Source organism: Petromyzon marinus, chromosome 57 (assembly GCF_048934315.1).
Source record: "Petromyzon marinus isolate PM22_M1 ecotype Great Lakes invasive population chromosome 57, UKy_Petmar_22M1.pri1.0, whole genome shotgun sequence".
Classification (NCBI taxonomy): Eukaryota; Metazoa; Chordata; class Hyperoartia; order Petromyzontiformes; family Petromyzontidae; genus Petromyzon; species Petromyzon marinus.
The window spans coordinates 6,750,361-7,038,718 of NC_133723.1; the positions used below are offsets into that span (position 1 = coordinate 6,750,361).

General features: G+C 51.7%; 12 protein-coding genes across 30 annotated transcripts; 3 read left to right on the top strand and 9 right to left on the bottom strand.

The window, feature by feature from the left end:
- Positions 1-5,206: 5,206 nt before the first annotated feature.
- Positions 5,207-14,332, bottom strand: FXN (frataxin). Of its 4 annotated transcripts, none has more exons than XM_032975937.2 (4): positions 14,215-14,332; positions 10,030-10,218; positions 7,897-7,994; positions 5,207-6,107 (listed from the first exon to the last, which is right to left on the bottom strand). In XM_032975937.2, exons 1-4 carry the CDS (start codon positions 14,227-14,229, stop codon positions 5,951-5,953), a joined length of 459 nt encoding a protein of 152 aa, XP_032831828.2. In that variant the 5' UTR covers positions 14,230-14,332; the 3' UTR covers positions 5,207-5,950. The 4 variants fall into 4 exon arrangements, with proteins under 4 accessions (XP_032831828.2, XP_075908830.1, XP_032831827.2 ...); XM_076052715.1 differs by having other exon boundaries at positions 7,897-7,990; positions 10,026-10,218; positions 14,095-14,330; XM_032975936.2 differs by having other exon boundaries at positions 14,095-14,327.
- Positions 14,333-14,474: 142 nt separating this feature from the next.
- Positions 14,475-21,224, top strand: PMF1 (polyamine modulated factor 1). The gene is made up of 5 exons (XM_032975935.2): positions 14,475-14,862; positions 17,191-17,296; positions 17,787-17,881; positions 19,632-19,827; positions 20,995-21,224. Exons 1-5 carry the CDS (start codon positions 14,720-14,722, stop codon positions 21,058-21,060), a joined length of 606 nt encoding a protein of 201 aa, XP_032831826.2. The 5' UTR covers positions 14,475-14,719; the 3' UTR covers positions 21,061-21,224.
- A 1,328-nt stretch (positions 21,225-22,552) lies between these two features.
- On the bottom strand, positions 22,553-38,684 carry DDA1 (DET1 and DDB1 associated 1). The gene is made up of 5 exons (XM_032975958.2): positions 38,574-38,684; positions 38,249-38,329; positions 30,720-30,771; positions 29,446-29,507; positions 22,553-28,823 (listed from the first exon to the last, which is right to left on the bottom strand). The coding sequence occupies exons 1-5, from the start codon at positions 38,634-38,636 to the stop codon at positions 28,713-28,715; spliced, it is 369 nt and encodes a 122-aa protein (XP_032831849.1). The 5' UTR covers positions 38,637-38,684; the 3' UTR covers positions 22,553-28,712.
- Positions 38,685-39,696: 1,012 nt separating this feature from the next.
- MRPL24 (mitochondrial ribosomal protein L24) lies at positions 39,697-46,336 on the top strand. The gene is made up of 5 exons (XM_032975919.2): positions 39,697-40,039; positions 41,914-42,009; positions 43,414-43,517; positions 44,173-44,303; positions 44,945-46,336. Exons 1-5 carry the CDS (start codon positions 39,845-39,847, stop codon positions 45,079-45,081), a joined length of 663 nt encoding a protein of 220 aa, XP_032831810.1. The 5' UTR covers positions 39,697-39,844; the 3' UTR covers positions 45,082-46,336.
- A 409-nt stretch (positions 46,337-46,745) lies between these two features.
- SERF2 (small EDRK-rich factor 2) lies at positions 46,746-51,073 on the bottom strand. Its single transcript, XM_032975966.2, has 3 exons — positions 50,854-51,073; positions 49,324-49,426; positions 46,746-48,391 (listed from the first exon to the last, which is right to left on the bottom strand). The coding sequence occupies exons 1-3, from the start codon at positions 50,858-50,860 to the stop codon at positions 48,307-48,309; spliced, it is 195 nt and encodes a 64-aa protein (XP_032831857.1). The 5' UTR covers positions 50,861-51,073; the 3' UTR covers positions 46,746-48,306.
- Positions 51,074-51,666: 593 nt separating this feature from the next.
- FKBP8 (FKBP prolyl isomerase 8) lies at positions 51,667-65,770 on the top strand. Its single transcript, XM_032975864.2, has 10 exons — positions 51,667-51,857; positions 54,148-54,490; positions 56,777-56,933; positions 57,891-58,060; positions 58,394-58,482; positions 60,420-60,643; positions 61,176-61,351; positions 61,794-61,871; positions 62,698-62,835; positions 63,426-65,770. Exons 2-10 carry the CDS (start codon positions 54,164-54,166, stop codon positions 63,510-63,512), a joined length of 1,446 nt encoding a protein of 481 aa, XP_032831755.1. The 5' UTR covers positions 51,667-51,857; positions 54,148-54,163; the 3' UTR covers positions 63,513-65,770.
- A 1,506-nt stretch (positions 65,771-67,276) lies between these two features.
- Positions 67,277-88,942, bottom strand: LOC116954929 (uncharacterized). The gene is made up of 16 exons (XM_032975761.2): positions 87,617-88,942; positions 85,387-86,338; positions 84,386-84,498; positions 82,454-82,891; positions 81,015-81,148; positions 79,172-79,266; positions 78,683-78,737; positions 78,016-78,144; positions 76,851-77,397; positions 75,741-75,951; positions 75,232-75,501; positions 74,561-74,731; positions 73,923-73,950; positions 72,883-73,162; positions 71,646-72,595; positions 67,277-70,593 (listed from the first exon to the last, which is right to left on the bottom strand). Exons 1-15 carry the CDS (start codon positions 88,477-88,479, stop codon positions 71,674-71,676), a joined length of 5,208 nt encoding a protein of 1,735 aa, XP_032831652.1. The 5' UTR covers positions 88,480-88,942; the 3' UTR covers positions 67,277-70,593; positions 71,646-71,673.
- Positions 88,943-95,115: 6,173 nt separating this feature from the next.
- LOC116954940 (E3 ubiquitin-protein ligase Trim36-like) lies at positions 95,116-119,783 on the bottom strand. The gene is made up of 11 exons (XM_032975793.2): positions 116,689-119,783; positions 114,633-114,921; positions 105,897-106,054; positions 104,888-105,070; positions 104,280-104,426; positions 103,172-103,267; positions 101,938-102,191; positions 100,934-101,058; positions 99,398-99,751; positions 98,541-98,961; positions 95,116-97,706 (listed from the first exon to the last, which is right to left on the bottom strand). The coding sequence occupies exons 1-11, from the start codon at positions 116,809-116,811 to the stop codon at positions 97,097-97,099; spliced, it is 2,760 nt and encodes a 919-aa protein (XP_032831684.1). The 5' UTR covers positions 116,812-119,783; the 3' UTR covers positions 95,116-97,096.
- Positions 119,784-122,418: 2,635 nt separating this feature from the next.
- LOC116954990 (AN1-type zinc finger protein 6-like) lies at positions 122,419-142,660 on the bottom strand. 5 transcript variants are annotated; one of them, XM_032975902.2, is made up of 8 exons: positions 142,319-142,656; positions 137,271-137,312; positions 135,457-135,531; positions 134,062-134,235; positions 131,949-132,330; positions 130,592-130,716; positions 129,913-130,026; positions 122,419-128,659 (listed from the first exon to the last, which is right to left on the bottom strand). In XM_032975902.2, the coding sequence occupies exons 2-8, from the start codon at positions 137,284-137,286 to the stop codon at positions 128,508-128,510; spliced, it is 1,038 nt and encodes a 345-aa protein (XP_032831793.1). In that variant the 5' UTR covers positions 137,287-137,312; positions 142,319-142,656; the 3' UTR covers positions 122,419-128,507. The 5 variants fall into 5 exon arrangements, with proteins under 5 accessions (XP_032831793.1, XP_032831794.1, XP_032831796.1 ...); XM_032975903.2 differs by having other exon boundaries at positions 122,419-128,656; positions 142,319-142,653; XM_032975905.2 differs by lacking the exon at positions 137,271-137,312 and having other exon boundaries at positions 134,062-134,231; positions 142,319-142,659.
- Positions 142,661-144,747: 2,087 nt separating this feature from the next.
- Positions 144,748-165,728, bottom strand: NCLN (nicalin). Its single transcript, XM_076052598.1, has 16 exons — positions 165,431-165,728; positions 159,144-159,151; positions 158,635-158,825; positions 157,391-157,535; positions 156,440-156,534; positions 156,053-156,133; positions 155,325-155,428; positions 154,821-154,909; positions 153,718-153,857; positions 152,385-152,563; positions 151,659-151,746; positions 151,420-151,458; positions 151,010-151,173; positions 149,411-149,464; positions 148,323-148,401; positions 144,748-147,631 (listed from the first exon to the last, which is right to left on the bottom strand). Exons 1-16 carry the CDS (start codon positions 165,613-165,615, stop codon positions 147,572-147,574), a joined length of 1,701 nt encoding a protein of 566 aa, XP_075908713.1. The 5' UTR covers positions 165,616-165,728; the 3' UTR covers positions 144,748-147,571.
- A 23,652-nt stretch (positions 165,729-189,380) lies between these two features.
- On the bottom strand, positions 189,381-202,509 carry LOC116954903 (ribonuclease P protein subunit p25-like protein). Of its 3 annotated transcripts, XM_076052718.1 has the most exons (5): positions 202,402-202,509; positions 197,502-197,551; positions 197,096-197,369; positions 195,611-195,812; positions 189,381-194,770 (listed from the first exon to the last, which is right to left on the bottom strand). In XM_076052718.1, exons 3-5 carry the CDS (start codon positions 197,266-197,268, stop codon positions 194,480-194,482), a joined length of 666 nt encoding a protein of 221 aa, XP_075908833.1. In that variant the 5' UTR covers positions 197,269-197,369; positions 197,502-197,551; positions 202,402-202,509; the 3' UTR covers positions 189,381-194,479. The 3 variants fall into 3 exon arrangements, with proteins under 3 accessions (XP_075908833.1, XP_075908832.1, XP_075908831.1); XM_076052717.1 differs by lacking the exon at positions 197,502-197,551 and having other exon boundaries at positions 202,402-202,492; XM_076052716.1 differs by lacking the exon at positions 202,402-202,509 and having other exon boundaries at positions 197,502-202,258.
- Positions 202,510-207,265: 4,756 nt separating this feature from the next.
- LOC116954936 (double-stranded RNA-specific adenosine deaminase-like) lies at positions 207,266-273,488 on the bottom strand. Of its 10 annotated transcripts, none has more exons than XM_032975781.2 (15): positions 273,302-273,488; positions 263,950-264,077; positions 262,183-262,420; positions 259,757-260,815; positions 258,426-258,561; positions 256,566-256,864; positions 255,681-255,843; positions 234,650-234,860; positions 233,637-233,730; positions 220,456-220,572; positions 219,606-219,745; positions 215,130-215,312; positions 213,098-213,231; positions 212,144-212,271; positions 207,266-211,598 (listed from the first exon to the last, which is right to left on the bottom strand). In XM_032975781.2, the coding sequence occupies exons 4-15, from the start codon at positions 260,761-260,763 to the stop codon at positions 211,343-211,345; spliced, it is 2,868 nt and encodes a 955-aa protein (XP_032831672.1). In that variant the 5' UTR covers positions 260,764-260,815; positions 262,183-262,420; positions 263,950-264,077; positions 273,302-273,488; the 3' UTR covers positions 207,266-211,342. The 10 variants fall into 10 exon arrangements, with proteins under 10 accessions (XP_032831672.1, XP_032831673.1, XP_032831668.1 ...); XM_032975782.2 differs by having other exon boundaries at positions 263,665-264,077; XM_032975777.2 differs by having other exon boundaries at positions 273,293-273,488.
- Positions 273,489-288,358: the final 14,870 nt, after the last annotated feature.

A 288,358-nucleotide genomic window follows, 5' to 3' on the forward strand; every position in this document is an offset into this window, starting at 1 on the left:
AGCCTTCTCCGCCATCGCCCGCCACTCTTAGCGAGCCTCCTCCACATCGCCCGCCACTCTTAGCGAGCCTCATCCACATCGCCCGCCACTCTTAGCGAGCCTCCTCCACATCGCCCGCCACTCTTAGCGAGCCTCCACATCGCCCGCCACTCTTAGTGAGCCTTCTCCGCCATCGCCCGCCACTCTTAGTGAGCCTCCTCCACATCGCCCGCCACTCTGAGTGAGCCTTCCCCACCATCACCCGCCACTCTTAGTGAGCCTTCTCCGCCATCGCCCGCGACTCTTAGCGAGCCTCCTCCACATCGCCCGCCACTCTTAGCGAGCCTCCTCCACATCGCCCACCACTCTTAGTGAGCCTTCCCCGCCATCGCCCGCCACTCTTAGCGAGCCTCATCCACATCGCCCGCCACTCTTAGTGAGCCTTCTCCGCCATCGCCCGCCACTCTTAGCGAGCCTCCTCCACATCGCCCGCCACTCTTAGTGAGCCTCCTCCACATCGCCCGCCACTGAGTGAGCCTTCCCCACCATCACCCGCCACTCTTAGTGATCCTTCTCCGCCATCGCCCGCCACTCTTAGCGAGCCTCCTCCACATCGCCCGCCACTCTTAGCGAGCCTCCTCCACATCGCCCGCCACTCTTAGTGAGCCTTCCCCGCCATCGCCCGCCACTCTTAGCGAGCCTCATCCACATCGCCCGCCACTCTTAGTGAGCCTTCTCCGCCATCGCCCGCCACTCTTAGCGAGCCTCATCCACATCGCCCGCCACTCTTAGTGAGCCTTCTCCGCCATCGCCCGCCACTCTTAGCGAGCCTCCTCCACATCGCCCGCAACTCTTAGCGAGCCTCCTCCACATTTTTCGCCACTCTTCGTCCTGTACAGGGGTGATGTGCGTGCGTGCGCGACTTCCTCAATGCGTTTTTTGTTGTTGTTGCATGTTACATGTCTTTCTTCCCTTCCCAGATGACAAAGTATGCTCACGCCGCCCTCAATAATGATAAATGACAAAATCATATTTCGGGGGAAATTCTTTTTGAAATAAGGCGACCATGGAAGAGGTGAATATAACATATATAATTAATTGTATTGGCGCTCTAATGCCAGACACCAAGACTTTCATTCTCAGCCATGGCAAATTTCAGTAGCCAGCGATAACTGAAACGGTCTTGGGTCACGTGACTGACACTATGTTGGGAACTTTATCCAAAGGGTCAGAAATGAAATACGGATTTATTATAACAGCGATGAGCGCCCGGGTTATTTCTCTATTTCCTCGCAGATTTAAGACAAAAAAAATAGAAACAAGCCGTGCTCACAATCAAATTTTATATAAATGACTTTTTTCAACGATTTGCTCAAAAGTATTTAAGCGACATGTGAAATCGCTGCTAGGAGCATTTTCCCTTATTTGCACGATTCCACACTGCGACATCTATTCAGTGCTGGCACTGAGAGAGAGAGAAGAGGTGGAGTGGTGGTGCAATGGTTAGCACACTATGCGATGCCTATCGTAAGTGGCGAGTGATATCTGCACCATTTCTGCCCCGCCACCTCATCTTCACAAACCCAGCAATGTTGTGCGCCACGGTCGCGAGATGTTAACTACCTCGCCTGATATGCAGGCGGTCGTGGATTCGATCCCAACCCTGACGCCTGCTGGAGCATATAGAACGATTAGAAATGAGATGTGGCGATCCAGACGAGATTTTAAATCAGGTGCTTTTGATTTGGTGGTGCGGGAGGGGGTGCATTAAAGGGACGTAAATACAAATCGCATCTCTTGTTATATATTTATGTATTTATAGAGAGCCTTTTACTTTGAAACTGGCCAGAAAAACAATTTTAGCGCTGCGAATCCTAAACTCAACAACAAAATGGAAAAAAATCAAAACCACATCCTCTTTCCCAATAGAAAATTTCCATCAACTCATTCTGTTTTTTAAATAAAAATTATGTAACGAGCAGAGCACCCAACGCCACCTGTTGGGTGTTCTGCTTGCAAAATAATAGATCACGTGCTATTTTTTTCGATGTGGTCTCAGAGGGGTCACCGGCTGAACTCTCAGTGCAACAGTTCAAAGCAAGGACAAGTTTCTGAAATCCTCCCGACTGTCCACCCACAGCGGGTCGGCAGGTCCGGTGTGGCGGGGTAAAGTGTGGGCATTCCCGCCTCCGCCAATACATCTGGCCAGCAGTGCAGAGGCCAGAAAAACCATCGAGAATGGCACTCTAGCGCTCAGCAGTGGGGGCACTTCTGCCATAAGAAATCAAATGCAGGGATACACCTTTACCCGTAGAGGAGTGGTGGCGCAGTGGTTAGCGCAACGTACTATGAACCGCGAAACCCGAGTTTGATTTTCGGCCCAGCTAATATCAGCCGCGTGCGATTCCTGAACTGGCCCTAGCTGTCCCCCCCCCCCCCCCCTTCCACAACCTACACTGACCAGCGTGAAGTATGGTTAAACAACCCCCATGACCGACACAGCATGGGGTGGCCTTCATCCGGCAATAGATTGAAAGCGTGACGAACATCATTTGAGGGGTTATGGATATCACTCAGTTATTCTTATTATCATCGGGCATATCCAGGCATATACGCACGTGCAAACGCCACAAGAGCACCAACAACAACCGCAATTCGCCACTAACTGGCGGTGACGTCACCACGACGCTTGTGCCAGGCTATGTGCACCTTGAGGCCACGTGAAGTGAGAAAAGCCCGCTGGCAGGTCACGGGGCAGACCCAGATGCCACGAGTCGACTGAGACGACTGGCTGATGCACCACCTGTGCCCCCTACTGTGCCAACCTGTTGTGCTTTAGCCACCCGGCGCTCCGCTCGTTGTTGTGAGCGTCGCTCCTCCGCCCTCCGTTGTTGTTGGAGGGCGACTGCCTACAACTGCCCAGTAGCGGCCTTCACGAGCCTCCTCTACAGAGGCCGATCTTGACCACTGGTACCGGTCATCGCCAAGTCCACTCGGCTCCACGTCCTCCTGTACCACATAACTCCATCTCTTCTCTAGCCCGTGCCGTGCCCGTTGCCCCCTCGATCCGGCCGAACAAAAGATTTTTAAGCATGCGGTAGCTGGGCATGCGGGCTACATGGCCCAGCCAACGCAGCCTTGCCTGCCGAGGGAGCTCACCGATGGAACTTTGTCCAGATCTTTCAAGGATTTGTGAGCTCCTCACACAATCCAGCCTGGTTAAACCCAGGATGGATCGTAGGCAGGCCAGCCTAAATGTATCTAACCGGCAAAGATGTTCCATTAGGGGGGTCCACGTTTCACAAGCGTAGAGAAGGGAGGGAATGTCAGTGGCCGAGAAGACCTGAAGCTTCGTGTGGAGCAAGAGACCAGAAAGCTTCCACACAGTGTTACGCAACCGATGAAAAGATAATGCCGCTCGACTGATTCGGAGTGAGACCTCTGCTGTTAAACCGGAGCCGGTCATGAGCACACTGCCAAGGTATGGGAAACTCTCCGCTCTCTCCACAACTGCCCTATCACCAATTGGGAGTTGTGGGGGTGGAGTGTCCGATGGTACGAAATACCCAGGCAGGTGCTTAGTTTTGGTGGGGCTGATGGTAAGGCCCCACCTCTTGGTGGCAAGCTCCAGGTTCAGCGGCAGCACCTCCAACTCATCCTCTGAGGGAGCAGCAATTACCAGATCGGCATACATAACGTGGTTGAGCAATAGGGTGCCATCCCTTGACCGCACCCGGGCATCGATCAGCCTCCCATTGTATCTGTACCAGATGGAAATTCCTCCAGGACAACTATTGAAGGCTTCACGAACTACGTGGTCAAAATATGTTAATGTGGGAGCCAGAGGACATCCCTGTCGCACCCCAAAGTATACAGGAAATGGCTCTGACTCCCGGCCACGCAGTTTTACCTGGGCCCGCTCACCATAATGAAGGTCCTTAATGATCGTGAGCAGAGGGTCAGGGACTCCAAAAGCACGAAGAACCCAGAGCCTAGGCCTACTGATGGTATCATAGGCCTTGACCAGGTCAGTAAAGCAGAGATGTAGGTCTTGTTGGAATTCCCTACACTTCTGCTGTAGCAGACAGACAGAAAATATGGCATCTGTGCAGGACCGCCCTTTCCTGAAACCGCATTGGGGCTCTACAAGCCTCTCCTCAGCGTGCCTAGCAAGTCGATGTTGAATAATCCTTGCCAGGACCTTTCCCAGCACACTGAGTGAGATGCCCCTGTAGTTGTTACAGTCTGTGCGGTCTCCCTTCTTAAAGACGGGGACCACCAGGGAATCCTTCCAGTCCTGCGGAACCCGTCCAGTGGTCCAGAATGTTGTTATGATGTCATGTAAGGCAGTATGTGCACAAATGCCACCCTCCCTCAGCATTTCGCTTGGGAGATCATCTCTGCACGGTGCCTTTCCTGGTCTCAGACTCTGGATCGTCCTCAGTACTTCCTTCACAGATGGCGGCTCAGCCAGCCACTCACAGGGGGTGACTTCCTCTTCCAATATTTGAGGCACCGCAGCCTCGGCAGGGTCATCCCCACTTTGTCCCACGTTGTTTTCCTGGATGAGGGATTTCCCCTCACCCATCCTTGCAGTGCCTCACGGCTCTCCGAACCTCTGAGCGAAGGCTGCGGTAAGCCTCATTCTTTGACGTGGGATGCTGTCGCCAATGAAAGTGGGCCTGTCGCTTTTTCTCAGTCAGCTTGAACACCTCCTCTGTCCGCCAGGGTCTCTGGGGGGGTCTGGACCGTGTACCCAATGCAGCCACTGCATCTGCATGAGCCACAGTCCTAAACCTCGCCCATTTCCCCTCGACATCAGACAGAGCGGGGGACGATGCCAACCCCAAGAGCACCACACACCATTGCACATGCAAAAACGTGTGGGGTGAGTGAAGCTCAACAACCGTGTCAATCGCAGTCAAAATTGAAACCACCACCACCGCGCCCACCATACAGCGCCGACCTTGCCTCCGATGACCTCTCAACTAACCAAAGCCCCCTGTGACAAAGTCTTTGTCATCAACACAGTTCCTTTTCAAAAATTGTTTTTTGCCTTTGCCCAGTTCGTGCCATCGGCATCATGTGGGGAAGAGCTGATCAAAGTGTCTTTCTTCGACCGACCTCTTGAGATCTATTCAAGTGACCTCCGGTGCACACAGCAATGGGCAGTACTTTCCTCTTGGGTGTGTTCCTCCCGTTGGCTGCCTTACACACACGCCATATATACACAAACACCACCGTTTATTGTTTGCCGAGAATTCCCAACATCGGACAGCCCACACGGGATCATTCGCAAGATTAAATCGCGAGTGCTCGGGGTCATTATCGCGCAGTCGATATTGCGAGCGCAAAAAAGTCCAGTGAAGTCACGATTATCCACGGGCAATGAACAGCACTTTCGAATAAATAAATAAATAAGGTGCCCTGACGGGCGCTGGTTCAAGAGCTGCCCTTCACTCGTTGAGTATCAGTGACTCAGTGACCCATCCAGCCACGAATACACTGCCAAGTGCACTGATTAATATACTTAAAAAATAAAAAAAAATTAACTTGGACACGTTCTAAATATTCACCCCCATTCTATATTCGGTAAAACAAAGCCTAATTCTCAGGTGTTTTTAATTACTTACTTTACCTGGGCCAATGCCTTCGCTCACGTGACCATGGATAATCTCAGACTTCACTGTACCCATTTCGACATGGGCGAGAAATCAAAGTCAATTTGTCAACGTGGTAACCCGGCCACTGCAATGTTTGACGCCACCCGTATCCGATGTCCACTTGATGTTCGGCGTTTGTTCATCAATGCCAGTTGCTCTACCATCGGTCAGGTTCAGTTGTTCTACCATCGCAGCCGCCGCCTCCCCTCCCCTCCCGCCTCCACGCCTCACAAGCAGGTGGCGCTGTGCCACGAGCCAGTTTTGTCGCCGACGTGACAGTGGCAGCGGGCGGCGGCAGCGATGGCGGCTCACTCTGGGAGCTTCCCGCCAGCGTACGGCAGCGCCGTGAGGTCGAAGGGCGAGTGAAGCACGGAGGAGAGCTCCCGCGAGAGCAGCACGTGCAGCGACGTTCCGTCGTGCGCGTAAATCCAGCAGTCGCCCGTCCAGTCGTAGCGCTTTGGACCGCTGTAACCCACGCACACCCACGAAGATAACGACAATGAGCAACTTCTCATGAAATTTATGGGGAGGGGTGGGTGGGAGGGTTGCCAATGGTATCCCACATGTGCTATCGGCGTCATGTCCAGAAATTAAGGATACATATGTATCTCTCGCCAAGCAGTGCAGCGCTGCGTGTTTAGGGCCCGCGTAAGTGGATATCACATAGCTAGCTTCTGAAATTATTTTGAGTGACCTATGGTCCACATAATAGGGGGAGAGAAGCACTTTTCCACCCATCCAATCATGTTTTTTATTTCTCAGAACTGCAATTCGGCCAATATTCAGTGTAGATGCGTCCCAAGTGTAATATTATAATGTAGTTTTATAATGTAATTTTATCATGTAATATTACGATAAGTTATTGGCGAGTTGAGACCTTGCACCAGCCTACATCAATGACACGCTGCACCCATATACCCTCCTCAAGGTCCCTAAGATCTGGGCATGATGCAGATCTTCTCTCTGCATTGGCAGGTTGAGACTTCGGTCTACGGGTGACTGAGATGTTTCCCCGTCGTGTAGCCCCCAGGCTATATGCAACACTCTTTCACGAGGTAGCAGGGATCTCTTGAGTCTGTGGGCATTTTTAAAATGCATCTTAAAACCTATTTATATACGTTTCCGCTTATTCAGCTATTAGTTAATTTAGTAAATGGATCCTTAAAATGTGTTTATAATATGTTGATGCTGATTGTCTGCTGCTGCTGTGTTCTGTACGGCACTTTGAAATACTTGATGGAAAGCCGCGATAAAAATGAAATTATTTTTATTATCCTATCTGGGAGGAGATCTGTACTTTGTATCCACAATTAAAGACATGGTTCATTTTGATTTTCCCCTTTCGAAGGTCGTGGGCAGAACAGTAGTGAGTAGTTTTTTTCTCACCAAATGTGAAACGTAATTTAGTCCATTTTTTGGAAAGCCCACAACACTGTGCAAGCATTTTGGGTTGAGCATGCACATGAGTTCTGCAAATTTAACCTCTATTAAGAAAGTGGCAGCTTTTAAATACGTTGTTGTGTTTAAAGGTGCACGCACACAATCAAGCCCGCATAAATTAGACATCTAAACAATGTATTCATCGATGTTCATTAAAGCAGATTCTTCAGGTGGACGGGTGCCTCTTGCCATCAGAGCGGTCACGGTTGAGACGCTGGCTTTGCATCCCGGGCAGCCAGATTATCGGGTATGCCAAATTGATGGTCTCAGCCCGCCGGCCAATGCTTGCATAAAAAAAAAAGATCTTTAAAAATAACTAAATTTATATATATAATTCTGCACTTATGTTCACTAATTCCCACTTTACAAAATTTTATTTGACCATCATTCGGTGGACATTAAGTCTTAGTGGCAGAGCAGGTGGGAAAGTTATGCCCTCTACAGTGTAAATCAGACGTCATTTTGACAGGATTTCAGAGGCACCTTTGAAATATCCACCTCCGTGGGCCATTCTATAACATGAAGGGCTGCACTGCTCCTGCTATAATCCGCATGGATTGTCTCGTAACATGACACAAACGCACGCTCAAAATACACACGCATCGAATTCATGCATGTATAAATAAATTACTGACAAACTTATGCGCAAATGTTACATTGCAACTAATGGAACAACGACAGCGGAAAATACAAATGAAGCAGTAGAAATTTGACCGAAAAAGGCATCAATCCTGGAAGCCATCATGACCTCAAATCGTGACGATCGATGGAATAGCATGGGCTGTACACTCAGTGCGTGCCTCAGGTCAGTCACCTGAATGGTGAAGAGAGCCATATCTGCTTGTTTGGCGTCTGCTTGTTTAAGACGTAGGTGCCCAGACCCCTGCCAAGCTTCACTGTCAATACTCCTGTCTGTAAAGTAAGAAAAACGCAGAGTCAGCACAAGAGGTCTTTCAACATTACAACATTCATTGATATTCACCACCACCTTCGGCCCTCGTCCAGGACTGCCCACTATCGTGTGTCTATAAGGTGGAAAGAAAAGGCTGGTTGGACAATTACGTGGCCGAGTGATTTGAATGTCAACCTGTGACAGCCACTGCGAGAGAAATGATCAGTCTATCCTCTACCGTCATCCTTCGTGGTCTTGCGACGCCACAATCCGTCTCTCACTCCTGCCCACGAGCCGATCTCATTGCCGTCCATCACCGAGGTGGCTGCAGCCTTGGGCCCTTTCTGCCATTTGGTCACCAGTCTCGACCGTCAAATGTCATTCCCTTTTAGCAATGTGTCCTTCAAATGCAAGGCAGTAACGTTTTTTTTCGTCGGCATCTGCCGCTGCACACGTGGTTGTTGAACTTCTCTGGCACCATACGTAGCCGAGTCGGAGGTGCCGCTGGTTTGTCCGTGGTTTGAGCCCAACAGCCACCCCCTTGCTTAATACTGCAGGTGATTGAACAAAACATAAAAGCTTCACGGTGGACGTTAAACATCCTGTGACGTTATATTAAAAAAAGGCTCTAGACCCCACGGTTAAAACTAAAATCTATTTTTTTTTATTTTATCAGGTAAGGCCCACTGCATTAAATAGCCGTTTTTCAGAAGTGACCTGGCCACAAATGATAGCTCAACGAAGTGGCTTATCATCACGTGGAAATTTATAGCAGCCAAATACTCGAAAACGCACATTGATTCTAAACGGGGAGAGAGACACGCAAACTACAAATATACAACAGGTGTCGTCAAGGTCGGGGATGGAACCCATGACCTCCTGTATACCAGGCTAGGTAGTCAATATCTCCAAGCCACCGTGGTGATGATGATGATGATGAAAGAGACACGCAAACTCCAAATATACAACCCACGACCTCCTACATACCTGGCGAGGTAGTTAACATCTCGCGACCGTGGCACACGTAGTGCGGGGTTTGTGAAGGTGAAGTGGTGGGGCAGAATCGGTGCAGATATCACTCGCCACTTATGATAGGCATAGCATAGTGTGCTAACCATTGCACCACCACTCCACCCCTTCTCTATCGGTGCCAGCACTGAATAGATGTTGCAATGTGGAAGCGTGCAAATAAGGGGAAATGCTCCTCGCAGCAATTTCACATGTCGCTTAAATACTTTTGAGCAAATCGTTGACAAAATTGTAATGATAGTCAATGTGCTATTCACACAGACCTGGAAAGAAAAAGACCAAAGTATTAACACATCAGTTTCAGGTGCGTACATATTGTGAGCACGGTTTGTATTTTTTGTTTAAAATCTGTGAGGGAATTATGAAATAACCTGGGCGCTTATAATTGCTTTAATAAATTCGTATTAATGTCCAAATACAGAGACTCCTCTACTTACGAACATTCGAATTTACGAACTTTCAGAGATGGCCAGATGCCTGTTCGGACCGAGAGTCGTAAGTTCAACCACCGCGCAATAGATGGCGGTGGTGGCATCTACATCTGCAGAACATCAAGAACCAGTGGCATCTACAGGAGAGTATACAACTTTTAAATCCATGCCCCGTGTTTAGTGTACACGTTGTATGTGTTTGGAATCGACAGGAGGAAAGTTGGACTTTCGAACAAATCGACTCTGGAACCTAACTCGTCCGTAAGTAGGAGTCCCTAAATACAGGCGTCAGGGTCGGGATCGGACCCGCGACCTCCTGAATACCAGGCGAGGTAGTCAACACCTCCTCGGGTGATGTGGGGGGCTTGCCACTTGACCATGACGTGAGCAGCTGGATCGAGGACAAAATTGTGCGCATTGATTACATGTTGTTGATTCCTCTCATTGATTTGCCCATGGAATTTGAAGAACAGATTATAAATTACAATCTCTGTTTCGTTTTCCTATTGCAGCGCAATGTCTCCTCGGGAGTGTAAGCGTAGCGGTGGCGGGGGGAGGTTGTTGGGGGAAATCTCTGGGGGCTTTTGCTACTCGCCGCGTAGGCGACATCGTAGTCCTGCGGCGAGCTCGGCGCGTCCCCCAGCTCATCGAAGAAGTCGTGAAGGGCGTCGAGGGTGCCGTCGGCGAGCCGCTCGTACGCCGCCTCGCCCATCGCCACCGTGCCGCTGGCTAAACGCCGCGACCTCGCTGGGCACGGCCGAGAGGCGGACTGTAGAAGGGCCGTCTGTTGTCACACACACATACCACACACATACGGTAGACACAAAGATCTCCCATAGAGCCTTAGTAGACTGTTGGGGCAAGTGCTGTTAGCGAGTAGCACCTATGAAGGACAGCAGGACGCACGAGGGGGGTGGGTGGCCAGCACCACGCACGACCGCCTTTGTCTCCCCAGTGGCGATGTTTATGCATCGCACCGGATAATAATATGAGGCTGAGTCGACCTAGGGGAGGCCCAGAACCGGTTCATATAATCGTCACCGGTGGTGGCCCTGACCGGAATTGAGCTCAAGTCATCGGGTTCGTAGCGCAGCGTGCTAAGCGCTACACTACCGCTCCCCAGACACAGTACACACAACACACACACAAAGATCTCCCGTAGTCTTAACAGACTGTTGGGGAAAGTGCTGTTAGCAAATAGCATCTATGAAGGCCGGCACGGCGCACGAGGGGGGGTGGATAGACAGCACCACGCCCGGCCGCCTTTGTCTCCTCAGTGGAGATGTTTACGACACACCGTACCAGGTGCTCATTTGAGGCTGAGTCGACCTAAGGGAGGCCTCAGGATGGGTTCAGAGATAATCGTCATCGGTGTTGGTGACCGTGAGGGGGACTCGAACTTAGGTCGCCGGGTTCGTGGCGCAGCGTGCTAACCGCTGTGCCACCACCACCAACACACAGTACACACAAACCACACACAGTACACACATCACACAGTACACACACCACACAGTACACACACCACACAGTACACACACACACAGTACACACACCACACAGTACACACACAGTACACACAGTACACACACCACACAGTACACACACACAGTACACACATCACACACAGTACACACATCACACACAGTACACACTTCACACACAGTACACACATCACACAGTACACACACCACACAGAACACACACCACACAGTACACACATCATACATAGTACACACATCACGCACAGTACACACACCACACAGTACACACACCACACAGTACACACATCACGCACAGTACACACATCACGCACAGTACACACATCACACACAGTACACACATCACCCACAGTACACACATCACACACAGTACACACATCACACACAGTACACACATCACGCACAGTACACACACCACACAGTACACACACACACAGTACACACATCACACACAGTACACACACCACACAGTACACACACCACACAGTACACACATCACACAGAACACACATCACACACAGTACACACACCACACAGTACACACACCACACAGTACACACACCACACACAGTACACACATCACGCACAGTACACACCACACAGAACACACATCACACAGAACACACATCACACACAGTACATACACCACACAGTACACACACCACACAGTACACACACCACACACAGTATGCACTACACACACAGTACACACACAGTACACCCACCACACAGTATACAAACCACACACATTACACAAACCACACACAGTACACCCACCACACAGTATACAAACCACACAGTATACAGTGAGGGAAAAAAGGATTTGATCCCCTGCTGATTTTGTACGTTTGCCCACTGACAAAGAAATGATCAGTCTATAATTGTAATGGTAGGTTTATTTGAACAGTGAGAGACAGAATAACAAGAAAATCCAGAAAAACGCATGTCAAAAATGTTATAAATTGATTTGCATTTTAATGAGGGAAATAAGTATTTGACCCCCTCTCAATCAGAAAGATTTCTGGCTCCCAGGTATCTTTTATACAGGTAACGAGCTGAGATTAGAAGCACACTCTTAAAGGGAGTGCTCCTAGTCTCAGCTTGTTACCTGTATAAAAGACACCTGTCCACAAAAGCAATCAATCAATCAGATTCCAAACTCTCCACCATGGCCAAGACCAAAGAGCTCTCCAAGGATGTCAGGGACAAGATTGTAGACCTACACAAGGCTGGAATGGGCTACAAGACCATTGCCAAGCAGCTTGGTGAGAAGGTGACAACAGTTAGTGCGATTATTCGCAAATGGAAGAAACACAAATGAACTGTCAATCTCCCTCGGCCTGGGGCTCCATGCAAGATCTCACCTCGTGGAGTTGCAATGATCATGAGAACGGTGAGGAATCATCCCACAACTACACGGGAGGATCTTGTCAATGATCTCAAGGCAGCTGGGACCATAGTCACCAAGCAAACAATTGGTAACACACTACGCCGTGAAGGATTGAAATCCTGCAGCGCCCGCAAGGTCCCCCTGCTCAAGAAAGCACATATACATGCCCGTCTGAAGTTTGCCAATGAACATCTGAATGATTCAGAGGACAACTGTGTGAAAGTGTTGTGGTCAGGTGAGACCAAAATGGAGCTCTTTGGCATCAACTCAACTCGCCGTGTTTGGAGGAGGAATGCTGCCTATGACCCCAAGAACACCATCCCCACCGTCAAACATGGAGGTGGAAACATTATGCTTTGGAGGTGTTTTTCTAAGGGGACAGGACAACTTCACCGCATCAAAGGGACGATGGACGGGGCCATGTACCGTCAAATCTTGGGTGAGAACCTCCTTCCCTCAGGCAGGGCATTGAAAATTGGTCGTGGATGGGTATTCCAGCATGACAATGACCCAAAACACATGGCCAAGGCAACAAAGGAGTGGCTCAGGAAGAAGCACATTAAGGTCCTGGAGTGGCCTAGCCAGTCTCCAGACCTTAATCCCATAGAAAATCTGTGGAGGGAGCTGAAGGTTCGAGTTGCCAAACGTCAGCCTCGAAACCTTAATGACTTGGAGAAGATCTGCAAAGTGGAGTGGGACAACATCCCTCCTGAGATGTGTGCAAACCTGGTGGCCAACTACAAGAAACGTCTGACCTCTGTGATTGCCAACAAGGGTTTTTCCACCAAGTACTAAGTCATGTTTTGCAGAGAGGTCAAATACTTATTTCCCTCATTAAAATGCAAATCAATTTATAACATTTTTGACATGCGTTTTTCCGGATGTTTGTGTTCTTATTATGTCTCTCACTATTCAAATAAACCTACCATGAAAATTATAGACTGATCATTTCTTTGTCAGTGGGCAAACGTACAAAATCAGCAGGGGATCAAATCATTTTTCCCCCACTGTACAAACCACACCCAGTACACAAACCACACACATTACAAACACCACACACAGTACACACACCACACACAGTACACACACCACACAGTACACACACCACACAGAAAACACACCACACACAGTACACACACCACACGCAGTACACACCACACGCAGTACACACCACACCGTACACAAACCGCACACAGTACGCACTACGCACACTACAAACACCACACACAGTACACAAACCACACACAGTACACATTTTACACACATTACCCACAGTACACCCATCACACAGTATACAAACCACACATTACACAAACCACACACAGTACACACATCACACACAGTACACCCACCACACAGTATACAAACCACACACAGTACACAAACCACACACAGTACACAAACCACACACAGTACACAAACCACACACAGTACACACACCACACACAGTACACACATCACACACTGTACACACACCACACACAGTACACAAAGCACACACCCACAAATTACTTCGCCTAAATTACACCTTAATGGCACAATATCATTCGGATCTTCAAAGCAGGGATGAACCTCTCCTCACTCTCCTTATTTGTTTACGCACTCGTGCCAACGCCAAGAACCCTTTGGCAATGGTATTTGCCTGAACAACTTCAACTCTTTAAGTGCACATTTGAACTCGGGTGAGGCGAGATGGTATTTAAAATATTTTTTTACAAGCAGCAGCAGCATCAGCAACGGCACAACGCAACAACTCAAGGCCACAACTCACACCCGGGCGGTCACTCGGCCGGGCAGCCGCGGTCGCTGTGGCAAAGCGGGGAGCCGCGGGGACACGGAGCGCCCAACGTCCACATCGCGACAACAGCCGAGAAGACATCATCGTCCCTACCACCATCATCATCATCACGGCCGTTCACGTCGTTACGATGATCTCCTACCCCCCCTTCACTCCGAATCGGCCATGTTGGGTAGGGAGGCGCTGCCCGGTAGTTGTAAGTGGCGGTGGCGGGTGGGGGTGCGGGTGCAGTGTGATGACGTTGACGCGCAGGGCGTCGCGGGGTATTTCCCCCTGAGCAACATGGCCGCCGGCGGTTGCGGCGGCTTCCGAGTTGTGGAGGGGGGGGTGTAGAGGGGGCGATGTGGGGGGGGGGGTGGAAAAAGGCGGGAAACGTTCAAGCCAACTTCTTCGTGAGGGGTCGTCCTCGAGGAACGTTATTCGTTACAAATAAACCCTACGTGTATTTTTTTGTTTTTGCCATCGGCGTCGTATTTTAAATTAGGGGTTGCTGCCGTAGCAACACTTGTCAATTCGTGTACGCGTTAAGTGCGCGTTAATTTTGAGGGTGTCTAGACAGTTGCGGCCTAGCGAGGTAAAGACAATCGCCGATCCTCGGATGGAGTCTCCGCCTGCAGAGGGAGCTCAGGGCCCGCAGAGGATGGAGGCTGAGGCGGCTGTCGGGGCCGAGGAGAGAGAACGATTGTCCGAGTTCTGGGTGGCCACAGATAAGCTGTTGGAGCGTATTCCAGCAGCCCTCAAGTGAGACTATCAACAGCCAAGGAATACGAATCATTTTAATCTGGTTGCAATTACTGGCGAAATGTCGTACACCAGATTGTAAATGTTGTCGGTTTACTCTCCCAACACACAAGCGGTGTGCTGTACTCGTACCGAATTGCCATGTTTTGTTTAGGTGACAACCCTTACTAATTGGCTATGTCGGGTTTAACGACACATTCATATTTACTCGATATAACCCCCCAAAAAAACTTTCATTATGAATATTAATAAGATTCATGCATACGCATGCACTGTTATGACGATATCCCCCCCATATGCGTTCGTCGGCATCGTCATCACGATCCATGGGGCAGATAGCCCGTAGACTTCCACTTTCCCCGCTGTCCTTGTGCCAATATGTTAATGTGGTGGCCACATCTTTCTGGCACCAATCTCTTACGATGTCGTCAAGCCAGTCTCTTCGGTCTTCCTCTCTTTCCCGTTCCTTCCATTTTTCCCGAACATCACCCGTTTAATGTCACCTGCTGTCCATCCTACCGACGTTTCCATCTAATCACTCACTGCCTGCATCGTTCGCTGTTCTCCTGTCCGATAATCTTTTTTTTAATCACTTCTATGTTTGGTCACGCTTTGGGTACAGCTTAGATGCAGTAGTAATCCTACTAACAGCGATACATTTCGAATGCCAATTTCTGTCACGATATGCGTTTGTATTTGGACGTATTTAACTACATCATGGGACCTCCTTTGCCAGTACCAAAATATAGGTTTTCCCCTATTTTCTGTCAACAAAATATATACACGGGGTTGAGCCCACCAAAACCCTTTGTAAGCTCTTGTTGTTAGCAGATCTTTCTCCTAAATCAGCAGTTCGTTCTGCTGTATCGGTTCCGCCTGATGACGGTCGCTTGTGTTGCGATCGAAACGTCGTGATTTATTTGACTTCTACCTACGTGACTTTGCCGAAAGAACCAAAGAGATAACGAATAGGTTTCACCCTTTCTGGCCATAGTAAAACACGAGTTATGTTAAGATGTTAAAACACCAAACTGAAACCTTTTACAGGGATTCATGTCTGCATTAACCACTACTTGTGGTCAGAATGCAAAAAAAAACATACTATTCTTTGGGTCTTTCGGTAAAGCCACGTAGATAGAAGAAATAATACTGGTAGGAACGAAGTTGTAAACTGAGTGTACCAGCCTGCAATAGATTAATGTGTCCGTCCGTCCCCTTTCAATACTTTAACGAAGTGAAATCTCGTGCTGTTGGGGTGTAAAAATAAAATTGCGCAAAATTCCAATGTTCCTACCAGCCCACCCTGCAGGGACCTGTTAAAAATAATAACAATATCACGACGTTTCAATCGCAACACAAGCAATCGTCTTGGCCTGTTATTATTTTGATTATTTTTTCAATCTACGTGGCTTTACCGAAAGACCCAAAGAATATGAATTCCTGCAGTCACGAAAGCTTTAAGTCAAGAAAAAACGTACTCTGATAATAATCTTAACACCTGTTTTGTTGCCAGAAAAAAGGGGAAAACTTATTCTAACGTATTTAACTGTTGGTAATTCTGTTCCTGCACGTGTAAATATGTTGAAGAAGCTCAATGTCAATGCCAAGGTCTGCTAGCCATGACGATAATATTTGAGGAGAAAGTTTGTAGTTTTTGCTGCTATTCCTAAGTTGAAGGCGCGTATAGTTTAGTTGTATTTGTGTGTTTGGGTGATTTGCTTACCTTTCTTGTACTTTACAGCACTATCATGTTTTTGTATTGTTTTTTTTGTAACGTTCTGACCCCGTACCGTTACTGGACATCTATGAAAAAAATAGCTTCATAGCTCATCGGATTTCTTCCAGTATTAAGAAATATTATATTTTTCGTAGTCCTGAGTCATCGGAGTTGTTATCTCCTAGAGTGAGCGAGCATTTCGCGCATTACACGTGCAAACTATAAAGATATTGTTGAAGTTTTCGTGACTGCAGGGATCCATACTCTTTGGTTCTTTCGGTAAAGTCACGTAGGTAGAAAATATATTAAATCACGACGTTCCGATCGCAACACAAGCGACCGTCATCACGTGGACTATGTCAGCAGTTCTCCTGCTGTATCTGTTCCACCTGATGATGGTCGCTTGTGTTGCGATCGAAACGTCGTGATTTAATTTATTTTATTTTTTATACCTACGTGAGTTTACCTCAAAGAAGCAAAGAGTAAAGATATTGGTTTTTTTCCCCAACCCCCAAACCGATGCACGTATTGCGAGAGAATAAGAATCGACGTAAATGATTACGTTTACGTAGTGCGTTGAGCACAGCCACGTGCGTCTGTCTCTGCCGCAGGCTGAAGCACTTTGCGAAGTCTTACCCCATGGTGTACGCGGACAATCCCGAGCTGCTCAAGAAAATCCACGAAAATTCCAAGGAGCATCTTCGCAAAGCCATTAAGGTATGCCAGCGGGTGTCCGTCAACTTGAAGAAGAAAAAAAACACATACACAGAAGGGGGATCTCTTAACCAAAACATCTCTGTTATGTTCTTTGGTTCTTTCGGTAAAGTCATGTAGAATGACAATAAAATAATAAATTGATAAAATAAAATAACACAATAATATTCTCACGACGTTTCGGCCACAACACAAGCGGCCTTCATCAGGTGAAGGGGACGAGACTGTCTGGAGGACAGCGCTGGAGTGAAAAAGCCACGTCGTGAGAATATTATTGTGTTATTTTATTTTATCAATTTATTATTTTATTCTCATTCTACGTGACTTTACCGAAAGAACCAAAGAAGATGAATCCTTGCAGTCACGAAAGCTTTAAATCGAAAAATCTCTGTTATGGATAAAGTGCAATTCAAGCATCTGATGTCTTCAACTCGCATTTCAGGCATTCACCATAGTGTATGTGCGTGTCTGTGTGTGTCTCTGTGCCTGACAGGAGGAAATGGATCTGATTGTGTTAGAGGAAGGGCTTGAGAAACTGCTGGGAAGTCTGGATGAGTTGGCCAAGGGAGCTCCTGTCGAGCCGGCATGGTGAGCAGCACGTGGGTCTAAGCTGTGGCGTTGCCCTCATTTATCTGGGGTGGCCCAGTTTTTGTGGGTCTCTGACTAGTTTTTTTTTTACTTTACCATCCTGAAATCAGGCAGTTCAAATATCCCTTCTTCACATTACTCATTGACACACTCATAACCACCCACAGGTATTCGAAGTTAAAACAAAAAAACAAACCCCACAATGTAACTGGTGTTGGCGAAATATCTCAATGTAAAAAAAAAAAATACCTGCAAATTACTCAGTTGGGATTACACAGAACAACATCGTCCCTAAGTGCGAAAACTTGGCTGGAAGCCTCCTGAAAAAAAGTAATGAGACTCGGTGAGGCTTTCCTTGGTAAACAAGAATCATAACAGCAATAGGTTTTTACCCTTTTATCTGGCACAAAAACTGACACCTTCATACAAGGGATCATGTTTGCAATAACCACAACACAAGTAGTCAAAATGCAAACAAAAAAGACAACTCTGATAAAATGCACTGTCCTTGAATTTGATTGGTCCACACCCGAGACGGCTTTTCTTAGAGCCCAGTCTCCACTGGTGTTGGACCAGAAGACGCCAAAAGGCGTGCAACTCAAAAACAGCGCACCATCAGAGTATTGAGAGCTCGGGGTTAGCACTTAGATTATGAGACCTCCTTTGCCAGTAACAAGATATTGCAATAGGTTTTTACCCTTTTATCTGGCACAAAAAACTGACACCTTTATACAAGCTATCATGTTTGCAATAACCACAACACAAGTAGTCAAAATGCAAACAAAAAAGACAACTCTGATAATATGCACTGTCCTTGAATTGTTTGCATTTTGACTACTTGTGTTGTGATTATTGCAAACATGATCCCTTGTATAAAGGTGTCAGTTTTTGTGCCAGATAAAAGGCTAAAAACCTATTGCTATATCTTGTTACTGGTAAAGGAGGTCTCATAAAGCATCATACCAATAGAGTAGTAACAATGTGGTATCCAGTATGGAACAATTCAGCAGCAGAAGCCTTCCCAGTTTATATACAATTGCAGCAGTATTGTTAGATGAAATGAAAATTACAACTACGTTGTGATCATGATTCATTACTTTGCCTTCATCGAGCAGACCGTGGCTCACGATGAATATGGTGACATGAAAAACTGTGACAGCCACAAACATCCATCGCTTGCGTCAAGCAGCGTACAGTTATACGATTTTTCACCAGTGCCCCGTCTTTTCCACACAGTGCTGTGTTCTTGGTGTTTTCCAACGAAGGTTGGAAGAGTTCATGTAATAGCTGTGTCCGTCCATCCCTCCATTTGACCATGCGTCTGTAACAGGACAGCACTATACCTCCAGTAAAAAAAAATATCCAATATGAACTATACTTCACTAGTATAAAGTTGTGTTGCATTTATAAACTTCTTTTAAAAAACAGGCGTTGATTTAAGGGTTTCCCAAAATTTGCAGACAAAAACCAGCACTGAAAGAAATCACCTCCGTGTCAACTTCGAAGCAGTAGAGGGACTGATTACCTCCCCTCCCGATTACGTTATTATCTATGTTGAACTTCTTTCACACCATGTGTAGCCAACCACACTAATCGGAGTCGCCCGCGACGTCTCGTCAAACATCGCTCGTTCAATACCTTGGAGGACAAAACCTCCGATGGGAAAGCGTTTACGCGATCCATGCACACGCAGGCAATTTCCTTTTTTTACCCCCCCCACCCAAACTTCTTCTTTCCCTGTGCACGCGAGGCGGCCGTCGGGCGATCCTGCGAGCGACGTCCGCGCCCACCTCCACAAGTACTTGCAGCAGGAGCCCGAGTTCGTGCGCCGCTCCCTGCAGTGCTGCCAAAGGGACACGGCGGCGCTGGCGCAGAGGGTCTTGGACGGACGGCAGCAGATCCAGGCGCTGCAGGCCAACATCGCAGCCAAGCGGGCGCAGTGGGAGGTCATAGTTTGGTGCTCGGTTTTATATGTACAGTAAAACCTTGGATTGCGAGTAACTTGGTCTGCGAGTGTTTTTCAAGACGAGCAAAAATGTTAAATAAATATTAATTTGATAAACGAGCGATGGTCTTGCAATACGAGTAGTAGTACGTGTACGCTTTGTCTGCCGAGCGTCACGTGATCACAACTGATATACGAATGCTTTGGATATACGAGTGCTTTGGATTACAAACACTTTTCCGGAACGAATTATGCTCGCAATCCAAGGTTTTACTGTATATAAAAAAGAGATTATTGCTTTTTTTATAACACCTGCTAGCAACGTTGAGATCATTTGGATTATTTTGGTGCTATAAATGTCCAAATGATGGGCACTTTGTTCAGCTATCATTTGTGATAGGTCGCTTCTGAAAAATAAGTGAACATCTTAGTGGGCTTTGCCTGGTAGGATGGGGATGGTTTAGTTGTATTTGATTCGGGTGATTTGTTTTTATATTGTTTGCGGTTGTAACGTTCTCTCCCGAACCTACTGGACATCTGTGAAAAAGAGCTTTATAGCTCATCGGATTCCTCCAGTAAGAGCTTTATAGCTCATCGGATTCCTCCAGTATAAATAAATATTCTGATTCTGATCATTTGGGGGGCCGATTCAATTTGAAGAATCGTTATTTTATAACGTCACGTTTTTCTGGTGTTGTTTGTATTTTTACTGTTTGTATTTTGTTCGAACAGCTTTTTTTTCTTTTTCCGTTAGCCTCAAAGAACATTATTGTCACACATTTTGCGAAAGGGTGGAACCTGGATGCAGTGATTAGTGCCACTGCGTGACATGAGTTCGATTCCAAGCCAAGGCTAGCATCAATGGCGAGTGCTATTTGAAATCAGTCCTGAGCCCCTTCTCCAGTCCGTACTCACCAACGTGGTGAAGTATGGTCAAACAAATCCCATGAGCCACATGGTGTGGGGGAGGGCACTTGTGTGTATGTTGAACTTCTTTCGCACCGTATATAGCCAACCGTGCTAATTGGAGGCGCGGGGGAAGGACAAGAAACGAAACGCTTGATTTGGCACAGTTCTTCATGCTGGATGATCAGGTCTGCGGTTGATTTTATGCTTCCAAGGTCACACGTTGGTGCTTTTTTATTCACTCTCCACGTTTTTCTTTCAGGAGTGTTACAAGATCTGCCAAGAAGCGCCCTGTCTCCAAGGCGCAATATCGGATGGCAAGATTTGAGCTCGGCGTCACCGTATTTGAAAATCATCCGTTCAAACAGACCCTCTCCTCCACTTGCCACTGTCCGAGTGGCCTTTTTACTTACTTAAATTTAGATTCATTTACACACACTTTCCAAACATACCCTGTATAATAAAGAATTAAAGCTTTCGTGACTGCATAAATGACTCATTGGTTTTTTCGGTAAAGTCACGTATGTAGAAATACAATAAAATTATATTAAAATAAATGAAGACGTTTTGACCGCAACACAAGCGATCTTCATCAGGTGTAAAAAACAAATAGCGAGGGAGCACATAGGGTGACATAAACGTAACACATAGAGAGCGTTAAACTGCACGGAGGTAAATACAACAAGAAGATGAGAGACGAGAATTCAACAAACCTAAGAAAAAATTACGTGATGCAAAACCAGTCGGCCAACGACACAGTTAGACACTTGCCTGGCGGACCACGAATTTCAGAAGAGTGCTAAATTTCGTGTTCATCCTCTGGGTTGAACACACCAGCATAGACAGCGAACAAATACGAGGTACAAGGTAGCAGAAATACATATACAGGGACACCAAGAGGCAAGGAGAGGAAAGACGGACAGAGAAGCAAGAAAAAGGGCCGGAGGGATGAACAGACAGGCTTAAATAAGCAGCAGAGGTGGGGGGAGGGGTCAAATACTTATTTCCATCTTTAAAATGCAAATCAATTTATAACATTTTTGACATTCGTTTTTCTGGATTTTCTTGTTATTCTGACTCTCACTGTTCAAATAAACCTACCATTAAAATTATAGACCGCTAATTTCTTTGTCAGTGGGCAAACGTACAAAATCAGCAGGGGATCAAATACTTTTTTCCCTCACTGTAGCGCAGTGGGCCTTACCTGGTAAAAAAATAAGAGGTGGTGACACCAATGTGGATAATAGATATTGGAAGGGATGTCCGATTTAGTACAGGGATGTTCTTCCAGAGGTTGCCCTGTCTCAGGGCGATTCACCCATTGCTGCGGAGTTCATAATTGAAATGTGTTCTCATGATTTGACGCCCATAGCACAATTGTAATGTCATTGGGAGGACATTTTTATTTAACACATTCCTGTGGAGGGAGCTGGTAGGAACGTTGGGTTCCTCGGCCAATGGCCAGGGTCAACGGCGGCGTGGTGTATTCCGCAAATATGCCCGACTGAGGGCGGGCACAAGCCGGCTTGAGTAGGTTAAACGTTGAGTTTTATAAGGGCACCACGGGGTGACCAGCCCCTCCCCACCCAACCCCACCCAGCACCTCCCCATCCAGCCCCACCCATTTTTGGATGCACGCAGGACGGACAGACACAATAATCCCGTGGGCTGGTGTAACCAGGAGGTGCCTACAAGTAAAAGGTTCCAGCATTGATATGAATCGCAAGACAAGTAATGCAGCTAATGTGAGTTGATCTCACAGTGATGGACAGCAGGCACTTGCACACAAAACACCACCAGAGAGAAAAGCAAGTAAAATGTCTTATCCGCAAAACACTTTATTCAAACACACTACATACAGCTGTGTGCATGGCCAACACTCGGGCTGCTAACCATTTTAGAAAGTTACCACTTGTAAAAGCCTGCTTTTTCAGACATTTGGTTACTTTTTAGATTAAACTCCTTAAATCGTTTACGTTCGTTGGATGTTTTTCTTTTCATTATTTTCTTTTCAAAACAAAAGCGCCGCTGTCCGTTTTTGCGGAGAGCGGCAACGCAGTTGGGCCGTGTGCACGAATGCTGAAATCTTCCACCGTGCGATGGCAAGCGACGAGCTGAACTCAAAAACGGCCGCCGTCGAAACGCCGGCCTTTTGTGGGGAGGCGCACGCTGGGGAACAAGATTTGGCCGTTGCTACCAATACCAAGTAAGGTGAACGGATCAAAACCGGAACCGCAAACGAGACATGTGCAAGGAAAGCAGATTTGGGCAACGTGCGTGAGAAACGGCAATCGTTCGTGCGGAATGGCAGAAAAAAGCAAACGGTGAGGGATTTACAAATTCTAATTCTGCAAACGACTTTTTTTTTTTTACAACGAATGTAGATTTGCCATTTGTGAAGGGACTTCACAGAAGTAAAATGTTAGGGAAAACAGGCTCGGTCAATCCCGAGTAAATGGCATTACAATTATTCTCGATACAACCAACGGGTGACCGAATAAGAGGAACTGTTTTGTCAAAAATCGCCCAAGCTCAACCAACCCATCACAATAAGGGCATCCCTCCCCCAATAGAGAGGACCCAGAAAATGTGGATTTAACGATAAGTTGCCCGGAACAGCAACAACAGTTTAAAAAAATAAAGACATACAAAAATGGTCGATGTCAAACGTGCAGGCCTGGTTCAACTCCGCACACGGCCACCCAAGGTTTCTGCACCCTATCGGATTGAGCCTTCACATTTGTGCGGGCGTTTATCCCAAAAAGGTGATTTTTTTTAAAATACTTTAAAAAAAAAACCTCTACTGGTGCGAGAAACCTCCAGTTAAAATGTACATCGCACACGTGCCTTGTCGCTGCGCGGAGCCTCCGAAGGGGCTAACAACCTCGCTTGTCGCCTCATCAAACAACGTTAACTGCAGTTACAAGGAGTTAGTCCCCATGGAGTGGGCACCGACGCTCGAAGCAAATGAGCCAAGTAATTCATTCCACGTGGTGTCAGCGATGCCGAATCCACCGCAGTTTCTTGGAGAATTAATAAAGCGGCGATTCTTAAACGCAAGGTGCACACCGCTTGGGAGTTTTCATCGATCATCCCGTGCTCTGTCGACAGCCGAAATAAAAGTCTGGCAGCCAGTGTCTCTACGACGACGAGGATCACCAGCTTGGGTCAAAATTCGTATCTTGTGAAAGATGTATGTAGGCGCCTTATTCCTGGGCGCTTTACAACATAAAACATTGTACATAAGATGGTAGTCGTTAAGATGAAGAGTGTGGTTATTATGAAAAGTGGTGATGTGGTTACGGTGACAGAACAGGCAGTTGGGGTATGCTTATGGGTTTTGGGGTAGTGATAGTTACAGGGGTTGGGGGGTAGTGACGGGTTGGGGTAGAGATAGGGTTAGAAGTAGTGACAAGGATTGAGGTTTTCCTAAATGTCGCTGGGGGGAGGGGGCAGGGAGAAGAGATGGGGGTTGTTTTAAGGGAAGAGAAGCAGGATGCACGCCTACCCTTATCATAGTCGGTGTGACCACACTTTTATCAAGCCGGCTAGTGCGCATTGTCGATGAGGTAACCCAGGAACTGCAGATATCACTCGCCACTGATGTTTAGCCGTGGACAGGAATCAAACTCAATTTTGCCGCTCTACACTCCACATTAACACGGCCAAAATGTTCGGTCGAATTAAAGTTTAGTAATTAATGTAACAAAAAAGCGCGGGTAAAAAAAAATGCCGACTGAGTCAATTCGAATTGGGCCAGACTTTTATTTACATATAAAAAAACTACAGCAGCTGAAGTCTCAAAAGAATGCACAAGTGGGCACGAGGAAGTGATGAGTTGACCATCGTCTGAAGGTAATTGCGATGAGGAAACTCGTGCGGTCGAGTATTGGCTACATTCTTCTTCCTCTGGTGGCAGAAACCACCTTGGAGCGGCGCGGGGCTTCAGGAAACAGCCGGTGGTGGCTCAACCCAAGAGGATTGAGACCCCTGGGATAGCTTTGGTTTTAATCTGCGGGCACACGGAGCTGCATTTGTGTGCCTCTGTTCATTCGGCCGCGAACCCAATTAGATAATCTTTTTTTCTTCATAAACACCTAGGTTAAAGACAATTCTTTTTGTAGGATTTTAGCGGCGAACAATTTAAAAGCGAAATATTAGGCGATGTTCTAGCACAGACAGTGAGCAATCGGCAAATAATCCGGTGGGAGTACAGCAGTAGTCCATTGAACATGTCACATCATAGTTATCTCTATAGATAATCCTGACTTGCTGGCACAAGTACATTTTTATTGTTTCATAGGGCTTGATAGTGGACATTTGACAAATATCGTGTCTGCGCTCAATCCAATGAATTCGAAAGCCAACTTTTTTAAATTTCAGGCTAACAAATTTTGGGTCAAAATTTGAAGTTTAGTTTTTGAAGCTATGACCGTGGACGGTTGTACCCGCAGTGTTTTTAAAGGGTGCTAAATACAAATGACATAAAAAAAATCTGAACACCTAAATTATTTGTATTCAAGACCCTTCAAATTTTGGGGCAGGTATATATATAAAAAAAAATTCAACAATCCTCAAAAGGTTCTCAAGGGTATCGAGTCCAAATATAAAATCGAGATTTTCTGTAACCCAAATTTTCCTCCCCATTTTCTTTTTAAGCATGTAACTTTCAAGATGATAAAACAATGAGCTATGCGCACTACCGGTCACCCAGTCAATACAAATGTCCAACTTTTACATCGCCCAAGAAATGCAGACGTGGCAATCGCCACTGCCCCCCCCCCCCTCCAAACCGGCACCGTCGAGTCGCCCCCTGCTGTCGGGCCAACAAACGACGTCGCCGCTCGTTAACATCCAATTTCCACTGCCAAACCCAAGCCGCGCTGGGGCCATGCCAAGCCGGTCCCCCTGGTGCTGTCCGGGTTGTGGAACTCGATGCGCGCTATCGTCCACGCCGCTAAACGCGTCTGCACGAGATGCCGTGTTGACGGCGCACGCAACGAGCAAGCCGGGACATGCGTGGGGGGGGGGGGGCGACACGGTGATGCTGTGGTTAAGTCGAATTGACGGGATTCTCCTCGCGCAATAAACGCATTAGCCCGACCCCCCTGGCCCTCGTCTTGTTAGGCCAGTCCAGCGATTTGATTGCGGCGCAGCAAAATAACCAGCGGGGTAAAAAAACAATTGACGCTCGGCTGGCTTGGCTCAGATGCGGTGGAAAACGGACATCCAAGAGATCCAAATGCACGTCACACCTGAATTGTCAATCCACGGTGAACTCTGTTGTCACCAAAGGTAGAGAGACATTGGCACTGCAGAAATACCTTAAGCAAAACGAAGGGTACACATCCTCCATCCTTCCGTACACTGCTTATACTGCAAATTGTTTTTAAAAATAACAAAACATTTAATTTGCACACACTCATCCACTCTCACCACCATATCCTTTACCCCCACCCCAAAAATGTATCCATCGATACGTTTGATCTCGGCGTCATATATACCGTGTTCAGACAAGCGCGAGGAACCGCAAAGTGAGCTTCACGGTGACCAGCTGCTGCAGTAAAAATCCTCTTTCCTCCGCAAAAAAAAAGCAATCCCATCCGGTTTCCACATCAGAACGATGAGGCAGTGACAGGTTTTAGCTTCAAGGATTTGTTGTTCCCCATAGCGGGAGAGGCTTAGCGATGTTGGTGATAATCAACGCAGCGCGTGAAATGACTTGGCGCACGCGCACACACGGGAGTGTTTTACTTTTGGTAAACATCCCACCAAATTGGCGAAGGAATCATTGCAGGAACAAACCAAGACCCCCCCTCCCCCGCACGTAGGACCATTCATGCCAGTTGCGTTTCAGTGCCGGCGAGAGATGACGCTAGTCGGTTTTTATGAAATGTTACCGTTTAAATATAGCAGGAGAACGTTCAACTTGACACTCCCACGATGACTTAAATAAAATCAAATTAAACCGAAAGAGGAATAATTCATTTGCCACGCAGTCCATTCGAATAAACTCGAATGAGTTGACAGCTCCACATGGGGGTGGGGGAGTGAAAATCTAAAGTAAATGGAATTAAACCGATTTGCATGCTTCAATTTGCAAATTTACACGGCAAAATTACAAAACCAAATGGCATCAATTTAATTGGGCTAGCACCGGCATGGGTCAGGGTTAAGGTACGGGGCCTAGTTTTATTTACTACAGCAGCTGCTTTAGTGCGAAAGAAACTTCTTACGGGTAGCAACCTCCCCCCCCCACCCCTCGTTTGAAAGAGGAGCGAGTGAGTGACCGAGTCAGGGTAAGGGTGCCCCCATTGCATTCTCTTAACTCTTTTAAACTTGCTTGACAGGCAATGCAACACCCCGACTGCATCTCCTGCGCACTTCAGCGGCAGCACCTACCGACGTCGGGGGATCGCCAGAGAGACAGGCAGCCAGGACGTGCTTGTGGCCCTGATGTTCAGTGGCGAGCGCGAGCAGCTGTAATTTTCTGTCACCACTGCCGGTGGGAAAGGGGCACCCCGCCCGCTAGACTGAGCTCTAAAGAGCCACTCGAGTGGTTGTTTTCATCTTACTCTTCTTACACGCTGCACAAACACATCGTCCAAGAGGTGGGAGTAACCCACACTTCACCCCCGCCGCACACGACCTGCAGTCCAAATGTGGCGATCTCGATGAATAACTGCTGGCTGCACAGAGGCAGGGGAGGGGCGTTTCGTGAACTTGCACCGTCGGTTGCACCGGTGGGAGAACGGACTCGGTGACCACTAGACCGCAGGTCCAGCGTGCTGACCCGAGTCAAACACGCCGAAGCAAAAATGTTCACGGGTGACGTTTTAAAAGTGACGCGTCCACGGGGCTTGTGGGCAACACTGTGCTCACTGCGGGCATCGGTGAGAGGGGAGACTTGGGGACGGGAAGGGGGGGGGGGAGGACACGAGGAGGGGGGGGGGGGAGGACAATGACAAAAAGATCGCGAGGTCCGAGACAGCGCAAAACGCAAATGTCCGCAGGAAGCGTTACGCGCCAAACTAAAAACAAAAAGTAAATAGACGTACGGACAGACGGGTGGCAGACGTAAAAGACGAAAACGACAAGAAATAATATACACATATATATAACAAAACGTTGTTAGAAGGGGAAGGGTCGTTTGTGAGATGAGTGCGAGTATGTTTTTTTATAGGAAAATGCCATCGTCAATTGTAGTTGTGCTCCATTTGTACGCAAGAGTGAGTCGAGTGGATGGGTGGATGAGTGAGTAAAGTGGGTGGGTGAGTAGATTGGGTGGGTGAGTAGAGTGGGTGGTGGATGAGTGAGTGGGTGGGTGAGCCAGTTAAGTGGGTCGGATGGGTGGGTGGGCGAGTGGGTTACCATTATCAAGAACCACCTCATGTTGGCAAGCGGGTTGAGTGGGTGACTCGGTGAACGAGACGGTTAAGTGGGTGCGTTGGAGCGAGTGGGATGCCATGACTAAAAGACAACTGACCCCGTGTAAGTGGACGAGTGGGTTGGTGTGCAAGTGAATGAATCGAAGACCACACGCCAGTGGGTCAATGGGCGATTGAGCGTACGTGGTGTGGGTCGGCGAGTCTCCATTCGACTATGCAAGTATACACGGGTGAGTGAATGAACAGGTGCGCACGTGAGCGCGGGTACGCAGAGACAAGTGGGCGAGCGATCGTGGGTACGTTGAGTAAGCGAGCGTGTGCGTGCGGGCGCACGAGCGAACGAGAGCATTCGTTTTGGCCAAAGCACAGCGGAAGCGGGCCCCGCCGAGCCTCGGGAGCGGGTTCCGCTCACGCCCGTGCCGCTCCCGCCGCCCGGACACGCGAGATCGCCGGGGGTGGCGGTGGGGTGGGGGGGTGGTGATGACGGTGAACAAAGGGGGTGGGGCGAGCGAGCCACCGACAAACCGGCCGTACGGCCGACCGAGTAGCCACCCCCAAAACGGACGAGCGGCAGCGCGCGGGGCGGCTCTTTTTAAGTGTCCTCGTTCATGTCTTCGCTGTCGTGCCGCGGCATCTTCTGCGGCGGTGCTGCACCCTCGCCCTCCGCGTCCATCTGGCCTTGGTCGCGCTTCTTGCCCGAGCTCTGGGGGGGTGGCGAAGAAGAGGCGTTACGCGACGCTCTATAATAACGTATTTTAAAAAATGATACAATCCGTAACAGGGTTTTTTTGGGTTAGATCGCGTAAAAAAGTGTCGTTAAACCCGCCACCGCCCAAAACGCAGCCAATTAGTAAGGTTTGTCACGTAAACCAAACGTGCCAATTCGTTACTCGTACAGCACACCGAATCCTATTTCGGCCTTAAACAGAGGGATAATTGTGATGTCGTCACTTGTGAGCCAAATAGGCGCGAAGACCGAGGGTGGGGTAGGCAGGGTAATGTATCCATATAAATGACAGTGGATATCCATTAACGACTGGGTTACTCGTAGGGTAATCAACATACATAATGTGCATGCACAACGTGCGTGCACGATGCACATACATTACGCATGCACATCCTGCGCCATCGTCACGGTTGTAACGCGCACGAATTTCACAAAATGACATGTGGGGGTTGGATCTGCCACCGAGCGTCACGGAGGGGAGTTCCGTCTGTCCCAGCTCGCCGTCGGTGAGGTTCTCTCCTTTCCTGTCGTTTATCCGAATATAGCGCGGCACGCCCGGGACGCTACAGCGGCGCGCACCGGGCGGTAGGGAGCTCACCCGCTTGTCCAACCGCTGGTTAAGATAGCGGAGGAGGATGTTCGTCTTCTCTGTGATGATGACTGCGAAAACAACCACAGTGCAGCACGTGAACGACGGCATGGTGAAACCACACGAGACCACGTCGCCTCCGCAAGCATCCAAGGCTCCCCTTGTCAAGATGAGAGGCTGCGCTGTCCGGGGACTTGTCTGGTTAGGATTCATCGTCAGGTCGCTGCCGAACGACTGAACGACAGCAGCGTGGAGGGGCGGCAAACACAGCTGTGTCTTCCATGTTAAAAGTTTTTTTGGGTGAGATCGCGTAAATATCAATGTGTCGCTAAACCCGCCACCACCCGACATAGCCTATGAGTAATGTGTGTCACGTAAACAGAACAAGCCAATTTGTTACGGGTACAGCACGCCGGTGTGTTTATATATTTCCGTGATATAATCCAAGAAACCTGTATTATGGATGACATTGGTCGCGAAAGCCTACGTGTTAAACGGCTGTGTCTGCTTCACAGAGGACGTTAAATATCCCAGGACGTCATTTTAAAATGCGCAGGCCACGTGCACCATCTTCACGGTATAAATTACTTATCTGGGGAAACGCAACGCGGCAACTTTGCCCCCTGCTGTCAGACGAATGCCCAACTGGCAGGCCAGTGCTGCGTTCCCGTTGTGCCGCACAGGGACAGCCGCTACCGGACGTATCCTGAGCTAAACTGCAGCATCGCATTGGAATGGTTGAGATGAGATGCAAGGTGCTTAGAGAGGCATACAAGCATGCGGCCCTTTAAATACAAAATCCTTATCCCCTTGTACCTACATAGGAAAGCTTTCTTCCCGAATACCCATCTCGATAGCACATTCATCATCAGCCACAATCTATTCACCGCTCAAGGCCTTCCCAAGCAGTCACCACCTCTCTCACGGTCTCGATGACGCAAAAATCCACCGAGCAGCTCCTGCATACGAACCGGCTCCCATCGCTCCATCTCTGCAGCAGACGACCCTCTCACCGCACGCTCCTTCCGCCTCTGGCTACCACTTCATCGTCTGAGCATCGCCTCCTGCCCAAGCCCACTTGCCCTTCCTTTAGAGTCAACACGATGCCCCGTAACTCACGTTTGTTCACCCAACCCTGCGCAATTCTAAGGTCATTTTCCACCTTCATTTGACGCGGCGGGTGAGCAGGTGTTGTCGCCCCTCTAATAGACGACTGTGTAATGGGAGCTGCCGCGTGGAGGGAGGGGCGGCGATGGGGGGTGTAGTGTAAGTGCACGTCTCACCCTGCTCCGAGGGGTACTCGCGCGTCGGCAGGTACACGGGCGGCCTGCGACTCTGCGACACCAAAGACAGAGACAAAGTTCCCCCGTGTAGCCTTAACAGACTGTTGGGGCAAGTGGTGTTAGCAAGCACTTACGAAGGCCGGCACGAGTGGGTGCGTGGCCAGCACCACACCCGACCGCTTTTGTCTCCCCGGTGGCAATGTTCACACCACACCAGGTACTCATTTGAGGCAGAGTCGACCTAGGGGAGGCCCAGGACCGGTTCAGATAATCGTCACTGGTGTTGGGCGTTTGGGGGAATTGAACTCGGTTGCCAGGTTCGTAGTGCAGCGCGCTAACCGCTACACTACCGCTCCCCACGACATGCATACACACGTGCGCGCACGAAAAAATGTGAAGCATGGTCAAATAGCACCCTACAACCTGCATGGCGTTGGGAGGTCTCTAATCCAGCAGTGGCTTGACAAAGGGCAGGACACGTACATGTGCGATAGCATCTGTAAGGCTATAACACTCCATACATTACAAAGAATAGGAAATTGAAGCAGATAAGAGAGGGAGATTTCTGTGAAGCTGCTGCTGCGAGACTGCATTCTCAATGAAGTTGCAATGCTAAAATACTGCCTCCCAAACATAGCAGTGACGATCCCCTCGACCCTTTTCCCCCTCTCTCTACCCATCTCAGCTCGCAACAGCCGCAGCAGGAGCGGCCACTGCCTGAAAGTGATCAGAGAAAATAAACCCCGGATGGCAAGTGACATCACAATGCCACGCCACTCCAACCCACATCATCCGTGAACAACTGAGAGGCGAAACAGGGAGGGAAGACGAGAGACGGAGGGAGGCGATGGAAGGGAGGGGATGCAGCAAGAGAGGAGAGTTGAGAAAGTGGAAGGGACTGGGGTGGGCAGAGCCACCCTGGCAGTTAACAGCAAACGGAGTAATAGGACGAAGAGAGAGAGGAGAGCGCAGAGGGGGAGGTGGGTGTGGAGAAGGAGGCGCTGAGGACAGGAGTGGATGGAGAAAATAATGAAGATGGGAGAAGGGGTGGAGTCAGGAGAGTGGGAGCGTGGGTGTAGAGGGAGGAGTGGGTGGAAAGAGTAGAGATGGGGGAGCAAAGAGGGGAAAGAGGTGCAGCAGAGTGGGGCAAGAGGGGGAGCAAAGAGGCGAAAGAGGGGAAGCAAAGAGGGCGCAGAGAGGGTAGAGTGAAAGGCTCAGGAAGGGAGAGGCGATGATGTAAGTGGAGGAGAGTGAATCAGAGTTTGGAGAGAGAAAATAATAGAGGAGAGAAGGGAGAGGATGTGGAAGCGAGAAGATAGAGAGGGGCAGGAGACAAACAAGATGGAAGATTGCCGACAGCAAAGGTAAAAAAAAACTGAGAAAACTTAAGAGCACAAACACTAGAAAGGTGATGGAGTAAAAGTTTACATGAACTGCTCATTTGCCGGACGAGGGCCTCCTCACAAACATGCCGACGAGTGTATAGCATTGAGTAGAGATACAGACTTCAGTGTATTCAATGTGCACAACCTCTCACGGCGATGTTCAGAGTATTAGCGCAGAGAGCAGCATATACACAATACAGGAAAACCTTGCCCAATGCGGTTTTACCGAACGCGTGTTTTGGCAAAAAACACGGTTTACCTCGTGAGGTTACGTTTTCTGGAACACGTTTCGGTTCTACGCGGTTTGATGCTACCGAGATTCTCGTCTCCACGTCGGCAAGCAGTGCCGAGAGAGTGATGCATCCGTTGGAAGGTGTTGAACGAACCACACGACCGCGAGAACGACCTATTTACCATGTGCGCTTTTGCGTGCGCCAACGCAACAGACGCCCGACGCGCTCGCGCGCAACGCAAATTGTTCACGCATCGCCGCACGCATCTAGCCGTCCACTCGTTGAGGACGTCAGTCGTAAAAAAAAAGCCTGAACGGTGAATCGTTTGCTTTAGAGTAACTGAGGTGTCTGAAATCGCGCCAAACTTGGGCGTTGATTGGTTCATCTAGATATGGACGAATAGGGAGCGAGGTTCGTATGTTCAGTAAGTACAATGCAGATTTGTATACAGAAGATTCTCGATCAACCGCGTGCAGTTAATCCGCAAATTGGATAAACCGCGCACTTTTGATTTTGACAAATTAATAACTCATGGATTTTCCCTTGTGCCCAAATTAATCATTTAAAAACAGATACATTGTTACTCTTGGAAATGTGCATTACAAGTCACAGTGTTTAAATGGAACAAATGTGCTCCGGTTAATTCGAAATCCACGTGATCGCCCCTACAGTACAGTAGTTGCATATCTTTACAACAGTGGGCGGAGTTTGATTGATGTTGACCAACATGGCTCTGATATCCACTTCATGGGCAGTCCTCTTTGTAGAAGGAAAGTATTATTATACAGTGAGAGAAAAAAGTATTTGATCCCCTGCTGATTTTGTACGTTTTCCCACTGACAAAGAAATTATCAGTCTATAATTTTAATGGTAGGTTTATTTGAACAGTGAGAGACAGAATAACAAAAACATCTGGAAAAACGCATGTCAAAAATGTAATTGATTTGCATTTTAATGAGGGAAGCAAGTATTTGACCCCTCTGCAAAACATGACTTAGTACTTGGTGGCAAAACCCTTGTTGGCAATCACAGAGGTCAGACGTTTCTTGTAGTTTGGCAGCAGGTTTGCACACATCTCAGGAGGGGTTTTGTCCCACTCCACTTTGCAGATCTTCTCCAAGTCATTAAGGTTTCGAGGCTGACGTTTGGCAACTCGAACCTTCAGCTCCCTCCACAGATTTTCTATGGGATTAAGGTCTGGAGACTGGCTAGGCCACTCCAGGACCTTAATGTGCTTCTTCCTGAGCCACTCCTTTGTTGCCTTGGCCATGTGTTTTGGGTCATTGTCATGCTGGAATACCCATCCACGACCAATTTTCAATGCCCTGCCTGAGGGAAGGAGGTTCTCACCCAAGATTTGACGGTACATGGCCCCGTCCATCGTCCCTTTGATGCGGTGAAGTTGTCCTGTCCCCTTAGAAAAACACCTCCAAAGCATAATGTTTCCACCTCCATGTTTGACGGTGGGGATGGTGTTCTTGGGGTCATAGGCAGCATTCCTACTCCTCCAAACACGGCGAGTTTAGTTGATGCCAAAGAGCTCCATTTTGGTCTCATCTGACCACAACACTTTCACCCAGTTGTCCTCTGAATCATTCAGATGTTCATTGGCAAACTTCAGACGGCATGTATATGTGCTTTCTTGAGCAGGGGGACCTTGCGGGCGCAGCAGGATTTCAATCCTTCACGGCATAGTGTGTTACCAATTGTTTTCTTGGTGACTATGGTCCCAGCTGCCTTGAGATTATTGACAAGATCCTCCCGTGTAGTTCTGGGCTGATTCCTCACCGTTCTCATGATCATTGCAACTCCACGAGGTGAGATCTTGCATGGAGCCCCAGCCCGAGGTAGATTGACAGTTCTTTTGTGTTTCTTCCATTTGCGAATAATCGCACCAACTGTTGTCACCTTCTCACCAAGCTGCTTGGCAATGGTTTTGTAGCCCATTCCAGCCTTGTGTAGGTCTACAATCTTGTCCCTGACATCCTTGGAGAGCTCTTTGGTCTTGGCCATGGTGGAGAGTTTGGAATCTGATTGATTGATTGTTTCTGTGGACAGGTGTCTTTTATACAGGTAACAAGCTGAGATTATGAGCACTCCCTTTAAGAGTGTGCTCCTAATCTCAGCTCGTTACCTGTATAAAAGACACCTGGGAGCCAGAAATCTTTCTGATTGAGAGGGGGTCAAATACTTATTTCCCTCATTAAAATGCAAATCAATTTATAACATTTTTGACATGCGTTTTTCATCCATTATTTTTCGTCTCCCCCCTCCTCTTTTCCGAACATAGATGGACTCATCCATCTGAACAAACTGTCAAATCTCTCTCCGTGGTGCTAACGTTAAAAATAACCGCCACGTTTTCCAAATTTTCTTGTTGTGGTTTTCACACCTGATGATGATTGCTTGTGTTGCAGTCGAAACGTCGTGAGAATTTTATCATTTTATATTTTTATTATTTTATAGTTTCCCTTCTACGTGACTTTACCGAAAGAACCAAGAATATAAACAACATTTTCTTAGACAGAGATCCGCAGTAAATAGATATTTTTGGATTATCCGCAGCCAACCTACACATCATTAGCATGGATAATCGAGTCTACTTTCGTGTCTAAATAAGACTGCACCTGTAGATGCTGCACATAAACAATAAGGACGTTTACTTTATAGTGAGAAAGAGGCAGTCAATCATAGGCAGAACGCAAGGAGAATGGTCCTTAAGCCTGGAGTTGAACTGGGGTACAGAGTCCGAGTCTTTATGGTCTATTGCGCTCTCTGCGAGTCTGTGGGTCTCTGTGCAAGTCCAACAGATCCAAACAACAAAACGTGGGTTTACATTGCATACAAACGCGACAGCATCTCTCGACCTCCCACCTCATACAGATTTCTACTCTCAAGAACAGTGGTTTCAAACTTGTACCGTCAACCCTCAATGTTTGCGGAGCACTTTCCGCCAATAACGTACTTTTCTAGATTAAAACTCCTCTAAAAGTGCCGTCAATTGTTACTTTGAAAGTCTTACAAAATATAGCTGTAAAATTACCGTATTTTCCCGCATATAACAAAACAAGACTCTGCGGGGTATACGGAGGTGCGGGCTATCCCAAAAATATTTTACACGTGTGACATGTCATAACTCGTTAAATTTTTTCATGGTAGGACTATCCACTAGGCAACACTTACCTTTGACTAAAGCACTGCTGAATAAACCACTCACACTAAAATTGCACGTTATCACGTTTTAAATTATTCGAATTGTTTGTACAATGAAACGACAATGTTTGAAGTGGGCGCACTTTGTTTACCGTATTACTTTCAGTGGCTGTAGGGGGGTGCGAAAGTTTCAGCTCAGGCTATGGATTGGACAATGGGAAGGGCCTTAACAAGCGTCTACCAAACGCGGAATCGTAATTGCTGAGTCCCTTAAGCCGCTGCTATTGGCTGAGCACTATACAGTCGCGACCATGAGCTTTGTTTCAAACTTCCAATGGCTTTGTTGCTAGGAGGCAATGGCGTTACTGTAGTGCCGCTATTGTCTGCTCAGTGCGCAATATACCAGTGCTAAAACTGTACAGCGGTTTGTTCAGACCGGTCCAGTAGCTTTAATGATGAGGTCGAATGCTGGTAAGCCTAACAGTATGCTTACTTATCTACCAGTTATGTGTTACTTGTATATTGGATATTTACTTTTGTAACTTATTTACTGTTTTAAGTTCACTCGTTTCTGGTTAGTTTGTTTTCTTTGTGCACGTTATGATTTTAATGTTAACAATTGATAGTGGAATGTATTACAAATGTAAACTTTGTATTAATATGATGGAATTAAGCTGCGGTAACGACGTTAAAGATATGAATGCATGCGGGGTATATGGAGGTGCGGGCTATCTGAAATTTGTTTTCCACAAAACGCTATTTTTGCGGGGTATATGCGTCTGCGGGTTATATGTGTATGCGGGCTATATGCGGGAAAATACGGTATGTCTGCAAACAGTTCCTGGGGCCCACTTATAAAGCCCCGGACGGTCGGCCAAAATGTCGTCTCCAACAGTTTGGGAACTACCGCTGCTGACTTCAGGGCTCATTATAAGACAGATAAGGTAGTTATCCATAATATGGATTTTTTTTATTTGGGTTAGATCGTGTGAATATAAATGTGTCGTTAAACCCGCCACCACCCGGCACAGCAATTACTAAGGGTTTGTCACGTAAACAGAACATGCCAATCACAAGTGACGTCATCACATCTATCCCTCTATTTAAGGAAAGAAACAGGTTTCCACAAATCTGGTCATCGCCTGATGATGCCGGTGGTAATTACTGGCGAAACGTCGTACTCAGAATGTAAATATTGTATATTTGCTCTCCCAACAGACCGGCGTGCTGTACTAGTAACGAATTGGCACGTTCTGTTTACGTGACAACCCTTACTAATTGGGTGTGTCGGGTGGTGGCGGGTTTAATGACACCACATTTATATTGATGCCACTGTTGGCGAGAGATAGACTGTAGGCTGCAGGGGAAAAGACTGTAGGCGATAGAGATATAGGCCTGGCACACCCAGTCGGCGGGGTAGTAGTAGCTCTACGATACACTGTGTATATACTGCATTATGTATACTGCACAGACTGTACATGTATACTGTAGAGATTATAGACTGTCTCACCGAGCCCTTGCATACCCAGTCGGCGAGGTGGTAGTAGCTTTACAGTACACTGTGTGTGTATACTGCATTATGTATACTGCACAGACTGTACAACATGTATACTGTAGAGATTATAGACTGTCTCACCGAGCCCTTGCACACCCAGTCGGCGGGGTGGTAGTAGCTTTAAAGTACACTGTGTATATAAACTGCATTATGTATACAGCACAGACTGTACAACATGTATACTGTAGAGATGATAGACTGTCTCACCGAGGCCTGGCACACCCAGTCGGCGGGGTAGTAGCTCTACGATACACTGTGTGTTCAGACTGCATTATGTATACTGCACAGACTGTATAACATGTATTCTGTAGAGATTATAGACTGTCTCACTGAGGCCTTGCACACCCAGTCGGCGGGGTAGTAGTAGCAGCTGTACGAGTCTACGATACACTGTGTATATACTGCATTATGTATACTGCAGAGACTGTACATGTATACTGTAGAGATTATAGACTGTCTCACCGAGGCCTTGCACACCAAGTCGGCGGGGTGGTAGTAGCTTTACAATACACTGTGTGTATAGACTGCATTATGTATGCTGCACAGACTGTACAACATATATACTGAGATTATAGACTGTCTGAGGCCTAACACACCCAGTCGGCGGGGTGGTAGTAGCTTTACAGTACACTGTGTGTGTATAGACTGCATTATGTATACTGCACAGACTGTACAACATGTATACTGTAGAGATTATGGACTGTCTCACTGAGGCCTTGCACACCCAGTCGGCGGGGTAGTAATAGATCTACGATACAGTGTGTGTATATACTGCATTATGTATACTGCACAGACTGTACATGTATACTGTAGAGATTATAGACTGTCTCACTGAGGCCTGGCACACCCAGTGGGCAGGGTGGTAGTAGCTTTACAGTACACTGTGTATAAACTGCATTATGTATACTGCACAGACTGTACAACATATATACTGAGGAGATTATAGACTGTCTGAGGCCTAACACACCCAGTCGGCGGGGTGGTAGTAGCTTTACAGTACACTGTGTGTGTATAGACTGCATTATGTATACTGCACAGACTGTACAACATGTATACTGTAGAGATGATAGACTGTCTCACTGAGGCCTGGCACACCCAGTCGGCGGGGTGGTAGTAGCTTTACAGTACACTGCGTGTATAAACTGCATTATGTATACTGCACAAACTGTACATGTATACTGTAGAGATTATAGACTGTCTCACCGAGGCCTTGCACACAGAGTCAGCGGGGTATCGACTGAAGTTGTTCTCGTCGTACACGGGAAGACCCTTAAGGAAGTCCGCCTGGTGGAGAAGAAACACAGAGAGACACACACACACAAGACACACGCGCTCGTGAAACACAACCCACCTCGTTCATGAACAACCTCTCCCCTCCCCCCCCAACCCAAATCACCCCACCGCCTCGCTTAACGAGGGGTGCGGCGGGGCTCGTGGAAAGCCGCGCTGCTGCTGCTGCCGCAAGGGCCGCGCTGGGGCCTCGCTGGGGCCCCGCGGGCTTCGTGAGCCGCGTCTCGCCACCACCCACCATGTCGCCTCGCCGCCTCCTGCGGGCCCCGCGCAACGCCTTGTGGGGGCGGAAGTGCGTCATTCGTCAACCCCCCCCTCCTCACACGAACGAAACCACACCCCCACTCAATCCCCGCCCCCCCCCCCACACTCAATCCCCCCCCCCTACTCAATTCCCATCCCCTCTCAATCAACACCTCCCCACTCAATTCCCCCCACTAGCCCCACCCCACTAACCCCCCCCCCCACTAAACCCACACCGCTGACCCCCCCCACCCAACTAACCCCTCCCCCCACTCAACCCCCCACTCAACCCCCCCACCCCCACATTCCCCATTGGTTCAAAAGAAAACAAAACGATGGAGTCGTTTCGACACCCGGTGTCTCATCACCAGGGCTGCTTGGTGATGGTGGTGGTTGTTGTTGTTGTAATGTAACCTGACGATTGCCAACGTTGTTTTATGATTACGCATCTTTGCCCAGAATTGCCTCGCCCGAGATCTCAAGACTTTGCTCAGGCGGATTCTTGCCAAATGTTTCGCTGTTTTATTGTTGTTGGATGCAATCCCACTTGGAATTTGCAACGACGAAAAAAGTTAATTGTATTAGTCATAATTCGGATGGATCCATCCGGTCCTTGGGTTTACTCGATGCTTCAGCGCTGCTGCTGTCAGTCTGTCACGATTGCGAAAAGTTTGACGGTAGCCTGACACGATAATGGCCAATAATGACAGCTCTTCAAGAACTGTTGATGGGGTTTTCTTTTTACACGTCCTCCCGTGTTGTTCGAAACTTGTTGGCGGGGTGGGTAGGTGGGGGTTTGTATGCTTTTTTTACCCTCCCAGACTGCACGTTTATTCTCTTAAGATTGTTTTTTTTCAATCGTCATTTAGCGATTTTATTTTATACGTAGCCTTGCACTGTATTTCTCCACACCCCCCTACCTAAGATGGCCGCCCAATTAACATGAGCCCGTACAGTTACAGCCGTTGTGCGATGACGTCAGGGCGGACTCCACCTTACCAAGATGGCCGCCACGGCGTCATCGTCAACCACCATCGAGCTCTCGCCTCCTGAATGGCTGACGGCGAGCACGTGGGGGTGCGGGGGGGTGTGGTCACAGCCGAGCACGTGGTAGACAGGGCGGGGCGGAGGGGTCACAGCCGTAGTACCGGAGGTCAACCCCCACGTGGTTGTTGGTCTTGGCGGCTGCTGCTGGACGGGCTCGCTGGAGTTGTCATCGGGAAGGAAGCGAAGGCGACCGTCGCGTTCGCGAGGGGGAAGGAAGAGATGCGTCTGACGGCCGTGCTCGCCATGGCGGCACGCGCCGTCAAGCCGGTGACGAGGGCGCAGAGGCACCACCGCTACGGCATGAATCGCCCTTGGACGCTCGCGTCGAAGGCGCGCAACCCGGCGGGCAGCCGCAGGCCCATCGTGCTGACCGAGCCCATGGGGGAGCGGTGGTGCATCTTCCGCGGAGATATCGTGAGGCCGTGGGCACAGACACGCCGCAGTCACTCGCAGCCCATTGTCGTCGGCAGCAGTAGCAGGCAGCAGCTTCATTGAGTGGGTGGTGACAACGGTTCTAGCTCAGGGGGTCGGCATGCGGCTCTTTAAAGGACCGCTTCGTGACCGTTCTTTATTGAGGACCGTCTCGTGCATTGAGGCTCTTGAATTATTGAAGGGTGTTTTGTTTTTTACTTTTTGTTAAACTGAATTCTCAAAAAAAATAACGGCTCTTCTTATACTCTTTGGTTCTATTGGGTAAAGTCACGTAGGTGAAAATAAAATAACAAAAAATCACGACGTTTCGACCACAACACAAGCGGCCGCTTCACGACGTTTCGGCCACAACACAAGCGGCCGCTTGTGTTGTGGCCGAAACGTCGTGATTTTTTGTTATTTTATTTTCACCTACGTGACTTTACCCAATAGAACCAAAGAGTATGGATCCTAGCAGTCACGAAAGCTTTAAATCTAGGCTCTTCTTATGTTTTGATTGTCGATCCCTTCCTTGGTCTAGCCTCTGGAGTGCGGTCGCCGCTTGGTGTTGCGGTGCTTCACGGTTCGATTGCAGCGGCCGCCCCGGTTATCGCTACGGGTGTAATAATAACCGGAATACTGTACTAGTACGCGCCGCCTGCTTAGCCGTGTTCGTTAAAGATCTCCCGAAGTAATGCGCTAAAGTTGCCCATTGTGTGCCGTATATTTTGTTTTTAAAAATCTAAAAATTACCCACCAATTATCCATTTGGAATCGTACATATCATCGCTCCCCCCCCCTATTGGTAGAATAATTCCCCAGGTCTCATGGGCCATGAGACTGCCCTTGCCTCTTGAATTCTCACGTGCTTAAACCAAAAAAGACAACTTTGATCATTGAATCCTCATCAGCACTGCCATCAATCTTAACATCGCAGTCATTTTGGTGGTCATCAGCATCATCATTGTGGTGAATATCTTATCTTTTTATCTTAGCGGAATTTATATAGCTCTTTAACCAAGGCGCTTTGCAAATAAATAACATCGGTACCAACATATGAATGTAATGGAGATGAGGTGAATTAAATAGATGAGAGGAAGCAATGGGGACAAATCTATGATGATGCGTCAATTTGGTGAAAGAGAAATTGACGACGGTAAATGATGGATGGATTGAATGAATGGGGTTGATGAGTGATAGCCATATAAGGTGGATAATTATTATTCTGACAGCAAATGATGGATTTGATGAATGGGGTTGATGAGTGATAGCCATATAAGGTGAATAATTATTATTCTGACAGTAAATGATGGATGGATTGAATTAATGGTGTTGAGTGAATCATATGATAATTATTATTCTGACAGTAAATGATGAATGGAATGAATGATAGACATAATGTGAATAATTATTATTCTGATAGTAAATGATGATGGATGGATTGATAGAATGGGGTTAATGAGCGATACCCATGTAATGAGAGTATGAAGAAAGAACAGGAACGGTGGTGGTGGTTATGAGGAGGAGATTAAGGGGGGGGTCGTGGGGTGAGCTAGGGAACAAGAAGTGTGAGTTTTGAACGAGGAGCGGAAACTTCGTGAACGAAAGTGACCGCTTAATGTGGAGGTGTAAGTTTGTTCCAGTGAAGGAGGGGCGAGAGGCGAGCGACAGTGTGGAGTGAGCACAAGGAGGAGGAACAGAGAGACGGTTAAAGATTGAGAACGCACGAACGTGTTCACGCTCAACGAATCCCAAGTTTAGCATCAACCACGTCCTACCCGTCGCTGTATTATCATGGTGGTTCTAATCGTCGTAGTGCTGATGGAGCCCTCGGAAGGCGGCCGATCTCTTGACGGACCGAGGTCGTGTGGCCCCAGGTGGAGATCCTGAAGGGGAAGGACGCGGGCAAGCAGGGCAAGGTGGTGCAGATCATCAAGGAGCGGAACTGGGTGGTGATACAAGGACTCAACACGGTACGCGCCCGTTGCATGAATGATCTGGCACGGAACGCGGATGAGACTGTGAATAGAATGCGCGAGCACACTAGCCAACCACACACCATGTCAACCCATACGATTTACCCTGTATTGAGTTTTGAGGTCCATACGGCGTACGGCCGTTTCAATATCGGCAACAACAAAAAAGTCTATTTGTTTGTGTTTCTCCCGCGTGATGGGACTTTGTGAGATGAACGTTGAGATTTATAAGGGCACGGGGTGACCAATAAGGTCTGAATTGGTCTGTAATAAGGAAAGCACTGGTAAGGGCTTGACAGGTATGCAACCAGAAATTAGTACCAGCTCTACCCCTAACTATACAACCGGCCACTTGTACGAGCCCTACCATTGAACCTAACTCAACTAGCTACCAGAACTAGCACCTCCCCGTACCACTCGCAAACTAAACACAAGGACTAGCATTACTTCGAACAGACAAGCCGCGAGTACTATGAAAAATAACAATAGGTTTTACGCTTTCTGGCAATAAAATAGGTGTTAAGATCTGAAAAAAGTGGCGTTTTTTTCTTAACGTTAGCACCACGGACAGCAACTGGCGGTTGTTCAGACGGACGAGTCCATCTATGCTCGGAACGGAGGAGGGGGGAGATAGAAAGAGAATGGAATGCGGTCTGAAAGTCACCGTAAGCATGAACACAATTAATTAAGACCCAAAATGGTTTATCAAATCCTTCCAATGATTGCTAAGCCAGAATCCATCTTCTCGGTTGAAACCAAATGGATACCTTTTGCAAGGAATCAAGTCTGCATTAACCACGTACTTGTGGTGAAAATGCAAACAAAACATGCTAATATACGCAATGTCTTTGAAACTGATTGGACTACACCAGAGACAGCCTTGTTTCAGGCTTAGTCTCACCAGCGTAAGATTAGAGAACGCCAAAAGGCTAATAGTACAAAGACAATGCAATATCAGAGCATTTATAGCTTGGGCTGAGCAACTATATAATGGGACCTTTTTAGGGGGAGGGATAAGTTTGGTACTATTTGATACTGGCAAAAAAGGTCTCGCTAGTGCTAGCCCTACCTCTAGCCCTAACCCGCCCGCCAATGAACCACTCCTACAAACCCTACCCACAGCTTTAATTTTAGCCCAAGTGAAACTTCCAATTTGACATGACAGTATTTTTTTCGTGGTGACCGGGACGTAGTTTTATTGACTCAAAAACGTCCTGAAGACCCCTAAGAATGTGGAAAAAATAAGCACACAATGCGCACCCCTCCTATATCGGTCTCTGCATGTAGAAAAATAAAAGTATTACACGACACGTAAACCTCCACAGAATCAAGTACTAAGAATGTTCTGTGCCCCCACCACCACCAACGCTCCCCTCTCTGCTCCCCGTTCCGCCCCCGCAGCACTACCGCTACACGGGCCGCACGCCCACCTTCTCCGGCATGTATGTGGCGAGCGAGGCGCCACTCCTGGTCAACGACGTTGCACTCGTGGACCCCACCGACCGGTAAGATGGTTGCTAGCCAGCTCGACGTTCCACATTCACTGGCCACAGCCAGAGCTTCGGCAATTTTTGGCCAATGTTAACTACCTTGCCTGGTATACAGGTTGTGGGTTCGATCCCGACCCAGGTGCCTGCTGTATATTTGGAGTTTGCATGTTCTCCCCATGTTCGCATGTACAGTAAAACCTTGGATTGCGAGCATCATTCGTTCCGGAAACGTGTTTGTAATCCAAAGCACTCGTATATCCAAAGCACTCGTATATCATTTGTGATCACGTGACGCTCGGCAGACAAAGCATATACGTACTACTCGTATTGCAAGACCTTGCTCGTTTATCAAATTCATATTTATTTAAATTTTTTGCTCGTCTTGCAAAACACTCGGAGACCAAGTTACTCGCAATCCAAGGTTTTACTGTATTTGTATCCGGGTCCTCTGGTTTTACCCTCCACATTTAGAAACATGCGTTTAGAGTATTCAGCTGCGTTAAAATTCCCCACAAGCCACTTCGTTGAGCGATAATTTGTGGCCAAATCGCTTCTGAAAAAGAGCTATATAGCTCAGTGGGCTTTACCTGGTAAAATAAAAAGCTAGTTTAACCGACGCGTCTCCGCGTGCGTAACCGCTGCCGACGCGGTGCGGCTGTGGCTGCTGTAGGAAAGCGGCGAACGTGGAGTGGCGCTTCACGGACGAGGGCGAGAGGGTGCGCGTGTCCGAGCGTACGGGACGCATCATTCCCCTGCCGCCGTACCAGCGAGACGACGGCATTATCCCCGAGCAGTGGAAAGGTTCGAGTCCATCCCCGCTGACCCCACCCTTACATTTCCCCATCTAACAACAACAACCGCCGATCGGCCCTTCCTCTCATACTATTTACCGTCACGTCTTTCTCTTGTAATGTCATTATTCATCAACCCGTCCCCTCGAAGCATGCATCCAGTGCACTTATTCCGTCCCTTGATGGCTTCCTTTATCAGTCTTCTTTCATTGAGACCACTCACAGCTCTCTTTCTTCCTTAATCTTCTCAAGTCCGGCTCACTCTGTGCAGCCTCCTAAATACCCACATCTCTAACTCTTTGAAATGTCTCGCTCCATCACTTTCTGCTCTATGCATGGCTACACTCTAGGACCATTGGCTCGGCAGTCTTTTTCTTTACGATTTCACTCCTTGTCAAGAACCGTTTCCTCCCGCCGAATGGCACCTTCGCCATACCGGTCCTTTGATTTTATTTCCACTATAGCCTTAGACCATCAATTGAAGACACTGGAGACGCCGGTTAAATCACAGGAGGCTCCCCTAGAACTTGATCCCAGGGTCTCAGCTGTGCCAGCCCGGCGCTCCGAGCCACCCGGTCGCCTTGGCTGTTTTGATTCATTGGTTGCCACTGGATCCTCGAGTAACCCTCCCCTCCCGCATCCGTCCGGCAGATGGTCCAAAGGATACGTCGGTGGAGAATGCATTGGCTTCCACCTACTCGCCGTCCCTCAAGACCTTCGAGGAGGAGATCATGGACGCCATGGGCATCGTGGAGGAACGACGGCCACGCAAGTCCTTCTGGTACTAGAGGAGGAGGAGGATCTGGAGTCGTACGCGCGGCCGCTGGTGGTTTTTGTAGCGGAGCACTAAGAGTTTGTAGGCACTGAAAGGTTCGTAGTTAAGTTAATTGGTGTTCACGACACATGCATCATCAAATCGCTTGTGAGAATCGATGATCCTTGCACACGACATGCTAATGGCTAACTGGTTTAACGGACAAGAGTACGTGGAGACAAAAAAAAATAATCGATTCGTGAATTTAATTGTGGCAATTAAACAATTTAATTGCTGGTGAGGAGGGGGGGGGTGCACACACATACTCGCATAGGCACATGCGCATCGACACACATATGCAGAACATACAGCAAGGGGGGCGCACACACACACACACCCATCAAGTAACTACAACACAAAATACAAATATCCCCTGTATAGCCTTTAGCAGACTACAAGTGCTCTTACGTGAGCACCTATTAAGGTCAGCACAGCGCTCGAGGGGGATGATACAGTTAGCACCACGCCCGGCCACCTCTGTCTGGCCAGTTCTGATGTTTGTACACACTGAACCATGTACAAAGTCAAGGCCAATTTGACCTAAGATTCAGATATCACGTGCCACATGATGTCAGCCGTGGCCGGGAATTGAAATGGGATTGGTCGGCGGGATTGTACCGCTGTGCATTGCTCGCCAGGCACTGCACACGGCACAAATATCCCTGTATAGCCTCTACAGATCGTTGGAGGACGTGCTGTTAGCGAGCACATATTAATGCAGGCACGGGAAACGATGGGGTGCGTGGCCAGCACCACACCCGGCCACCATTGTCTCCCCAGTGTTGAAGTTTATACACTGCACAAGGTACTCACTTAAAGGCCGAGTCAAGCTTGTGGACGCTCGGGACCGGTTCAGATATTTGACACCCATGTTGGCCGAGCGTTTATCGGAATCTGATCTCTGGGTGTGTAGTGCAGGCCGCTAACCACAACACTACCGCTCCCAATTAGTACTCGCACACAAGCAGACACCTCATTCCCATCCTCATGCTCTCCCACACGAGTCTCTAACAGCACGACTTGTACATGATTCACACGTCTAGTTCTGCCCTGAGCAGGCGATATCAGGGAATGCGGAAACTTTAATCTTACGCTAGCAGAGCAACTGCATCGCAGATAAACCCACGGCTGTTCCATCTACACCATGTGGGAACACAATTAACTGTTCAATATCTGCGGGAAGATTATCCATGTGCGTGTGAAATTCTTAAATAAAATATCTTTACATGCTTGTTTTGTCATAAGTAAAATATATACACACACACATCTTTAAGTGTGGATTGGTTTCATGATCAGCAGCTCCTCACACGCCGAATGGGTCGGTGACTACAAACACTGTGGCAAGTGAACAGCTAAGTTTCGAGAAGCAATAAAACAACGTTCTACATCATCACACCCATTCCATGTAGGTCAACAATGCATTTGTATAACCAGATTCGCATGTATTCTTCACGATCTTCCCCATTACCCCAGCTATTTGTGAATCGACCATATTTGTTACTGAACCGGCATATTGCTCGCACAGTAACAAAAATAACTAGGTGGACGCGCAGAACCGAAATTGTACATGATAGCACACACACACACAAACGCTTTTGCCTCTAAGTCCATTTAAAACGGACGCCAAACACAGCCCGGGACATTCTTTGAAACTTTATTCATTATATTGGGAAAATAAAGCTATGGACAGGAAAAACCGGGGGGGGGGGGGGGGGGGCGCTGTGGCTACTTCGTCCTAAAGTTGCACACACGCGCACACTACGAATTAAAAAACAAGACCGCAAGCGTGGGGGGCGGGGGCATGCACTGCAGATACAGAGGATTAACAACGCTAGCTTGCATATGGCATGGCTATACAATGGGAGAGGTAGCAGGGTCAGCAACAACTTTTGTAAAAGAGCAAGGTGGGGGGGGGGGGGAGGTGGGTAGCTGCATGGAAGATGTGTTGCATGGGGTGGGCTCACAAAAACAACTTTGACATGCCACAGTTGTCGCTCGCAAAAGCAACGCCAAAGGATGACACGCAAAAGACGTCGCTTGTTTAGTCGCATTTCGTTACACGCCCTCTTCAGTGCCCCAACGCGATTCTGAAAATAAATGGTCTGTATTGTACGGGCTGATGGCGCGGGCGCGTGACTTGTAAAAAACGGATCTGCCTCAAGCACAAACCCAGGGGATGGCGACAACGACCCCTTTCCTCCCCGCCATGCACAGACGTGGCCAATGATTCGATACTCTTACGAGTCTAGCCCGGCATGGGGGTTGGGGGGGGGGGGTGTCTTTGCTACGTACTTGCTGTGGGAGTTGGGGGGGGGGTGATGTACGTAGGAGGAGCACGTCTGCGGGGGGCTCATTTTGCATGGGTAGGGTTAAGGGGGGGGGGCATGTTCATTGCAGAAGCCTAAACCCCCTTCCCGCCCCCCTTTTCCACCACGTGTGCATGCATTTAACCAGAGGGGGGACACTTGGGGGGGGGGGATGCAATGAAAGAGTAAAACAATTCCACGCAAGACAAAAGGAGCTAAGAGTTTAAACATCTGACAATTTCTGACCAGAAGGGAGACGTAACCCAACAAACGGCTCTTGCCTTGCCCGTGCGTGCCTTAGGCTGGTCGTGTCTCGGGCCGTCCGACGCGATTCTGGATCTTCATTAATGGAGAAGGGGAAAAGATATTAAAGTTACGTTGTGCACAGTCACAGTGACGCGGCTTAATACAATGCCAATGCAGGGACGTCACCAGAGCTCTGCCATGTCACGCCGAAGGTCTGTTACGATGTCGCCAACAAAGCTGCTCGTTCACGTCGGCCAGCCCGAGATGAGTCGCAGACGCACATCCCCAGCTACGTAACCACATAACGAGAGAACCGTTTATTTCTTGGGCTGCGTTTTCCTTTCGTGGACGAAGGGGGCGGGGGTGGGGGGGGGCTTTGCAATCATCACGACGATGGCGGCGGCGGTGGACGCGGGGCGACACCCGGCCACACCCCGCTGACGAAAATCTCACGTCAGGGGGGCTGGGACGAGTTAGGAAGAGGATGGAGGGGGGGGGAGTGATGACTCAAGGTGGACTGGTGGTGGAGCAGCAAGGTGAGATGAGCGCGTCGGCCCGCTGTGGTGCCACCCGTAAGCGAGTGGCGCTCACCACCCCCACCCCCTTCCTCTCCCCCGAGACCCCTCTGCATCGCTCGGCCCCGCTCGTTAGTCCTTCCCGCCGGCCGCTCCGCCGCTCTCCTTGGGCTCCCCCGCCGCCTTCTGCTGCTTCTGCTGCATGATCTCGGCGTCCCTGCGGAGATGACGAGGAGGGCACGCGCCGCCCATTTACACGGCACCGCGGTTCCCGCGAGTAATGGACACGATTCGTGAGCTGCTGCGGTAGGCCTTTTAAAAGCCTTGTGGGAGGCCTCGATTGGGTGCACAGTGACGCACTTGTTCTCTTTGCATCAAATCTCGCGAAGACAATGGAACGAATAAGGCTGCAACGAAACGGATACAGAATTACGATGCCAGACGTGGGGGTAAAATTGAAGCCCAAATGATTCATTAATGACTCTAATTGCAGCCCCGTAACACACCTGGGGTCAATTCTAATTACAAATACAGCAGCATTAAGATGAACATTACAGTTAACATCACACTGCGATTCCCATCCGTTGCCAATTACACAATAAAGCACAAATCGCAACGACTAACTCGATCGGAGCTGACACCGCCCCTAAAACTGTAAAATACTAAACACAGGGACTCCTCTACTTATGAACATTCGACTTACGAACTTTCAGAGATACGAACAAACCTGTCCGTACAACTCACGGTCCAAACAGTGGCTGTTTGGACCGAGTCGTATGTTCAATCGCCGCACAATAGATGGCGGTGGTGGCATCTACATCTGTAGAACGTGAAGAACAGGTGACACAGGAGATTATACAACTTTTAAAGCCATTCCCCATGTTTAGTGTACAACGTCGTAACAACACGTTTGGATTCGACAGGCGTAAAAGTTGGACGTACCAACACAAATCGTCTTACGAGCAAGACCTCTGGGGCCTAACTCGTTCGGAAGTAGAGCCGTCGCTGGATATATAATTTGTGACGTTTCAGGCAATGGCCCTTCTCCATCAGCACATAGGGCGGGACAGGTGGCCGCCAGGCGAGAGCGAGCTGGAGAGGGAGTTTGGGGAGGGAGACGCCGGTGGGCGATGGTGACCGAGAGCGTACCTCTGCTTGCGAGCGGTGGCTGAGAGGCCGTCTTCCTTCTTCTTACCCTTCTCAGAGTTCTTCTTCATGTTCTTGGCACGGGCGAGCTCGCGCTGGTTTCCGCCTGATATCACCGGGTGGTTGGGGGTTGGGGAGGCGACGACACACGGTTACTTGACAAGTTAACGATCAATCGGCTCGACAGCCGATTTTTTTTTGTTTGTTAATCGATAACAACGATAACATAAAACGTACGTGCGAGTCTTCGCGATGGAATATTCGGTCCAAAAAACCGTGCCCATTACTGCTTCAGCACCACACCGGCGTGTTGGGAGAGAAATCCACAACATTTAACAATCTGGTGCATCGTTTATGATCAAGTGCGTGCCAAAACTTAATTTAAACTTTGTATAAAGTACGTGCAAATGTTGGGTGACCTAGGTTCGATTCCCCGGTTCTGACTCCCCACCCTTGAACACGCAAGAACCCTAAATCCTAAACCCAGTGGGCTGGGTAAACCGTATTGGTTGAGAGCTATGCTACTGAGAATAAGGTTTTCCCCTTTTTTCTGGCAACAAAACAGGTGTTAAGATGTCACAACACCAAACCGAAACCTTTTACAAGCAATCATGTCTGCATGATTGCTTGTAATCATGCATACACGATAATATATGCATTTAATTGTTTTATTATCTTATTATTTCCCTTCTACGTGACTTTACCGAAAGAACCAATAATATAATACAGTATATGCATCGTCTAGAAAAAAGGGGAAAACCTATTCTCATTTTGGTACTGGCAAAGGGGGTCCCATGAGGTACCCTACTATAAAATACACTACACTATACACTGCACTACAAAATTCACTTATACACTACACTATACAAGACACTTATACACTACACTATAAAATACACTACACTATAAAATACACATACACTACACTATAAAATACACTTATACACTACACTATAAAATACACTTATACACTACACTATAAACTGGCACTACAAAATGTGCCCGTATTGAAACGGCTGTACGTCGTATGGACCTGAAAACTCAATTTGCCTGCACAATAACACGGGGGGGGGGGGGGGGGGATACAAACCCTAACTATGGGTTAACTTTCTAGATCTGAAGTTTTCGTGACTGCAGGGATCCGCGCTCTTTGGTTCTTTGAAAACAAAATAAATTAAAATCACGACGTTTCGGTTAGCAACACAAGCGTACGTCATCAGGTGGGACAACCACAGCAATTCGTTTCTTGCTGTGGCCTTCCCACCTGATGACGTACGCTTGTGTCGCTTCCGAAAACGTCATTTTAATTTAATTGATTTTATTTTATACCAACGTGACTTTAACCGAAAGAACCAAAGTGCTATGTGTTGACAACTACGGGAGCACGTCTTTTAAGAAATAAAATTTAAAAAAACACCAGCAGATTCTAAACCCCAGTCCGGATTAGCGCGGTCAGCACGCCGATCCGTGTCTACCATTTCTAACCGGCCCGCTCCGCTCATCACGAAAACGCGCCGGCGAACTGCGACTCACGGGTCATCGTCGTCGAATTCGTCACGCGGCGCCGAGCGAGAGAGCACGAGGGGAGCGCGAGCCGTCGCAGCGAAGGTGGCCGGAGGGAAACGGAGAGGGAGCGGGGGGTCAAGGACTGAGGCGGTGTTCAGAGAGAGAAAAAAAGAGCGAGCGACCCGAACGGCTACGGCTCCACGTCCCTACGACGATGGCGGCGAGTGACGTCACTTCCGTTAAGTGGGGGGTTGGGGAGGGGGCGGGGCCGCTCAGCAGGATGCGACGTCACAATCTAGATCGATGATTTGAGGGTGGATTATATACGCCTTTATCGATTTTCCTCACGCAGTGGGAGTGGGGGTTGGGGTGTGGGGATGCCCGAACCCACTCTCTCAAAATCCGTGACAATTTTAACGGCATCCGTCGAAACCAACAAAAATAAATCGCTCAAACCACACGCGCACGCGCGTGTCGTCGTATCGATTCGTGGGTGTGGTGAATCTAAAACAAAGGGAATCGATTATCTCACAGAAGGTAGGGAGGGGGGTGGTGGCAGAGAGTTCTAGATTTGAAGCTTTCGTGACTGCAGGAATTCATACTCTATGGTTTTATTCGGTTAAGTCAAGTAGGTAAAAAAACTAAAATTAAATGAAAGAAAAAAAAATGTTTTTTTTAAATTAAATGAAAGGAAAAAAATAATTTTATTTTTTTAAATTAAATGAAATATTTTTTTAGTTTTTTTTATCTACGTGACTTAACCGAATAAAACCAAAGAGTAGGGGGCAGAGGGGTTGGGGCAGGCTGGGGGGGGGGTAGAGTGGGGGCAGGTGGGGGGGGGGTGCAGACGGGCGAATCGATGCACGAGGCGAATTCCGACACCGCGGATCGAACTTCGATGGAGGAATCGATCGGTGACGTCTAAAGGACGCGACGCCGCGGCGAGCGGGGTGAGGTGGTGGAGGGGTCCCCGACGAGGAGAGATCTGGAAACAGGGTCGGGCGTTAGGGGGGCCCCTAAAGCAGCGCCAGGTAGCCATCCGCGCCCCCCACCCCCTCCTCGGTCACCTACTTTAAGCCTCCACGCGCTGCCATCTTCGAGCGAGAGAGACGGAGGCCGCGCAGAGCGCGCGCGTCCGTGGCTCTCTGTGATGCCCCCCCCCCTCTGTGATAGCCCCCCCTCGCTCTGTGATGTCCCCCCTTGCTTTGTTATGTACCCCCCCCTCTGTGATGCCCCCCCCGCTCTGTGATGTCCCCCTTCGCTTTGTCATGTCCCCCCCCTCGCTCAGTGATGTCCCCCCCCCTCTGTGATAGCCCCCCTCACTCTGTGATAGCCCCCCTCTGTGATGTCCCCTCCCTCGCTCTGTGATGCCCCCCTCCTCTGTGATGTCCCCCCCTCTGTGATGCCCCCCCTCTGTGATGTCCCCCCCCTCTGTGATGCCCCCCCCTCTGTGATGTCCCCCTCCCCCCCCTCTGTGATGCCCCCCCTCGCTCTGTGATATCCCCCCCTCTCTGTGATGCCCCCCCCTCGCTCTGTGATGCCCCCCCCCTCTGTGATGTCCCTCCTCCCCTCTCTCTGTGATGTCCCTCGCCCAGTGATGTCCCCCCCCCCTCGCTCTGTTGTATATATTGTTTTAAAATTATGAAATGAAATATTGTCAAGTAATGAAAGTTAATTATGTTAAATATGTTAATGTGTAATTAAGTGTTATTACCTATACATGTGCACAAAGTGTAATTAAGAATGTGTTGAAAATTTTTTTGATTTGTGTGTGTGGATGTGATTATTACGCGTGATTATGTGTTTGTGATTGAGTTATTACGTGGTGTCACGATGTGTTTGTGATTGAGTTATTACGTGGTGCGATTATTATTGGCTGCCGTTGTCTAGGGGTATGTACGTGTGATTGTGATAATGTCAATGATTCTCGCTTTAACAATTCTGATGTGTAATTATGACAGGTCTCGGGATTCGGATCTCGCCGCAGGATACAGTTCCGTCATTTATGACAATGATGCACTCGGAACCTGTTTTTAATCTCAGCAATTTTAATGTCACTCTAACATCAAACTCTTGTCAACAGGAATTAATAATAGCAACGACAATACGAATGCAAATATACGTACTCATCAATCCATAGGAAATGACAACAAAAACAAGTATTACTCATTGTTTTTTTCGGTTAAAACAAGTATTGGCTAATATTGGCTAACATTCACGAGCACGTGATGAAAAAAAACAAAAGGCAGACACAAAATAGCGATATCCATATGGAAATGCGTGTCCAAAAAAAAAATATGCGTATCAAATGGTCAGAAGCATCAACATTCGGATCTCACGATCACGTGATCAAAGAATACTTACAGGTTAACCCACAACAACTGTGCCAATGTCAGCATACGTGTTAAAAAAAAAAAATTATTCTCATCAAATGTTTAGAAAGTATCAAAGAATATAATTGCAAGATTATGCGATTAAAATTAAAAAAAGCTCATCAAAATTATCGGATTAATGCAGGCAAATGGGTTCATGAAATAAATACTTATCAAATGGTTAGAGGGAGATCAACGATCGAATCTCACAATCACGTGGTTCAACCAGGGCAATAGGCAACACCTCAAAATGGCAATATTCGCACAGAATGCGTTCTCATCAAATGCGTACCAAATAGTTCGAAAACGTCAACGATCGGATCTCACAATCCCGTGATTAAAATTAAACAATAGGCTGTGTCTCGTGGTAACGCGACCATACACAATTCCCTTGTTATGGTGTGTGAGGCACGCAAGCTGAGATTCTTCTAAGCCCACAAACTGTGCAAGGTTCAGTTAATAATAGTGAGTGCGTGTAAATGATTCGATGATGCCCACCGCACGCTTTCAATGCGTCGTGCTTTGCTGTTGACGACGCGCATCTTGTCAATGAATGTGCCTCATCGGTGGTTGTGTGACGAGAACGCCTCCTTCCCCCCTCTCACCGCCGCCATAGGAATGTGGAATTCTCACCACTGGCTCTGCAGGGCTGTACGGTACACGGGAGATGAACATCGCGGCATTGCTTTTACTGTGGTGATGATGATGATGATAATAATGTGGATTGATTTCTATTTACTCATAGGGATTTTCTGTTGGTTTATTTCACCATCAAAACCTCAATGTATAGGTACGGTAGTTCAATGTGTTTTTCGATTATTTTTTTTCCCCATCCAAAAGATAGTTTAGCAAACTGGTGGAGCCACCCGGCCACCTGTGAAGAGAAAAAAAGCATCTCAATATTGGACTCCCAGAGCTTCTCTACACCGCCATCTGCGTGCGTGTGCAGGTGACAAAACCAGCAAATGGAGGGTGCGGTGTCCCCACCATCGCCTCCGTCATCATCGCCACCGTCGTCACCATCGTCGGAGGAGGAGGAGCAATTCCTCCACGTCTCCGCACACGATGTGCTCGACCCAGATGAGCAGCAGGGGTCCGCAGAGGGCAAGGGCCATCGGGAGGAGAAGAAGCAGGAAGGGTCCAAGTCGGTAGAATGCGCGGGGGGAGAGGAGGAAAAGCACGACCCCAGCGAGGAGGTGGTTCAGCCCACTGACGACCGAGGAGTGGAGTTGGACGATGACGATGATGACGACGACACAGGAATGCCACCTCTCGAAGACACGAAGCCGTTGGTGAGTTCTAGATCGAACGTGTCTTATTGTCACCCAATCATCAGAGTTGAGGTAATTCTGTTAATAACTCGTCTACATTGTAGATCAGTAATACTAAACTACAGGTTTGCAGGTGTATGTGTGTTGCTATATCAGTGTAACAACTACCGGCATCGACCCCCTCAGTGGGCCAGGGAAAGGTCCTTCCTGACATGGATTATTCAACATCGCCTTGTTGAAGAGAGGCTTCCGGAACCCCAATGTAGTTTCATTTCTAGGCAGTCCTGCACAGAGGCCATATCCTCTGTCAGTTTGCTACAGCAGAGATGTAGGGAATTTCAACTGGACCTACATCTCTGCTTCATTGATCTGGTCAAGGCCTATTGATAACAGCAGTAGGCCAGGGCTCTGGGGGTTATACTTTGTGCTTTTGGGGTCTCGGACTTACATTAAAGTGTTCAAGGCAAGCCCGGGTAAAGCTACGTGGCCGCGAGCCGGAGCCATTCCATGTTCACTTTGGAGTGCAACAAGGATGTCCTCGGGCTCCTACATTATTTTACGTATTTTTCGACCACGTTCCAAAAGCTTTCCATGGCTTTACCAGAGGAATTTCCATGTGGTACAGGTACAATGGGAGGCTGAACGATGTCCGGGTACGGTCACGGGATGGCTCCCTACTGATCAACCATGTTACGTATCCTGATGATTTGGTAATTGCTGCTCACTCTGAGAAAGAGTTGGAGACTCTAGCTACTGAACCGGGAGTGTACCATTATGAGCATCACTCCAAAACGAAGTACCTAGCTGGGTATGTTATGTGCTTGATGTCTTGATGTCTAGCTCTGCTTTGGCAGCAGAGGTCTCCCTCCAAATCAGTCGAGAGCGGCATTACCTTTTTATCAGCTGCGTAATGTTGTGTGAAAGCTGCTCTGTCTGTCGCTCCATACAGAGCTCCGTGTTTTCTCGGCCGTAGTTCTGTCCTCCCTTCTCTACGCTTGCAAAATGTGGGCCCCTCTAATGGAACGTGTCAGGTCGGGTAGAGGGGGCTGATGTAATACAGGAGGATGTGGAGCTGATTGGACTTGCCGAAGAGCGGTACCATTGGTGTCAAGATCAGCTTCTATGGAGGAGGCTCTTGACAGTCGCTATTGGGCAGTTGGAGGCAGTTGCTCTCCAACAACAGTGGAGTGTAGAGGAGCGACACTCAAAACAACGAGCGGAGCGCTAGGCAGTTAACACACAGCAAGTTGGCACAGTAGGGAGCAAAGGTGGTGTGCATCTGCCAGTGATCTCAGTCAGCCTATAGGACCAGGGTCTGTTCCGTGACCTCCTCCTGCCAGCAAGCCTCCAACATTTTGCGTCGCCTCAAAGGGCACGTCACCGCCACTTAGTGGCAAATGGCGGCTGTTATTGCTGTGTGAACGTGTACATACCTATCTGCTTATAAATTAATGTGTGCTGTTTACATGTGTGTAATGAGCGACTTCCACGACACGCCGCGTAGAGGGTACTTCTTTTATTTCTTACACGGGCACAACACAGGCCAACCTGATCCTTCTCACTCTGAGTACAACACTTAGAGATTAATGTCTCTACTGGCTACACGCGCACATGGCCGATCACTCGGCGTGGTCCCACCGCCCTCACTCGGCCACGCCGCTGGCCGGCGGCGTTGACGATGACGGCGATGGAAACCCCGCAGGAGATCTTCCACGTGGCCGGACGACGGAGAGAGATGACGGCGAGCAGCGACGCAATCCGGACCCAAGACTCCACACACACGAACCCTGAGCGCTGGTCCCCACCCCCGCTTATATCTCCCCAGGCGCGGCTAGGCTCCGCCTCCAGCCACGCCCTATTGTGAAACCTTCGAGCAGGTCCCCTGGAGCATCTTGGCCAACCCCGCCTATTACCTTTGCCCCAGATACCTCTCCCTTTCAGATTGGATGTTGTCTTAGCGGTGCCCGTACCCGTGCTTCCCTTTCCCAGCCAGCAGGTGTCATCATGTCATTACACGTGTATGCGCGGACTTACAGGGAGCGGTACTGGAGCGGTTGGCGCACCGCGCTTATGAACCCAGTGACGTGAGTTTTATTCCTGGCCAAGGCTAACACCAGTGGCAAGTGATACCTGAGCCCATCCTGGGCAGAGTGTGAACATCACTCCTGTTATGCTAGCCACGCTACCCCCACAGCTGCCTCGAATGTTAAAGGTTCCGGTGGGGATATTTGTCTACATGTGAACCTATATCCATTATTAATGCGTAATGTATGAACCTATGTCCACGTGTGTGTGTGTGTGACCCAGGCTAGTGGCGGAGAAGCGCCCCCATCCCACGAAGACGGAGATGGTAAATCTGGAGATTCCGGCCAAGTCCCAGGGCCCAGACCGGACCCCGCGGGAAACACAGACTCCGCCACCGCCACCGCCACCACCGCACTCGACCAGTGCATGGACGTGTTGGGTGGGTTTCGGGGGGGCTCGAGTTCTCGCCTCATGTCTTTCCTGGTTCCTCTGTTGGACTGGCGTAGGCAGCACGTGACTCGTAGTGAGAGATGTCCCGAATGTGGTGTGAAGTAAAGGTCAGGGTGGGGCGGGGGGAGGGGTTACTGCTAGGCCGAGGCAGCACCGCTGTTATGTGGGATGACTGCTGTCACTCGAGCATGTGGAGAGCGAGGGGACGGCCGGGTGGCGTGGGAGTCAGAGTGCTGAGCTGGCACATGTGTGTCTGTGTGTGTGCGTGTGTGGGGAGCGGTGGTGTAGCGGTTAGCGCGCTGCCCTACGAACCTGGCGTCCCGAGTTCGATTCCCACTCACGGCCAACACCAGTGACGATTATTTGAACCGGTCCTCGGCCTCCCTTAGGTCGACTCAGTCTCAAATGAGTACCTGGTGCGATGTGTAAACATTGCCACTAGGGAGACAAAGGCAGCTGGGCGTGGTGCTGGCCACCGACCCCTTCTTGTACCGTTCCGGCCTCCATGGGTGCTCGCTTAAACACAACTTGCCCCAACAGTCTGTTACAGGCTATACGGGGATCTTTGTCCGATTTTTTTGTGTCCGCGTAAACCTTTTCGGAAGAGCGGTCGTGAGCGGTTGGCGCGAACTGCGCTTCTATTTCGGCAAAGCCGAGTTCATATTCCCACTCGTGGCCAACATCCTGGGCCTCCCCTAGCTCCACTCGGACTTAAATGAGTACTTTGTGCAGTGTGTATAAAGGTGAGTACTGGGGAGACAATGGCCGTGGTGCTGGCCACCCACCCCATTGTGTAGCCGTGCCACCCTTCATAGGTGCTACAGGCTAACAGCACTTGCCCCAACAGTCTGTTCAGGCTATACGGTGGATCTTTGTCTCCGTGCAAGTCTCGCTCAGTTTCACCCTCCCGTCCCCCCTATCACCTGCGTTGCCGTGGCGACTGCAGGTAACGGGCTGCTCAAGAAGAAGGTGCTCAGGGAGGGGCAGGGAGACGAGTCACGGCCGCGGCGGCGACAGGAAGTCACGATGCGGGTGAAGAGCATGCTGGGAGACGGCACAGTGGTGGATGAGCAGGAGGCGCTGCGCTTCACCGTCGGAGATGGAGACGTCATCCAGGTGAGGGCGTCCACCCCTACCCAACCCTACCTGCCCCAACCTACATGGTCCCTACTGGTTCCCTGATTAAATCTGATGGTCTCTGATAGTTCCTGATGGTTCCTCGTGGGCTTCTTTATGACTCTCGTTGGCCTTAATGGTCCCTGATGGACTTCCGATTAGCACCGCAATTGGCTACATACGGAGGGAAAGAAGTTCAACATGCATGCATACATGGTCTCAAATAGTCCGTTATGATCCCTGACGGTGCCTTAGACTCTTTGACGGTTTCTGTTTGCTCATTTTGGTCCCCGTTGGTCTTTGTCTTTGGTGGGTGCGCGTGTCTGTGCTTAGGCCTTGGATCTTTGTGCGGAGCTGATGGCCTTGGGGGAAGTCGCTGAGATCACTACGGATGCCAAGTACGCCTATGGAGCACTGGGCAGGTGAGCGGCTTGGTGTTGGGTGGGGGGGCATTGGGGGGCAAGCCACAGCTCCGTGCCAGCAGCCACTCCTGCAACCTCTCAGCTCTGTGGCTAAGAGCGCTTGAGCCGGTACCGCTGAGGTCCGGGGTTCGAGTCTAGGTCACAGCCACCTGTGATTTAAAACTGGGGTCTGAAGTGTAGCACGGTTGCCCTATGTACGGCGCGAAATAAGTTCTGCATACATACACAGTCAGTGGATGATCTCATGCCCGGGTCACCAATGACATTAATTTGGCTACAGGTCTGAGAATTAATAAAAATGCAGTTTTATTTGCGCGACGAACAGTTACTCTCGGTCGTAGAGCAGGTTGGAAAGGATGTCGTCCTACTCTGTGAACCGCAGGTCACAAGGATGGGAACTCGGAGGTAGCTCTGTAAAATCCGCTTCTGTGGGTCGTTGTCTAACACGGAGGGTCGCACCGCTCCGCGAGAGTTCCGAGGGGGTTCCCCGTCTCTTGACGTGACACCAATAGCGCAATCGAGATGAAATCGGGGTAAAAATGTTTTGGTTTAGAGATGGCAGGGAGTTGTGGGCAGAGACCTGACGGGCAAAGTGCCGTCTGACACAAGTCTTGATCGAGGGGAAAAAAAAAAAATCTAAAATAAATCATGGTGCGGTGTTCTCTGACGATGTCGGATAATGACGCCGATGATGATGGACGAATGGACGACGAAGGTGCCAAGGGAACTTGTACCGCACACAGCACTCGCTCACTCTTGTAGAGAACGACTCGGAGACGCAAGGAACCACAGACGAGTTACCAATTTCCGCTGACAATTTCCCAATTTCCTGAGCTCTGCAGTCCTCTCTGTGTTTGAGGACGGAACCCGTCCACGAAACAGGTCATTAAGTGATTTGGTCGTAAAGCGAGTATAGGAAATGCATGTTAAAAGGATGAATTAATTCCGATAGCATCGCAAGTTACCCTTTTTCACCCACAAAATACTTTATACATAAAGATACTAACAACATTATAAACGCACAATTAAAAGAAACATGGTTAATCAATGCATTAATTCATATTTACTGTACTTGCAACAAAAATCTTACCTTTGGCAAAAAAGATGACTGGCAGACACTGAATGCAAAGCATGCCCCAACGCTCATGAATGGACGCCGCTCATTGGCCGAGGTCTGGTCAGACCACTTTGCAGCTCGCCGATTGGCCGAAATTGGCGGTCACGTGCTCGTCTTAAGCCATCTTTAATGGAGGAATTGTCGGTAAGTGAACACATTGGGCTCTATGGAGGCCCGTGGTTAAGCGATTAGTTGTTAACAGGGGTGGTCGTTAAGAGGGGTTCTACTATACACTGCACCACTGTACGCTGCACTACTATACACTGCACTACTATACACTGCACTACTATACACTGCACTACTATACACTGCACTACAATACACTGCACTACAATACACTGCACTACTATACTGCACTAATATACACTACACTATACACTACTATACACTGCACTACTATGCACTACTGTACACTTCACTACTGTACACTTCACTACTGTACACTTCACTACTGTACACTGCACTACAGTACACTGCACCACTGTACACTGCACCACTGTACACTGCACAACTGCCACTGCACCACTATACACTGCACCACTGCACCACTGCACCACTGCACACTGCACCACTGCACTACAATACACTGCACTACTGTACACTTCACTACTGTACACTGCACCACTGCACACTGCACCACTGCACCACTGTACACTGCACTACTATACTATACACTGCACATTGGGCTTTATGGAGGCCCGTGGTTAAGCGATTAGTCGTTAACAGGGGTGGTCGTTAAGAGGGGTTGTACCGTGATGAGTATTTACACGCGGAGTGAACGACCACGACGAACAATGTCGCCGTGGGCACCTGCTCACAGCCTCGGGGTGCCGGCGGTACCGGGCGGCGCCACGCTGGTGATGGAGGCGGAGCTGGTGGCGGTGAGCGACGCGCTGGACGCGGGCTCCCTCCCCGTCGCCGAACGCGCCGCCCTCGCTCACCGCAAGCGCGAGCGCGGGAACCACTACTTCCAGCGCGGCGACTACACGCACGCCATCGCCTCGTACGACCGCGCCATCAAGATCGCCGACACGGAGAGCGCCGGTGAAGCGCCGCAGCCGCCGCACTGTTGTCACCGTACGCTGCCGTCGTCATCCGTCACGGGCGTCGTCATCCGTCACGGGCGTCATTATTTGGTTGGGATATGCGAAGAGCGACGGTCGTTCCGCACCCCCCCCCTCACCATCTCCTGCTGTGAAAACCTGGCAGGGCCTTGCTGAAAAAGTCGTGATACTCGATGAGGCTTTCTTGGGTAAACAAATGGGATGCTGATAATCATCGCCGGTTTTTCCATTGTCAATAATCATCATCCATCGGCGTTGTCGCTGGCTTCATCCGTTTATTATTCCGTCATCCATCCATGATCATCATCCGTCGATCCATCATCATCCATATTTTAACGACCATCATCCATTCTATAGCCATCATAATCAGCATGTTCCATCCATCATCGATCTTCAACGTAACGGTGGCCGTGCACGCAAACGTGACCAAGGCATAACGGTCGCTCGTCTCTCTACCCACAATCCCTTCACCACCACCACCACCCCACCGCTCGTTACCGCGGGCGCGGCAGTGGCGGGGAGCGAGGACGAGGACCGCTCCCCGCTGCTCGACGTCAAGCTCAAGTGCCTCAACAACGTGGCGGCCGCGCAGCTGCGCCTGGACCAGCGCGACGCGGCGCTGAGGTCGTGCGAGGCGGCGCTCGCCCTGCAGCCCGACAGCGTCAAGGCGCTCTTCCGCAAGGGCAAGGTGCGTGGGGGGGAAGGGGGGGGGGGGGACAGGCTCGCCCCGCCGATCGTCCTCCCGCCTGCCCCGTGATGCTCGCTCATTTGCTCGCTCGCCTGACGCTCTCGTGTGTACGTTGAACTTCTTTCGCGCTGTACCTAGCCAACCGTGCTAGTCGGAGACTGAGCGCTTACTTGCCTACCGCTTGCGCTCTTGCCCGCTAATTTTCTTTTGCTCACTTTTTGCCATTGGATCACTCCCCTGCCTACTCGCTCACTTGTCAGCTGCTTGCTCGCTTAACCAGTCACTCAATTGTCCATTCCGTTTACTCTCCCGCTCGATTTTGCGCACGCTCGTCTGTCCGTCCGATCCATCGCTTACCCTCTCGCTCCCCGGCCTGGGTGGCCAACACTTACCCGTGCCCCCCCCCCCAACCCATCCCCACTCCGTGTGTCACAATGGACAGGTTTTGGCACTGCAAGGGGAGTTCTCGCAGGCCGCAGACACGCTCAGGAAGGCCCTCAAGCTTGAGCCGTCTAACAAGGTGCCTGCGGAGAAGCGCGACGTCACTCGCGTCACATCCGCGTTCCTCACCCCCCCACGCAGACTCTGCACCGTCCTCGTGGAAAACCAGTAACAAGCAGGAATCTCCGCTTGCTCACAATACAATAGATGACTTGTCGATCCCTTTATGTAAGAAGACGTCACGGGATCTCTCACGTCGTCCACCGTGAAGCAGACTGCGCGCGGCATTTTTCGTTGAACTCGCGCACGGCATTAACCAGGGCGGCCGCCGGATTTGGAACCGCGAGCCTCTGCAACAAGCGGCTACCGTGGGACCGCATCACCGCCACGATCGCGTGCCGACCGGTCGTTACTGCTCGTGAGATGACTGCGTGGAGCAGCGGTTCGCACACCGCGCTTTAAACCCGGCCACGCAAATCCGATTGGGGGCGCCATGGTGGCGAGATGTTTACCACCTCGCCTGGTGCGCAGGAGGTCGTGGCTTCGATCCCAACACCTGTATTTGTGGAGTTTGCATGTTCCCCATGTGGTCGTGTGGATTTTTCTCCGGGTCTTCCGGTGTTTTCCCTTCACACTGAGAATCAGCATCACGCGTTTTGGAGTATTTTGGCTGCTATAAATTTGCACGTGATAAAGCCGCGTCGTTGAGCCATCATTTGTGGCCAGTTTGCTTCTGAAAGAAAGAGCTACATAGCACAGTTGCCCCCCCCCCCCTTACCTGGTAAAAGAAAACATACTTTAGTTGAAAGCAAAAAAAAATAGATTCCCAGCTACGACCGCGGAGCTGAGACACGCGCCTCTCTGGCGTCTCACCAACGGCTGCCGTTGCGTGGTCCTCGCGACAGACGATCCAGGCGGAGCTGCACAAGCTGAAGAGGCAGCGCAGCGAGCAGCAGGCCGAGGAGAAGACGCTGTACAAGAAGATGCTGGGCAACATGGCCGTGCCTACCGACGATGCGGAGCGCGGGAAGCCGGGCTCCTGGGTAAGCACCTGCGCACGAGCGCGCACGCATGCACGCTCGTAAAAAACAAAGGTCTCCCGTATAGCCCTTAACAGACTGTTGGGGCGAGTGCTGTTAGCGGTACACGAGGGGGTTTGGTGGCCGGCACCACGCCCGGCGATGTTTACGCACCGCACCAGGTACTCATTTGTGGCCGAGTCGACTTAGGGGAGGCTCGGAACCGATATTTGTCTATTGGCCGCGAGTGGGAATAAGACTCGTGCCCCCCCACCCCCCCCCCCCTGTTAAATGAGCACCTGGTGCTGTGTGTCTAAACATCAGCGTTTGGGAGACAAAGGCGGCCAGGCGTGGCGCTGGCCGCCCACCCCCAACATGTGGCACAGTGCCGGCCTTCATGGACGCTCGCGCACGGCACTTTCCGCAACAGCCGGTGTAGGCTATATGGCGGTGCTCTGTCTCGTATTTGTCTGTGTGCGTGCGTACGTGCGTACGTGCGTACGTGCGTACGTGCGTACGTGCGTACGTGCGTGTGTATGTGCGTACGTGCGTGCGTGCGTACGTGCGTGCGTGCGTACGTGCTCACCCGCGTCGTCATGGCGCCGTGCGTGTAGGGCCTGCCCTGGAAGTGGGTCTTCGGAGCGGCCACAATCGCGCTGGGAAGCATCATCGTCTCCATCATCGTGGCAGCCAGGAGCTAGGTGGCGGCACCTCAACGCTCCCCATACGAACCTCCTCGCCTGCTCCACAATCGCCCTGCGGCCCCTCCAGGAGGGGGTAAACCCTTGCCTTCGGCACCATCCCCCCCCCCCCCGAAACCCACCGCACCCTCCGTCAAGCGCCCTGCCACCCTCCCGCCACACCCCACCCCTCTCCCTGATTCTCCTTGCCCTGTCCGTCATATCCGGTTAAACTCGGGGGGGGGGGGGGGGGGGGGGGTACCCCCCCCCGGTCACGCGGTCTTGAGCAGAGGGGGAGATTTTTGGGCAGTGGCTGTTTCTGGTGTTCGGCGTGGTATCCGACGGAGCGCTTGGGAGCGAAACGTCGGACATTGTGCCGAATGACGTGTCAAAGCACATCGGGGAGCCGAGCAGCACAACCGAGATCATTCCCCGCGGTGGGTTGTTAACTTTGTCTTCCCGCTTCGGGACGTTTTGGGAAGTCTCGGCACGGGGGTGGTTGTGGGAGTGGGGGGTGCCGAGGTTGCAGCGCATGTTCTTTTACTTCGCCGCTTCACAATCGTTTTGCCAGTTGGTTCTTGTCTTGGGATGAATTCCTTGAATAATACGACGACGATAATAATAATTACCTTCTTTGTTAACCTCGGCTGTAATGACGCGGTGGGACACCGACAGAGGTTAATGTTTCACTATTTCCTGGATCCGCTGGTAAGACCGGAGGAGGTGGCACTTGACTTCGTATTCGCCACAGTCGCAGCCAGAGGTGTACACTGGATGGCGGTGTGCCGGGTGCGGAAATATTTTCTGGGGTCTTCGACTTGGGGGCAAGATGCGGCTAAAATGAATCCCTGGACTCGAGAGAGCAGAATGCGGAGATCGTGCGATTCTGGCTCTCTGGCTTATGTGGTCAATGTGTGGCTCCGAAAAGTGATTATTCCCGAGGCCAACCTTTAAGGCAATAATAATAATCTGCTTCCATGCTGGTGCTGTAATAACGTATGCATGCACGGTCGTCGTCGTTTAACTAACCGCATTAGTAGGGGTGGCAGCAACGTTCTTCGTGCCTCGGTTAATATCGACCACTGAGGGTCACGCGTGGCAGAATGGATGTCGTATTTTGGATCGTGTGATTATTGGATCTGCGTCCCACTAGAGGCGCTGGTACCGTGCGCGGCAATGTCAGCCGAGTGGCTTTCGCTGAATTGGGTGTCGCGACAGATTTATGGATTGTCCCACCCCGAAATCCGCGGTGCGTGCTTTGCGTTGTGATGACAACCCCAAGTGCACCTTCGGTTGTACTTCACATTCAACCCAAGTAACTTTTACCCACCAATGCGCCCATGTTTTGAGTCGATTCAAGTCTGAAACCGCACGGAACACATTGTTTTAGGGAATAACCCAAAAGTAATTAAAATTCGAAAGTAAAAAAAATCTATATATATGGGGCAAGCTGGTCAGTCGTAAGGAACGCTTGAGAAATTTTTCAGTCCCAAGGAACGCTTGCAAGCATTTTTCAGTCCCATCGAACCAGTGGCTCATAGCTGTTGATTGTGAAGCCGGTGCAGCTGCATATAGGGGGCCCAAGTGCCAGGCTCTGAAGAGAAGGGGTTAGGACGGGGGGTTTGGGCGGGGGGCGACGGTGCCCATTTCATTCCTTGTATTGGAGGTCGATGAGTTGAACAAAAGCAAGTAACCTGAATCAGAGCGATCGCAAATGTGAATCTCTACAAGCGTGGAACTGGGTCCGCGTGAAACGCCCTTCACGCGACGTGTTCAACGTTACTCGGGCGTAAAGTTCGTCGGCAAGTCTACCGATTGAGCCCCTGGGCCTCTCACGTGACCAGACTTTGTCTCTGTGGTCTGGGGGTGCGAGGTTGAGGACTAAGTTATAACCAGGATCGAGTCGACCCTGGCCAATTGTCCACCCTGGTCAATTGTCCACCCATCCACCGGCCTCCGTCGGTCATCTGCACCAAACTCTGGGTCTCCGCGCTTCATCAAAGTTGCTCGAACTGCAGCGTTCCAGAGGACAAATGTCTCCGATTTCCCCGTGGCTGCTCATGGTACTAATTGCCTGGCTATTGCCCCCACCCCCCCCCCCCCCAAAATTTAAGACCAAACTTTTTTCCACCGTTTTTTTTGCAAGTACTTCCGTGTGTCTGGGGAATCAACGGGGATTACTAGTTGTTGTGACGCGTCCTATTTAACGTTAATACTATGAATGATCTGTATAAATGTTTATCGAATTATTTGGAAATAAATTAATTACATAGTCTGTGGATGGTGTCTTTTAGAGTTGTATCTGTGATGACAGTGGAATCCATGCCGCTCGAGGTTGCTGCGATGCATCTTTTTAGGGGCGGGTGTTTGACCCCCCCCCCCCCCAATGCTAATTGCAGAGGTTCACGGTTCAAGCCCAGTGGGCGCCCTGCTTAATACTGTTGAAGCGTTTCTGTGACAACCTTAAAATGCACCTCAAGCGAAGTCACGTAGATTCAAACAACTGGCAAATCTATGCTCTTGATCGACCATCATGGGAGGGCCAAAATAAAACAATGTAACTCAGCAGTTTGAGGCCGAGCGAAGAGTTGATAGCCAGGAAAGGAGCACGCCGCAAAGCACATTACAGTCTTGATTTGAAGCTTTCGTGACTGCAGGAATCCATACTCTCTGGTTCGACAAAACTAATTCAAGCTCCTTTACTTGCTTATTTCTCCAGCCCCCACCCTTCCCTGCACGCCACAAACCCTCAAACCTCCCCTCTCTCCCCCGTGGACTCCTACAGCCACGATTCGACAAAACCTCCTTTCCCCCCCATTCCCGTGGCTATATAAAGCAGATAATTTTCTCACCTGAAGACGGACGCTTGTGTTGCGACCGAAACGTCGTTTTTTTATTTTATTTTTCTATCTACGTGACTTTACCGAAAGAACCAGAGAGTAAAGCACACAACAGAGACAGAGACGAGTGGGAGCTCCAGGATGGACCATCCTGGTGCCCCCACTGTGCCAAGATCTGCAGGTCACGGAGTGGCCTATTCAGCCAACTCCCGGACCCATGGCCAGCCAAGGTCCAACTCACAACACAGACAAGCGACACCTGGAGGGAAATCACACTCGACCACGAGGGATCCCAGAAGAAGACTGTGGGCGTATCAAACTATGAAATGCGGTACATCTGCTTCGCAGCGTTTGTTTAAAAAGATGACGCAAAAGACGAGTGGCCCATGTTGCACCTCGCAGGGACAGCTGCCACGAGGGGTGCCCCTGCTGCAGGGCACCTGGATGCATCGCCATGGGAGGTGCTGTATTATAAACATGGACGTTACCATGACGACCTTCTTGAAAGCGTTGGGACTAGCAGCGACGATATATTACACAAAACGAGACATCACCAGCTCCTGGAAGACGCCTCATTCTCACAAGCTCACCGGGAAGCGCTGCGTTGAAATGCCGGCTTAGTCACTAATCTTGCCGTCTCAAACGGTATCGGTACTCGCAGGGCCCGGAGCGGTAGCGCAGAGACTGGTGGCGGCATGAACCTGGCGGCCCGAGTTCAATTTCCAGCCATGGAAAAAGTCGGTGGGCAAGCGATTATACAAATTGGTCGAGGGCAGCCTCTCCCCCCCCCCCCCCACAGCAATCACTACACAAGCCAGGGTGAGGTACAGTCAACCAAATGGCATTCGGCAGACCATCATCCAGCGGTGGTTTGATAATGGCAAAACCGTTACATTGCATTACGATGATCCGTTCAGCCTTAAGTCATGGCACAGCGAGAATGTAAACATTACAAGCAAGATTTATTAACATAGGCAGTGAGCACTTTTGATTTGCGCTGTACATATTCCGTATTTTGTACAAAAACATACAAAGATTTTTTTGATAAATCCCGAGCGTAACTTCGGAGCTGACGTTTCTCAAACATCTGTAAAATCTCCATTGTTAAGAATCCGGTGCTTTAACATTAGTGGCAGCATAAAATTTGTTTAAATAAGTTAACGGCGCACATCTCCACGAATGGCACCGCAAATTTAAAAACACTAAAAATCAAACACGTATAATACTCAAGTTAACACAACAAAATAAGCTTGTTTAAGGCCGGATTAATCAAGTGTCAGATCTAACAACGCCAGTGGTTATTTTCTAAATCGAATGAAGTGATTTATTCTTTTTACAACTATTTCACGGTAGTGCTCCGCGGTTCGCCGGAGCGCGTACGGGTCAAGCCGCACATCGAGAGGATCTTCGGGGACGCGGTTGTGGCAGCGAAACGTCAGACGTCGTGCCAAGCGATTATTTTTTTTTCCCTTCTCGATTATCCAGCAACACTGGAAAACATTTCAACCTGTGGACGCGTTTCTACAATAGCCGGTTCATGAAATTACCCTTCATGCAAAGGGGCACACACGTGGGCCCCCGGTGCAAGGAAATGAGGCCTGATCCTCTGCTCCTCGTTGGGCCCCATCCGGCCCCGTGGGCCCCAGCGTAGCAGCACCGCTACACAACGCGCTTGTGATCTTACACCACCGTAGCCACATGCCTCGGAGCCAGAGACGGGGGGCCCCCCTCGCGGTACGGGTGGTTTTCCACTGCCTATTTACCAAGCCAAGCCAGCACCAAAGCGTCATACGCTGGGGGGGGGGGGGGCCTCGCAAGATGCATGCAATCTGGTCTGGGGCCAAGCAGGGCCAGGTGTGGTTTGGGGGGGGGGGGTTAAAAACTCTCCGTCGTACGCTGCGTTATTCAGCCCACGGACTGAGGCAATGTCCGTTCAGAAAGTCCCGACGTAGGCGGCACGGCTCGCGTTCTGCGGTGGCAAAAAGAGTCGCGAGTCGTCGCGTCTTCCCTTCAGCAGCGACAAGACGGCACAGGGCGTGGTGATGAGAGCGTGAAGATGGGGACAGGCGGCGCCAGGAACAACAAAGGAGGCCTTCGCCATGCAACATCGGTCGGCAACGCGACACGGCAACTCCTCGACGCCGAATTAAATAACGAAAGCGACAATAAATTAGCAATTAAAAAGATTTTGCAAAACGAAAAACACTGTCGGAATCACCACTGGATCGGTCTCCAAACCTCCCCTCTCCTTGGTGCAGCCTGAAATGATCATTTTTCTTCCTATAATTCGCGTAAGATAGCAATAATATATAACTTCCAGCCTTTGTAAAATCACTGCTGGATGAAGACCCCCCTACACCGCGTCAGCTGAGGTGGTTGATCGATCATACTTCACCACGCTGGTTTGTGCGAGGGTGGGGAGCGGGGTAGTAAGCCGAGGACTGGTGACGTTAGCCGTGGCCGGGAATCCAACTCCGGCTCGCCGAGTTCATCGCGCGGGTTTGCTAACCCACCGGCCTACTGCTCTTCCCAAGTAATTTTTTTGCGCAAGGTGAAAAACTAAAATAGTAAACAAGGAATTGGCCCAACGTTACAAAAGAAAGACCCCTCTTGAAATTCTTGAGACTCACTCGAGGCTTTCCTGAACACACTGGAAACGACTCCAATAAAACCCAGAATGATCACTTCCAGACGCCCCACTGATTTATAATGCACCTCCGTGACTTCCCAACATCCGGCTGAACATTTTAAAAGCAATGGCTCCAGCCAGGTCTTACAGGGGGGAGAGAGTTAGAAGATTGAATAACTTAGTACGAGGCCAGGCCAAATATTTTACCTGTCGCTACCAAAAAAAAAACTCGACTTTAAATCGCCAATGGATAAGAATTATGCAATAGCCCATCTGTCAAATTAATTTGCAAACACCTGTGGTACTGAATTCTGCCGCGGCCCGAACTGTGTTGAGATTGGTAGGAGAGACGCGCGGAGACTTTATAAATACGATGTTTTGTTTTTCTCTATAATGTCAATGTGTCTAAAATAGTTCTGGAACAACAAACTCACAACTCCTTAAAAAACGCTTCTCTTGAAACTCACTTCGTCTGCCACACGGGAGGGCCTCAATGAGCCAAACGATTGTGCGTGCGATACACGTACACTGCGTGCACACGGACAGTCCGTGTCATCAATTCACTGCCAGACGGGCGTACAGGTCCTGGGAGTCGTTTGACCATACTTCACTATGCTGGTCAGTGTGTGCCTAAGGCAGTGGGGGGGGGGGGTGGGGTGGGGAGGGGAGCATAGAAGTACAGTATAATTATGGATTTTGCTGGTACTGCCCTCTCATGCCAACAAACCGCACACGTAGTCCTGCATCCACACGGGGCAAACTGGCGCGCGCACGTTGGTACACAACCACGCCAAATGCAATCGATCAATCGTGGTTCGCGGGGAGAGGGAACGCGGCTGGAGGCGGTGGCGCGGCTCACCGCGGCCATCGCGCGTCACGGACACGGAGCCGGCACCGCCGAGGATCCTGGGCTCAAGTTCGGGCTTCAAGACGGAGAGACGGAGAGACGGAGAGTGCGGTGAGCCGATTGGTCTCAGCCCGGTTACCGACGACTGCTCAAACACACATTGAAGCACGGCCACCGCGGTTTGGTTTTCACTTATTTTGGCATATTTCCAGATAGTACGAGGATCACGGCATTTCCGGTTTGCCGTGTGGGGGCAGAGCGTGCAAGTAGGCGCACCGACGTTAAGCGTGGATACGACGAAATGTCAAGGGGAGCTCAGAAGTAGTTCCGGAACAGTTTTTTTTTTCCCTCCACCGCGAGACCTCCGAGCGGTCACTGCATCCATCTGACGACACCACGGCGGCAAGGGGCGGTACACGTTCCGTGAAAATTATCGTAAAAAAAAAATCAAAGCTTGGGAAGGGGAAAAAAAAAACACACAAACACGAGCCGCGCACCGACAATTTAAAGTCCGCTCGCCGCCGTTCGCGCGTGCACACGTGTGTACGTGCGTGTGTGTGTGCGTGTGTGCGCATTGACGAGAGTGGCATGAGAACACGAGGTTCACGATCGCGTCTCCTTCTACTCCGCCGGCTCCGGCCTTCCCGTCCACAGCCCCCCCCCCCCCCCGCCGCCGACCCCGCCAGCGACTCCGCTAACCGAGCCGGCTCAGACCTCGGGTGCCGATGCCGACTGAGAAGAAGCCGCTCCGCCGATCCCTTCCTGGGCGCCAGCGTCCCAACGTCTCTGCACACGCAGAATCACCCGACGTTTAACAATAATAACGATCGTTTCAAATCGTACTCGCTTTCGAGTTGAGATCAATAAATCAATCTTTACTTCATTGCCAATGTCGCCCTCAATAAAGTGAGGCATCAGTGCACGTTGCGATGGAATGGCACCGGGGAATGAAAAGAAAAATACCCGTCACGACCTCGGCGGCTAACACTGACCGAGCAGAGCAAAATTGCAATCGCGCAGCAACCAATAGCGCAATACAAGTAAATAAACGGTGTTAATTTAACATTTTCGATATTTTTTTTTTACTTTTACAGAGAGAACGACTCAAGGGAAGGAACTGCAAACGAGCGGGGGGAGGCAGCAGCCGGTGGCGGCCAGTCTACGACAACAATTGCCCAAGCTCTGCGGTCCTCTACGTATCGAGTTATTTTCAGCCATTTAATGAGTGCTGATACATGTAAAGGGGGGAAACCGGAGCGCCTAGAGGAAAAGAAACCCGCGAGTGCAAGGGGGCAACGCTCTATCCCTAAACATTATCCCTAATAGAGTTTTTTTGCGTTCGAGCGCGTAAATATGAATGTGTCGTTAAACCCGCCACCACCCGACAACCAACTGGTAAGGTTTGTCACGTAAACAAAACGTGGCAATTCGTTACTAGTTCAGCACGCCGGTGTGTTGGACAGCAAATCCACAACATTTACAATTCGAGTACGACGTTGCGCCGGTAATTACAACCAGCATCATCAGACGACAGCCAGAGTATTTCATCCGGCAGTAGATTCACATTGGGGCTGATTGTCGGCCATTCTCAATGCACTGCTGGATGACGGTCTCCCTCAAGCCATCTCTGAGGCTCCCGCGCTGCAACATTCCATCCAACTCTCGCACGCGAGCCGATCTCATCGCTCCATCTCCGCGGCGCGCGTGCCTCTCTCCGGGGCACATATGCCGTTCCCTTCCAACACGACTGCGAGCGTCATTCGTACGCCGATTAACGCCGACGAATCATTCACCACGGCTCCCGGCAGCGAGACGGCTCGCTAATCCCCTACACTCACCCGCATCGACTTTGTCCACGTGCCGGATTCACTTCACCGCTCCCAGCGGGCCGACCTGCGCCGGCTTGGACGCGCCGGCCGGCCCCGCTGGCCGGCGCGCGCTGCACGCGGCGAGGTTCGGCCTGGGCTTGGCGAAGCGCGCCCTCCTGGCCGGCGGCGCCACGTCGGCGCCGCCCTTCTTGGCGTCGCCGGCGCTCCGAGTTGGCTGCGGCCGCGCCGAATCGGACTGTCCGTCGTCGTCAGCAGCCGGCGCCTCGGTTGAACCGGGCGGCGCCGGTGAGACGGTGGGTTCGGCCGGTTCTGCGACCGGCACCTCGTCTTCGCCGGTGCCGCGGCCCAACTCGGGGGTCAGGAGGTCGTCGGAGGCGCTTGCGGATTCTCTCGACGGGACGTCCGGAGCTTCCGGCGGGCCCGGCGTGGCCTCCGCGGCGTGCCGTTTCGCCGGGGGGCCGTCCGCCATTTCGGAACGAGGCCTCCTGGGCCGCGGTACCGTGCCTGCATTGCCGGCGCTCGCGGTTGCCGGCAGTTGCACCAGATCGTCCTGGCCGCCGTCGTCGTCGACCGCGACCCCAGAGCCAGCCGCCTCGGTTAAAACTGACACGGTCATTTGGGCCACCGGCACGGTTGGGACCGTGGGCTCGGCCGGCTCGGCGACCGAACCCCCCTCCTCTTTGACGGCGTCGCGGCCCGGCTCGGGGGTCAGGAGGCCGCCGCTCGCGCCGCTCGGGGCCTCCCTCGACAAGATGTCCGGTGTTTCCGGCGAGCCCGGCGCGGCCTCAGCGGCGTGTCGCTCGGCCGAGTTGCCATCCGCGTCGAGCGCTGCGGCGGCGAGAGGCCACTCGGGGCTCGGCGCGCCCGCTGGTGCTGCCCACGAGGTCGCGTGACCATCCGAGACGGTGGGTGCCGCCCCCTCCCAGTCGCCGGGCGGAACGCTGCCCTCCAGCGCCGCGCTGCGCGAGGCGACAACAACGAGCCCGCCGTCGTTACGATGGGGGTAAAAAAACCAAAATAGTGTGCTGCGGTGTCGCAACGGTGGACTCGTGGCGGTCGTCGGTTCTGCGCATGTCCGTTTGTAAAGCAGCAAAAATGTCAAATTACCCTCCGTTGAAAAGCCAAGGGGTTTGTCGCTTTGGACAGGTCTCACCGATCGATACGAGTGGCGCCTACTCACGAGCGCTGCACGTGACCGTGTAACGCACAAAAAAACCAAAAAACGAAACGCGCGCAAAGCCGTCACCTCTTCGCGTTGTTCGTCCGCGTGGAGGCTTCCTGACCCTCCCGATCGTCCACCACCGGGGTGAGCGAGAGGCGCTCAATCTCCGGTGCCGCCCCCGCGGCGTCACCACCGTCCCCGCCCCCGGCCAGCCGGAATGCCGCGCCGGTCTCCGCGCCCTCGCACATCATGAAGCAAAGCATTGTGGGAGCGCTGCCACCCCCGTCGACCTCCTGCGAGGACACGTAGGCGTCCTGCATGCTCCCGAAGCCCGCCTGCTCCATCATCTCGTACACGAACGCTTCTGCGGTTGACAGCAGCGCGTGGGGGAGGAAGAGTGTTTCGTTTATTAGTGCAGACATGTACGCGTTTAAGGAGGCGAGATTCATGCACATACGCGATTCATCACAATGTAGACGAGAATAAATAATAATTATCTTTTTTTTTTCAAAGAGCGCATTACCTATGACGAAACGGAACGAAAACTGAGAAGTGCCCGGAGAAGCATGGAGAGGAGAGGGAGAGGTGCATGCTTGGAACCACATTGCAAGACGACATGAGGTGCACGTGGTGTAGAGGAAGACACGCGGGTTAATGACATCCGTACACCTCCGATTGGTACGGTTGGCTACGCACTGTGCGAAAGAAGTTCAACACACACACGCACGTCGTCCAAACTGCTAAGACCAGAAGCGGACTTGAGCGGGATGCGTCGTGGCGAGGAGGGTGAAGGGGGCGACGCTCGAGAGTAATCGCGGAGTGGCGACGCAGGGGACGTCCATAAGGGAAATGGAGCCATGAGATCAGCTCGTGCGCGGGAGCTACGTTGGATTCCTGCAGTGGGGCGGTGCGCGGAATGTCGGTGGCCTTTGGAGGCCTTTACACAGCGGATGGTGAGAATAAAAAAAAAATACATAAACAGGTCTAAAAATAGTTTGGGGAAAAAAAAGATCCGAATTAATTTACGATGATCGGTGTCATCGACACAAACGCACGACATTGTGCGGATTACACACGATCGCACACGCAACACTTGGAGGTCACCAACGCAATGCAGAACTCACCATTAACCCTCAAGTGTTCGTCGTCAGTCTAGAAAGAGAACACAAACAAAAAGAATGTCAATAGACCAACCATGTTTCATTCGTGGTGTTCCTTGCTCGCGTTTCGTCAATTTGAATTACAGCCGCTTTGGTTCACCGATGATTGGTGGCTAGGCCATCCAGGCTCACGCCCGCTTAGCTCGTCTCTAAATGCGGAGAGAAAAACTGGAGGACTCGGAGAAAAATCCACGCGACCGTGGCGAGAACATTCAAACTCCCAAATATACAGCAGACATCAGGGTCGGGATCGAACCCCACAACCTCTTGCATACCAGGCAAGGTAATTAACATCTCATAGCCACCGTGGGCCGGTTGTCAATTCGGCAAGTCCCTGACAGCAGCACGACCGCTACTGGAGAGTTTCATTCACACCGGACAATCGTTCCAAGAGTCACTGTGACCCCACGACACCGTGACCCCCACGACACCGTGACCCCACGATCTCAACCGCTGTTGGTCGACGTTGATAACAAACAAAACTAAACAGAATTGCTTTTTGTGTTCAGCTTGTTGTCCTTCCCCAGCACCCTCGATTAGCACGGTTGGCTACGTACGAAGTTCAACATACATTACACAAATCCCCCAGGCGTGGGACTCACGATTACGACGTCGCAGTTCTGCTCGACCTGCAGACCGCGCGCGTCACTGCCGGGGTTAACGGACTCCTCCGCCGCCTCCGGGCCATCGTCGTCATCGGCGACCACCATCTCTTCCACGCACGTCACCACCAGCTCCTCCAGCATCGCGTCGCCTTCCGACAGCTCCACCTGCTGTCGGAGGTTCGTCGGCGCGCCAACGGATTGAGAGAGAACGCTGCGTCAGCAGCTCACGTGTAGGCTGCTGCCGTGCCCCACCTCCCCCCGCCCCCGGCATCGGTTTATTGGACGCTGCCGAGCACGCGATGCTATTGGCCGTCTCGGGAACGGTGCGGAGCAAGCGCCGGTTCCATCGGCACCTCAGGATCAGTTTTACATTCGTGTGAGCAGCAATATCAAGTCACAAATTATGACCGGCGTCATCGGCGTCAATCGCGATCATCGTTACCATCGTCGCTGCTACCATTGTCCTTCGTCATCGTCATCAACGTCGCCGCCATCATCATCAACGCGATCACCTCGACGCTCTTCACCTCCTTTATTTACAACTGCTAACACAAAGATTTCTGCCGCGATTTATTTCGCCAATTCAACCATCAGGACGCGATTAACTTCGGCCAGAGCGACCGGCTTACACTCACTTCTCCGTTCACCACCCTCCACCTCGCCCATACCTCCTCCATGTGCTCCGTGAGCTGCTGCGGCTCGGGGGAGCGCAGGCACACCGGCACGAACGCTGGCGCGCAGCTCATGTGTTCCGGCCTCACGGGGGGTGCCGGCGTCGCCGCCGCCGCTGCCGCGAGGCCGCTGGCGCGGTGGCGCCGCTCGCTGGCGCGGTCCCCCCCACCCCGCCCCTCCTCCTCCTCCTCCTCCTCGGGAGGGGGCACGGCACGCAGAGTCACCAGGCCCCCACGACCGCGAGTCGCCAGCACCGGCGCCGTGTCCTGCCGAGAAGAGGCACGCGTCACTGTGGCTGCGCGGGTGGCGAGATGTTAACTACCTCACTTGGTACAAAGGAGGTCGTGGGTTCGATGCTGAATCCGATGTCTGCTGTATATTTTACTCCGGGCACACTTGTGCGGATATCAGGGGTGCCACGGTGGCAAGATGTTAACTACCTCGCCTGGTATGCTGATCCTGATCAGCATACCAGGCGGTGACGATGGCCGTCACCGCCACTCACCGTCGCGTCCCTACGAGGAGGCCTCATTGGCGGCGGCGGCCTCCGTCCACGCGTGCTGGGCCTCGGCTTGAGCTTCGCTGGGGCCGCGGGGTCTTGGGCCTCGCGTCGCCGCGGCCGCTTGGCCGCCCCCCCTTCCTTGATCGGCGTGTCGCCGCCGGGTCCCGCCGAGCCGGTGCTGTAGAACGCCGTGGGCTTGGGCCTGCGCCCGGACCTGTGTGCAGGCGGTCGAACCGACGCTTGCGTTACGCGGACGCGGAACCGCGCGGCCGACACCGTGGCCATGGCCGACACGTTCCCGACACCGACACCAAAACCGTGACCAAAACCGTAACCGCGTTTTTGGTTTCATTTTCTTGGCAGTTTTTCACAATGCCTGACCATGACTTTTTTATATTTGTTGTTCTCAATCACGAAGCCTCGTGTCAGCGAAAGTCCCGGCCACAGCGTCTACTTCGTGGGGAGCTCTCCACACGACTCCAGCTGTGTTGTTTCCTGCGTTGCGCGCTGCTCCAAGTGAACCGTTCGTCACTTCTCGCGTGTCAATTATCTACCCACAATTCCCTGCTGCCTGCATCTTGAAACAAAAAAATCGTTTTACCCCAATTTCATCTCAATTGCGCCATCGTCGTCACGTCAAGAGACGGGGAACCCACTCGGAACGCCCGCGGAGCAGTGCGACCCTCCGTGTTAGACGACCCACAGCGGCGGACATCACAGAGCTACCTCCGAGTTCCCATCTAGTGACCTGCGGCTCACACAGCAGAGGGCAGCACTTTCCCAGCTGCCCTACCACAACATCTGCTGTTGCCTGACATTCAGAGTAATATTTTGTGTTCACAGGAGTTGGAATTCAACCGAATTAAGAAAACAACCAAACTTAAACGCGATGTTTTATATACTTGTGACCGGGCTGAGACCATCAAATCACGAAACCTTGAGAACCCAGTTTAATGACAGGCAGCTGTGACCTGAATTTGAACCCAGGATCTCAGCGTTGCCGGCCCAGTGCCCTGACCCTCTCTTGAGCCACCTGGCCCACCCCATGCACAACATCTCTTGTCGTCCAAATTCTAAGTTTTAACCGAAAACGGTCGCTCACCAGAACCTCACCTCGTCGGGTGACTCAACATTCTCTCTTTGACACGCTCAAAATCTTCTTCGTCGTCAATGTCTTCGTCACCCCCACTGCGCCCGTCTCGGCGTTCTGCCGATTCCACCACGAACTCGGGGGACGGTACCGGCGCCGGGGAGCCCTCATCCGCGCCCGCGCCCGCGCCCGCGCCGGCGCCGGCGCCGCGAGCGATCTCGCAGCCCAGCGACAGCAGCAGCTCCGCCTCCTCCAGGCCACTGGGCGCGGGAGGGGGCGGCGGAGGCCCGGGGACCGCCGTGGACTCTCCGGTTCCTGGAGTCGCCGTTCCGGTCGGCGTTTCGGTTCCCGTTTGAGTTTCGGTGGCGGTTCTCGTCCCGGTTCGGATTTCCATTCCGATTCCGTTTTGGGTGGCAGCCGCCGCTCCGATCGCTCTTTCCGTTCCGCTGTGGGCGACGGTTCTGGCTCGGGTTTCGGTGGCTGCCGCTCCGGTCCCGCTCTCGCCGCCGCTCTCGCTCCAGCAGTCGGCGTCGCCGTCGCTGTCCACGTCGCTCCTGCGTCGCCCCGTCTCTGTCGCAGGACCGGACGCGACGTGAGGATGACGACGACGACAACGACGACACTTAAGAATGCCACGATAATAACAGGAAATACAAAAGACATCGGGAGAAACCCCAGGTGAAGAGGCAGAGGGGGGATGAAAAAGAGAAAACAGACCACCCCTCCCTTCTCCACGCGGTGCTGAAACACCGCACGGAGGTGTTATGGCGACGGTACGAGCCCAGCGGCCGTCCTGGTTAATACCGCGGACGTTTAAAATACGCGCCCCATCTACTTCACAGAGGTCGTTAAAGATCCCACGACGTCTGTTGGCAAAGCCACATTTCTGCCTCCCGCCACCCATCGCCCCGGTGGTGAGAGACAAACGCCCACTCTTTCCTGGCCGGCGCCGCGTTCTTCACCGAGTGCCTCACGGGGACAGCTGCCGCCGGGGGCCCCACCCCCGGCTTGCGGGGCGGCGGGAGACGCTGCACGGGAGGCGCAGCGGTGAAACGTAAAGAAGCGACGGCGGTGGTGGCGCGGTGAAACAGCCCCTCCGGAAACCGCCCCTCTCCTGTACATCTGTGAGAAAGAGCTTCATAGCTCATTGGATTGCTCCAGCCGTTAATGAAAAAACTGCACGCTCACTCTTTGGGTGGTACTTGCGCCGCCGCCTGCCCTTCGAGTCGGGCGCCCGGTTGAGCGCTTCCGTCTTCTGCCGCTCGAACTCCTGCAGCAGCGTCTCGAAGCATGACACGTCCAGCGGCAACTTGTTGCCTGCAACACGGACATCAATCAAAACAACGGACCCAAGACAAATAATACCGGTCGGGGATCTGCCCGCTGCTGGACGAAGAATTTTCCCAAGCCATCGCAGTCTCCCGACGGTGCAAGCGACGCGACGGTCCGGCGCGATTCCAAACGTGCATCCGTGCGCGGCACCTGTCAGCTTTTGCCTGCACATTCTAAAGAACGACAGCAGGTTGAAGACGTCGGACGACATGTCACGACGCCAAGGCCCGCGCTTTCGCGAGCACCGTTTTTTTTGTCCCAATTAGTTTTTCTGTCCGACTCGTGTGTACGCTGCCCTCTCTCGCCGCTTGTCCGCGGTTTCCTCCTCGTGCCTCCGACTCGTTCGCTCGCTCTGTAGGGAGCGAGCGAATGGCGAGCGGCGCGCGTTGCAACCTTGACGTTTTTGTGTTCCTCTGAGAACCGGAGAGCCAATAGGGCCCGATGTTCGGACGTTTGATCCCGGCCACGTGCAGATCCGATTTGCACGTCGTGACAGAGCCCTAGCAAGTAACGAGGGACTCACGGAAGGCCTGGTCGATCTTGCGAGGATTGCACCGCTCCTCGCGCTTGAACTTGTTCTGCGGAAAGAGAGGAAGTCCGATGAACGTACTTTGCGGAGTCACACACACAAAGGTCCCCCCCGTATAGCCTTAACAGACTGTTGGGGCAAGTGCTGTTAGCGAGCACCTATGAAGGCCGCGACAGCACACGAAGGGGTGGGGGGTGTCCAGCAACCATGGCCGGCCGTCTTTGTCTCCCCAGTGGCGATGCTTACTGCACACCGCACCAGGTACTCATTTAAGGCTGAGTCGACCTAGGGGAGGCCCAGGACCAGTTCAGATAATCGTCACCGTTGTTGGGCTTGAGCAGGAATCGAACTCAGGTAGCCGGGTTCGGAGTGCAGCTAACCGCTGCGCCACCGCTCCTCACGAACACGCGCGCGCACGCACGGTTCGAGCAAGCGGAGGCAACGCCGAAGTGAGTTTGTGTAACCGGGCAACCCTGACACCACCTTGATGTCAACGCGAGAGCGGTTGGGGAAGAGCTGTCCAATCATGGAGAAGTCCATGCCCACCATGCTGATGGCCAGGAAAAACAGCTCGGTCTCTGCGCAAACAACAACAACAACAACGTGATCAGGAACAGAAGATGCACGTACGACCACGTGCGTGTGTGTGTGTGTGTTGGTACCTACCCATAGGGAGCGGTAGTGTAGTGGTTACCGCGCTGCGCTACAAACCCGGTGACCCAAGTTCGATTCACGCTCATGGCCAACACCGGTGACGATTATCTGAAGCGGTCCTGGGCGTCTCTCCTAGCCTCAATTAAGTACCTGGTGTGTAAACATCACCACTGGGGAGACAAAGGCAGCCGGGCGTGGTGTTGGCCACCCACCCCCTCGTGTGAAGTGCTGGCCTTCATAGGTGCTCGCTAACAGCACTTGCCCCAAATGTCTGTTCAGGCTATATTGTTTTCCTACCCATGGCCCCTGGGTCTGTCCCGTTACCTCCTGCCAGCGGGCGTTCAACACTTTACGTGGCCTTAAAGCGCACATAGCCTGGCACAAACGCCGTGGTGACGTCACCATCATTTAGTGTCGAATGGCGGTTGTTATTGTTGTAGCGCACCTAGCTTGGCACAAGCATCATGGGGACGTCACCGCCGCGTAGTAGTGAACGGCGGTGGTTGTTGTTGTAAGTGAGCGTGTGCGTGCATGTCACCGAGCGTGCGTGCACGTGCTTACGTGAGTGCGGGCTTGTATGCAGGTGTACGTGCATGTGTGTGTGCGCGCACGTGAGTGCGTGTGTGAGCGCGAGTGCGCGCCTATGTGGGCTTCAGTGCGTGCGAGCGCACCGTGCTACCACTGTGGGGAGCGGTAGCGCAACGGTTAGCGCACCGCGCAACGAACCCAGCGACCCGAGTTCGGTTCCCGCTCACGGCATTAGTGGTGACTACCTCAACCTGGCATGGGCTACCCGTACGTCAAGTCAGCCTGAAATGAATATCTGGTGCTCTGTGTAAACATCAGCACTCGGGAGACAAATGCGGCCCGGCATGGTGATGGCCACACCGCCCCCTCATAAGTACACCGTACTGCCTTTCGTAAGTGCTCGCTAAACGTCACTCGCCCCCAACATTTCCGTTGAGGCTATAGGGAGAGTATTTGTCTTCGTCATTGTGTGTTTGCGTGCCATTGTGACCTCGTGATTGTGTGTGCACACGTGAATGTGTGCGTTTACCTACGAGAATTAGAGCGTGCGGTGTGTGTACATGATCGTGTGTTCGCATGCCTACGTTGTTAGCGTGTGTCCCTGCGTGAGCGTGTGTGCGTGTGTGAGCGTGGGAGTGGAGTGGTTTGTGCGCTGCGCTACGAAACCGGCGACCCGGTTTCAATTCCCGCTCACGGCCACCATCAGTGACAATTATCTGAACCGGTCCTAGGCCCTCCCTCCTCTAGGTCGACTACCTCTAGGCAGCCTCAGAATGAGTATTATGTATGTTGAACTTCTTTCGCACCGTACGTAGCCAACCGTGCTAAACGGAGGTGCAGTGTTGAGTCTACGGGCAGTAGTGTAAGTCTATGTGCAGTGTGTATTACGTTGAGCTTCTTTCGCACCGTACGCAGCCAACCGTGCTAATTGGCGGTGCGAGTCCCTGCTGCCCTGTGTAAAGATCGCCACTGGGGAGACAAAGACGACTGGGCGTGGTGCTGGCCACCCACCCCCCTCCCTCCGTGTGCCGTGCCGGCCTTCATAGGTGCTACTCGCGAGCAGCACTTGCCCCAACAGTCTGTCAAGGCTACACGGGGGTGGAGGCGATCTTTGTGTTTGTGAGTGTGTGTGTGTCACCGTTACCTAGGAGCCCCCACTGCTTGGCGTGGTAGCTCTTGCGGAAGCTCGAGTAGGTGGTGTGGGAGCCGTACTCGTGGATGGGGTCGCAGTCCGACACGGGGGGCAGCCCCTCCGTGCGCGACACCTCCACCATCAGGCTGCCGCAACACACAAAGGCAAGCGATGTTAGCGAGCGACACCTATGAAGGCGCGCACGGGAAACGAGGGGGGTGGTTGGTCAGCACCACGCACGGGGAGGCCCAGGACCAGTTCGCTTGTCACCGATTTTGGCCGTGAGTGGAAATTGAACTCGGGTTGCACGGTTCGTGGCGCGGTGCGCTAACCCGCGACGCTGCCGCTCTCCACACACACAACAAACGCAAGCACAGGCTCATCCTTCCTTGTGCCAGTGCTTAACCGCAGCAACGTGTCCAGGGAGGCAGTTGGCCTCGAATGACGGGGTCACAATGACTACCGAGGAGAGAGACCGACCACTGCTCCAGCGCTGATGATCAAGTCAAATGCGGGGGCACAGTCAGAGACGGCACAGTGCAGCATCCACCAATGGAAAAGCTCCCGAAGCGAGCTCCCTTGCTCGGGGTCCCCCCTCCTGACAAATCTACCCCCACCCCTGTGAACCCACGTTACAGGAGTCATAGGAGTCCCTCTTGACAAAGACCCCACACTGACGTGCAAAATGCGTGGTCGTGACAGGATATGGTGGAGATGTGCCCTTGGAGGCAATGGTGGAGTGTGTGCTTGTGAACGGACGAATGAATGAGCGGAAGAGCGAGCAGACTGGCGAAGCAAATTAACGGGTGAGCAGGTGTACCAGCAAGTCGATCAAGCTGTTGCGCAGGTGAGTGGGGAGCGCTATCCGGTGACTGAGTGATTCGAAGCGAGGGTGGGACTGTAGATGAGCAGTCATGTTCATGGGCAAGCGGGCGGGTAAGCGAAAATGTGAAAACTAGTGGGTGAGCAGGGCACCAAGGTGACAAGTTAACTATCTCGCCTGGTATACAGGAGGCTGTGGGTTCGATCCTGACCCTGACGCCCGCTCCTGTATATCTGCATGTTCGCCCCGTGGTCGTGGATTTTTATTTGGGCCCTCCGGTTTTTCCCTCCACGTTTAGAATCAACGTGCGTTTAGAATATTTGTCACTTCGTTGAGCTATCATTTGTGGCCAGGTAGTTTCTGAAAAAGAGCTTCATGGCTCAGTGGGCCTCACCTAGTAAAATCAAAATGTTAGTTTATAGAGTGAGCTCGAGCTTACTTGGACAAGCGGGTGGCCTGTTGGGCGACGTGGCGGGTAAGCAATTGTGCAAAAGCGGGGTGAGCAGATGTCACGGCAGGTGAGCAAACGATTGGATGAAGGGCAAGAGCAGGCGAGCAGGTGAGCAAGCAGGCAAACAATCGGATGGGTAGGCGAGCGGACGAGCAGACAGGCGGACCGCTCACTTGCCTGTCCTCGTTGAGCACAATGGAGCCATCCTCGGCGACCCTGACCTGTGGCACGAGCAGCGACTGCGCGTCGCCCGCGGAGCTTAGCGACGGCGCCGCCTCCGCCGCCGGAGAAACCTCCGCGGGCGAGTCGCTCGACGCCGGCGCGCACGGGATGGACGGGACAGACGCCTTCGAGGCAGCGGTGGCAGCAGCGGCGGCGTCGGACGGAGGAGCAGGGACGCCGGCGGCGGGAGCGGCGGTGGGGCTCGGGGAAGGAGCCGGATCGTCCGAACAATCCGGGGGTGGCAGCGGCGGCGGCGGCGGCGGGGAGGTGGGGCCGTCAGGAGGAGTCGGCTCGAGGGAGCCGCTGTCGCCGTGAGCCGCCGACCGATCGCCCTTGGGGTACTTGTCGAAGCGCTTTTCCGGCAGCAGCTTCCCATCCTCCGACTTGAGGCGGCTGAGAGCGAAGCGCAGGCGGGAGAATGGTGAGCGGGGATAGAAGGGGGGGGGGGGGGATGGTTTAAACCTGGACTTAATTTCAGCCGGGTCAGTGACCACAGAAAATATTTCCGCACCCGGCACACCACATCCTGATTTGGCTACAGCTGTGGCTACTATCACGTGCAGCCTACTCCAAGTCTACCAGCGACCCAGATACATATTCACTGACAAGTTAATCCTCGATTAAAACTAGTTGTCTGATGGCGCACCGATTAGTCAATAAAAGTATAATCTTAAGCTCGTCATGTAGGCTTGAATTCGCGAGCGAGAGAATCGATTGTATTTGATCTGTACACACGTTGTATGTAATTGGCTCATGTGACCCCAGCAGCCGTTGCACTGATGCCAACTAAGAGTCCGGCCGCAAACCGAGAATAGTGGAGGTGAACCAATTTAACACGTAGGCTTTCGCGACCAATATTATTCATAATAAAGGTTTTTGGGATAGATCGCGTTATTTATAAACACACCGGTGGGCTGAAGTAGTGAACTATTTGTCCTTTGTCAACGTGACACATTTTTTACTGTTTGGCCGTGTCGGGTGGTGGAGGTTTACGACACATTTATAAATAACGCGATCTAACCCAAAAACCTTTATTATGAAGTGAACCAAGTTCACGACCACCAGCGAACAGGGCAAAGTCCAAGGAGTAGAACACAAACGCAAGTTAACACTAACACGGAGATCTGAGCAGCCAATGTTATATGTACAGGCTAGTATATTCAAACTATAAAACCATTTTTATTTGACCAAGAAAGGCCCAATGAGCTGTATAGGTCTTTTTCAGGAGCAACCTGGCCACGAAGTGGCTTATCATGTGCCAATTTATAGCAGCCATATACCGGAGGACCCAGAGAAAAATCCACACAACCACGGGTAGAACACACAAACTCCAAATATGCAGGTGTCAGAGTCGAGATCGAACCCACGACCTCCTGTATAACAGGCGAGGTAGTTCATATCTCGCCACCGTGGCAGTCATAATGAATAATGCATACGGTGTTAATCCTTGGCCCAGATAATTAGCAATACAATTAGAATATTATGGTTAATAACTGCTTTACATCACATTGATTATTCCTGTGATGTCATGACACCAATTTCAGAAGCCGGGTCAGGTGACAGTTATTTTGACTTCCTGTATCTTTCCCTGAAGAAGCTCGGTACAGTTTCGAGCGAAACGTCGTTGGTATCTATTCGCGAAATTCGATTGTGAGAATTGTTCTTCCAACTTAACGGGAGGTGAAAACGGCAATAACCGGCGCGTCAAATGCTTTCACGCTACGTTTTGCCTGCACAGGGAGGTCGGGGGGGGGGAAACTTATTCCTTACCGCACGCAAAATTTTGCCCGGATCGCCGCGTGGCCTCGCCTACCAAAAATCAATTAGCGATGCACAAATGCGAGTGTGCACCATATTCCTTTGCGAAGCGTGGGGTTGCTCACTCACAGCATGGGGTTGTTTCTGGGCACCCAGTAGAGCAGGTCCTTCATCGTCATCTGCGAGCGGTCGGGGGCCGACTGGTGCTGCTCCCACGTGCGCCACGCCAGCTTGCGGGCAGCCTGCCCCCCCCCACCACACGACACAAAGAGAGAAAAAGATCCCCACTCGCCCTCCCCCACCGTATAGACCTGAAGAGACTTTTTGGGCAAGTGCTGTTAGCGGGTAGCACCTACATCACCTACATGAAGGCCGGCCACCACGCACGGCCATCCGTTTCCCGAGTGGCAATGTTCTTACGCATCACACCGGGAACTCACAACAACAACTGCCATTGCACCACTAAGTGGCGGTGACGTCACCACGGCGCTTGTGCCAGGCAATGTGCACTATAAGGCCGCCACGTGAAGTGTCGAATGCCCGCTGGCAGGTCACGTGGCATACCCAGGTGCCATGGGTTGATTGACTGAGATGACCGGCCGATGCACCACCTGTGCCCCCTACTGTGCCAACTCCGTGTTTTAGCCGCCCGGCGCTCCGCTCGTTGTTCCGGAACTTGACATGGCCCCTCTATCCACTTATCCACACAAGGGGGCACATATCTTACATGTCCTGCCAAGAGCGTTTATTGTATGTGAATCAAACCAAACTGTTTAAGCCTCACACAGCCAGAATTTTACCAAATTAAGTGCACAGCTAAGTGCAGAAGCTGAACCTCCGATTAACGCGGTTGGCTACGTATGGTGGGAAAGAAGTTCAAGACGCATACATACAACAACATTTAATGTGATGGATTTATTGTTCAGCCATTGGTGATGAGGCTGAGACCATCAACTCACCACAACTAAGAACCCAGTATAATCACAACTCAGTCTATGGGTATCAATGCGAGTCTACGAGTCTAAAGTTCTTTATGTTAGTCTATGCATCTATGTGAGTCTGTGGGTTCGTATGTGAGCCTATGGGTTTCTATATGGGGTCTACATCCTTGTTTACTATTTTCACGGTACCTTTTTAGCCTCGGTCTTCTCAGCCAGCTCCCGAGCTGTCTTTTGCACTGTACGCGACGACTTTTTAAAGTTCGGCCTTGGTTGGGTCCTGCCAGCATTGGTCCCGCTCCCTCCTCCCCCACCACCACCACCACCGGCACCACTGGCGGTCCCAGGCCGTGCCGAGCCATCTTGCGCGGTCACCAGCGCCATCCCGGAGTCGTCATCGTTGTCGTCGTCAACAGGTCCCGCCGGTGTGGCCTTCGCCGACAATGCTGGTGGCTTCAGCAGGCTCTTCTTCAGCGACGCCAGCAGCTTCTTGGAAATCTCACTCCTGCTCGGCTCCGCCGGCCTGCCCGGCAAAGCTGCGGTGCTCCCGGCAGCTCCGGAAACCTCTGCCGATTGCGCCACCGGTGGCGTTTCGGCATCGGCTCCGGTAGTAGCGGCACACTTCACTGTCCCGCTCGCCGGTTCCTGAGCGCTCACTCCAAGCTGTGCTAAAGTTACCGGGCCAGGAGTCTCGCCATCCGTCACACACCAGTCAGGCACCATTGGCGGCCTTTCATATACCTCCTGCGCATGGTCCACCTCCACACCCTCCGCCTCCGCTGCATCCGCACCAGAGGGGCTAACCGATGAATACTGCGTCTCGCCGGTAGGCGGTTTGACGGGTACTGCCGGCGACGCTTCACCGGATGCCTCACCGGTCGACGATCCCCCCGGGTCACGAGGTCCTTCGACGGTGGCTGCGGCGGCGAGCTTGCTGGCGGTCCCATCCTCGGCAGGAAGCGAGGTCTGTGGTTTCTTGGCAGGACCGGCTGTAACAGGAGCTTGAGCGGCTGCCCGGGTGCGAGGGATGATCGGCGCGGCGAACAGGCGCTTGCGGCGAGACGGCGGCAGCAGCTTTCCGGCGACGGCGCCAGCGTCCGGTTTTGAGGGGGTGGCGGCAGCAGCAGTGGCGGGAGCACGGGCGCTGTCAAAACAAAGGCATGAGATCTGAGCCACCCCCAGCTTCACACACCCGCAGGTTTAGCACGATCTGATAATTTCCACGTCCGACGCAGCGTGGAGAAGCTTTCATCAAGCAGTGGATTCACCAAGGCCATAGATTATTTGTATTATTACCCAGGAAAGCAATGACTGAGTCTTAAAATATTATTTTTGAGGAGGGTCCTGCTTTGGGATTATTGACCAATTCCATTCATTTATATACAAGTTGCTTCAAATTTTGTTTTGACACTTATACAGGACTAACGCTTTTAATGGAAAAAGAACGGATAGTACACTAACATAACAAATGTAATGTTAATATTAAAATCCAAAGAGTCTCCCACTTGTTCGCCATCATTGTCAACACGTGCCTGGAATGTTCTCCAGGTGGTCTCCAGAAGCCTGGAGGCACGTGCCTTGTGATATTGTTTTAAATTCTCGGAAGTGTTAACATTTTTTGGAAGCACCGTGTGTGTGAATATATTTTTACACCCATGAGATGAAAAAAGCCATACATGCCAGGAAGGACGAACACACACATCCACAAAATTACACACGGCCCACAACATAACTGCTGCACTGCATCACCCCCATCACATCCGTAGCAACCTGTTGCCTCAAGAGCCGTCAGCGATCCACCAAAGACCGGCAGAACTTCACACGAGGGGGGGGGGGGGGGTGGCTAGAACCAGTGCCGGATTATCCTAGTAGCAAAAGTTTCACATGTAGCTACGGGCACCCGCACTTTCAAGGGCCCCGCGCTAAATGCTTTTCAAGCTAACAATTCCGGTTCAGTGGTTCTGCACTTGCTCTATCACTATAGTACTATACCACCTTCAACTTTTTTTATGAACGACCGGGTGTTTAAGCTTAGCGATTTGTCTATTATCTGGCTGTATAGCAAATGAAAAAATACAATTACCTTACTGTGCAAGTTAAAAAATGTGTTTTAATATTTAAGTGTTTTTTTAAATATATATTTAGGGCCCCTTTATACCATTTCGATTTAAAGCTTTCGTGACTGCAAGGATTCATCTTCTTTGGTTCTTTCGGTAAAGTCACGTAGAATGAGAACAAAATAAGAAATGTATAAACTAAAATAACACAACAATATTCTCACGACGTTTCGGCCACAACACAAGCGGCCTTAATCCGGCGGCACTGGCTAGAACCACGCCTTTGTCTCCCCAGTGTCGATGTGTACACGACGCAACATCAGCTAACGACGAACGCCCGAGGCGACCTCTGCAAACTCGCACACCTGCGGTGGTGGCGCGCAGAATCAGCAGCAGAATCAGCAATCGACAACGTTGTGGCTTCTCCGAAGGCATCAGCAGATGGGGAAATCAAATCGGAGTCGGGGCCCGGACGCATTGGCTCGTTATCTCCTGCCGTGGCGTGCTGCTGAGAGCGCGCGGCGCTGCATGCAGCAGTAGATGTAGGTGCAAGTCCAGAAATCGTTTCGGTAAGAAGATTAACAGTAGCAACAGGTGGAGCAGTGACAGTATGGGCAGATGGCGGAGAATGTGCGGCAGGATTGGATGCAGCTGAATCTGCAACGTCTGCAGAAGGTACTGCAGCAGCAGCAGCAGTAGCAGAGAGAGTCGGATGTACAGCAACAATCGAAGGGCTGGAATGTGGAGTGACAGAAGCGAGTGGTGCAGCTGAAGTAACAACGTCTGCGTCGGTATCAACAGATGCACAAGGCGTTGCAACTACATCAGCAGCAACAGCTGCAGCAGTGGAAGCAGCAAGAGCAGAAGTATCGGCAGCGGTAGAGGCACCAGCTTCAGCAACAGGTGCAACTGAAGGAGCAGTGGTAGAAGCAGAAGAAGAAACAGGAGCGGCAGGAGAAGCAACGCGTTTAGTAGAAGAAGCAACAGCAGCAGGAGTCGCAGCGGCCGGAGCAGCAGTCGCCTCCGGTAGCCGGTGTTCGGAGGAGTCCGTCTCGGCGGTCCGCCTTGGTGGTGTCCGCGAGGTGGCTTGGGTCTCTGGAGCTTCCCCGGCTCCCTCGGCTTTCTGGTCCCCGCGGTCCCGGCTCCCTGCTTCGATGGTCCCGGGTCCCGCCCGGCCCGTGCTGAGACGCACGTTCGGCTTCACGCTGATTCTGGCGCGGCGAAGCATGGCGAATGGGTCGCGCACGCACGCGCGCGTGTGTGTGTGTTGTGTAGCTGTGAGAGTACACGTGTATGTAGGTGTCTAGGTGTGAGTACACGTGTGTAGGTGTGTGTATATTGTGTAGCTGTGAGAGTACACGTGTATGTAGGTGTCTAGCTATGTGAGTATACGTGTGTGTGTGTTGTGTAGCTGTGAGAGTACACGTGTATGTAGGTGTCTAGGTGTGCGAGTACACGTGTGTAGGTGTGTATATTGTGTGGCTGTGAGAGTACACGTGTATGTAGGTGTCTAGGTGTGAGTACACGTGTGTAGGTGTGTGTGTATATTGTGTAGCTGTGAGAGTACACGTGTATGTAGGTGTCTAGGTGTATGAGTACACGTGTGTAGGTGTGAGTACACGTGTGTAGGTGTGTGTGTGTATTGTGTAGCTGTGAGAGTACACGTGTATGTAGGTGTCTAGGTGTGAGTACACGTGTGTAGGTGTGTGTGTATTGTGTAGCTGTGAGAGTACACGTGTATGTAGGTGTCTAGGTGTGTGAGTACACGTGTGTAGGTGTGAGTACACGTGTGTAGGTGTGTGTATATATTGTGTAGCTGTGAGAGTACACGTGTATATAGGTGTCTAGGTGTGTGAGTACACGTGTGTAGGTGTGAGTACACGTGTAGGTGTGTGTATATATTGTGTAGCTGTGAGAGTACACGTGTATATAGGTGTCTAGGTGTGAGTACACGTGTGTAGGTGTGAGTACACGTGTGTAGGTGTGTATATTGTGTAGCTGTGAGACACACACACCTACATACACGTGTATGTAGGTGTGTGTGTCTAGGTGTGTGAGTACACGTGTAGGTGTGTGTCTGGGTATATTGTGTAGGTGTACGAGAGAATACGTGTGTGTAGGTGTGCGAGAGAACACGTTTGTGTAAGTGTGTATGGACGCGTCTGTTCGGATGTACAAATGTGGAGGTGTCTGTGCGTGTCTATGAAAGTGCGAGTTGTATTGTGTCGTTAAGCGTGTAGTTTATGGCTGTATCGTAGTAGCATTTGTATTCGTATCTACGTGTAGAAGTATGTACACTATACTTTAAACGTATATGTGTACACAGTTGTGGTGATATTCAAGTGTGAGCGTCCAACGACACCCCCCCCCCCGATGTGCGGGTCCAGGGTCCCCGCGGCTCGCCGGCCTCACATGACCGCGGGCAGGCTGCTCAGGAAAAACGTAAGGCTCCGACGAGGCCTACCCGTATGGACACTCCCAACATAAGGCTCAAACGCGAGTCCCTTTGAGACGCGACGCCGACGACTCGCTCATGCCGACACTAATTTCCGCCGATCGAGTTTAGTTTTTGTTTCGCGTGTAAATGTTGTTACAATAAAAACATTTTTGCATGGCGAGGCTTAAGTAATGTGGGCCGCCATCCCACAATGCCGCGCAGTATCTTGCCCCGCCCATCACCTGCCCCGCCCATCACCGCCGCAACCAATGGGGGGTCGGCGATGACGCGCCACGACCTCAACGCGATTAGCATACAGAAGACGCCTCGACTTACGAATGTTCGACTTACGAACGTTCAGAGATATGTTCTACATCTGCAGAACATGAAGAACTTCAAATTTAGACGAATAAATCCGTCCCGTATGGTCCAGTCGCCTGTTCGGAGCCGTAGTCGTAAGTTCAACCGCAGCGCAATAGATGGCGGTGGTGGCATCTACGTCTGCAGAACGTGAAGAACCAGTGGCATCTACATCTGCAGAACGTAAAGAACCAGTAGCATATACATCTGCAGAACGTGAAGAACCCGTGGCATATACATCTGCAGAACATGAAGAACCAGTGGCATCTACATCTGCAGAACGTGAAGAACCCGTGGCATATACATCTGCAGAACGTGAAAAACCAGTGGCATCTACATTTGCAGAACATGAAGAACCAGTGGCATATACATCTACAAAACATGAAGGATTAGTGGTATCTACAGAACATGAAGAACCAGTGGCATCTACATCTGCAGAACGTGAAGAACCAGTGGCATCTACATCTGCAGAACGTGAAGAACCAGTGGCATCTACATCTACAGAACGTTAAGAACCCGTGGCATATACATCTGCAGAACATGAAGAACCAGTGGCATATACATCTACAGAACGTTAAGAACCCGTGGCATATACATTTGCAGAACACGAAGAACCAGTGGCATATACATCTACAGAACGTTAAGAACCCGTGGCATATACATTTGCAGAACATGAAGAACCAGTGGCATATACATCTACATAACATGAAGGATTAGTAGTATCTACAGAACATGAAGAACCAGTGGCATCTACATCTGCAGAACGTAAAGAACCAGTGGCATCTACATCTGCAGAACATGAAGAACCAGTGGCATTAACATCTAGATCTACAGAACGTGAAGCAACAGTGGCATGTACATTTTCAGAACGTGAAGAACCAGTGGCATCTACATATACAGAACTCGAAGAACCAGTGGCATATACATATACAGAACGTGAAGAGCCAGTGGCATCTATATATACAGAATGTGAACAACCAGTGGTATCTAGACCTACAGTAGATTATACAACTACTGTAGGTAAAGTTGGACTTGCGAACAAATTAACTTACGAACAGACCTCTGGAACCTAACCCGATCGTATATTTTCACATATCGTAAATGTAGCTGTATATTTGCATTCGCGTTAATCTCTCATGAGCATGCTCACATTGCATTGCAATTACGTACCCCTTAATTATATTATTGTTAGCATAGTCTTGTTAATTGTTAACATATTCTCGTTAATTGCTAATATATTATCGTTAAGAACTGCTTGTTGTGTTTTAGTTTGTTGTGCTTCCCCCCGCACCTCCGATTAGCACGGTTGGCTACGTACGGTGAGAAAGAAGTTAACACACTTACAATTTGACTCCAGTCAACACACCTGTCGCTTCTTTTCCACTGCAAGTCCCTTAAAAGTGAATTTCCAGGTTGAACATATCCACATCCTCCCCTCTAGTACCCGATTAGTGCGGCCGTGTTACTTGTAGGGGGACACATGTCAGTGTGACAGTGCCCACTGTGACCCCGCATGCATGTACACAATGATGTCAAAATCAGAATACTTACACTGCAGGAGGAATCCAATGAGCTATAAAGCTCTTCGTCCACAGATGTCCAGTCGGGTAGGATTAGAAAGTCGCAACAACAAACACGATACGAGTGCAAAGCGTATGAGCGGTAAGCAAATCACGCACACAAAAAAAAACTAAAACCATGGGGTTTTTTTCAAGGTAAGGTCCACTGAGCTATGAGATAAATTTTTCAGAAGCGTCCTCGCCACTAATGATGGCTCAACAAAGTGACGACTTATCACGTGGAACTTTATGGCAGGCAAATACTCTCAATTACTTTCGGTGGCTTAATTATTCACAGCCTTGTGGTTTGCATGAAGGGGTTGAATTCAAGGGAGGAGAGAGAGAGAGGGAGACACTCAGAACTCAATCACTTTTTATTGGAGACGACTAACGCGTTACAACGCACCCCCCCACGACCACCACCACCCACAACACTCGTCACAAACAGAGGACAACTCTGGCTAATTATTACACGTCGGCAGCGACATCCGTTTTATATATACAGGCTGCTTCAAAAAAATGTTAACACTTCAGAGAATTTGCTACAACACCACGTGACATGTGCTGCTGGCCTCCGGGCTCTGGAGAAGATTCCAAGCCACGTGTTGACAACGATGGCGAACAAGTGGGAGACTGTTTTGACTTTTGAAGCCATCAACATGCATTTGTTATCATGCTACAGTGTATTTATTATCCGTTCTTTTTGCAATAAAAAAAACCGACAGTCACGTAATAAGTGTTAACATTTTTTTCTTGAAGCACCCTGCATATTATTTTAAAGTTCAGCATCTTGATCGTGGCTCCAGGTCGGTTGGGAGGACCAACTCCGTTTCGGGTTTTACAGCTAAAGGCGCGAACCGTGCAGCGGGTGAATGCATAAAAAAGGGTTTAACGATAGACTTGTCCGGGTTCTAATCCGGAGGCCTTCGGTCGCCCCACCCCCCATCCACACCCCCCCCCCCCCCCCCGTTGGTTAAAACCCGGAGTGGATTTGTGGTCCCACCGATCCGGATCCGCGCACTTGGTTGAAGCATTAAAACGCAAGTCGGGGTAAACGGACACTCGGTTAGCACAACGCGCAGCGATAAAGTGCACGAACGAAGACCACCTGCGCAATCTAAAAAGGGTGGGCGCGACTTTAGAAAAGAAAAAAGCCACAAAGGTACACGAGCCGCCGGGCTGATTTCCGCCCAACCCACCTAACCCACCCACCGCTTCTTTCTGGGAAGCGATGCTGTACCACCCCCCGCTCGTGTCACTGGATGATGGGCCGCGTGGGTTCTCGAAACACGACCTGGCGGCTCTCAAACGATTTGTTCGCTACCGGCGGCGGGCTGTGAATAGACGAAAATATTAATGAATGAATGAATGAAAATAAGAATGAATGAAAATATTAATGAATGGACGGACGGAGCCGTCCACGCCTGGATTCCCTGCGCGCCACTCCATGGGGACCCACACCACGATGCGCCCACCCTCTCCACGTTGACCGCGAAAACATTTCCCTTCGAATGCAATTTGAAGTCGCAAACGCGCCGCACACGCCCGATCATTGCTCGAAACTGGCCTCGCGTGGGAGCGCCGATTCAAGTTCGAGAATGTTCTCGACGCCACGTGGGTGTCGGCGCACGTGCGTGCACGTTAACGCACGTGCGCGCACGCGAGAGCTATGGCTTAATTAGAATCGGCACTCTCCATCACTTGATCGCCTTTCGCGGACTGTCGGGGACTACTTTAAGCCGGTGTGGCTCACAAATAGCCAGCACCACGCCTTTGTCTCCACGGTGCTGACGTTAACACACATCTCCGACTAACCCTAATTTAAGGCTGGGTCAATATAGGAGAAGGCCCAGGAACAGTTCAGATGTTCACCACTGATGTTAGCCGTGGTTCCAAATTCAAGTCCGTACAGTCCCTGTTACTCGGGATGTGTTTAGCAAACATCAGGCTCGTGCGGCGTGTAACGACTCCATTTAAAAACTAAACTATGTTTTTATTCTACCAGGTAAGGCCCACTGAGCTATGTAGCTCTCTTTCAGAAGCCACCTGGTCACAGATGATAGCTCAACGAAGTGGCTTAATCGTCACGTGGAAATTCATAGCAGCCAAAAATACTCCTAAACGCACGTTTCAAAAAAATGCGGGGAGGGAGGGGGGGGGAACCGGAGGACCCCCCCAAGAAAAAAAAATCCACGCGACCAAGGGAAGAACATCCAAATGTGCATTGCGCAAATGGTCAAGTCGGGATGGGAAAAAAAAAACTGTGGAATGGGCAGACGACGCTCATGACATGGGGCAGGAAGGCTGGAATCGGTGAAAGCCTCGACCCTGCCGGTGGCATCGCGGACCCCCGCATTGCAACGCGAGAGAGACCTGGCACGAAGAGGCGGGGGGCCGGTGGTGGTGGGTGGGTGGTGGGGGGGGGGCGCGTGAATCACACAATAAGTTACACGTCGCAACAAAATAAACCTCGAACGAACGTCGCGTGCGGTTATCGCCAGCGAGCGATCGCGTATACGGCGGCGAGCGCGGACACGCACGGGACTGGCTAGAAGGCACGACGAGCCACGTGTGCCTACCCCGAGCCACGACTGCAATTCATAAGGCGGTCGACAACTGGCGTGGCTTGAGAGCGCACTTAAATTAATGAGCCTTTAATTACGACAGAAGCCACACACACACCCCCACCACACGCCCGCCCCGAAAGAATGCCTCCCATTTAGCGTCCTCTTTGCGGACGATGAAGAAACTGAAAGTCAAGCTTCAAATCAAGATTGAAACTGAAAGTCCATAATTGGTGAAAACATCCAGAATTTAGGGTGGCAGCCTTCTTCCTCTTCCTCCTCTTCCTCCAGAGCAGTTGCCAGATAACAGTTCCAGACCTCACAACGAGGAAAGCCTTCAGGTTTGGGCTGTGTTTCCCATCACACCCAAGCAGCCCAAAGATCTGGCACCATCACAATTTCCCCATCCCCCTTTCGGCCCATTCTGATGGGGGGGGTGGGCAGGCAGGCGGGCGACCTACGCGGGGCAACGTTGAGAAAGTGACGCCGCTGTTTGTGCCGGGGTGACCCCCGTTCGCCGGCGGCTTACGCGGGGTGCCGACGACTCCTGATGGCGAGACGCGAACGCCACGCCCGGCGCTGGTTCCACGTGAACGCCAAGTGCAAGGGAGCAGGAGGAGGCCCGTGAAGTGGGCACGCGTTGACAATTATTTCGCGTCGTACGCGGGCAAACCGTGCTATAATCGGTGGGGGGGGGGGGGGGGGCTGTGAGAAGCAGCCTCGACGATTCACGACATTCACCCAAGGTTCAGCGTCTAACGATTTAACATCGGCGCGAACAAATGTTACTGGGGGGGGGGGGGGGGGGGGAAACGGAGGCTAATTTCTCTTTGGCTAATCCGTTATACGCAATCCCTGGGCTGCCCAGAGTAGAGTAGGAGGGGGGGGGTGGTCGCTACGGACGAGTCGCCCTTACTTCGGACAAAAAGGCACCACACAGCGCCTGGTTTCCTTGCTTCCTTTATGCCGTTCAATTATTACGCAAACACACACAGACACAAAGATCCCCCGTAGAGCCTTTACCGGACCGTTGGGGCAAAGTGCTATTAGCGAGTAGCACCTATAGAGGCCAACACAGAGCGACAAGGGGGTGGTGGGTGGCCAGCATCATGCACGGCCGCCTTTGTCTCCCCAGTCCTGATGTTTGCACACCGCAGCAGGTATTCACTTCGGGGAGACCCAGAACCGGTTCCAATTAATCGCCGCTGTTATTGGTCGTGAGCGGGAATCGAACTCTGGTTGCTGGGTTCGTAGCGCAGCGTGCTAACCACTGCACCACCCCCCCCCCCGCCACTACATAGCTGATTGATCTCGCGCGCACCGACACACATTCGTAATTGAGCTTAGACACGGTGTTAGACACGGTGTTAGACACGAGACAAAGACACGAGACAAAGACACGTGCCCCCAAATCCCGACCCGTAGTAGTAGCATCAGCAGCATCAGCAGCAGCAACATTGTTAGTGCCTTTCCTTTTTTCGCAGTGCAATCTTTAAAGTTTAGCTGAATATTGCTTTTGCACCCTGTAAATTAAGTGTTCATTTGCATGCACATTTTCAAGACGTCAGAATCACCATCGTGTTTGACGATTACGATTGTTATTATTATTATTAGGCAGCAGTAGTAGGGGGTGTTGTTGTGAGACCTGGCGTGGGGAGATAGCATCCCACTGTGCAGTCACAATTAAACAACACCTCAAGGGAAACAAATCTCGTAATAAAGTAACAAAAACATTTTTTTTGGGGGGGGGGGGGGGGGGGGGGTGGGTGTGGATTAGAACGCGGAGGCACGGGGACACCACAGCAAGAGGCGCGCTACCTAATGCTCAGCGATATACGGTGAGCACTGTTGGACCCAACTTGGGAGTCTCGGCTGATGGCTTGGCACGTTGACGCCGCGAGCGCTCTCCGTTTGCGCGCGCCTTGCATAGCTCCGCGCGGCCGCCCCCGACCTGGGATTTTGTTTCCGCGAGCTCGACGAGGCACGGGTTTGAGGTCGATCCTTCCGGAGTTTGGCGTTGGTCGTCACTCCGGGGGGGGGTGGCAAACCCCCCCGCCGCCGCCCCCCAACTCCCAGCACAAGCGGCACCGACTGTCGCCGCGGGAGCGACGCGAGGACGGGTCCGGCCGCGTCGCCAACTTTCAACCGAAATCGGCTGCACCGAGAGATACGACGAGGGTGCCGTTTTTTTGTTTTGTTTTTAAGACGCGCGGGTCTCCCCTCCCCCCCCCCCCCCCCCCCGCTGTGGTGATGCGCCGAGCGCGCCGGCGTCGACAGACATAAAACGTGGGAGGTGAGAGAGAGAGACAAAATAAAATTACGAGATGAAATTAAGGTGGTGGGGATTTCTCACAAGAGCGAAAGGTCGTTTTTTTAGCAGCACCGTCGGCGGTGGTGGTGGACCACCATCACTCACCGCGTTCGCCATTTCCACCACCTTAGAGAAAGGAAAAAAAAATATTCCCTCCACTCGGCTGATGTTTCAAGCAAAGGCCCCGATTCAGAGCGAGGGCTTTGTTCGACCAGAAAAAAATAAACAAACTAAACAAAAATAACGACCACAACAAGACACTCCCGTCTCTCACCCACTCAAGCTCCAGGCTCACACGGAGACCCACAGACTCACACGGAGACCCATAGACTCACACGGAGACCCAGACAATCACATAAAGACCCATGGACTCACACAGAGACCCTCAGATTGATACGGAGACCCACAGATGCACAGATACCCACAGTCTCACGTAGAGACCCACAGACTAACATAAAGACCCATAGACTCACATGGAGAGCCATAGACTCACAGGGAGACCCATAGACTCACATAGAGACCCACAGCCTCATACAGACACTGATAGACTTACGTGAGACCCACAGATGTTTTTTTAACGACAGGCCCAAAATTAATTTCCCGCACGGCTGCGGTCAGACACCGTTCACGCCCGGCCGTCCCGACAGCGGCGGCGTGGCTCCCCTCTTGCCGCCGCCGCCGCCACCTCCACCGGTACTGTCGGCGCAGACCCCACCGTCGGCCACTTCCAGCTCCAGCCCGCCGCCGCCCAGAAACCCGAACACGGGGAACACAGGGCCCGAGCAGTCGACCGGCATCTCGCAGAGCCGGGTCGCTCTGCCGCCGTCGGCGTCGTAGAACGCCACCGTCCCGGCGCCGTGGTCCAGGCAGACGCCGAGGCGCGCCGGCAGCGCCGACACGCGCGCGTTCCGCCCGGAGGCCGCGGCGCGCCGCGGCGTCCCCGGCGCCGACTTCGTCGCGGAGGCGGAGCGAGCGAGGGGTTTCGCGGCCCGCTGGGAGCGAGCGGAGGTGGCGCGCGGCGCCGGCTGCTGCGGCTGCTGCTGGCGGTGCTGCGGCAACGCCGGCGCCTGCGGTGCCGCCCGGGTCGTGCCCTTGGCGGGAGAGGAGGGGGGCGCGGGCAGCTGGGCCCAGCTGGGGGCCACCACCTGACCCATGCCCACGGAGACGAAGGCGCAGGACGGTGACGCCGAGGGGGCGGCGGAGGAGGGGCTGTCCGGCTTGTGCCTGCGGGCGGGCGGGCGGGGGGGGGGGAATCGTCGTCATCATCGCCGTTGTGCTGATCGTCATTGTCTTCATCAAATCAAATATCAGCATCATTATCATCATTGTGATAATCCTCATGTTCAGGATCGCCGTCATCATTATCTTGATAAGCATCGCCATCATCATCATTCTGAGCAAAAACCGTCATCCCGTAATTGTCATGATCATCATCGTGCATGGTGCGAAAGAAGTTTAACAAACATACGTATAACTTCCTGTTAATCGTCATCACCATCATGGCTCTCACCCAACGAAGCTTTAAACGCGGGTGGGACAGCCCGGGACACACGGCCTACGCATGCATCTACACGGTGAGAAGCGTACGTGCATGCATTCACCAACTGAGAGCCATAAGCTCTGAAAGACAATACAGCCACCGATTGGAATTCTCTTTGGGGCTAAGGTGATGCCGCATTGGCTAGGGGAAACCCCCTTATGGCAGCTGTCCCTGTGCAGCACAAGGCGACTCGGCATGGAACCGGCAATGGCATGAGCCTGCTGGTAGGTTCGGGAGGAAGGCGATGATTGCCGTGCGCTTTACATTTAGGGGTAATTTTTGACGAAATTTATTTAAAATAAAAAGTAAGACCGTGACACGTGGCGCAGATAGCCTGCGGTCTTTGCGAACGACTTGCGACATCGTGGGAGTGCGACGCGGCCGGCGTGCAATATTAGCCGGTAACAACAAGAACAACAACAATAACAACAATAACAACAATAACAATAACAACAACAATAATAGATCTGCGTTAGGAACAGGATCGGGGACCACCCACGAGCGGTAGCGCCGCTCACCGAACGCCCTTCCCCCGCGCGGCCGCGTCCTTGCCGCCGGCGCTGCCTCTGCCGCCGCTGCCGCCGCTGCCACCACCGGTGCGACGCAGCCAGCGCCGCAGAGCCTCCGGCGCCGCCACCCCGACACGCACCAGGTAGCTGCTCGGCCGCACGCGCACCACCCAGAAGTGGCGCCCGCCTCTCACGGCCGCGTCCCCGGCGACGAACGACAGCGGCGCCAGCGGACCGCCGGCGGCGCCGTCGACGCCGCTGCCGCCGTCCCCGTGGCAGCGGCGGGGGTCGTCGCCGTCGCCGGCGCCGAGCCCCTCGGACGCGAGCAGAGCGGGCAGCCCGACGACGCTGTCGACGCTGGCGCGGCGCGGGGAGAGGACGAGCCGCTCGCGCTCGTAGCCGCAGTCGTCGTCCAGCAGGAAGCTGAAGACTGGGACGAAGGGACGAGGGAGAGTCGTGGCAACACAGGGCCGCTCGCTCAAAGACCCCGGCGTCTCCAAGCGCCTTCACCACCTTCACCCCCCACCCCCCACCGTCGCGTCCCATCTCAGCCGTCCCAACGCCTTGCCGCGGTCTAGCCGAGGCGGACGCCACCGGTGGCAGCTGTCCCCGACTTGCAGGCGCACGCCTACTCGCAGGCCGGTGCCGAGTGACTTTGCGCTGCGCAAGGGACAGCCCTTCGAGAGACCGAGGTGAGGATTTGATGCCAGGTACACCTTGACCCGCCGAGGCATTTAAGCAAGCGACACTGAAACGCAGAGATTGCAACAATTCGTATTCTTATTATTACGCGTGCGAATGTGCACGTGACGTGCGTGCTGATGTGTGCACCAGCGCGTGCCAGCGCGCAACATGCGTCTGCCTACCTTGCGCCGGCGGTGCCGCGATCGTCATCTCCGCGCTGAACGCACTCGCTCCGGCTGCGTTGACGGCTCGGACTCGGACCGCGAGGTCCGTGCCGGACCGGACTCCCGTCACCATGTGGCTCGTGCTCCGGATCCCGTCCACGCGGCTCCACTCCGGGTCGTCGTCGTCGTCATCTTCGGTAGCCGGATCCGGGGTGCCGCGATCCGGGACGGGCGACGGGTGGCGCCGCGGAGGGGGCCGGAACTCGAGTTGGAACCGATCGGCAGGAGCGGAGCCCTCGGGGAGAGACCAGCTCACCTGGGCGTCTTTGTAAATCGCGCTGCGGCTCGGGTCCAGCACCGGCGTCTCCGGGGCTGGAACACAAAACGCGGGGGGTTCATCGTCACCGTCACCGGTTCATTGTCACCGCCGTTTAGATCCTCGCCGCCGGTTCATCGTCAAAGTCGCCGGTTCATCATCACCGTTGCCAGTTCATTCATCGCCACTGGGTCGTCACCGCTGTGTCATCGTCAACGCCGGCTCATCGTCGCCATCGTTTCATCATCACCGCCGGTTCATTGTCACCGCCAGTTCATCGTTACCGCCGGTTCATCGTCACCATCGCCGGTTCATCATCACCGCCGGTTCATTGTCACCGCCATGGCCTCTCTCCGCTCCGCCATTCTTGGTCACACCTCGCCGAGCCTCGCCGAGCAAATCTCTCCATGAGGGTCCCGCTACGTTGGGGATGTCCGGCCAGATCCGTTTTGGGGCGAGCGTTCGGCGCTTCGGGTGCGGGGGGGGGGGGGCAGGGAAACCGGAGGGAGCCCGGAGAAAACCCCGACCATGCACGAGGGGGGTGGCGCCCAAACGTCTACGCGGTCGGGGCTGGGGGGAGGGGGGGGGGGAGAGGGTTTGCCAACGTGACTGCCGCATCGCCGCCAATCGCCGGGCCGCGTCGTGAAGCGTGCCGGTCGGGGTCTGACTCGCATCTCCGCTGCGTGGACGAGCCGCACGGTTGGCCACAGTTGGACGTTGCCAGGCGACGTTCTCGAGGTGGAGCGGTCGGCACCGCGTGCCGGCGTGGCGCCCCACGTTTGGTGAATCTACTCACGAAGTCGATCGGTCGCTGGGGGAATCCGCCGCAGAGCAAACGTCGCACGCTACCGCAGGACGAATTTCCCTTTTTGCCACACGGGGACAGCTGCCGGCGGGCGCGCCCTCCCACGAGATGAGGGGTCTGTCCCGTGACCGCCTGCCGGCGGGCATTCGACACTTCACGCGGCCTTAAATTGCACTCAGCCTGGCGCAAGCGCCGTGGTGATGTCACCGCCACGAAGTAGCGAATGGCGGTTGTTGTTGTGGCGGTGGTGGTCGCTGTGGTGGGGGTGCTGGCGGTGGTGGTGGTGGTGGCGGTGTCAGTGGTGGTGGCTGTGGTGGTGGTAGTCGTGGCTGTGGTGGTGGTGGTGGTGGTGGCTGTGGTGGTGGTGGTGGTGGCGGTGGTGGCGGTGGTGCTGGTGGTGGTGGCTGTGGTGCTGGCGGTGGTGGGCCCTCACCCTTGAGGAAGTCGAGGGAGCCCAGCAAGGCTTGTTCCCGAGCCACGTCCACCGTGAACCCGGAGAATGACGCGTCCACCACGTCCGGCTCAAACGACTTGAAGCGATCCGTCGCCCTCATGATCCTGCGGGATCACAAAGACAAAGGTGCCCCGTGTAGCCTCCAACAGACCGTCGGGGGCAAGTGCTGTCAGCGAACACCGACGATGGCCGGCACGGCGCGCACGCGCAAGTGGGTGGGCAGGACAGCACCGCACCCGGCCGTCTTTGTCTCCCCATTGCTGATGTTTACAGGCTTCACCAGGTACTCATTTCAAGCCGAGTGAACCCTATGGGAGGCCCAACACCAGAACTGCGGGATCACGCGCGCACGCATCGTGTGTGTGTGTGTGTGCGTGTGTACGTGTTTGTGTACGCGTGTAATATGTGTACGTGTACGTGTGTAATATGTGTATGTGTGTACATGTGCGCGTGTGCGCGTGTGCATGTGTTTGTGTACGTGTGTAATATGTGTACGTGTGTACTATGTGTACGTGTGTACGTGTGTGCGTGTGCATGTGTTTGTGTACGTGTGTACTATGTGTACGTGTGTACTATGTGTACGTGTGTACATGTGTATGCGCACGCGTGTGCGTGTGTACGCGCACACGCGTGCGCGTGCGTCCGTGTACGCGTGCGTACTGCCTGGCCACAAAACGGCCGAGACGACAGCCCCGCGCAGTAGCCGGCTCGCGCCACCGCTGCCGGCTGGGCCTCCACCAGCGGAAAGAAAGGGGCCTCTTTGGCACGCGCTGGTGGGCACCGCGCGACCCTGCTGCGTCGTCGTCCCCGTCGTCGTCATCGTCATCATCATCATCGTCACCGTCATCATCGTCATCGTCGCCACGGTCGCCATCGTCGCTATCATCTTCGTCGCCATTATCGTCACCGCTATCATCATCGTCGTCGCCGCCATCGACGCCATCAACGTCGCCATCAACGTCGCCTTCATGATCTTCGTCTACCTGCTGTGCAGCAGCTTGGCGGTCTGCATGAAGCAGGAGGGGTCGCTCTCCTTGAGGAACTCGCGGGCGAGGCCGACGAGGCCCGAGCTCTGCAGCAGCTGCTCGCACTCGGCGTGCTGCGAGTGCAGCCGGCGCGCGACGTCGTCGCGGCAGCCCTCCAGGCGGTGCGACATGGCCGCCCGCCGCGCCTGCACGGCCTCCTCCAGGCCCCCGAAGGCATCCGTGATGCTGCGCGCCGCGAGATCGCCGCCCGTCTGCACGCACACGGAACGGAACGGACGCGCGGACGGGCGGACACGCGGACGGACGGACGGACGCGTGCGTGGATGCGCCGATGTCATGTGGACAGATGCAACGCACGCGCCAGTGGACGCGCGGACACGCAGGAGCACTGATAAAGACACAGATCCCCCGTGTAGTCTAAACAGACTGTTGGGGCAAGCGCTGTTAGCGGGCGCCCATGACGGCCGGCACACGAGGGGGTGGGTGGCAAGCACCACGCCCGACCACCTTTGTCTCCCCAGTGGCGATGTTTTTACACACTGCGCCCCGTACTCATTTGAGGCCAAGTCGACCTAGGGGAGGCCCAGGACCGGTTCAGATAATCGTCACTGGGTATTGGCCGTCAGTGGGAATCGAACTCGGGTCGCCGGGTTCGCAGCGCGGCGCGCTAACCGCTGACAGACACACGTGCACACGGATGCAGTCAACAACAACCGCCACCATGTGCCACGAAGTGATGGTGACACCACCACAGTGCTTGTAACCAGGCTACGTGCACCCTCAAGCCACGCCAAGTGTCCAAGGCTCACTGGCACGCGGTGACGGGACAGACCCAGGTGTCACGGGTGAACAGCTGGGCTGAGACAAATGCAGAGACGGGAGAAGAGTTCACACGGACGCAGGAATAGATACGACGGAAGGGTGAGTGTGGGGAAGAGTGGAAAGTGGAATGACGGGGGGGGGCGGGGGGGGGGGCAAGGATGCAGGCGTTGAAGGATGGAGGACATGCAGTTAAGGACAGCCACGGAGGTGGAATGACAAATACGTGGATGGGCACAATGGATGTACGTTCGCTTGAACTTCTTTAACACCGCGCGTGGCCAACCGTGCCCAGCGGCGGTGTCCTCATGATCTGCCGCTCGGACCGCCGCACGACCCCGGGGGGGGGGGGGGTGGGGGCGGGGGGGGTGGGGGCGGTCTGGGACGCCGATCGATTAGCAAAGCATCGCACCTCCGTGTCCTCGATCAGAGTCTCGATGACTCCCAGCTGCTCCTTCACCTGGTCCTCCTTGCTCATCAGCAGGTTGATGCTCTTGGCCAATTTCTCCTGGCAGCGCCAATGAGGGAGAGACGAGAAGAAGCCGTGGGAGGGAGGGAGGGAGGGAGGGGTGGGGGAGGGGGAGGAGGGGGGTTAGAGGTGATGCCCCAGGATAGACGTGGAGTTTAAGCCGTAACAATGTGCTTGATGCGAATTCGATTTGGTGGGGTCACCTTTTTATGAAATTAGATTTAGTGGGGGTCACCTTATTATGAAATTAGATTTAGTGGGGTCACCTTATTATGAAATTAGATTTAGTGGGGTCACCTTATTATGAAATTAGATTTAGTGGGGTCACCTTATTATGAAATTAGATTTAGTGGGGTCACCTTTTTATAGAAACTAGATTGAGTGGGGTCACCTTATTATGAAGATTTAGCAAGGTGGCTACGACCGTGCAGACCCTACCACGTGGCACCGCTCATCGCGTGAGTATCAGAAATAAACTAAACTACACAAACTAAAACTTAATTATTATTTTTTTTACTACCAGATAAGGCCCACTGAGCTGCAATGTAGCTCTTATTCAGCAGCGACCTGGCTTTCACAAATGATAGCTCAACGAAGTGGCCTTATCACGTGGACATTTACAGCAGCCAAGATGATGTTCACGAGTATGACGATGACGACATTGACGATGAAAATGACTGTGATGATGTTGACGATGACCGACACGACGAGGATGATGACGACGACGACGACAATGCCGGTGGTGACAAAGGTCACCATCGTGACGACAACAATCGTGACTATTACAATGACGACCCCAACGATCGCGACGAATGTAAGAACCGTGCCGAAGCTCATGGCGAGGCCGGCGATGAACGTGAAGACCACGAGCAGGATGATGACGGTGACTACAATCGTTGTGACGACCGCGAAGACGACCGCGACGATGACTGTTATGACAACTGCGACGACGATCGTCGCGACGACCGCGACGACGACGACCGCGGTGACGACAACGACGACGGAGGCGGCGGTCCCCTCCACGTCGTCGTCGTCGTCGTCACGTGCCCACCTTGAGTGCCTTGTAGGCGCTGTTGATGTTGGTGACCTTGTGGTTGGAGTGAATGCCGGCGAGCTTGCACAGGTGGCACACGGGGCGGCGGCAAACCTCGCAGTACATGTTCACCTTCTCCGCCTCGTGCTCCGGGCACATCAGCACCTTCGGGAGTGGGGGGCACGGGGGGTGTGGGGGGGGGTAAGCAGGGAAGCGGTGGCGGTGGCACGAGGCTTCTCAGGCTCAGGAAAATCTACACAAGTCTGACCAAATGTTAGCGCGTTTGCAGAGCCGGGTATACCTAACAAGCGAAACATTCGAAGAATTCTAAGAACGTAGAGAGGGATGGGGGCGGGGGTGGGTGGTGGGAGGGGAGGTGGGGGTGGGTGGGCGGGTGGTGTGGATCTAGGTCAGGCACGCGGGGGGCGGAGCGACGTCACGATCACGGCAGGCGCTGCCGCGACGGTGCCCCCCCACCACGCGGTCGCTTCGTCGTGTCCGTATCCTGCCGGCGTGGGGCATGGGGGGAGACGGGGGGGGGGGGGTGTGGAGGGGGGTGGGTGGTGGTGGGTGGAGGGAGGGGGGTGCCTGACGAGCCGCCCTCCCGCCTTGCGTCCCGTCCCCACCTTGGGCCGGAAGTTCTTGGTCGGCCCGATGTACTCGTGCGTGGCCCTGGACGTGTTCCAGGGATGGTGCACCTTGAAGCACTCGTTGCAGTAGCTCTTGCGGCAGTCCAGGCAGCTCTTGGTGGCCTCGGTCGGCGGAGGGTAGCACAGGTCGCACATCACGGCCGTCGCAGCCCTGGCCGCCTGTAGGTGGTGGTGGCAGGGGGTGGTGGTGGTGGTGGTGGTGGCGGTGGTGGCGGTGAAGGCGATGGCGGTGGAGGAAGTGAAGGCGACGGTGGTGGTGGAGGTGGCAGTGAAGGTGGCGGTAGTGAAGATGACGTAGGCAATGGTGGCGGTGTTCACGGTGGTGGTGGTGGTGATGGTGGTGGGTCATGGTGGAGGTGACAGCAGAGGAGACGGGCGTGCAATGAAACAAACGCCCCTTGCCAACGCAGCTGTGTTGGTGCAGGCTGTGCCCCAGCGCTCTGGGGGCACGAGGAGGGTGACATGGTGGGGGTGACACGGGGGGGAGGGACGCGGGGGGGCAACACGGTGGGGGGGGGGCGATACGGGGGGGGGGGGGGGAGGGGACACTGTGCAGCTCTCCCACGATGTCCGGCGTTTCGATCCACGCACTGAGAGCTTCGTGAGGAACTCGATTCATTCGGAAACTTGGGAGAGCGAAGTGGCAGGCGAACAGCACGCTGCACAGCCTGATAAGCGAGTAACCAAGGCCCGTTCTTGGCCTAATTGCAACAGTCCCCTTTTGTTGTTGTTATTCTCTCCTTTCATCGTTTCATTTCACTTCCCCATTCGCAGCACTCAGCAAATCATATCGGTGCAATTTCCCGTCAAATGTTTTTCAACAACCGATTTACAAAAGGGGGGCGCGCGGCCGCTTTGCCTTGCGTGCATCGACGTCGATCGGCGTCGATCGACTTCACCCATGCGTAGGCGCACTACCACCCCCCCCCCACTATCCCCCACACCCCCCCACCCCACCACGCCCCCACCCCTGTTGGACACCCGCCTGTCGGAATCGCTCCACGATGGTCTCCAGCGTGAAGTTGCGGAAGAGTCCGGCGATGCCCCTGGGCCCCAGGTCGACGTCGCAGTCGCAGGACGGGCACGGGAAGGAGCAGCCGCCGCGGGCACCCGGGCGGGCAGCCGTCAGGTTCACAAGGGATTCTGGGTAGATCGGAGGCGGCGGGCGGGGGAGGGCGGCGGGGAAGCGTTAATTTTGTTCGTTTAAATGATTCGTCTGTGGGCGATCCGTCGAGTGTTGGGTATCTCCTCGCGGGAGTGCCGGAGGGGAGGGGAGGGGAGGTTTCTTCGGGGCTTTGTTTTTCGGGTTTTCCTGCCACGCGACGCCAAACGCTCATCGCTCAAGCAACTCAAAACGGAATAGGCCAAAAACATCGCGTTGGAGCGGTGCCCTCCCTGGAGACAGTGCCCGAGACTCCTGTGACGTCTCCCTGGGTAAACAAAAAGTGCGTCCACCCTCATTGTCGTCGTCGTCGAACATTCCCACCGGCCGTGTCGGAGACACCGCTAAAGGAGAGCGAGCGAGACGCGGCTCGTCGCGGCCAGAAGGGACGATCGCCGATCGCCGATGGCCGAGGGAAAAGGGAAGGAAGGGAAAAAAAAAACGAGTGGCGGCCAAGGAATGGAACCGCGTCTTTGAGGATGGCCACCGAGGTGGATGGAATCAATTCCAGGTGCTGTACGGATGTATTGTGTCGAAAGTTCACGGGAGGCTGACGACGATAATGACGACGATGATCGGTTGGGGGCGGGGGAGAGGGGGTCGCGGCGTGACGGCGTCGCAGCCTCCAGACGCGTAGATTAGCAGCGAGGATGAGCGGAGGACGCTAGACCTCGCACGCCACGCACGCACAACCCACGCATGCCGCCCACACATAGACGCCCCCCACGCACGGACGCTCACACACATTCCCGCAGGAGACACGGAGCTCCCACTCGGCGGGGCCTCTCGCCCTGCGCGCATCATCCGTTCCGATCGTGTTAACACGCACCACACACCACACACCACACACCACACGTACACAAAGACACAGATCACCCAGTGTAGCCTTCTGAGATTTTTGGGGCAAGTGCTGTGAGCGAGCACCTATGAAGGCCGGCACGGCACACGAGGGGGTGGGTGGCCAGCACTACGTCTAACTACATTTGTGTCCCCAGTGGTGATGTTTACACAGCGGACCAAGTGCAGTTCTCATGTGAGGCTGAGTCGACCTTGGGGAGGCCCAGGACCGGTTCAGCTAATAGTCAGCGATGGTGGGCTTGAGCGGGAATCTAACTCGGGTCGCCGGGTGCGTAGCGCAGTGCGCTAACCGCTACAAACACGATCGCTCCCCATGACTGACACACACAAACAGACACACACACACACACACAGACGTACACACAAATAGGCACACATACACACAAAAAGACAGGCAAACAGACACGTACACACAAACAGACACACACGCTGTACCCTGTAATAGGATTTGGGGCCAACAGTAATGAGCAAGTGACAGTGGCCGTGATTGTGTTGTCACGAGCGGGGGCTTGTTGGGACTCGGTGCGAATTAGCGTGGAAGAGGTTCAGGTATGCAGGCGCTTGCGCTTATCAAGCAGACCCGGGGGGGCTCCCACCAACCCCCCCCCCCCCCCCCACTAAGAGACAATCGAGCCTTTGTGCTTTAATCATCTCAGCACATTCACGCCAGCTCACGCAGCCCGCGCGTGTTTGTGCCGAGGCCGAGCGAGCGATGCGAGCGTGCGAGTGTCTCTCCGTGCGAGGGCGAATGGTTTGTGCACGAGTGCGTGCGTTTGTCAGGGCCGTGTGGGAGCGGTGGTGCAGCGGTTAGCGCTACGCCGCGCTACGGACCCGGTGACCCGAGTTCGATTCCCGCCCACGGCTAACTCCAGTGACGATCATCTGAACCGGTCCCGGGCCTCCACGAGGTCGGCCCACCCCCGCCCCCTCAAACGAGCACCTGGTGCAGAGTGTTAACATCGCCGCTGGGGAGACAAAGACGGCCGGGCGTGGTGTTGGCCACCCACCCCCTCGTGTGCCGTTCCGGCTTTCATGGGGCAAGTGGTGTTAGTGAGCGCCTAACAGTCTGTTAAGGCTACACAGGGTACCTTTGTCGCTGTGCGTAAGGCGCGGCGGTGTAGAGATCAGCGCGCTGCACCACGAACCTGGTGCCTCGAGTTCGATTTCCCGACGACGGCCAACAATCAGTGGCCATCCCATAGGTCGACTCAACCTTAAACGACCAGCTGGCGCGGCGAGGTAAAACATCGGCTGTGGGGGGAGACAAAGGCGGCCGGGGCGCGGCGCTGGCCACACACCGCCCCCTCGGTCGTGTGTCGTGCCGGGCTGAGCACTCGCGAGCGGGCGCTTTGCCTGCTGGGGTCGATGTTACAATGGTGGCCATCGTCAAGGGTCACGATGGGGGAGAGCGGCCCGCGATAGCTCCGATTGACAGCGGCGCCCATGTAGGTACGGCAATCCGAAAGCTCCCCCCCCCCCACCCCCGCCCCCCCCCGCGGGAGCCAGCAGCCTGGGGTGATCGATTTGGCCCGAAACCTCCCTCTGGGCTGACTCGGCAGAAAAACTAAAAAGCATGCTTTTTTTTTGTTAAAGCAGCGGGCTCTTTAGCTATTGCTGGACACGTCGCACGTGTAACCCCTACCCCCCCCCCACCCCCCGCTCCTCCCCCAGACCACGTCGAGGACCGTTATCCAGATTGTGGTCTATCGGCGGCGTCACAAAACGCAGAATCCATTTGGAAGCGGATACCACAGAGCTACCTCTGAGATCGATTTTAGAGCCCTCTGAGCCCAGGGAGTAACGACGCAGCACTTTCCAGCCGGTTCCGACTATTAAGGGGAGCAATGTTCATCGTTACCGCGGAGAAACTGATCTGCTTATTTATTTGCCAATTTATTGTGGTGCGTCGTCACTGGTGGCCTGGCTGAAACCGTCAACTTGCCACACTTGAGAACCTGGCTTGTACCAGACGCGGCTGAAACCCGGATTCGAACCCGGGCTCTCAGCAGTGCTGGCTTCAGCGCTGTGAGCTTTTAGTCACCGGGCGACCTTTGATTAGTGATTCACAGTATTGAATCACAGTATTGAATCACTAATGTACATTATTTATAGCCACGCAATACATATGTGGTGTAATAACGCTGGCTTTTGACGGAAAAGTGGTACTAACAGCAGAGGGCAGTACACACGTCAGCAGAGGGAGGAGATCTAAAGAGAAGCTCAGGAAGGGGTCCATCTGGAAGCCCGGGAACCTGCTAGTAGGTTCCGGAAAGGGGGCGTGGCGAGGGCGGAGCGAGGCCACGCCGGGAGGATAAAAGGGGGCCCGGGGCGAGAGCTCGGGGCTGTCGCTGGAAGTGGATAGCCTCTCGCCGTGTCGCCGTTCGTCACCACCGTCGCCGCCGTCTTGACCACCCTTCTTCGACGCCGCCATGAGCTAGACAGTCTGCCGACTGTACTAGCTAGGCAGTGCCGTCAGAAGAGACGGACGTGTGACTAGCGTGTAAGCACGTAGGGTGCCTGTAGATCCCCTAACGTGTACAACAAAGAAAGTGCATGAATGAACCCTGTCCCCTAAGTGAGTCACTACACATACACAAAGATCCCCCCCCCCCCGTATAGTCTAACAGACTGTTGGGGAAAGTATGAGTAGCACGGTGGGGCGGGTGGCCAGCCTTTGTCTCCCCCGGTGGCGATGTTTACACACCACACCAGGTAGTCATTGGAGGCTGAGTCGACCTAGGGGAGGACCGGTTCAGATGATCGTCACTGGTTTTGACCGTGAGCGGGAATCGAACTCGGCTCGCCGGGTTTGGAGCGCAGCGCGCTAACCGCTACGCTACCGCTCCCCGTAACAATACATACACGCACAATAACAATAATTCACATGCACACACACATGACATACACACATCAGCAAAACACGGGGGGGGGGGGGGAAACACCTTGCAAGTTCCAGCTGCTGCAACACACGAACACGCATGCCACCCACATGGCCAAGATGAGCCAGCGTAACCCACAGGAGCGACAGAGGCGAGAGAAGAAGAGACAGCCTCCCGAAACCTGAAGCCGCCCTCCCTCCTTAACAAAACCACACAGGCAGCGGCAGGGCAAGGCAGTGCGCCGCAAGCTGCAGCCGTAGAGGAAGACTGGCCTGCAATTGTTCCTGGGAGTGTGTTTCCCTATCCGCAGCAAGCAGTGCCGGGGTTACAACAGCGCTGCGTCTGCCTAGCGTTGACAAACGGCCCCCTCCCTACGGCCGTGTTCAGGTCTTCGCGGCCGCGCTGTGCGGCTCTCCGCGGAGTTTTCGGGGGTCGCGACCGCGGTGTCCTTTCGGCACGGTGTCCGACGTTTCGCGCCGCGTGTTGCCGAGAGCACGCCCAGGAGCGGTCGGCACGAGGAGGGGGAACGTCGGCACGCCGCGTGCCGAGCGACGCCTGCGATTACAACCCCCCAATAAAGTCAACGGAGAAGCAAATCCTTTTAAAAAGAATCACCCCATCCCTATTTGCGCAGCGTCCTAAGACGGGGGAAGGCATATTTAGCGGCTTTATAAATTTACATCTCAAGTTGTAAATTTAGGGTGCGCGGGGCCAGAGTGCGGGACGTGCCACAACAACTGTAGCGGCGTCGCCTAGTTCGGTTCGGGATGAAGATTTTCCTCCACTCCAGAGCGATGGAGGGTTTACAGGACTCGGCATTGGCAGACTCATGGCACACGTCCAGCACCCGTCTGGCCGTGCCGGACGGGTGCTGGTCCTCGTCTCCCTGGCAGGGCCACCGGCTGGAGACGGTGGGAGTGAGGACGCAACCCCCGAGCAACAGATCTAACACGAGTGGGAGTTACGATCTCACTACGAGTCCCCCGTGTATGTACGTCTGTATGTACGGTACGTTGAACTTCTTTTGATCCGTACGTAGCCAACCGTGCTCATCGGAGGCGCGGGGGAAGGGCAATCTCGATGGTTTAAAAGTGCATCATAGCTCCCAGTGGGCTTCCTAATATCGGAAGGAAGAGCGTCGTTCCAGACGGCCTCAGAAGCGCATCTGAATGCGCCACGCGATGCGGTGCGACCGCCGTCTTTGTTCGATGGCTGAAGCCAAAAGCTGCCGCTGCTGCTGTTGCTGCTGCGAGGATGACGACCGGAGTCGGTTTGGCACGTGCCCCCCCAATGATCCAATCGAAATCCCTAATTTCGATCGGATTATTGGGGTTTATTATTAATAAATCAGCATTTCACGACCCCCACCGCCACCGTGTAGCATATTATTACGTGCCAGGGACTCTATGAGATGATAGGACAATAGCCTGAGTCCATAATTGGCAATAAGTAATGGAAAAGCGGTTATAAGTGACTCGCAGAATTGTGCGCAGTTGTGTATACAGGACACGACTTCCCTGAAGGCAAACACCTTCAGCGAGCGTGATGTCGATCACACAACGCGGTTCGAATTCGACCCTCGATCGATGGCTGCGCCATCGCCGCACACGCGTCGAATAAAAAGCAAGGGACAAGTCCTTACTTACTAGCAACTCCACTATCCATAATAAAAGGTTTGTGGGTTATATCACGTTATTTATAAATGTGTCGTAACCCTCCACCATTCTAGCTAATTGCCCGATGATGCTGGATGTAATTACCAGCGAAACGTCGTATTCAAACTTTAAATGTTGTGGATTTGTCTTTTGTAAACGTGACACTTTTTTTGCTGATTGGCCGTGTCGGGTGGTGGAGGGTTACGACAGATTTATAACTAACGCGATCTAACCCAAAAACCTTTATTATGAATAATATTGGTCGCGAAAGCCTACATGTTAAACTCCTCTATCATTTTTCATTGCTGGAGGGGTTGCCCCCTCCTACCTGAAAATCCTGGCTCCGCCATTGCCCACAGCCGCACTCTAGCGATGTATTATGATCGCACTCCGATTGTAACCAACGGCGCTGCTTTGGACGAGAAACACACTCCCAGGTGGGACCAGAGCACACAGCTCGATGTGCTGAAGCTTTTAGAAGATTTTGATTCCATTTACCCCCCACCCATCCCCAGGGGGGGGGGGGGAAAGAAAAAAAACTTCTGACGACGAGGTAGGGGGACGTCGTCTGCCTCGAGGAAGAGAGACGTGCAGGTACGGTTTACCTGATTTCTTCGGAGTCAGTTTTCTCAACTTAACCGCTGCGAGGGGTGGGGGGTGGGGGTGGAAAAAGAACCGGTGACAGACGGTTAACGCGCAAAACAAAGGCGGTTAATTATTATGAATCAGTCCGGCTCGCCCGGGTCGACAACCAGAAGACGTTTTCCACGGCCGGCGCACCGCACTCCACAGGGCACCTCTTGCTGTGGCTGGAAGTCACGTGCCTCGTCGAGTGTCGGCCAAGATTCACGGTCGAGACGCCACCACGGGCGACGCCGGCGCTCCCCGACCCCCGCCGGCTTCTGCCCGGCTGCCGAAGGCAGCGCCACTTCCAAGGGGTGCTGCCCCTGACAGCACCCCAACCGCCCCCCACCCCCCCCTCCCTGCACCACCACCATCTGGCCTTGGGGCCGCGGGCCTCGTGGAAATCACTCCCAAGGGCATGTCTCGGTAAACCCAGTGATCCCGCGCACATCTGGCCGAGAGACAGAGCCCTGGAAAGGCTTCTGTATGAATCCAAAATACAATAGAACAGACTTTATCCCGAACCCTCCGCCCGGGCACAAACGGTGTTTGCGTAGAATTTGGGTGGTGGTGGTGGTGGGGGGAGGGGAGGGGAGGGGTGCGGCGGACGGAGGGGATGGGACGGTGGGGCGCGGACCCCGACGTCAAACCACCGCGACAGGTTGACGCAGATGTCCCTGACGCACGACCGCCGTGCGGCGTGCCCGCGAGAGCGAATCGGCAGAGGAGCGCGCGCGCCCGCTCCCGCCCTCGCTAATCTGCACCCTCCCGCCCACCGCAACGGCAGACTTCGACCATTCGCTGCGCGGCACTGTACGCCGCCCGCTCGCTCGCTCGCGCGCGAGGCTGCTCCCAGGACGAGCCGAACCGTTACCTCCTGCGAGGGTGTGGCAAAGCGAGGGCGAACGAAGCGTTGCAAGAAGCGTCGTCGTCGAGGGATTCCCAGCCTGCAGCAGCCGCCGCCGCCGCCGCGGCGGCCGCGCTCGCGTTGGTCCCGTTGCAAATAACAAAAAAAAAGACTCGACTGTTTTGTTTTAATCGCCTCGATGCCACAAGCGTACAATTTTTCAAGGGGCGCACGAATCACCAGGCAGCGTCGCTCCACTGCTGGATGGACGGCCCCCGCCCCTGCTCCCCTCCTCTCGCAATCCGTCGATGTGAACCATTCACCCGCCGGCGTCCGCCACTGCCAATGTGTCAGCTGTTCTGTCATTTTCCTTCTCGCCGGAGGCTTCCACCGGCACGACGCCGCTGCCCGGCCCACGGCTCACGCCGTGCCGCCGCCTCTTTGGCACCGTCCGCATGGTCTGCATCGTTTGCTCTGGATTCTTTGTCATGTCAGCCAAAAATAAAGAACATAGCATGCGCATGAATTCCACCAGGCCAAACAAGTTGGTGTTATATAAATCGCGAAGGATTCGGTGACCGTGAGAATACATTTTTTTCATATGATTTTAGCCGAGCAATCGATCGATGTAGTCACCGAATCATTGCGTGCCGATGCGCTGATAGCTGAGGGCCGTCCCTGGCGCTGGCTAGAATGGGGGAGCGAGAGGGCCGATTTAACCAGATGATGACGAGGTGGTGGGTGGGTGGGTCGGTCGGTCGGTCGGAAGCTAAAGTGGCTGGGACGCAGACCTCTGACAGCAAACGCAAGCAGAAGGAGATTGCATTTTGAGAATGTAAACCACTTTCAAAATGCGTCAGAGGCCAAGACCTGACTGGGCACGCAGAGAATGGGATCGCACCCAGGCAAGAAATTTTCTTACGGCCCTGCAAGTGGTGGCACGCTGACACGGGTGGCAACCCACGTCACAACCGAGGACTTCGGGGCCCCACTGCACCAATCTGCCCTGACCTGCGCGGTGAGGAATGGGTCAAACCAACCCCCCACGATAAAAATGGCGGCTTGGGGGGGGGGGGGAGCCAAGGCAGTGGTTCGTATATCCAGTGGCCAATCTAGGACACCCCCGCCTTAAATTCACCGACTTGCACTGATCGGCATGGTGAATTACGGTCCCGTAGCCCCACGTGATCGACACGTGCGTGGCGTGGCCGGGCCTTCAATCCAACGGCGGTACAACGTCTTGGCGGAACGGCGGCGGTGTGCAGATGGAATCCAACTCGTGCGACCACGACTTCACATTCTCGTCATCAGGGAGACAGTTCGACGCAGCTCCACGGGGGGAGGGGATTATTAGTACACGAAAATAGTTGGGAGGGGGGGGAAAAAGAAAGAAGAAAAAACGAAGGCCTGGCTCCCTGTCCCGTCGTGTGTCGCTGGACGGGAAGAAAAAAAAAACACCGTCAACTTTCCCCCTCGTCTCACTGAGCCCGGAAGGATCGCTCGAGTCAACTCCGAGGGCGCGAGAACGCGAACCAACTCGCGGACCTCTCCGCCGCCGAGCCACGCTTAGGCCGCCCGCCACCGCCACCTCCTCACGGTTCCGCCAGCGAGCCGGAAAAACCACCGCGGTTCGAGGGGGGGTGGGGGGGGGGTCAGGGGGACGGACGACAGCGGCGCCGACGGCGCACGGGCTTACCGGCACGCAGCACCTTCTCCAGCCGCTCGACGCTCGGGGAGCCCCCGCGGAGGCTGCGGCGGCGCGGGCTCGGCACGGGCGACGCGCTGGGGGACGCCGGCTCGGTGGAGGCCTCGGGTGCCGGCGGGGCCCACGACGAGGAGGACGAGCAGGACCACTCGCGAGAGCACAGGAGCTCCTTGGCGCAGCGGTGGCACACGCTGTGCTGGCACGGCAGGATGATGGGGTGCGTGAAGAGCTCCTCGCACACCGGGCACAGCAGTTCGCGCTCCAGGTTCTTCATGGGGACCTGGCGGAAGCGGGTGGTGGGCGGAGGGGTGCGGTAGGAGGTGGGGGGGAGAGAGGATGGAGAGCCACGTGGAGGAGGTGTGGAGGGGTGATGGCGTGGAGATGTGGAGGGGTGACGGCGTGGAGGTGTGGAGGGGTGATGGCATGGAGGAAATGTGGAGTAGGTGGTGATTTGTAATAATAATTCATTATATCGTTCGAAAATTGTTTTAATAATGACCACTAAAACAACCACAACCAGCCCTCAAACAACCACATCACAAAAAGTGTGCCAACGCAACTACACACGCACAACACAACAGCTCAACACGCAACTAGAAACACAACCACACAGAAGACAAGGACAAAGATGCCCCCGTGTAGCCTTAACAGACTATTGGGGCAAGTGCTGTTAGCGAGCACCTATGAAGGCCGGAACGGCACACGAGGGGGTGGGTGGTCAACACCACGCCCGACCGCCTTTGTCCCCCCAGTGGCGATGTTTACACACTGCACCAGGTACTCATTGGAGGCTGAGTCGACCTAGGGGAGGTCCAAGACCGGTTCATATAATCGTCACTGGGTGTTGTCCGTGAGCGAGAATCGAACCCGGGTCGCCGGGTTCGTAGCGCAGCGCACTAACCGCTACACTACCGCTCCCCACACACAGAAGCCAAATTACACACACACACGCGCGTACCCGCACCACCGATGAGCACGGTTTAGCTACGTGCGGCGGGGCGAAAGAAGTTCAGCAAACCAACAGAACGGCAACACAGCACGGGCACGTGGCGGGAGGGCATCGAGGCAATGCGGCCCACTGCGTAAATCCCGCGGTAGAATCGGAAATGCGAAAATTCGTGGCCTAAGCTACGTTTATTGGTTTCTTTGTTTGTTTACAATTGCGGGGCCATGCAGTAACGTAACTCGCGCCCCGGGCACCCAGATCCCACCACCGGTCAACGTGGAACGTTGGGCGAACGTTGGGCCCACGTTGCATGTTTAACTGGGCAGGCCCAAGAACCAGAGACACATATCCTAGAGACGTAAAAGCAGCCGATCTAAGACCACGGAAGCTGGCTTAAGTCAAGAGAGACAGAATCCCAAAATCAGAATGACTCGGGACCCAAAATCCGGGGACACAGATAAAAAAAAACCACTCAGGCATCAAGAGCTCAGGAAAACCGTGGTCGTGCGAAATCCAGAGCTCCCACAGTCAAATCCTTTGGGTCCTTCGGTAAAGTCACGTAGATCGGTTCGAATCCATAAAGATAAAATAATTTGAACCTACCTACGTGACTCTACCGATAGACCCAAAGAATATGAATTCCTGCGGTTACGAAAGCTTTAAGTCAAGATCCTCCCACAGTTAATTCTAGATTTAAAGCTGTTGTGGGCGAAACGTCGTGGTTTTTGTTGTTTTATTTTTTACCTACGTGACTTTACCGAATAGAACCAAGAGTATACTCCCACAGTTAGTTCGCAAATCCCATGGGCACCCAGCGGCAGCGGCGGGTGCCAAAGGGGCCAGAAACACAGAAGGGGAGAAGCAACGCGAGAGAATTGAACGGGACGGCGGGACGAAGGATCCACCATCGAGCGCAACAACAAACACCAGGCACCTCCCACCCCCCACAGTCAACATCGAACGTTGGATTAATGTTGGCCCGACATCGGGCCACCATTGGCCCGACGGTTCCATCAACATTGCAAACGTTGCCCCCACGTTCAACACGCGTTGACTGGGGGGGGGGGGGGGGGGGGGGGGGGGGTGCCCCCACTCCGTCACCTGTATCTCCGACCGCTCCAGAAGCGCCTCCTGCACCCCGGAATCCAAATCTCCTCCGGTCCCAGAGTCGAACCAATCCTCCTCCTCCACCTCCACCTCGCATGCAGCCTCAGAAGCTGACATGCTGCTGATGATGATGATGACGAAGCAGCAACAGCCTCAAAATCAGGTCCTGCAGGTCCTGCGGGGTGTGTGTGTGGTGTGTGTGTGCTGTGTGTGCTGTGTGTTGGTGTGTGTGTGGTGTGTGTGTGGTGTGTGTGTGGTGTGTGTGGTATGTGTGCTGTGTGTGGTGTGTTGGTGTGCGTGTGTTGTGGTGTGTGTGTGTTGGTGTGTGTGTTGGTGTGTGTGGTGTGTGTGGTATGTGCGTGTGGTGTGTGTTGTGGTGTGTCTGCTGTCGAGGCGAATGTAGTTGGCGAGCGCCTATTAAATCAAGGCAGGCTGATGATGATATTCTTCCAAGGCTGAGATTGTTCCGGCTTCCTTGGGCGATGTCGCCGATGCTGCCACGTCGGATCTTGCTTCTGTGTTGTGCTGTTGCTGCTTTTTCTTGTTGTTGTTACTGTAACTCTGTCGCTCGTCGCTGTGGTTCTTATATTTGCTGCTGTTAGCGCAGTGCCGCTGCTGCTGCTGCAGCTGCCGCTGTTACCGCTGTGTGGTCTTGTGTCACTGCTGAATGTGGTGGGGGTGTGTGGCTCTTCTGTTCGTCTGTGTTACGGCTGGTGGTGGTGCTGGTGGTGGTGCTCGTGGTGGTGGTGCTGGTGGTGGTGCTGGTGGTGGTGCTGGTGGTGCTGGTGGTGGTGCTGGTGATGGTGCTGGTGGTGTTGGTGCTGGTGGTGGTTCTAGTGGTGCTGGTGCTGGTGGTGCTGCTGGTGGTGCTGCTGGTGGTGCTGGTGGTGCTGGTAGTGGTGGTGCTGGTAGTGGTGGTGCTGGTGCTGGTGGTGCTGGTGGTGCTGGTGCTGGTGGTGGTGCTAGTGGTGCTGGTGCTGGTTATTCTCTCAGCTGTTGTAGTATCACCGTTGTAAGGTGGCCGTGATCTGCCGAGGCAAGGTCTTGAATGACTTGCTAATTCGTGTTCGTTCTTCCCTTCGCTGCTTCTGCTGTTGGTTGTGGCTCAGTCAGCTGTTGTATTACTGCCGATGCTGCTGTGTCTGCTGCTGTGTCTGCTGCTGTGTCTGCCGCAGCGACAGCTTCTTCATCATCTTCATCATCAGTGCCTTCGCGAGCAAACCCGGCAGTGGCTCCGGCACTGCCTGTTTATAATGGGCGCTGTCATCCACCCGCTGTTGCTGCTATATAAGGCGTGCCCACTCCTTGTGTGCGAATCGGTGTGTGTGTGTCTGTGCGTATGTGTGGGCGTATATGTGTGTGTGTGCGTATGTGTGTGTCTCTGTGTTCGTGTGTCTATGTGCGTGTGTCTGTGTGGGCATGTGTGTGTGTCTGTGCGTGTGTATGTGTGTACGTGTGTCTGTGCGTGTGCGTGTATGTGTGTGTGTCTGTGTTCGTGTGTCTCTGTGCGTGTGTCTGTGTGGGCATGTGTGTGTGCGTGTGTCTGTGCGTATGTGTGTGTGTACGTGTGTCTGTGCGTGTATGTGTGTGTGTCTGTTCGTGTGTCTATGTGCGTGTATGTGTGTGTGTCTGTTCGTGTGTCTATGTGCGTGTGTCTGTGTGGGTGTGTGTGTGTGCGTGTGTGTCGCTGCGTATGCGCGTGTCTGTGGGTAAGGTGCTCGCTAAAAGCACTTGCCCCAACAGGCTGTTCAAGGCAATACGTGGGATAGTTGTGTTTGTGTGTCACTGTGTGTGTCACTGTGTGTGGGGAGCGGTAGTGTAGCGGTTCGCGCGCTGCGCTACGAACCTGGCGTCCCGGGTTCGATTCCCGCTCACGGCCAACATCAGTGACGATTATCTGAACCGGCCCTGGGCCTCCTCTAGGTTGACTCAGCATCAAATGAGTACCTGGCGCGATGTGTCAAACATCGCCACTAGGGAGACAAAGGCGGCCGGGCGTGGTGTTGGCCACCCACCCCCTCGTGTGCCGTGCCGGCCTTCATAGCTGCTCGCTATCAGCACTTGCCCCTACAGTCCGTTAAGGCTATACGGGGGATCTTTGCCTTTTTTGTCTGTGTGTGTCACTGCATGTCTGTGTCACTGTATATGTGTGTGTGTCATTGCGTGTCTGTGTGTGTCACTGCGTGTCTGTGTGTGTCATTGCATGTCTGTGTGTGTCATTGCGTGTCTGTGTGTGTCACTGCGTGTCTGTGTGTGTCATTGCATGTCTGTGTGTGTCATTGCGTGTCTGTGTGTGTCACTGCGTGTCTGTGTGTGTCACTGCGTGTGTCTGTGTGTCACTGCGTGTCTGTGTGTGTCACTGCGTGTGTCTGTGTGTCACTGCGTGTCTGTGTGTGTCACTGCGTGTCTGTCTGTGTGTCACTGCGTGTGTCTGTATGTCTGTGTGTGTCACTGCGTGTCTGTGTGTGTCACTGTATATGTATGTGTCACTGCATGTGTCTGTGTGTCACTGCGTGTCTGTGTATCATTGCGTGTCTGTGTGTCACTGCGTGTCTGTGTGTCACTGCGTGTGTCTGTGTGTCAATGTGTGTCTGTGTGTCACTGCGTGTGTCTGTGTGTCTATGTGTGTCACTGCGTGTCTGTCTGTGTGTCACTGCGTGTGTGTCTGTGTGTCACTGTGTGTGTGTGTGTCACTGCGTGTGTGTGTGTGCTCGCTAACAGCACTTGCTCCTACAGTCTGTTAAGGCTATACGGGGGATCTTTGTCTTTGTGTGTCTGTCTGTGTGTCACTGCGTGTGTGTGTGTCACTGCGTGTGTCACTGCGTGTGTCTGTGTGTCACTCCGTGTGTGTGTGTGTCACTGCGTGTGTCTGTGTGTCACTGCGTGTGTGTCTGTCTGTGTGTCACTGCGTGTCTGTCTGTGTGTCACTGCGTGTGTCTGTGTGTCACTCCGTGTGTGTGTCTCTCGGCTCTCTGGCTGTATAGCCCGGCCCCCCTCCTATCACTGCCACGCCACCTTAATTCAGCACGATTCATTTTCTAGCACGCGTTCGGTATTCACATTCATTTAAAGTGCTCACCCTCTCACCCACATGGCACGTGGTTTTATAACAAGGGCGGTGGAGCGGTGGCGCAGTGGTTAGCGCTATGCGCTAAAGGGGCCGTCCATAAATGACGTCACGCGATTTTGGACGATTTTTGACCCCCCCCCCCCCTTGTCACAAGGTGTCACAAAAAGTCAGACCCCCCTCGCTTTAAACTATTGTCATTGTAGTGAGTATTTAATGTGGCGCTGCACTCTGATGTTGTAGGAGAAAACATTTATTAAAAAGTCTATTTAATTAAGTAGAACGTGTTGTCTATATTTATTTAAAGTTGCGCATTTTGATGTGACGTCACATTTCTCAACACCCCCCCCCCCCCTCGTCACACATCGTCACAAATGTCTGACCCCCCCCCCCCAGGTGCGTGACGTCATTTATGGACGGCCCCAAATTAGCAAACGGGGCGGCGACACGCAGCCATGGCAAACATCAGTGGCGAGCGATTCCTCAACACCCCAACCTGCAAATGACCAGCGTGGTGAAGTATGGTCAGACGACCGCCCCCCCCCCACGACCGAAACGGCGTAGGGAGGCCCTCCATCCAGCAGTAGATTGAGAAAGGAGCTGTACGTAATTAAATAACGATGTCTTCAAATCTGTTGAGATACGAGCCTTAACAGACTGCAGGGGCAAGTGCTGTTAGCGAGTAGCACCACCCGAGGGGGTGGGTGGCCAACACCACGCCCGGCCGCCTTTGTCTCCCCAGTGGCAATGTTTACACACCGCACCGGGTACTCATTTGAGGCTGAGTCGACCTAGGGGAAGGCCCCGGGACCGGTTCAGATAATCGTCACCGACAGTAGCGCAGCGTGGCGCTAACCGCGGTACCACCGCTCCCCTACACACGCGCGCGCGGGCGATTGCTGCATTGTAAATAAACATACACCGCAAATATCGAACCACATGCACTTCTCTCCCAATCTAAGTCTGCATCGTGTTATATAATCACACGTAATAGTTGACCGTTACGGTCCCTTTGTCCTATCCGCATATTACATTGCAAAGTATTATTCAATTGAGGTTACGCGCGCGCGCATAGCAATTATCGGCCCGCGAATGCAATTAGCTTCGTTTCGGGTTTATCGGGGCACGAATAAAAACACCATTTGGGGCAAAATGGAATGTTTCAATGTTCGATGTGTGGCGCTGCTGGCAACGCAGACACCGGCGAGGGTTTTTATATATTTTGTTTTAATGGAAGAGAAACCCAAACCCGGAGAAGTGACCCACAAACACAACCCCTGCACCGAGGAAACAAAGTTCAGCTGTCCCCCCCGAACGGCAAGGTACACACACAGCCAGCGCACGTCACGTGCAGTCTGCGAGGCGGATAGGTCAATCGCGCACACACAGACCCCCTACACAAGGACATCCGAGGTCCAGAGTGGTTTCAGGACGATAAGGATTTTGGGGGTTGGGGGGGGCATTTGTTTAAATGATAAATATACTGGGAGGACTAATTCCGTAGAGGTCACTTGCAAATGAGACTCAATAGTTTATTTTTTGGGCGAGATCGCGTATAAATTATAAATGCGTCGTTAAACCGGCCTCCACCACCCGACACGGACAATTGTTAAGGTGTTCTTTGGGTCTTTTGGTAAAGTCACGCAGATATGTTCAAAGAAGAAAATAACAAGTTTATTTTATTTGAACCGATCTACGTGACTTTAGCGAAAGACTCAAGGCATATTAATTTCTGCAGTCACGAAAGCTTGAAGTCAAAATTGTTAAGGTGGTTTTGTCACGAAAACATAACGTGCCAATTCGTTTCTAGTTCAGCACACACCGGTCGTGTTGGGAGAGTAAAACGTACTCGAGTTGTCACTTAGTGAAACGAAATCAACTCGACACTGCAGGCTCCCCCCCCCCCCCCAACACACACGCCCGTGTCGGTCATGGGGGGGGGGTTGTTTGACCATACTTCACCACGCTGGTCAGTGCGAGTTGGTGAAACAATTTAAAACAAAAATTAAGAGCCTAACAGCTGGTTCGGATAGATCACTCGCCCACTGAAGTTAGCCGTGGCCGGGAATCGAACTCGGATAGACGGGGTTCGTTGGTCCAGTGTGCTAACCTCTGCGCCACCGCTTACGGTAATGTAATGCTTGTTACAAGCGATCTCGCCCAAAAATAAACGATTGCTACAAGCATTGCCGTTGTTTAACAATGCTGACCCCCATCACCCCCTGTGGGGGGGCGGGTAGAAAGTTCGTGGTTGACCAACCGATTTGACATCGTCACATTTGAAAAAGAGGCGAAATAAATCCATGCCTCTTTTTTTGTAAAATCTATTTCCGAGGAGGCTTGACCGCGACACATTGAATCGCCACATTTGGATCAGCTTTTTCTCACATTGGATCATCTTAAGGAGAGTTGCATAACTCCAGCGTCTCCCCCTTCCCCCCCCCGCATATCACCCGTAAAAGATTAACAAACCCCTAATTGGAAAGCGTGAACGATGTGAAATGAAGACGGGGAGGGGGGTGTAGGATAATAAACAAAATGCTCGTCACTTTTGGTTGGTTTCCAAACATGACAGCATGGTTCTGTTAGCTGGATTAAAAACCCAGACACAACACACTCCGCGGCGCGTAATTTAGTAACAATACGAAGCGAAAAACGAATTTTCAAAGCACTTTATTACCGTAAAATTTGTACAATATACTGTCAAGACGATGCCTAAAACAACCAAGCAGATTATCTAGCATAAATAATTTGTTTTATTCATACAAATCTATGAACAAAAAGAAAACAAATGATAAAAGTTCGTAGTTGTCGAAGAGATTAGTTCACCATCTGTCCATAACTAGGGACGAGATCTGAATAGTTTATTGTGACAGACGCAACTTAAAAAAAAAATCAAACTTTATAAAGATTATCCCACGATGAGCTCAACTGATGCTTAAGTTTGATCGAATTTGCAACTTTTAGCCATAAAATGAGGACAGCACGGCCACTTTTTATTCGTTTAAAACTGTTGTCAGTCGAGAGCGAAAGTACAGAGTTGTCAACGCAGGGCAGCAGGGAGAAGCTGCACTGAAGACTCTTAAATGCAGGGTGAAGCAGGTACACGTGGGTTGGCAAAGCCGTTTTTACTGCCAGGAGCTTTAAAAGGCCACGCTTTCATCCTCCCAAGGACAGTGGCTACAATCAGGCTACTGTGCGCACACAAGACAAGACAAAGAACCCCCTTATAGCCTTAACAGACTGTAGGGGCAAGTGCTGTCAGCGAGCACCTATGAAAGCCAGAACGGCACACGAGGGGGTGGGTGGCCAGCACCACGCCCGGCCGCCTTTGTCTCCCCAGTGACGATGTTTACACATCGCACCAGGTACTCATTTCAGGCTGAGTCGACCTAGGGGAGGCTCAGGACCGGTTCAAATAATCGTCACCGATGTTGGCCGTGAGCGAGAATCGAACTCGGGTCGCCGTGTTTGTAGCACAGCGCGCTAACCGCTGCGCCACCGCTCCCCACACTGTGCGCACACACACACATGCTCTCTGTGGCTTGCATGGTTCCGCGAGTATATTTGCGTGTTGTTTCTTCCTCCTCCAGAAGACCACACATGCTGGACATGGTTAAGTGATTGAAAATAGACCTACGGGTCCACCTGAGCGCTGAGATACGAAGAACATTAAAATCAAAATAACTTTCAAGAGAAACACGGAGAATGGGGGGGGGGGTGTACCCCCACCCAGTCCGATGTAATCCATCGCACCTGAATGGGAGTCACGCCCCGTGCAGCTTGGGCAAGAACTGCCGAGTGTCATGTTCTCAAGCTCATGCTACACATCACACACACACACAAAACACGCGCGCGCATTTTCCAACCAGACCTGGCCCAAAACCAAGTCATGCAGTTCCCACACTACAGGCGCACTTTGCCACAACCTTTGCTCCTCTCGCCCCCCCCCACCCCCCACCGGCAGAATCCTCACTCCCTAATTGGCCAAGCGTCAATTAAGGAGCATGCGTTGGGCGACAGTGATGGAGAGCGAAGGGGGTGGTGGAGCCGAGGCAAGGATAAGGCCGAGTGTGGAGAGAGTTTAGCAACCACCCCCTTCCCTATGCTTAGAAATGGTAAGGTACGCCCACAACAACAGATTAATGTTATTACAATACATTAAGAGCGCACCACTACGTGAACTCAGAAGGGGGGGGGGGGTGTTCAGTGTCGCGGATTTACAGATTTACGTTCCCCATCAATCTCACGCGCCTCCCTGAAGCTGGTCGCGTGCCGAAATTCACGGTTCCTTGTCTCCCGTCGCCTCCCACCTCCTTCCACAGCACAGCTTCACTTGCTCACAAAGGGTAAAACGTTCTTAGGATTCTGCAGAAATTCCCAAATGTCGATGAAGGGGGGGAAAAAAAAGACCCGGGTCACGCACAGTTAAATCAAACGTGGCACACTTTAGCCCCAAGTGTGAACAGAGCGCAAGGAGACTTGGGGGACGTTTGGCTTATTCTTATAAATCTTATTAGCACACGGTACATGCAGACACCAATACCCACAATTCTCCACTAAGTGACGGTGGCGTCATCACTGCGCCTGTGGCAGGCCAGGTGCACCGAGGCCACGTGAAGTGTCGAAAGTTCGCCGACACGTGGTCTCGGGAAAGACCCAGGTGTCATGGGTTGGCCGACTGAAATGATCGGTAGATGCACCATCTGTACCCCTTACTGTGCCAACGTGCTGCATTTTAGCTACCCGGCGCGTCGCTCCTCTGCCCTCCGTTGTTGCTGGAGGGCGACTGCCTCCAACTGCCCAGTAGCGTTCTTCACAACTCCTCCATAGAGTCCGATCTTGACAACTGTTACCAGTCGTCGGCAAGTCCACACAGCTCCAAATCCTCCCTTACAGCATCAATCCATCTCTTCTCCAGCCCATGTCGTGCCCGTTTAGCCCCCTCTATGCCGCCAAACAGAAGCGGCTTGGGCATCTGGTGGATGGGCATGCGGGCTACGTGACACAACCAACGCAGCCTTGCTTGCCGGAGGAGCTCACCGATGGGAATGTCCACATTTTTCAAGGATTTGTGAGCTCCTCACATTAAACAAAAGATGGATCGTAGGTATGCCAGCCTGAATGTTTATAGCTGGCATTCCATTAGAGGGGTCCACGTTTCACAAGCATAGAGAAGGGAGCGCATGACTGTGGCCAAGACCCGAAGCTTCATGCGGAGCGACAGACCAGGCAGCTTCCACGCAACACTGCACAGCCGATGAAAAGATGTCGCCCAACGGATTCGGAGTGAGACCTCTGCTGTCAAACCCGGAGCTGGTCATAAGCACCGTCCAGGTATGGGAAACTTCACTCTCCATAACTGCTCCATCCCCAATGGGGAGCTGAAGGGATGGAGTATTTGGTGGCACAAAAATACCCAGGCAGGTGCTTAGTTTTGGTGGGGCTGATGGCAAGACCACACCCACCTTTTAGTGGCACACACCAGGTTCAGCAGCAGCACATCAAACTCCTCCCGAGTGACTGTCTGGACCCATCTTGTGGTCCAGAGTTGTGATGTCATGTAGGGCAGTCTGCACACAGATGTCACCCTCCCTCAGCATTTCGCTTGAGAGATCATCTCTGCCCAGCGCTTTTCCTGGTCTCAGACTTTGGATCGCCCCTCACTTCCACCACAAATGGCACCTAAGCCAACCATTCACAAGGGGTGGCTACTTCTGCCAATGAGGCACTGCCGCAATAGCAGGGTCGTCCCCACCCTGCCCCATGAGGGTGTCTGGGTTGAGGGAATTTCACCCCCAAAGAACTCGCAAAAATGCTCTGCAAACCTGCAGACCTTTTCCTGGGGTTCGGAGGTCGGCTTACTGTTCTTTCCCTTAAGGATGGTGATAGGCGAGGGACTGCAAGTTACTTGATGGAATAGCAATTTGTGATTGCGGGCTATTGAGGCAGATTCCATCTCCTCAGCAAACCGCCCCACCACTCATCTTCGTAGTGCCACACGGCTCTCAGAATCCGAGCGAAGGCTGCGGTAAGACTCATTCTCCGATGTTGGATTTTGTACATGGGAGTGGGTCTGTTTTCTCTCAACCAGCCAGAACATCTCCTTCAGACAGGGTCTCTTCGGAGGTCTGGACCACATACCCAATGCAGCCATTGCAGCTGCACAAGCTGAAGTCCTAAACCGCACCCATTTCCCCTCAGCATCAGTAGGGGGCACGATGCTAACCCCAGCTGCAAGCGATGTTGAAATTCCTGCTTGCAACTGTCCTCAGCTAGTAGAGACCAGGCTACAAGGTTTTGAACTGGGTCCTCATTAGACACCCACCGCCAGAATAGAAGAATGGTAGGCACATCTTACAGAGGACAAATCGATGGTCAGTGGGCATATCATCTCTACGGTAGGTCCTGGTGTCAAGGACATGGGCCCGCATCTGCTGGTCCATAATCATATAGTCCAGCGGATGTTCTTGCTTGGACCCGGCCTGCATCTATGATGTGGTGTGGATGCGCAGATGGCGGAACAGCATGTTTGTAATTACAAGCCCATGGGCTGCAAAGAAGTCAAGCAGCCTCCTTCCATTATTATGAGCCGATCTGACCCATGCCTTCCGATCCCTCCAACGCAGGTGTCTGCGTCATGACCCACTCGGGCATTCGAGTCAACGACCAGGATGACTCGATCCTAAGGGGCCATTTATACTAGCACCTGGGACACACACACACAAACACGAGTCAGCCCCGCCGAGCCGAGCAGACCAACGGGGGTAGGTTCTGTTTGAGTGCAAACAGAACCTACCCCCCGGTACAGCATATGGGTGGGCGGTTGATTCCATAACCATGGTTTGCACCCCTTTGCCAATCCAAAATGTTATCGGAAAATAAAGACGTTGTACGTGACCCTCGGCAGCCAATCACAAAAAGCCATCCTCCTCCTTGGAGAACCATAGGAAACGGGCTGTGGGGGGGGGGGGATGGTGCGGCAAGGGAGCTCCGTGTGGCCAAAACGGCCTCGTGGGTTTGACGGCCACTCCTCCACCGCCCCCCCCTCCCGGGGAAAAGATGGTGTGCGATGGACCCATCTCAGACACGTTCTGGGGCCTCCCCTTAGCAGACAAACTCAAAAACGACATTTTTTTTTAGATAGACGAGAGCACAGCGGGTATACTATTAACATATATAACGTACACTGAATTTCCATTTCTCAAGCAAATTTAAAACAAACGAAAATCACTCAACCAATGAAATGGGGGTGGGGGTGGGGGGGAAAAACACACAAAATCCATGCGAGCCTCGCTCCGGTTGGAAGGAGACACCATTAGGCCGTTGTGCCGACGTCCAAACCTATGGAGGATCGCCGTCGACTCTCACACAACCGTGGATCGTCTCGTGGAGCAGAGTCCAGCAGATTTGCTAAACTTGAAGCCATTATAACCAATATTCATGATATAGTTTATCTTATTTGTTTGTCACTTGCTGTAATTAACTTGTACTCTTCACTGCTATCATTACCGCCGTCTGCCTAAAATGTACAAGTCTGTCGCATGCAGGAACAACTGGAAGAGTTAGGCATGGGACGGAGCCCAACCTTGCTCATCACTCGATTATCATAGTTACTTTTGTATTAACGAGCTAATGCATTATCGCGACGAGACGCGGCTGCTGGTGAAACTGCCTAATGCTAGAACCCCGCTGCTTGGCCAAACACAAGCCCTTTGCCCTCCGCTCAACCCAGCGCAAGGGAAAACTCTGACAAATGTATCACCGTTCCATCTTCCAGCGGGGGGGGGGGGGGGGGGGTCTGTTGTAACGGGGCATTATTCCGCGCAACGTGCTAAATAAGATGTGCGAGCAAGTCCTTTATTTCTCACAGCACCGCAACCGACGTACAAACCTCACGCGCCACAAGCCCCTGCTTGCCGTCCGAGCTAAAAACGTTCCCTTGCCACCAGCCACGCGATGTTTCCAACTGCGGGAGTTGCACAAATCGATGGACGCTGGCGTGAAAGCTGGCCGGTGATAGTGCTCCACGTGATGATGGCGCCTCCCCGTTCCTGGGCTCCCCCCCCCGCCCCCACCCTGCAGTTCGCAAGGCGGCCCCCCCCGCTTCTTCCCCTTTTAATAGTCAAGTTTTCGGTCGTCGCTGTGCACGGGAAAACGGCCCCGCAAGGAGTCGCGCAGTCGGAAAATCTCCAGGGCCCTTCCCGTCACGGCGCGGGCGGCCGGGCGCGTACACAAGCGTGTTCCGGCGACGTAAAACAGAAACAAACCTACCGTTTTCACTTAAATTTGTTTAAAACTGATGGTACTTGATTCAAAATAAACCAACAGGAAAAAAAAAAGAATAAAAGTTGAGGGGGGGGGGGTGGTGAAGAAAGTAATAGTTGGGAACAAGCCAAACATCCTCGACGCTTTATTATCTTCAACGGATTCCAGTGCGAGCATGCCTGGGCACCTTGTAATGCATGCCGGTCAAAAAAAACAAAAATTAAAATAAACCAAAACGTGTCCCCAGCGCAAGGAGGTGAAGACTGGCTGAAATGGCACTCATCTTCCACCACCCCTCCTCCCTCCCCCCCCCAACACACACCAACTCCCTCCCACCACCCCATAACGAGTGATTGGTGGAGGCGGCTCAGAAGGGAGGAGGTCGCGACTCGTCCTCCTGGCCCCCGGGTGCACGTGCGATTGTTCCCTTGGCGTGTGTCCCACCCCCCCCCAACCCGATGGCATCGCCGCCACCGTTTCAAATCTTCTGGATCTTCTCGCTCACTACGATGGGGTTCTCCTTGCGGATTTTCTCGGCCGCCTCCGACTTGTAGTCGTACGAACACTCGTGTTTGTCCGAGTAGCGGTGCAGGCCGCAGAACAGGTTTCCGCAGCGACACTCAAATCCTGCTGGGCGGGCGGGTGAGCAAGTAAGCAAGTTGGCGAGCGAGTGAAAGAGCGCGGGGCAAGCGGGCGGGTGGACGGGCAAGCGAGCGAGCGGGCGGGCGAGAGGGCAGGTGGGTGGGTGAGCGGGTAATGTGGGCGCAAGAGAGTGAGCAAGAGGGCAGGTGCGGGAATGTGCACGGATGCAAAAGTGTAAATAAGAACCGTAATGCCCAACCAGTGATACAGCAACCACAATCGCCATCACTCACCATGACCACCACCACCATTATTACCACCACCAAATGACATCAATCACCACCGCCATCACTACCACCATTCCTGCAATTGCCACCAATGGCACTGGCTAGAGAACCATAACCACCACCACCGCCGCCGCCATGCATGAAATTGATAAGTTTGAGCCCTGTGTTCGCAGTGGAATAAATTCACGAAAATAAAACTGAACAAAAAAAAATCCAATTCCTCTCATTATTTTTGACGCAATTAATACGATATAAAATTTGTGCATGATTTGACTGTATTAATCTGGAGGGTCTGAATTTTACAATTCAACCGTGCATTAAATACACGCGAACACAGACACTGAGAGCGACATACACACACACATATACCACTTGCGTAAAGCTAAATATACCGATGAAACAGGTGTTGTGAGCAAGCACTTTTTAAGAATGGCACAGAGCACTATGTGGTGGTGGTGGTAGTGTGGTCAGCACTCATTTAGTAAGGCTCAAACTAGTAGTGACCAACAACAGGTTGAGATTCCTCATTCTACCTGTGTTACCCTTCATCAGGAATCGAACCCAAGTCACCGACATCCCCGAGTGCAGTCAGTGAACCACAGTGTCACTGTTCTCACACACACACAGTCAGATCCCCTGTATAGACTGTTGGGGCAAGTCCTATTTGCAAGCACTTAAGGCAGGCATGGTGCACAAGGGGGTGGGGTGGGGGGGGGTGTGGTGAGCACTGCGCAAAAAACTAATTTCAGGCCGAATCGATATAAGCGAGGCTCAGGACCAATCCAGATATTCGTCGCCGATATTGGCCGTGGCAGTAAATGAAACGCAGGTTTGGAAGGCGTAGCGGTGGCGTAGTGGTTAGCGCTACCACCTGCGTATGTCGAACCCGGCGACATAAACAGGCAGACACGCACACAAAGACACGAAGAGGACACGTACTTACAAAAAGAATAAACACAAACAATGCCAAAGACAAAACACGGGGCCCTTCGTGCAGGGAGGGCGGCGACATACCGGTGAGGCCGACCTTCTTCCTGCAGGTGTGGCAGCGGTTCTTCTTCTGCTGCCGGGGCTTGTCGGCGCTGTCTGGCGAACCCTCGGCGCCGTCCAGATCCCCGAGGGTGCACGCTGTGGGTGTGCGGCGAGGTGTGCACCACGAGAGGGTGAGCGACGTCTACAGACCGCCATTGACCGTCACCTCGGCCTCTCGTGAACACTCAAGTTTCGTCACCACCCGTTTTTCTCCAATGGTCATTGCGGCGGTGGTGGGCAATCACAAACCGCATCAAGGACTTCCCACGGACGACGTGGATCGTACCCAATGCACGAGTGGCGACGATTGCAATACGATCCACACTGCAACTGTGAACGGTGTCACGCAACCGTGCCAATTCCACCTCCAATTAGCACGGTTGGCGAACGAACGTTGCAATAGAAGTTCAAGATACATACATACAACGGAAGATACCGTGAATCATCGCCCCTGATATTCACTTTCCCAGCGGGACGACAAAGGTTAATTCCGCATTTGACGATGCCCTCGGCCGGATATCTAAACTCGATCTACCCTGGTAAATACTTCTATTTCCACATGACAAAAGGTTAAACTTCTGCCGTGGAAAACCTTCCAAAGCGGCAGCAAAGCTGTCGTGGAGACGTGTGATCGTGTGCGCGTGCGGCCGAGCGAGCATACCGCTGAGGTCGGCGGAGGTGGCGGCGGCCACAGGTTGGTCGGTGGTGACCACGTCCTCGCCGTCGGCCACCAGGGTCATGGCCGTCATGCGGGAACTGACAGGTGAGGGCTGGCTTGTGATGGGGCTGCAAGCGCAGCAGAGGGCATCCACGCAACGTCACTCACCCACCCTTTCAGTCACTTGCCCACCCACGCATCAACTCACCTACCTGCCCGCTCACCAAGTCAGCCACTCACTTACTCAACGAGTCGACCACTCACCCACCTCACACACTTTTTCGTTGAGTCACCCACCCACTTAATTACTGACCCGCCCATACACCCTTTCACCATCACCTACTCAAATCACCCGAAACGAAAATGTTTGAAGTGTGCGCACTTTGTTTACCGGCGACGGGAGAGCGAGGTGGGGGGTTGGGGGCGAGGCTATGGCGTTACCGTAGTGCTGCTATTGTCTGCGCAGTGCGCAATCTACCAGTGCTAAAACTGTACTTACTTATCTACCAGTTGTGTTACTTATTTATTGCATATTTTAATTGTTACTTATTTACTGTTTTAAGTTCACTCGTTTCCAGTTTGTTTGTTTTCTTTGTGCACGTTATGACTTTAATGTTAACGATTGATAGTGGAATGTATTACAAATGTAAACTTCGTATTAATGATGGAATTAAGCTGCGGTAACGACGTTAGAGATATGAATGCATGCGGGGTATATGGAGGTGCGGGCTATCTGAAATTTGTTTTACACAAAACGCTATTTTTGCAGAGTATATGCATCTGCAGGCTATATGCGGGAAAATACGGTAATCTAGTACTGGCAAAAAAAGGTCCCATTTTGCTCACCAAGCTATAAATGCTCTGAAAGTCCATTGCCTCTGTACTGTTCGCCTTTTGGCATTCTCTGGTCTGACACTGGTGAGACTAGGCCCGAAAGAGAGCGGATCAGTTTCAAATACAATGCCATTTATTATCAGAGCATATTTGTTTGCATGTTCATCACAAGTAGCGTGTGTGGTTAATGATGGACACGATTCCTTGCAAAATGTTTCTATTTGGTGTTTGAACATCTTAACACCTGCTGGATTGCCGGAAAGGGTAAAACCTATTAAAAAAATTTAAAAAAAATATTAATCTACTCACCCACCAGCGCTCAACTACACAATCACCGACTCGCCCACCAAATCACCATCTCACTATTACTTGCGCAATCTCTCTCTCTCAATTACCCCCTCAACTATTTACGCAGTGCCCATCCCATTCGCCCCTCCCCTATCCACACCACTCAACGTCACCACCCCTCTGCCCACTTTGCCCCCTCGTCGCCCAACCTACTTTGCCGCCAACTGCCCGTGCCCACCTGCTGGGAGACCCAAAGACCCCGGGTGAGGGAGCCTCCGCCTGCGAGGGCTCCTGTTGTGGCGTCGACATCACCGCGGGGCTACCTTCCCCCCGCGCCGCCGTCGCCATCATGTTTGCCGTTGCCATGGCGGTGCCAGTCATCACCGCGGAAGAGGCGGCAGTGGCGGCGGCGGCAACAGCAGCAGCAGCAGATGACAATGACGTTGAAGATGGCGATGGTGATGGAGCTGGCAACGGAGAGGCACTGCCACTCGTCGCTGGAGCGACCGATGAAGGTGACGACACCGCAGCTGCCACGGCAACGGTTGCCGTCGACGACGCGAGGCTGTCGGCCGCTGCTTGAGCGACCGCGACGGCACCGCTGTTCCCGGGACTTGTGGCTTCAAGGGGGTGCGAGACCACATTCGACAGAAAAAAGCGATGGGAACGCAAAGTTAGAGATTGTAAGTAATGGAACAAAAGAGATGGAGCGCCAGTGACTGAACGCAAGAGCTAATGTAAAGTGACAGAATGCAAACAGTAGAACAGTGACAGGAACTCAAGAGACTTTATAAACTTGCAGCATTTCAGGGGTGCGATTCGATCATTCGGAAGAGAATGCTCGTCTCGTTTGTATAGTATTGTTCTCTTCATTAGGATGAACATTAACAAGTCACCTGTACACACTTTGAATAAATAAGATTATACAAACTTTTGCAAATGCGCTTTGATGCGTGTATCATGAACCTGAATAAACCTTCATTGACCATTAAAGCACTGCTACACACCTAGCCAACAGAATGTAATGATTCAGGCCTGCCTTAAAGTCATTACGATCAGTAGTTATGATTTGGTTTTGGAAACTACCCATTCTTGCACAGTGGTGCAAATTTGCAAAACCTAGGAGGTACGATTGAGTAGAAATGTAATCTATAGACTCGACAGGACAGTGGTGCGATTATGGAACGTAGGGTGGTGCGATCTACAGTGTTGAAAGTATACAATGTACACCTAGCAAAGGGGTCGACAACCAAAATAATTTGATTTCCAAAAAATAAACTCAATATTCCAAGAGGCGCCAACAACGAGCATGAATAACGTCACAAAGCGGTCCATAATAAATAAGTAAAATTAAAAAAAACTTTTTTCTAAAACACGCTTTAATGAAATGTACCGTACTAGTATTGGAAGAACCCCACGACTCCAGGAAGTGGCCCCGAAGCTTGCCACAACTTAAGGGGCCGTGGTGATTTACAGCCGTCAGTTGACCGCGGACAATTAGACCCAAGCCGAAACATAAAAAAAATGTTTTAAAATATATATTCTTCATATTTAATGATAGAATATAGTATTGTCATCAGTATGACATAAGTATACCAAGTTTGCAGTCGATACCACATTGGCAAGTGGGTTAAAATTGAGTTACAAGATTTGAGGATACAACGACGGACAGAGCGAGTTAAATAAGAGCGTGTAAAAAGAGAGCCGCAGGTCGCCGACCTCTGACCTAGCATGAACACGAGGTGGACGAGACGCGTCGCGATAAAAGCAGGGTCAGACGCGGCGAGTGCAAACCGACGGGGGAGCCGAAAAATTAGCAACAGAAAAAAAATAAAACGAGTTGTGTCTCCAATTGTGCATTCTGCGCGACTGGTCCCCCGCGGCACGGAGCTGCCTCACTCGATGGCGCTCGACTCGTACCGACGCGAGAGGCTTTCAAGAGGTCACTGAAGATGCACTCGTGCGCCACATCTCTTCTGTAGCATTGCACAGCGCCCTAAAAGGATGTAGTTATCGCGGTATGGCGTGACAGAAGCCGTCCAAACTCATCATCATCGTGCGAATATTCAGTCGTGTGAAGTGACAGTGGTGTGAATATATAATACACAGGGGGTGTGAATCTACAGCGGTGTAATTATAGAATGCGTGGCGGTGCGCGAATCTTCAGCAGTGAACATTTACAAAAAGACTTCATAATTCTGCGATAACCCATGCGAGTGAGAGTTCGAACAAAAAATAAAAATGCTGCGTACAGTCCGTCTCCCGTCCCGTGAACGCAAGCGGCGATTCGTCGCGTCGCTCGAGCTCAAGCCTCCCGAGCGCGGGTCGCCGACGAGGCCGCCGCACTTTACCTGTGGGGCTGAGTCTGCCGCCAGCGTTCTGCCTCTGCAGGTGCTCCTTGTAGCACACGGAGCACATGCCGTTGGTGCGTGGGTTCCCGTAGAAACCGCAGCCCATGGTGCACAGCATGGGGCCCTGCGAGCGGTTCGCTTCTTGCGCCATCGCTCGCCTCGCCGCCCTGCTGCCTGCCGAGAAGAGCGCAGTGTGCCAGGTTCGGATTTAAAACTCATTTATTTAGAACGGTTTTTTTTAACGCGCTTAAGATTGTTGCCCTTTCCCCCCCACGCACCTTACGGAGCACGGTTGGCTATGTAAAGGTATGAATAAAGTTCAACATGCATCCATACTAAATTTAGATTTAAAGCTTTCGTGACTGCAGCGATTCATATTCTTGGTTCTTTCGGTAAAGTCACGTTGAAGGGAAACAATAAAATATATAAAACAATAAAATTCTCACGACGTTTCGACTGCAACACAAGCAGTCATCATCAGGTGTGAAAACCAACGGCAAGAAACATTTGCAAGAAGTGGCGGTTTGTATTTTTTTTAAACGTTAGCACCACGGATAGCGATTTGACAGTTTGTTTAGATGGACGAGTCCATCTATGTTCGGAAAAGGAGGGGGGGGAGACGAAAAATTAATGAATGCTGTCTGAAAGCCACCGTAAGCGTGAACAATCAATTAAGACCCAAAATGGTTGATCAAATCCTTCCAATGATTGCTAAGCCAGAATCCATCTTCTCGGTTGAAATTGTCTCTGTTTGTATATGTGGATAGCCTCATGAACGAATCTCTCATGGTAACCAGATGGCTTGCAAAGAACCTCTGTCTTGGAGATTGACATTGACGTCTCCAAGACAGAGGTTATTTGCAAGCCATCTGGCTACCATGAGAGATTCGTTCATGAGGCTATCCACATATACAAACAGAGACAATTTCAACCGAGAAGATGGATTCTGGCTTAGCAATCATTAGAAGGATTTGATAAACCATTTCGGGTCTTAATTGATTGTTCACGCTTACGGTGGCTTTCAGACAGCACACATTAATTTTTCGTCTTCCCCCTCCTTTTCCGAACATAGATGGACTCGTCTATCTAAACAAACTGTCAAATCGCTATCCGTGGTGCTAACGTTTAAAAAAAATACAAACCGCCACTTCTTTCAAATGTTTCTTGCCGTTGGTTTTCACACCTGATGATGACTGCTTGTGTTGCAGTCGAAACGTCGTGAGAATTTTATTGCTTTATATATTTTTTATTGTTTCCCTTCAACGTGACTTTACCGAAAGAACCAAGAATATGCATCCATACTATCGCAGAACGGAATTATCCATTGTCACGTCGACTAAATCGCATTACGCATCAGCGTATCAATTGTGGTAGAGTATGGACGTTATTCCTTACCGCCGCTTTTGTGTCTCGGCGGCTTCGTGTGGACACGCCCGCCCTGATCACTGTAGAGGCACAGACTGGAGCTGCCTAAGGGCGACAATAAACCAACTGAATGGTGAAGAAGTCGCACAAGACTGAAAAGCATGTGCAGGCTGCATCATTACCCCTTATTTCCAGCTTGCACTAGATTTTTTTTCTCACCGAGTTTCACAAATGTCACTCGAATTGCGCAAGATGTAGCACACACACACACGCACACAAAACTACGAATTTGGCTAAATTTCAGCTTTTGATAATTAAAAATACTGGTTTGAGTTTCATAAAATTAACATTTCTCAATAGCAGTGTGAAAGTGCTGCCCCCTAGTGTGCAACAATGGTCACTTGAAGGAATTTTAGAAGTAGTTCCGTGATAGCCACTTTGTTGAACATTTTTTTTTTGCACCGTACAAAGCTAACCACGCTACTCAAAAGGTTCTCCAACAAGGGTGGCACTGCACCACGAGAGTTCCGAATTGATTAGTCTCGTGACATGACATCAAGAGCACAACCGGGATAAAAACTGGGGAAATATCCAAAAGAAAAAAACTGCTTTACATTTCATGACTTAAAACAAGTTTTTCATTACTAGAGGAAGCAGGTGGGGGGGGGGGGAATTTGTATTCCTGCCACAGTTTTCCAGGCCAACGTGCAAATGAGTTGCAGCACTCCTGTGTGCCTCACTTTCTACAAGAGGTCATCACGCACTTGGCTCCTCCAAGAATAGTTGGACTAAACCCACCCCACCCCACTTCCCATCGCTCGAGCAATAACGACCCACGTCATCTCATCGTCATTGCCAAACGCAGCTTGGGTACCGAGGATTCACCTCCGACGTTGCGCTTAAAGGGCGCTGTAATATTTCTTTAAAGCCTCTACAAGAAATCAGCTTAGGTCTTGACATTGCCGGCAGTTAAGCGTGAAAACCAACGTAGGTTTTTGCAGGCACCTATGAAGGCCAGCACAGCAAACGGATTCGCACGTGGGTCAGTCACCAGGTTCACAGCAGTGCACAAATACTACGGGCTCCACAGACCACAAATTTTAACAGACTATAGGGGCAAGTGCAACTAGCGAGAACCTATTAAGGACCGGCACAGCACACAAGGGGGTGGGTGGCTAGCAGAGCCCGGGTGCCTTTGCCTTCCTGGCACTGATGTTTACTACACACCACACCAGCTAGTGATTTGAGGCCGAGTCGACCTAGGGGAGGCCCAGGACTGGTTTAGATAATCGTCACTGGTGTGGGCAGTGAGCGGGGAATCGAAACTCAGGGTCACCGGGTTAGTAACGCGGCGCGCTAACCGCTTCCCACAGACCACCACACACACATCATTTACACACTGGAATGTCCTGTGTTAGAAACAGGGAGTTTTTTGGTGGCATTTAACTTTAGCTACACTACTTTCAGGAGGTTGATAATGACTCACCTGGGGAAGGTATGTGTGCATCAGTTGCTATTCAGCGTCAATACACATCGCATGCAAGCACACACACGCCTGCTCAACAGGTAACTGAAATTGACTCCGATTGTAGGTTCACTTAAAACACAAACAAATACATGAGTTATGCATCACCGAGAGGAATATATTGTATGGCATCAACGAAGCAATTCCACCAGAATGCGATTATTTAATCGGTGATCTCCTGTAGCCTGGAAGGGCTGTTGGGATGGCTGCCGTTAGTGAGCACCTTTAAAAGGTCTTCACGAGCGTGCGACTGGCGAGTTTGTCGCTTATTGCAGAGGTTCACGGCCGCACTGGCTAATTAATGCCGATGTGTACGTACCAAAGATATGCAGCATACCACTTCACAGTGGACGCTAAGGATCTGTAACATTAAAAAAAAGAGTTAGGCCACATGTGGAGTCATGGTCCAAAATTTTCAAAAATAAAAACTCAAATTATCTGATTGAGTGAAATCAGAAAGAAATATTTCTTACCCCCCCCCACCCACCTGTGAAATTAGTGCGGACTACAATCGTCAGGGAAACATCGCACCTCCGCCGATGGCCTCGCGCTAACGGAACGGCACATATCAAGTGCCAACGACCGGATAAATGTTTTGGAGGTAGCGACTCGCAAGGTTTCCATTCGAGGCTTTCGTTCACCAGTGTGTCGTGGATCAGTTTGAATTATTTCAAGTTTTGCAGCCAGTTACAAGAAAAAATGTACAGACGGACGTCGTGGCCCAAAGCCAATCCCGTATTCACCAACTCGCGATAAGTAATACACGACATCAGCCACAGCAAATGACACCGGAGTGGGAGCTGAGATTCAAGTGTAAAACTTAAAAAAGGGGAAAGTTTATATTTAATCTGACATCAGCTAAACAATCGCGTAAAGTGATACCTCCCCATCTGCACATTCATTTACAACTTGTATTCAAATAACCTTGAGTTTGGCTATGGTGTGAAAAAAAACGTTACTTTGTGCTGTACAGCGTTTTCATCACGAGCGTCCCAAACAAGACAGCACAGCTATCCCCGAATGCTGCGACAGGGCCATGGCTTTGAGGCCAAAATATTGACCACGTTCAATTGGAATTCTGCACGTGCTTTTTTGTGTTCTTTGGTCAATTATTATCTTGTTCAAATGGAAACCAGGAGTGACACACGGCAATGGCACCCAGTGGGTTGAGGACTCACGATACAATTTCTAACATTTTGCTTCTGTGCAACTACATCTCAAGACGCCATGAAAAACAGTGGGGTGTCCATCACCCTTGCCAGGTTTCCTAGTCACCCATTCATTCTGTATAATAGTGATTTGGAAAAAAAACCCCAAAAGGATTGATAAACATTTACGCGTTTCAAAATGTCAATATGCTCACAAACAAATTCAAAATGCATAGATTGATCCTTTCGGTTTAGGATTTCATCTCATAAAAAAAGACAGCCAGAATCAAGACGTTATTGTAAGCGCAATGTGAGAATCACAGCAACGCAAAGAGATAAAGGTGTAGTCCTGCAATTTTTTGCTCATTTCACTGCTGGCAGAAGGGCCTCTGCCGTTTAGAATAATAGAGCACCTCTGCGCTGGCTATGTTTGGCCTTCTCTTCCACACGGGCCAAATGTCTTGGAAGGGGTGGGAATACCGACAACTTTACCCCACCACACTTGACCTGCCGATCGAACGATTGCGGCGTTCCTATTTATGTGGGGGATTTAAAAAAAAAAACGTGCCTATCGCTTCAATGAGAGTGCCGAAATCAAACCGGTGGCATCCAAAGTGCCAACCATTACACCACGGCGGAATCCCTCGAACCCCAAGTTAGTGGCCGTTAAAGAGAAAATATTCTGACAAATGACTCCAATTAAATAAAAAGAGAAAATAGCATTTAAAAAAAAACACGTTTAGATATGTCTCCTACCTGCCCGTGGCAGTTGTTCCAAGGACCCGGTTCGGAGTTCAACCCTCATGCTAACCCTGCCTGAGGTGACTGGAAAACTCAGAAGGGTGGAAGAGAGGACACTGATATCGAGTTCTGGTGGCCATGTCGCCTGGCTCAGTAAGCCCACGCTCCTGATGACAGGCAAAAAGTGTTTCCACCAGTCCCCCTCACTATTAATAGAAACCACGCATTCATTACAGCAAAAGGTGACTCAACTCGCAGGTCAGCCACTGGGAACCAAAAAAAAAATTCCGCTCTCCCACACCAAAAGTTCTTAAAATAAAAACAAACGCACCCTCAATGTGGGCGTCTTTGTGGCTTCATTGAGATAAATGCATTCTTACGTGTTCGAAAAATCATCCATCACCATCATCAACAAGTCAATCCACAGCTGGATGAAGAGCTCCCGAAGACACCACCACCTCCCATGACCGTAATGTAAAAATGCACCCAGCACCTGTATACACCATCTCTTCGGTAGACGTACTCTCATGCATTCCAATCCCTGGCTGTCAACCCCATTATTTATTCTTGACTAATATAAATGATTTATAGCCCCGTGTTCATCCATTTCTGAAAGCATCTACATGCGGTGTCAGTCATGGGTGCTTTTTTTAATTTACCACAGTTCACGAACACTGGTGAGCATGGGTTGAAGGGGGGCGCTCAGGACGGGTTCATATATCACTCGCCACCGATTTTAGTCGTGGCCGAGAATCGCAGTGTGTTACTCACTGCCCTGCCACTCCACCCCATTGTTTTCTATGGGTTATAAAAATGTCAATAAATGTTGTTTTTAAAAACGAAGCTCGAAGCGTTCATTTGTAAATGTTCCAGTTTTCTCAGGGCCACAATGTGCAAAGTTCCATCTCCAAATACAACCTCTATAAGAGGCGCGAGAGATATGCTCTGCCATTTCGCTCTGCTCTGAAGGAGGGCCACTGCCTGGAACGTCAATCTTTAATTTAATTAACTGTTATGACGAGTTCGTCTGCCCCTTACATTAGTCACCCGTCGCCAATTGTGGAAATTCCACACTTCTGTGGCAGGGGATGGTCTTCTCCACACACAGCTATTTTTTCCTTCTTGACGTAAAGTCCGGTCCATTAGGCAATAACTGTACTCGTTCAATTCTGGTGACTCAAGGGTAGATGCGTGTCAACAGCCATGCTTCTATACACTGCTCAATGCAGGCCTCCCCAACACAGCGCCATTCCTTGTGGTCTTGCGATGCCAAATCCACGTCACTCCTGCAAACAAGCTGATCTTGCTGTTCGCATCTCAGAGTGCACGCACAGACCCTTGGGCGTTTCCATGCTTTGGCTGCTATTTCGTCACCCGTCTCAGCCCACCGGCTATGAACTTTATCCCACCCCCCCCCCCCCCCCAGCAAATTTCTCACGCTCAAGCCTACTCATTGTGTTACTCTTTTTTGTCTATTTAACTGACAGCATTCCCCTGAAAAATGCTCTTAAAGCGTAGTTATCAGTTTGTCCGACTGTGTCATCATCTACATTTCTGATCCCTTTAAGAGCAAGCAATGTACAGCAGCAATTGAGATGCATCTTTTTGGAGGTACATTGGCGTGTTGTTTTTTTATTGTCAAATTATTTTTTTTATTAAATTACCGTGACCTGCTCTTGCCAACATCTTTATTTAACAATAACCATGCGGTTTGATTTTTAATCAGTCCTACGTGTTTACAGACACACTGCCCTGCTTTTCGGTCGTGGAATACACAACAGGTGATGAGAATGATGTCAGTGACGATAATAACTACGGGAATGATTTGCAAGAAACAATTGAATGTAACAAAGGCTCCAAAGTTTGGCTCAAGATAAGTGTAACTGACAATGGGAAATACAACTCAATGGGCTATCACCTGGTTCAAAGGTCACCGATGGCCAATAATAATCATGGCACTTATAAGTTTTAAGTACACAAGGCTGCGGAAGCTGCAACGAACTGTAAATGTGTACCCTTCCTATAATATGCACTCCCATCGTGTTTTTGTATTGGTTGTTGTAACGTTCTGACCAACCACGACGACTGGACATCTGTGAAAAAGAGCTTGATAGCTCATCGGATTCCTCCAGTATAAACATTTCTGATTCTAACTGCACATTGTTTTGACAGTTGGCCAATCAAACCATTTAAGCGAAAGATTACTCCGCCAATTAGTCGCATTACTCGTCTAAATCGGGTTAAAAAAAACATTGTGCCTCTACATGAGACGTTGGACGGGAGGTGATTGGGTAGAGGCCACGGCTTTTGTCAACGAGGAGTTGGTTTCCAGCCTTCTTTGGAAGCATGGTATGGGGGGGGGGGGCAAAAATCTTCAAAAAGAGGGCTCGGAAATAATCCACGACACAAAAACACGGCAGGCGATTTTTCCCACGCAATAGGCGAATTAACCCAGTTACAAACACCAGACATTACTGTACACGCGAACGCGACCTTTATAAATATGGCGAGAACACAAGGGAGATTTAAAAAACGACTACAGGTACAGTATTTCGGGATGTACAACCTGGACAATGATTCGCTTTTTTTAAAGTTGTTGTCAGCTGCTCAATGGCCCCGAAACAAGGTCGCGTAAACAATACAAGGGGCCTCGATGTCAATCCACCGAAGGATCATTTGGCCATACTTCACCGCGCTGGTCAGCGCGCGAGTTGGTGAAGTTGATGATGTACGGAATACCAAGCATGTTTGATACATAAAAGGGAACTCAACAAATATGTAAACGACAAACAAACGTTGACAAACCACCAAACACCCCGCGACCGGCACGGCATGGGGAGAGTACCCTAACCCAGCTGTGGATTGACAACGGACTGAGCAAATACAAACATAATCCACAAACGCAATGTTTATTACCCATTAACGTATCCTGTTTATCCGTTTAAGCATTTACCTGTAGTAGCGTGCGCTTATGTATCAGATTAAAGTGTTGTCAATATCTGTTCACTCGGCAGTGGACTGATCACTGCTGATGACGACTATCCGTTTACCTGCATCGTTGTTTACGTACGATATGCTTGTTGTAGTTTTACAACCTGTTAATAATTAAAAATGTTCACAAATAAACAAGAGCATTAAGTAGCAGGCCCCTCGGGGTATCGCTCAGACCCCGTTGCTCGGATAGTTTGCCTACCGGCGCAAGAAGCGATCCGACCCGGCAGGGCCGCCCAACCTACACCGGCGAAGGCCTCAAACAACGAATTCACAAATTAATCGACATCGAGACAACTCGGCGTTACGTAAAAAAAATAAACACGACACGCGAGGAAGTTGAAGGCAACGAACATTTCTTTTCTTTATTAGAGTTCGCTTTATATTCGAGGAATTACGCGTTACTTGCCACCAGGCTCTTTATGAATACCGTATCATCGTAAGCCTCTGTTACAGCTATAGCGCGGTCATTTTACACCGAAATTACCTTCAAACGCGACGCTCCGGCGGTGTCCGAGTCTTCTTACGTCCCCCTACTTGAGCGCGAATGGCATTGGTGGCGACGCTTCAACTAAATTCGCCTTAAATTCGCGATTCCCGTGCGCGCGGGGGCCCCAGGCCTCAGGGCCCTACTTTCCCCGCTCGCCTTATCACCGCGAGCCGCGGCGGTGATGCGGCCGCGACTGGCGGCGGGGAGGGGGGGCGGACGGGCGGGCGGAGCACGGCGGAGGGAAAACGTGACGACGCGGCGGAAATGCCGCGTAGATTTCCCAGAGCGGATAAACCGAGCGGCCGAGCGATTCGGCCCGAGGCTGCCCCACCCCCCCCCTTCCTCCCGCCCATACGTTGTACGATTTTAAACCGGGCCTCGACTGGGCGGCGAGGTCACCGCGAGCGGCGGTTGACGCGACCCGATTGGCTGACGGAAATTACCGAGCGCGGTTCATCCCCCCCCCCCAAAACCACTCCCCCCTCTCTCGCGCTAATGCCGAGAATTAATGAGGGCAGGCGGCGAGGTGAACGCGGGGCTGTGGGGGTGGGTCGTGACGTCACGTGCACGTGCCGTCTTGCATTTGCGCGGGAAAAAACGGGGGGGGGTCTGGAATACAATACTCGTCTGACGCGATTTAACCCAATAATTATTACCAATGCCCACGTAATTTAACCCAATAATTGCCAATGCCGACGTGATTTAACCCAATAATTACCAATGCCGACGAGCTTTTTTTTTTACCCCGATAATTTACCGGTGACGTCATTTTCACCCCGATAATTACCTCAAATCCACAATAATAACTTGCGCCCTTGCCACTTAACATTGTAATACAATGCACACTGCCGTCGTGATTTAATCCGATAATCACCACAAAGCCCACAATACCACGCCTTTGTTCATCAAACTCGTCACAGGTGTATACAGCTGGCCTATCCGATTTAAGTCGTGTGTAATCGATTCCACCACCGTTAAATCGGTGCGATCGATTAATCAAATGACGATATTTTGGACGGGGGAACGGGGTCTACCCTGGTTTTTTTTCTCCACACGATGTGCCACTGGACGGGAGGTTGTTGGGAGTGGGCCCACGTCATCGTCGCGTTTAGCCACGTCACGCAACTGGGCGTGGCTTATGGGGGTTTCCCACCTCGGGAGGCGGCAATTCGTGGTGGATGTCCCTAGGAAGCGAACACAAACAAGACGCCGGTTGCGACTGGAGCCGTTACGTTGAAGAGAATTGTCTCAGTTTGGATAAAATGCGAGATAAATAATCGGTTAAAAAAAACCAAACAAACATGGGAGCCTCGTCGAAATGAGCTTCCACGTGCCGTCTCGGCAGAAACCTTGCAAAGTTTATATTTGTAGGCTCTTCACGTTGGATGAGAATTTGTAAAAGGCAGAAGCCGCACGTTGAGCCGGCGCCAAATTTCCCAAGCTCTGCTGCCCTCTATATACAGTATTAAGGTGTTATTGTCCAAAACCGGAGCAATTGGAGAGAAAACCCATGGGTGCGAGTGTGCAACACTCGATCCCATACAGATGGAACCGGTGGGAGTCCACATTTACCGTCTTGCCTCCCGGCAAGCCAGGATATACGATTCCTCCTCGATGCCTACGAGAAAGGAATTGGAATTCTACTTCAGCCCACCGTTGTGTTTGGAGTAATCCCACAACATTTGCAATCTGAGTACTCAAATTTTACTCTAATTGTAGTAACTAATTGGCGCGTTGTTCACTTGCTGGCTGTGTCGGGTGGTGGAGGGTTACGACACATTTACACTTAACGCGATTTAACCCAAAAACCTTGAAATATTAAATGAATTTCGATTTAAAGCTTTTGTGACTGCAAGGATTCATCTTCTTTGGTTCTTTCGGTAAAGTCACGTAGAATGAGAATAAAATAATACATTAATAAAATAACACAATAACTTTCTCACGTTTCGGCCACAACACAAGTGGCCGAAACGTCGTGAGAATTTTATTGTGTTCTTTTATTTTATCAATTTATTATTTTATTCTCATTCTACGCGACTTTACCGAAAGAACCAAAGACGATGTGAAATGAAGCTTAGTCCGCACTTTGCTGGACCGCCTCCTCCTGCCGAGCAACGGTTTGGCGACTTCCTCGGCTCCAATGGGGAGCTTGACAAACATCGCCGCAGTGTGTCCAAGAATCCTGTCATTGCGACAATCTCGTATCCAGTGTGCAAGAATCCCCGCCCCTACTGTGCAAAATATGAAAATGGCCCTTGAATGACGTTTCGTGGATAAGTTATTTGGAAAATGTCTGCGGTCATCTCATGACAACGACACTTGACGTACCACTACGGGAATTGGAGGCAAAAGTATGACCAAAAAAAAGACGCCAAGACGGGCTTCATGACCGATCGACTTAAAAGGAACCACACACACACACGGACTTGTCTCGCAATCTTTAGCAAATCTTTTAAATTGTTCACATTTTGAGCCGAAGACAAAACACTCAACCCCGAGGGAGCGACAACCCGCCACCAATCAATTTAAGCTCCGCAGATTCGACCCTTCGCGCAAGTCTCATCTCTCGCTCCGCCTCGCGGGGGGGGGGGGGGTGGCTTCATCACCGATCACAGATTTAATTAAAAAACACCATGCAAAACCTTAGACCGCCCCCTCGATTAATGAACGCCTTTGCTCGCGACGTCCAGCTCTATCAAACCGGGGCGCGCGCTTTACAGCGCTCGTTTATTTCGGCGGCAGTAAAACCGACGGGAGTTGATGAAGGAATAAAGCCCAGGGAGGAGGAGTGGGTTGCTGAGAGAAGCTCGCAAAGTCCTCTTTGATTTGAGAACCCGGCGGCCATTTCGCGGTAAAGCCTAGACACGTAAAACGGTTGATCTATGCCCGGTGATTCGACGGAATTGTCAAAGAGATCCACGAGCGGCGACATTTTCGATTGAACAAACCAATTATTTTTTTGCAGGTACCGTCGAGGCTTTTCGCGGTTGTGCCGAGCAGGTCCCCGGGGATGCGACGAAGCTCCGTAGCGACGTCGCGGCGAATCGTCGGGGGTGCGAAGTCAAACAACGCGCGGCGGGGCAACACCCAGAAAACCCGTCGCATGTCTTGACCGCCGTCGAGTTATAACATTCACCTCCGCGTTGTTCGATTCGTTTTGTAGTTTTGTTCGCCCTCACCGCACCCCACCCCCCGTTACCGTAAAAAAAGCCGCGGGCCACGTCGTTCGGGCCCCCCCCGCCGTCCGTCGCCTGTCGCGGATTATCGATTGGCGCGCGCCCGGCTTCGACGCGTTTTCCGCGAGCGTCGATCGATCGATTTCCATCGATCGACGAGCCGAACGCATCGTCACTTGACCCGGGACGCGTCCCTGCAGCGCCATGACACCATTGTCCGACGCAGAACAGTGCATGCAGTGTTCGGTTTGCAAGAGGGTTTTTTGCCACGGTGTACATCTTTCCACGAGAACGACGCCCGTTCCTACGAGACGTGCCGATCATCGCGCGCGCGAGAACATTCCCTTGAGTTTGTGAAACCAATTTCAGATTGTCACCGTCTTCTTATCGTGCTCCGGTGTGCTTCAGGTATGAGTAAAGATTGCCACAGGAGTTCTTTCGACTGCAGTGAGCTCAACGTAAGCCTTGCTGCTGTCGGAAGTCTCCCTCCGCAGTCATTTGGAGTTTATGCCACATCACCGGCGTGCCGTCAGTTACTCCGGCACCAATTGGCACCAATTTGAAAGGGGGAAAAGGGCGATGATTTATTTTTTTAGACCTTTAAATAGTTTGCATATTTCGTCAGGAAATAGAGTATTGCGAGCAACAAAATGAGCGACGATCGTCACGATGTGACGGTATTTTGCAAGCCACATCGGCACGATTATCGCGCATCTTGCATTGCGCGACAGATCGTCGATTCTCCATATCGCGGCGACCCTCGTTTTTTTCGTTTTACAATTCAGCTGCAGTGCTATACAGCACGTGCACGCACGCACGGGTGACGACCACACGACATTGGCTCGCGTTGTTCCAATCGGCCAGGGATGCACGAGAAAGCAGCGGAGTGCGAGACGGCCCGGATCCAAACACCTTGGACAAAAGCCACACCTGGGGGTTGTCACAGTTGTAATTACGAGCACAGCGGCAATGATCGCCCAAATTCACGATAACACTGTGCTGGCAATTTTTTTTTGTATCAACGACGCAATCACAAATATAAGTAACCCCATGTCTGGACATAATCATTGACCAATCCGTTCGCCAACCCACCCATCCCCCCCCCACCCACCAAGACCTCGCCATTGTTAGGATATGTGACGATTTTGGGTCATGACTCAATTCAATAATATATTATTACTATAACTATTATTACCGTATTCTCTGGATTGTGAGATTCTTCGGAAAGGAAGGACGCATTCCAAACATGTGGTGGTGGGTGCCAAAAAAGTTAAAAACTCATCTGGTCTCACACGCACATACAGGGCTATAGGATGCAACCCGTCCCCCCCCCCCTCAACCTTTGCTTGAAAATGCAGTGGGGAAAGTGGATCTTATAATCTGGAGGATATGGTAAAACGTGTTTAACATTGTGGCGCAATGCAGACCCCTCTGCTGGACGTAGGTCACGTGAACCAATCTCGAAGTGCAAGTTAAATAAAAATGCATTCTCCCGTTGACATGTGCATCGCGAGGATGGATACGGATCGACCGACGGAACGAATGCGTCACGGCAAGAGTCCACAGTTTTGGCTTCCGCATCACGCACGCCACCCTCCGATCCCCCGCTCGCAACTCGCAAACGGAACGTGCGGGTGGGTAGGTGGGGGAGGGTTTGTGTGCCCCCCCCCCTTCACCCTCGCCTTCTGCGTCTGCAAGTATGTGCGTGCGCGTTCGTGCGTGTGTGCCTGGCGCTGGCGAGCGGTGGTGTAGCGGTTAGCGCGCTGCACTACGAACCCGGCGACCCCAGTTCGATTCCCGCTCACGGCCAACACAAGTGACGATTTACCGAACCGGACACGGGCCTCCACTAGGTCGACTCAGCCTCAAATGAGTACCCGGTGTGGTGTGTAAAGATCACCACTGGGGAGACAAAGGCGGCCGGGAGTGGTGTCGGTCCACCCAGCCCCTTCGTGTGCCGTGCCGGCCTTCATAGGTGCTCGCTAACAGCACTTGCCCCAAACAGTCTGTGTGCCTATATTGGGTATTGTCTCTGTGCGTGTGTGTGCGAGGATGTGTGTGTGATTGCTGCTGCTCACTGCAGCTTTGGCTTAGCGTTGAGCCTTCGCATGGTCTCGTAGAGCAGCCCGAAGTTCTGTGAAGAGAAAAAGTTACCCGTTAACTTCTGTGAAAATACTTTTTTTTTACCATACTGGAGCAGTTTTTTCTTGCTGTGGTTGTCCCACCTGATGACGATTGCTTGTGTTGCGGTCGAGACGTCGTGATCTATTATTTTTCTACCTACGTGACTTTACCAAAAGAACCAAAGAGTATGGAGGAATCCGATGAGCTATTAAGCTCTTTTTTTTACAGATGTCCAGACATAGACATGTACAGCCCGTGTGTCAATCCACTGCTGGATGAGAGCGTCCGCACCAAACCAAGTAGATTTCTGTGGCGGATATTTGACTGGACTTTGCTATCCTGGTCAGTGCGGGTTGGTAAATAGAGCAGCACAGACGTGAGAGCGTAGATGTACAGTACAACAATTGGTTATGCTGCACTGCCCCCTGCTGTCCAAGACACAAGCTCCGCAGCAGCCTACAAGGCCTGTTCCCATAGGCACGATGATGGTCGCCCATCCAAGCACTACGAGCGGGCTCAAACCCAGCTTTAGCTTCCAAGAAACGATGAGATGTAGTCCCTGGGTATTGTTTTCACCTGCAATTTTATCACATTCAAGTGTTTTCATGTAAATCCCGTTTTCTATGTGGATAAGCGCAAAAACCAACAACGGCTGCACCTATAATAACCATACTCCCCAATAAAAATTACCCATTTCTCACCTGTATAGCCAGGTACACCACGCCCAGGTAGGCCGCAATCCCAACTGCCAAGATCAGGTCAAAAATTGCAGGCTTCACTCTGCCAGACAGACACACACACACAAAAAAAATAATCCACATCACATGGCACCTATAGACTGTTAAGGCAGCCACTGATATATACACATATACAAAAACATATCTACAGACACACACACATACAAAGTTACACACCAATATCAATACCCGCCATTCGCCACTAAGTGACGGTGACAACACCACAGTGCCTCTGCCAGGCCAGGTGCACTTTGAGGCCACGGGAAGTGTCAAAGGCTCGCTGACAGGTCACAGGTCAGACCCAGGTGCCATGGGTTGACTGAGATGACTGGCAGATTCACCAGTTACATACATACATATGCACAGACACACAACAAGTCTTGTACACAATTTAGAGATAATACATTTGCTAGACATACAGAAACAAATCTCCCCCATATAGCCATACAGGCTCTTGGTTTGAAATGCTGTGCCGATGTTGTGAACACCAAATACCAGTTAATAACTTAAGGCCTAGGGGAGGCCCAGGACCGGTTCAGATAATCGTCACTGGTGTTGGCCATGAGCGGGAATCGAACCCGTATTGCCCGGTTCGTAGTGCAGCGTGCTCACTGCTACACTACCGCTCCCCCCACAGCTCCCCTCACACATCGGCCACTTAAAAGAAAATCCAATTGTCGTGTTTGTCATCGCTGTGTTGTTGATCCATAGCCCACAACATTTTAGGGGGGGGGGGGGAAATCCTGCCTCGCTAGGCTCTACCGGGGAGCTCACGTGGGAGTTGTTATTATCACTGCTACGCTAGTTTACTCAGAAAAGCCTCGCAGAGTCTCAGGACTCGTTTCAAAAAGGCCCCGCCAAGTTTTCGCAGCAGGGAGCGAAGCTGCTGCTGTGTGTCTTTCCAGCTGACGTTCATTGCGAGGATGACAACGGCGATGATATTGTTGATGACCCTATTAATGACGGTGGTGATGCCGGGCCTTGTTAAATTACAATTATGCAAATAATGACGACGTTGAAGATGATCATGATGATGGTAGCAGATTACTCACCGATAGGCATTCATCGTCTGCTTCAGCTGATCATAAAAGAGGAACTCTGGTTCTCTGTAACACATTGTTACAAGAACGGGTCAGCGGAGTGTTGTAGGAGTTCACATTCCGGTCAAAGGTCAACTCAGCACGTAATCATCAATCCGCAGGGGCCAACAAATTGTACTCCACTTTTAGTGAGAGTTAAATTTTGTTGGTTTATTAAATCCCCACCGGCCTCTGTCCAACCAGCAGTATACATGAGTACGCCAGTTAGTTGATCGGCTGGTCAGGTGCGGTGGTGTACATACAGGGTGCTTAAAAAGAATGTTCACACTTCCGAGAATTTGCAACAATACCACGAGAAAATTGCCTGCGGGCTTTGGAGACCACCTGGAGAAGATTCCGGGCACGCGTTGACAATGACGGCGAATAAGTGGAGACTCTTTGACTTTTTCAAGCTATTAACATACATTTGTTATCACGTTACAGTGTATTATCCATTCTTTTTCCATTAAAAACGATAGTCCCATATATTTGTTGACATTTTTTGAAGCACCCTGGAAAATGTGGGTACACGCCCACCCCCGTTCAAGATATCTTGGCCACCGTGCCAAATACACTCCAGCGGGGCCTTCTCTACGGCTCCCTGTTTGCCGAGGGCCCTCCCGCCAGCGGTGCCGTTAGCTAAGCCACTGCGGGGTCGCACCTTTGCGCCTTTTTCGCGACGTTGGCGAGGACTCTAAAGCGTCAGCTCTGGACGTTATTCGACCAGGCAAGCCTCCCCGAGACTCTTCACCTACTGTCGGCTGCTACACATTTCCACGCGATAAGCCACTTCGTTGAGCTATCGTTTGTGGCCAGCGGGCCTTACCTGGTAAAATAAAGGTAGGTTGTTTTTTTTGCTTTGCGATTTGCTTACATTTCCTATACTTTGCACTCCTGTCGTGTTTTAACGCAATGTTTGTTGTTGTAACTTTCCGATCCCCGTGCCCCCACTGAACAGCTGTGAAAAGAGCTTCATAGCTCATCGGATTCCTCCAGTATAAACAAAGATTAAATCGTCGAGATAATGACTAAAATGTCCATGACCATCGCTTTTTCCCGATTGCCGATTCTGATGCACCGTGGCACCTCTTGCGTGCGCGCACGTTGCGCGTGCCTGGCGCTGCCTCGCCTGGCCACCGGGCGCCTGGCGACCGGGCGCCTGGCGACCGGGCGCCTGGCGACGGAACGTCTGGCTACCGAGCGCCTGGCTACCGAGCGCCTGGCTACCGAGCGCCTGGCTACCGAGCGCCTGGCTACCGGGCGCCTGGCGACCGGGCGCCTGGCGACCGGGCACCTGGCGACCGGGCGCCTGGCGACCGGGCGCCTGGCGACCGGGCGCCTGGCTACCGAGCGCCTGGCTACTGAGCGCCTGGCTACCGGGCGCCTAGCTACCGAGCGCCTGGCTACTGAGCGCCTGGCTACCGGGCGCCTGGCTACTGAGCGCCTGGCTACCGAGCGCCTGGCTACCGAGCGCCTGGCTACTGAGCGCCTGGCTACCGAGCGCCTGGCTACCGAGCGCCTGGCTACCGAGCGCCTGGCTACCGAGCGCCTGGCTACCAAGCGCCTGGCTACCTCTTGTCGGCGCGCACGTTGTGCGTGCGGACATCCTTGAGGTAGCGCCCCATGTGGTGCTCGAGTGTCGTCACGAGCGCGTGGTCCGGCCCCACGAGCGGAGCGGCGCGTGGCTGCGAAGCCAGCCAGTCCAGCATGGCGCCCATCTGCTCCTCCTGCAGGCGCTGGTGGGTGGGGTGGAAGGGGTTGGGGGGGGGGACAGTAGGGTTACAGGGGTAGTGGGGTGGCAGGGGTGCAGGGTACGGGGTGTGGGGGCAGGCGTAGTGGGGTGGCAGGGGTGCATGGGTGGCAGGGATACAGGGGTAGTGGGGTGATTGGGTGAGTAGGGGCACAAGGGTATAGGGGTAGGCCGACAGGCCGGAGGGGGGGCACGCACGGGAGGGGTTGACGGAAACGTTTGTACCACTCACCAGTTGCTCTGAGAACACCTCAAACTCTCCTGTCGTGCCCTGGGATGAGACACAGAGGACGGGCGACACGGCGATAAGACGCAGGCAACATCAAGATGGACACGTGTATATATCAAGAACTGTTTTTTGAATGAACCGGGAAAGCCCCACTCTCAGGAGGGGGGCGATATTGTAGAATGGTTTCAAAATCCCACAATTGGCAAGCGATTTAACACGTGCGGGCACCGTCCCCCTCTCACCTTCCCCGTGAGGTTGTAGATGTACCGCGCCAGCGCCTCGCCCAGGATCTTCACGTTCCGACTCAGCTTCGTGATGTCCACCTGGGACCTGCACCGGCACGAGTGGGACACACCCGCGCGTGGTCAACATTCCGCGCGTCCCGGTGTCTGCGTTGCGCGTCCATGTTGGTGCGAGCGTGCGTGGGCACACGAGTGCGGGTTTGCTCGTGCGAGCATGCTAGCAAGCGTGCAATGGGTTTCAGGACGAGTGTGTGTGTGTGGAGCGGTAATGCATTGGTAAGCGTACCGACACTTACGAACCCGGCGACTCGAGTTCGATTACCGCTCACGGCCAACGCCAGTGAGTATTATCTGAACCATTCCTGGGCCTCCGCTAGGTCGACTCAGCCTGATATGAGTACCTGGTGCAGGTGTGTACACATCACCACTCGGGAGACAAAGGCGGCCGGGCGTGGTGTTGGCAACCCACCCCCCCCCCCCCCCCGTGTGCGGTGCCGGCCTTCATAGGTGCTCCTCGCTAAACAGCACTTGCCCCAACAATCTGTTCAGGCTACACGGGGGGGATCTTTGTCCGTCTTGCATGCGCGCAGCAAATGCACGCAGGCGTGATTGCGCGCAAGCACGCTGCCGGGCATGCAAGCGTAGCCGTGCGGAGGCCCGTCCCTCCCCCCCCCGCCCCTGCCCCACACCCTCCCCCCCCGTCCCCCACTCCCCGCTCCGCCGCACCCGACGTCGGCGATGGTGGTGCGCTCGGGCCGGCGGTGCGTGTCGAGGCGCGAGGCCGTGAACGCGGGCAGGCGGCGGATGCCGAAGCGCTCGTGCTCCCACGCCAGCGTCTCCTCCGCCAGGTTGATCTTCTTGTGCAGCATGGAGAAGCGCAGCGACGGGTGCTGGCTCGCCGCCACCTGCGCCACGCGCACGCCGCACGACGGCAACAAGCGCGGTTCGTCACCGCGTACGTCGCGCGGTGCGCCAGGAGGCCACGTCAAGTGTGGAAGGGCTTCGCCGCCGGCAGGAAGTCACGGGGCAAGACTCGGGTGTTGTGGGTAAAATGACCGAGATGACCGCCACCCGTGCCCCCCCGCCCGCCGCCGTGCCAACTCACTCGCACGCGCGTACACATGCAGGCGCGTGTGTGCACTCACTCACAAGCGCGTACACATGCAGGCGCGTGTGTGCACTCACTCACAAGCGCGTACACATGCAGGCGCGTGTGTGCACTCACTCACAAGCGCGTACACATGCAGGCGTGTGCGCGCACACTCGCGCAGGTGTAAGCGTAGTAGCCACACGCGACATGAAGCTGGGGACAAGGGGACACGGGAAGACAACGCAAAGACGACAACGGTCGATGGGGGGGGCACGCAAAAGAGACGCGGTCATTCAGAAAGACACGGGGGGTACACACGTAGACATGTGGACACAGAGACATGGGACAAAAGCAGGTCATGGGAGAGACACGGGGCACACAATAAGCAAGAGGTACACAGTGACGGAGAGATACACAAAGGTACAGAGGGAAGGGACGGACCGGGGGTGTGGAAGAGTCAGACGGCGACGGGGTGTGGATGGGCTCACGCATTCCAGCCCCTCAAGGAAGGGAAGCGATCGACAGAGTGAGCCAGCAAATGAGCAAGCGCGCCAGAGGGAGTGTGAGCGAGCGAGCGAGATGAAGCGTGGGCGAGCCAGACGGAGCGTGGGCGAGCGAGCCAGACGGAGTGTTGGCAAGCGAGTTGGACAGCGAGTATGCGAGCGACCCAGACGGAGTGTGGGCGAGCGAGCCAGACGGAGCGTGGGCGAGCCAGACGGAGTGTGGGCGAGCGAGCTGGGCAGCGAGTAAGCGAGCGACCCAGACGGAGCACGAGCATGCGAACAAGCTAGAGCGAGCGAGTCAGCGGGCGAGCGAGCGAGCGAAACAGACACCCGGGTGCGAGTGAACAAGCTGAGGAGCGAGCGTGCGAGACAGACAGACAGACGGGAGCGCGAGTAAGCGGGACGAGCTGGAGAGCGAGCGAGACAGACAGACAGACGGGAGTTTGAGCGAGTGAAGGGGCCTCACGTATTCGAGCTCCTTGAGGAAGGCGTAGGGGGGGGTGCCCTCCTTGGGGGGCTTCGACACGTGCAGGTGGAGGCTATCCCCGCTGCCCAGCGTGTCGAGGCACAGCACGAACGCCACGCTGTCCTGTAGCCAGCTCGCATCTGCGTCGCCACGGACACCCCAACCGGTCACCGCGGCCGATGGCCACACACAGTAGCTGCCCCCCAATCGATAATTTGATCATGCATGAGAGGTTTTTTTGAGGTTAGATCGCGTAATATGTCGTTAAACCTGCCACTGCCCGACACGTAAACAAAACGTGCCAATCCGTTACTAATTCAGCACACCGGTGTGTTGGAGAGCAAACCCACAAGACTTATCCGAATTGTAAATGTTGTAGGTTTACGATACATTTATATTTACGCAATCTAACCCCAAAAAAACCTCTAAAATGGATAATATTGGTCCCGAAAGCCTGTGTGTTAAACTGATCATTTTATTGAACTATCAATTCAGCCACAGTAGACTCTCGATTATCCGCGTACAGTTTATCCGATGTGCGGATTAACCGCACACCGAAGATTTTGCCATGAATTAATAACTCAGTGATTTTTCCTTAAGTCTAAATTGATAATCTAAGAGTTACACATTGGTATTCTTGGAAATGTTTATTACAAGTCACGTGTTTAAACCGAACAAATATGCGCTCCGGTTAATTCGAGATCCATGTGATTGCCGTGACAGTAAAGTGGTTGCAATATCTTTACAACAGTGGGGCGGAGTTTGATTGATGTTAATTGGCATGGCTCTGCTGTCATCCACTTAGTGGCCCGAGTCTTCTGCTGGGCAGGCGCAGGAAATTGTTATCAATGCACGCGCATTGGTCGGTCGATCGTTTGTTTTTGGCACAGAGATCCACGGAAAATGGTCACATTTTTGGATTATCCGCGATTTTGAATTATCTGCGGCCGTCCTCTCTGTCATTAGCGTGGATAGTCGAGAGTCGACTACTATATTTTTTTAAGCGCGCAGCGGCAACGCAGTGGTTAGCGCGCTGCGCCACGAACCCCAGCGACCCGAGTTCAATTCCCGCTCGTGGCCAACACCGGCGAGGATCATCTTACCCGTGTGGTCTAGGTTGTCCTCGAGCCAGCGCTTGGTTCCCTGGTATCCGAACTTCCCGCCGCCCGACAGGAAGAACAGGAGGTTGTACCTAGAGGCATGGGTTGGGCCGACAACCTTTAATGTGAAGCGAGTGGTTACTCTTAAAGGTAGAGTAGTGGGTGGGTGCGCGTGTGCATCTGTGCGTGTCTGTCTGGGTGGAGCGGTGGAGCAGTGGTTAGCACACTGCGCTACAAATCCAGCAACCCAAGATCGTTTCTCATTCACGACCTACATCACTGGAAAATATCTGAACCATTCCTGGGCCTCTCCAAGGTTGACTCGGCCTTAAAATAGCACTTGGTGAGGTTTGTCCTCATCACCCCTGGAAGAGACAAAAGGCGGCCGGGCGTGAGGCTGGCCACCCACCCCGTCATGTACCGCACCGGCCTTCATAGGTGAGACTACACGGGGGATCTTTGTCATCTGTGTACGTGACTGTGGGCCCCGCGCGTGCGTGAACCCACGCGGCGTGCGTGCGCTTGTGTGTGTAGAGCTTGGAGAAGAGCCGCGCCAACTCCAGCAGCGCCGCCACTCCGCTCCCGTTGGAGTCCGCGCCAAATGACAGCCACTGCGCACAAAGACAAAGGTCACCACACACACCCCCCCCCCGTCCCCCTCCCATCCCGTCGACCTTAACAGAATGTTGGGGAAAGGCTTCAAGCGAGCAGCAGCTATTAAGGCCGGCACGACGGGGGTCGTGTGACCAGCACCTCGCGCGGAAGCCTCCCCAGTGCCGATGTTTCGTGCACACTGTAGCAGGTGCTCATTTAAGGCCAAGTCAAGCTACCGGAGGCCAAGCACCAGCTCAGATATTTTCCCCCGATGTTGAGGCTGTGAGCGGGAACCGACACAGATCTCCCGGGGTCGTCGAGCAGTGTTCACACACACACGCGCGCCCATTTCAAAAGAAGTTCCGTAAATGTCATCTTCAGTGTCCCTTCTCTCAGACTTTATATTATTTCAGCTGGTGATGCCCCATTGTGCCTCAGCAGCTCTGTTACAAGGATGACCGTAGCCGTCCCCACTCGTTCCAAATGGAAATTTCTTCATATTGGGATCCAAACACAATGGGGAAAAATGTTCAATATTTCAACAGAATTTTTGAAAACAATATTTGAATATTCTGTTCCTTTCCTTGCGAGCAAACTGACGGGGTGCGGTGAGACGCATGAAGAGGTGCGGAGAGACTGACCGGAGCGAGTCCCAGCGAGTCGTAATGAGCCACAATCACGATGGTCGGCAAATCGTCTCCCCCCATACCAGGCAGCCGGCCCTGCGCCACAACAACCGCCACAACCACCTACGTCAGCAGCAGCACCAATTCCACCATCACCAGCATCGGCAGCATCACCGCCGCTGTCGCCATAACCAGCATGAGATCCACCACCCGCAGTCATCACCGCTGTCACCATTCACCACCACCTCCACCAGCAGCAAAACCACCTCCACCACCAGCACCGCCACTATCAGCAAAACCCTTACCAGCACTGCCAGCAGTCACCACCAGCACTATCATCACCACTACTGTGCTTTGTTTTGGAGGGGGGGGGGGCGGCAATATGGCGTCTTAATCGGGCACCTCGATGCTGGCGATTGGCCAGTCTGGAAGGGCCTTGCTTTGGCCTCCGCTTGCCACCATCTGGAAGCCGTTGGCTGTCGCCGTGCTCAGCATGACTACACGGGGAGGGGGCACACGGAGAGGGTAGGGTTAGGAGTGTGTGGGGAATGGTAGTACAGTGGTGAGTGCGCTGCGCTACAAGCCCGGCGGCCAGAGTTCAATTCCAGCTCATGGTCAACACCAGTGACGATTATCTGAACAGGTCCTGGGCCTCACCTAGATAACCTCAAATGAGTAACTGGTGTGGTGGGTTAGCATCGTCCCTGGGGAGACAAAGGCGGCCGGGCGTGGTGCTGGCCACCCACCCCTCGTTAACAGCACTTGCCCCAACAGTCTGTTAAGGCTATACGGGGGATCTTTGTCTTGTCTCTGTGTGTGTGGGGAGTGGTAGTGCAGTGGCTAGTGGACTGCATTACGAGTTAGATTCCTGCTCATAGCCAATGGACCAATCCTGGGCCACCCTTACGATGACTCGGCCCTAAATGAGTACGTGGTACAGTGAAAACATCAGGTATGGTGCCGACAATGCCACTTCCTCACGTGCCATACACGCTGGTGTGAGTCGCAGAATGGTTCGGTGATTGGTTGAATCGGCGAGGTTATCGATTAAGATTCAAACATTTTCAATCACTCATTTGGAATCTACATAGAAACCAGCACACCCTACACTGTGAAACCTGGGTAGAGGCCTCCAGATAAGGAGTCATGGGACACAGTGCGGCTTCCCCGAATAAACTAGCAGAATAATAAAAACTGACGAACGCTTGATTTTGGCTGTGCACCTAGCCTGGCACATACCCCGAGTGCGAGCACCCTGCGCGTGTGCACAAGCCCGGCGCGTGCACCCCCTTGTGTGCGTGCACCTAGCCTGGCGCGTACCCCCAGCGTGCACGCACCTAGCCCAGCGCTTACCCTGCGCGGCGGAGGCGTGCTGCAGGGCGGTGGAGGCGGCGTGGAGCTGCTCGTGGATGGAGAGGAGCTCCTCGTCCTCCTGCGCCAGGTACACCGGCACTGCCGTCTCCATCATCAGCAGCTCCGGCTCCACCTCCCGCAGCCGCTGTGCCACACGGGGGGGGGGGGGGGGGGGGGGAAGTAGGGGGCGGGGGGCGAGGGGGGGGCAGGGAGCGAGGGGGGGGGCGAGCGAATTAATTTGCATTCGTACGCTGCGAAAGAAGTTGAACGCACATCACACACACACGCGCACACGTGCACACACACGCACGCACGCACGCATGCACGCAGATCCCCCACTTGGGAGGTGCCGCGGCGGCCCAACGGTGGCGCGTTCGCCGCTCTTTGCAGAGGTTCGCGGTTCGAATATAGCGGCCGCCCTGCTTAATAATCATCATTGCGGTGTGGCGGTGTGTGTATTAGCCCGTGATGACAATACCACGCACCGTCCGTGTCACTCACAGTGGATGTTCAAGATGCCGTGGCGTCATTTGCAAGAGCAGACCATTGTGTGCCACCGGCATCGTGGTCTGGATGTGCCAAACTTGCAGCGCAAATTATCTCATCGGGATTGTACACAGCAGCAAACATGTCCCCCGTGCTGTGTAAGGCGACTGTGGTTCAGCGATGGGCATTCGCCTGCCAGTACCCGGATGGACGAGTGGATAGTTAGAAAATGAGCGGAGCGGGGGAGTTAATGAGCGAGGGGATTGGGCGAGTGAGCGGTTGAGTGAGCTGCTGAGTGAGCGGGTGAGCAAGCGTGCCAACGGTTGAGCAAGCGGGTGAGCGGGTGAGTGTGTGGATGAGCAAATGGGCGGCTGAGCGAGCGGTTGAGCTAGCGGGTGAGCAAGCGAGCGAGCAGGCGAATATGTGAGGCAGCGCGCAAGTGAGTGGGTAAGCAAGTGAACGGGTGAGCGAGCGTGCAAGCTGGCGGGCGCGCGGGTTAGCTGGCGGGTGAGCTGGCAGGCGAGCGAGCGGGCGGGCGAGCTAGCGGGCAGGATAGCGGGCGGGTGAGCTAGCGGGCGGGTGAGCTGGCGTGCGAGCGAGCGGGCGGGCGGGCGAGCTGGCGTGCGAGCGAGCGGGCGGGCGGGCGGGCGAGCTGGCGGGCGAGCTGGTGGGCGAGCGAGCGGGCGGGCGGGCGAGCTGGTGGGCGAGCGAGCGGGCGGGCGGGCGAGCTGGTGGGCGAGCGAGCTAGCGCAGCGCACCTCGAGCGCATCGCCGGGGAGGCTGCCGAGGTCGGGCGGCAGCAGGATGACGATGGCGGCCGCGGCTTGCGCGAGCGCGTGTCGCAGCGTGTGCAGCGACAGCTCCGAGAGGCGCAGCAGCACGCAGCGGCGGGACAGCCCGTCGGCGTCGCCCGAGCGCGCCTCAGCGTTCACGATCGCGTTCCGCGAGCCTGCGCGGCCACAGAGACAAAGGTCACCCCATGCAGCCTCGACGCACCGTTGGGCGAGGGCAAGTGCTGTTTGCGAGTTGAGCCCTATGAAGGCCGGGCAGGGTCCACGACGGGGTCGCGTGGCCAGCGCGGCGCCAGGCCGCGATGTTTGCACAACCGCACCAGGCACTCGTTTGAGTCGACCACATATACATACACGCACGCACGGAAAGACAAAAACACACACATACGCCACACATACAAAATCACTCTTAGAGATAAACATACTAACACGCACACACTGCAGGAACGAGTACGTCAAGGATAAGACACACACACAGTAACACCTCAACAGAGACATATGACAAAGACACAAAAGTAACACACGTGATATATAGGATACACACACATTATGACAACGACAGATACCCCACAAACTGCTTGGGCAAGTGCTGTTAGCGAGCACCTATTAAAGCAAAGACGGCACACATGGAGCGGGTGGCCAACACCGTGCCTGGCCGCCTTTGTCTCCCCAGTGGCGATGTTTACACGTACGTAACCACTCTAAGAATGTACTACACATCAACTGGAAGTAAATACTCGGCGCATAATCATACAGCGTGAAAGTAACAATGTGGATAGTCCCTTTTTAATCCACTGCTGGATGAAGCCCTGACAAAGCCACGTCTGTCAAAGGGGTTGACTGACCATACTTCACCACGCTGGTCAGTGCTGCAGACGTTAGCTGTTGCAACTCGGATAGCTGGGTTCAGAGTTCAGTGCGCTAACCATTGCGCCACCGCTCCCCACATACATTACACACACACATTAAGACATTACACCCACACACACGCTAAGACATTACACCCACACACTAAGACATTACACACACTAGACATTACATATACACACTAAGACATTAGACACACAGTAGACATTACACACACACACAATAAGACATTACACACACACACTAAGACATTACACACACACACTAAGACATTACACACACATACTAGACATTACACACACACACTAGACATTACACACACACACTAAGATATTACACACACACACACTAAGATATTACACACACACACTAAGACATTACACACACACAGACACTAAGACATTACACACACACACTAAGACATTACACACACACACTAGACATTACACACACTAAGACATTACACACACACACTAGACATTACACACACACACCAAGACATTACACACACACACTAGACATTACACACACACTAAGACATTACACACACACACTAAGATATTACACACACACACTAAGACAATACACACACACTAAGGCATTACACACACACACTAAGACATTACACATACACACACTAGACATTACACACACACACACTAGACATTATACACACACGACATTACACACACGCACTAAGACATTACACACACACACTAAGACATTACACATACTTAGACATCACACACACCAAGACATTACATTACACACACACACTAAGACATTACATTACACACACACACTAAGACATTACACACACACTAGACATTACACACACACTAGACATTACATTACACACACACATGCTAGACATTACATTACACACACACATGCTAGACATTACACACACACATACTAGACATTACACACACACGCATGCTAGACATTACACACACACTAGATATTACACACACACACTAAGACATTACACACACACACTAAGACATTACACACACACACACTAAGACATTACACACACACATACTAGACATTACACACACACACTAGACATTACACACACACACTAGACATTACACACACACACACTAGACATTACACACACACACACTAGACATTACACACACACACTAGACATTACACACACACACGCTAACACAGCACACCCACACTAGACATTACACACACACACACTATACATTACACACACACTAAGACATTACACACACACACTAGACATTACACACACACATTAGACATTACACACACACACTAGACATTACACACACACACTAGACATTACACACACACACTAGACATTACACACACACACTAGGCATTACACACACACACTAGGCATTACACACACACACTAGACATTACACACACACTAGACATTACACACACACACTAGGCATTACACACACAAAGACATTACACCCACACTAGACATTACACACACACTAGACATTACACAGACAGTACACCCACACCAGACATTACACACTAGACATTACACACACACACACTAGACATTACACACACACACTAGACATTACACACACACACGCTAACACAGCACACCCACACTAGACATTACACACACACACACTATACATTACACACAAAGACATTACACACACACACTAGACATTACACACACACATTAGACATTACACACACACACTAGACATTACACACACACACTAGACATTACACCCACACTAGACATTACACCCACACACTAGACATTACACACACAAGACATTACACACACACACTAGACATTACACACACACACATACTAGACATTACACACACACACACACTAGACATTAAAAACACACACTAAGACATTACACACACACGAAGACATTACACCAACGCTAGATATTACACACACGCTAGACATTACACACACACACTAAGACATCACACACACACTAAGACATTACACACATACACTAGACATTACACACACACTAGACATTACACACACACACACACTAGACATTACACACACACACTAAGACATTACACACACACTAAGACATTACACACACACACACTAGACATTACACACACACTAAGACATTACACACACACACTCGACATTACACACACACTAAGACATTACACACACACACTCGACATTACACACACACACACTAGACATTACACACACGAAGACATTACACCCACACTAAGACATTACACACACACACATACTAGACATTACACACACACACACACACTAAGACATTACACACACACACTAGACATTACACACACACTAAGACATTACACACACACACTAGACATTACACACACACACACCAAGACATTACACACACACACACTAGACATTACACCCACACTAGACATTACACACACACACTAGACATTACACACACACTAAGACATTACACACACACACTAGACATTACACACACACACTAGACATTACACACACACACACACTAAGACATTACACACACACTAGACATTAAACACACACACTAGACATTACACACAGACACTAAGACATTACACACACACACACTAGACATTACACCCACACTAGACATTACACACACACACTAGACATTACACACACACACTAGACATTACACACATACACTAGACATTACACACACACTAGACATTACACACACACACACACTAGACATTACACACACACACTAAGACATTACACACACACTAAGACATTACACACACACACACTAGACATTACACACACACTAAGACATTACACACACACACTAGACATTACACACACACACACTAGATATTACACACACGAAGACATTACACACACACTAAGACATTACACACACACTAAGACATTACACACACACACACTAGACATTACACACACACTAAGACATTACACACACACACTAGACATTACACACACACACACTAAGACATTACACACACACACTAGACATTACACACACACTAAGACATTACACACACACACTAGACATTACACACACACACACCAAGACATTACACACACACACACTAGACATTACACCCACACTAGACATTACACACACACACTAGACATTACACACACACTAAGACATTACACACACACACTAGACATTACACACACACACTAGACATTACACACACACACACTAAGACATTACACACACACTAGACATTAAACACACACACTAGACATTACACACAGACACTAAGACATTACACACACACACACTAGACATTACACCCACACTAGACATTACACACACACACTAGACATTACACACACACACTAGACATTACACACACACTAGACATTACACACACACACTAGACATTACACACACACACTAGACATTACACACACACACACACTAAGACATTACACACACACTAGACATTACACACACACACTAATACATTACACACACACTAGACATTACACACACACTAATACATTACACACACACTAAGACATTACACACACACTAAGACATTACACACACACCAAGACATTACACACACACCAAGACATTTCACACACACTAGACATTACACACACACACTAAGACATTACACACACACACACACTAAGACATTACACACACACACTAAGATATTACACACACACCAAGACATTACACACACACCCTAAGACATTACACACACACACTATACATTACACACACACACACACACTAAGACATTACACACCAAGACATTACACACACTAAGACATTACACATACTAAGACATTACACACACACACACACTAGACATTACACACACACACACTAAGACATTACACATACTAAGACATTACACATACTAAGACATTATACACACACACTAGACATTACACACACACACTAGACATTACACACACACTAGACATTACACACACACTAGACATTACACACACACACCAAGACATTACACACACGTGCCCTCTGTTGTCCTCTACATATCGCCATCTTCTCTCGTGTCTACTGCCCTCCTGTCTCCGAGTAACTCCACTGGCGTCTCTCCCTCCCATCTCGCTGTGTCTCCACCACTGTCTCCCCCCATCCCCCCCCATCTCACTGCTGCACCACGATGCTGTATCTCGTCTCTCTGCTGCCCCCCCAGCTTCTGCTGTGTCACGTGTTCCTGCGTCTCCCCCCCCCAAGGGCTTAAATTCCTCAAGGGATATTTTCCGGAGCTCAGCCAGCTGAACGAGAACCCTGATCTTCACCAATGCCTCTCCCCCTTCCCATTTTCATCATCAGCCATGGTCCATCCACTGCTGGATGAATGCCCCCTCCCAACGCAGTCGCGACCTCGCCCCTGCGAATTCACCGATCTCACCGCTCCATCTCCGCAGTGGACGAAACCCTCTGGAACGAGTTCACCTGCTTTGGCTGCCATTCCCCCACCGATCCTCGGCCATTACCACCACCATCATCATCACCACCATCATCATCATCACCCACCATCATCATCACCACCATCATCACCACCACCACCATCATCATCACCACCATCATCATCATCACCCACCATCATCATCACCATCATCATCACCACCATCACCACCACCACCACCATCATCACCACCATCACCACCATCATCACCACCATCACCACACCATCATCATCATCACCACCACCATCATCATCACCATCACCACCATCACCACCATCATCATCATCACCACCATCATCACCACCATCACCACCAGCACCATCAGCCCGGCGTGTTCTGCCCAAGTCCTACTCGTCACGCTGTGGTGTCTCCCTGATTTGTGTTTCTTCCCCGACCCACATCTGCCTATTTTTGTCTCTCGGATGCCACCCCAAATCTGTCCCCCAATCTCCACCCCCCCGCCCCCTGCTGTTCCTTTCATCTGCACCACCCCCCGCCCACCTTTCTTGCCTGATGCGGGATTCCTCGTCTCCTCTCCCCCCATGCCCCAGCCATCATCCCTGGCTGGCTGCTACCTTACTCTCAACTATCACCACCTTGGCTGTCAGTGTCCCTGCTGCTGCTGCTGCTGTTTCAAGCCCACAATGCTGTGGCCTTTGCTGTCCCCTCTCTGCCCCCCCCCCACCACCTTGCTGTCCCCTCTCTGCCCCCCACCCACCATCACCACCTTGCTGTCCCCCCTCTGCCCCCCACCCACCACCACCACCTTGCTGTCCCCTCTCTGCCCCCCACCCACCCATCAACACCTTGCTGTCCCCCCCCACCACCACCACCACCTTGCTGTCCTCTCTCTGCCCCCCCCCACCACCACCTTGCTGTCCTCTCTCTGCCCCCCACCCACCAACACCTTGCTGTCCCCCCCCACCACCACCACCACCTTGCTGTCCCCTCTCTGCCCCCCCACCCACCACCACCTTGCTGTCCTCTCTTCCCCTCCCCCATCACCACCCCACGTGTCCGCGTGACGTCTCCCATCAACTGCTGCCCTCCCTGCTGGTCACCCCACCCCCCGTCTCTTCGCTCTGTCCACCATGTGTATGTTGAACTTCTTTCGCACCGTACGTAGCCAACCGTGCTAACCCGTGCCCACCCCTCCACTCCCTTTGCGCCCCCCCCCCCCAACTCTCTTTACAGTCTACACGCTGCCCCCCCCAACTCGCCCCCCCAACTGCGCTACCCCACCCCCCACCCCCCTTCTTTGTCACTGCCCCCCCCCCAAAGTGTTGCTGCCTGCCACCCACCACCACCACCCACTCTGATTTGATGATGCCACTCACTGTGATTGCCCCTGCACACCCGGCTGGCACACCCGGCTGTCACCCCCCTCCCTGCCCCCCCTCCCTGCCCCCCCCCTCCCTGCCCCCCCCCCCTCCCTGCCCCCCCCTCCCTGCCCCGCACCGTGCTGCTGCCCGGTGGATGTCGAACTGCGCGGCCCGCATGGCCGGGAACTCGTGCGCCGCCTGGGCCGGGGCCGCGCGCGACAGCAGCAGCAGCGCGGCGGCGGGCAGGAGCACGAGCAGCAGCCCCGCGGGCACGGCGCCCTTGCACAGCCCCTCGAGCACGTCGCCCGCGTCTCCCAGCATCGTACACCGGGTTGGCGGCTCAGTCGATCGATCGAATTTTTGTCGCCCGCTTGAGACACGCGGCGGAAGGCGACGGACGGACGGCGGCGGCGGCGTGGAGGGGTAAAGGTGGCGGTGGCCGCGTGCTGCGGGTGAAGGAGGTGGGGGGGCGGGGTGGGGCGCCTGGTTGGGAGTTGAGGTCCTACGCAACTCTTTATTATTATTTAATTTGTATTATTTTTATTTTCATCATTGTATCTTCTGTTGTTTTGTTTTGATGGTTTTGTTTTCATCATTGTATTTTATATTGTTTCGTTTTTTGTTATTTTATTTTCAGCATTGTATTTTCTATTATTTCCTTTTTGTTATTTTATTTTTATCGTTGTATATATTTTTTTATTATTATTTTCATGTGATTTTATTCGTGTGATTTTATTCCTATATTGTTTGTTTAGTGTACAGAGTTTAATTATATATTTTATTATTTCATTATTATTTTATTTTACAATGAATTGGGTGGGTCCTTCGGGCGATCGCGCTTGACTACTAACGTGGATTTCAGCGTCTGTCGCGGGTCCTTCAGGCGAACGCGCTGGACTACTAACATCGATTTCGGGCACGCCCCGGGGTCCGTGAATGACTAAGATTATAATATGCAAATTAGCCGGTAAGAGTGCACTTTGGTTTTTTAAATTTATATTCACCAAAAAAATGAAGTTTAAAATAATTTTAAGTTCAACCGTTGTACAGTTACTTTGATTGAGATTTTTTAAAGGTGTATTTAAAGGTGTATTTATAAGCGTTGCATTAGTTATTCAGGCGAACGCCGTGGGCGACTACAAAACCCACGTGGATTAGGATGAGCTACGCAGATGTGGAGCAAGAGCACTCGGACCCCACCGTGAACCCTCACCTCTAACCCCCAACCATCGCCACTCAACCATAACCTCTAACCCCCAACCATCGCCATTCAACCATAACCTCTAACCCCCAACTATCGTCACTCAACCATAACCTCTAACCCCCAACCATCGCCACTCAACCATAACCCTCTAACCCCCAACCATCGCCACTCAACCATAACCTCTAACCCCCAACCATCGCCACTCAACCATAACCTCTAACCCCCAACCATCGCCACTCAACCATAACCTCTACTTCCCAACCATCGCCACTCAACCATAACCTCAGAAAGGGGGCGTGGCCGGGGGCGGAGCCAGGCCACGCTGACGGTATAAGAGGGCCCCGGGAGGGGACCTCGGGGCTGTCGTGTGGAGTGGGGTCACCGTCGCGCTGCTGCTGGAGTCTTCACCGTCTCGACGGCGCCAGTCAGGCAGTCTACCAGCTGTCCTGACTGGGAACCGTAGTCACTAAGTGTCAACTGTCAGGCCGTGTTAATAAACACGGTGCCTCCTACTCTTCGTGTCTCCGAGTCAGTCACTACATATATAGTGCTTTGGGGGGGGGGGGGGATACGAGAAGGGGATTCCAAAGTCGAGCAATGCGAGGGAAGAAGCAGAACGTGGTATCTAACCCATACAAAACAACTGTATTACTGATATTGGTCGCGAAAGTCTATATGTTAAACGAGATATGTTTGTTGCTCTCCCTAAGGAATGGCTGTCATACAGGCTGATGGGATGTGTATAATTGTGGTGGGGTTTCCTTTTTATTCATTTGGAAGAACAGATTTGTGAAAGGGGCGAAATTGTCTGCTTAGTTATAGGTGACCATAATAGAGGGTTTTTTTTGGGTTAGATCGTGTAAATATGCCGTTAAATCCGCCACCACCCGACACAGCCAACTAGTAAGGTTTGTCACGTGAACAGAACGTGGCCAATTCGTCACTAGTGCAGCACTAACCGGTGTGCTGGAGAGCCAAGCCACAACGTTTACAATCTTGAGCACGACGTTTCACCAGTAATTACAACCAGCTTCATCAGGTGATAGCCAGATTTGTGGCTGTCGCCTCTCGGACCCCCTTATTAGAAAATTATAAGACGGGCAGAACAGTTACGTGGAATGTGTACGAAGACGATTTGCCGGAGACAACTTACGCTCCAGGGATAATGTATTTTAACATTTATTTGTTTCGTGCAATATTTTTTTGACTTCTCGTGCGACGGCAGCTGGTCTTTTTTCGCTCTCAATATCAATGCGCGTTCTGGCTGTTTTATTTGATTTTGCTTTTGTTATGTCGATGACCCCAAGTGAGACTATCCTGGTTGAGCAGAAATCAACTTTAACCCCATCGTTTCATTTAAAACCACTAGCTCACACCGTCTCAATCACTCAACTCACTCAGAATATTTATACTGGAGCAATCCCATGAGCTAGAACGCTCTTTTTGTTACAGATGCAAATGAGACTATCCAGTAGCTTTGAGCGTCTCGCTCACCTGGTGAAACAATAAATGTGATACTGTCCGCGATCTTTGAATGTTTAAATCGCAAACTCGAGTCGACGACATTCAGGCGGGGCAGCTTCATTGCATGTGGCTCTAGTCACGCAATCGTACATAGAAAGTGTTTTACTGGTAGGAACCTCCTGGTTACACCAGCCCACAGGGGATTATTGTGTCCGTCCGTACGTCGTGCATCCAAAAATGGGAGGGGTGGGGCTGGGTGGAGAGGGGAGGGAGGGGTGGGGCTGGGTGGGGAGGGGCCGGGTGGGGAGGGGATGGGTGGGGAGGGGCTGGGTGGGGAGGAGCTGGTCACCCCGTGGTGCCCTTATAAAACTCAACGTTTAAACCGTTAATATATAATGTCCGAAATGCATATGGGCATTGAAGTGTCTGGAGGACAGCGCTGTCCTCCAGACAGTCTCGTCCCTTCACCTGATGAAGGCCGCTTGTGTTGTGGCCGAAACGTCGTGATTTTTTTGTTATTTTATTTTCACCTACGTGACTTTACCCAATAGAACCAAAGAGTATGGATCCTAGCAGTCACGAAAGCTTTAAATCTAGAACTAACACTACACATAGACTAACACTTCACACAGACTAACACTACCCATGCACTAACACTACCCATAGACTCAACACTGCACCTCCACATTTAGCACGGTTGGCTACGTACGGCGCGAAAGAAGTTCAACGTACACGCCGCACAGCAAGTACAGCAAGTACTGTACTGTCGTGGTGCGGGATCCTTCAGGCGAGTGCGCTGGACGACTATAAATGTGTCACTGCAGGCGGGGTGACCTCCAGGCGAGCGCTGAGGACTACTAAGTTTATGCAAATGAGCCGGCGCTGTGCCCGCCCCCCTCCTCCTCCACGTGCGTGAGATGACAGCAAAGCAAAGTGGTTGTCACGCACTTCTATGCTTCCACGTCCGTGCACATTGCCCTCCCGATTCCGCCGCCCGCTGACCAGAGTGGCGAAGTTGCAGTGAAGCGTCGCAAACAGAATCCGTCGTTGTACCGTACTTCTAAGCTCCTTACGCATATGCAAGCGGCAACTGACGGACGTGGTGAAGTATGGTGATTATCGTAGTAGTAGCTACGGTCCCCGCACTTTTAAGGGCCCCGCGCTGAATGCTTTCAAGACACCGATTCCGGTTTCAGTGATTCTGCACTTGCTCTATCACTACAGTACTATACCGCCTTTAACCTTTACGTACGACTGGGTGTTTAAGGTTAGCGATTTGTCGTATTATCTGGCTGTATAGAAAATGAGAAAAAATACAATTACTTTACTGTGCAAGTAAAAAACATGTGTGTTTTAATATCAATGCTATTTATTTATGGCCCCTTTATAACATCATGCTACAGGCCCCGCACGAGCTTCATCCGGCACTGATGGTCAAGCTTCCCTCGCGACCCGCACGGCATGGGGGAATGAGTCTCTCATCAGCAGTGGAATTGGCACGAGGAGGGGGCTCTGCTCGTACGTACAGGGCAGGGAGGCGCTATCTGCGAGCGCCTATTAAGTCTGCACGGGACACGCGTTTACGTACACCGGTGTTTACGAAGCCTGTAAGCCACACACAATCTGAATTGTAATACTCTAAATGGGGGAATCACGATGAGCTATAAAGCTCTTGTTTCACAGATGTCCACTAGGGGGTGGGTCAGAACGTTACAAAAAATAAACGATAGGAGCGCAAAGCATAGGGAAGTGGAACAAATCACTTTGAAAAAATATATACAAATGATACTAAACTATGTTTATCCATTTTTCGATTTAAAGCTTTCGTGACTGCAAGGATTCATCTTCTTTGGTTATTTCGGTAAAGTCACGTAGAATGAGAATAAAATAATAAATTGATAAAATGAAATAACACAATAATATTCTCACGACGTTTCGGCCACAACACAAGCGGCCTTCATCAGGTGAAGGGACGAGACTGTCTGAAAGCCGCTTGTGTTGTGGCCGAAACGTCGTGAGAATATTATTGTGTTATTTTATTTTATCAATTCATTATTTTATGTTTATCCAACCAGGTAACGCCCACTGAGCTATTAGCATATTTTTCAGAAGCCACCTGGCCATCACAAGCAATAGCTCAACGAATTGGCTTATCACGTGTAAATTAATTGCAGAAAAATACTCTAAACGTGCGCACGTCCAAACTGCCTTTATATCACCGAGTTTTAATGCCCATGGCTATAGCACCCGCGAAAGGGCATTTGTCTGCTGCTATACATTTCCACGTGGTAAGCCACTTCGTTGAGCTATCATTTGTGATGGCCAGGTCCGCTTCTGAAACAGAGAGCCATAGAGGTCAGTGGGACCTTGGCCTGGTAAAAAAAAAATGTTTAGTTCATATTCTTGGTTCTTTCGGTAAAGTCACGTAGAAGGGAAATAATAAAATAATAAAAAGAAAACAATCAAATTCTCACGACGTTTCGATTGCAACACAAGCAATCATCGTCAGGTGTGAAAAAACCACAGCAAGAACATTTTGAAAAAAGTGCCACTTTTTTCAAATATAGTTTAGTACCATTTGTATATATTATTTCCCTTCTACGTGACTTTACCAAAAGAACCAATAATATGGATCCCTGCAGTCACGAAAGCTTTAAATTAAAAAAAATGTTTGTTAAGCACGGCGATTATCCCAATCCGATCACTGCCCAGGCTCAAATTGGTTTTGGCTTCTGAGATTCGAGGAGATCGGGGCACCTTTGGAATTCCCAACCACCACACCAGCTGATAATCATTTTAATGCCGAGTCAACCTAGAGGTGACCAGGATCGGATCCAAATGACTAAAACAAATGTATTTGGGACATGTTTCGCTCAGGGTGCTACACACTGGCAAATGTTCGGACTAAATTTACATTTCAAATGCAGAACTACAATCGCCCCTCTCTTCCACGCCATCCCCCCCCACGCTATCTATCCCATTGCAAGGCGACATTCCCCGCTGAGCAATGCCGCGTTACCCCAGATACCAATTGACGCGTAGCGATTGCCTTTGTCGCTCGCGAACGGGTTTTCAAGTTGCACCGCGCGTTGTCCGACGTTTCGCTGCAGAAGTGGACGATTTTTAGTTTCAATATAAATTACAACAGTGGTATTTTTTTGGGGGGGGTATAGACCCTGCTGTCTGAATCCAGCTTGTTTAAACGTTTATGCAATGTTCTCCCACTGCCTCTGCGAAGCACTTCCCTTTCCAATAATTAGATCCTATTTCGAGTGCATTTCACCTCCTCTTGCGTCGCCACATTTGAATGTTTGTCTTACACTGTTGTCCAACGGTCGACTTGCGTTTGCATTTTTCAAACGTAGCGTACGTTCCGTTGAATCCTAAATATACTTGATTGGAAATCTACTGCTTCGTACTGGGAGCTTAGGGGCCGTCCATAAATGATGTCACGCACCTGGGGGGGGGGGGGGGGGTCAGACATTTGTGACGATGTGTGACGAGGGGTGGGGGGGGGGGGGTTTGAAATGTGACGTCACATCAAAATGCGCAACTTTAAATAAATATAGACAACACGTTCTACTTAATTAAATACTTTTTATTAAATGTTTTTTCCTACAACATCAGAGTGCAGCGGCACATTAAATACGCACTACAATGACAATAGTTTAAAGCGATTTGAAGCATGTTTTATATATATTTTTTTGGGGGGGCAGAGCTTTGTGACGTCATATTTGAGGGGGGGGGTCTGACTTTTTGTGACGCCGTGTGACGATGGGGGGGGGGGGGGTCAAAAATCGTCAAAAATCGCGTGACGTCATTTATGGACGGCCCCTTAATAATAATACGATTTATAACGCGAGCAATGTTTGCAGACCCGGAGACGCACTTCTGAGACGCGGAGCCGAGCTCAGTGTCAGATCGGTCCAGAGACTCGGTGGTGAAACGTCGAGCTGAAGAGATGCGCCTTCTCGATGGTTTGTCGAACGAAAATAAGCAATATTAAAAACAAAAACTTTTTTTAAAACACACTTTAATGAAATGTACTGTACTAGTAATGGAAAAACTCCACGACTGCAGGAAGTGGCCCCGAAGCTTGCCACAACGTAAGGGGGACCGTGGGTCAATTACAGCCAACGTCAGTTGAGCGTGGACAATTAGACCCAAGCCGAAACATATAACATTTAAAAAAGAATGTTTAAAACTATATTATTTTATTTTTAATCATATAATATAATATTGTCATCAGTATGACATAAGTATACCAAGTTTGCAGTCGATACCACATTGGCAAGTGGGTTAAAATTGAGTTACAAGATTTGAGGATACAACAACAACGACAACAACAGGCAGAGTGAGTCAAATGAAAACGTTACGGATGTGAATAGGAGGGGGGTGGGTGGGGGGGGAGATGGCGTTCTAAATGACGTGCGGCGGTAGGGGGGGCTTCGATGAAGATACGTCGAGAGGCAATTACCACGGTCCTCGTCCTGTGATGAGTTGAAGTGTGTAAGGCATCAGCGGAGAACTTAGGTGCGGCGAGGTAGCAGAGGCAGGCGATCGCGCAGGTAATTCTGCTCGAAATGGGCAGCCGATGAAGGTCACGCAAGGATGGACAGGGAGTCTAGGGGCGAGGGGGTTACAGGGGCAGTCGACATCAGGAACTGAACTGATAACGATGACAAACAAAGGTGTGCTGTGCTAGCAACGAATTGGCCACGTTCTGTTTACGCGACAAACCCTTACTAATTGGCTGTGTCGGGTGGTGGCGGGTTTAACGACACATATATTTACGCGATCTAACCCGCCAAAAAACCCTGTATTTATATATAACAATGAACACTACCCTCAACACTTTTGTCAATAACGCTGCCTTAAAAGGAAAAACAAAGTATAATATAATAGCTGACATATCGGGTAAATTTAGAGTATTCATCACCATCACCATGCAGCCCGTCCCCAAAGACGATGACCTCGCTTGCATCGGGAGTCAGTAACCCTTCGTCACCTTCCGTGGATGTTGCGTTTGATTCCTGCGAGTTCGCATGTGACCGGCAAGACCGGCGTTTGAACGACACCCCCCTCCATTAACCCATAGGTCACACGCGCAGTGGGCTGAGGAGGGTAGCTCCTGAGATTCAGATGCCACTGGTGGACACCGTAACCACTTCTAACCCGCGTCTCTCGGCTCGTTGTTTCTCCGTGTCTTCAAGGCGCCGTCTCTCAGGCATCTGTGCTGTGAACAAGGGCCATCGCCAGAAAACGTCACGTTATACAGGGTGTTTAAAAATGATGGACCCGATTTGAAATCGCTATATCTCTACAACCACGAACCGCCCATGAATTAAATTCTTACCACTTGAAAGGGCGGGGCATAGAGAGGGCGGGGCATACAGAGGGCGGGGCATAGAGTTTCAAATGATTACCGCTGGATCTCTCTCCCAACGCACAAACAGCCCCTAGCCTCAGTCATTCTCTAGATGGTGACCCCAGCACACAAACAGCCCCTAGCCTCAGTCATTCTCTAGATGGTGACCCCAGCACACAAACAGCCCCTAGCCTCAGTCATTCTCTAGATGGTGACCCCAGCACACAAACAGCCCCTAGCCTCAGTCATGCTCTAGATGGTGACCCCAGCACACAAACAACCCCTAGCCTCAGTCATTCTCTAGATGGTGACCCCAACGCACAAACAGCCCCTAGCCTCAGTCACTCTCTAGATGGTGACCCCAGCGCGCAAACAGCCCCTAGCCTCAGTCATTCTCTAGATGGTGACCCCAGCACACAAACACCCCCTAGCCTCAGTCATTCTTTAGATGGTGACCCCAGCACACAAACAGCCCCTAGCTTCAGTCACTCTCTAGATGGTGACCCCAGCACACAAACAGCCCCTAGCCTCAGTCATTCTCTAGATGGTGACCCCAGCACACAAACAGCCCCTAGCCTCAGTCACTCTCTAGATGGTGACCCCAGCGCAAAAACAGCCCCTAGCCTCAAGTCATTCTCTAGATGGTGACCCCCAGCACACAAACAGCCCCTAGCCTCAGTCATTCTCTAGATGGTGACCCCAGCTCACAAACAGCCCCTAGCCTCAGTCACTCTCTAGATGGTGACCCCAGCACACAAACAGCCCCTAGCCTCAGTCATTCTCTAGATGGTGACCCCAGATCACAAACAGTCCCTAGCCTCAGTCATTCTCTAGATGGTGACCCCAGCATACAAACAGCCCCTAGCCTCAGTCATTCTCTAGATGGTGACCCCAGCACACAAACAGCCCCTAGCCTCAGTCATTCTCTAGATGGTGACCCCAGCTCACAAACAGCCCCTAGCCTCAGTCACTCTCTAGACGGTGACCCCAGTGAACAAACAGCCCCTAGCCTCAGTCATTCTCTAGATGGTGACCCCAGCTCACAAACAGCCCCTAGCCTCAGTCACTCTCTAGACGGTGACCCCAGTGAACAAACAGCCCCTAGCCTCAGTCACTCTCTAGACGGTGACCCCAGCGCACAAACAGCCCCTAGCCTCAGTCATTCTCTAGATGGTGACCCCAGCGCACAAACAGCGCCTAGCCTCAGTCATTCTCTAGATGGTGACCCCAGCGCACAAACAGCGCCTAGCCTCAGTCATTCTCTAGATGGTGACCCCAGCCCACAAACAGCCCCTAGCCTCAGTCATTCTCTGGACGGTGACCCCAGCGCACACACAGCGCCTAGCCTCAGTCACTCTCTAGACGGTGACCCCAGTGAACAAACAGCCCCTAGCCTCAGTCACTCTCTAGACGGTGACCCCAGCACACAAACAGCCCCTAGCCTCAGTCATTCTCTAGATGGTGACCCCAGTGAACACAAACAGCCCCTAGCCTCAGTCACTCTCTAGATGGTGACCCCAGCACACAAACAGCCCCTAGCCTCAGTCATTCCCTAGATGGTGACCCCCGCAACACAAGGGGCGTTTTGCGTTCTGCAGTTCAGCAAGACTGAATCCGTAATTGCGGTGCGGCGTGCGTTTCAACGACGTTTTGGCATTGATCCACCACTGTCAAAGAGGATTCGTCGTTGGTGCCGACAATTTGAGGAAACGGGCTGCTGTTGATGTAAGGGGAAGAGCACAGGGCGACCACGCACCTCAGAGGGAAACGTGAGAAGAGAGGCGTTTGGGACGAATTCAACTATCGTCTCGATGTTGTCCGTACAGCAGGTGGAGGGCACATAGAGCATTTATTAAAAATGGTTAGTAAAACTTGATAACTCATTAAACCGTTTGTAACTTTTTGTGTAATTGTAACATGTTGCCATCGTGAAATATACTGCTTTGAAATTGGGTCCATCATTTTTAAAACACTCCGTATACTCACACCTTATCAGTGCCCTCTACCTTATTACACACCAATTCAGACCTTATTGGTCACCCCGTGTGCTTATACATCTCAACGTTCACCATAGAAAGTCCCATCACTAGGGAGAAACACAAACAAATAGACAAAAATTATGTTACAAAACAAAACATGGTTTATGTATTAATCCTGATAATTATCAATTATAGCAATTATAATTGGTGTCAATCATGCTTCTGTCTGTGATCGTGCGTGCTGATGCTGATGCTTCTGCTTGCTTGATATGTGGATGCACACACTCGTGTTGTAAATGTACAACAATAACACAGAACATTATGAAGGGTTAAACTACTTCTTTTTTTAATTTGCCTTATGACTTGTTTTGTTGATGCCCGTATTGAAACGGCTGTACGCCGCATTGACCTGAAAACTCAATTTCCCTGTACAACAATACGGGGTAAACCGTGATGGGTTGACAGCTGATAATAGGGTTTTCCCCTTTTATCTGGCAACAAAACAGGTGTTAAGTTGTTAAAACACCAAACTGAAACCTTTTTACAAGGAATCATGTCTGCATTAACCACACACAGTACACACACAGCACACACTACAGATAGTACACACAGTACACACACTACACACACAGTACATACAGTACACACAAACACAGTAAACACGGCACACACAGCACACACTACACGGACAGTACACACACTACACACACAGTACATACAGTACACACAGATACAGTACATACAGTACACCCACAGCACACACTACACAGATAGTACACACAGTACACACAAACACAGTACACACACAGTACACACACTACATACAGTACACAAACTACACACACAGTACATACAGTACACACAACACAGTACACGCAGTACACACACAGTACACACACTACACACACACAGCACACACAGTACACACACACACACACAGTACACACAACACACACTACACAGACAGTACACGCAGTACACACCCAACACACAGTACATACAGCATACACACAGTACACACAGTACACACACAGTACATACAAACACAGTACACACCACACAACACACACTACACAGACAGTACACGCAGTATACACCCAACACACACAGTATACACCCAACACACAGTACATACAGCACACACACAGTACACACACTACACACACAGTACACACAAACACAGTACACACCCAACACACAGCACACACACAGTACACACAGTACACACAAACACAGTACACACCCAACACACACAGCACATACAGCACACACAGTACACACACACAGTACACACAAACACAGTACACACACCCAACACACACAGTACATACAGCACACACACAGTACACACACACAGCACACACAAACACAGTACACACGGTACACACCCAACACACACAGCACACACACAGTACACACAGTACACACAAACACAGTACACACCCAACACACACAGTACACACACATAGTACACACAGTACACACACACAGCACACACAGTACATACAGCACACACACAGTACACACACACAGTACACACAGTACACCACACACACAGTACACACAGTACATACAAACACAGTACACACCACACAACACACACTACACAGACAGTACACGCAGTACACACCCAACACACACAGTACACACCCAACACACACAGTACACACAAACAGTACACACCCAACACACACAGTACATACAGCACACATACAGTACACACACACAGCACACACAGTACACACAAACACAGTAAACACCCAACACACACAGTACACACAGTACACACAAACACAGTACACACCCAACACACACAGTACATACAGCACACACAGTACACACAAACACAGTACACACAAACACAGTACACACGGTACACATTGCACAGCGTTGTCCCACGTCACACCGCGTAGGTGAGTGGATGTAAGCCACACACCCACAGTGAGGAAAGCCTGCATTGTGCAGGCCTTCATCAATCCACTGCTGGATGAATGCCCCCCCCCCTCCTCAACAGGCCGTTCCTGAAGAAGCTCCCAGCACGTGGAGCAAAACGTCGGACATCGTTGCAAACAACAACTTAGCGAAACCCGTCCGAGTGCTCCACGGCAGCACGATTTGTAAAAAAGCGACGTGGTAGCATCGCTGTGATGGCACTTTGACGGGCTTGTGAGATCCTCGTTAAACTCGTGATGCCCGGTATGGGCTTAATGTCATTGAATCATTGAATCGGAGGCATAATTACGAATGGAAGTTAATGGTGACCGTGGATTGGAACCCCCCCCGCCCCCCATAGACTCAAGTGAATGCACAGCAGGACACCCTTTCAGCAGTGGAGTGAATCCATCCATGGTACAAGTGACGTCTATTTAGATTCGGATGGACGCTGTACAAGGGATTGTGCAGTGAGGTGCTGTGTAAGGGGCCGTCCCTAAATGACGTCACGCGATTTTGGACTATTTTTGACCCCCCCCCACTTCGTCACACGGCGTCACAAAAAGTCAGACCCCCCCCCCCACCTCAAATATGACGTCACAAAGCTCTGCCTCCCCCCCCCACCCCCCAAAATAAAATAAAACATGCTGCAAATCGCTTTAAACTATTGTGATTGTAGTGCGTATTTAATGTGGCGCTGCACTCTGATGTTGTAGGAGAAAACATTTATTAAAAAGTCTATTTAATTAAGTAGAACGTGTTGTCTATATTTATTCAAAGTTGCGCATTTTGATGTGACGTCACATTTCTCAACCCCCCCCCCCCCCATCGTCACAAATGTCTGACCCCTCCCCCCTAGGTGCGTGACGTCATTTATGGACGGCCCCATAACGTGGGCTCGATTGGTGTGCATCTGGCCATTACTTAACTACACGTGCACGAATGCTCCTCGGAAGAACACTTTGAAATAAAGAGTTGCCGTTCCACAACCCTCTGGCGGAGCTCGGCGGTGGAGACACTCGATCCCCAACAGGAGGGCAGAACACAGTTTCAGTTCATCTATTAGGTATAGCCCTGTGAGCCATTCGGCTCTTGAATCGGGTGCAAAAAATCCCAGTGGGATGCAAGAGTATCCGCTCATCGCCTCCGAAATCGTCTATTGTTGTTGTTGTTGTCTTTGTTAACCGGACTGTCCCCCTTGTTACCATCACGGGAGGAGAGAGACAGGGCGAGCCCGTTCCACTCGCGACAATTTATATGACGTATTGGCTATATTTATATTTTAATTTGAAAGATCGTACTCCCATTACGTCATCCACGGCCCATTAAGTTTCCATTGCAAGTGCATCACCCCGATCCAATAATTACCACCAACCGCGCCAACCATCACGGTCATCCGTGTCACCCAGAGCTTCAATGTTTTACGCACCATTGTCTGGCTCGCCGGCAGACCTGGAGAAGCGGGTGGCACTTGACGAGGAGGCGCAGATACGTCGAGATATTATTGGGGGCCATCCGTTTAGTACGTACGCATGGAGGTGGGAGGGTGGGAGAAGGGGGGTTAACCCAAATGCGTACGCTTGTGTATGGGGGGGGGGGGTTACTGACAATGGACGAATAGGAAACGTGGGGGTTGGGGGGGGGTAAAGCCTCGATAATAATTTGTCGACACTGGCCTTCAAATGAGTTAGATAGTCCGGCGGTGGACTTTCTGTTTGCTTCAACACATTCATATTATTAATCCATGATCGTTTCTGCGTGGATTAAATATGGGCCGTTCTATAGGGGGTTAAAAAGTCCGCGTGCGTACGTGGTAGAGGTCAAGTTTTGACAGATTTTTTTGCGCACCTACTAAATGGATGGCCCCTTACGGACGGGTGCGGTGTGCCCAGTCGCCAATGCTGAGGGGGGGGGACCCCCAACCTGGCTGAAGTGAAGTCGACGATCTCATCAACAGTGACCGAGGAGCCGTGAATGGAGCGCACGGTTGGTGCCGGCCACCGCGCGTACGTGGGTTGGAGATTGACCGCGGCGAATACTCAGGTGTTACGGGCTTGGGCTGCGAGGGTTATTGAAGGCGGCCGGGCGTGGTGTTGGCCACCCACCCCCTCGTGTACCGTTCCGGCCATCATAGGTGCTACTCGCTAACAGCACTTGCCCCGACAGTCTGTTAAGGCTACACGAGGGATCTTTGTCTTTGTACCGGCGCCACGGTCCAAACTTGCTAAGTTAGAGGAACTTTACTCGCAAATTACTGAGTCGGGAGAGCAGCCGCGTCGAAAAGACACCCTGCGATCCAGCAGGGCTGTCGGGCCGTCTGCGAAACGCACAGCGGGCATCTGTGACGGCCGTGTTCGACCTCAAGTTGTTTGTTTAACCGCGGCGAGAGGGTCAGGATACCACGGGACGAGGTTCGTTTCTGAGAAGTGACCAGGGTCACCGAAGGAGACAAGACAAATCCAAAAGTAAAAATGAGGTCATTAGAAAATCGTAACAAACACAAATCATAACACGTGATGAGTCACAAATAACAGTATCGCAATCAATGCTAAATAATGGTCGAATGCCAAACGCAATGTTTTTGCGATTGCGTATTATCATAATCATCATTATTTTTATTCCACAAAAATGAAATTCATGGACATATAAACCCAAAATCGAATTTAATCGCCGCATCAAATCATTCCCCATTATCTCCCCATCGTCACATCATCCCACCCCATCACCTCCCCATCGTCACATCATCCCACCCCCATCACCTCCCCACGTCACATCATCCCACCCCCATCACTTCCCCACGTCACATCATCCCACCCCCATCACCTCCCCACGTCACATCATCCCACCCCCATCACCTCCCCACGTCACATCATTTAACCCCCATCACCTCCCCATCGTCACATCATCCCATCACCTCCCATCGTCACATCATCCCACCCCCATCACCTCCCCATCGTCACATCATCTCCCCCCCATCACCTCCCCACGTCACATCATCCCACCCCCATCACCTCCCCACGTCACATCATCTCACCCCCATCACCTCCCCACGTCACATCATCCCACCCCCATCACCTCCCCACGTCACATCATCTCACCCCCATCACCTCCCCACGTCACATCATCCCACCCCCATCACCTCCCATCGTCACATAATTTAACCCCCATCACCTCCCCATCGTCACATCATCCCACCCCCATCACCTCCCCACGTCACATCATCTCACCCCCATCACCTCCCCACGTCACATCATCCAACACCCATCACCTCCCCACGTCACATCATTTAACCCCCATCACCTCCCCATCGTCACATCATCTCCCCCCCATCACCTCCCATCGTCACATCATCCCATCCCCCATCACCTCCCCACGTCACATCATCTCCCCCCCATCACCTCCCCACGTCACATCATCTCCCCCCCATCACCTCCCCACGTCACATCATCTCACCCCCATCACCTCCCCACGTCACATCATCTCACCCCCATCACCTCTGATTCCCATCACTACCCCCCCCCCCATGTCCCCTCCCATGCCTATACTGACAACTCTCTCCCATCCCTGTCGGCAGCTGCTGGGCACGCCCCCCCTCTCTCTCTCTGAAGAGTCTCCTCCAGAGCGGACGAGAGCCACAGAGGCTCAGTGGCAGCGTGGGTGCTGGGGACGCACGCGCACACACACGCGCACGCGGCTGTCGACACGGCAGGGAGTCGGACACGCAGAAGAGACACCGGGATCAGACAAGGAGAGACGTGGCGAGACAAAAGTGAGTGCAGAGACACCGAGGGACACACAGACGTTACGGGGGGGGGGGGATAGTTTTTTTTTAAACAGCTGAAGCAACAAGACGCGCGGAGAGACGAGAGACATACGAAGAGAGACAGATTTGCCGAGAGACGGAGAGCTACACGTGACTGTAAATACTCACAGAGACACGGACGGAGACAGAGAGATCCAGAGACACAAAGAGACAGACACTGAGTCTTAAGAGACTCACAGAGAAAGAGAGAGAGAGACACACACACGTAGATTGACACGAAGAGACAGGCACAGCTGTGGAGACGCAGAGTGACACGGAGAGACGAGCGAGCTCCTGGTGCGCGCAGGGCAAAGCCGAGTGGGGTGAGGCGGGGACACTAATCCGGATCAGACCTTTGGAGGACATGTATCGATGGTGAACTTGGAGTGTGTTGGCTGGAGAGAAAACTTAAAACACAGAGAGCGGCGTCTCTGCTGTTGTTGTTGTTTGGGGCGGTCAACGCAGCGTCGTTATTGAGTGGTGGCAGCAGCAACAGCAGCCACAGCGACTACCACCAGCAGAGAAGAAACGTCGGGGAACGAGGATAGAGGCTTTTCGATTTAAAGCTTTCGTGACTGCAAGGATTCATCTTCTTAGGTTCTTTCGGTAAAGTCACGTAGAATGAGAATAAAATAATAAAGGTCGCGGTCTGAGCTTGGCTGTGTTCGCTCCAGCGCTGTCCTCCAGACAGTCTCGTCCCTTCACCTGATGAAGGCCGCTTGTGTTGTGGCCGAAACGTCGTGAGAAATTTATTGTGTTATTTTATTTGATCAATTTATTATTTTATTCTCATTCTACGTGACTTTACCGAAAGAACCAAAGAAGAGGATAGAGGCTGTTCAGTTGAGTTCATTTATTTTCAGTTAATGTATTAGGTATAGCCCTGTGAGCCATTCGGCTCTTGAATCGGGTGCAACCGCAACAAACAAAAACACGAACAAGAAAACATCTTAAAAGACTGCAAGGCGGCAGAGGAATTGAGGACAGTGTATAAAACAAAACAAAAACGTCGGCGGTGGAGGTGTAGCGCGTGGTCTTGTGGGGGTCCGTGTGATGATGTGCAGCAGGAGCAGCAGGAGCAGCAGGAGCAGCAGCTCTCTGCACTGAGAGGTCCTACGTGTACAAGAAGGTGCGACGAAGATCGGGCCCTGAAGACGGAGGACCCTCAAGACAAGGTGAGCCACGAGGCCACTGGAGACGAGGCCACGAACGAGGGGGCCCTTTCCGGATCCAGACTGGAGACGCGAAATCTGCTGGACGAGTGGAGACGCGGCGAGGCCTAGTGACTACGCACGGAGGACATCCTTCAAGACACACGAGAGACATCCTTCAAGACACACGAGAGACACCCTTCAAGACACACGAGAGACACCCTTCAAGACACACGAGAGACACCCTTCAAGACACACGAGAGACACCCTTCAAGACACACGAGAGACATCCTTCAAGACACACGAGAGACATCCTTCAAGACACACGAGAGACACCCTTGAAGACACACGAGAGACACCCTTCAAGACACACGAGAGACACCCTTCAAGACACACGAGAGACACCCTTGAAGACACACGAGAGACACCCTTCAAGACACACGAGAGACACCCTTCAAGACACACGAGAGACATCCTTCAAGACACACGAGAGACATCCTTCAAGACACACGAGAGACACCCTTCAAGACACACGAGAGACACCCTTCAAGACACACGAGAGACACCCTTCAAGACACACGAGAGACACCCTTCAAGACACACGAGAGACATCCTTCAAGACACACGAGAGACATCCTTCAAGACACACGAGAGACATCCTTCAAGACACACGAGAGACACCCTTCAAGACACACGAGAGACACCCTTCAAGACACACGAGAGACGCCCTTCAAGACACACGAGAGACACCCTTCAAGACACACGAGAGACACCCTTGAAGATAGACGAGAGACACCCTTCAAGAAAGACGAGAGACACCCTTCAAGACAGACGAGAGACACCCTTCAAGACACACGAGAGACGTCCTTCAAGACACACGTGAGACGTCCTTCAAGACACACGAGAGACACCCTTCAAGACACACGAGAGACGCCCTTCAAGACACACGAGAGACGCCCTTCAAGACACACGAGAGACACCCTTCAAGACAAACGAGAGACATCCTTCAAGACACACGAGAGACACCCTTCAAGACACACGAGAGACACCCTTCAAGACACACGAGAGACACCCTTCAAGATAGACGAGAGACACCCTTCAAGACACACGAGAGACACCCTTCAAGACACACGAGAGACACCCTTCAAGACAGACGAGAGACGCCCTTCAAGACAGACGAGAGACACCCTTCAAGATAGACGAGAGACATCCTTCAAGACACACGAGAGACACCCTTCAAGACACACGAGAGACACCCTTCAAGACACACGAGAGACACCCTTCAAGACACACGAGAGACACCCTTCAAGACACACGAGAGACACCCTTCAAGACACACGAGAGACACCCTTCAAGACACACGAGAGACACCCTTCAAGACACACGAGAGACGCCCTTCAAGACACACGAGAGACACCCTTCAAGACACACGAGAGACACCCTTCAAGACACACGAGAGACACCCTTCAAGACCAAGCCAGACGCAAAGTAGGCGACGCTCGAGGCAAGGCCCTCTCAAGGTGGCTGATCAAGCGCAAAGAGAGGAGCCATCTCTGGGCGGACGCCAGAGAATCACGAGCAGACCGGAGACGAGGGAGCAGCGCGACACGGACACAAGGAAGGGGACCCTTGAGAGTTTCTAGGGCCGTGCACACCCAGGGGGGAGGAACACCCCGACCCGCTCCACCCCGACCCGCTCCACCCCGACCCGCTCCACCCCGACCCGCTCCACCCCGACCCGCTCCACCCCGACCCGCTCCACCCCGACCCGCTCCACCCCGACCCGCTCCACCCCGGCGTCTCGGGATGTCCGGCCTGAGCGCTGGGGCCGTTGTCGCCATCGTCGCGAACGTCGTGGTGGCCGTGCTGCTGCTGCTGCTGTGCGCCGTGCTGCTACGGGCGCGACGCACCGCGACCCACGCGGTCAGAGTTGAGGCCGGGGCAGGCGTCGACTTTGCGTTTGAGGATGGCCTCATGTGAGTGGAGGAGGCGAGTGAAGGACGCTGACGCTGCCGCCGTCACCGCCGCTGCTGCTGGGCAGTTGGGAGGCAGTCGCCCTCCAGCAACGACGGAGGGGCAGAGAGGAGCGACGCTCACAACAACCAGCGGAGCGTCGGGCGGCTAAAACACCGCAAAGTTGGTGGTGCATCGGCCGGTCATCTCAGTCAGTCGACCCATGGCACCTGCTGGGTCTGTCCCGTGACCTCCTGCCAGCGGGCGTTCGACACTTCCACGTGGCCTTAAAGGTGCACCTAGCCTGGCACAAGCGCCGTGGTGACGTCACCGCCACTTAGTGGCGAATGGCGTTTGTTGCTGTTGTTTGTTGTTGTGTTGAACTTCTTTTTTCGAGCCGTACGGAGCCAACCGTGCTAATCGGAGGTGCGGGGGTTGTGAACAACAAACGAAACACACGCAAAAAAAACTGTGTCATAGAAGCGGATGACCCCCCTCTCTCCCGTGGTCTCCGGTGATGGAGTTATCCTCGATGGCTTCTGGTGGTCGCTGATGATGTTTTGGTAATCGATGATGACAGTGCCGGATTATGCTAGTAGCAAAAGTAGTTACAAATGCCCGGGGCCCCGCACTCTGAAGGTGCCTCGCGCTAAATGCTTTCAAACTATCAATCCCGGTTCAGTGATTCTGCACTTGCTCTATTACTATAGTACTATACCGCCTTCAACTTTTATGAACGACTGGGTGTTTAAGGTTAGCGATTTGTCGCATTATCTGGCTGTAGAGAAAATGAATAAATACAATTACTTTACTATGCAAGTTAAAAATGTGTGTTTTAATATTTATGTATTTTTTTAGGGCCCCTTTATAACATCATGCTACAGGCCCCGCACGAGCTTCATCCGGCAGTGGATGACGATGATGATGGCCTTCAATGGTTCCTTGTGATCCTTGTGGTCTCCAATGATTTCTGCTGGTCTCTCGTGATATTTGGGGGGGGGGGACCATCTAATAATTAATTAGTTACATTTGGTATTTGCATAATTCATATCGCACAAGGCTACCGTGAAGACTCTCATGTCTAACAGACGGGTATTGCAGAGTCTGCAACCTGGGGGTGATGTTGCTACCGCGTGGTCTAACGAAACGAAGTAATTTGCAGGCGCGTATCCTTTGGTTTGTGCATCCGCAGTATTAACCAGGGCTGCTGCCGCGTTCAAAGCCGTGAACCTATATGACCACCCCCCCTTTGATGGGCTCGCACAGCCCGGTGGTGGACTCTGGTGGTCCCCCTATTGACTGGTGGTGGTCTCATCATCGTCATCATCGTTGTCGTCATCTTTAACGACGGACCTAGTTGACCCTTACAGTGACCGTCGCTTGACGAGGCTGCTCCCCGCCCCCCCCCCCCCCCCCCCCATCGTGGCAGCATCAGCAAGCCAGCGGTTGTCATCTCAACTTGACAAGATGCGGGGGGGGGGCCTCGCCACACGGGACTCGGAATTTCCGCCACTGGTTTCGAATCTCTTGGCAGAGATGAGCTCGGCTCGGCTTAACGCTCGCTGACAGCGCGGTGAAGGAGGAGGAGATGAGACGTTTGACTTTAATACAAACGAGCAGGACAGCTGCGTCGCTTTCACCTTATATATATTTTAAAAAAAAACGTTTCCTCCAGAAGCCAGAAGGGGAGCAGGTGGGGCACTAGGTTTTTCGCGATCAAGCAAATCAAGACGGGATGGATGCATCCGATAGAAATCTGTGTAATAATCCTCTTTTGACTTGCCATGTTTTTTGACACAATTATTCCGCCGCATTTTATCTCGATATCCTGCGCCGTGTTTCGTCACGAGACGAATAGTCCAATAGTCCGTTCCGCTCTCCCGCAGGGCGGCGCAACCATCCGTGCGAGAGAAGCATTTACGGGCGGCGGATATCACAAGAGCTACATCCGATATCCCTTACAATGAGTTGGGGCTCACACGGCCAAGGACAATACTTTCCCACCCACTCTGCATTTGAGAGTAATGTTCGATGCATGACAGACCAATATATATATTTTTTTTGATTCTCAGAGGAAAATTATGTGCGGAACAAGATTTTTTTTTTTTCCCCCATGGGGGTTTTCGTATGTGCAGTCAATAGCGACTGGCCTTAGACTATCAACTCACTACACTTGAGAACCCGCTTTCATCACGGGTGCAGACTGAAACCTTGATTCGAACCCAGCGTCTGAGCTGTCTGATCTCCGAGCCACCCCCGGTTAAAACATTCAAAGTCAATTTTACAGAAATTTCATGAGCCGCGTGACCAATCGAACAGGCACCGGAGAGAGGTCCACTTAAGATGTTCGCGGCAGAGGCCATTACCACTTCCGATGCATTTACAATATCCGAACGTGAGTATCTCATTACAGAACGTGTGTGTTTTATGGGCAAGTAAACGTCTATAATTCACGATCGGTAGAGCCCTTTGTCAACCCACTGCTGGATGAAGGCCTCCCCCCCGCCATGCCATGCCAGTCAATGTGTGTTGTGTGGTCGATGTATGCCGTGATCTGGCAGTGGGTCGATGGGTTTATTAGCTGCTTAGGGCACTAATCGCCGCGCCAACACCGCTGTCTCCAACCAAGACGTGATTAAGCGTAACCCTGATGATGTCAGTTTTTTCCCCTCTCTCTGTGCCAATTATATTTTGCGCCCAAGAGGAAATGAGTTAAAAGACGCGGAAAGAATACGGGAGCCCGGCAATAACAACAAAACACAACAGTGCATTTCACATCGCAAAAAATATATATATACTTTCAAAGTAATAAAAAAAGCTAAAGATTCTCATCATGGCCACGTTGGAACAACGGAGCCAGCACATCCGGGTTTTAGCCACTCGCGAATAAAGCGTGTTCCCAAGTGTACGGGGAATTGACGGTGCTGTCAAGTGACTGTGCCAGACTCAGCCCTCGTGCGTGTGGCTCCAAGGCGGGCGGTGGCGGGTGTTGTGTTGTGGGGCATTGCACATTTCTGGGCAGAGTTGAACATTCCTCGCAGTGCTGTGGCCAGCAAGCGGGGGGGGGGGTGATGCAGAAATTCGTCGACGGGCGTCGCTCGATGCTCACGTGCGCGCGCTCCGAATCGCTCGCGTACCGGAGTCGACGTCGCTCGAGGGCCGTGGACGCGACAACTCATGGGCTTCACGTCGCCCGTGGAGCAACATGCAGGCGCTGCCATTACTCGCAATGTTAACAACGTGACTACAATTGTTCCAGAGACCTGTGTGGTGGTGTGGGCTACTTTGTATAAAGGGATGCTGCCCGTGGTATACAATGGGGTAGTGAGCCGGAGTTTGCAATCCGGTAATCGCCGGAGTGGCAATCCAGGCGCGGCAGGGATCAAAACCAGGGATCTTCTGCGTTGGGTCTTTCGCAAGGTGTTTGTTTTGGGAGTTCTTTTGAAACTCCATTCAGCTCTCCCGAGCTTCGTCGGGGTTGAAGTCGCATCGTTGGGAGTTTCAACATTGGATCAGCAGCGTCTGCCGAGCGGGACCGGTGCGGGACGGGGTTGGGGGGGCTACGGGACGGGCCCCTCTCTCCATGCTGCATGGGGGAAATTGCACCCTTAGATCAAAAAAGCAGCGTGCCGCCGGGCACTAGCTGGGAATCGGCGAGACTCTGCCGGGTAAACACTTGGAATTCTAATTGTGGTGGAAACTGTCGCGCGATCTTTCACATATTGAACTCCGAACCCGGCAACCTGAGTTTGATTCCAGGCCGAGGGTGATGTCGGTCCGGTGGCGAGCGATATCTGAACCGGTCCGACCACGACCATCGCCAACCCACAATGACAAAAGCATGGTGAAGTATGGCCAAACAACCCCCCAAGGCCGACACGGCGTGGGGGCAGACCTTCATCCTGTAGCGGATTGACAAAGGGCTGATAATCACTATTATACAGAACCCACGTTTGCGAGCGACAGTAATTTTCTCGCGATGGAAGCGCGAGATTAGCCGACACTATATATATTTAAAAAAACGAATGAAAACTTTAAATATTCGAAATTGGGCCTCCTTTCAAAGATTACAACCCCCCCCCCCCCCATTGGGGGTTCGTCACGGTTCGGCCTAACGACGGTTCAAAGTCCCGTAGCCGAACACTTGCAAACACGGTCGCGTTTACACGGGGCCCGGCATCGGCCCACCGAGCGGCGTTCTTGCGACGCTGCGCGATTTCGGCAGCATTTGGCGTCATCCGGCGAGCAAACGTGCCGCGGTCGTCACCCGCATGCTACGGGCAGACTGCGGAAGCCGCACGGGTGAATTATTGCTGCAATATCTGGAGAAGAGACCACGCACACACACACACACAGGTACTACGGGCGGGGGGGGGGGGGCAGGGGTTCAGATAGAGAGGAGGGAGCGGGATGTGGTTGCGTCTCCTTTAGCACAGCCCCCCCTCCCCCCCGCCTCTCCTCTTCACCGCTCGCCCTGTGCTCGTAACGCGAATCAGAACACTGTACCGTCGCACGAATGACAAACGCAATTCATAACGAGCTGCGCATTTTTTCGCAAATCGGCCGCAACGTCCCGATTGAGGGCTCGATTTGCAGTCCTTGCCGGCACAATCCACCGCTGGACGAAGGCCCCTCCTCCCCCCAAGATCCCCAGGGCCGCGTTGGTCACGGTGGTTGTTCGACCACACTCCACGACGCTTGCGAGCACGCGTTGGTTCAAAGATGTTACAACGCGGCCAGGAGTCCCAACTCTGGTGGCCACGTTCACAAAAAACAGCGAGCTAACCACTGCGCTACCGCTCCACACTGTTGTGCGTTCAGACGACTGTGAGTTAACAGAAGCTTTGATTTCATGCACACATCCCCATCCTCCACCCCGCCACCCCCCCCCCCCCCCCCCGTATATCTTTGAAAAGACCGTTGGGGCAAGCGCTGCTAGCGAGTAGCACCTATGAAGGCCGGCACGGCACACGAGGGGGTGGGTGGCCAGCACCACGCCCGGCCACCTTTGTCTCCCCAGTGGCGATGTTTACTGCACACCGCACCGGGTACTCACTTGAGGCTGAGCCGACCTCGGGGAAGGCCCGGGACCGGTCCGGATAAGTCACCGGTGTTGGCCGTGAGCGGGAATCGAACTCGGGTCGTTGTGCAGCTCGTTCACCGTTGCACCACCGCTCCCCACTCGCACACATGCACACACGCGCGCGCGTGCGGGCGCCATTCACTACAAACGGAAATTCATCGGCGTTTTATTTACCCGGGCAAGAAGACATTGAGATCCATCATCTTTCCTTGAACAAGAAAGACCAGAGAGAGAGACAAATACTTACAAGGGTACAGCTGATACTTAATTGTTCCTCAATCAGCCGCACGCAATTTTGCAAATGTAGGAACTGGCTCACAATCGCCGACTCTCGTGCAAAACAAGGCCGGCCGGATTTGCTTTCACATATACACACGATGTACAAAATACTTTGTGTACATACCCCGTAGAAATATACACGCACGCGTATATATATATTCAGCCACGTGATGTGCACAAGTTGGCAACGTAAGGCGCGGAAATAGGTTCAACGTAGATACGTCAATACGTCGGTTCAACACGGAGGCTTTTGCGAGCAATATCATCCATAAGAGAGGTTTTTTTTGGGGTTAGATCGCGTATTAACCCAAAAAAACCTCTATTATGGACGTCGACACGTGTTCGCCTCAATGGAAGCGTCTCGAACGTGTGTTTCAGCGAACGCTGCACAAATGTTGCACGGACGCTGTGGGGCTGCGTGGCGACGCGCAGGGGGGGGGGCCTCATGGCCCAACTCCCCGTCGGTATTCTTTCCCCCCCCCCCAAAATGCAAGCGGGGAACGCAAAAGTAACGGCCTTCAATTTATCCACTCCATACGTTTTTATTGCACTGAATAAACAGTTAAAATATTCTTTCTCGAGAATGTCATGAACATTTGCCAGATGGCAGAGTTACAGAAGCCCCCCTCCCCTTGCCGCCTCCTCCCTCCTCCAACGGAACGATTCCAGAGCACGACAATGCCAGACCTCGCGCACGGGCCTAAGACCTAAGCGGTGAACCCTGCACCTCCGTGCCGATCGGAGGCGCCGTGGTTGACGGCTGTTCACCAACGGCTTCGCGGGCGCCGACGGAATCCTAATGGCGCGATGAACGCCGGCCCTGGTTCCACGTGACCGCAAGTGCCAAGGGAGACGGAGACCCGTGCCGAGGAGCAGCCCGACGATCCACGACATTGGCATGGATATTTACACGCTCGGCATCGGTGCACCGAGTTATCGACAGAGCCAAGATGGGTGGGCGTTACTTCCGGGGCAAGCGTTGCCCCTCTGGGTGTGCAATTCGCAAGGATGACCGAATCTGTTGCGTATAAGATGGCAAAGCTGCAGGCGCTGCAGCTTGTTCTGATGCCACTGTCGGTGGAAGGACCTCCGCTAGAGAGGCCCAGCCAGAGGGTATTTTGGCCGACTCTTTCCCGCCGGCCGGACGTCCTAGAAGAGGTGGAAGTGATTTGGACTCAAGTCAATTCGTACATCTCGATGAAGGTAGACCCCCAACCCCCAACCACCCCCCCCATCCCCCAGCGAGAGTTAATGGCACTCACTCACTCACTCCCTTGGGCTAACAGATCTCCACGAAGGTGAACAAGCAGTTGGCTTTAACCATTCGTCCACCGCCCTTTCAAACCGAACGTCATCAACGTTGACGCCGCGCGGCGCTTTTAAGACACCAGGAAGCCAATTCCACGTGGCTCTAACAGCTTCGAGAAAAATAACGTGACAAGTAAAAACCGTGCGTATTCCCGAGTGCGTATTTTGTGACGATGGCGTTATCTTGCGCGCGTGTGTGTGCGCGCTGGCGGGTTGGCGGCCTCAGGGTCTAGGTCCATCGCCTTGGCTGAAAATCGGCTGATCCGTTTCGCGCTTAGGTTTTAAAATCGGAGGAGTTTTCGGAAAGTAGATTTTTTTTTTTGCTGCGCCAAATTTTGTCCAAGTTCGTGTCGCCCGGTTTTCTATCGGGAGTCCGCGAGCCAGGGCCAGAAAGTTCACCGGTCGGCCACCACCTGAGGTGGCATCACTTCGAAGGGGTTCAAACTTCTTGGCCAATAACGGTGAATTATATAAATGCCCACTTGAAATGAGCGGGGGGGGGGGGTGGGGGGGTTATATCGAAATACATAAGAGATTTTTGGGTTAGATCACGTAAATATAAAACCGCCACCACCCGACACAGCCAACTAGTAATGTCTGTCGCGAAAACAAAACGTGCCAATTCGTTACAAGTACAGCACACCGGTGGGTAGGAGAGTAAACCCACAACATTTGCAATTCGAGTACAACGCTTTGCCGGTAATCATAAACAGTATCATCAGGCGACAGCCAGCGTTGTGGAGAAATCCTCCTGTTTCAGGTCTTAAAGAGAGGGATAAATGCGATGTCGTCACTTGTGAGCCAATCGGGTGCGAAGACCAGAGGGGAGGGAATGTATGCATATAATTTATAATGGATATCCATTCTCGGTTGGGTTATTCATGGGGTAATCAACATACATAATGTGCATGCACAACGCACATACATTATGCATGCACGCCCTGCTCCTGTTTAATCCACTCGTATGTTCGCCGCGTACATGGATTATCGGTGCTGCTCAAAAGTTTCGCCAACTCTCGGTTGGCAAATTCGTGCCAGGAAGATGTCTTATGTTTAACCCAACATAAACTGACTTGACCTTAGGTGGTACCGATTTCTGCTGTGGCACATGGACCATCGGTTAAGTCCCGAACAGCAACGCAACTTTATGCCATGTCCCCCGAATTACACGACGAACTTTCTTTTTGTCCCCGCCGTGTAATTTAAAGGCGCGAGTTGGCGACGCGTCTTATAATCCGGTAGCTGTGTTGTGTCCACATTGGCGTCGCTTCGTCGACGGGGGGGTGCGCGTCTTATTTCCCAGGGCGTCGGAGAATCCGGAGGACACGGTAAAACAAGATTCTGTTCACGTTGGATCAAACTCCACAACAGTTACCATGACCCTATGTTACAGCTGGACGGCGGAGGCTAATGCATTTATGCTGCCAACCTCGGTTGGGAAATCGTTCAAGAGGACAACATCTGAAAAACCCCGTGAACACAAAAAGAAAAGCCACACCACCACCACCACCACAATGCAGTATTCATGAGGCTCTCTCGTACGGGGTGTGCTCTCTGTGGGGGGGGGGGGGGGCTTCTGATGAGCGGACAATTTGTGAGGAAATTGGTTTCATCTCCCTAGGCCAGGCAGGACTGGGAATCGGCTGGGAGTGGGTGGAGTGATCGGGCTCCTTGGGGGGATGACTTGCGGGGGGTGACTTAAGTGGTCTCGACAGCGCCAAATTCAGGAAGCGCGATATCCGCCACGTCCAACGCTCTCCTCCCGATGCCGAGCGGCGGTCACGCAAGTGATGGTTGCACCGATAGGTAGAGGTGCAGCCGTGCAACAGCGACTGCTGGCAGAAAGGGTCTCCACTAGACGGTTGTTCTGGAGCGTATCTCCTCAAGGAGATTATTTGGCCGACTTAATTCACGCTGGCCAGACGTCGAAGAAGCGACGGAATTAAACCCACATTTTTATCTCGCCAAAACGCAACCTGCCGATCGACCGGCAGTGGATGTCACCCTTTTACCCATCAGCCTATTGGCTTTTCAGAGAGGGGGAAATAAAAAAAATCATCTGCCGCGCAACAACATTTGTTTAATCGGGCAAACTCTGTACCGGCATCAACCGTGCTGGTCTCACCAGGAGAGTCGGGCTCGCTGAACAAATGCCGCCGGCTTAACAAGACGTTCACGGCAAAGTACTCCTCCGGCACGCTGGGACCCCGCTCTACAGAGAACCCTTCCGGCCACTCGCAGGGTGAGATTCACGAGTCGAGCGGCGAAGAGGGCACAAATACACGGGGTGAGTTGGCGAGTTGGCGAGTGGCGTGGGTTGGCATGGGCCCTGGTGGGTGCAAGGAATGAAATTGAGTCGTGTTGCGCCCTCTCCCGGCCCATGGCCCGGTGCAGTTACACCGCCTGCACACTCGATAGCTGTCCTTCCGCCGCACCTCCGATTAGCACGGTTGGCTACGTACGATGCGAAATAAGTTAAACACACATACACTGGCTGTAAACGGAGTGGCAAGACTTGGCGTTTGAGTTATCCCTAAATCACTCGCCAATGATCCTTTGCGCAAGGATTTTGGCCCATCGGCACTCCATCCCCTTCAACGCACAAGGAAATAAGGCACAAGTATAACAACGATGTGCTCAACGTATTAAAACTCACGCTATGCCGAGTTCATATATTGTTGGCAAGTACCTAGGCTCCGTTGGGTTTCTGTAACACAAATGCTGTCCAGCACACTACCATCACACTGATGTATTAAAACGTACAAGTGTGACAATGATGCACTATAGCATCATTGTCACACTACAGCCTTTAAAAATATATCCCGTTAGACTCGATTATTCGTGCTAATGACGGGGAGGACGGCCGCGGAATAATTCAAAATCGCAGATAATACAAAAATATAACTATTTTTCACGGATATCTATGCCAAAAACGAATAATGTGTGGGTTTAAATTATGTTTAAGTTAAGAAAATCGAGTTCGGTTTAAGCACGTGACTTCTAATAAACAGTTGCAAGAATAATAGTAAATAACTGCTCTTAGATTATGAATGTGGGCTTAAGAGAAAATTCACGAGTTATTAATTGATGCACAAAATCTCCGGTGCGCGGTTCACCTACTAATCGGATAAACTGCACGCGGATAATAATTGAGAGTCTCCTGCATTTAGTTTTCCCCAAAACTATCCCGATTGTGCTGTGTCATGTCACAAGAGGAAGTATCCATTCAGGACTCGCGCAGAGCAGCGCAACCGCCCATCATAGCGGACGCCACACAGAAGCGAATAATGGCAGAGCGATTTATGACATTGCTTCAAGGTGCCGTGTGGTCCACACAACGGCAGCGGGTGGCACTTTCCCACCTGTCCCACCGCACGGGAGTAATATTTTGGCAAAAAAACAATTTTTTTGTTTGAATTCTCACGAGCTGTAATTCGTCCAAATTATGCGCGGAACCACATTCGACGCCGACGGGGTTTACCGTTCAATAGTTGGCAACACCTTGGAGCGTTTATAACCGTTTCAGGAAGTTTCACGCATCGTGCGTCAGCCCAGGGATGCGCAGCCTCCCTCGGTGGCAACGGGAGAAGAGCCGCGTCTCCCCGCAAGAAAACGACCAAAAATGTCCACGCCTCCTCCTCCTCCTCCTGCTCCAGCCCTCGTCAGCTCATCATGGGCGCCGCCTCTGCCCCCTGGCAAGCGCGGTGGTGCCCCACGTGGTGCCCCCCTCCCACCGGTGGCTTCCTCTGCCACCCTCTCCCCCCTCTCCCCCCCCCGCACCCTCCACGCCCCCCGCGCCCCCCTCTCCCTGCCCTTCCCTGCCCGGCCGCCGAAGTCGCCGCCGCCGCGTCCACCGCCCGCCCAGCGCCCGCCGGTGCCTTCGGCTCGGAGAAGAAGATGGTGGCGTCGATCGAACGCAGGTCCAGGTCTCCTGTGCCGGCCGGCAGGTCGTCCTGCGTGGTGGCGGGGTCAAGGTTGGGGTCAGGATGAGGGTTATAGTGAGGGTTAGGGTTGGGGTTAAAGCCAGGGTTAGGGACAGAGTCAGGGTGTGGGTTCGAGTCAGGGTTATGGATCGAGTCCAGGTTATAGTCGGGGTGTGGGTTAGAGTCAGGGTTATGGATCGAGTCCAGGTTATAGTCGGGGTGTGGGTTCGAGTCAGGGTTATGGATCGAGTCCAGGTTATAGTCGGGGTGTGGGTTCGAGTCAGGGTTATGGATCGAGTCCAGGTTATAGTCGGGGTGTGGGTTCGAGTCAGGGTTATGGATCGAGTCCAGGTTATAGTCGGGGTGTGGGTTCGAGTCAGGGTTATGGATCGAGTCCAGGTTATAGTCGGGGTGTGGGTTAGAGTCAGGGTTATGGTCATAGACCGTGGGTTAGAGTCAGGGTTATGGATCGAGTCCAGGTTATAGTCGGGGTGTGGGTTCGAGTCAGGGTTATGGATCGAGTCCAGGTTATAGTCGGGGTGTGGGTTAGAGTCAGGGTTATGGATCGAGTCCAGGTTATAGTCGGGGTGTGGGTTCGAGTCAGGGTTATGGATCGAGTCCAGGTTATAGTCAGGGTTATGGATCGAGTCCAGGTTATAGTCGGAGTGTGGGTTCGAGTCAGGGTTATGGATCGAGTCCAGGTTATAGTCGGGGTGTGGGTTCGAGTCAGGGTTATGGATCGAGTCCAGGTTATAGTCGGGGTTCGAGTCAGGGTTCGAGTCGCCGTGAGCACGTGTTGCTGCCATGTTGTGCGGCAGCGGCGTCGGTCGCCCCCCGCCCCTCGACGGCCGCGCCCACCCTACCCCTCACCTTGGTGAGCAGCACGGTGAGGGTGTGCGCCGAGCGGCGCACCACCAGCGTGTCGAGGCCGCAGCCCCGCGCGCGCGGCTCCCACGTCTCGGCCGTGACGCGCGTGCCGGCGCTCGCCGCGCGGCGCAGCGGCGCGCCCGGGGCACGGCGCAGCACCGCGTCCGAGCACGACACCGCCCGGCCACCTGCTCTCCCCGCGCCGCTGATGACGCCGCCGCCGCCGCCGCCGCCGCGGTTGGACGCCGTCGAGGGAACGGTCGCGGTCGCCGCGGACGAAGAAGTCGGCGTGCGGCCATCGTCGTTGTCACGGCGCACCGCCAGACGGGTTCACGCATGAGCAGCAGACGTCAGGGGCACGTTAGGCACGCGCACAACAAGCCGCGCGTCGTTTTAGATCTCGGCAACTGTGGCGGCGCAGTCCAGAGGTGGGTCCGCTCGATTGGTCGGTTGCTCAGATCTGTTTAGATTTCATGGCCTTCAAAACTCAGGAGTCAAGTGACGTTTCTGTTTTCAGACGAAGGCGTAGAGATTATATTCCACTGCTGCCGATACTCGCCCGAAGTGGTGGACACCGCGTGACACGGATAACCGGGAAGCAAAAACAATGGCCCTCGGATTGGTACCTAACAGGCCTGAAAGGCGATTGGTTAGAGGCGGGGAAGCTGAAGGTGATTGGATGAGAATTACTGAATGGAAAGAGCGGGAAACGGAGGATGATTGACAGGCAGGTCGGTTTGGGATCCGTTAGGGAAAGTTGATTGGCTGGAGCGAAAGCGGGTTGAGAGGGACCTTCGAGAAAGGGAGCTTGAGCAACATACAAGTGGAGAGGAGCGAGAGAGTTCGGGACGCCCGGAGAAAAGGGAATTCTGGGAGACCGTGTGTTTCGTTCCTCGAGAAATAAAGGCCTCCCTACAGTCGAACACCAGTGTTGGCTGTCGCCACAAACACCAGCAGCCTTTTGTCAATTCTGCCGCGAAACATAGGTCACTTCCACATCCCCCTTTATGATCTCGGAGATTGACCTTACTTCACCACGCTGGTCAATGCAGATTGGTAAAGGTGACGGCGTTTCTTCTCTCCGTGTGCGAGGGGGGGGGGAGGAGGGGGGGGGAAGGGGGCTGATTCGGTTCCCAAAGAATTTCTCAGCATGCGAAGCAAAACGTTGGAGACACCGTGCCTGCCGAACGGCACGACCGGAAAACACTTCCCGAGAGCGACATGCGGATGTACGTTGAATTTCTTTCGCGCCGTACGTAGCCGACCGTGCTCATCGGAGGTGCGGAGGAAGAACTAGACGCAGAAAAAAGCAGTTCTAAAGAATTACATGTTCAACCCGGACGATTTGAAAGCGCCACAGCTCCCAGTGGGCTTCCTAGTATTGGAAGAGCGTTCAGAAGGAACAAAACGGCGAAAACCCAGAGCGGTGTACCTAGCCAGCCAGCCAGCCAGCCCGCCAGCCCGCTTGCTGTCCTGTCTCGCTCTTACCTCAGGAGCACGTGGCGGGCGTCACCGTCGCTCAGCAGTCGCAGGACGCGTGTAACCACGCTGCGCTCCTGGCTGCCCTCGGCCACGTGGACCACGGGGACGTCCGGGGGCAGCCAGGGGAAGGGCAGCCCCGTGGGCAGCTGCTCCACCCTCGTCCGCTCGTAGAACTCCATGACGGAGGAGGGCAGCGTGGGGTGGGGTGGGGGTTGGGCAGTCGGGGGGCCACGAGGAGGAGGGCAGGCGGGGGCCGAGCTGGACTCGCGGTCACATGCCGCTGGGCATCGTCGCGGGGCGAAGGGGGGGGGGGGACGACGACAAAAAAAAGGGACGCGATTAAAATCTTTCCCGACGAGATATGAAGAAGGCGTTCGCTTCTTTTAGTTTCGTCAAATCTTTTTTGTGTTACCCTGGATGAGCCCTCGAGATGGAACGTCTGTGTCGGGTTTGGTCCATGATCTAAAGTGACACACGCGTGGCAAAACACAGCAAATGATGACACAGTACGTGCCAACGTTTATATGAAAGCTTACGCAACGTACAGTAAAACCTTGGATTGCGGGCATAATTCGTTCCGGAAACGTGTTTGTAATCCAAAGCGCTCGTACATCAGTTGTGATCACGTGATGCTCGGCAGTACAAAGCGTGTACACGTACTACTACTCGTATTGCAAGACCCTCGCTCGTTTATCAAATTAACATTTATTTTAAAAAAATTGGCTCGTCTTGCAAAGCACTCGCAGACCAAGTTACTCGCAATCCAAGGTTTTATTGTATATGCTTAAGCAAGTCGAAATACTGTACATGTACACAGGCGCGGTTCATCTACTAGAGGTTGTGTGGCACCCACTGACAAAGCAGCTGGAGACGATGAATAATTTTTCGAATAAAAATACTTTTACTTTCAATTTTGTTGTGTTTAAAAAAAAAATGTCAACGTGAATTGCCCAATGAAGATGACATATTAAGTTGTTCGTATTAGAAACCGCTGGAACACCACTGTCTGATTTGTGGGGAGGTCTCGGGGTGGCTGTCAAGGAGTTCGCGTGAGAGGTGTCCCTTCATTCATCGCGACGAGAAGCGGATTTTGGCCACGCCGTTTGAGACCCATTCAGGGCAGTGTCAGGTGGCACTGCGCAACTCCAGCAGCTCACGGCTTCTGCCAACGTCAAAAGGGGGTTGTGTGGTGTGGACTTGAGGGTCATGGGGAGTGCTTTGTCTTGTTTCGTACGGTTTATAAATGCCTTACCGTTGGTAGATAAGAAAGTTGCATCAATTTCACGGGAAGGCCAATAACATGACGAGGTTTTTTTTTCTCTCTAAATTAGAACGCCACATTTTCAGAGGTCACTCACAACAGCACCACCTCGTGGAGATGTCACGAGCCGCCACTGCTTGTACACAGAGCATAGAGCTGTGGACTCGAAATTCAATAAATCTAGGAGCAAAACTGGACAAGCAGTTGCGAGTAGCAGCAACATCATCAATACCAGCTAACATCATCAATACCAGCTAACGTCATCACACGCCTCGCCAAAGAGAAGCAGTTCCAGCCATCGCATTAGGGGCGAGTTAATGAAATGTTTGACCAAATATAACGGGCTAACTTTCAAGTTGATAATTTTATATTGCCCGCGAATGATGTTATATAAATATCCAAATGGCCCTTAGCAGAAAAAAGGTTTCCCACCCACCCCTGTGTTACAGGGAAATCGATGATTTCAGGTCCATACGGCGTACAGCCGTTTCAATCCGGGCAACGACACTTTTTGGTCTATTTGTCTGTGTTTCTCCCTTGATGATGGTGACTTTGTAGGATGAACGCTGAGATTCATAAGGGGCACGGGGTGACCAATACGGTCTGAATTGGTCTGTAATAATGTAGAGAGGGCACTGATAAGGGCTTGACAGCTCTGGCAGAGCCAAAGACTAAGGAAGTCGGAGAGCCCAGGGCTGTGGGAAATGAACATGGCACCACCGGTCCGTCCAAACTAAACACCACACCCCTCCTGAAATCGAATCCATCTGTGCGGAGCTTTGAGCATCGTGGCGTAAAACGTGGGCCCATTTTTGTTTTGGGTTCTTCCTGAAAACACAAAAAGTGTTGTTGCAACTCAGCCGTGGCTCCTCCTGCTTGTGTTGCCCATCATCCCTCCTCCCTCGGGGTGGGGGGGTCGATAAAACGAGTAGCACTCCGAGAAAGTCAACACAGCGGGTTGTCCTATGGATGCCCCTAAGAGGGCCCCCTGCCATAGGAATGTGGATTTTGTTTTGTATTTCTCAACACTGGCTCTTATCTTAACTGAATGGATACATCGCCTTAAGCGAAGGCGCTTTGTAAGGCCCTAACGACGGTGGCAACGTGTGAATGTGATGGTGGAAGATGCATGAGTTTGGTGTAAACCAGAGTAGCAATTCCGAACGATGCATCGCTTCAAATGTACAATGCAGTCGTTTGACTTGATGATAGTCGTTCCACTTTACAATATCATACTTTCACTTTACAATGCAGTGGTTTGACTCTACATTGCAGTCGTTTGACTCTACAATGCAGTCGTTTCACTTTACAATGCAGTCGTTTCACTTTACAATGCAGTGGTTCGACTCTACAATGCAGTCGTTTCAGTTTACAATGCAGTCGTTTGACTATAGAATATCATACTTTCACTTTACAATACAGCCATCTGACTTTAGAATACAGTCGTTTAAGACTTTACAACGTCGCTAAAACTCAAAGAGTTGCTCATTAAACGAGAGCGCTCACACATTCACAGACACACACTCACACAACAGACTCACACACTCACACACACATAGACACACACACAGACTCACACACTCAGATTTACACACTCACACACACACTCAGACTCACAAACACTCACACACACTCACACACAGACTCACAAACTCACACAGACTCACACACAGACTCACACACTCAGACTCACACACACACAGACTCACACACTCAGACTCACACACTCAGACTCACAGACTCACAGACTCACACAGACTCACACAGACTCACAGACTCACACAGACTCACACACACACAGACTCACACACACACAGACTCACACACACTCACACACACAGACATACACAGACACACACTCACACATAGACACATACACAGACTCACACACACACAGACTCACACACACAGACTCACACACACTCACAGACACAGACTCACACACACAGACTCTCACACACACTCACACACAGACTCACACACACAGACTCACACACACAGACACACACTCACACACACAGACACACACACACAGACTCACACACACAGACTCACACAGACACACACAGACTCACACACACAGACTCACACACAGACTCACACACACAAACAGACACACACACAGACTCACACACACAGACACACACACACAGACTCACACACACAGACTCATACACACAAACACACACACTCACACACACACAGACTCACACACACACTCACATACACAGACTCACACACAGACTCACACACACACAGACTCACATATACACAGACTCACACACACACTCACACACACACAGACTCACAAAGACAAAGACAAAGATCCCCCGTATAGCCTTAACAGACTGTAGGGGCAAGTGCTGTTAGCGAGCACCTATGAAGGCCGGAACGGTACACGAGGGGGTGGGTGGCCAGCACCACGCCCGACCGCCTTTGTCTCCCTAGTGACGATGTTTACACACCGCACCAGGTACTCATTTGAGGCTGAGTCGACCTAGGGGAGGCCCGGGACCGGTTCAGATAATCGTCACTGGTGTTGGCCGTGAGCAGGAATCGAACCCGGGTCGCCAGGTTCATAGCGCAGCGCGCTAACCGCTACACAGACTCACACACACACACTCACAGACACACAAACTCACACACAGACTCACACAAACACACACACACAGACACACACACAGACTCACACTCACAGACACACACTCACACAGACTCACACAGACACACACACAGACACTCACACAGACACACACAGACTCACACACACAGACTCACACACACACAGACACACACTCACATACACACACAGACACACACTCACATACACACACACAGACACACACACAGACACACACTCACATACACACACACACAGACTCACACACACACAGACACACACTCACATACACACACAGACACACAAACACACACACACACAGACTCACACACACACACAGACACACACAGATACCTACACACACAGACACACACAGACTCACACACACAGACACACAAATACACAGACTCTCACACACACACTCACACACACAGACACACACACACAGACACACAAATACACAGACTCTCACACACACACTCACACACACAGACACACACATACAGACACACATACACACAGACACATACACAGACTCACACACACTCACACATACTCACACACTCACACACAGACACACACTCACATACACACACAGACTCACACACAGACACACACTCACATACACACACACAGACACACAGACTCACACACATACACACAGACTCACACACACTCACACACACACAGACTCACACACACACACACAGACTCACACACACAAACTCACACACACACATAGACACACACTCACATACACAGACTCTCACACACACACAGACACACACATACAGACACACACTCACATACACAGACTCTCACACACACAAACTCACACACACACATACACACACAGACTCACACACATACACACAGAATCACACACACACAGACACACACTCACATACACAGACTCACACACACAAACTCACACACACACACAGACACACACTCACATACACAGACTCACACACACAAACTCACACACACACATACACACACACAGACACACACTCACATACACAGACTCCTCGTAAGCGCCACGCGTCCCGAGCCTCAGACGAGAGTCGGGACGCAGGCTCATACATAGCCGACGTTATTCACTCCCAACAGAGTTTTAAAACAATATATATCTGTGTATGTGTGTGTGTGTGCACACGATTCGCACGTTACAAATAAAATGTCACAATTTTAAAATAATACTTAAATTTAACTCGCCAAGTCCGATGCAAGGCCTCAAGCCTTTTTCCAAGAACTAAAACGCCACCCTAGGAGCTTAAACGCTGCGACATTCACCACAAACACAAACAAAACCTCTCCACACACAGAAGTCGTCGTCTCTAAGCCAAGGATTGTTTGCAACAAGTCGTACTGCTGATTATAATAATTATAAAGCATTGAGAAGAGCGAGCGGCGGAGAGGAACTCTTACCGCGAGTCGGGTGTGTCTGGGGGCACGGTGGTGGAGGCGGTCGCCGGCGGAACGATTCACACACACACAGACACACACACTCACACACACAGATTCACACACACAGACACACACACAGATTCACACACACAGATTCACACACTCACACACAGATTCACACACACACAGACACACACACTCACACACACAGATTCACACACACTCACACACAGACACACACACTCACACACACAGATTCACACACAGACACACTCACACACACAGATTCACACACACACACACAGACACTCACACACACAGATCACACACACACACAGACACACACACTCACACACACACAGATTCACACACACACAGACACACTCACACCGATTCACACACACACACTCACACACAGACACACACACTCACACACACATAGATTCACACACACAGATTCACACACAGACACACACACTCACACACACAGATTCACACACACTCACACACAGATTCACACACACACTCACACACACAGATTCACACACACACAGACACACACAGATTCACACACACTCACAGATTCACACACACACAGACACACACACAGATTCACACACAGACACACACACTCACACACACAGATTCACACACACTCACACACAGATTCACACACACACTCACACACACAGATTCACATACACACAGACACACACAGATTCACACACACTCACAGATTCACACACACACAGACACACACACACTCACACACACTCACAACAACCGCCATTCGCCACTAAGTGGCGGTGACGTCACCACGACGCTTGTGCCAGGCTATGTGCACCGTGAGGCCACGTGAAGTGTCGAACGCCCGCTGGCAGGAGGTCACTGGGCAGACCCAGGTGCCACGGGTCGACTGACTGAGATGAATGGCTGATGCACCACCTGTGCCCCCTTCTGTGCCAACCTGCTGTGCTTTAGCCACCCGGCGCTCCGCTCATTGTTGTGAGCGTCGCTCCTCCGCCCTCCGTTGTTGTTGGAAGGCGACTGCCTCCAACTGCCCAGTAGCATCCTTCACGAGCCTCCTCCACAGAGGCCGATCTTGACACCGCTGGTACCGGTCATCGGTAAGTTCACTCAGCTCCACGTCCTCCTGTACCACGTCACTCCATCTCTTCTCTAGCCCGTGCCGCGCCCGCTTAGCCCCCTCAATCCGGCCAAACAAAAGCTGTTTCGGCATGCGGTGGCTGGGCATGCGGGCTACATGACCCAGCCAACGCAGCCTTCCCCGCCGGAGGAGCTCACCGATGGGACCCTGCCCAGATCTTTCAAGGATTTGTGAGCTCCTCACACAATCCAGTCTGGTTAAACCCAGGATGGATCGTAGGCAGGCCAGCCTAAATGTTTCTAACCTGCGTAGATGTTCCATTTGGGGGGGGGTCCACATAGCATACACGTGTCGTGTAATAGCGCCGGCTGGTGGACAGCAGCGGCAGCTGTGGTGGACAGACAGCACACGCGCCGGTGAGGGCGTGCACCGTGTGCGGGCAGAGGGGAAGAACTAAGGGCAAGGGTCACGGAGGACCCCGTCTGAAGGCCCCTGGAACCTGCTAGCGGGTTCGAGAAGGGAGGCGCATAAAAGGAGCCGAGAGCGGGGGGCTCGGGGCTGCCGGTTCTGGGAGTGGACTCGTCTCGTCGTTGCCGTCGTCTCGACGCCGTCGTCGCTGAACGCCTCCGCTAAATATTGCGCTGCGAAGGAGAGTAGTTGGTTATCTCAGTCAGCGACGTCAGTGTTAAGACGGCTAGTGTTGTGTACAGGCCAGGCTGAGCTACTGTGGACAGCGTGTGGACGAGACCGTGAAAGTTGTTTCAGAAAGTGCCTCCTAGAAACTCTGTCTCTGAATCGTTGACACTTCATATGCACGTTCCAACTTCTTTCGCACCGCATGTAACCAACCGTGCTAAGCGGTGCGGCAGGAAGGATGCCAAACTAAACACACACACAAATGTGTGAACAGAAGTGTAATAGAGCGGTCCATTGAAAAACTAATCCGTGAAGTGTTGAATTACAGCGCCGCATATACACGTGACCAACACCCGGGACATATAGTGAACACGTAATCACTTTTTACAATTCAATATTTTGTATATTCTTTAATATGAATCATTTGGCGGGACCCTGGGGTCCCGCAAAAATCAGTTCAATAATTATTATTTTTCAGTCCGCCCCACTCGTGATCCCGACAGCAACGCGCCGCCCGCCCAGACTCACGACAACAAGCGCCAGCAGGCGACAGCAGGCGACGATCGACACGATGGGCGCCACCCCACCGGCCAAACGCAAGCCTCAGGGGGCGTCCGCCGCCCTCCGGTCAGCCGTCGATCCTCAGCTTCTTTGCCAAGGCAAGCCCGCCCCCCAGGCAGTGAATTTAACGTGTTTATGTAATTTTTCAACTTTTTACGAAACTTAGTGCTCCGAGTAACTCTTGACGAGGCCAATCGATTGACCACTAGTTTTGTTGTCGGTAAGGCAAGACTCGTGTCGCTACGCGGTTTTTCCCACCCCGGGGCAGTGATGGGACTCCGGGGTCCCCCCAATTGCTTCATATGTATATTAAAATAATAAAAAGTCACTAAGTACATGCGGTTTCATCCTAGTGTAGTGACTGATTCGTAGACACTAAGAGTAGGAGGCACTGTTTATTAACACGGCCTTAACAGTTCACACTGGGTAACTACGGCTCCCAGTCAGGACAGCTGGTAGACTGCCTGACTGCCGATGCCGAGATGGTGAAGACTCCAGCAGCATATCAGGGATCCGACTCCACACGACAGCCCTGAGCTCCCCTCCCGGGGCCCCTCTTATATACCGTCAGCGTGGCCTGGCTCCGCCCCCGGCCACGCCCCCCTTCTGGAACCTACGAGCAGGTTCTCGACGTGCCCCTTCCGTGACCTTTCCCCTACATCCTCTCTGGTCTATCACGTGACCTGCTGTCAAGTCAGGGCTGCTGTAAGCTGCAGATCCCCTTCCCCGCCAGCAGCCAGGGCTATGCTGCTACGTGACCGATTCTATGTCACTGCACAAGTACGAACTCACGACAGCCATGAATCGAATGGACAGGGTTCAGGTTCACCACTCGTCAAAGCCTTAGACCCTACTAAAAACTATACTAGCTTTACTACCCGGCTTCGCCCAGGACTTAGATTCACCATGGCCGGCACCTAGAGACTCGCACAGACATGTTGAGTTTGTTGACTAGTGTTGTCCGGTTAAGTTAATAAAGCATTCAAGCACGATAATAACAACAAGGGTCTTATACGACAGTTTATCATTTTTTATTCATTAAAAATTGTCAACATTTAATAATTCAAAACATTTTTTTCTTCTCCCGTGATATCACCGTTGGACTACACTACACGTGGCAATGATAGACGCACCAACAGCTTGGACCATCGTCGTCATCGCAGACCGTCAACCCACTGCTGGATGGACAACGGCGTCGAGATGACAAGGGGTGGTGTGGGTGGCTTTGGTGGTGTCGGTGGGTGGTGGTGATGGGTGGTGTCAGTGGGTGGTGGTGATGGGTCGTGTCGGTGGGTGGTGGTGTTGGTGGCGATGGGTGGTAGCGGTGGCTACGCACGTGGCCTCTGTGACGCAGCACTGTGGAGGCAGTGCTGGGTCGGTGGTGGTGGTGGCCGGTGGTGGCGGAGATGGGTGGTGGCGGGAAGTTGGTGGTGGTGGCTACGCACGTGGCCTCTGTGATGCAGCACTGTGGAGGCAGTGCTGGGTCGGTGGTGGTGTCGTGGGTGGTGTGGGTGGCCGGTGGTGGCGGCGATGGGTGGTGGCGGGAGGTTGGTGGTGGTGGTGGCAACGCACGTGGCCTCTTGTGACGCAGCGGGATTATGGCTATCGGTGACGACGATGGTGAATGGTAGCATCTCATCACGGCTGCAGGTGGGCAAGGCGTGGGGGGAGTGACACATTACACACAACACGAATCGAAAATTTCTTACGCGCGATGCGATGCGTGTAACCGCGAGCATGATAATCGACAAAGAATCGGCGTGGACCGTTGCTTCACCCTCGGGGTGGCGATGCTGCAGGCTCGGCTCTTCGGCGACGATGGCGAGGCGTTGCGTGAGCAAGTCTGGGATTGGGGGTGGCATTGGTGTGGATAAATCAATGTTGCTCGTGTGAAGAACGGTGTGGCCGGATTGTATGAGGGTCCATCAATAAGATTTTAAGTCGGGTGGGGGGGGGGATGTATTTAAAAAAAATCCATAATCGAGGTTTTTTTGTTGGGGTTAGATCGCGGAAATATAAATGTGTCGTTAAACCCACCACAGCCAATTGGTTAGGTCTGTCACGTAAACACAACGTGCCAATTCATTACTAGTTCAGCACTAACCGGCGTGTTGGAGAGTAAACGCACAACATTTACAATCCGAGTACCACGTTTCGCCAGTAATTACCACGGGGTGACCAGCCTCACCCCACCCAGCCCCACCCCTCCCACCCAGCCCTTCCCTCCCCTCTCCCCACCCACCTAGCCCTTCCCTTCCCACCCTCCCCTCTCCCCACCCACCCAGCCCTTCCCTCCCCACCCTCCCATTTCTGGATGCACGATGGACGGACGGACACAATAATCCCGTGGGCGGGTGGAACCAGGAGGTTCCTACCAGTATAAACAAACTCTTATATATTGTTTGTATACGTGGAAGGACGGATATGCGAATGGGGTGTCTTCCCCGCTTGATTGTGCCCAAACCTGTCCGTCAAAACGATCCGGTGAGAGCGACCAAAGGTCGGAGGTCACAGAGGCAGGAAAAGCGTCAGCAACACGAGCAACATTGACACCTAGACACATGACGCTCGAGCCAACGCTTCACACGCAGAATCTTTGTTGTTTTTAATGAATGCAGCGATCGCCGGGAACTCTGCACCGAGCCACCAAAACCGACAAAAGCCAGAAGAGTGGCCCCCCGAGTTGTGGAGAGGTGGCAGACTTTGGTTTTCCGCTCTCACTCAAGGAATGAAACGAGCGGCATCTCCGGACTCGGCAATGCAGCGCTGCCGTAACTGGCAAACCTCCGGTAAAACCGAACGCCACAGAGTGTACATTTTTTTTTTTAACCAAAATCCACATCCATCCCAAAGTTCATTCCCCTGTTTTCCCGTCCAGGTGAGCGGATATAAAATATTTATCAGCACGCCACCATTCGCCGAGGGGGCAAAAAATAAAATAAAAAGTAAAACTAGCAAAAATAAGTCGTCAAGTTATGACCTGTTAATGCAACAACTATGCTTCAGAGTTTGCTAAACAAAAGCGAAACCGCCATCTAAAATGTTAAAAAGTGTTTAAAAAAAAGCGTGAAACCCGCGCTGAACAGTTGAAGCACGTTACGACACACACGGAGAAAAATAATAAAAAAAACGATGACGATCCCGGCCACCTTGGCGCGCAAAATCATAAAACTTTTAACCCCCTTGTTGCGTTTTGCATTTCACGTTCACGTATCATCGATCGTCCACACCCGCCCGGCGTGCCGCGACCACGAAGAGGTGGAATCGACGAATATATATTTCATAAGGTTTTGTACCTCGGGTAAAACAAAAAAAAACGCAGCTTTTGTGGTCGATGTCAAGCGCCTCACTGCACCGTCCCCCCCGTTCATTTCGCAGGCCACATCGAAGGAACCGGGAACAGTTCTGTGGACGCCGGCAACGACTACAAAAAAAAGTTTTTTCTTTATCGAGGTACAGAATCATATTTTTTCCGTCGTTATTCAGCATCCATTCTTACATTTACAAAACATACCGAAGCTGGTACTCCCCCCAACCTCCATCTCCCTTACCAGTGGGCCTTACCTGGTAAAATAAAAGTTGGTTTCGTCGTTAGTTTGGTGTTAGTCGTTCGAGTTGTCGCAAATCATGAGATAGCTTCCAAATCGCCACGTTTTCCGCTGCACACTTGTCATCGCTGCACAAATCCGTCAACATTTCCTCAAATTTGAACTGCAATGCGTGTAGCCCTCGCTGAACAATTTGCGGGTAGCGAGCTGGAAGAGTCGTTGGGTGGCAGCGGCAGACACCCAGGGCTTGCCCCCCCCCCCCACCACCCAAAGCTCGCTCGTGCACACATTCGTGGCCCTGACGGGAATCGCCAAGCCCTCGGGGACGTTGATAAGCGAAATCCGCCAGCGACGAACAAAAACCGGCTGAGCTGCTCCCCACTCCACAACCCCCCCCCCACCCTCCAACTTTTGAAAGCGCGGTTCCTGACTCGAATAACGGGGGGCCTGCGACGGTCAAAATAGCAAACTTTAAGAGACTCTCGTGAGGTCAAAGTCGCGACTCCCGCGTTCGCTGTGCGCTGCGTGATGTCATCGAGCGGAGGGTGCGCGCCGGATCGTCGGTCGGCGAGTGGGAGGGAAGCGCCAGCAAACCTACGAATTACGGTGGCGGAATGTCCCCGCGGGGATGTCGCCTGCCTCGCCTGGTACGCAGGAGGTCGGGGGTTCGATCCAGACCCTGACACCCGCTGGTATATTTGGAGTTTGCGTGGTTTTCCCAGTGGTTGAGTGGATTTTTTATTCCCCGGGTCCGCCGGTTTTTCCCCGCCACATTTAAATTGTTCATATTAAGTTGCATCTGCAAACGCAGCTAATAGCTCAGTAGGCTTTACCTGATAACATAAAAAAGGCTATTGCTATGTTTTTAGTGATTTGCTTACCGTTCCCTATATCTTGCACTCATATTGTGTTTTAGTATCATTAGACCTCCTTTGCCAGTACCAAAATGTAATAATAGGGTTTTTCCCCTTTTTTCTGGCAACAAAACTGAAACCTTTTAACAAGGATTCATGTCTGCATTAACCACAATACCTGCAGTGATTGCCGTCCCTTGGTGTGGACCAATCAGTTTCAAGGACAATGCCACATATATTATCATAGTATGTTTTTTGTTTGCATTCTGACTGCAGGTATTGTGGTTAATGCAGACGTGGATCCTTGTAAAAAGGTTTCAGTTTTGTTGCCAGAAAAAAGGGGAAAAACCCTATTATTATTGTTTTTTATCGTTTTGTTGTTGTCACCTTCTGACCCACCCCTACTGGACCGTCTGTGAAAAAGAGCTTCATAGCTCCTTGGACTCCTCCACTATAAATGCATATTCTGATTCTGCTGCGTAGGTTGTTCAGCGCCACGATGTCTTCTCGGGTCCTACCGCGTCGTACCCGCCACCATGATGCGCAATGTTTTTTGCGACGTGCGCTTCCATCGCTTCGGTTAATTTCAGTTTGCGAAGAAGCTCCCGGCGGAGAGCGTGGAGCGAAACGTCGGACATCGTGCCGAAGGGCACCCCGCGGCACAACCGCGAAGACCTACGCCCGTGGAAAGACGACGGTCCTTTAAAACGTCCCCCGAACGAGGTTGAGGGGGGAGAAAAAGGCGGCTGGGCGTGGCGCTGGCCACGTGTGCCGTGTCAGCCTTCATTGGTGCTACTGGCTTACCGCGCTTACCCCAAAGGTCAGTTAAGGGGGGATATTTGTCTTTGTGACCAGATCTGTGCAACTCTATTGACACTGGGTGTTAGTTGGGGGTGCGTTTTAAGTTCCGGAACGTCTCATAATCTGGAGAATACGTTAGTTTTGTAATTCCACCTCACACTCGCAGCATCGCTCACCTTAACCTAACACGCTAAGCCACGCCCACCGCCAACGAGCAGCCAATGGTGCAACAGCCTCCGTGCCCGTTTGCCTGTGCCCTCGCACGCCATTGGCCGAGAGCGGCGTGCCCTCAACGGGTGTGCCAATGGTTCGAGTCGGAGTAAATGCCGCAGGATGAACTCTAGCACTATGGTGAAGGATTACGGTTAGCGGTTTATGGTAACAAGGTTGCGTTCACTCCCGAGGCATGCAACGATCCACGTTCCTCGCGAAAACAGTACGTACAAACTCTTTGGTCCTTTCGGTAAAGTCACGTAGATAGAAACACAAGCGATCGAAACGTCGTGATCTATTAATTTTATACCCACGTGACTTCACCGAAAGGACCAAAGAGTATGGATTCCTGCAGTCACGACAGCTTAAAATCAAGATGAAGTACGTACAAATGGGGAAATAAGGTGATTTGTGAGTGCGCTCGATTCCACTTGAACGGACGAACCGTCACATGTTTAGTTAGCGCTGGGAGTGGGGGCAGGGGGGAGGGGTTCAGGATTAGAGTCAGGGCTATAACCACGCTCGTGCCTTTGAACTCGGGGTGGAGAGGGTGAGGAGTGCAGGGCTCCAATCAGACCAAATCGGACAACCAAGGCTTCCTGCCGAAGCTCCCAGTCATCGTTCGCTCTGTGGGAAGTCGCTCGTTCTCCAATGCTGCCCCTCCCTTCCCCCAGCCAGCAGTGCTGTCGGCTCCCAATCCCTGTCCCGAGTCCAGGTTCAATGCCTTCCTCTGCTCCTCTGCCTAGGACTGACTTCCTCTCTCTCTCTTTCTAAACAATAAATATGCCCACTGTTTTTGTACGGTGTCTCGAGAGACGCTCGCGCCTAAGACGCTGGGCGTATAAATCCAAATGTGAAATTGCAAATTTGCATGGTGGTACGGTCAACTCGCTCATTTTATGTTGCTTTCATCATTTTGGTCACCTGGCAGGTCACTCTTGCAAATGAAACTACCCTGATACCTTTGACCGTTGACCCGGCTAAAAACAATATGAACTTGAGTGCGAACCCCGTAAAATCGACAGCCGACTGCGTGCACTGATCTCTGGGCCCGACTCGAACTCTGAACCCCAACTCAAAACTCTGCTCCCTAACCTTTAACCTCCAACCCTAAGTGGGGCAGGGTGGGGGGGGCGGGGGGGGGGGCGGGGGTGGCCGGGATGGGGCGGGGGGGGGGAGGGCGCTGCACCCTGCCCTACGTGACACGACTCGTCCCGTCGCTACCGGGCCCGCACTTCCTCCTATGGACGGACCCCCTCCGTCTCGATGCGGAAGTTCTTCTCCTCCTGGGGCTTGCAGATCCAGCGGCCGTAGCCCAGAGTCTCGAGCCTGTGGAGCAGCAGGCCTTTGGCCTCCTGGTAGCGCAGGCTGGCGCGCTTGGCCTGCGCGTACGTGTCCAGCGACTCGAGCTCGGGTTGGCCCAGGTGGTGGCACGCAGCGTGGAACAGCTGGAAGAGGCGCGCCTTGGAGATGCGCGACACGGCCTGGGAGCCGGTCCTGTGGACACACAGAACACGTGTGGGCGTGTGTGTGTGTGCGCGCGCTATGTTAAGATGCTATATGGGTCGGGAGCAGTGGCACAGTGGTTAGCGAGCTGCTGCGCTATGAACCCTGCCACTCAAGTTTCATTCCCGCTGATGGCCGTCGCTGACAAATATCTGAATCCCCGAAGTCAACTCAGCAGAAAAATAAGTATCTGTTGCGGTGTGTTAACATCACCACTCAGGAGACAAAGGCGGCCGGGCATGGTTCTGGCCACCTACCCCCCTCGTGTACCGTGCCGGCTCTCATAGGTGCTCACTAACAGCACTTACCCCAAAATTCTGTTCAGGGTATCCAGGGGATCTTGCCTTTGTGTGATCAAGAGCATCTACTACGTGTGTGCATGTAGTAGGTGTGAGCGAGTGTGTGCATGTGTGTGTGTGCGTGAGAGCGTGAGAGCGAGTGAGTGAGTGTATGCGGGTATGTGTGTGCGTGCGTTGGTGAGTGAGTGATCGTGTGCGGGTATGTGTGCGTGTGTGACTGCGAGCGAGCCTGCTTACGCGTTGTTGATCTTGCCGTGCGTGCCGTCTAGGACCTCCTCGGGCTGCCCCTCGGCGTTCCACGTGAGCGACGTCTCCTTAGTCTTCCCCGTCTGGCGGCCAGAGTCGTAGCGGCTCACACGACCCAGCTGACAAAGACAAAGACAACCCCCAGACTGTTGAGACAAGTGCTGTTAGCGAGTAGCACTTATCATGGGCCGGCAGGGCACACGAAGGGGGTGGGTTGGCCAGCACCACGCCCGGCCGCCTTTGTCTCCATAGTGGCGATGATTACACATTGCACCAGGTACTCATTTGAGGCCGAGTCGACCTAGTGGAGGCCCAGGACCAGTTCAGATAATCGTCACTGGTGTTGGCCATGAACGCGAATCGAATTCGGTTCGCCGGGTTCGTAGCGCAGCGGCGCTAACCGCTACACTATCGCTAATTGCACACAGACACTCAAACCCATGCATTCGCAGACGCAGTGCCTCACAGCAACAAGGGCCTGGGTTCAATTCCCAGCACACTCATCGCGCAGCAGCAAAAAAACACACACATAGGGCCAGGGCTCGAACTCATGAAACACCAAAACCCAGGGGCATGAGCCTGGTGCCAAACTCGGTGCCACCAAAAGACAAAAAGACACACAAACTCAGCACCAGGCTCGGAAACCACGATCTCGGCATTGCTTGCTCGGCATTGGCGACACGGCCATTATGAAACCCAGAATCAGAATATTTATTGACACTGCTAGGAGGAATCCGATGAGCCGTAAAGCTCTTTCCCCCCACAAACTATACGAAAATACGATAGGAGTCCAAGGTTTAGGAAAGGCAAAAGCAATTTATTTTATGTTTTATTTTACCACGTAAACCCCACTGAGCCATTAACCCACTGAGCCATTAGCTTCTTCATCGGAAGCAACCTGGCCACAAATGAAAGCTCAACAAAGTGGCTCATCACGTGCGCTACCGTGGGGTGGTTGAGCCGGTACGCGGGCGGCAGCTGCTGCTCCCACAGGGAGTCCTCCTGCGCCTCGCCGGGGCCACGCTTGTCCAGGCGGCAGCAGACGGCTCGAGACAAGTGGCCGTGGCTGTAGAGGAACCCTGACGGCGGTGGGGCAGCGGGCGAGGGGGAGGAGAGGGAGGCGATGAATGCACGAGCGTTGGGCGGTGTTTGTGGCCCGGAGCGTGCAAAGAGGAGGTGAGGAGTGGCGCTACGAATTCGGCAACCCGGTTTCGATTCCCGCTCACGGTCAACACCAGCAACGATTATCTGAATCTGTCCCGGGCATCCTGTCCTAGGTCGACTCAACATCAAATGAGTACGTGGGTGCGGTGTGTAAACGGCGGCACTGGGGAGACAAAGGCGGCGGGGTGTGGTGCTGGCCACCCACCCCCCTCGTGCGCCGTGCCGGCCTTCATAGGTGCTACTCGCTAACAGCACTTGCCCCGACAGTTTTTAAAGGCTATACGGGGGATCTCTGTCTTTGGAGAGGAGGAAGAGCGGGAAGGGAGGTGATGGGGAGTGAATGTTTGATCCAGCGGTATTGGCGCAGGCGTTGTGAAAGATGCGGAGCTGGACAAACGAGTGGTGATTGTTGTGGGGTTAGCGTTAGTCCAAGTGTCACGGTGGTAGCGTTAGAGCTAGTGTGTGTGAGGGTTAGCATTACTATTGAGACTAGTTTTAACTTCAGGGCGAGCATTAGGAGAAGGGGTCAGTGTTAGCCTTACTGTTAGTGTTGGTGTGAGTGCATGTATTGACTAGGGTTAGTGAAGATGTTAGTATTAGAGTTAATTCTAGATTTGAAGCTTTCGTGACTGCAAGGATTCATACATGACATCCAAATTCTAAACAAACACAAGATCCAGGTCCGGTTCAATACAGTACACAAAATCCGTGATCTGATCCCATCCGTAAAGGATGTCATTCCTGACTTACAGTACCCCGGTGTTTACAAATTGAGTTGTACCTGTGGTGACTGCTATGTCGGGGAGACGAAACGACATATTTCTGACCAAATTCGCGAGCACAAATCAGATTTGAAACACGGCAGAACGAATTCTTCGGCCGTGGCTGATCATTGTCTCAACACAGCGGGTTCTCATGAGATTATTTTCTCTGATACCAAAGTACTATGCAAACCTCCCGGTTATTACCAAAGATTTGTCCATGAAGCCATCCAGAAATAAAACATAGACACAACTTCAACTGAGAGGATGGTTTTAAATTGGGCAACTTTTGGAAAGATGTCATCAACCAAGTCAAACTTTAGCTGGATTATAATTATACAGCCATTTCCGTTTCTACCAGGATTGTACTCGCTCTCGTGCAGCACGCCATCACCCTCCCCCCGAACCCCCTGCAGCATAACAAAAGGTGGTTTTACGTGCAAGTACACCACCGCCTCCCCCAGAACCCCCTGCAGAATAACAATAGGCGGCTTAACCTAGCCCCCCCCCCTCCCCACCCACGTCCCTTACTGGCTCCTCCCCCCCCCCTTAACCTGTATATAATCTCGTGTGTCCCAGAGCTGTTCACTTGACACAGCTAATTTTGCTGTGTCTGTTCCACCTGAAGAAGGAAGCTTGTGTTGCCTCCGAAACGTCGTGATTTAATTTAGTTTTTTTCATTAAAATTTCGATTTAAAGCTTTCATGACTGCAAGGATTCATCTTCTTTGGTTCTTTCAGTAAAGTCACGTAGAATGTGAATAAAATAATAAATTAATAAAATAACACAATAAAATTATCACGACATTTCGGCCACAACACAAGTGGCTTTCAACACTTGTGTTGTGGCCGAAACGTCGCGAGAATTTTATTGTGTTATTTTATTTTATCAATTTATTATTTTATTCTCATTCTACGTGGTGACTTTACCGAAAGAACCAAAGAAGTTGCTTTCATTTATTTTATTTCATTTTACCTACGTGACTTTACCGAAAAAAAAAAACAAAGAATATTAGAGTTAATGTTAGGGGGTAGGAGTAGAGGAGCGGGTACCCAGCGTGATGGAGCTCAGGTAGACGGGGTGCAGGAAGTGAGCAAGCAGCGCCCCCTGCAGGCCCAGCACGTTCCAGCGCAGGATCTTGTCGCTGCACGACATGGTGCGCAGGCGCTCGCCGCGCTGGATGCCGTCCCAAGTGGGCACCACGTCGCTCGACTCCACGGGGATGGTGCCCTCGCCTGCACTCACACACGCACGCACACGCGCGCGCGAGGTCGTACACACGCGCACTGCGGCACACGAGGGGGCGGGTGGCCAGCGCCACGCCCGGCTGCCTTTGTCTCGCACCGCATGAGGTACTCATTGTACTTGGTGCCGAGTCGACCTCGGCACACGCAAGATCATACACAACAACAACCGCCATTCGCCACTAAGCGGCGGTGACGTCACCACGATGCTTGTGCCAGGCTAGGTGCACGCTGAGGCCACGTGAAGCGTCAAACGCCCGCTGGCACGAGGTCACGGGGCAGACCCAGGTGCCACGGGTCGACTGACTGAGATGACTGGCTGATGCACCACCTGTGCCCCCGACTGTGACAACTGGCTGTGCTTTAGCCACCCGGCGCTCCGCTCGTTGTTGTGAGCGTCGCTCCTCCGACCCTCCTTTATTGTTGGAGGGCGACTGTCTCCAACTGCCCAGTAGCGTCCTTCACGAGCCTCCTCCACAGAGGCCGATCTTGACACCGCTGGTAGCAGTCGTCGGCAAGTCCACTCAGCTCCACATCCTCCTGTACCACATCACTCCATCTCCTCTCTAGCCCGTGCCGCGCCCTTTTAACCCCCTCAATCCGGCCAAACAAAAGCTGTTTAGGCCTGCGGTGGCTGGGTATGCGGGCTACATGACCTAGCCAATGCAGTCTTGCCTGCCGGAGGAGCTCACCGATGGGACTTTGTCCAGATCTTTCAAGGATTTGTGAGCTCCTCACACAATTTAGCCTGGTTAAACCCAGGAAGGATCGTAGGCAGGCCAGCCTAAATGTTTCTAATCGGCGAAGATGTTCCATTAGGGGGGGTCCACGTTTCGCAGCGTAGAGAAAGGAGGGAATGACTGTGGCCGAGAAGACCTGAAGCTTCGTGCGGAGCGACAGACCAGGTAGCTTCCACACAGCGTTACACAACCGATGAAAAGATAATGCCGCTCGACTGATTCGGAGTGAGACCTCTGCCCAGGTATGGGAAACTCTCCACTCTCTCCATAACTGCCCTATCACCAATTGGGAGTTGTGGGGGTGGAGTGTCCAATGGTACAGGCAGGTGCATAGTATTGGTGTGGCTGATGGTAAGGCCCTACCTCTTAGTGGCAAGCTCCAGGTTCAACAGCAGCGCCTCCAACTCCTCCTCCGAGTGAGCAGCAATTACCAGAGCATCGGCATACATAACATGGTTGAGCAATAGGGAGCCATCCCTTGACCGCACCTGGGCATCGATCAGCCTCCCATTGTATCTTTACCAGATGAAAATTCCACCGGTACAGCTATTGAAGGTTTCACGAACTACGTGGTCGAAATATATGTGACATAATGTGGGAGCCAGAGGACATCCCTGTCGCACCCCAAGGTGAACAGAGAATGGCTCCGACTCCGGGCCACGTAGTTTTACCCAGGCCCGCTCACCATCATGAAGGTCTTTCATGATCGTGAGCAGATGGTCACGGACTCCGAAAGCACGAAGAACAACCCAGAGCCCAGGCCTACTGATGGTATCATAGGTCTTGACCAGGTCAATAAAGCAGAGATGTAGGTCTTGTTGGAATTCCCTACGCCTCTGCTGTAGCAGAAGGACATAAAATATGGCATGTGTAGGACAGCCCTTACCTGAAACCGCACTAGGGCTCCGCAAGCCTCTCCTTAGCGTGCTGGCAAGGCGATGTTGAATAATCCTTGCCAGGACCTTTCCTGGCACATTGAGGAGTGAGATGCCCCTGTAGTTGTTACAGTTTGTGCGGTCCTACTTCTTAAAGAGGGGGACCACCAGGGCATCCTTTCAATCCGGCGGAACCCGTCCAGTGGTCCAGACTGTTGTTATGATGTCATGTAGGGCAGTGTGCACAAACGCCACCCTCCCTCAGCATTTCGCTTGGGAGATCATCTCTGCCCGGTGCCTTTCCTGGTCTCAGACTCTGGATCGCCTTCAGTACTTCCTCAACAGATGGCACCTCAGCCAGCCACTCACAGGGGTGACTTCTTCTTCCAATATTTGAGGCACCACAGCCTCAGCAGGGTCATCCCCACTTTGTCCCACGATGTTTTCCAGGCTGAGGGATGTCCCCTCCCCCAGGACCTCACAGAAATGCTCAACAAATCTGCAAACCTGTTCCTGGGGGTCAGAGATTGGATCACCGTTATTTCCCCGAATGATGGTAATAGGTGTGGCGCAGCAGGTTAGCAACCCGTGACCACCACATATCCTTGCAGCGCCTCACGGCTCTCCGAACCTCCAAACGAAGGCTGTGGTAAGCCTCCTCATTATCCGATGTGGGATGCTGTCGACGGTGAGAGTGGGCCTGCAGCTTTTTCTCAGCCAGCCTGTATGCCTACTTTGTCAGCCAGGGTCTCTGGGGAAGTATGGACCGTGTACCCAAAGCAGCCATTGCAGCTGCATGAGCCACAGTCCTAAACTCGCCCATTTCCCCTCGACATCAGGAGGAGTGGGGGACGATGCCAACCCCAGCCATAAGCGATGATGAAATTCTCGCTTGCAACTTTCATCAGCTAGCTGAGACCATGCCACTTTGGGTTTGAATGGGGTCCAGGGTGTACACCCACCATCGGAGTGGAAGAATGGCAGGCGCACCTTACAGATGACAAGTTGATGGTCAGTGGGCAGATCAGCTCCACGGTAGATCCTGGTGTTAAGGACATGGGCCCACACCCGCTGTTCCGTCACTCTGTAGTCCAGCAGATGTTCTTGCTTGGACCCGGCATGCATACATTATGTTGTGTGGATGCGCCGATGCCGGAACAGCGTGTTGGTAATTACAAGGCCATGGGCTGCACAAAAATCTAGCAGCCTCCTGCTGTTGTTATTGAGCTGATCTGGCCCATGCCTTCCAATCACTCCAGACCAGGTGCCAGCATCATAACCAACTCAGGCATTGAAGTCACCCAACAAGATGACTCTCGAGGGGCCACTTTAGCTAGCACCTGTGACAGGAGGTCATAGAAGGCATCTGACTCATCGGCCTTGCCTGCATCCCCCCACGGACGTTCGTCTTTGGTGGGGGCATAAGTAACCATCATCACCACTCCTTGCCTCTGGTTGATGGGAAGGCGAGCCCAAAGTAGCCTGGGGCTTTCAGCTTCCCACACCTCACTGCCACGCTCCCACGCCCCCTTCATTCTTTTGTTAATGGGAAGAGCCACTCCCTGTTAATTGGCAGTCTTCTGCCCTGAGTAGAGGACTGTCCACCCCTCATGGTAGCAGGAGCCAGAGCCAGTCCACTGGACCTCCTGAATACCAGAGATCCAGGCGGTACCAGTCCAGCTCCCGACAGAAGTGTGGCAGCCTCTCCTCCACAGTGAGCGTTCGAACAACATTCCACATGGCCACCCGTAGTGGTTTTTTGTTGTTTCTGGAGGAGCCCCGAGGGTCAATATTCAATCTCCTGGCTCCGACAAATGGGGTTTGGCCAGGAGATGTCATAGATGCCTGTCCCCCCGTGGCCTCCAGCACAAGCTTAAATACATTTTTAAATCGTGGTTTGGTGGTAATTGTTAGTGGAGCAGTTACCAGCCCCTCGCACCCATCCAGTGCCCCCATTTGGCCGCTATGGTGGTTACAAACGCCATGAGGGGAATGGAATTGGCCCTCCCCACGGCACTGCCTACCACAGCATCGCTGTCCGGCACCAACAAGGAGGGAGGGTGTTTTTTTGCCGGACACACACACGATCACACACACAATCACACACACACAAGATCATACACACACACAAGATCATACACACACATAAGATCATACACACACACAAGATCAAACACACACACAAGATCATACACACACATAAGATCATATACACACACAAGATCATACACACACAAGATCATATACACACACAATATCATATACACACAATCATCCACACAGGAGGTCTTGGGTTCGATCCCGACTTTGACACCTGTATATTTGGAGTTTGCATATCTCTTTCTCCGTGGTTGTGTGGATTTTTCTCCAGGTCCTCCGGTTTTTCCCTTCACATTTAGAATTAACATCACGTGTTGTAGAGTATTTGGCTGCGATAAATTTCCACATGATAAACCACTTCGTTGAGCTACCATTTGTGGCCAGGTCGCTTTTGAGAAAGAGCGACATAGCTCAGTGGGGCCTTCCCTGCGGTCCTCACAGGAGACAACTGCCATACGATGCTGACCCCTGACCTCTCTCTGCCAGTGACACCTCTGCTTACCCCCTAACCCCACCGCGTGACCCCCCCCAACACGACCCCCCCGCCCGCGCCATTCCAAACCGCTCACCGTTCTCGATCTTTGTCCGTAGCTTCCCCTGCCTGGCGTTATCGAAGAGGGGGCGGTGCGCCCCCCCGGAGGAGCCCCCCCCGTCGGCGGGCTCGCTGGCTGTCTTGTCGAAGATGGCACCGTCACCGCACGGGGCGGTGCTGGGAGGCAGGAGGGGGGGGGGGTTGGGGTCGGGTGGGGGGGGTCGGCGGTTCGCAGCGGGTGGGGGGGTGGGGGGCAAGGTCGTTAATCTCCGGGTGTCTTCGCTGAAGTTTTTTTTGTTTCGTGGGGTGTTTGTTTCGTGCCCCCCCCATCATCAAGAGCACAAGTCGTTAACGGGGATCGTTAACGGGGGACGCGCGAATCGCGACGCAGCGAGAGGTCCGCTAGAAACCGGCGAGCGCGGCCGCCCGCTCGGCGCGTCCCTCGCGCGCCAAAGGCGAGATCTCGCCGCTCGGGGTTTTTTTAACGAGCGACAGCGGTTGAAAGATTAAATTGCTCACTTATTTTGTTTGAACCAAGTGCCAACTGAAGGGACCAGAATAGAGTCTCATTCGTGTGAGAGTGTCCTGGGACATTCGTCTGCCAGTAGGGGGCGATGATTGCTGCTGGGTGTAGAATCCCAATTGCATCTTTGCGATGTCATTTTCGCATTTTGGTCATTTCAACCGTCACGCTAGCGGCACGCGACGGCCCGAGTTCTCGCGAACGACGCCACGGGGGCGTTTCACGTCCGCTGCGAGCGAAGCAGACGGCGTGCGGCGCTACCACGGTTCACAACGCGCCGTCACTGCCCAACTCATTGGTCAGAGGTCAAGGGTTTGCGCGGGAGGGGGGGGCGGGTCAGGATGGGGAGGGGTCATTAGGTCACCTGATGTAGAGGTGGAATTGAACGTCGTTCCTGACGGCCAACTTGCCGTCGAACTCGCAGAAGATGCTCTGATCGGGATCGCTGGGGTCGTGCAACATCAGCTGACTGTAGAGGAACCTGCAGGAAGCGCACGCGCAATGCCGAGACACACCTCGTTAAGGCACAGTGCTCTCCTTAATGTGTGTACATGTGTTGAACTTCGTCAGCACCGTACGTAGCCAACCGTGCTACGTAAGGAGATCGGGTGACCTCGTTAGGACTGAGAGACCTCGTCAAGGCATCGGGTAGAGTGATACAGACACGCGTTATGATCCACAGACATTAACAAGTCTTGAGAGAAACCCCCATCATCCAAAAGACAAGAGATCTCGTTATGATAGATTTTTGTTAAGGTGCAGAGTGACCTTGTCCAGATGAAAGAGACACAAATGCATGCATGCAGAAACACAAACAGACGTACACAAATACGCACATGCACGGACACAAATACACACAAGTGTGAACACATGACGTAAACATACACACACAGACATATTGACATATACAGAAACGCAGAGACACAAATACACACAATCACAGGCCACAAGCACGCATCGGGAGATGTAACAATGTCAAAGATTTTGATTTAAAGCTTTCGTGACTGCAGTAATTCATATTCTTAGTTTTTTCGGGTAAAGTCACGTTGAAGAGAAACAACAAAATAAATATAAAACAATAAAAAATTCTCACGACGTTTCGACCATAACTCAAACGGTCATCATCAGGTGTGTTGGTTTGCATAAATTTATTTTTAAACGGCACATTTATTTATTTATAAAAAAACGTTGGCGTCACGCGCAGCGATTTGGCAGTTTGCCCAGGACTAGTCCATCTATTTTTTTTTTAAGAGGAGGGGGGAGACGAAATTTTTTATAATGTATGCTGTCTGAAAGCCACTGTAAGCGTGAACAATCAATTAAGAACTGAAATGGTTTATCAAATCTTTCCAATGATTGCTAAGATAGAATCCATCTTCTCGGTTGAAAATGTCTCTGTGCTTGTATATGTGGATAGCCTCATGAACGAATCTCTCATGGAAGCCAGATGGCTTACAAAGAACCTCCGTTTTGGAAAAGTCAATGGCATGTGAACCTACTGAATTAGAACAATGATCTGCTACGGCCGAGGTGTTGGTCCTACCGTGTTTAAGGTCTGCTTTATGTTCACGAATGCGGTCCGAGACATGGCGTTTGGTTTCTCCAATGTAACTACTACCACAGAGGCAACTTAGTTTGTAGACACCAGGGTATTGTATGTCTGGAATCACATCTTTTACAGACGGAACCAGATCACGGATTTTATGTAATGTGTTGAAACGGACCTGGATCTTGTGTTTATTCAAGATTTTGGAGATCTTTTTTGTGATCCCAGCAATGTAGGGTAAAGTGATGGTTTTGAAAGGCTCCTCAAGAGGGTTCTTCTTCATGGTTTGAGTGATAGCTTTGCGGATTGTATAGTCGGAGTAACCATTAGCCCTAAGAGCTTGGTGTACGTGCTTGAGTTCACTGCTTATGTGTTCCTGGTCGGATATGCATTGGGCTCTATGATACAGAGTCTTGATGAGAGAATTCTTCTGTGATGGATGGTGGTGGGAATCCGGTTTCAGATAAGCATCCGTATGGGTAGCTTTCCTGTAGACAGAGTGGCTCATTGAACCATCAGGTCTCTTTTTAATTAGGACATCCAAAAAAGGTATCTTGCCATCTATTTCGACTTCCATGGTAAATCTGATGGCTGGGTGTATGGAATTGATGTGGTCGAAGAATTGGTCTAGAGCAGGCCGGCCATGTGGCCAGATGACAAAAGTGTCATCCACGTACCTCTTCCATAAGGTTGGGCGCAGAGTGGCAGTCTGGATGGCGTCAGTCTCAAATTTCTCCATGAAAATGTTAGCTATAGACAATATGACAATATGACTGCCTCTTCAGCTGCTACTATGTCGACCAAATGTAAGGAAAACCTGATTTCCAAATTTAACCTCCTCTTCAACAAAAGACCGGACCCACACACCAAAAAGTTAGACGTTAATAAAGTCGTAATTAATCGCAGTAACAGTTCTATTTCCGATGGTCTGAAATCCGTTTTAGCTAAAGGTCTAAACTTTGCAGTCACACCTAAACACATACCAGTTAATGATATAATTGCCCAAGTAGACGTTGCTCTCAGGGGCCTGGGTCACATCGCTGCAGATGTAGCAAGATCTGAAATCGCTGCAACCCTCAAAAACGCTAAGATGCCAGCTAGCAACCTCAGCAAAGATGAGCGTTTTGAATTATATAAATTAAAAAAGAGGAATGATATTGTAGTTCTCTCAGCTGACAAAGGCAATGCTACTGTCATCATGGATAAAATAGAATACAACAACAAAATTAAAGAATTACTCGACGATGGTAGTTATACAAAAATAAAAAGAGATCCCACCAACAGCCTCGTCACACAAACCAACAAAATAATTTCTGATTCAACCGCATTAATTGATCAATCTAAACAGTTTTCGTTGAAACCTTCTGCTGCCAGGCCACCAAGATTATACGGCTTACCAAAAATACATAAAGTTGATACACCTCTTCGTCCCATAGTCTCTACTATCAGCTCCCCCACCTACAAACTAGCTCGTTTTTTGTCTGAAATCCTGCGTCCTTTCACTGGAAAGACCACCTCTGCGGTACAAAATTCTACTCACCTGGTATCAACAATCAAGGGTATTTCCCTGTCCCCAGACGACCTGCTTGTCAGTTTTGATGTAGTTTCCTTATTCACCAAGGTTCCTGTACCTGACACCATTGCAATCATTGAAGACTTGGTTCATCAAGGACTAAACACTGAGGTACCCCCCCTGGTGAGACACTGTTTAACCAATACATACTTCACTTGGAATGGAACTTTCTACAAACAAACTGAGGGCACCCCAATGGGCTCCCCCCTTTCTCCAGTTATAGCTAACATTTTCATGGAGAAATTTGAGACTGACGCCATCCAGACTGCCACTCTGCGCCCAACCTTATGGAAGAGGTACGTGGATGACACTTTTGTCATCTGGCCACATGGCCGGCCTGCTCTAGACCAATTCTTCGACCACATCAATTCCATACACCCAGCCATCAGATTTACCATGGAAGTCGAAATAGATGGCAAGATACCTTTTTTGGATGTCCTAATTAAAAAGAGACCTGATGGTTCAATGAGCCACTCTGTCTACAGGAAAGCTACCCATACGGATGCTTATCTGAAACCGGATTCCCACCACCATCCATCACAGAAGAATTCTCTCATCAAGACTCTGTATCATAGAGCCCAATGCATATCCGACCAGGAACACATAAGCAGTGAACTCAAGCACGTACACCAAGCTCTTAGGGCTAATGGTTACTCCGACTATACAATCCGCAAAGCTATCACTCAAACCATGAAGAAGAACCCTCTTGAGGAGCCTTTCAAAACCATCACTTTACCCTACATTGCTGGGATCACAAAAAACATCTCCAAAATCTTGAATAAACACAAGATCCAGGTCCGTTTCGACACATTACATAAAAACCGTGATCTGGTTCCGTCTGTAAAAGATGTGATTCCGGACATACAATACCCTGGTGTCTACAAACTAAGTTGCCTCTGTGGTAGTAGTTACATTGGAGAAACCAAACGCCATGTCTCGGACCGCATTCGTGAACATAAAGCAGACCTTAAACACGGTAGGACCAACACCTCGGCCGTAGCAGATCATTGTTCTAATTCAGTAGGCTCACATGCCATTGACTTTTCCAAACGGAGGTTCTTTGTAAGCCATCTGGCTTCCATGAGAGATTCGTTCATGAGGCTATCCACATATACAAGCACAGAGACAATTTCAACCGAGAAGATGGATTCTATCTTAGCAATCATTGGAAAGATTTGATAAACCATTTCAGTTCTTAATTGATTGTTCACGCTTACAGTGGCTTTCAGACAGCATACATTATAAAAAATTTCGTCTCCCCCCTCCTCTTTTAAAAAAAAAAATAGATGGACTAGTCCTGGGCAAACTGCCAAATCGCTGCGCGTGACGCCAACGTTTTTTATTTATAAATAAATGTGCCGTTTAAAAATAAATTTATGCAAACCAACACACCTGATGATGACCGTTTGAGTTATGGTCAAAACGTCGTGAGAATTTTTTATTGTTTTATATATATTTTGTTATTTTGTTGTTTCTCTTCAACGTGACTTTACCGAAAAAACTAAGAATATAATGTCAAAGATCCCCATATAGCGTTAACAGACTGTTAGGGCAAGTGCTGTTAGCGAGCACCTGACACATCACATGAGGAGGTGGGTGGCTAGCACGACGCCCGGCCGCCTTTGTCCCCTTAGTGCCGATGTTCACACACTGCACCATGTACTCATTTGAGGCCGAGTCGACCTAGGGGAGGCCCAGGACCTGTTTAGATTATCGTCACTGGTGTTGGCCATGATTACCGCTCCGCTAAAAAAAAACAATAACGTACATGCGCACGCTCGCACGCATACAAGTACGTGCGCACGCGCGCTTGCAAATTAACAAAAATCACACTGCGCAACGCGTCTTCAAATTTTCCCTTGCGGTGAAATGTCAAGAGCGCTGGGACTCGCACCCGAGTGGATGCTCGGTGATTAACACGATCATCGTTGTGCCGGAGTGATGGCAGGGTGACTCAGAGGTGAGGGCTCTGTGAGCTATCACCACCGAGCTTGGCCTGGGTATAAAACTGCACAGCAGCCCCTGATTTTGACACCCTGCAGTGAGTCGCTGTTCTCAGCCCGGTCACCAATCACCGCACAAGAAATGAAAATAAAACTCATCACATAAAACTTTGATTAGTAATTGATTTTTGCGTTAGGCCAAGTAATGATCTGTATATGAATGTATGTATGTTCAGCTTCTTTCGCATCATACGTAGCCAACCGTGCTGATTTCGTTGGTGCGGGAGACATTTATGTTATGAGACCTCCTTTGCCAGTAACAAGATATAGGAATGGGTTTTAACCCTTTTAGCTGGCACAAAAACTGACACCTTTATACAAGGGATCATGTTTGCAATAACCACAACACAAGCAGTCAAAAATGCAAACAAAAAGAGACAACTCTGATAATGATATGCACCGTCCTTGAAATTGATTGGTCCACACCCGAGACGGCTTTTCTTAGAGCCTAGTCTCCACTGGTGTTGGACCAGAAGACGCCAAAAGGCGTACAACTCAAAAACAAAGCAACCATCAGAGTATTGAGAGCTCGGGGTAAGCCTTTACATTATGAGACCTCCTTTGCCAGTAACAAGATATAGTAATAGGTTTTTACCCTTTTAGCTGGCACAAAAGCTGACACCTTTATACAAGGGATCATGTTTGCAATAACCACAACACAAGCAGTCAAAAATGCAAAAAAAAGAAACAACTCTGATAATTATATGCACTGTCCTAGAATTTGATTGGTCCACACCCGAGACGGCTTTGTATCCCTTGTATAAAGGTGTCAGTTTTTGTGCCAGCTAAAAGGGTAAAAACCTATTGCTATATCTTGTTACTGGCAAAGGAGGTCTCATAATGTAAATGCTCACCCCGAGCTCTCAATACTCTGATAGTGCGCTGTTTTTGAGTTGTACGCCTTATGGTGTCATCTGGTCCAACACCAATGAAGACTAGGCTCTAAGAAAAGCCGTCTCGGGTGTGGACCAATCAAATTCAAGGACAGTGCATATCATTATCAGAGTTGTTTATTTTTGTTTGCATTTTTGACTGCTTGTGTTGTGGTGATTGCAAACATGAGCCCTAGTATAAAGGTGTCAGTTTTTGTGCCAGCTAAAAGGGTAAAAACCTATTACTACGACATTTATGTCGTTAAGACCCCCTCCACCGCCTAACAGAGCTGAACAACTTAATTTGTCGCGCGCGCGCCGGCGTTTCAAGAGACAATTATTATTGCCGCCGCCGTCATCGTCGTCGTTTCAGCTCTCGCATCGGTAAAACGGAAAGCACGGTTCGCGCAAACCAGACGGAGCACGGATCGTACGTAACACTGGCTGCCGGAAAAAAACCCACGCGCAACGTGACATTTTCTTTGTCTGGCTAATTTAAAACATTGGTACGACTGTCGCGCGACGAACACGGGAGCGAGAGAAAGTTGAAGACGCCGCCTCGAGTGCCGTGCGGCTCAGTAGCAGAGCGGGCGGGACAGCGCTGCCGCCCCCCCCCCCACCCCTTCAGCGGTGGCTCTGCGATATCCGCTTCCGCGGGATGGCGTTCTTTAGCTCGAAAGGCTGCGCGGGCTCTGCGAGACTTCCGAATGGAATCTTTCCCCTCGTGACGACGCGACGGTAGCAGCGCGGTCGGGGGGGCGGGACATCGGAGGAGCCGAAAAACAAACTAACAATTTTTTTTTTAAAAAAGCAATCACGCCAGCCTGACAGGGAGAGGCGGTGGCTGCAACGCCAGCAAAGCACAAGACGACCACAAAGGCAGGGGGGCCAGCAGTGGGCGCTGTTGCAGAGGCTATCGCGATCTGCGAGGGGGAAGCACTTGGCGTCGTGCGTGCCCTGGGGCAAGCGGGGTAAGTAGCAGGTGGGCGAGTGATTCCTATATCGGTGGGTAGGACGACTGTGTGTCAGGTGGCGTGAAGCGGGCAGGTACGTGGAAAGTAGATTGGTAGGCAGGTTGGTGTTTTGGTGGCGGGAGTGGGACGGCAATTTAACACGTAGGCTTTCGCGACCAATATTATGCATATTGGAGGTGTTTTGGGTTAGATCGTGTAAATATAATTGTGTCGTTAAATCCCCCACCACGCGACACAGCCAATTAGTAAGGTTTGTCACGTGAAGAAAACATGCCATGGCTGTCGCCCGATGAGGTTGGTTGTAATTACCGGCGAAATGTCGTACTCAAATTGTAAATGTTATGGGTTTACTTTCCAACACACCAGTGTGCTGTACTGGTAACGAATTGCCATTTTTTTTAACGTGACAAACTTTACTAATTGGCTGTGTCGGGTGGCTGCGGGTTTAACGACACATTTATATTCACGGGATGTCACCCAAAAACTCTATTATGAGTAGGGAAGTGAAAGAGAAGATGGATTGGTGTGCTGATGTGCGAGTGGGTGGATGAGTTGGGTTGGTGGGGGAAAATATAAGTGAACAGGTATATTGTTGGTAGGAGTAACTCGGTGAGTGGACTCGCCCATTCAACCCCTCACCCATTCCTCACTCACTCGCTCACCTTCCTGTATTTACCACTCGTCGACTTAACCAATAAATGAGTGGCATGAGTGAGCGATTAAGTTGGTGACTGACGTATTGGTGTGTGGATGAGTGAGCGAGTGCGTTGTGTGACTGACGGACGAGCGGCTGACTTGGGCAACCGCGCCGAAAATCAAAACCACCGCCACCACCGCCGCCACCACCACCACCACCACGAAAACTGACATCAATGGAGACCGCCACCGCCCACCACACTCATCCAACCACCGGTTCAAACGGCGTTTCATCCGATGCCGTTACGATTCCCATTCGCGATGCGGCAGCACTCCGGGGTGGTGCAGGGGGCATTCCTTCTCACGCACACCACACACCCTGCAGAGTCACGACTGTACAACGCATCGCCCCGTTGCGTTCGCGGGTACGGAGATTGGCGACAATGCCGTACGCCGATCCGCCACGACGACGGCCCGGTGGGGGCTTGTTCCGGTGCCGCTAAAACGGTAAAGGTGCATCCCTGCTGGCGGAACGCCCCTCTGGCTAAAAAGTGAAGCTCTAGAGCCCCCCCCCCCATCACCTCCAAAATGAGAGCGTTTTGGCCTACTCTTCCACACCGGCCGAACGTCGTGGAATGGGGAGGGGGGGGTTACACACACTTCACCCAATCACATCTGTGCCCGTGCCGAGGGACGGAATCGAACCGGGGGGCCGACCTCCGGATCGCGGGTCTGATGCCGGTGTCCCGACTGGTGCGCCCAGGGTGTTCTGCGCCAAACGAGCCCCCGCACACCGAACCGCCGGTGCTCGCGTCCTTACCAACACTCGCAATCGATGGCGCCCATTGAAGTCTGGCGCTAAATATTGATAAATATTGACCACAGCAGTCCCTTTAGAACTCCTGTAAAATCTATTTACTTCTCACAAAGCAATGAACCTGCGTTACGTTGGTGGGGGTGCGAGAGTCCACGTGCGCAACCCTCTGGTCGGGGGGGAACACTGCGACACGGAGGTCGCCGGCTCAATCTCCCGGCGCGGTGGTCGAAGCAACGGTGGCGAGCTTCTCGAATCCTCCCCAAGCTTCTTCCGTCCACCCAGCGGCATAAAAATGGCTTCATTGATTGGCAGGCCGCGCGCGGTGAGGTCAAGCGTGGCTACTTCCAAGACGTTTTGGCCAGCGTGGAAGAGTAGGCTAAATACCCTCTCTACGGTGCCCTGTTGAGTAGGGGCAGGGGGGGGGGGGGGGGTCCTTCCACCGGCAGTGACGTGAGCACGCGATTGCAGATGGCCGCATCTCTGCCCTGGCCACCGCCGATATTAGTACGGGCGTGACGATAGACGCACGTGCGTCTATATCTCGCGTCGCATCGTGCGATGCATTTTCCCTCCTCTCCACCACCCCGGTCGCTGCTTTGTGTGACCACGAGACTGAGGTGAGCACGGTTGGCTACACACGGACGTACGGACCAGGTGGGCAGGAAGCCGTGATAGCACTACCCCAAATCCACCCGCGCTGGATATGAAAGGCCTGGGTCCGACGCTCCTTTCTCGCGCGCGCTCGCGCTCGCTCGTCCCCCCGTCCTACCCCCCCCCCGCCCCGCGTCGACCCGGGGATCTCCGTCGCCATGGTGACACGGTTGTCCCAGCGCCTACCACCGTAATCACCCGGAATGCATCCGGTTCTAGTCAAGTCTTCGAAGCCCGGCAGGGGTTTGAGACTGGACTAGCACCACCACCACCACGCGTAACAGTTGTTACAGGTTGCAGGGCCACGCACGGCAGTGCAGCAAACTCCACTGTTGTACCGGACTCGTACGCCCAAACGTCTGCACTCCGGGCCTTCACCAAGCCGCCTAGACCAGTGCGGTGATGCATGACTAAAGCAATAACGCCCACCCCCCAGTCGACGGCTACCGAAGCCAATTGGCGATCTTCGCGCTCAAAAAGTAACGTCGGTGGCGATGATTGCCGGTGACACATTGAGATCCAGGGTTCCTTGCGGTCGATTGTAATCCCCCCCCCCCCACCCTCGTCCCAACCCCCGCGGATCAATTATGCATCGCTTGCAATCAATTACAATCACTTACAATGCGGTCTAGAGAGCACAGCTCCGTTAAAGGGTCGCTCTTCAATTATTTATGAGCGGTGGCGATTGATGGACGGACCGACGGACGCACGAACGGGCATACGGACGGGCGGATAGAGTGACGGCAGTGACAAGAGGAACAGATGGGCGCGGAGAGGGATAGACGAATGGGCAGACGGACGGACGGATAGATAGGCAGACGGATGGACAGGCAGAATGAGAGACAGACGGAGAAGCATGCGGGCGGATGAATGGACGGACGAAGAGACTGACAGGTTGGGTGGACAGACAGTGAGACGCGGAAACAGGCAGGCAGATAGAAAGAGAGACAGAGCGACAGGCAGACGAACGGGCAAAAATATATATTTATGTACAGAGTGGCAGCAAACGAGACAATTGGACAAAAAATATTCGGACAAACGAACAGACAGAGAGACCAGCAGACGGGCATGCATGCAGGCAGACAGACAGATGAAAAATAGACAGGTTGGCAGACAGACTAACAAATGGATAAATGGACAAACCAGGCAGCCCAGCATGCAGACACAGACACATGGATAGACAGAAAGACAAAGAGACAAAGAGACACGCAGACAGACAGACAGCAAGAGATGGATGGTGAGTGTAAGGGTGGATGGGCCAGTGGAAGGCGGAGGGGAAATTGAAAGCTGGAAACTGGGTCAAGAGGAGGCAGGTGCAAGGGGGTGCATGGGGGGGTGGAGGCAGTCTGTGGGGTGGGGGGCATGCCAGGGGGATCCCACACGGAAAAGCGAGCATGGTGAATTCACTCGCCAGGGTCAATCACGTCTCTCCGTGTGCACGCAACAAAGACAAAGATCCCCCGTGTAGCCTTAACAGACTGTTGCGGAAAGTGCTGTTAGCGGGCACCTATGAAGGCCGGCACGGCACACGAGGGGGTGGGTGGTCAGCACCACGCCCGACCGCCTTTGTCTCCCTAGTGGCGATGTTTACACACCGCACCAGGTACTCATTTGAGGCTGAGTCGACCTAGGGGAGGCCCGGGACCGGTTCAGATAATCGTCACCGGTGTTGGCCGTGAGCGGGAATCGAACCCGTGTCGCCGGGTTCATAGCGCAGCGTAGCGCTAACCGCTGCACTACCGCTACCCACGACACAACACACACAACAGACAAAGATCCCCCGTGTAGCTTGCACAAGCTGCTGGGGCAAGTGTTCTTAGTGGGCACATGTTAAGGCCGACGAGGCACACGAGGGGATGGGTGGCGCCAGCACCACCATGCCTAGCCACCCTTGTGGGGGTTTGTGGGGAGCTGGGGGGGGGGGGCTGTGCGCATTTCCCCTTCGCGTCCCGATTATTTCCGCGGCGCTCGGGCAAATATCGTTGGCGGGCAAGAGTCTGGGGATGGCGCGGCGGACAAACAAAGGTGGGCGGTCTCCTTAATTCAATCCAAAGGGCAGCCGGACAATACGAGCCGCATCGAGGGGGTGCAGGATTAGGGAAATAAAACGCGTGTTGTGGCATTCCAGAAGGCATAAAGAAACCAATAAATAATTAAGGATAGAAATACAAAATTAAATAAACTCGTCCCATCGAGTTGTCGCGCACCAGTGAATAACTTTTCTCATTCAAAGATTTTCTTTTCCTCCGGGGGGAAAATGGCTTTTTAAATTTTTAATAAACATTTTTTTTTTGCTCTTCCTAATGCACTCGGAGCTGTGGTGCGTATGTTTGTGGGGCGTGCGTCTGTGTGCGATCGGGTGGGGAGCGGTGGTGGGTGTGCCGTGTGCGTGATGTGTGTGTGTGTGTGGGCGATCGGGTGGGGAGCGGTGGGACAGCGGTTAGTGCGCCGCGCTACGAACCCCGGTGACCCGGGTTCGATTCAAGCTCGCGGCCACCAACACCCAGTGACTATTATCTGAACCGGTTCTGGGCCTCCCCTAGGTCGACTCAGCCTCAAATGAGTACCTGGTGCGCTGTGTAAAAACATCGCCACTGGGGATACAAAGGCGGCCGGGCGTGGTGCTGGCCACCCACCCCCTCGTGTGCCGTGCCGGCCTTCATGAGTGCTCATCAACAGCACTTGCCCCAACAGTCTGTTAAAGCTACACGGGGGGATCACTGTCTTTGTGCGGATCGGGTGAGTGGATGTGTGTGCGAGTGACTGTCTTCGTGCGTGTGGAGTGGCAGCATAGCGGTACAAATCCAGCGACCCGAGTTCGATTCACGCTCACAACCAATAGCCGTGGCGAATATTTGCACTGGTTCTGGGCCTCCTCTAGGGCGACTCAGTCTCAAATTAGTACCTGGGTGCAGGTGTGTATAGATCAGCACTGGGGGGACGAAGGCTGGTGAACCATGATGTCTGCCTCCAACAAGGCCACAGGAGGGATCTCTGTCTCTGTGTATCTACGTGTCTGCGCCCGTGTCTCCGAGCGAATCTGAGTTATGTTCTTTGAGTCTTTTCGGTAAAGTCATTTAGATATGTTCAAAGAAAATAACAAAAAACACCGACGTTTCAATCGCAACACAAGCGGTCATCATGAAAAGGGGGCTAGCTTCTAAAGGCAAACTGTTTATAAAGGGTTGAAATGGGCGTAGCCCAAATGTCAGCAGCCAATGAGAAAGTAAGTGGTTGGGAAGCAACCACGACGGTGGTGGGCTTTCCACCAATCAAAGGGCTGCCAGGTGAAAATTAGCATGTTGATGTAAGATCGGTGAGCAGCCTCACATTAACATAGGTGGCTATGTTAATGTGAGAGATTAGCATGTTAATGTAAGATCGGTGAGCAGCCTCACATTAACATGTGGGAGATTAGCATGTCAATGCGAGAGATTAGCGTGTTAATGTGAGAGAGTAGCATGTTAATGTGAGAGAGTAGCGTGTTAATGTGAGAGATTAGCATGTTAATGTGAGAGATTAGCATGTTAATGGAAGTTCGGTGAGCAGCCTCACATAAACATGTGAGATATTAGCATGTTAATGTGGGAGATTAGCATGTTCATGTGAGAGATTAGCATGTTAATGTGAGAGATTAGCATGTTAATGGGAGATCGCAGAGCAGCAACCTCTAGGTCGGCGCGCGAAGTGGCTGTGGTAGTGTCAACCTGTTAATGAACAACTAACATCGGAAGGTGGTAGGATGGCAACATCACAGCCAGTTACGACTCAAACTGGTTGATAACGTCCTTCAAATGATTGCTCAGTTTGCACCCATCTTCTCAATTGAAATTGTGTCTCTGTCTTAATATATGGATGGCTTCATGAACGAATTTTTGTTGATAGCCAGTGGGCTTGCAAAGAACCTTCGTCTTCGAGAAATCAATTTCGTGTGAGCCCACCGCATTAAAACAACGATCAGCCACGGCCGAGGTATTGGTCCTACCGTGTTTCAGATCTGCCTCGTGTTCACGAACACGGTCCGAGACGTGTCGCTTAGTTTCCCCAACATCAGTGCCCTGTTTTACCCGAGCCGTTTCTGGTCGCGAGGTCGACGCGGCCATTAAATGAGCGCTGGGACGCGGTGTGCGGATGCTGGCGCTGGTGAGACCAAGGCGGGCGGGCTTGGGGGTGTGGATGCATGGGTGGGTACGTGCGTGGGTGGGTACGTGCGTGGGTGCGTGGGTAGGTGCGTGCGTAGGTGGGTGCATGCGTGGGTGCGTGAGTGCGTGGGTGGGTGCATGGGTGGGCAGGTGCGTGGGTGGATGTGTGGGTGGGCGCGTGCGTGCGTGGTTGGACGCGTGGGTGGGCGTGTGTGTGGGTGGGTACGTGGGTCGGTGGGTTGTTTGCGTGCGTGGGTGCGTGCGTGGGTGGGCGTGTGTGTGGGTACGTGGGTAGGCGGGTGGTTGCGTGCGTGCGTGCGTGCATGGTTACCGTATGAATCCGCGCCGCGCGATGATCTCGGCGTGGGAATCGTTCACGGTCTCGCCCTTCAGGCTCAGCTCCTCTCCCTTCACACAGCGGTTTCCTGCTCGCACAAAGACAAAGAGCCCCCGTAGAGGTTTAAGAGACCGTTTGTGGGAAGTGCTGGTAGCGAGTAGCACCTGTGAAGGCCGGCACGGCACACGAGGGGGTGGGTGGCCAGCATCACGCGCGGGCCCCCTTTGTCTCCCCCAGTGGCGACGTTTACTATACACCGCACCGGGCACTCATTTGAGGCTGAGTCGACCTAGGGGAGGCCCAAGACCGGTTTAGATAATCGCCACTGGTCTTGGCCGTAAGCGGGAATCGAACTCGGATCGCCAGGTTCGGAATGCAGCTCGCTAACCACTCTTGTATAAAAACACAAATCCCCCGTATAGCCTTAATAGACTCTTGGGGCAAGTGCTGCTAGCGAGCGCCTATGAAGGCCGGCAAGGCACACGAGGAGGTGGGTGGCCAGCACCATGCCCGTTCGCCTTTGTCTCCCCAGTGGGAGATGTTTACACACTGCACCAGGTACTCATTTGAGGCTGACTCGGCCTAGGGGAGGGCCCAGGACCGGTTTAGTGGGAATCGAATCCGGGTCGCCGGGTTTGTAGCACAGTGCGCTAACTGCTACACTACCATTCCCCACTACTCTTGTAGTCCTGTACACACAAACACACGCACATAGACAATTAGCACGTCGGGCCTCCCTCAGTGCACCGCAGCCTCCGCTGTTGCCACTCGTTTTGTCCCGGCCCGCGTCTTCCTCCAGATTCGTCAATTCCGTCACGACGCAGTCGGCGGTCGCGCTTAAGTTCGGCCGCCGTAGCCATCGGGGCACTCTCGACGGAGGTGCTACCGCGTCGCGGTCATCGTCGCCCACAATGCAACGGCAACACTTCGCGGGCCCGCATCTTCCGTCGCCAGTCTCGTCGACGGCATTTGCACCGCGTGCCCGTGCGATCGAGCGGTTGACCTACCGACCCCGAGGCTGACCACCAGGGCGCTGTCCATGCTGCCCGGGGCGGGCCCGTCGCCCTCCACCTCGGCCGGCCCCCTCGTCATGACGATGGCCGCCATCACCTTGCGCCCGACGAGCTGCGAGCGGCTCTCCTCGGCGATGGCGTCCAGCGTGGCGGTGCTCATCTCGGCCACCTCGTCATGGAAGGTTCGGTCCGGCACCGAGAAAGCCTGCCGGGGCACATGGGCAAAGCGAGAGGGGGGGGGGGGGGTCAAGGTGATAGCCGCTGACGGTTGCCATATGGAGGGCGGCCGCTACCGCATCTCACCCAACCGCCACCTCTGTCGACCCGGCGGCACGAATGGGTGCAGCCGCGGTCAGCCGATCGGTGGGTGACGTGCGGTGGGGGGTAAACTATGGGTCAGCAATATCTTTCATGACGTGCATGTGTCTTACATACGTTGAACTTATTTCGCATCGTACGCAGCCAACCGTCTAAATCGGAGGTACGGAGGGAGGACAACAAACTAAACGCAAAGAGCAGTTCTAAAGAAATCCCTACTATCATCACCCAGGAATGTCTGTCCTGAACGCTCGCGACGTCACTCCACATCGATCAGCCCCCCTCATTAATATTCATGAGCAGGTGACGTCCTCCAAATGGACACCCCCCCCCCCCCCCATTCATAATAATTTGCGGCTGACCTCACTCCACGTGGGGGGCCGAGGCGCCTCCTCCCCCCTCCTCTGCGTCAACTTACAACCCTCACTACAAAGGCAGAACCCTCACGTCACGCGATCTCCGTAACGTTGTTGAGACATTAAAGTAAAAAGGACGTCATTATGAGCAAATTGCACACGCATTGATGCAATGAATATCACGTCGCGGTCTGCTTTTCGTTTTCAAGTTTCATATTTACTGCAATACACACGTTCTTGGATGGGCAAAAGGCTAGTTAGTTTTTAATTCAGATGATTCAAAAATGCACAGCTCCAGTAGCTTCCTAATATCGGAAGAGCGTTCCAGACGGCCGCAGAACCGGATTTGAAAGCGCGCGATGCGGTGACCACTGTCTTTGTTCAATGGTCAACCAAAAACAGCTGCTGCTAGGAAGACCGGAGTTTGCATGATGGATGATGCTCCTTGACGAAGTGGAGGCTGTTCTGCTACAAGTCCCTGCGCTAGCTTCTGGGTCGCAGCGCTATCTGCCGGGTACCTGCGCCATCACGGTACCGGTAACTGCGCACACAAATAGAACTCTCCCACCACTCTGAGTCTCCACGTGGCACATAGCCTGCGTGGCACGGAGACTGGATGGCACATAGAATGGGTGGTACGTAGATTGGGTGGCACACAGCCTGGATGGCACGTAGACTGGATGGCACGAAGACTGGATGGCACGAAGAATGGGTGGCACGTAGACTGGATGGCACGAAGACTGGGTGGCACGTAGATTGGGTGGCACGTAGATTGGGTGGCACGTAGATTGGGTGGCACGTAGAATGGGTGGCACGTAGATTGGGTGGCACGTAGATTGGGTGGCACGTAGATTGGGTGGCACGTAGATTGGGTGGCACGTAGATTGGGTGGCACGTAGATTGGATGGCACGAAGACTGGATGGCACGAAGACTGGGTGGCACGTAGATTGGGTGGCACATAGATTGGGTGGCACGTAGATTGGGTGGCATGTAGAATGGGTGGCATGTAGATTGGGTGGCACGTAGATTGGGTGGCACGTAGAATGGGTGGCACGGAGACTGGATGGCACATAGATTGGGTGGAACATAGATTGGGTGGCACGGAGACTGGGTGGCACGTAGATTGGGTGGCATGTAGAATGGGTGGTACGTAGATTGGGTGGCATGTAGAATGGGTGGCATGTAGATTGGGTGGCACGTAGATTGGGTGGCACGTAGATTGGGTGGTACGTAGATTGGGTGGCAGGTATATTGGATGGCACGTAGATTGGGTGGCATGAAGACTGGGTGGCACGTAGATTGGGTGGCACGTAGATTGGGTGGCACGTAGAATAGGTGGCACTAAGACTAGGTGGCACGTAGAATGGGTGGCATGGAGACTGGGTGGCACGCAGAATGGGTGGCATGTAGAATGGGTGGCATGGAGACTGGGTGGCACTAAGACTGGGTGGCACGTAGATTGGGTGGCACAGAGATTGGGTGGCACGTAGATTGGGTGGCACTAAGACTGGGCGGCACGTAGATTGGGTGGCACGTAGATTGGGTGGCACGTAGAATGGGTGGCACGCAGACCAAGTGACACGTAGATCGATTGGCATGACGACCGTGATGACAGTGACATTAATGACGATGATGGTATTTGAGAGGATGACGCCATGAAGAATTAGTTCAATCACGCAGAGATAACAAACAGGAACTTTAATGCCACTGTTGATGGTGACGTCGGTGGTGATGACAATAATAAATTATGAAATAAGAACACATTCCTGCGGAGGGAGCTGGTAGGAACGTTGGGTTGCTCGGTCAGTGGCCAGGGTCAACGGCGGCACCACGTGGTGTATTCCGCAAATATGCCCGACTGTGAGGGCGGGCACAAGCCGGCGTGAGTAGGTTAAACGTTGAGTTTTATAAGGGCACCACGGGGTGACCAGCCCCTCCCCACCCAGCCCCACCCCTCCCACCCCCCACCCAGCCCCACCCTCCCCACCCAGCCCCTCCCCACCCTCCCCTCCCCACCCAGCCCTCCCCTCCCCACCCAGCCCCTCCCCACCCTCCCCTCTCCACCCAGCCCCACCCCTCCCATTTTTTTTTATATCCGAGTGTCCGAATACACGTGGACAGACATCAACAGACATACACAATTAATCCCCTGTCTCGTGTGAGAATTAATCCCGGTTGGGCTTCCAGTCCACTACGTTTCCTACCAGTACCAGTATAAATGGGCGCTAGGTGGCGATGTTTTTATATATCCGGGTGTCCGGATACACGTGGACAGACATCCACAGACATCCACAATTAATCCCCTGCCTCCTGTGAGAATCCCGGTTGGGCTTCCAGTCCATATAAAGGCACCACGGGGTGACCAGCCCCTCCCCACCCAGCCCCACACCACCGCTCCCACCCCCCACCCAGCCCCACCCTCCCCACCCTCCCCACCCAGCCCCTCCCCACCCTCCCCTCCCCACCCAGCGCCTCCCCACCCAGCCCCTCCCTACCCTCCCCTCTCCACCCAGCCCTACCCCTCCCACGTGGACAGACATCCACAGACATACACAATTAATCCCCTGCCTCCTGTGAATTAATCCCGGTTGGGCTTCCAGTCCACTACGTTTCCTGCCAGTAATAGGCTTTACCCTTCTCCGGCAATAAGACGGTGTTTAAACACCAAATAGATACCTATTGGGGAGGCATAAAGTCGGCATTAACCACACATGCTTGTGGTAAAACACGCAAACAAACACGCTTTGATAATGTGTGTTTTATATTTTTATTATTTTGTTGTTTCCCTTCTACAGAACTTTTCAGAAAGAACCAAGAATGAAATGTATGCACTGTCATTGAAACTTGATTGGCCGACACCAGAGACTCCTTCTATGGCCTTGTCTTACCACTGGTGGTGGACCAGAGAACAACGCCAAAAGGGGAACAGCACAACGCACAAATATCAAAGCATTAATTAAAATGGTCCCACAGAGACAATAATACAAGTAACAGCGATGGCGATGATTTGAGCAGCATCGACAACAATACCCCAAATTACACCGAAGTCGAGGACGAAGAGAGCGGTGAAAATCACGGCGATGATGAGAGCACCGACGAGGGCGACTGCAACGTCGCTTGAGGACGGGCAAAGTGGCACTGCCCTTCTTCTCGACAGACACACGAGGGCGGTGGGGAGGAGCGACCAAGCGGATGGAGCGAGCAAGCGTTGATCTTGGGCCAATCGGGAGCACGTGGGAGAGTGGACAACAGAGAAAAGGGGAGGGAGAGCGAGCGAGGGCAAGGGAGGGAGGGACCGGGACAGCGAGCGAGAAGAGAGAGCGGGAGGGAGAGCGGGAGAGCTGTAAAAAGCCAGGGACTGCTCAGGCACAGCAGTAGCATCGTAAGCGTCGCCACGGCAACTGTTGCCTGGCGCACCGGCACTTGGTACTCTTGAAGAGGGGGTAAAGCCTCCATTGAACGGCCGGGTTTAGAATTGACCAAATCATGTTTTTTTGTATTGCTTTTCAAATGGATCTGTTATTTTCATGTGTGTTTGTGTGTGTGCACGTTCTGTTTACGTGACAAACCTTATTAATTGGCTGTGTCGGGTAGTGACGGGTTTAACGACCATTTATATTGACACGATCTAACCCAAAAAAACCTGTATTGTGTTCTGTTTACGTGACAAACCCTAATTGGCTGTATTGGGTGGTGGCGGGTTTAACGACACATTTATATTTACACAATCTAACCTAAAACAAAACCTGCGTTATGGACCTTTAAAACAGCGACCCCACGTTCTGTGTGCCGTCGCACAGCCATTGGCGGTCCGTCGTCTCGATGGCGCATAAACGCCTTGGTGAGAGGCCACAACATCCCGGGGTAGGGGCGTCGGCGGCAAGGAGGTTTGGGGGGGGGGGAGGGTACGAGGGAGGACAGGATAACCGCAGAGAAGATTTGTCGGCAACGAGCACACGACAAAATAACGGCGAGCGAGTGCGGGTGACGGGAGGGGGCGGCGGAGGTACCACCTCCGTTGGTGCTCCCGGGTTCAAGTTTTCACGGGAATTCCACATTGCCACGACGGGAGACGAATACGATGAGGCCCGTTCATATACAGTGGTACCTCGGTATACGTCGTTAATTCGTTCCAGAAGGGGGAGGACTTATACCGAAAATGACGAATAAACCAAACGAATTTTTCCAACAAGAAATAAAGGGAAAGGAAATAATCCGTTCCAGAGTATAAGAAATTATATTTTATATGGCATATTATACATTAATGTGGTTGTAGAATATAATGTAGACACTACTAATTACTAAAAGGCATACATTAAAATGACAAAAAAACACGCGTGAAAATTCACGGAGAGTTATAGCAAGGGTCGCACACTGAACGAGATCTACAGGCAGACCGAGGAGCGGCGCTTTGTTTCAGTTGTGAACGGGGTACACGCGGGCACGCGGTGACTCGACCCAACCCATACAAGTTCTAGCAAGACGTCGTACCCCAAGCAAGACGTCGTACCCCAAGCAAGACGTCGTACCCCAAGACATTTTTTTCTCGTCAAAACACGACGTATACCAAATTCGACGTATTCCAAAGCGGTCGTATACCGAGGTATGACTGTATATTTACTTTTTTTTTGCGGCAAACATACGGGACGAGCGTATGGGATAGCCAACACACAAAAATAAACTTCAAATACCACGACCGCGCAGCTGATATATTTATCGCGTTAATTAACTAAACACACCGGACAGCGACAAGGGTCCAACGCGCATAAAACATTCCCGAAATAACAATATCACATGACAACACAACACATCACACAAACAATTACGTACGGTAACATAATGACGTACCGATACACAGTCAATAGCGAGAGTGAGATAATATCACTTAGAGACAGGAAAACGCTCGATTTATCTTCACCACAACTGTCCACGGCTTCAATGCATTCTTTGGGTGACGTGCAATTATAGGCCATAGGCCACTGTGCGGTTATTAAATATTAACGGGATAATTTAATTGAGGTATTACTATTTAAAGAGGTGGCAGTACAACAGCAACAGGGCCGTGTGCAAACGTATCGTGCCCCCCCCCTCCTCCTTCCCCCGGCAGCCCCTCCCCCCCACCCCCACTCGGGGCCATCACGAAAAAATTCCAAGCAATTTTTAAACAGAGTTCCAGACGAAATGGAAAGACTCCGCGTAGCTTGCGGGGAAGAAGGAGTTGAGGGGGTTGAGGGGGATGAGGGGGCGGGGGGAGGTTCATAATTGGGATTTCTTGCAGAACGGCCCGTGGAAGTAGACATTGTAGAGCTGCAGCAGTCCCTTGGTTAACGTTTTTAATCCATTGCACGAAAACTGCTGTCTCGTGGATATTACTTCAATCGAATTCACGTGTGAAAAATACGTTCAAAAAAATGTCACCGAGTCTGCAAGAAAGCTGTTTCCACTGCCAAAACAGACACGGTAGTAATGCAAACAAAGCCAGCGGAGATCGAAAGTCTCGTGAATCGGCATCGCTGATTGGTCGTAGGGCATGGCTCAGCCCCACTAACGAGTGCTCGGGTTGGCCGAAATTGGCGCCCCGCGTACATGACGTAAACACGGCGTTACCGCCAATCAGAATGTGAACGTTAAGTCGAAACCACAGGGCGTCGTTCCCACGAGAGGTGAAACGTTGACCGCAAAAATCGTGCGACGATGATGGTCAACACTGCCAACCCGAGGGACTGCCGAGCCTCTGCGACCTCCGACACACACACGCAGCAGAGGGCAGCACTTCGCCGCACGCTCCGCCACCGCAGGAGAGAGACATCGGGTCGCACGCACGACCACCGTCAAAATTCAACGTCTTTCGTTCTCAGCGCTGAAATGCATCCTGTCTTCTTATCTCGTCTCATTCTAATTTATGCAGCGCCTTTGACCAAGGCGCTGAACAAGGAATTAGTCGCTCGCGCGGCGGAATAGGAGTGCGACGGGCTGAGATTCATGAGACGGATGGGTGGTACGTGACGGATGGGTGGTACGTGACGGATACGACGACAATGGGTGAAGTAAAAGCTGATGAAAGTGAAGTGGTTAATGACGAGCGAGTGTGATGAATAGGAAGGGGAATTTGGGAAAGTGGAACGGTGGTGTTAATGATGGGGAAGGGAGGACGGGGGGGGGGGGGGGGGGGAGTTTGGTTAAGCGAGGGGAAATCAGTGAGCGTGTGTCAGAGGGGAAGAGCGGTGAATAAATGGTGAGGCTGATTGGTTAACACGTAGGGGCAGTTTGTTCCGGTATAAGGGGGCCAGATGCGACAAAGGACGGAATGGTGATTGGGGAACACGGAGGAGGAGAGGGGGGAACAGAGGCAGAGAAACAGCAGCTGGGATTGAGAACGCACAGGGCAAGATGGGGGAAGCGAGCAAATTTAGCCAAATGACGTGCAGAACCAAATTTTATGCGATATTTCTTTGTGTCTTTGCAGGCACCGGTTATCACCTCACACTACACTTTCGAACCTGGATTTAAATCACGTACGGCGGCTGTGATCTGCATTCAAACTCAAAATCTCAGTGGTGCCGGCTCGGAGTCTCCGGCCTCTGAGTCTCCGGCCTCTGAGTCTCCGGCCTCGGAGTCTCCGGCCTCTAAGTCTCCGACCTCGGAGTCTCCGACCTCGGAGTCTCCGACCTCGGAGTCTCCGACCTCGGAGTCTCCGACCTCGGAGTCTCTGACCTCTGAGTCTCCGGCCTCTGAGTCTCCGGCCTCGGAGTCTCCGGCCTCTGAGTCTCCGACCTCGGAGTCTCCGACCTCGGAGTCTCCGACCTCGGAGTCTCCGACCTCTGAGTCTCCGGCCTCTGAGTCTCCGGCCTCTGAGTCTCCGGCCTCTGAGTCTCCGACCTCGGAGTCTCCGACCTCGGAGTCTCCGACCTCTGAGTCTCCGACCTCTGAGTCTCCGACCTCGGAGTCTCCGACCTCGGAGTCTCCGACCTCTGAGTCTCCAGCCTCTGAGTCTCCGGCCTCTGAGTCTCCGGCCTCTGAGTCTCCGACCTCGGAGTCTCCGACCTCGGAGTCTCCGACCTCGGAGTCTCCGACCTCGGAGTCTCCGACCTCTGAGTCTCCGACCTCTGAGTCTCCGACCTCGGAGTCTCCGACCTCTGAGTCTCCGACCTCGGAGTCTCCGACCTCAGACGTCAGTCTTCTACCTCAGACCTCTGAGTCACCGACCTCGGAGTCTCCGACCTCGGAGTCTCCGACCTCTGAGTCTCCGACCTCTGAGTCTCCGACCTCTGAGTCTCCGACCTTGGAGTCTCCGACCTTGGAGTCTCCGACCTCTGAGTCTCCGACCTCTGAGTCTCCGACCTCTGAGTCTCCGACCTCTGAGTCTCCGACCTCGGAGTCTCCGACCTCGGAGTCTCCGACCTCAGAGTCTCAGACCTCTGAGTCTCAGACCTCAGACGTCAGTCTTCTACCTCAGACCTCTGAGTCTCCGACCTCTGAGTCTCCGACCTCTGAGTCTCCGACCTCGGAGTCTCCGACCTCTGAGTCTCCGAGCTCGGAGTCTCCGACCTCAGAGTCTCCGAGCTCGGAGTCTCTGACCTCTGAGTCTTCGACCTCAGAGTCTCAGACCCCTGAGTCTTCGACCTCAAGAGTCTCCGACCTCAGAGTCTCCGACCTCAGACGTCAGTCTTCTACCTCAGACCTCTGAGTCACACACCTCTGTGCCACCCAGTGGCCCCCTCCCACGCTGCGACAACGCAGCTTGCGACTCGGGGTTGATTTCCACGCCGGATTCTGTAGAACGTCTCTTATTTTATCGTTGGGAGGGCTCCGTTTTGCTCTGTTTGCGCACTGTACGCCTCTGCGCACATCACTACACTGTAATTTGTTGTCATTCAATAACGCGCTCGGAAATTTGTCTCAAACGCGGAGCGCAATTACGCACAGATTATCCTCACCATTCTTCTTCTTCTCGCCTCTTACAAGCGTGTGTGGGTTGTCTCTCCAGGCAATCCCTCCGGCTTCCTCCCACGCAGTATGACAACAACAAAAAAACCCCCCCATTAACAAGGGACGAGGAAGAAGAGTCTTGTGCACAAGCATATTCCGTAACGCGTTGCCAAACGTGCACTCATTTCACGGAAGCCTCTCGATTGCAGTAGGGCGAGATCATCGATTTCGGTGGCTGTCAGGGAAAAAAAAACACGGTTTGAGTGTTTGCTAATTGTCCTCTTCGCGCTGGTTTGTGTTGTGAAGGTGTGTGAAGTCCTTTGTGTGTTGGACTTCTTTCACACCGTACGTAGCCAACCGTGCTAATCGGACAAGTAATCACAAATTTGATTTAAAAGTGCATAGCTCCAGTGGCTTCTGCATAACACTGGTCTACAATTTTTTAGACGTCGTCAGCTTCAGAGATGAAATGTGCTGTTTATTATGGATTTCGATGTGCTGAATTCAAATATGACAATTAAAACAACCGATTGGCTACTGGTCCCAAGATATTAAAGTTTTTACATTGTGCGTCTATGTATATTGTGTAGATAGTAGAGTTGTACTCAAATTGTAAACCTAGGTCTTTTCATGTGACCTGTCCTGTTCATAACAGCAAAAATGGTCATATTAATAAAAGGTATTATGAAACAAAATGAAAAAACTATTATGCATATATAAGTACACAGTTTATTCCTTATTCAGTGTCTACTTGGCGCTTCTTGGCTTGTCTCTTGTATTCATTAAATGGAACATCTCTTGTCACTGTCCAGCCATAGTCTGCAAGCACTGATGGGGCTCCATTAGCCCTGAGAGCGTTTCCCCATTGTCGCAATGTCCTGGTGACATCGCTCGCCATGCTCGTCGCTCACTGCTCCGCAGTTCGGTGACAAACAAAAAAAATCTAGATTGAGAGTGCAAAAATGTTTTTATCTTTAGCGACATGTTGCAACCAAGGCTTTTGTTATGCCTTGAGGAGGTTTTCCACCAACTCCCTGCTAGTTGTTTCCGAGATAATTTATCGCTTACTAACTTGGAAGGCTTTCCGCGCCGTCTTTTCCTTGCCAGCAATATCGGAAGGAAGAGCGTTTTTTACAGACGACGGCAGAAACGCGTCTGAAAACGCCGCGCGATGCAGCCACCGCCCTTTGTTCAATGGCTCGACAAAAAGCCGCCGCCGCTGCTGCGAGGATGACCGGAGTTCGTGTGATGGTTTATGCTCCTTGACGAGACCAATCAGCAAGGCGTTCATCAATTCGGCGTCTCGTTTTCCGCTCGGGTATATCCCTTAGAGCAACGCAACTTCATACACAAGTTTCCATCGAATTGGACCAACTTTACGAGAGTTATTGTGGCGCTGTTATCTCCCCTCGCCTGCTGTGCATGAGGTCGGGCGTTCGTTCCCACACCTGGCAATGCCCGTTTCATATTTGGAATTCGTGTGTTCAATCTCTCTCTCTCTCTCTCCCCATGGTGGTCGCGTGGATTGTTCTCCTAAGGGATGATTATGGTGACGATGGGCACGGGTCAACCCCGGAGGACCCGGGATTCCGTTGCCGCCGGTCCAACCGTTGAGCCACGTGTTAGATTTTGAATGAAATGGTTCAATCACGGGAATGATGCCTCAGTTCAGGGTTCTGTTCATAAGAGGAGCGGGCGACCGCGGTGGGTAATCCGAGCCCCTCCTTGACACTTGTCTCACACGTGGAACTCTCTGGCGAAGGCTGTCTGGGAAGTCCAATTGGGGTTTTGATCTTCAAGTCCCTTCGGCCTCAAGAACATTTCTGCGTGCGTGTCACGACAAAAGCATCGACGCTTTGAGTGCCTGTAACGACGCCTTGTGTGTGTGTGTAACGACGCTTTGAGTGGCTGTAACGACGAGTTGCGTGTGTATAACGACGCGATGCGTGCCTGTAACGACGCCTTGTGTGCCTGTAACGACGCCTTCAGTGCCTGTAACGACGCGTTGTGTGTGTGTAACGACGCCTTCAGTGTGTGTAACGACGCCTTCAGTGTGTGTAACGATGCCTTGCGTGCCTGTAACTACGCCTTGCGTGCCTGTAACTACGCGTTGCGTGTGTGTAACGACGCCTTGCGTGCCTGTAACGACGCGTTGTGTGTGTGTAACGACGCGTTGAGTGTGTGTAACTACGCGTTGAGTGTGTGTAACTACGCGTTGCGTGTGTATAACGACGCCTTGCGTGCCTGTAACTACGCGTTACGTGCGTGTAACTACGCGTTACGTGCGTGTAACGACGCCTTCAGTGTGTGTAACGACGCGTTGAGTGCCTGTAACTACGCCTTGCGTGCGTGTAACGACGCCTTGAGTGCCTGTAACGACGCGTTGCGTGCATGCCACGACGCGTTGCGTGCGTTGCGTCCGTGGGCTCCCGTGCAAAAGACGCCGAGTGCGAGTTTCAGTTCCTCTTTCAAAACGTAAAGCGTTTTTTATTTCCCCTTTTTATTTACATGACGCGTTGCGAGCGTGTCACGCAACGCGTTGCGAGCGTGTCACGACGACCGGCTCGCTCCGTGGGCTCCCGTGCAAAAGACTTTCAACTTTCAGTTCCTCTTTCAAAATATAAAGTAATTTTTTTTTCTCCACTTTTATTTACATTTCTCTCAATTGTCTTTGTACTGTTCGCCTTTCAGCCATTCTCTGGTCTCACACCGGCGGTGATAAAAGAAGGCCATCTCTGGTGTAGGAAAGTCAGTTTCGAAGACAATACACATATTATCGGAGCGTGTCTGTTTGCATGTACGTGTGGTTTCATTGCCAGAAAGGGTAAAACGTATTCTCATTTTTCATACAGTTCCCGTAAATATTTATCGCACTAATTTCTCGCGAGCGTGCCTACCTACGGGCGTCACGTCGTGAGACGAAGACATCTCACTTCGGAGAATCTTACAGCAAGCGGTGCACCACCCTGAGCTACGAAACAGTCCCTTGAAGAAAACTATGACGACACTGAACCTTCGACTGACCTTAAATCCGCACTTTGAACATCATTCACACGATTACCCTTCATGTATCTGTATCTCCCGCGTAAAAACACACTCCCTATCGACCACACGGCCGTCTGGGAGTGCATAACTTCAGCAGCACTGCTTCAACGCAAGCAATACACTGGACCGTTTCAAATGCTCAGTGTCTCATCAGCAAAGCCAGGCTTATAGTAATAGGTTTTACCCTTTTAACTGGCACAAAAACTGACACCTTTATTCAAGGCGTACACCTTTTGGCGTCTTCTGGTCCAACACCAGTGGAGACTAGGCTCTAAGAAAAGCTGTCTCGGGTGTGGACCAATCAAATTCAAGGACAGTGCATATTATTATCAGAGTTGTCTCTTTTGTTTGCATTTTGACTGCTTGTGTTGTGGTTATTGCAAACATGATGCCTTGAATAAAGGTGTCAGTTTTTGTGCCAGTTAAAAGGGTAAAACCTATTACTATATCTTGTTACTGGCAAAGGAGGTCTCATAATGTAAAAGCCAGGCTTGCTTGATAAACGCTATTAGTGACTCATCCCCATTATACTCCTGGAAAATAGTAATCGTCGCGTAGTCTTGTGTTCGAGAATGGCCAGTGGAAGCAATGCCACAGGACCACTTCTGAAAAACCGTCACGCGACATTTACCATAATTCTAGATTTGAAGTTTTCGTGACTGCAATGATTCATACTCTTTGGTTCTTTCGGTAAAGTCACGTGGGTAAAATAAATAAAATAAAGCTAATCAAATCACGACGTTTCGGAAGCAACACAAGCGTCTGTGATCAGGTGGGATAGTCACAGCAAATTACTTCTTGCTGTGACTATCCCACCTGATGACGGAAGCTTGTGTTGCTTCCGAAACGTCGTGATTTGATTAACTTCATTTAATTTTTTATTACCTACGTGACTTTACCGAAAGAACCAAAGAGTATTTACCATAATCTTCAATCCGGTGGGTATATTGTCGTGGAATTTTTACAGTTAGCACACCGTCGCAGTGTCAACTAGGGTGGCTGCTGGATTCGATTCGTGAGCGTCGACAGCAAGCGGACAACTCGCCACCGCCGGGCACACGTTCATATCCCACTTTGGAAGCTAAGCATGTTTGATCCTGTGTTGTGCTTTAACGAGCAACCGCCATGCTTACGAGGTGTTAAAGGCTGCGTCGGGGCTGTAGTGTCGCGGTTACCAGGCTGCACTTCGAAGCCGGCGACCCGAGATTAATTCCCACTCATGGCCATCACCAGTGATGTTGGTCTGAACTGGTCCTGGGCCTCCCTGGGCCTCAAATGGGCGGAACACTTCGCTAGAAAGGGACGATGGTGGCCGAGGTTAACGGCGGAGGGGCAGCCAAGGGAACCAACGCGTTCGAGAGCGATGCCAGCCCTCCCCCAAACCCCAGCGGAGTTAGAGCGATGAAATCGGCTGTTGGTGCAGGCCGCGAGCTGGATTGGTTGCATCGTGAGACCGTGGTAGATGGGCGACGGCTCGAGATGACATTCATCCAGCGGTGGCTAGACCGTGACTGATGCCGATAATGAATGCCGATGCTGATGGTGACGATAATGACGCGTAGATGCATATATTATTAGAGCACGTTTGTTTGCAAGTTCACCACTTGTACCGTGGGTGGTTAATGCAGACTTGTTTCCTTGCAAAAGGTTTCTATTTGGTGTTTGAACATCTGAACACCTCCTGTTTCATTAGCCAGACAGGGGAAAAACCTATTCCTATTTTTCATGCTTTGAGTACTGGCAAAAAAATAATTTCCCCACGATAACGACGTTTTGCTGCCGCGTTGCGAACGAACTAACGACCGCGACAGCAGTTCAGGGTTTGCTGGTTCAGCTCCATACGGCCGGCGCGGGCCACGAGGGCATTATCATCAAAGAGAGCGATAAAACCGGACCCGGGAGTTTGATTTTACAAGGACGCGGGACGAGAGAGGGGGGTGGGTGGGGGGGGGGGGTGAAAAAACCAACATTAAACGAGCGACCGGGTGACGCTGTTTACCGGCGTGGGTCACAGCGCACCGTTGGCACGGCCACCGAGATTTCTGAGAGCACTGGGCAAGATAACTCGATCATCGATCGCCCCCACCGCCCCACACCACCGCCCCCGCATCGTTCTCCAGAACAAACTATGACTCTGGAAAAAAAATAATCCACCTCCTTTCGCCTCTCCCTTCTAGGGAGAACATCTCCCCGTCCTCGCTGTCGGAATCACGCGGCTAAGCAGTGCGCCGTCGCCACCGCCATCCCGCCTCAAAACTTCTCACTCAGGAGCTCTTTAAGCACAGGTGGCACCCGTCTGTTCGCACACGCATACACGCACACGTGCACTGGCACACGCACACAGACGCACGCACAACACACTGACAGACAGCACACACACGCACTTGCACACATGCACACATGCACACAGACGCACATACTGACACACACGCACTGACGCATGCACGCAAACGCACTGACACACACACGCACAAGCGCACACACGCACTGACAAATGCACACACACGCACCTACGCACACACGCACTGACAAATGCACACACACGCACTGACACATGCACGCAAACGCACTGACACACACACACACAAGCGCACGCACACAAAGACAAATATCCCCCGTATAGCCTTAACAGACTGTTGGGGCAAGTGCTGTTAGTGAGCACCTATTAAGGCCGGCACGGCACACGAGGGGGTGGGTGGCCGGCACCACACCCTACCGTCTTTGTCTACCCAGTGGCGATGTTTACAAACCGCACCAGGTACTCATTTAAGGCTGAGTCGGCCTAGGGGAGGCACGGGACCAGTTCAGATTATTCGTCACTGGTGTTGGGCATGAGCAGGAAACAAACTTGGGGGGCCGAGTTCATAGCGCAGTGCGAGAAACTGCTACACTACCGCTCCCCACTGTTCACACACAAACACGCACACGCTTTTGTCATGCCTAGAGAGATACAATCTGGGCCAGTGGACCAACGGCAATGATCAGCAAAATGGGTGAAGTCATGTCCATTGTGTGCTCGCATTTCTATTGTCGCTCTTGGAATCCCCGCAATAAAGTGGAGGCTCCTTTAAGCGATTGGCTTGGCAGCTCGCTGTATAATTTAAAGGGCCTCGGGGTGGCCTGTTGTGTGAAAGGCTGCTGGATTGTATTACTGTTCAGAACTACACACCGGGGTGGAGCGGTGGCACGGTGGTTAGCATGCTGCAGACACCCAAAGGGGAGAGTGACTCTACTGAGACACCCAGAGGGGAGAGTGTCTCTACTGAGACATCCAGAGGGGAGAGTGTCTCTACTGAGACACCCAGAGGGGAGAGTGTCTCTACTGAGACACCCAGAGGGGAGAGTGTCTCACTAAGACACACAGAGGGGAGAGTGTCTCTACTGAGACACCCAGAGGGGAGAGTGTCTCTACTGAGACACCCAGAGGGGAGAGTGTCTCTACTGAGACACCCAGAGGGGAGAGTGTCTCTACTGAGACACCCAGATGGGAGAGTGACACTACTGAGACACGCAGAGGGGAGAGTGTCTCTACTGAGACACCCAGAGGAGAGAGTGTCTCTACTGAGACACCCAGAGGGGAGAGTGTCTCTACTGAGACACCCAGAGGAGAGAGTGTCTCTACTGAGACACCCAGATGGGAGAGTGACACTACTGAGACACGCAGAGGGGAGAGTGTCTCTACTGAGACACCCAGAGGGGAGAGTGTCTCTACTGAGACACCCAGAGGAGAGAGTGTCTCTACTGAGACACCCAGAGTGGAGAGTGTCTCTACTGAGACACACAGAGGGGAGAGTGTCTCTACTGAGACACCCAGAGGGGAGAGTGTCTCTACTGAGACACACAGATGGGAGAGTGTCTCTACTGAGACACACAGAGGGGAGAGTGACTCTACTAAGACACACAGAGGGGAGAGTGTCTCTAGTGAGACACCCAGAGGGGAGAGTGTCTCTACTGAGACACCCAGATGAGAGTGACTCCACTGCAGAGCCGTAAACCCACACGGGATTCCCCCCACTTCCCGTCGTCGTGCGGAGCCTCCGCCTCATCCTCCTCCTCCTCCCCCCCTCTCCATCCCTGAGCCTCCACACCCGACGGTGAGGGGAAGAGGTGAGGAACAGGTGAGGTGGGGGGGGGGCGAAGAGGGCGGAGGAAGTGAGGGGAGGTGGGGGGAAAGAGGGCGGAGGTGAGGAGGTGGGAGGGAAGAGGAGGTGAGGAGAAGTGCACGGAGGTTTGGGAAGGGGAGATGGGAGGAGAGGGGGGGAAAGAATGGCAGAGGTAATGGGAGCAGCTGCGAGCGAACAAGGGGAGGGGCCGAGAATGGGAAAGAGGTGGGGCACAGAGAGGTAATGAGGTGGAGGGAAGCGAAGTAATGAGGTGAGGGAGGAGAGGGGAATCGCCTGACTGCAAAAAAAAGCATTATTTGCCCAAATGAAATAATTATTAAGTGCCCATCGTCCGTCTGCCTCTCGTGAGGACAACGGGACGGCCGTGACGAGTGGCGGGCGAAGCCGATGAATGAGGACACGGGCGTACGCAGGGGCGCATGCACGCGCGGTCGCACGCACGGTCGCATGCACGCACGGTCGCAGGCACGGGCGCACGCACGGGTGCACACATGTCCCGGACCCTCGCCAGAACCCTCATCCAGGCCTAAACAAGGGTCCAAGGCCCAATAATACCAAGCCCTAACCTTCACTCTCACCTTCACCATAGCCTTAACCACAAGCTTAACTCTCACAGAAATCGCTTTAATTATAGCTCTCACTCGGCCTCTCGCTCTCCCCCTCACTCCATCACTCGCCGTCCCCTCCATCTCCCTGTGCACCCTTCATTTTCCTTTCCTTCATCTTCCTGCATCTTGCGCATCAATCTTCCTCCCTCCCTCCCTCCCGCTCTCCACCCCACCTCCCCCCCACTCCTCCCCCTCTAGCTAGCTGTCTCTCCCTCCTCTGTGCCGAAACTTCAGGATTCCCGCTCGCCTGCCCGCCCGCCCACTCAATCATCCGCCTCGGGGCTCGCGAGCATCTGGAGATGACTCCAAGGAGAGAAGAGAGGAAAAAAAATCAACAAAAAAATTCAACACAAACAAACACCAGCGGACTCCAAAGACTACGACGACACTGCCGCCGCCGCCGCCGCTTTAATAGGCACGACGATTCTCGCATATTTTCTTTGCTCTCACAATCCGCCGATGGGACGGCGACGTTGTCGACAAAGTGGCGGAGCGAAACGTCGGTGACGGCCGTGCCGAGTAAAAAAAAACCTCGCGTGTCCACGGCGCAGTAGCCCGATGAAACGCGCCAGCGATGGATGAGCCGCTGCGATGGTGCAATAAGCATGGGCGGGTTGCTGTGATCGTACTCCAACTCAACTCCTCGCTCCCCTTCTTCTTACAGAGACTGTCCCAGTTTTAATGTTCCGAGAATTCGGGGGGGGGGGGGGTGGGGTGGGGGGGAGGCGTTTAAGAGTTATTTGGCCGCTGCGATAAATATCCATGTGATGACGACGATGATGATAAGCCACACTTGGTTGAGCTATCATTTGTGATGGCCAGGTAGCGTCTAATCGCTCCCCGGCACCGCCCGAGTCGACCCGGGGGTCTCCGTCGCCACGGTGACGTGGGTGTCCCAGCGCCTACCACCATAATTAGCAGGAATGCGCCCGGGTCTCGTCGGGTCTGCGAAGCAAAGCGGGGGTATGAACATGGACAAGCGCTGGGATGGGCGACCACCACCATGCGTAACAGTTGCTACAGGTTGCAGGGCCACGCACGGCAGTGCACCAAACTCCACTGTTGTACCGTACTCGTACGCCCCAACGTCTACGCTCCGGGCCTTCACCAAGCCGCCTAGACCAGCGTGGTGAAGTATGATAAAAACAATAACGCCCCCCTTCCCCCCAAAAATTCCACACGGTGGAAATGGCCTCATCCAGCAGTGGAATGACAAAGGGGTCTGCAAAGCTGAGCGAGGTTTGAGCCTGGACAAGCGCTAGGATGGGCGACCACCACCAGCATCACCGCCAGCATCACCACCAACACCACCACAAGCACCACCACCAGCACCAGCACCACCACCACCAGCATCACCACCAACACCACCACCACCACCAGCACCAGCACCACCACCAGCAGCACCACCACCACCAACACCACCACCAGCACCAACACCACCACCACTACCAGCACCACCACCAGCACCACCACCAGCACCACCACCACACGTAAGCGCAGGCGCCGTAGGTGGCGACCGCGGCGGCGAATGTTTGTCAGCAGTAAAATCTATTGTACCGTAAGAGTTTTTTTTGGGTTAGATCGCGTAGATATAAATGGGTCGCGAAACACGCCACCACCCGACACAAAACAATTAGCAAGGGTTTGTGACGTAAACAAAACGTGCCAAATCGTTAGTAGGTCAGCACTAACTGGTTGCGTTTTGGAGAGTAAACCCACAACATTTATAATTCTATTGTACCGTACTACGCTACAACATCTACGCCCTCCGGCTTCATCAACCCGCACTGGCCGGCGCGGTGAAGCATGGTCAAACAGCCCCCCCCCCCGCACCTCGCCACCCTCCGACTCGCACGGCGTGGGGAGGCCCTCATCCAGCAGCGGATTCACAATGCGGAGCCGTAAATGTATTTGTTCGTGCGCAGCCATCGGTTTTCCAGGCTGGGACCATTGTCTTTCACTGCCGCATGCGACCCCTGGTTTAACCACGGGTGGCACATGTAACAAAGATCCCCACCCCCCCCACCCCCACCCCCATGCAGCTGTAACAGACTCTGGGAGCAAGTACTTTTAACACAGTGGCGAGATGTCAACTACCTCACTGGTATACAGAGGGTCGTGGGTTCCATCCGCACCTTGATGCCTGTATGTTTGGAGTTTGCGTCTCTCTCTCCCGTGGTCGCGTGGATTTTTCTCCTGGTCCTCCAGTTTTTTTCCCTCCACGTTTAGAATCATCGTGCATTTGGAGTATTTAGCTAATATCAATTTCCACACGATAAGCCACTTCGTTGAGCTATCTTTTGTGAAGCCAGGTTGTTTCTGAGAAGTGCTACATAGCTCAGTGGGCCTTACCTGGTAAAATAAAAAAATGCTTAGTTTACATTTAGCAAGTAACACCTATGAAGGCTGCCACAGCACACAACGGGGTGGTGGGTGGCCAGCATCACGCCCCGCCTGCCTTTGTCTCCCACCACGCACGGAGATACGTGTGCGCGCGCACACGAGCACACACAAAGACAAAGATCCCCCATATAGCCTTTACAGGCAGCTGCGGCAAGTGCTGTTAGCGAGCACCTATGAAGGGCGGTACGGCACACGAGGGGGTGGGTGGACAACGCCACGCCCGGCCGCCTTTGTCTCCCCAGTGGCGATGTTTACACATCGCACCAAGTATTAATTTGAGGCCAGGTTGACCTATGCGTATGTAACACGCGCACGCATAGCCAACTCTCTTCTCCCCCCCTCTCTTCGGATGAACATGCGAGAGAGAAAATTTTTTACCGCGCGAATTGCCGCCACCGGAGCAGGTAGCTCCGTGACAACCGATGCTTTAACGGGCGCGGGCACACGCAGCGGGTTAACAAGGAAAGCCCCTGGCTGTTTCCGCGCTCGTTACGGATGAGCCCCGTAAATTTCACGAGCCACGTAAATTTCATGAGACGCGGGACGGCGCCAGTGACGCGCACGCGGACACGCGCGGATAAATGGTTCTCGCTTCCAGCGACGAGCACTGTCGTGGGCGACTGATGAGCCATCACTCGTCGATTCAATCCAGCCCCTGGCTGGCCTGCGGTGTATCTTCTCTTGCTACTACCGTGATCATTGCTCACGTCAAATTCGCTCGCTCTACCAAAACGGAGCGTTTCATCTTGTCCACGCGGTGTTCAAACACCACAATGGATGTCACGATAACACACGAACCCACCCACTAATACAGAGATCCCCTGTACAGCCTTAGCAGACTCTTGGGGCAAAGTTGGCACGGCACACGATGGGATGTGTTGGGCCCCAACACCACGCCCCCGGGCCGCCTTCGTCTCCCCGGCGCTGACGTTTTTACGCACCGCACCAGCTACGCATTTAAGGCCGAGTCGATCGAGGCGAGGCCCGGTCCCGGTTCAGCTAATCGTCAATGGTGTTGGCCTAGAGCGGGAATCGAACTCGGGGGCAGCCGGGTTCGTTGCGCAGCATAGCGCCAACCGCTCCGCCACCGCCCCCCACCCACCGGTTCAGAACCGCGTCTCTCTCTGCTTCCTCCCTTGCATCGCTCCAACCGTTCAATTCCCTCCACCGCCACTGACGTCTACGTGTCGCAAAGCCCCCCCCCCCCCCCCCCCCCCCCGACGACGATCACCTTTGCCCGACGCAAGAAACGCGTTTAACCCCTCCATCCGCGACACCTTCAGTGGTGCCGCTTGTTGCTGGCCGCTTGGCGCCTCCAGATTTTGGGCTCGAGCTCAACAACCGCGATAAAATAAATAACAGCGGTGGGGGGGAAGGTGAATGGAACCACGGTTTCTTGATAGAACGCGACCGTCGCAAAGGACATCTACGGCGCGACACTCAACGGCAGCGGAAGTAAACGGAACGCAGGGGGCGCAAGGGGGGGGGGGGGGGGCTCCCAGGAGTCGTTCCCTCATCGGAAGCCGTCGATTTTCGGCGCTCTCCGGCAAAAAAAGCTTTCGGCGGTCGTGCTGCGCGGGATCATTTTACTCTAATTAATTGTCACTCATTACCGGGTGTTGTGTCGCTCATTACAGTGTGTAGTCTCGCTCACCACCGGGTGTTGTTGTATCACTCACCACCAAGTGTTGTGACACTCATTACCGGGGTGTAGTCTCACTCACCACCGGGTGTTGTGTCACTCATTACCGGGTGTAGTCTCACTCACCACCGGGTGTTGCGGTGTCACTCACCACCGGAAGTCAGTGCATCACTCACACCCGTGTGTTGTGCGACTCATCACCAGGTGTTGCGGTGTCACTCACCACTGGGTGTTAGTGCGTCACTCGCACCCGGGTGTTGTGTCACTCACCACCGGGTGTCAGTGCGTCACTCGCACCCGGGTGTTGTATTGTCACTCACCACCGTGTGTTGTAGTGCCACTCATTAACCGGTGTAGTGTCACCCACCACCGAATGTTGTGCCAGTCATTGCCGGGTGTAGTCTCACTCACCACCGGGTGTTGTCGTGTCACTCGCCACCGGGTGTTGTGCCACTCATTACTGGGTGTAATGTCACCCACGACCAGGTGTAGTGTCACTCGCCACCGGGTGTTGTGCCACTCATTACTGGGTGTAATGTCACCCACGACCAGGTGTAGTGTCACTCACCACCGGGTGTTGTGTTGCCGCGGTCACTCACCGGCCAGGGGTTGCACGTGTCAGAGAAGGGCGGCTGCTGGGTCAGAGGTCGCCCGGCGAGGACCCTTATGGCTGCCTCGGCGGCTCCGAAGCGTGCCTGCTTCTTGCTGCCGCCCGTGAACGCCGGGAAGACCTCTGCGCCCACCTCCACGCGCACCGTGAACCTGGCGGCGCCGGCATCGGCACCGGGAGCGAGAGGAGGAAGGGAGGCAAAGGAGGCAAAGAGCGACAGCGCCATCCATTAGTGGCAGGGCTTTAAATGGCGAGGGTGACAATGGCCGACTGAGACGCCTGGCGACCGGTAAAGCGCTGCGAGTTATTAATGTCGACGAAGAAGATGCGGATTTTTGCGATGATGCCAAATAAAAATGTAGCGAATAAAACTACAAACTATTTATTTTATTTTACCAGGTAAGGCCCGCTGAGCTAAATAGCTTTTCTTCAGAAGCGACCCGGCTCATCACAAATGATAGCTCAACTACAGCGGCTTTCCCCGTGGGAAATTTATAGCAGCCAAATAGCCTGAACGCACATTTGTTTCTAAATGTTGGGAGGGAAAAATCCGCTGCTGGACCGTAAAAACCCGAGCTTCTCCAAGTGCACGGAGCTTCACGTGCCGCCACCTCAATTGATAGCAGTTTCACCGTCATGTCAAGGAGACAGCCTGATGATCAAAATCCTCCTCGTGTGAGAAGGGAGAGGGAGGGGCCAAGCAATGAGGACTCTCATCGCAACACCGCTGCACGGTGAACTTGTTTTGCGCCGTACGTGGCCGACCGTGCTAAATCGGGAGGTGCCGGCGGAAGGAACGGCAAAGCTCAACACAAGGCACCAGCGGCAGCAGACGCGACGGTCAGCGGCGGTAAACCACGGCGCCGCCAACAACCTGGGAGCGTGCGGCGGTCCCTCCTGCCCCACCACGACGAGCGAGCAGGCCAGCCCCAGCGACTGCGCGTACTCCATCACGGCGCTCACGGGGTTCTTTGCCAGCGGGGCGGATGGCGAGCACGACTCCCCACCCGTCGCCGCCGCCGAAACTCCCCCCGCCGTTGCCGCCGCAGCAGCCCCGCCGCCGGACGACGACCCCGCCGCCGGCGTGGGCGACTGCTGTTGCTGTGGTTGAGCCGGAGCGTGCGGTAGGCACGGGTGCGGCCAGGCGAGGCCATTCCCGTCGCCGCCAGGGTCCTGCCGTTGGGCCGGGGCGTCAACGCAAAAAGTTCAACAACGTGGACGGCGATGTTTTTTTTTGCGTCGACGAAGTCGCGGTTCCACGGTCGCCGTAGTTCGGGGCTTAAGCCACGTTTGACATCAGAATACAGAATATTTATTCCATTGTTTTGACAATGCGATTAGCACGTTCGGCTACTACGTATGGTGCGTGAAAAGTTCAGCGTTCAACAGCAGTTTCAATGACCACTCCTGGAAACAAACATGAGACTCGGCGAGGTCGTTCCTGGGTAAATAAAGGACGTTGTGGTTAAATTTTGATTTAAAGCTTTCGTGACTGCAGGGATTCATGTTCTTGGCTCTTTCGGTAAAGTCTACGTGACTTTACCGAAAGAACCAAGGATATGACGTTGTGGTTGTTATTATTGTTTTATTGTTTACCAGCAGGGCAGTCTCTATTATAGGGACGCGGTGACCTGGAATCTTCTCCAGGTGGTCTCCAGAGCCCGGAGGCAGCACATTTCTACAAATTCGCGGAAGTGTTAACATTTTTTTGAAGCACATCGTATTATCCATAATGTGGGTTAGATAACGTAAACCACTGTGTTCTGCGTTCCTTCAACGGAGGAGGAACAGCCAAACCACACGAGACCTCTCTCTCATAAAGTCTTCATTGGCATCGAGCTCCCGAACGTACCGCTGTTGTCACGCACAAGATCAAAACACACGATTTACACGTGCACGGGGTTCACAGAAAGGATCACGCACAGGGTGGACACGAGCAGGGTGGACACAGACACAGGCTTGACACACAATATGTCCACCTGCTCGCCTATAGGGTGGATACACGGACGGACACAAAGACCAAGATTCCCCGTGTAAGCTGAACAGACCATTGGGGCAAGTGCCGTTAGCGAGCAGCAGCTATGAAGGCCAGCACGGCACACGAGGGGGTGAGTGGCCAGCACCATGCCGGGCCGTCTTTGTCTCCCTCGTGGCGATATTTAGACATCACACCAGGTACTCATTTGAGGCGAACTAGGTTGAGGCTCAGGACCGATTCAACTAATCATCATTGTTGTTGGTCGTGAGCGGGAATCAAACGTGGGTCCCCGGGTTCGTAGCGCACAGCTATGCGACTGCTCCCCATACAGGGTGGACTCGCACACATAGACAGGGTGGAAACACACACACACAGGGTTGACAGACACCCAGGGTGGACACACACATACACAGGGTGGAAACGCACACACACAGGGTGGATACACACACACAGTGTGAACATCCACAGGGTGGATATATACACACACAAACACACACAGGGTTGACAACACACCCAGGGTGGGGACACACAGTTAACAAACACACACACACGGAGTTGACATACACACCGGGTGGACACGCACAGTTAACAAACACACACACGGAGTTGACATACACCCAGGGTGGACACACACAGTTGACACACACACACACACGGAGTTGACATACACCCAGGGTGGACACACACAGGGTTGATATACACACACACAGGGTTGATGCACACCCAGGGTGGACGAACACACGCAGGCACTCGTACCATGCCCTGCATGCTCTGTGCGGACTTCAGCAGGGTGTGCAGCGCCGCAGTGGCAGCTGCCGTCTTGGCGCTCTTCTTGCTGGAGCCCCCGGCCTCGGCGAACGAGTGGCCCCCCACCGTGGCCTGGAACACGAAGCTGTGGGGAGTATGCGGCGGGGGGGGGGGGTGATAGGGGTCGGTGGGGGTTAGGGTTAGGTAAGGTGATCGTTTTAATAAAGACGAGGAGGAGCTTTAGGATGAACGTTGCAATAAAGAGATTAACAAATTGTGTTACTATTTGTTACGTTACCAGGTAAGGCTCACGGAGCTGCTGAAGCTTTTTTTTTTCTCAGGAATGACCTGGCCATCGCAAATGATAGCTCAACAAAGTGGGCTTACCATCACGTGGCAATTTATAGCAGCCAAATACTCTAAAACGCAACCGCAGGGAGAACATGCAAACTCCAAAATATACAGGCGTCAGGGTTAGGATTGAACCCACGACCTCCTGTATATCAGCTACTTAACATCTCACCACCGTGGAGCCTCGGGGGAAGGGTCAGCAACGTGGCCGTGATAAGAGGGGGGAGTGGTGGTCATGTGACCCACCTGGACTTGGAAAAGGGAGGGGTGGGAGGGTGTTCCAAAGTGAACCGATGGAATCGCAGCATCGTCACACACGCAACAACCAACACCAGTCGGAGATGCGCAGCGAGCGGCGAAACTGCAAACCGTCGCGGGCGCCCCTCCCGCCGACAAAAGGCGGCGCAAGCAACAGAAATAACGTTGAGGAGGAGCAGCACAGCGCTCGCCAAGGTGTAGAGGCGGCCGGGGAGAGAACGTCTGAATTTGACCCAATAGCGCCGCTGCATCGTCAGGCGCAACCACCTACACCGCTCACAAACGCCTGCGCAGCCGAACAGCAGCAGCAGGAGCAGCAGTTCCTCAAGAACTGCATTGTGGTCTTCTCTGTCTGTGGTCGCTTTCAAAATAAATGTGAGCGAATGTGACCAACTTTACAGCAGCAGTGATGCGGAGAGATAGACAACTATGGGCCAGTTTCGTCCGTATTAGGACCCCTTAATTAGGTCCATCTCCGCATCACTGTTGCCTATCAGTCGATCACATTTGCTCCAAGTTATTGTGACAAGAGGACCAAAAGTGCAGTTCTTCAGGAAACACTGGCGGTGTGGTTGCACAACGGACAAAGCCTCATCGATGTCTTTTTTTTTTACACACCGTTTGAAACGCGAGGCTTTCCCGCCTGCACTATCATTCCGTTACGAAGCATTTGTCTCATCGTTAACAGGCTTGAGGAGGCAGTGTGGGGGAGGGGGGGGGGTCTGCATCACCTGGGCTTGTGCGAGGGCCCCGAGTGGTTGACGATGCGGAAGGAGCAGTCGAGCAAGCGGCACTGGCTAAACTCCATGAGGGCGCTTACGTGGTTCTTGAGCATCAGCGTCTCGAGCTCAGTGAGGGCGAGCTGCGCCGCGCCGGCGCTGTCCGCAGCGCGGCCCTTGTACTTTAGCAGCAGGAGGTAGCGAAGGGTGTGCTCATCGCACGTGACCGGAGCCGGCTCGGCGGGGCCCGATCCGACCCCCGCGCCCGCCTCGGCGTCCTCCTCCTCCTGCGGCATGAGCTGGTCGTCCCGTTGCTCCTCCTGCTGCTGCTGCTCCTCCTCCTGCTGCTGCTCCAGATGCTGCTGCTGCTCCCTCACCTTCTCGGCCGCGCCGTCGTCCCCGTAGCTCGTGTCGAATTGCTCCTCCAGCGGCGCGACATCCGCTAACTCCTCCATGAACGGCAACGCCGCGCCCTGCGTCGTGTCGCTGCCGCCGACGATGCCGCTTTGCTGATGCAGCTGCTGGTGCTGCTGCTGCTGCTGCGCCGGTCCCTTCTTGCCGTTGCGGACGCCGGGAGCTGGACCCTGCTGTGTCGACGACGGCTTCGCCTCGTGAACCGAGATCGTCTCCAGATGCTCCTGCTGATGCTGCTGCGGATACGGATACAGCGGTGCCATCAGCGCCGCACCCCCAACCTGATTTGGCCGCCGGTTAGAGAGCGCCGGCGACTCCTCCTTCCGCTTAATCTTCGCCGGGTTCGGGGCGTCCCAGTTGCCGGCGGTGGCCGGCGATGCCGCCGGACGCTTGGCCGTGCCGGCCACGAAGCACGGCACCAGCGCGTACAGCGCCCCGCTGGACATATAGCGCAGAGTGCCGGCGACGACCAACTTGTCGAGGATGCGAACGAGGATCCGGCGTTTGGCCGGCGTTGCCATCTGCAGGTGGCGCTCCAGCTCGTCGATGCTGGCGGTGTGCTGGCTCTGCAGGAACTCTTTGATCCGGCTCTCGAGGCGATCCATGTCGCTGACGCTGGCGCCGCCGCCGACCACTGCTCGCACTCAAGAGGAGGCCCTGCATGGGCCAATGGACAAAGACGGTGGTTGTTAGTCAACGGAGGTGAAGGCTGCAGCAGCCCTCCACAAAACACCAGTGTATGGGGGGCCGTGGTGGCTAGATGTTAACTATCTCGCCTGGTAAGGAGGAGGTCGTGGGTTCGATCCCGACCCGGATGCCTGCTGTATATTTGGAGTTTGCGTGTCTCCCTCTCTCATCATCATCACGGTGGCGAGGAGATGTTAACTACCTCGTCTGGTATTCAGGAGGTCGTCGGGTCGATCCCGACCCTGACGATGTCTGCTGTTGTATATTTGGGGTTTGCGCGTCTCTCTCCACATGGTTGCTTGAAATTTTCTCCGGATCCTCTGCTTCACATTTAGAATCAATGTTACGCATTTAAGACGATATGGCTGCGATAAATTTCCACACAATGATGATCAGCCACTTCGTTGGGCTATCATTTGTGATGGCCAGGTCGCTTCTGAAAAAAGAACTACACAGCTTAGTGGGCCTTCCCTTTGTAAATAAAAAAAAAGTTTATAGTTTGGGACTCACTCTTCCACGCTGGGCCAGATGTGTCTTGCGAAGAGGTGGGAGTTACCCACGCTTTACCCCAACGAGCAAACGTGCCACCGATCGATCTGTGGTCGCAAAGCTTTGCACTGCCGGGTGGACAGAGGCGGCAGTGTTGGTGGTGGGGGTGGGTGGTGGGGGATGGAATTTAAGAAAATCGCGCCGTTGTTTCGAGTGCCACGCCGAGAGATTGAGCCGGCGGCGACCTCTGCGTTGCAAGTCCAGTGCGCTGCTTGACCGTCAACATCACGGTGGCAGCGGCCAATCGGTGAGGGTCAGATCGTTTGACTGGTGAGTGACGTTAGGCGAGTGGTGAGGGTCAGGTGAGGCGACATTTGAGTGGTAAGTGGTGTCAGGTGAGTGGTAAGGGGCAGGTGAGTGGTGTCAAGAGAATGTTTGAAGAGGGTCAAGTGAGTATCATGCGAGCGTCAGGTCACCGCGTCCCTATAATACAGACTGCCCTGCTGGTAAACAATAAAACAATAATAACCACAACGTCATATCCTTGGTTCTTTCGGTGAAGTCACGTAGACTTTACCGAAAGAGCCAAGAACATGAATCCCTGCAGTCAGGAAAGCTTTAAATCAAAATTTTACCACAACGTCCTTTATTTACCCAGGAACGACCTCGCCGAGCCTCATGTTTGTTTCCAGGAGTGGTCATTGAAACTGCTGTTGAATGCTGAACTTTTCACGCACCATACGTAGCCGCCGAACGTGCCAATCGCATTGTCGAAACAATGGAATGGATGTCTGGGTAAATCGAGTCGGCCTGGCTCTGTGACGACACCGACGCCGGCGGCACCTTACGTGTGACGAGACGTTGCGGCGTGGGCGCCCTTCTAGCGGTGGCCGGGGGCCGGCGGTCGCGCCAAGGGGGAAGGAAGCGACGTCCAGCGGGACGGTCCCTTTCCGAACAGCGCCCGGCAGCTTCGAACGCCGTCGCAAATTCGCCAAGGTGCTCCCCCCCCCCGCCTCGACCAACCCCACCTCGACCACGACCACGTGCGTCGCGTGAGCGATGGGTCGACCGGGCACGACCTCAAAACTGGAGAGGTCAAAAAATAAATGAGAATAAGAAGGGAACGGCAAGGGTTGGGTAAATCTCACGCCACGTTCCCCTGAAGTTATCCGAGCATCGAAATATAATGTTAACAAATCGAGCTGCTCAACGGGCACGATGACGGCATCCCTCGACGTCACACACGTAATTACGTCATAAGTAATGACATCACGTGTCGTGACGTCATCGAGGGCACGTGGAGTGTGATGTCATTGCCTTGGCGGAACGTTCTTGTGCAATGTCGCTGGGTTTTCAATCACAAAGTTTTGGGGCGATTCCACAAATCAATGTGCCTGGTTTTTCAAGGGTTCAGTCCCGCCACCCCCTCCCCGTAACATTTCGTTCACATTGCATCATCCATAACGAGAGCTATCGTCACCCCACGTTACAGACTAACGAATGGACAGATGGGCAGAGCTAACGCATAAACGGTTTTACTCCCGAGTCAGAAAGCACAGCACGGAAGATGGTGCACAGGGCTCATACGTCTCAGAGGCACAGACAGACGATCGATCGTGAGTTAGTGAGCGAGGCTTCTCTTCTCCATGGGCGCTTGCCTAGTCATCGGTCATGATCTATCCACTGCTGGAGGAAGGCCTCCCCAAGCCGTCACCATCTCTCACGGCCTCGCGATGAGGATTCGTATTTACAGGGCGAACCCGTAAAGTGCCTCTGTAAGTCAAAGCGTCTTACATAACCATTTAATCTCAAGCGTTCCAACGCCCTGCTGTCGCCTAGCCAAGAGAACCCCGAGTGGCAGCCGTCCTAAGGTGATCACGTCACCTGGCCTGTGACACAACAACCCCGCTCCTGCACACGAGCCGATCTCATGGCTCCATCTCTACTGCGCACGTCCCTCGTACAAGATCCATTTTTTAGCCGTCATTCCATCGTTAGTCTCGGCCGCCGGCTAATTGTCCTTTTATTTTTTTTTAACAGTCACGATAACGTCCCTAACTCGGGTACATACGTACGTGTGTATGTTGAACTTTTGTGCACCGTACATAGCCAACCGTGCTAATCGAAGGCGCGGGGGAAGGACAACAAACTAAACTAAAGAAATAAGCTTTCAATCTACATGATTTAAAAGTGCATAGCTCCAGTGGCTTCCTAATTTTGGAAGGAAGAGCGTTCCAGACGGCCACGGAAGCGCATCTGAAAGTGTCGCGCGATGCGGTGACCACCGTCTTTGTTCGATGGCTCGCCAAAAGCCACTGCTGCGAGGATACCTGGAATTCACGTGATGGTTTATGCTCCTTGACGAGATCAGTCCAGGTATCTTGGTTCATCTGCGGCAAGCGCTATGCGTGTAATGAATATGACCTTATAATGTATTCGTTCGGCAACCAGAAAGCCAACGCAGCAATCGAAGCGTTTCCTCTTGTCCCGTCTCTCAGTCTAATTCCACGCTTCTGTGCACAAGTTTCAGCTCGTCGTGTTTACAGAAAAAAAAAGCGGAGGTTGTTTTTTTTATTATTTTTTTGCGATCAAAGTACAAGCAGTTAAAATTTCACCAGCCGGAGTGGCCCAGAGGTCAGACTGCCGAGCTGGCACCGCCGAGATGCTGGGTTGCAGTCCAGGCAGCCGCCAGCGACTAAACCGGGATCTCCAAGTGGGGTGGTCTCAGCACGTTCACCGATGACTGCACAACAACAACAAAACACAATCAGGTCAAATTTACTTCCGCACTGAATATGGCTAATCTCCAACTCCCGAGGATTAAAAGTTATCGGTTTGGCCATCGTGCGACGAACGCTGCTCTCAAGCGCTGCCCTCAACCGTGTGGAGCAGAGGAAACATTTCAGGGGTTCTCAGATGTACGGTGACATATGTCAAAATAGCTTTATATAGCTCATTGGATTCCTCCTGTAGAAACCAACATTCTGATTGTGATTGCTCTGCAATATCCGCTTCGGTAGCCAAATTATCTCTCGCATGGGACGATTCACCGCCGCTCTGCGAGAGCTCCGATCGGATCCCTTAATGTCACGTGACGTGGCACGGATTGCACAATCGGGATAAAAGTGGTCAAAGATTAATATAACAACAATCAGCCAATTGCTGCCGTCGTTGACTCGCTCACACAACGGAAGGAAGGCGCCGGTCGTTAGGCGAGGGCCATTTTGAAACAAGACTCGCGATCAAGCTGGCCCTCGAGGTTCTCCGGGCACGATTTTGTTGAAACTGCTACTGCACGTTGTCCACCTCGCCCACTCCCCGCCCCCCTCCCTCCTCCCAGTAAAAGGCTCTCGCGCCCCACCGGTTCTCAATCGTTGCAGGCGAGTGTCGGGAAAATACGTATTCTGCAGATTATAAGAAGCTCCGGGAAGTAATGAGAACCCAAGTTTTGGGATCATTTGGAAAAAAATGCACAAGAGTTTCACCGAAAATGACGCCCTGGGAAAGTGGGACACACGAGAGCAAGATATAAAGCCGAGTCGAATGGAGTTGAACACAGGTCATACGAATAATACGGTAATATTGGTGGCGGCGGTGGTATGGTGGCAATAAAGTTGTTGACTAAGTGCCGTTAAAGTTATACAATTCCGGTCACGCGATTGCTATAACGACCAACGATTTTCAAAAAGGGGCCAAATTGATAACGCTAGTCATGTGAAGAGACACTTAATAGGTGGGCCTGCTGCAAAGGCTACCATCTCCAACCCCACGAAGCGACTACAGAACGAAAGTGGAATCCCACAGGTGAATGGCGTCGTTTGAGCAACAACAACAACGATAACAACAACAACGCAAACTCAAAACGAACTCCCGGCCAACATCGGGTCGGTGACAACCTCCCATGGTATGCCGCCTCCGCCGCCATGACGGCCACAAAACCAAACTTGGCAAACAAAGAAATGCGAGGAAACGTGTACGGAGCCTCCCGTGACACCGAGATCACCCGCAAACATCGTCCGGGGTCCCGGATAGCAACATTTTGGGATCGGCCGTGCGAGACAACTGGACGAAGCGGGGGGGGGGTCTCTTCCTGAAGCCCATTGGCGCGAATGCCACGGCGGAGCTCGGCCAAGGTTCCTCGTCAAAGCCTCATCGAGGGCCCCCCTCCCCACCACCACCGCTGCTCCGCGTGGTTTTGTTCTGCCAAGAAAAAGGCCATGGTGGCTCCACCATCCACCGCTTTGGAACGGCGGCCACCGGCGGCCGCCTCTGCTGCTCGCCTCCTCCACACGCGGGGCGTTAAAGACAACGAACCCACGCGCGCACCCCCCCCCACCGCCATAGTGCAGTGGCTGCAGCCACGCCAACCAAACCGCGGAACGCGAACAACGACCGTGCTCCAGCTGGCCTGCTCCCCGGCGGTCTGGACGGCATCCGTCGCGCGAGTTGCCGGAGTTGTTAGCGTGCGAGGCTCGCAAACCTAAGCCTGGACGCCTACTTTTTGCACGTTGACTCTCGCGCCCGACCACAAAGCGCTGCCCACGAAATTGCCATTCACTTCAAGAAGACGGCGGCCACAACAATTTAAGCTACTGTGTGTGTGCTGGAAACAACGTCGTCGACTGTACCAGGTGCCAATAGAGTTACGTGAACCTCGTGATCTTATCTGGGAGTGGTCTCGGTGCGGATGAAACTGTTTGATTGCAGCCGGTGTAAACAATAAAAAAACACATCCTCTCTGGGTCTTTCGGTGAAGTCGCAAAGATAGGCTCAAAGAAAATAACAAAAACTACGACGTTTCGATCGCAGCACACGTGGCCGTCATCAGGAAAGGGGAGTTAGCCTCTAAAGGCAAACTGCTTATAAAGGTTTGAAATGGTCATAGCACAAGTGTCAGCAGCATGGGCGGGGGAGCAAATGTGAGCGATGTTAATGTGAATGATGTTAATGGGAGTGATGGTACTCGTAGAGGGCCACGACAATGATGGTGGTGGGTTTCCACCAATGAAAGGGCTGCCAAGTAATATTTTGCACCTCGCTTTAGACACTCACATTGTTGACGGTGAAAGTTGCTGCTAGAGGTGATGGTACTCGTACAGAGCCACGACAGCACTGCTGGTGAGCTTCCATTAATAAAGGGCTGAACGTCGTAGTGTTTTTGTTATTTTCTTTGAACCTATCTACGTGACTTTACCGAAAGACCCAGAGAGTATGAATTCCTGCAGTCACGAAAGTTTATGTAAAAAAAAAAACAGTTATGAAAAGCTGGTCACTCGCACGCACGCACGCCAGCTTACAAAACTCTTACTCAAAAATACGGGGAAAGCCACATCAAAATCCCTGGTTAACAAAAAGGTCGCCGCCACAACCAGGTTGACTTCTTTGCCCATCCAGCGGACGGAGCGGTCTTTCGAGACGAGATCATAACGAGAGCGGATTGCTTTGTATTTTTTTACGCACGGCACCCAACACGCTGGGCATCTCAGAGCGACTCGCATCGCCATCTGAAGCGTTCGAAAGGGCACACCGCCCCCCCTCCTAGTGGCATCTGTCCCCGTGGGCACAAGAGGTATCTCAGCAGCCCCCAACGCAAAACAGGTATTATTCTGCGAGCAGATGGGCGACAATTACCCCCTCCCGTGTGCAATCCCAAATCAAGTCACTACCTAATAATACCGACGTGTGATGCACCGCAAGGTGTCAGCCCCACACTCGCGAAGAGACGACGACGACTTGGGAGGCGCGAGGAACCACAGGCGAGCGGGAACACGGTCACAGCGGCGAGCCGGCGGCGCTACCTGCAATTGCCCAAGCTCTGCGGTGCTCTCTGCAATAGGATGTTCCCAGCCGACTAAATGAGTTGTTATACACACGTGGGAGCGATACGGAGCATCCGGGGGAAACCCGAGCTCGCGAGAGATGGGGCAGCACTCTATGCCGCACAGATGGGAGTCCACATTTGCTATCTCGCTGCTGCCTCCACAGTGCTGGGTTACAGAATATTTATTTGTACCGTAGGAGGAATCCGGTGAGCTACGAAGACCCTTTTTTCACCCATGTCCAGTAGTGCAGGCAGCCATGTGAAATTAACCGCGAGGCTAGAACAATAACACACCGGTGGAATGCCTCAACCGTTGAACCTTCAGGTAAGACAGAACATGCGGGGGTGGAGCTGCGGCACCCTCGCTTGGTTACAGCAACACGCAATGAACCCGGCGACCCAAGTTTGATTTCCCGCCATGCCTAACGCTCAGTGACGAGATATATGTCTGAACTGGTTGGTTCTAGATTCTCCCCTCTGGCCATTCGCCCCCCCCCCTTAAACTTTCACCACAAGCTAGCACTGACCAGCGAGGTGATGTATGATCAAGCACGCACCATGACCGACACGACATTGGGGAGGACTTCATCCAGCGGCGGATTGACAAAATTGGGGTTGTGAATTTATACATTGAGATTTTTTAGAATATTTTTGTGCTATAAATGTCAACTTTGTTGAGCTATCATTTGTGGCCAGGTTGGTTCTGAAAAATAAGTTAATACTTCAGTGGGCTCTGCCTGGTAGGATGGAGATGGTTTGTTGTATTTGGGAGATTTGCTTACCTAACTTTTACTTTGCACTATCATGTTTATGTACTGGTTGTTGTTGTAACGTTCTTACCTGTCTCGACTGGACATGTGACAAAGAGCTTTATAGCTCATCAGATTCCTCCAGTATAAATAAATATTCTGATTCTGAAATACCTTACATTCATAAATGTATAAATAACTATCCCTTTTAAGGCTAACTGTTCCCTTCTGGGAATTCTTGTTTCCTCCCATGCCCAAAATGCAAAACACGAATCATGCCATTGGCAAAATGTCCCCCAATCAGGCAGGACCCTCATGAAAACGAATTTCGAGAGTCGGTGAGGTTTTCCCTGTGAGGATAAAAGCGAATATACGCAGAAATCCGAGTTCTGTGACTCTACATAAAAAATATACAAACATTCTAGTCAAATCAGCCGACTTGCTTCCGATACCAATATTGTTAAGCTGCTTCATTTGTTTAAGCAAAGCTAACTCTGGACTGGTCTCAACCTTTTGGGTCTCATCAAATGCTGCTGCTGGATTACCAGATGCTATTGGCAAGGGTTCTCCATCAAACTATGGGGCACCATTCAAAGCCAAGAGCAACAGAGTGTGTGAACTCATGATGCACTACCGTTTGGATATTATGGGTAACGATACAAACAAGACGTTTTCAGGAGTGAGGCGATGATTGCTACAAGTTAATTCCAACTGAGTAAAATAATAACATGAGCGGGAATTATTCCATTCTGTGTCTAAACTTGAAAACAAAATACGGTACATCGGCCCTCCTGGCTCCCCATTCCAGTATCATCAAGTGGCGTTTATTGTGGCCGCTGGCTGCAGGCAGGTTTCAGAGGAGCCCCAGTCGGGTTTAATCCTGCCCCATGTTTCTGACGGACTCAGAAAAACCCGGCGACCCGAAGCACATGCATTTCCGCTTAAGAGATTGTGAAGGCATTCACTGATCTCGTGCCCGTTCAACATTTATTTGCTTCCTTGCTTTAAAAATTGTATGCTTGAAATGCTCGGGCTATTAGAGAATTGGGTTTTTTTGTGTTTGCGCTGCCAGGAGGAAATGGTAAACTAAAACCCAGTGACCTCCAAACTGGTCCGACCGGACAGGTGGAGTGTTTTGGCTAAGAGGAGCCTTCCCGTCTTATCACAGTGTCAGTTCGAATTTGAATGTCTTTCGCTCTTTCCGTATGTATGCCTCTCAAGCCTATCACTCTGAGCCAGCCTGCCTGTCTGTCTGACTGTCTGTTAGCCTATCAGTCTCCCTGCCTGTATACTTGTTTCTCTGTCTGTCTGTGTCTGTTTGTCATAATCTTTTTGCCTGCCTGTCTCTGCTCCAAGTAAAAAAATACTTTGTTTCCATGGGACGCATAACCGAGTCGGCCTGATTTATCCCAGAACTCGAGGTGAAGGTCAGCTCGAGAATCAACTAGGCAACAACAAGAAATGCGGCGCTTCATTAATTTCCAAGTTACTTAACGTCGTCACGCAAGCGGTTAAGGTCTTTCCGAGAAACACTCGAGTCGAAGATCAGAACGGCGCTGCTGTCAAAACTGAAATGTTGTTAAAAAACCCTCCGACGCCTTTTCGAACTGAACTCAATGCAGCTCTGAAGAAGCTCCCGGCGTAAGTGGCGAAACATCAGACATCGTGCCGAACAACCGCGCCGTTCGCTGCATGACGCGGAAACGCACGAGCGAGCCACGCAGCCCGACCGCGGAAAAAAAATCCACGCGGCCGTATTCATGGTTCAGTTCAACGCAATATTAAGTGTTCACCTTGCCTCCAACAGCTGTGTTGGACATGCCTGGTGACGTATCTTCCTCTACGATGTCAGGAATTCATGCCTGCCTGTGACACAAGATCGGCCTGGAAAAATCGGGCTGCAGCCCGACTTATTGGGATTTTAATTTTTTTGTTACAGAAGCATGTTAACTTTAATTCAGACACGTGTTACAGCGTGTACCGTGCAAACAGGACATAAGTGCGTGTGTGTTGCGAGTCTGTCTTTCTGTCTATTAATGCTGTATCACGATGGCTTATTCTTACAATCATGCCAAATTGGTGTGGCAGGGTGGCTCAGAAGTCAGAGAGACGAGCCAGCACTGCTGACACCGTTGCTATGAATCCAGGTTTGAGCCACGTGATTAAACTGTGTTCTCAAATGTAACGTGGGAGTTTGATGATTTAGTTGTTACCAAAAACGGAACCGACAAAACCTATATTAAATTTGGTTCTGTACTTATTTTGTTAAAATCCATTTCCGAGAATTAAAAAAACACGTTTATGGTCACAAGAGCGGGCGGGAAAGTGCTGCGTTCTACTATCTGGGCCAGAGGTCACTTGAAAGAATCTCAGGTAGCTCCTCTGTGTTTTTTTTGTCACCTTCGTGGGCAGTTGTCTGGCACGGGAAGGGGGCGCGCGCCCTGCGAGCTATCCGAGTTGTAGACTTTTCCACCTCGTGAAATGATGCACAGAGCACAATCTGGATATTTTTTTTGGCAAAACTTAAACAAATAAACAATCGGTCTCACGGACGCCTTCACTTGCAGCGGGCACGTGAAAAAAACCAAGCGCATCCGGCAGCCCTTATCTCAAACTCAACGCCACGGCACCACGTGACACCTGCGTTCGACTGAGTCGACTTAGGGGAAGCACAGGCCCAAGCCAAAATGCGGTTTTGTACCATGGCGATGACATTAGTCCCGAATTAATTTACACTAATTTTACTCGAACCTAGCATATATACATGTATTACTTTATATATTGTATTATTAAAATGTGGTCCCCTGTTGTCATTGCGAATTAAACTTTAATAAACTGCAATGATATTTTACGGCCCTTAATTAATTACTTTACGGAAGAGGGCCTTCCCCACGCCCTGTTGGTGGTTGTTTGAACTTCACCGCGCCACGTGTGTGGAGTTCAGCTAAGTAGGTGGGCACAGGATCGGTTTAGAAATCGCGCGCCACCAACGCCAACGTGGCCAGGAATCAAACTGGGGTTGCCGGGTTCGCAGCTCAGTGTTAACCACCGCGCCCACCGCTGTTAGCCACTCAATCTTTATTTAATGTGCCAATATACCTCCCTCAAACAAAAAGTAGGCATCGGTAAATATTACAGCAGAACGGGAACGGTACAGGGGGAGGACGTAGAGCAACAGGAATGGGAAAAACCCATAACGACTTCAGCGGCTAATGAATTGTCAAATGTGTTTTTTATCGATAAATGTACTTACCGAGGTAATTTATGAGGTCGCTGCTTCAGTAAAAAAATATAACAGATGAAGAATAAATGTAGGTTTCTTATTTCATCACTTGCGGGAAAGACGAGAGAGAGAGGGTGTCCAGGAAATGTTGAGGATTACAGACGTCTCAATCGTCTTGGTGTAGCTGAGGTTAGGCACTGGGTGATTATTAATAGACTACAGGGGAGCAAATAGTTACGAGTATCGGAAACAGTTGTGCGCATGCATTCCAAATATCATTTGGACTGTGTGAATGAGGTTCTCATTGTGTGCACGCAGCTCATTCAGTTACCGAATCGAACATGTTGCAATGAGAATGACCGTGAATGTGAATTTGCCTTGTAAAGACACGGCCCGATTGTGTTGCCATGGAGCATACTTCGAGTGGAAGTCAAACGTTTAATCCAGCGGCACACGTTTAAAACGTCGTAACTGCCGATGAAGGGCCATTTTACCTGCAACACCTATCGTACATTTTCCCCTGCAAAGGCGGTGTTAACGAACACGATGAGTTGTTTTGATCGTTATTTGTACAACAATGCCGATGGATTATCACCAAATACTATGTTTAAAAAGGCCTAACTGCTGATGTGTCCCAGAATGTCTCAACGATTCCAGGGGTTTCATTCCTTTAAGTGACTGCTCTTGAGCAGAGCCGCAACGGGGGCTGGTGGCTTAAAACTCTACGCCCGTATTTACGCGAAGACGTAGAATTGGAGCTCTACTTATATTTGCGCTTGACTACAAAATCGTGGACTCACTCGGGTCCATCCAGTCATCAGCGTTGTGATGTTTGGACAGGCAAACAAACATTGTCCTGACTGACGCATAAAGCGTTGTTGCATCGGTGTGTGGGGGTCATTCCGCTCAACGTGTTGAGGAGAGAGGGGGGGGGGCATCGTTTTGAGCTCCCAGCTCTCCGCGATTGGATCCTTTGTAGCCGTGTGACCTTGAAGGTCGACGTTTAAAACTAACGAAAAATATCTCGGTGTTCTCGCGGACACCGAATTATTTTTGTTCGCCGTCCTTCAAACGCTCCTCCGACGAGCACGTGCTGTCTACGCACGGCGCGCGAAAGGAACCCAACAAACGTGCGTGGCACAACAACGCACCCGGAGATATTCGACCGAAGCGCCCTCGTGGCTCAATCCTTCGCGAGCGGACCGAGTGACATCGCCTCTCAAAAGCGAGGACACGACGCTCAGGGAAACTACCGCCGCCCCCCACCCCGCCCCCCCCCCAGAAACTAAAACTGCTGTAAGTTTTAACAGCGCGCGAGCAAGATTTTGCATAAATGAAAACACGAGGAGCGTGACGACAAATCACAAGGAAGTTGGTGTTCGCACGCGGCGGTCGTTGAGCACGGGCCCGCTCGTCGCTGCGAAGCCGTGGACCCACCGCACGCGGTTCAATGCTCCGACCGCGTCTGAGAACATCAGCGGCGAACGATATCTGAACTCTGAACCGGCCCCTGGCCCCTGTCCCCCTGCCCCCCTTTCTTCTTCCCCTTCACATGCGGGTGGTGAAGTATGGTTCAGAAAGCTCACCGTCAGTCAGACACGGGGGTGGGTAGGCCTTCACATCGACGCAAGTCGCGTGACGAAATCTAATTAACATTTCAACGATGAACTTTAAACCCACCGCAGGACAAATAGAGCCCTTTTTTTTTTTGGTCAATGCATGCAAAAATGAAAGTGGTTTGCTACACGAGTCAATTACCATCTGCCGACAAGTACCCGAGCCATTTTACGGAAGTTCCACATTCCTATGGCCGGGGGTAGGGGATTTCGATGCAAACCGAGCGACCGTTTTTTGTTAAGTTTGACCTCATTAGTCTCTCTCCGTCGTTGTGTTGATTTTAATTGCGATTAATTCGCTGTGGAGCCGGGCGGGGGGAGGGGGGGCGGAGGTAGATTTCACGAGGAAATGTCGACGATACTGATGTGAGACGAGTCGCTGTCTCTCTCTCACTCACGGTGGGTGGGTGGAGGTGTGTAAAGAGATCAACGTGCCGGAGGAACGCGTGCGTTTTAAAAAATCAAAATGAAAGCCACCACGATTGGATTTTGCTCAGCGAAGAGGGAAAAAAAATATCAATCGCCCATCCGCAAACGCGCCGCACTCACCCGACGTACGATCGGCTAAGGAGGTCCTCCCGAGGTTCAATCCCCCCGTGTAGGCTAATGTTATTTTAGGGGTTGGGGGTTGAATACTTTTTTTGTATTCGAACGTCCCGAGACTCGATGCTTGACAATGAACGGAGGGCCCGCCGCCAAACCGAGTACAGTGCGCACTGTATAAAAACACCGGAAGAGGCGGAGCTACGACCGGAAACATAAGTGGGGGAGGCGGCGGCGGGTGTTCCGGTTCGGGGGGGCGGCGGGGGGAGGTGCCATCCATCACATCCCACGTGGCCCCACGCCAATCCTTGACAATGAGAATCCTTAGTCGAGTATTTTTTGGTGTTCGATCGCGTAACTATATAAATGTGTCGTTAAACCCGCCACCACCCGACGCGGCCAACTAGTAAGGGCTTGTCACGTAAACGGAACGTAATACAGGTTTTTTTTATGGGGTTAGATTGCGTAAATATGTCGTTAAACCCGTCACCACCCGACACGGCCAACTAGTAAGGGTTTAATTTTTGATTTAAAGCTTTCGTGACTGCAGTAATTTATATTCTTAGCTCTTTCGGTAAAGTCACGTTGAAGGGAAACAATAAAATAATAAAATATATATAAAACAATAAAAATTCTCACGACATTTCGACCATAACACAAACGGTCGTCATCAGGTGTGTCGGTTTGCATTAATTTATTTTTAAACGGAGCATTTATTTATTTATTTAACAAAAACGTCAGCGCCACGCGCAGCGATTTAGCAGTTTATTTAGAAGGACGAGTCCATCTATGTTCTGAAAAGAGGAGGGGGGAGGCGAAAAATTAATGTATGCTGTCTGAAAACCACCGTAAGTGTGAACAATCAATTAAGACCCGAAATGGTTTATCAAATCCTTCCAATGATTGCTGAGCTAGAATCCATCTTCTCGGTTGAAATTGTCTCTGTGTTGGTATATGTGGATAGCCTCATGAACGAATCTCTCATGGTAGCCAGATGGCTTGCAAAGAACCTCTGTCTTGGAAAAGTCAATGTCATGTGAGCCTACTGAATTATAACAATGATCTGCCACGGCCGAAGTGTTGGTCCTACCGTGTTTAAGGTCTGCTTTGTGTTCACGAATGCGGTCCGAGACATGTCGTTTGGTTTCTCCAATGTAACTACTACCACAGAGGCAACTTAGTTTGTAGACACCAGGGTACTGTATGTCCGGAATCACATCTTTTACAGACGGAACCAGATCACGGATTTTATGTGATGTGTTGAAACGGACCTGGATCTTGTGTTTATTCAAGATTTTGGAGATCTTTTTTGTGATCCCTGCAGTGTAGGGTAAAGTGATGGTTTTGAAAGGCTCCTCAAGAGGGTCCTTCTTCATGGTTTGAGTGATAGCTTTGCGGATTGTATAGTCAGAGTAACCATTAGCCTTAAGAGCTTGGTGTACGTCCTTGAGTTCACTGCCTATGTGTTCCTGGTCGGATATGCATTCGGCTCTATGGTACAGAGTATTGATGAGAGAATTCTTCTGTGATGGATGGTGGTGGGAATCCGGTTTCAGATAAGCATCCGTATGGGTAGCTTTCCTGTAGACAGAGTGGCTCATTGAACCATCAGGTTTCTTTTTTTTATTACGACATCCAAAAAAGGTAGCTTGCCATCTTTTTCGACTTCCATGGTAAATCTGATGGCTGGGTGTATGGAACTGATGTGGTCGAAGTATTGGTCTAGAGCAGGCCGGCCATGTGGCCAGATGACAAAAGTGTCATCCACGTACCTCTTCCGTAAGGTTGGGCGCAGAGTGGCAGTCTGGATGGCGTCAGTCTCAAATTTCTCCATGAAAATGTTAGCTATAACCGGAGATAGGGGGGGGCCCATTGGGGTGCCCTCAGTTTGTTTGTAGAAAGTTCCATTCCAAGTGAAGTATGTATTGGTTAAACAGTGTCTCATCAGGGGGGGTACCTCAGTGTTTAGTCCTTGATGAACCAAGTCTTCAATGATTGCGATGGTGCCAGGTACAGGAACCTTGGTGAATAAGGAAACTACATCAAAACTGACAAGCAGGTCGTCTGGGGACAGGGAAATACCCTTGATTGTCGATACCAGGTGAGTAGAATTTTGTACCGCAGAGGTGGTTTTTCTAGTGAAAGGACGCAGGATTTCAGACAAAAAACGAGCCAGTTTGTAGGTGGGGGAGTTGATAGTAGAGACGATGGCACGAAGGGGTGTATCTACTTTATGTATTTTTGGTAAGCCGTATAATCTTGGTGGCCTGGCAGCAGAAGGTTTCAACGAAAACTGTTTATATTGATCAATGCGGTCGAATCAGAAATTGTTTTGTTGGTTTGTGTGACGAGGCTGTTGGTGGGATCTCTTTATTTTTGTATAACTACCATCGTCGAGTAATTATTTAATCTTGTTGTTGTATTCTATTTTATCCATGATGACAGTATCATTGCCCTTGTCAGCTGAGAGGACTACAATGTCATCCCTCTTTTTTAAATTATATAATTCAAAACGCTCATCTTTGCTGAGGTTGCTAGCTAGCATCTTAGCGTTTTTGAGGGTTGCAACGATTTCAGATCTTGCTACGTCTGCAGCGATGTGACCCAGGCCCCTGAGAGCAACGTCTACTTGGGCAATTATATCATTAGCTGGTATGTGTTTAGGTGTGACTGCACGTATGTAGAAAGTCACATATGTATAAATACAATAAAATTATAATAAAACAAAAAACAATCACGACGTTTCGATCACAACGCAAGCGATCTTCATCAGGTGTCAAGAACAAATCACGGAGGTAAATACAACACATAAAAGATGAGAGACGAGAATTCAACAAACCTGAAAAAAACATTATGTGAAGCACATCCAGTCAGGCCAACAACACAGTTAGACACTTCCTGGCGGACCACGAATTTCAGAAGAGTGTTAAATTTCGTGTTCAACCTTTGGATTGCACATACCAGCATAGATAGAATGAAAAATACGAGGTACACGGTCAGTAGAAATACATATACAAGTCCACCAAGAGGTAAGGAGGGAGGAAAGACGGACAGGGAGGCAGAGAGAGAGGGGGGGCCGGAGGTATGAACAGAAGCTTAAATAGGAAATACGAACAACTTTTGTCTTTCTTCAACCACTTCTTTATTTTCATCGTTGAACACGTCCTCCACACTCCACCGTATCCTGGACACCGCGACTCGCTCGCCGTGCTTCGCCCGTCTCGCTCACCACCTTGGTTCCCAGTATCACGTCGCTCTGCTCCGCACACACGTCTTCAACTCTTCTATGCCTACGCTCTCTCCACTGCTGGCTGTCCTCCTCAGCTCCTCCGCTATACAGCGTCGTCGCACACAACGAAACCCAATCTCACCTCTGTCTCGGCACACCTCGTCTCCAGCTCCTCTATTACTAGAACACCATCCCCACCGTCAAACATGGAGGTGGAAACATCACGCTTTGGGGGTGTTTTTTCTGCTAAGCGGACAGGACAAATTCACTGCATCAAAGGTACGATGGACGGGGCCATGTACCGTCAAATCTTGGGTGAGAACCTCCTTCCCCCAGCCAGGGTATTGAAAATGGGTCGTGGATGGGTATTCCAGCATGACTGACCCAAAACACACGGCTAAGGCAACAAAGGAGAGGCTTAAGAAGAAGTACATTAAGGTCCTGGAGTGGCCTAGCCACTCTCCAGACCTTAATCCCATAGGAAATCTGTGGAGGGAGCTGAAGGTTCGAGCTTCCAAACGTCAGCCTCGAAACCTTAATGACTTGGAGAAGATCTGCAAAGAGGAGTGGGACAAAATCCCTCTTGAGATGTGTGCAAACCTGGTGGCCAACTACAAGAAACGTCTGACCTCTGTGATTGCCAACAAGGATTTTGCCACCAAGTACTAAGTCATGTTTTGCAGAGGGGTCAAATACTTATTTCCCTCATTAAAATGCAAATCAATTTATAACATTTTTGACATGCGTTTTTCTTGATTTTTTTGTTATTCTGTCTCTCACTGTTCAAATAAACCTACCATTAAAATTATAGACTGATCATTTCTTTGTAAGTGGGCAAACGTACAAAATCAGCAAGGGATCAAATACTTTTTTCCCTCACTGTATGCAACTAAAACTAAACAAATTTTGCACATCTGTCAAACCATACGGTTTATCCGTATTATTGTACAGGGAAATTGAGTTTTCAGGTCCAATACGGGCAAAACATTTTTTTGTCTATTTGTGTTTCTTGTGATGGGACTTTGTAGGATGTACGTTGAGATTTATAGTTGGGATTTATTAGGGGCACAGGGTGACCAATAAGGTCTGAATTGGTCTGTAATAAGGTAGGCACTGATAAGGGGTTGACAGGCATGATTTTATCTTAACATGTAAAACCCAGTGAGCTATTAGCTTATTTTTCAAAAGCGACCTGGCCACAAATGATAGCTCAACAAAGTGGCTTATGTGGAAATTTATAGCAGCAAAATTAATCTAAATATAACACAGACTACAGGATTTTGCGATTAGCACTGAGCAGTGTGGGATATGACCTCAGTGAAATGCAAGTGGATGCATGATAAAACCTAAAGCTATTTTTGCTTTATTTTGCCGGGTAAGGCCCACAGAGCTACGTAGTTCTTCTTTCAGAAGCGACCTGGCCACAAATGAAAGCTCAACAAAGTGGCTTCTCACGTGGAATTTTATAGCAGCCAAATACTCTAAACCCACGTCGATTCTAAATGTGGAGGGAAAATCCGGAGGATCCGCAGAAAAAAATCCATGTGACCACGGGGAGAGAGAGAGAGAGAGACGCAAACTTCAAATATACAGGCGTCGGGGTCGGGATTGAACCCACGCACTCCTGTATACCAGACGAGGTAGTTAACATCTCACCACCGTGGCACCCCATGATGAACACACAGGTGCACACAAACACAGCATTACAAAGAGAATTACAAAGACGTATCCCCCGTATAGCCCTTAACAGATTGTTGTGGCAAGTGCTGTTAGCGAGCACCTATTAAGCCCGGAACGGCACACGAGGGGGTGTGTGGGCAGCACCACGCCCGGCCGCCTTTGTCTCCCCAGTAGTGATGTTTACACACCACACCAGGTACTTATTTGATGCTGAGTCGACCTAGGGGATGCCCAGGATCGGTTCAGATAATCATCGCTGGTGAGCGGCAATCGAACCTGGGTAGCCAGGATCGTAGTGCGGCGCGCTAACTGCTACACCACCGCTCCCCACTAGCACACATGTATGGATGTTTATTTTATTGCACGTAACGTAGCCTAGGACCACGTCATCATGTGATAATGCCGACGTGCAGATCGTGTGACCGAGCAGAGAGCGACGGCGTGAAGAGAGCGGCGACGGCCCGAGTCCCTCTCGACAGCCCCGATCTTCCCTTCTTGCCCTGCTTTTATCCCTCTTGGATTCTCTGGGGGAATTCCCCCCTCCCCCACCCCCCCCCCAGTCGTCTGTTTTGGACGCTCTGGAGAATTCCCCAACCAAGAACCCTCCGTGGAATTTGCCAACCAAGATCCTCCAGCCTCGCTGACAGCCTGTCTTCACGTCCAGACCTGCTGAGACAGTCTTTACACGTATAACAACGCGCTCAACAATAACGCTGTGGCCTTAAATGAAAAAATAATAAATAACAGGCAGCATTTCGGGCAATGTCTTTTCTTCATAGCATATGAAGATGTGCTATGGCTCTTGTATGAAGGAGGATCATTGCCACTTGAAATGTAGCCTATTATATATTTTTGAAGGCCACACAGGATACATCTACAACGATGTTTTTCTGCGAAGTTCTGCACGTACGGGTTGCTTACCCTATCCTCAAATCTTTACACGTGTCCAACCCATCACAACCCCCTCTAGCCGATCACATCTACAACGATTTCCTGGCATTCCGAAATTACACAGTTGCTTACCCTCCCCTTAATTGAAATTACAAGCATCATCGGAATGCTCCAAGGCGCAGAAGTTTACACGTCCATCTTTCTGACCCATACAGTGACACGGGGATTATGCCTCTCTCTTATTCATCCCCCCCCCCTCCCCCCAGTGTAATCCATCTGTGCTAACGGCATCATGTCACCACGATAACGGAGAATCCATTCTGAAATCTTACATTCGCGGCGGGGCTCCATGTGTCCGATGTGGTGGACTTCCGTGTCATCATTCATACAGCAGGGGGCGCACTTGCCGGGCAAACGTGGAATTTGGCCAATTAATTTGTGCGGTCAGTTTGGTGACTGGGCTCAGGTCATCAACTCGCTGCACCTGAGAACCCAGTTTAATCCGTCTAGTGTTCGTTGTGTGAGCCTTTGCGTGTCTATGGGTCTCTATGTAAGTCTGTGGGTCTCTGTGTGAGTCGATGGGTCTCTGTGTGAGTCGATGGGTCTCTGTGTGAGTCTAAGGTTCTCTCTGTGCGTCCACGGATCTCTAAGCTAGTCTATGGATCTCTCTATAAGTTTATAGGTCTCAGTGTGAATCAATGAGTCTATGTGTGAGTCTATGGGTCTTTATATAACCCTAAGGTCTATGTGTGAGTCGATGGGTCTGTATTAACCGATGAGTCTCTGTGTTTATGGATCTCTACGAAGCCAGTGATGATGATAATAATGAAGCCATTGCCAGTACATACGAGTTTCTCAATGATTAATCGCGGTTTTTTTCGGCACACTGGTGATGTTTCATTCAACGAAGTTCATGTTCAGAAAAGATCTGCTCACTTTCGAAGATAAAGGCTCATTCGAAAGGCGGAACCACAACCGCGCGGTAAAACGGCAGCGGTCACGCGGTGTGCCAGCGCTCCCAAGCTCGGCCGTCTTCCGTATTTTAGGGGTGTTATCGACACCAACTGAAGAGTGTTTACACGTGGGAGGAAACCGAAGCACCCAGAGAAAACCCCACGCACGCGATGGGGGGGGGGGGAGGGGGGGGAACGCTCAGTCTCGTACAGAAGGAACAGATGGAGTCCACATTACTGCCGTGCTGCCTTCGCCTGGTAAGCCAGGGTTATTGCATCGTACCGACGCCCACGGGAAGGGAGTTTCGCAACACGCTTGTGATCCACCGACCCTCGGCTGCTGGAAAATAACAGCCACGTGCAGCGTAGCCACCGTCGTTTTGATCTCGGTCCAGTTCAATACATCATAAACGCCACCATCGAAATAACATTCCCTGCATTTGATTTAGTCGATGTATATATATTAAAAGAAATAGCCCCTTGGAATAAATTTGGGACACTTTTCCCGGATGTAATGTCCAGCTCACTGGACTTGCAATTCAGAGGTTGCCGGTTCAATTCAATATCCCGGCGCGGAAGTTGAAACAATGGGGAAAGTTTATTCATTCCGCCTCCCGCCTCTGTCCACCCACACCCACCCGTATAATTGGGTGCAACCCAGTTGAGTCGATCGGCAGGTAACGTGTGGTGGGGCAAAGTGTGGGCACTCTCGCCTTTCCCAATACGTCTGGCCCAAGGCCGTAATTAAAATATATATTGGGACACATTCCCCCCCCCCCAATATTCAAATGTGCTCAAAATGTCCCCCCCCCCAATATATTGTTATATAAAGTGGGGAAAAAGTATTTGATCCCCTGCTGATTTTGTACGTTTGCCCACTGACAAAGAAATGATCAGTATATTATTTTAATGGTAGGTTATTTAAACAGTGAGAGACAGAATAACAACAAAATCCAGAAAAACGCATGTCAAAAATGTTATAATTTGATTTGCATTTTAATGAGGGAAATAAGTATTTAACCCCCTCTCAATCAGAAAGATTTCTGGCTCCCAGGTGTCTTTTATACAGCTAACGAGCTGAGATTAGGAGCACACTCTTAAAGGAAGTGCTCCTAATCTCAGCTTGTTACCTGTATAAAAGACACCTGTCCACAGAAGCAATCAATCAATCAGATTCCAAACTCTCCACCATGGCCAAGACCAAAGAGGTCTCCAAGGATGTCAGGGACAAGATTGTAGACCTATACAAGGCTGGAATGGGCTACAAGACCATTGCCAAGCAGCTTGGTGAGAAGGTGACAACAGTTGGTGCGATTATTCGCAAATGGAAGAAACACAAAATAACTGTCAATCTCCCTCGGCCTGGGGCTCCATGCAAGATCTCACCTCGTGGAGTTGCAATGATCATGAGAACGGTGAGGAATCAGCCCAGAACTACACAGGAGGATCTTGTCAATGATCTCAAGGCAGCTGGGACCATAGTAACCAAGAAAATAATTGGTAACACACTACGCCGTGAGGACTGAAATCCTGCAGCGCCCTCAAGGTCCCCCTGCTCAAGAAAGCACATATACATGACCGTCTGAAGTTTGCCAATAAACATCCGAATGATTCAGTGGACAACTGGGTGAAAGTGTTGTGGTCAGATGAGACCAAAATGGAGCTCTTTGGCATCAACTCAACTCGCCGTGTTTGGAGGAGGAATGCTGCCTATGACCCCAAGAACACCATCCCCACCGTCAAACATGGAGGTGGAAACATTATGCTTTGGGGGTGTTTTTTCTGCTAAGGGGACAGGACAACTTCACCGCATCAAAGGGACGATGGACGGGGCCATGTACCGTCAAATCTTGGGTGAGAACCTCCTTCCCTCAGCCAGGGCATTGAAAATGGGTCGTGGATGGGTATTCCAGCATGACAATGACCCAAAACACACGGCCAAGGCAACAAAGGAGTGGCTCAGGAAGAAGCACATTAAGGTCCTGGAGTGGCCTAGCCACTCTCCAGACCTTAATCCCATAGAAAATCTGTGGAGGGAGCTGAAGGTTCGAGTTGCCAAACATCAGCCTCGAAACCTTAATTACTTGGAGAAGATCTGCAAAGAGGAGTGGGACAAAATCCCTCCTGAGATGTGTGCAAACCTGGTGGCCAACTACAAGAAATGTCTGACCTCTGTGATTGCCAACAAAGGTTTTGCCAATAAGTACTAAGTCATGTTTTGCAGAGGGGTCAAATACTTATTTCCCTCATGCGTTTTTCTGGATTTTGTTGTTGTTATTCTGTCTCTCACTGTTCAAATAAACCTACCATTACAATTATAGACTGATCATTTCTTTGTCAGTGGGCAAACGTACAAAATCAGCAGGGGATCAAATACTTTTTTCCCTCACTGTAGATTTCTGTTTATATGATTGTGGTTATGGTTGTACTTTATTAATCCCTAATCTCTGCCATTACATACAATGAAACAAGAAAGGATAAAAAATGTAAAAAACAGAGCAATGTAATACAATACACTATTAGGCATTATTGTAAAAAATAAAGAAAAAGTCCATCCTATGTGTTAGTGATTTTTTTTATATTTTAGACCCCCTGGAAGATTTGGTCCCCCCCAATATTGTCTCCATGGCTACGGCCTTGATCTGGCTGTCGTGGAAGAGAAGCCCTCTGGTGGAGTTTTCCAGACACTCATATCGCGAAGGCCCTTTCTCGCCAGCAGTGTGGTGAGAAGGCAAATGCGGAGCTGCGCCTTTGCCCTTTTGAGTTTACCGGAAAGTATACACGTCCACCAATGTGTGTAACACAAATATAAAAAAACGGTGAATGGAATCGGCACAAATAGAGGTTTTGAGCGTCATCTGGTCGAACACCATATGAGACTAGGCTCTAAGGAAAGCTGTCTCTGGTGTGGACTAATCAATTTCAAAGGACAATGCAAACATGATCAGTGTGTGTTTTTTGTTTGCATTCTGACCGCAGGTATTGTGTTTAATATAAACACGATTCCTTTAAAAAAAAGGTTTCAGTTTTGTTGCCAGAAAAAAGTGGGGAAAAAACTATTATTATTACTATTATAAGTTTCACACTTATTGCATTAGCTGTACGTGGGGTCAGGTGTTCGTGGATCCAGGTAAACACCGTGACACGTGGAAGGCGAGGGTACAACTGTGAGATCAGGGGAATGCGTGTAGGCGTGGGTAAACATACACACACACACACACGTGTCTGAGCCGGTGCATAGGTCGAAGGTATAAACTCACACGTGTGTGTGTTTTTTATAACGGTCGCCAAGCACAGGCTATGAACTCCCGAAGGCCAGAAACACACGTCACTCGTGAAGATTTCATTGATGAGCGTTAACACGTCGTTGTTTTATTTTGTAACGACACTTGGTTCATCTTCTTTAAATCGAAAAATAAGACTTGGTTCTTTTAAGAATTTAAGGAGAAAGAGACAATGGGAGGAAATTCCACAGCCGAGCGGTGCGAGGAAAGGAGCAGAAAGAGAGGCGGTTTGTGGACATCCATTTAGTCCGTACGCATGGAGGGGGAGTTAACCCAAATGTGTACGCTTGCGTATGGGGGGGGGGGGGTCTACTGCCAGTGTACGTACGCATAAGAAACGGGGGGGGGGGGGGGGAGTGAAGCCTCGATAATAATTCGTACTAGCGGGAGGAGTGGGTCTGTGGGAGAGGTGTCACTCGTGTGCCACCGTGCCCCTGACTCTCTCGCTAGCACGCAATATTATTCATAATAAAGGTTTTTGGGTTAGATCGCGTTTATTTATAAATGTGTCGCAACCCTCCACCACCCGACACGGCCAATCAGCAAAAAAAAGTGTCACGTTGACAAAAGACAAATAATTCACTACTTTAGCCCACCGGTGTGTTGAAGAGTGAATCCACATTTACAGTTTGAGTACGACGTTTCGCTGGTAAATACATCCAGCATCATCGGGCAATTCGCCATAATTCTGGCGAATTGCCCGATGATGCGAATTGCCCGATGATGCTGGATGTATTTACCAGCGAAACGTCGTACTCAAACTGTAAATGTGGATTCACTCTTCAACACACCGGTGGGCTAAAGTAGTGAATTATTTGTCTTTTGCCAACGTGACCCTTTTTTTGCTGATTGGCCGTGTCGGGTGGTGGAGGGTTGCGACACATTTATAAATAAACGCGATCTAACCCAAAAACCTTTATTATGAGCATTGTTATAACAACACTAATTGTAAGAACAACACTCCTCCAACATCGTCACACGGCGTCACGAAAAAAATCGTCCAAAATCGCGTGACGTCATTTATGGACGGTCCCTTAATATAATTATTAATCCTTGATCGTTTCTGCGTGGGTTAAATATCGTTCTATAGGATTCGGGGGGGGGGGGGGGTAAAAAGTCCGCGTGCGTACAGGGAGGGGTCAAGTTTTGACAGATTTCTGCGTACCTACTAAATGGATGGCCCCTTAGGGCCTGCTGTGTGGGGAGTGGATTTAGTGAGTGGCTGAGTAAGTTGTGACCTGCAGTGTGATGAGTCGGTTATCGTGTGGGTGAGTGTACGAGTGGGTGGGTTAGTGTGTTCTTGTGACCTACAACTGCAGTGGTTACGTGAGTTAGTGGGTGAGCACGTGTGCGAGTGTGTTGTTGTGACCTGCAGTGTGTTGATTAAACACGTTGTGGACGAAACGAAACAGTCAGTCTGGTTGACCGAGTTTATACTACTCAGCTATTTTTTCATTTACCAGGTAAGACCCACTGAGCTGTATAGCTCTTTTTCAGACGCGACCTGGCCACAAAGTATAGCTCAAGGGAAGTGGCTTATCACGTGTAAATTTATAGCAGCCAGATGCTGTAAACACGTTTCTCAATGTGGAGGGAAAAAAAACGAAGAGAAATCCACGCCACCATAGATAGATAGAGATAGATAGATCCTTTATTGTCATTGTCACCAGTACAACGAAATTTAAAGTGCTCACCAGTCAGTACATCATTCATAAATTTTAAATAAAACAAGAAATAAAAATAAAATAAAAGATAATCAATAAATTTTGTATATAAAAACTACCCAAGTATACCTACATACCCACATAAAAGTACATGTTATCATTGCACATCCTTATTTTACAGTCAATTGTATACAGTATTACTTAGTAATTAATTAGCAGTATTGAGTGTGGTTATTGCTGTAGGATAAAAGCTGTGTTTGAATCTGTTTGTCCTTGTTTTGACTGATCTGAATCGTCTGCCTGATGGCAACAGCTCAAACAGAGAGTGTCCAGGGTGAGAAGAGTCCTTTATAATGTTCTTCGCTTTTTCGATGCAACTCCAAATATGCAGCAGGCGTCAGGGTCGGCATCGAACACACGTCCTGTACACCAGGCGAGGTGGTTAGGGGCCGTCCATAAATGACGTCACGCACCTAGGGGGGGAGGGGGGGTCAGACATTTGTGACGATGTGTGACGAGGGGGGGGGGGGGGTTGAGAAATGTGACGTCACATCAAAATGCGCAACTTTAAATAAATATAGACAACACGTTCTGCTGAATTAAATATACTTTTTAATAAATGTTTTCTCCTACAACATCAGAGTGCAGGGCCACCTTAAATACGCACTACAATGGGGGGGGGGGGCAGTCTGACGAAGGGGGGGGGGTCAAAAATCGCGTGACGTCATTTATGGACGGCCCCTTAACATCCCCTAGCCACCGTGGCGCCCTCAACATAAGCGGACGGAATCAATGAGTGAATTTCATGGGGGTAAGCAACCATGGCACTCGTGACAGAAGAGTGATAAGGCAGAGTGAAACAATCCTGGTATGACAGGGTGCATAGGTACAGATAGACACACACGTACGTGAAAGACCACGTGCGTCACTTGTCAGATATATGATTATTGTTATTATTATGACGTGTGTTTACCCAGGAAAGCCTCACTGAGTCTCGAGCCTTTTTTTAAGGAGGGCCCTGTCAAGTTGCCTAAGTTGGGGGGCGATGTTGCTGCTGCTGTTGCTGCTGTGCAGGTCATTTGGCCAATACCAGTCGCATTTTGTGTGTTTAGCCACGAAAGGATAATCGCAAAACCCGGAGGTAACCCGTGCTGAGCAAGGGGAGAAAACCAACAAACTCCACACAGAAAGGCGCCCGAGTCGGGAATCGAACCTGGGCCCAAAGCGTTACCTCGACGCTGCCATGCTGTCGCCTCGTGTACGAACCGGGGTCAGGGGTCAGCAACCACGATAACTGATGAAGGCCGCTTGTGTTGCGATCGAAACGTCGTGGGTTTTTTTGTTGTTGCTTTCATTATCAATTTGTTATTTATATTTTTTTATTTTATAATTTTTATTTTCCATATCTACGTGACTTTACCGAAAGAACCGAGAATATGAATTCCTGCAGTCACGAAAGATTTAAGTCAAAATTTAACGACTGTAACAACGAGGGCCATTTTTTCTTCGCATTCGCTATTTTTTTTTTTAAAACCCCCTCGAGAATCTAAGAGCCGCGATGCATTGTGGTGAAAGGGAGACGGTGGTTCTTGATTAAATAACGTCCTTAAATAGCCGCACGCGGCTCCGCAGCCGCAGGTGGTCGATCCCCTGACCTTGACACGTTACAACAGGCGCGAGAAACAGGCACAATTCAGTCATACTCTTTGGTTCTATTCGGTAAAGTCACGTAGGTAAAAAAACAAAACAACAAAAATCACGACGTTTCAGCCACAACACAAGCGTGATTTTTGTTGTTTTATTTTTTGACCTACGTGACTTTACCGAATAGAACCAAAGAGTATGGATCCTTGCAGTCACGAAAGCTTCAAATCTAGAAACAATCCAGTCACTTCTACAAACACCCAGGGCTTACATTCTCACTGCATTTGTCCTGGAATGCTACGAGGCTGACTTGCAGGAGTGATCATCGGCATGATGCACTACCGCTTACCGACAAGATCAATGATCTCCTTCTTTCGTACGGCTGCTGATGTGGATGCTGAGCAACGACTACAATTTGACATTCAGGTGGTCAAGCCCAGGCAACCGCGTCAGGGGCAAGTGGAGTAGTGTATCGCCACCGCTGTGATGTTCATAGTTCATAGTTCCATTTAGTTGGTATAGCTGTTTGAGCCATTCGGCTCTTGAATCGGGTGCAACCGCAACAAACAAAAAAACAAAAACACGAACAAGAAAAACATCTTGAAGTGACTATGTGTTGACTGTGCAAACAGAAAATCCATGGAAAAAAAACATCAACATATTCCTGAAATAGCACCGTATACACCAACGCTGTGTGCAAAAAATCCCAGTGGGATGCAAGTCAAACAACAACAACAACAACAACCACCACAAGACAACTAAGATTAAGGCCATCAGTCTAACTCCGTACTACTCTTTCGTATTTGTGGATCGGGGCATTGCATCGTTATATGTTGTAAGGTCTGCTCTGGATGAACACAGTTTTACACTGGAGAGCGTTTAACTTTCCATTTGATCCATAAGAATTCTACATTATTGTACCATATATATTTGACCATACTATGAACAGGCTTACATCATGAGGGAGGCGCAATGTGAGATGGATCCTGAGTGCTCAACTAATTCCTGGAAAAAAAAGCATTCTAAACTGTTCCGGATGATATTAAGCGCTGCATCATACACGTGTACACATACAAAGATCCCCCGTATAGCCATGACATCCTTTTAGGGGCAAGTGCTGTTAGCGATCACCTGTACACTCAAAGACAAATATCCCCCATATGGCTCGAACAGACTGTTGGAGCAAGTGCTGTTAGCAAGCACATATTAAGGCCGGCACGGCACACGATGGGGTGGGTGGGCAGCACCACGCCTGGCCGCTTTTGTCTCCCTAGTTGCGATGTTTACACACCGCACCGGGTACCCATTTGAGGCTGAGTCGACCTAGGGGTGACCCAGGACCGGGATCGGTTCAAATAATCGTCACAGGTGTTGGTCGTGAGCGAGAATCGAACACGGATCGCCGGGTTTGCAGCACTAAAAACTACACCACCGCTACCCACAACCTGCATACGCACACCTACACGAATATACTTTTTTATGCAATGAGAGGTGTATAGGTTAGTAGGTATAGGTGCATGGGTACACGTGTAAAGCCAGGGTTATGGGTATGAGTGGAACGGAGGTGGCCCGGTGGTTTAGAGGTCACAGCGCTGAGCTGGCATCACCGACAATCCAGGGTTTAATTAGGGCTGTTAAAGTCACCTGTGTCTGTTCATTGCCCGTAACACCGCATGAAACAAACCGGTTAAAGCCCGGTTACCGGTTTTGCCGAACGCATAGACATG

Coding starts and splice junctions, on each gene's coding strand:
- FXN (XM_076052715.1), bottom strand. CDS start 14,229: ATGATGATGATGGTGGTAGGGACGATGATGTCTTCTCGGCTGTTGTCG. Junction 7,991..10,025: donor CGATGTCGCCTACGCGGCGA/GTAGCAAAAGCC, acceptor CTTTACAGACAG/GAGTATTGACAGTGAAGCTT. Junction 6,108..7,896: donor TGGCTCTCTTCACCATTCAG/GTGACTGACCTG, acceptor CGTGGGTTACAG/CGGTCCAAAGCGCTACGACT.
- PMF1 (XM_032975935.2), top strand. CDS start 14,720: ATGGAGTCTCCGCCTGCAGAGGGAGCTCAGGGCCCGCAGAGGATGGAG. Junction 17,882..19,631: donor GCTCCTGTCGAGCCGGCATG/GTGAGCAGCACG, acceptor TGTGCACGCGAG/GCGGCCGTCGGGCGATCCTG. Junction 19,828..20,994: donor CCAAGCGGGCGCAGTGGGAG/GTCATAGTTTGG, acceptor TTTTTCTTTCAG/GAGTGTTACAAGATCTGCCA.
- DDA1 (XM_032975958.2), bottom strand. CDS start 38,636: ATGACGCACTTCCGCCCCCACAAGGCGTTGCGCGGGGCCCGCAGGAGG. Junction 38,330..38,573: donor GGAGGCGGCGAGGCGACATG/GTGGGTGGTGGC, acceptor CTTCTCCACCAG/GCGGACTTCCTTAAGGGTCT. Junction 28,824..29,445: donor ACCAGCGGTTGGACAAGCGG/GTGAGCTCCCTA, acceptor CCACCCCCCCAG/AGCTCGGGCAAGAAGCGCGA.
- MRPL24 (XM_032975919.2), top strand. CDS start 39,845: ATGCGTCTGACGGCCGTGCTCGCCATGGCGGCACGCGCCGTCAAGCCG. Junction 42,010..43,413: donor TGATACAAGGACTCAACACG/GTACGCGCCCGT, acceptor CCGCCCCCGCAG/CACTACCGCTACACGGGCCG. Junction 43,518..44,172: donor CTCGTGGACCCCACCGACCG/GTAAGATGGTTG, acceptor TGGCTGCTGTAG/GAAAGCGGCGAACGTGGAGT.
- SERF2 (XM_032975966.2), bottom strand. Junction 48,392..49,323: donor GCCACCGCTCGCAAGCAGAG/GTACGCTCTCGG, acceptor TCATCTCCGCAG/GGACGCCGAGATCATGCAGC.
- FKBP8 (XM_032975864.2), top strand. CDS start 54,164: ATGGAGGGTGCGGTGTCCCCACCATCGCCTCCGTCATCATCGCCACCG. Junction 56,934..57,890: donor CCAGTGCATGGACGTGTTGG/GTGGGTTTCGGG, acceptor TGGCGACTGCAG/GTAACGGGCTGCTCAAGAAG. Junction 58,483..60,419: donor GCCTATGGAGCACTGGGCAG/GTGAGCGGCTTG, acceptor ACCTGCTCACAG/CCTCGGGGTGCCGGCGGTAC.
- LOC116954929 (XM_032975761.2), bottom strand. CDS start 88,479: ATGCTTCGCCGCGCCAGAATCAGCGTGAAGCCGAACGTGCGTCTCAGC. Junction 78,145..78,682: donor CAAGATCGACCAGGCCTTCC/GTGAGTCCCTCG, acceptor TCCGTGTTGCAG/GCAACAAGTTGCCGCTGGAC. Junction 74,732..75,231: donor TCACGGAGCACATGGAGGAG/GTATGGGCGAGG, acceptor AACCTCCGACAG/CAGGTGGAGCTGTCGGAAGG.
- LOC116954940 (XM_032975793.2), bottom strand. CDS start 116,811: ATGTCAGCTTCTGAGGCTGCATGCGAGGTGGAGGTGGAGGAGGAGGAT. Junction 102,192..103,171: donor CTCTGATCGAGGACACGGAG/GTGCGATGCTTT, acceptor GTGTGCGTGCAG/ACGGGCGGCGATCTCGCGGC. Junction 98,962..99,397: donor CGCGGCACCGCCGGCGCAAG/GTAGGCAGACGC, acceptor CCTTCGTCCCAG/TCTTCAGCTTCCTGCTGGAC.
- LOC116954990 (XM_032975902.2), bottom strand. Junction 130,717..131,948: donor GTCTTTGGGTCTCCCAGCAG/GTGGGCACGGGC, acceptor CTGCGCTTGCAG/CCCCATCACAAGCCAGCCCT. Junction 128,660..129,912: donor GAAGAAGGTCGGCCTCACCG/GTATGTCGCCGC, acceptor CCGCCCGCCCAG/CAGGATTTGAGTGTCGCTGC.
- NCLN (XM_076052598.1), bottom strand. CDS start 165,615: ATGCTGGGAGACGCGGGCGACGTGCTCGAGGGGCTGTGCAAGGGCGCC. Junction 157,536..158,634: donor TCCCCGGCGATGCGCTCGAG/GTGCGCTGCGCT, acceptor CGTGTGGCACAG/CGGCTGCGGGAGGTGGAGCC. Junction 156,535..157,390: donor GCACGCCTCCGCCGCGCAGG/GTAAGCGCTGGG, acceptor CTCCCCGTGTAG/TCATGCTGAGCACGGCGACA.
- LOC116954903 (XM_076052716.1), bottom strand. CDS start 197,658: ATGCCCGCAATCCAAGGTTTTACTGTACGTTGCGTAAGCTTTCATATA. Junction 195,813..197,095: donor GCCCGCCACGTGCTCCTGAG/GTAAGAGCGAGA, acceptor CGGCGTCATCAG/CGGCGCGGGGAGAGCAGGTG. Junction 194,771..195,610: donor TCACCGTGCTGCTCACCAAG/GTGAGGGGTAGG, acceptor GCCACCACGCAG/GACGACCTGCCGGCCGGCAC.
- LOC116954936 (XM_032975785.2), bottom strand. CDS start 260,763: ATGGATCGCCTCGAGAGCCGGATCAAAGAGTTCCTGCAGAGCCAGCAC. Junction 258,562..259,756: donor GGGCCCTCGCACAAGCCCAG/GTGATGCAGACC, acceptor TACTCCCCACAG/CTTCGTGTTCCAGGCCACGG. Junction 213,232..215,129: donor CCTGAGCTCCATCACGCTGG/GTACCCGCTCCT, acceptor CACCGCCGTCAG/GGTTCCTCTACAGCCACGGC.